At 47.4% G+C, this 248399-nt stretch overlaps 1 protein-coding gene across 3 annotated transcripts; it reads right to left on the reverse strand.

Moving 5' to 3' along the window:
• Positions 1-36200: 36200 nt before the first annotated feature.
• On the reverse strand, positions 36201-221374 carry GALNT14 (polypeptide N-acetylgalactosaminyltransferase 14). 3 transcript variants are annotated; one of them, XM_016136072.2, is made up of 16 exons: positions 221028-221374; positions 107916-108085; positions 83095-83193; positions 75618-75685; positions 73429-73494; positions 73148-73269; positions 67092-67179; positions 66272-66356; positions 64995-65098; positions 54520-54646; positions 52189-52281; positions 49021-49095; positions 47991-48074; positions 47364-47508; positions 37960-38079; positions 36201-36756 (listed from the first exon to the last, which is right to left on the reverse strand). In XM_016136072.2, exons 1-16 carry the CDS (start codon positions 221154-221156, stop codon positions 36598-36600), a joined length of 1734 nt encoding a protein of 577 aa, XP_015991558.1. In that variant the 5' UTR covers positions 221157-221374; the 3' UTR covers positions 36201-36597. The 3 variants fall into 3 exon arrangements, with proteins under 3 accessions (XP_015991558.1, XP_015991559.1, XP_036080640.1); XM_016136073.2 differs by lacking the exon at positions 49021-49095 and having other exon boundaries at positions 221028-221372; XM_036224747.1 differs by lacking the exons at positions 47364-47508; positions 47991-48074; positions 49021-49095 and having other exon boundaries at positions 36577-36756.
• Positions 221375-248399: the final 27025 nt, after the last annotated feature.

The following is a 248399-nucleotide window of genomic DNA, read 5'->3' on the forward strand; positions in this document are numbered from 1 at the left end:
CTATGAACAATTATAGGCCAAGCAAGCTAAATAGCCAAGAAAAAATGGACATGTTTCTAGAATAATATACACTGACTTGAAAAGAAATAGAAAATCTGAATAGACCTATAACAAGTAAACAGATTAATGCTGTAATCAAATTTCCATGAAGAACAGTCCAGGAAGAAGTGGATTCACTGGTGAAATCTACGAAAGTTTAAAAGAAGAATTAGCACTAATCCTTTCACAAACTCTTCTTAAAAAAAAAAAAAAATATATATATATATATATATGAAAGGAAATTGGAACCTTCCTACAATACTGGTGGGAAATGTAAAATGATACTGCCTCTTTATAAAACAACTAGTTTGGCAGTTTCTCAAAAGTTAAGTATAGAGTTACCATATGACAAAGCAATTGCACACCTAAGTATAGACCCAAGAGAACTGAAAATATGTTTGCACAAAAACTTGTTTATGAGTATTCATAGCAGCAGTGTTCACAACAGCCCACAGGTGGAAACAACACAAATGTCCATGAACAGAAGAATGAATAAACAAAATACACTATCAATACAATGGAATATTGAGCCATGAAAAGGAATGAAGTTTTGGTACATGTTATAACATGGGTAAACCTTGAAAACATTTTGCTAAGTAAATGAAGGAGACAGAAAAGGCCACCTACTGTATGATTCCATTTATATAAAGTGTCCAGAATAGGAAAGTCTGCAGAGTCAGAAAGCAGGGTTGTGATCGCTGGGACTGGGGGAAGAATAAAATGAGGAGTGACTGATAATGGGTACAGGATTTCTTGAGGGTGATGAACACGTTCTGGAATTAGATAGTGGTGATGGTCACAAAACCTTGTGAATATACTGAAAACCAATGAATTATACACCTAACAAGGCATGTTTTATGGTATGCAAATTATTTCTCAATAAAAAATTTAGTCTATACATTTTGGCAAAAAAGATATAACAAAGCTAATAGACATGCAATAGATCCATAAAAATGTTTGTAATTCGGACAGTAGATAAAGGGTTAATTCCTCCACTATGCAAAAAGACTAAATCACAATAAATAGAACAAATTATAACAAAATATGATTCATAAAAGGGCATATGCAAATGGCACAAAATATACTCAATTCGCTGATAGTCATGGAAGTCTAAATTAAAATAACAATAAGATATCTTTCTGTACCCATCAGACTGGCAAAAATTAAAAATAACTCTCGTATCTATTGCTGGCAGGGATGTCTGGAATAAAGAGTGTTCTCACACATTGCAGGTTGGGATAGTGATATAGTTACAGCTATTTTGGAAGCTAGCAAGCAATAATTATTAATATTCAAAGTACATATATACTTTGACCTAGCGATCGCACCACTCTTGTGAATCTATCCTATTTTAAAAAGAAAAGAATAGTTTCTAAGGACACAGACACAGATAGAAACATACATGTATATATTTTGTTTGCTGAATTGGTTATTGGTGTTTATAGTGGCCACAAACTGAATAGACTGCAGTACACCTACACTATAGAATATTATATAGCCACAAAAATGAATTGGAGAATAATCAGAAGACTTAGAGGGAATTCCACGGATGAGAAAGATACAGAAAGGTATCAATGCATGTCAATCCCTGTTTAATAAAATAATTACAACAAACAATGTACACATATATTGAATACGTACATCTATATACCAATAAAAACATAAATGAGAAAGATCATTTGGTGGTGGTAGTGGGAAGATACCTAAAAAGGAAGCAAAAATGGATAATGCGTACCCCAAGTGGGAGGCTTCTGCAATCATCCAGGAGAGACATGACAAAGACCTTGGCTAAATCACTGTCAGGGTCTAGGGGACTGAGCACCTCTCAAAAGTTCTGCTGGGACATCCTTTCTGGGGACTTCTTTCGGATGGTGGTTGAGAATTGGGACTCCAGAGTCCTTGCTTGCCTTTTCTCCCGCAGACTGATGACGAGCCTGCTGGTTTTATGCTCCACTTCCAACGCCCATGTCTCCATCTTGGAATCTCTTTTTCACACAAGGCCAGTGCTGAGTGGAGCCATCTGCATAGCTTCTCCCTACCCCCACCCCTTTTCCAGGCGCCGTTCTGCGTAGGCGCTCATATCCTTCCGGTGGTCCCGATAACTTTGGACCATTAAATCCTCCCCAAACAGACAGTGTCGATGAGACATCTAAAAATGATTCGATGGTCTTTTTCTATATTAATCCTTGGTCTATATGGATAATAAAGACAGACAGCTGTCCTGCCCTCTACATGTTTTCTGTCTTCATTTCTACTTTGGAGTCAACTTCACTCCTTCTTCCAAAAACTGTTTAGAGCTTCAAAGTTCTCCCGGAACTCCATGTACTCCTCCATTGCAACCCAATTCTCTCTTCTTCAGACCTAGGGATTCATGTATTGGGGGTGGGTTAGTAGATGAAAATCCCATGGGGATGCTTTTTGAAATACACATACCTGCCACTCTCTATCCTGCTCCTCTCACCCATCTGTCATAGGTTCTGGGAAAAATGAGCTCTTTTTATTATTTTTTTTTCAGTGATAGTATTAAGGTGGTAGCATATACTATCTACACTTTGCAGATTCGAAAACTAAGGACCAATGAGACTTAGTGATATTCCTAGGATTGTCTGACTCCAGAGCACGTGTTACTTCTATCACACTCCCAGCTTTATGGGAAAATTCATCACAGGCTCTAAGGAGGTGCCTTTGCTTCTCAGAGGAGGCCCTGGGAGTCTAATCCAATAGCTTGTTTTAATTTTCGCTTTTTGTTCAAACAATTGTTGAGTTTCTAATATGTGCCAGGCATTATGGTAGGAGTTAGGGTGAAGAAGTTAGAAGAGAGATTTGGAAATACAAAGATGCACAAAACAGGGCTTCTGCTTTTGATGAGCTCACAGTAAGTGGGGAGTAGAACAGTGAAAAGAGGCACTTGTAATCAATGTGATCGGTACCTCCCAGGCCAGTGATATTTGGGATTTGTCCTATCTGTGAAGGTTTCCAGTGATCCAGTGTCTAAGACTCAAAGTAAATGGGTCTATTTAGAAACTCACCTGTTTCTAATCTGGTCCCTCCCTCTGAACAGGTAAAGCTTCCCTCCTTGAAACACATCGTGTTTCACCGTGTTTAAGTTGGGGGCAACCCAAAGTAGAACAAAGACTACTATTTCCCCCTGACTTCTGAGGGCTCCACAGGAATCAGGCTGCCATAAAGTTTTGGAAGGAGGGCATTCTACTCTTCCCAGCCTCAGGCAGATAAAATAAATGATGAACAAACACATAACACATGGGTCTTTAAAGTATTTAAAGAAGTGAGTGCAATCTTAGAGAAAAGAACAGAGGTTCACCAGGTGAAGAAAAAGGAAGAGAAGAGAATTTTGAACAGATGCGGATATATGAGCAGAGGCAAAAGTTCAAAATGCTTTTTTGAGTCATAGATCATGGACTATGAAGCTTGACCGCCCAGCTCTGCCAACTCTTCCATTTCCTAGATGTGTGATCTTGGGCCTTTTATCCAGAAAGAGTAGGACATGTCTGATTCTGAAACAGAGAGAAATTTGGGGAGGGGATTGGGGGGCAGTAGTGATGCTCAAATTATAGTTTTGTCCAGGTCGTAAAGGCTCCTACATCAGTCTGGGCTTTAGTTAGGAGAAATTGGGAGTTAGAGTAGATTTTTAAGGTGAGTGTTGCAAGGTCAAAAAAAATTTTTTTGATCATTTCTTCCTAACTATCCAGCGGTTTTCCTGCCTGGCAGGGATTTCATGAAGCATTTGAAGAATGCTTGCGAGTGGAATCAGCCAGAGAGAAACAGCAAGAGAAACACACGTCTGGCATGGACTGAGTCACCTATCTCTTCAAAGCAGAGTGCAAACCAGGGAAGGAGGGCGGTGTCCCAGGGTGAGAGAGTGAGAGGGGACCTGCAGAGCCTAATGCTGGTGCAGCTTCTGTCTTTGGGGCACAAGAACTTCTAAACATCTGCTCTCCCTCTGCACTTTCAACTTATAAAAACTACCTCTTTGATCTAAAATAAAAAAAAAATGGATTCAGCCTCTAGGTTAAAGCCGTTGGCTAAGTATTTCAGAGAGGCTGAATGACTTAAGCTCGAGCAGAGAGCCAGGCATCAGGAGAAGCAGCTGTGGAAATAAAGGCAATCCACTTAGCCTGCATGAGTCTAATCTAGAAAATGGGCGATGACACCACTGCCCCACATTCCTTCCCACAAAGGAGACACAGGAGGTCATGCAAAGTAATGTAATATGTATCATCAGATACATATTGTCATAATAGTGATACTTAATAAAACCCTGAAAACCACAGTGCCATACAGCAGCAAACACTGAAGTAGCTCACGAGCCTGTGGAGTCCAGCCGATCTGGGGGTAGCTGCTCCTGGCTGTGCCTGCTTACATGACTGTGGTCAGCTGCAGGTCACCTGAATGGCTCTGCTGATATGGGATGGACTCATAGCCTGGGAGTTGGTTAGCTATTGCTGATCGAGAACGGTCTCTATAAACTGTAAGCTATGCTGATAAACATAAGGTAATGTTACTATCCAAAGGCAGTTTAATCAGTGTATGTTTGTTGGATTGAATTATATGGGCATTTGCCTGTCTCAGATCTGATTACTTTCACAAGTTTTTCCAATTGCCCCCTAGTTTTTCAGAGCTAGAATAAAACTCCATTTAAAAACTATCTGTAAATTTTTCTTGGACAGTCGAAGCTCTCTGCCTACTCTCTGTCTGATATTATAGGGTGTGTGTGTGTGTGTGAGAGAGAGAGTGTGTGTGTGTGTGTTGGGGAATGGGTGTTAGTGGTGATTTTCTGTTTCCATTTAGCTTAAGTCATCAGCGATAACTATAACTTGGCAGCTTCATCAGGGCTCTTTCTAAATGTGCTGACATTTCAATTAAATGTCAGTGGCATCATTCTGTTTACCAGCTGGGAGATTTGTAATGGGGAATATTGGTAGTGCCAGAGACTAGAGATTTCCACTTGGTGAAATGCCAGCCAATGTCTTTTGTCTCTACTATACCCCGAGGGTCCTCCATAGGTGTGTTTTGACAGATAAATTATCCCTTTTATATGTCCCTGGTGCTCTAGGTCAGGAATTTTCAAACTGTTCCCTGAATCCTAATGGGGGTACTTCAGGAGTTAAGTTATTTATTTACCTTTTGTTAAAACAAATGGAATAAAACTTCTTTTGCCCTCCCAATTTAATTAAAGAATAACTTGGGTTTGCAAGGAAGGCAATTAAAAATTATTATTTACAACTACGTATTTTTATATATTAGGTTATTCATTGGGAATAGCACAAAGAAAGTCATTAATTTAATCATGGACGGTGGAGCTAGTCCATCTGGGTTTGAAACCCAGCTCCGGCCACTCCCTAGCTGTGTGATCTTGGGCCACTTATCTAGATTTCTGGGCCTCCATTTCCATACCTGGGAGTGATAATATTATCTGTTTTGAAGCTCAAATGAGTTAAAATGTTTGAAGCACTCAGAGCACTGCTAAAGTATTACGTATTATGCATTATTAATGCAATGCAACCCAAATAAGGTGCAGATATAAATCAGATGCAGAAGATGATATGAAAAAGTTCAATTGTCATCCATGGTTCCTGAATTAATCTCGTTTGTTAATTAAAACCATCTCATTATTGTCACTGATTGACTTTGTAGAAAGTAAATATTATTAATTAGAACTTATAAAATAAATATATAAGTTCCAGATGAGATTTTATTTGGGGAAAAAATTTCTGCTGCTTAAAAATCTTGAAAGCCTCTGTACTTAGCCCTCTCACATGATTCTGAATTAGGAGCTTAAAAAGAAAATCAGATAAGGATCCAGCTCCCAACCTAAGTGGCCCTAGAGGACACTTCAGATTAAGTGTTTAAGCACAATGGTACCAAGCTGAAATCATTTCACAATGGTTTCCACTGACACATTGAGTTGAACCAAAGAATTTGTAAGAGCATTTGGTGACAGTAATCTTCTAAGGAAATAGTAATTGCCTTGTGCATTGACCAGGGTCTAGAAATATCCTCTGAATGGTTACTCAGGCATGAGAAGCCCCCGAGCTTTGTGTGGCTATTGCCATCATTGCTGTCAGGTCCCCATCTAATATTCTGGCTCTGCAGAATCCACAGCCACAGTAGTCCTCCAGGGGGAGTCACAGCAGGTCTCCGTATCTCCATTCCTGCCACCATGCGGACAGATTGCTGCCAACCACTTTGATTCAAGATTAGGAAGAGCCAGGTGGCCCAGCAAGTCTAAATAGAGCAGCGGTTGGCTTCCTCTCCTGCCAGAGTGCGAGGGTGAAGCTGCCCTCACTCTCCCTGTGCTTGGACCAAGCCCTGGGTGATGGTGCTTCTTCACCAAAGGTGTAGCAAGGAGACCCAGTGGTGGGGGTGCCACCGGCTACCAGCTGTGCTCAGCACAGCTCCGACGGTGGACAGAATCTGCCCCATTTTACAGACAAGGCACATTGACGTCTAGTGACTCAGCAGGGCCTTCAACTAATGGTTTCTGACTGCAAGTCCCTTGTGGTTTTTACTCTCCCGGCTACCCTCGGGGATTGCTTCAAGGAAGATCTGGCAAGTACTAAAATTTTAACTTATAAATTAAAGCAAAACTTAATTAACTCACATTATCGCTATTTTTGTTATTATTATTATGGGGCCCAATTCAGCCATTTCCGATTTTGCTCCATGCTGTATAGGCCCAGGAGGCCTCAAAGAGATGGAATCTAATTTCCTTTAGCTTTTTCCACTGAGGAGAGCCAAACGCTCTCACATCATGGGCTCCTGCTTCCATCGTAGGGGTTTTATATGAATCCACAGAAAAGAAGTGCTTTATTTTTAACATTTTTGTGTTTGGCCACGCACGTTGCTTTTACTTTTCACATTTCGCTGTAACGTGTATTGCTGTAATAAACATCTTTTGTTTAATGCCAAAATATCTTTATCCGTATACAGGTATGTAATTTGCTTTTACATGTCTTTTTTTATCACAGTTAGAAAAAACACTCAATACCGAAAGCGTAGAAGGAATGCAAACATCGGGCTTGCTCAGACACCTTTGTCGACCGAGTGGGGATGGAAAATGGTGCAGAGATGGTTGGCGCCAAATCGTGGAGGGGCTTGAATGTCAAGCGGAAGTATTTCGATTTCTTTTTTTTCTGGAAAAGAGAAAGAATATTGAGGAAGGGAGACTGATATGTGTGCGCCAAGCATGGGACTGTAAATCTGAGGTCAAAGGATAGAATTAAATGGAGCAAAAAGACATAAAGTCAGGCCCTGACAGCCGTAGTTATTATAGCTCTCTATATTTCCGCTTCCTCGTCCATGAAATGATTGGAAATCTGAGAGTAGAGAGAAAGAGTCCCAGCGTCAGAGTTGGGTAGACCTTGATGTAAATTCTAGCTCAGCTACTTATCCATCTGTAAAATGGGGAGAATTTTACATAATCCATAGGATTATGGAGATGACTATAATTATGGCATAGAAAACACAGTCCAATGGTTGCGCAAGCTTGGATAAGCAGTAACTGTTTCGTCCTCATCAATTTTATGGATTAGGGGTTCCCTAAACTGTCTTCCAGCTCAGATGGGCCATAGTTCTGTTATAAATGAGAAATCAATTTAGAAGAATGAGGGTCTAGAAATTAAGTCACTGTTTAATGGATTCATGGTTTAATCTATTTAAAAAAAAAAAATCCTCTCCTGGCAAGAACCCAAAGGAAAATAATAGTAAAGATCACACATTTTGCTGAGAAAAAATGATGTTGACTAGAGAGGTTTTCTTTAAAGTGTGTTTAATTCACATCACTTGAGGCCTTACAGGTCAGTTTCTCCCTGTTCCCAGGAGAGGAATGGAATGACACAAGGAACACACCTTGATATTCTTAGATGATAAGAAAGGATTAAAAATCAATAGTCTTTCTGCTTCACCTCTTTCAATTTTTTTTCTCATCTCCCTTCTGTAGAACGAAGCACAGCTACTGAAGAATGGTGCATTGGGGAGGACCTGGTTGGTGTGTTTTGCCGAGGGAAACAGGAAAGTTTTTTTTTTTAAGTTTCATTGCCAACTGCAAAATTGCACTGCATCAGTGTTTGTATAGGACGTGGTGCTGGGCCCTGGGGGAAGGGAAAATGGTAGAGCTCTGCTGTCCAATATAGTAGCCACCAGCCATCCGGATTAAAAACTCAACTCCTCAGTCACGCTAGCCATGTTCCTAGTGCTCCACAGCTACATGTGGCCAGTGGCTGCTGTGTTAGCATCAGTATAGAGCTTTTCCATCATTGCAGACAGTTCTGCACTGGCCTAGAGACCCATTTTTGATCCAGAATCTGGGTCTCCAAATATTAGCGAGCACAGAAGGATGGATATTAGAGATTGTCTCATCTTTCTCTACACCAGACAAAGAGGCAGAAGACCTAGTTCCAGTCCCAGCTCTGTCATGACATATGTGTTGTCTTGGTCTATCGAGTAAGAATTATAGGCTTTGGTTTTCTCATCTATAAAATGGCTTTGATCATTCATTCAGTCTGTCAGCTAATTATTATTACTCTTTTTAATCTACTAAGATTAGGCACTATGCTACAGACTGTGAACACAAATACACGTTCTGTTGAATTTTTAGCATCATCCCTCAGAGATGACTGAAGCACACCGCCGCCAGTGAGAAACACCCAGATAATACGCATTTAGTGCCTTTCACCGGGGTTGGCACACAGGAGAGGCTCAATGTATTAACTCTCTAACTGTGCTGTCAGAAGCCACGGGAGATAGAGAACTCCTTCTGGGTTCTCCCTTCACATTTTGCTAGTCTTCTACACATTTTGGTAACCTGAAATCGTTTAAAGAAGAGACAGAACAGGGATACAGAAGCTGTGTATCTGGGCAAAATCTGGACACCTCCCCACCCTCCACCCCTGCCCATCGAGGTTACGGAATTCAGGTACCAATGGAAAGAAGCAGCCACAGGGACTCCAACCTGCTCGGATGAACCTGGGGCATTTGCTCCTGAAGGAAAAGCTGGAAGTACTGCCTCCACATCTCATCTTGGCCTTATAGCCTCTTAGCCATACAGCACCTCCTATTTACAGGACATAGGTAAGGAGGTGGATAGGAGAACTGAAGTCCAGATAAAATAGAAGACTCCTCTACATTCACAGCTGCCAGTAGCCAGGAGTCTTGCAGTAGCCAGCATGGGCCATAAGGACACTTCAGGTACTGAGGCCTGCTTGGTCCTTTCTGCCCAGGTCAGTGCTGTCTGTGTCTCTATCATGTGTATACCCAGGCAAGGGCCCCTCAGTCCCACAGCCTGCTGCTTCTGAAGGAGTGTTCTGGACTAGAGGAGAGGAGACCCAAGGTTCTTTCTCAGCTCTACCATTAACTTAGCTGTGTGATCTTGGGCAAGGCAACCAACCTCTGAGGTGCATGCATCAGTAAAACGAGCATTTTGCGTGTGTTTTAATGAGAACCAAAAGTTGAAAGCTAAAAGGAACGGGTGTGCATAAATAAAAACCCTAGGCAAGGGTACTGGTATTTTGTGACGAGGACGGATGCTCTGGAGAGCAGTGGGTGCTTGCAATCATATCCCACGTAAGGAATCTGAAGCTTCAAGACCATAGGAAAAAAGCAAAGAGCTAGGACAAGGCTCTTAAACCCTTCTCTATCGCCAGTTGAAGCCTGATCTACTGCCCCAGCTTCCTTCCCTACTCATCTATAACCACAAAATCTCAGAGACAATTGGGTCTCACCCTTCACCTGGGATCAAATCCTCATGACAGCATCACTGTACCCAGATCATGTAGCTCATGCTTGGGCACTGCCAGTGACCAAGAGCTTACTAACCATCAAGCCTGTCTATTGTATCTTTAGTCAGTCCCATAAGATAGAATTGAAGGATGAAAGATTATTATTGTTAGTGATCACCTAGATGACCAAGTTAAGGAGGATACTAAGGCTGTCCAGGCTCAGGGGTAGAGTGATGATTAATTAGCTATGTCTGCCATTGCTATTGAAGGGGGCAGCTGTGGAATGAACGTAGCATATCTGCCCTGCCTCCCTCAGCCCAGTGTGAGAAGCTCTTCTTTCCATTAGTCAACTCTGCTTCTACCTATTGGTCTTTATTTTTTTCTTAGTGAAGATTGTTGAGGGCCTTGCCAAATATCAACCCCTCTTTCTTCCTTCCCAGCAGAGCCCAATATTGCTCAAGTTGCCACTGTTCTACCATGGAACCTCAGGAGAAGCTGATGTGTTGGGTCATGACTAGTCATAATCAACTAGAATAATTCCATCTTTCATACCAAAATGATTAATTTAGGTATGACCCAATTCCAGCTGGTGAAATGTGATCAGAGATGTTTGCCGAGGTCTTCCTGGAGCTTTCCTCATTCTTCTGAGAGTTATGGAAAGTTGGGTCTGATATTCCTACTTCATGTGAGCAAGAGAGCATGCAGCCCTTATGCCACTAAGCACACTAGAGTAACCAATTTAGGATAAGGCTGCCACAGAGTGGAGGAATGGAGAGACCCTGAGAGAGAGATTATATCATTGAGCTCCCGAATCAACCAGCTCGGAAAACCATCTACTATTAGACCTCCATTTATGCAAACTAGTAAATGCCCTAGTTATTTCAGCTTGTTAGAGCAGGGTGTTCCGTTGTCCGCACTAATTAATTCATCCTCCTTGGGTCATGTAGAAGTAACAAGTTGAATTCATCTTGAAATGTCTAAAGATGGCCACCCTCTGCTCCCGAGTGTTCTCCAGGTTTAACTTCTCCGGTGCCTTCAACTCATCCTCATGTAGAATCGTTAGGAGTATTTCAGTATTTCCAGGCTGTCTTTCTGAGTATATTTGAATTGTTTTAAATAACTCTATATAACACCTGAATGCAGTTTCTGTTTTCCGCATCTAGGCATCTGGTGGGGCCAGTAGAAAAATGGGCACCAACTGTGTACTCTGCCCCCCTGCCTCCTGACATAGCTCCAGGAATCCATATGCTGCTGTGGTCACACAGGGTTTCTCTTTCCTCAACTTGGCTGAGGCAGCCAAGTTCTTCCTGGCTTCTGGGTAAATAACTCATGTTCTCGTCACTGCGCGTCACAGATAGAGAGTTTTCAGTGGGGTTCAATGTAATTGCTACCATCTATCACTTTAATAGCCTAATGAAGGTGAGATGTAATTAGAAAGGGTGTCAGCGGAATATGGAGTTTGTTTTACAATTATCTATACAGCCGGGGGGGACCATCAGCACAGAACATTGCCTTTTAAAAGCCCAAGAAACATGTGGCATAACTGTTCATCACTGAACGACTTAAAGGGACCACGGTCAAATTCCACTGTGTTTTCTTTCAGCTCCTTGGATGCTGATGCAGGTTTGTTTGAGTTGGGCCAAAAGGCGGGCTCTGAAGAAAGTTGTATAAACATTGAGTTTTTGTAAACCAAATCCTCATGTCCTATTGAATTACGTTAACGTGGCAGAGCTTTTTCTCTTCTCTTGTCATGTCTGGAGTGCCTTTGCTGTCCCTTCTTTGATGAGCAGTTAATGATTTTTAAACCAAAAGTGTAATCATGGCGGACTCACTAATGAAAGGAATTCTGGTAGCGTAACATTCCTTTCCTTCAAGTGAAGAATTTCCCCCTGTGCATTTTTTTTTTATTGTAGTAAAATATACATAACATGAAACTTGCCATTTTAACCATTTTTAAGTGTACGGTTCAGTGGCATTAAGTAATTCACGTCGTTGCGTTATCATCACCACCATCCACCGCCAGAACTCTTTTCTTCTTGTAAAACTGAAACTCTGTACCCATTTAAAAATAACTCCCACCCCCCACCCCACCCGCTGCTCCTCAGTTCCTGGTAACCGCCATTCTACTTTCTGTCTCTATGAATAGGACTGCTCTCAGTACCCCATATAAGCGGAATCATACAGTATTTGTCCTTTTGTGACTGGTTTATTTCACTTACCATAATGTCTACAAGGTTCCTTCAGGTTGTAGAATGTGTATGAACTTCCTTCCTTTTTAAGGCTGAATAATATTTTTTATATGTATATACCAAATGTTGTTTATTCATTTATCTATTGATTGACATTTGGGTTGCTTCTGCCTTTTGGCTATTGTGAATAATACTATTAGGAACATGGGGTTACAAATACCTGTTTCAGTCCTTGCTTTCAATTCTTTTAGGCAATGTATATGTAACACGTCTAATTTGCCTAAAGTCCAGAACTAGGAATTGGTGGGGTCTGGACTTAAACCTAGGTCGTCTGATGCCTGGGCTATTTTGATGATAGCTCATTCTGAGCTCCTTGACTCAAACGCGTCCCAGATTCTCGTCTGATGGAAGACAAGCAACAGAGATCGAGAGCCACAAGATCCTTTCCTTTCATACCCGCGATTTTACCATCTAGGTAATTTACTGGATGGTCTGTACCATTTATCCATGAAGGTTTGCTGAAGCAGAAATGAAGACTCTCCCTGATATTGTCTTCCATGTTCTCCCCAACGTTCGTTCATCAAAGGTTTGTGAGAAGCAAAGCTCAGGCCAGTTTCTCCGGCTCAGCTGTGAAACGCCTGCCTTCTGTAACCTCCTTCTTCCTCCCTGCCCCCACCCCAGCACCCCTGCGGACTTTGTTGAATGTGGCTTATCCCATAGGAAGAAATCAGCAGGAGACAGACCACTGGATGGCAGACCTTTATTTAGAAGATACTGTCTGTGGGAAGAACATTGCCACCAGATAACGATCACTTGCTGCTAGATAAATGCCAGGGCTTGTCTCCTGATGGATGTTGTGCTAGAAAATAACAATTACTCACTGTAGCTTTGTTGGATTGGTGCAGAACTCACCCTTGCTAAGGGGCAAAGGTACCCTTTTAGAAACCGAGCCACTGGGGATCAAGAGCAGCCTCAGTTTTATACCCAGTACCCAGACCAGAAGGCAGGAGATGCTAAATGGGAAAGAAGGAGGGAAAGAAGAGGCTCCATCTCCAATCTACTGTGTGACTTCGGGGTATCTGTTTTGTTTTGTTTTGTTTTTCCAAGATGCCAGAGAACAAAGCAGTGACTTCTCCAATGGTGGTGGCAAGGACATGTATACCGGGAGCCTCAGCAGAGGAAGCGACACCCGAACTCAACCATTTAGGTTACAAATATTTAGTGAGCACCTACTATGTGTCAGGCATTATGTTAGGATCTGCAGTACCACAGAGGTGACAGTCAAGGTTTTTTCTTCATGGAGCTTACATCCTAGCCACAGAGATAATGAACAGGTAAATAAGATAATTATGGATTGCAAAACATGCTCTGGGAGGGGTAAAAAGGGTAGTGAAATTGTCCATATGTGGGGGAGGCCTATTTTAAATCTAGTGGGTGGGCACTAATCATCAAAGAAATGCAAATTAAAACTACAATGAGATATAACCTCACACCTGTCAGAATGGCGATTATCAATAAATCGACAAATAACAAGTGTTGGCAAGGATGTGGAGAAAAGGGAACCCTCGTGCACTGTTGGTGGGATTGCAAATTGGTGCAGCCACTATGGAAAAACAGTATGGAAGTTCCTCAAAAAATTAAAAATAGAACTATCTTATGACCCAGCAATTCCACTGCTGGGTATTTATCTGAAGAAATCCAAAAAATTCGTAAAGATATATGCATCTCCATGTTCACTGTAGTGCTATTTACAATAGACAAGGTATAGAAGCAACCTAAATGCCCATCAATAGATAATTGAATAAAGCAGAGATGGTAAATATATATAATGGAATATTACTCAGCCATAAAAAAGAATATCTTAATGTTTGTGACGACATGGATGGATCTAGAGGGTATTATGCTAAATAAAATAAGTCAGACTGAGAAAGACAAATACCATATGATCTCACATGTGGAATCTACAGAACAAAACAAATGACCAAACAGAAGAGAAACGAATTAATTAATAGACAAAGAGAACAAACTGGTGGTCGCCAGGTCAGAGGGGGTTTAGGGAACTGGGCGAAAAAGGTGAAGGGATTGAGAAGTACAAATTGGTCATTATAAAATAGTCACAAGGATGTAAAGTACAGCACAAGGAATATAGTCAATAGTATTGTAATAACTATGTATGGTGCCAAGTGGGTACTACATAATTAGGGTATTACTTTGTAAATTATATAAATCTCTAACCACTATGCTGTATACCTGACACTAACATAAAATAATACTAAATGCCAACTGTAATTGAAAAAAAAAAAGAAAACAGTGGTCAGAGAACTGTTCTCGGTGGGGGCATTTGAGCTGAGACTTAAAGGATGACAACAAGTCTCTTACAAGCAGAGCTGGTGGAGGCTCCAGATGGAGGAATCAGCAAGTACAAAGGTCCTGGGGCAGAAAAGAGATCATGTGTCTTGGGTACAGAAAGAGGCGGCTAGAGTCTGCTGGGTGCTAGGAGAGGCTGTATACACACAGTAAAGAGCTGTCTCGCTGCTTTTGGGAACAGGGGAGGTATTTAAGCAAGAGAAGAAAACTCAATTGGATTTTAGGGTTAGAAAGAGGTGCATGGCCTGGGGAGAACCTCAGTACTCCCCATCAAGCTTGGGGCAACTCTCACTATGATCCTACTGAACTCGTCTTTAAAAAATTGACCTTTGCTTCATCATGATTTTTTGCATTCGTTTTGTTTTTTTTTTATAATATTGTGTTAAAATGCGATTTACCTTGATTATCGACTTCTCGGCGCCCCCTCGCATTTTGAGCCTGAGATGAATGTCTCACCCTCCTCGCACAAGCACCAGCGCTACCCCCTAGGTTCTCATGATTTCCCTTCAGATGTGGCTCAAAGGGTAGGAACCTGGAAATGCCTCGGCTTTTGTTTTTCTACCAACAGTTTTAGAACCCTTCTCCCCAGCCTCTGCACCTTTCTCTGGCATGTTATCGTGTGAGCACAGACATGGTTCTTCCTCTAATCTCTTTTGAATGCAGAGGAGCTGGAGTGGAGGTGTAACCACAGCCATCCCCAGAAACTGGCAGCCCAGGAGGGCTTCAAAGCAGAGCGAGAATCCAGACTCTCAGACACCTGGCAGCAGAGCGCCCCCGTGTGGCCTCACAGATCTGGCTGAAATGCCCCTTGTCCTGCTCAGGGCACAGCAGTCTAAAAGGGAGATTTTGCTTTCTATCTAGAAGAGATAAGGGAACCGAGAGTCTAGAGAAGAATAGAGAACAATGAGAAATTTTAACAAAGGGCCTTTAGAAAGCTCTAACCCAGCAAGGTAGCTGCACACTAGTCAGGCCCAGTTTTGATGCTTTTATCTGGCTTCCTCTGGAGCCCTGGCATACTGCCTGACGCTGGGCCAGTTAAGACGCCTACATGAAATAAGAGCCTCATTTGAGGTAGCCAGGGACTTGTGGAAAGAGCCTCAGCTAGGTCAGGAGATTGGGATTCAGCTTTGTCTAACCTCCTCCACACCAGTTCACATGTGTGCCCCTCTGTGATGAAATACCCAGGGACCCCGCGATGCCCTATTAGACACTCTCCTCCGTGGCTGAAGTCTGTCTTTATCAGTTTTTTATTTTATTTTTATTTTTTTTAGGTGAGGCAACCCTTGGTTGACCTCACAAATTGCAAGGACCTTGTCAGTTTACAATCCCCTATTTTTTTTTTTTATTTTTTACATCTACAGCACCTGGTCTTCCTAGGTGGTCTCCTATCCAAGCACTAACCAGGCCTGATCCTTAGCTTCCGAGATCAGCCGGCATTGGGCTTGTTCAGGGTAGCAGGCCTGTAGATTTAATCAGTTTCTTAAATATTATTTCCAGCATGTGATATGTGCCTACCACATAGTACACCCTTCATAGATTTTGGTTGAATGAAATGTTGAATGATGTGTAAAAATAAAATAAATAAAATTAAAAAAAGGAAATGTGAAGTTCTATGCCAAAAAGGGAGGAGCTGGGTATGTCCTGGAGCCCCTTAAATTGACCTTAATTCATAAATTCTCGTCTTCTATTCTCTGCCTTCTCAACTGGATTTATTCTTACCAATAAACTCTTCCTCCTATCAGAGGTTAAATTGAAAAATTCTTCATTGTTCTTAAAAAAACTTTAAATAATGTTTCAAGTATATTTAATACACTGGAAGGAAGATTGGATTTAAGGATGAATGTGGATTTCATATATAACAGGCCTAGGCTTGGAAATTGCTTTTACTTATAAAAAATAAAAATGGTTTCTTAAGTATTATATAATTTTTGAGTGCAAAGGATATACATTCACACAGATTCTTCAAATGCTTGCTACAGTCAATGTTGACCTCTTTGTGGAAAACCCGGCCTCTACAATTCTGTGTAAAATCTTTCGCTTTCCTTATTTTATGCATCTTCTCTGCAATACGTGGCCCCATTAGTGGCTCTTCCCGGAATTCTCTCCTCTCCTGGCTCCCCCGATTCTCTCTAGTTCTCTTTCTTCCACTCGAAGGACTCCTGGTATTTTCTCTCTGTCTTTGCCGGCTCCATTCCCTCCTCCCGCCCCTCGAATGTTGACATTCCCTAGGATGCTCTCCCTGGATAAGCTCACTGTCCTTGTGCACTGGCCTGCCACTGCAATATCTATGACCTCCACATCTTTCTCCCCAGCTCTCACCTCATCCTGGGATCTAGGTTCCATTCCCAACCCCCTTGGATAACTCCACTGGGATTCTTACTGCACCTGAAATTAAATGTGTCTGAGAAAAAAAATTTTTTTGCTTACTTCTCCCCAACCTGGTATCCTCATCTCAGTGAATGATTTCCTCACCAATTTCAGCATGCTAGAACAATCTTTGAAGCTTCCTGCCCACTCATCTCTCACATACAGATAAACGGAAATGCTACGGGTTGCCCTTGGGAATGTCTCTCATCTGTGCCTTTCTCTCCATATCTAATTCAAACGTTCGCATTTTTTTTTTCTTCTGTAAAAATATTACAAACCCTCAAATGGAATTCTTCCCATCGGCCTCTTTCTTCTCCAATCTGTCCTCCACAATCTGGTCCTTGTCATTGCCGTTTTACTGCCAGGGATCTGGGGCCGGGATCATTGTATTTCCCTGCTCAGTGAGTGGACTTGGGCAGCCACAGGACATGCAGGTAGCTGGGACAACACCATCCCACCCCCTGCCTCCCCCAAGATTGCACTTCCCTTCCCCTGCCTGAGGAGGTGGGGGGAGGGAGGGGCCTTCAGTCCACAGTGGTCCAGGTACGGCAGGAGCTGACAGTAAAGCCTCCTGTGGTTTCTCTCTTTCCCTCTCAGCTCCCACTCAACTAGAATCAAAAAGCCAGCTCTTAGATCCAGCTTCAGAACTAAGACTTTTAAAACTACTTTTTTATTAATAAAAATTGTAAACATATATGGAAATAGAGAGAAAAGTATAATGAAACCCAATAAGCCATCGCCTAGCTTCAACCATCAACTTTTAACTCACGGCCAACTTTGTTTCTTTTCTACTCTGCACAATACTCCTCTCTCCCACCCCGGGTGATTTTTAAGCAAATGCAAAGCTAAGACATTGAGTTTTAACAGAGCGGAAGCTCCAGGAGTGCAAGCCCTTCAGTGAGTGACAGCCTTGGTGCCCATGTTCTTCTATTCTTAGCGCCTCCCTATGTGGCAGCTCCTGAGGACAGGGCTCTGTGAAGGACTCGGGGACCCGGCCATGGCTCACTGTCATCCCCTGCTCCACTGTCATCCATGGGTGATACCACCCCTTTTCCATAGTATCGGAGACAAGTAGTTGGGGCTACAGGCCTGGTATTCCTGCACTGTGGAGGGGTTCCCCATGCAAGACCTCCAACTGCTCTCTACTGGAAGGATCTGAGGCAGCTAGTGAAGCAGAACCCACCACCTCCCCGAGTGGAATGTCTCACCAACAGGGTGCTCATCAGATTTCCCAGCAAAGCTTAGGATCCATTCCTAAGCTGGATGGGGGGAAGAGAGACTGAGGGAGAAGGAACAGCAGCAAAGCAAAGGGAAGGAACCCAGATTCTGGAGAGCTAAAGTAGAAAATGTGGTATGCAGGTTCCTGGGGACCTCTGAGAGGAACCAAACAATGTAATTTGGGGCAGGAATGGGGCAACCAAGCCACAGCGGGGCACAGCAAGAGAATGCTGCATCCAGGCAACTGGAAGAGAAGGGTGTCAGGCCAGAAATTACAGTGGTTCATGTTTCCCAGGGCCTCGGCAGAGACTTTTTTGTAATCAAAAACATTTGCAGGGCTCTGGGCTCAAGATACAAATTTGCATATTGCTTTACATAAGTCAGCATATGGAGTTCGCTCACCCCTAACACCAAGAAAGGGAAATTAAATTCAATTAGATTAATTAGTGCAACTGATTGCAAATTGTTTTCAGGCCTAATATTAAGGGTGCTACACACAGGAAATAGAGACTAGATTTTTTTTTTACTTGGGACTGGTTGGAGGATGGGAGCCGAGCTTGCCAAAGATGTGTGAGGGAGAGAAATAGCGAGGGTGGGAGGAGGGGATGCCTGTGCTTCTGTGGGATTCCCGGATGGCTTAGCAGGGTTCTAAAGACTCTTCTGCTTGACTCGGGTTGGAAAAATTCATTCATTCATTTATGCATTCGATAAACACATATCATCTCCCATGTGCTGGTATGAGATGATTCAAAGGTAGACCCATATAGTCTAGTAAGGGGGGTTAAGACAAGTCTGAAAATAAATAACCATAATACAAGACGGAATAGAATACGCCTTCAAGAGAGGCACAGACAGGTCCTAAGTTGTTTAGCGGTAATGAAAGCATAGCAGGGTGGACAATCAAGACAGACTTCAAACCCGAGAGCAGGCAAACTGGCCTTCCAGGCCAGATAAGATGGAGGCTAGGGCCCAACGTGGCGGAACCGGAAGCAGTCACTGAAAGAGGTGGCAGGGGTCTCACCCCAGGAAGAAGCTGAGTTTAACCCTAGAGTTTAGGTGGGGAAGAAGTTGACAAGGCTGGAGAACTTCAGGGACGAAAAGCAGCCTAAGGGGAAGTGAGGAGGAAGACTAGCTAGGAGGAAACCTGGCCACCGGGCAGGGGTGCCAGGCAGGTGCACCCAACGGCTTCTCTCCACTCCCCCGGAGGGGGGGGGCAGGAACCTGGGGGCCACAGGCCTCTTGTTCCTTTTCACAAATTCCTCTCTTTTCCTGCTGCTACCATCTGACGGTGAAGAAGGAGATTGGAAGACTTCAACTCACCGCCCTGAAGCTTGGCTCTGCTCCTTCTGGGCCGAGACCTCCATGCGTGTTTCATGCTAGCAGCTGGGGGTTCCCCCGAGAGCCCCAGAGTTCCTCAATTGGGCCTTGGGCTTTCTGAACGTGCTGCCTTGAGCGTCCGAGGAGGAGACGTGGCTCTCCGTTCAGGCAGCGGCCCATTCCGCGTAATGATGAGTGCACTCCTGACATTGCTAACTGCTTCTAATAAACCCCACGCTGGGGGTGCAGCACGGGGAGGTAATAATCGCGCTTCCTGGACCACTCATAACACAGTCAGGATTATAGACACATGGATCAGAGATGGCAGCCGGTAACACAAGCTTTACCTCCAGCTGTTTGGTTCATTTTCTAAGCAACAACCACATTCCCTCCTCTTCCACTCCTCCCACTTGTTCCTTTGTGTTTGAGACCTATTGTCAGCCAAATGCATTTGTCTAAACCTTCAGGGTTATACAACTTGAGGGAGAGAGGGAGGCCAGAAGTACTCAGATCACAGGAAGCTGCCCTGTGTCCCATGGTCACTTGTTTTTGCTTCCTCGCTGCTGGTAACTTCCTACCTAGAAAGGGGGATCCCAGGTCCCTCTGTGCCCAGCTGGACATAGTTCATCACCCCTTCTGGCTCTTTCCTTGACCCTCTTCCAGGGGGTCACCTGCACCTGCTTGGGGAGCCTTGGCCCCACACGCTGAGGCTTAGTACCAGGCCTCTGGCTGATAACTGGCCCATTGCCTTGTGCCTGTGCTTAGTTACCACATCATTTATACCTCCATTCAAGTACTTGAGAACTGGTCTTAGTCCCTGCCTGGTGCCATGGTTTTTTAAGGACCTAACTTTTTTTTCTTTTCTTAATCGAGGTGAAATTCACATAAATTTCATCATTTTAAAAGGAGCAACTCGGTGTCGTCTAGTACATTCATATTGTTCCACAACAACTACTTCTTTCTCCTTCTAAAACATTTTCATCACTTCACAAGGAAAACCCACACCATTAAGTGGTGACTTTTCATTTTCTTCTTCCCCGCACTCCCTGACAGCCGCCAATTCGCTGTCTCTATGGGTTTACCTATTCTGGATATTCCATATAAATAGAACCGCACAATACGAGACCTTTTGTGTTGGCTTCTTTCACTTAGCATAATGCTTTTGAGGTTCATCCACATCGTCGCATGTACGGTACTTAGTTCTTTTTTATGTCGGAATAATATCCCATTGTATGTATATGCCACAATTTGTTTATCCGTTCTTCCATTGGCGAACATTTGTATTGTTTGTACTTTTGCCTATTGTGAATAGTGCTGCTATGAATATGCATGCGCATGTATTTGTTTGAGCAGTTTTCATTTCTTTTGGGTATATATCTAGGAATGGAATGGCATGATAAACTCTGTGCTTAACTTTTTGAGGAAACACCAGACTGTTTTCCACAATGGCTGAATCGTTTACATTCCCATAAGCAGTGTATTAGTGTTCCAATTTCTCTACATCCTTGTCCACGCTTGTTTTGTTTATTTTTATTTTTATTATAGCTATTTTACTGGGTATTAAGTGGTATCTCGTGGCTTTGATTTGCATTTTTCTACTGACTAATGATGCTGAGCATTTTTTCATGTGTTCGTTGGCCCTTTGTATGCCTTCTTTGGGAAAATGTCATTTAATTCCTTCATCTATCTTTTTATCGGGTTGTTTGTCCTTTTATTACTCAGTTGTAAGAGTTCTTTATATATTCTGGATACTAGACTTACTAGATATATGATTTGCAAATATTTTTTTTTCTCCCATTCTATAGGCAGTCTTTTCACTTTTTTGATAATGTCCTTTGATGCACAAGTTTTTAATTCTGATAAAGTCCAATTTATCTAATTTTTTTGTGTTGCCTGTGCTTTTGGTGTCATATCCAAGAAACCATTCCCAAATATAAGGTCATAAGATTTACTCCTATGTTTTCTTTTAACAGTTTTACAGTTTTAACTCTTATATTTAGATCATTGATTCATTTTCAGTTAATTTTGCCATATGTGTGAGGTAGGGATTCTTAACTTTTAACTCCTGCTCCCAAGCCCACCTCAGCTTGGGGTCCAACCTGGGTCCCGTAGCCAGCTGGCAGTTGTCCTTGAAGCCTACACTGCTGAAAGTTTCTTGCTCTGGATTATCAGTTGGGCTGGGACACCCCTCCACCTTATGCTGGCCTTCATGATGTAGGTTGCTTGTCTGGACTGCTACTTCTTGCCTTGGGTTGAACTCCATTAGACAGGACTTCTTCTCTCAGCCAGCTAGATCTATTTCTCTCTGTCACAGATATAACCCAGGCCCTCTCTCTTCCCTGAGACTGAGCTGCCTTGCTATGGCATCAGGCCACTCCAGCAGTATCTTATGACAAAATCAAGTTTCATCAATAAAGTGCAGTTGCCAAGGGCCCAGACTCTGGAACTGGAGACCAAATCTTTGCTCTGCCACTTATTACATGGGTGATGACGGCGACTTGTTTAACCTTTTCTTGCCTCAGTTTCTTCATCTGTAGAATGAGGGAAATTATGATACCCATCTCACAGGGTAAAGTAAGTTAATACATAAAAAGGGTTAAGAAGAGTGCCCAGCACGTGATAAATCCTGTATGAGTATCAGCTCTCCTTAAGATGTCTAAAAATACCACTGGTCCCCGGGAAGGGTATTACAGCCAACCAGGATAACATTTTAGCATGGACGAGCTCATCGATTTCTGAGGCCCAAGGCTGAGAGGGGATTACCTACCAGACCAAGGAGAAGGGTAAACCTACTCACACCGATGGCCAGGGTGAGCGACGAGATGCATGGAAGGAAGAAAAGGAGGCGGGTACAGGGCTCAAAGCCAATCTTACCGGTTGCAAAATTCTGTTGGTGTCTCCAGGTTAGATAAATCTACAGCCAATGCATGATACCTGTGATCTAATAAAAACAGCAGAAAGCAAGAACAATTTTGCGGAGCTGTCTAGGGGCTCTGGGAGAACCTCGTTATCCCTGATGTAATCACCACAGGCAGGTTTGTATCCTGGGGCCAGAATCACAAAGGGTCCCCCAGAATCCCCTGTAAAAGAGACTGAGAGGAGGATCCCCCCACTTCTCCTCCCCTCCCGTTACCACCCCCGTGGCTGTGTCCTTTTTAGAGGGGCAGATGTTTCATCCCGGGAGGGAGGTGAGCCACCCGAATTCATTGTCTGTCTGAAGAAGCTCTGTGCAGCACGACCAAAATAAAATGGAAAAAATAGAGCTGTTTCAGCAAAATCTGCTGAATCAGAATTAACAAGAAAATCTTGTAACTAATGATCAGAAATTAAAATATACTCAGGAGCTGCAGTATTTAACTGACTGGCAGGGCTGCAGGGTGATACTGCTGGAGAATGCGACTAGATCAGCCCACATTCTGCAGTGACAGCCAAGGGCAGGCGGATCCAGCCAGGTAGGAGGCTGGTCCCCAAACAACCTGGGGGACCACTCCCAGATAGGAGCTTCCTTCTCCCCTCTTGCCAGCCCTCCACTTCTCTCACTGAAGTTGCCTTACTTTTCTACAGTTCCTCTCAGCTGACAATCTGTGCCTTATTCGATTTTCAGGGCAGCCTTGTGGGACACGTGAAACAGCTTACTGTGACATCTCCCCATTTTACACCGATGGACATTGAGATGCAGAGAGCTTATGCCCGTCAGTGGTAGGGCATGACCTAGGATTCAGATTTTCGAATTATTGGAATTCCTGGACAAAGGCATCCTTGTGAACAAATAACCGCCACTGTGACTTAGGTTTTCATATGTCGTGTGCTTCAAGGGCTGTGTACTGCAGCGTGCTGGCAAATATTAAGACTCCGATGTGCAAAAATATTGTTGTTTTCTCTATTTTAAATGTTAAAAATAGCTTTCATTAGAACAAAAGTCAAATACTTTCTTGCTTGCCTAACTCTAAGAGCATGTCGCAAGTTTTACAAAGTAATTCAGATCTGGCCATTACTGTTTTTAGTCTCTGAGCAAATGCCTCAGGAAGCTACGGGGAATGAAAAAGAAGGGTATCAAAGAAATGAGCTGGCGGCCTTGCCATGCCACCTTGTCTTTCGGACAACTCTTGTAGCACCAAATTATCAATGTTACAATTAGCCACACTTCACTCACCAGAATAATGAATGCCCGTGAGGGAGAAGCCTGATGGTCTACATGCTGAGGTGGAGACACCGGGCAATTTGAGTTTTATTTACATGCCTCCCAGGAAGGTGGAGAAGAGGCTGCTTCTCCCAGAGGGGCGAGCTGATTCTTTCAATTATAGGGCAGCAGCAGGGGCCTACGATGCAGAGATGATACCCACCAGGAAACTCGGCCCCCCGAGTCTTCCTTTCAATGCTTAGTCATCTCAAGGTCTTGAAGGAAAAATTCTCCTCTTTGCCTCATTTCCCACATCTCTAAAATGGGGGCAATCATGTCTCCCTGGTAGGGTTGCTGAAAAGTCTCAAATAATATATGTAAATTACATGTGTACACATACATATGCAGCGTTTATCCTCGGGTAAGGATTCTGTGATATCATATGTGGTTATTAGCAGGACTAGGAAGAGCAGTAGTTCCTGTATTGTAATAGGAGGATGTATTTGGTAAGTATTTCCTAGATTTGACTTCACCCTCCTCTATAAATATACAAAAGCCCCCTTCCACGAAAAGTCCTGCCGAAATCCATTTCCGTGTGACAACTCCCTGGGATGCTCGTTGGAGGTATCCCTTCCTCCTTGGTGCCCTTTGTTTGCATCTCTTACTAGGGGAAATGTTGTAACACCCCACAGTACCTTTTCTATTTATAGGACGTGGGACACAGGCAGATCTGGATGTTCCAGGCAGAGTGGGGCAAGGCATCAGGACTGGGGTGGTGGTGGTGTAGGTGAAGGGTCAGGATATGAGTCTTGGCAGGGCAAGAGAGCCCAGAAGGCCAGCCAGGAGGCAGTGTGAGGACTGAGAAGAGCCCTATGGGCAGACCAAAGCTGAGTGGTGATGCAAAATTGAGTCTGGAGTTTAGGCCATGTCCAGCCAGGGCAATGGGTTGGCAGAGATTCAAACGGGCAGGAAGTTTGCACCAGGGGCATGTGTCCTAGGACATCAGAGCTCCAAAATTCAGGCATTAGCCATGAGAGGCAAGAGTGTACAGACCCCTGTCAACTAGTAGTACTTAGGGGATTTTCTCAGATACAGAGTCTCTTGTTTCAGCCACCAAGATTCTGATAAAGTCGACGCACTGTCAGAAGAGGCTATGGGCCTTCCCACTCTGTGACTGCATGTGCTCACCAGGTGATGAGCAATAAAGGCCCCGTAGTAGCAGGAATCTTGAAATTTAATTAAAGACATGAAAATTACCAAGAGGCAGGAGGTCTTCCATGCATGTGAACCAGATGCTCAGAAAGTGTAATCAGCTTACAAACGCTTTAGGAAGAGAAATTTTAAAAAAAGGGGCAAACACCACCTTGACGATCAAAAAACCAAGGTCAAATGACAAAGTTCCGTGTGGAAATGTCATCACCAGGACTCCAAGTTCTCCCTTCAAGATGTCCTGCATCAGATTTTCTCTCAAACACATCCACTGAGAATGAGAGCATAGTTAGTGAAGATCAGCAAGTATTCATAGCACACATACTGCCGCTTTAACCAATTTGTAGGTGTTTTCCACTACATTCTAAGATGAGCCTCAGGCTCTCAGCTAAGGCCCGCCCCTGAGAGGCTGAGGATGAGAGAGGAGAACATGAAGAACATGAAGGTCAAGAGGCATTGGTTTACCAAATGTGTTTATTTCTCCTGCTTCATGAAAACATGCTTGCGGAAAGGCGGTGGTCTCGGCTCTCTTCCCCTGCCTCATGTCTAGAAAGCCAAGTCTGGCATAAATCTCCTAGGTGGAAAACCAATAGATTATTTTCTAGAGAAATTAGAGGAACCAAGAGCAAACACTCACTGAAACTGACAACTGAATAAAAAGACCCCAATGAAAAGTCAACATCACCTTTGATCACCTTATGGCTCAGCTCGCCAGGTGGCACGTCCTGCCTCTACACACAGAATGTCCAGTTGTTTTAGTCGCTCATTCTTAAATATATTCTTACACCCATAGGTAATTAGGAATTTGAGGAAAGCCTTCCAAACTGAATGACAGACAACAAAGCAAACAAATCCAAAAAAAAAAAAAAACTAGAGAATTTCACAAGAGGGTATAAGTGAGAAAGAAACCATCTAATAATTAAAAAAAAAAAAATCCAGAAATGCAAAATACGAGTCTCCAAACTGATATTTGGAAATCTCAGATGACCAGGGAAAAAAAGAGATGGGCCAAGAGAGGAGGGGGAAAAAGACGGCAAACTAAATAGACTGATTAAGGAAGATGACAAACGAAAGAAAATGACTGCGTCGACGTCAGCGGAAGCCCTAAAGCAGCACCGGAGGCTAGAAGGCGAGGCGAGGCGACAGCTCTGGGTAGACGATTTGCCAGGCGGCTCTTGCATTCCCGAGTGCCTTGTGAGAGGGGCGCTGACTACCCTCTGTTCGTGACTAGCTTCCAGGCGTGTTTGTAGAGTGAACAAACAGCTTTGGAAGACAGAGGGTGTTTCCCTCCAGAGCCGAAGGCAGGTGCGCCCATGATTAAAGACTGGGCTTCCCCAAGCTCAGGATTCCTCTCTTGTAACACAACCCACTGTATGTGTGCAGGTGTCATTTGGCCCTTTTTATGTACCATATAAGAACTGGAGTTAGAGAAACAGGTGAAAAAAAAAATGCTGATATTCTGGTATCTCTCATTGCTGTGAGTAATAAGCTGTGCTTCGTCTCTGACCCAGAAGCCTTGAATCTTCTACCAGCCTCCATGAAACCACGGCAAGCCAGATTATATATTACAAGCATATTACTTTGATAAAGCTCACTCTCCACAGTTCCTTCAGAATTCTGAAGGAAAATGATTTTCACTGTAGAATTTCATACAAGACCAAAGTAGATAACAAATGTGAAGTAGAATAAAGACAGTTTTATTATTTAAAAAATTTGCCTTGACAAATTTGAGTTCAACAAATTTACCTGTCATGAATACACACATCTTTAGGAGTAGATTCTAGGATGTTGTCTAAAAAGAAAGAAGAAAAGAAAAGAAAAAAGACGAGGAAAGAAAAGAAAAGAAGAAGAAAGAAAAGAAAAGAAAAGAAAAAAGAAAAGGAAAGAAGATAAAGAATCTAAAAAAAAAGGAGAACCAAACTCAGAATTGGAGAAGAAAATTCCCAGGATGTCTGCTATGTAGCATGCATTGAAAGCAATCAATAACATTGGGATTAAGATGTGGGGACATTTAAATAGAAAGCCTCTTAAATGAGGACTCTTAAGAAAAAAAATGAGGATTTGAGATTATGAAAAATATTATTATAACATGTAAGCAAATTTGGAGAAAAGTGTGAAAGATTCACGGAAAACCAGGGAAATGAAAAACTAATGAAGCAATAATTCTTGGAAAAACAAAAAAAAATATTTAAGGTGGTATGGTTGTATGTAATTCACAATTTGGCTCATTGTGTAAGTGCCAATTGTTGATTTTGCCAAAAATTATTTTATAAATATGTTACAGGGATAAAAGAGAAATGTGGGTAGTGGCATGGAAAAACTAAGTCCTTATCTAGTATGGCATGAAGTCAATAGATAATGTCTAAAACTGATATTTCAAGAAATAGCAGTGTAATTTTAAATTATACAGGTAAATGCCAGGGGAAAGTTCTAGAACCGTGAAAATTCTAGATGTTATCTCTGAGGCGAGGGACTGCATGTGGGATAGGGGATTTCTATATGTGAACCTTACTTCAGTGTATTACTTCAATAAAAACAATGATCAAATATAAATTTGAAGTTTTTTTTAAAGGACAGAGATAGTTAGCACAGATTTTAGTGGGCCGCATCTTTTTTTCAACCAAACCAGACTAATCATTACCATCCCCCAAACGGCTTTTCTCATCATGAACAGAAAAGACAATTTTAAAAATGTGCTACATTTTTAACTTCTTGGTTATTCTGTGTGTACTCTCAGTTTCATGTTTTTCTTGATTAGGTTTTTTTTAAAAGTTAAACTTTCTTCAGAAAAAAAGGAAAGAGAACAGGGGCCTGGGGTCTGGAGCTGCAGGAAGTGGGTTCCTGCCCTGCCTGCCCTATCACTTACTGTGTGTCTTTGGACAAGTCACTGCACCACTCTGAAACTCAGTTTCCTGAGCCAGGAGGAGGAAAACACCGCCTTCCTCCCAGGGCGGTTACAGGCAGGACATGGGCATTTGATGTCACTGCAGGCTCAGTAGACCCTGGCTGCTTGCACAGAGTAGGCATCTACTAAGCATTGACTTGAATAAATTAAGAGCAATTTCTAAAGACATTTTAAAATAGAACAAAGTGGCTCCTATGATTTGGGTACGGTCCCACCAAGAAGCCGAAGTGGGACTAGAAATGCTCTTTCGATATTCTGTTCATGCTCTGTATTGCAGACTTTCCTTTCATCTGACCTTGGAAATACAGAATTCTAGGCAATGCAGTTGGGCTGTTGCAATGAGAAAGAATGGATTGAGATGAGGCAGAGGTAACTAAACCTGTTTTCTCAGGAATGACACTGCTTAATAATGAAGAATAAATATGTGTTGGACCACACTGGATTCCCAGCAGATGCAGGGCCTTCGTATTCAAGCCATGCTCCTACACTGGAGCTTCTGGTTCTGAATCTGAACTACATCCTATGGAACACACCTGCTGGTGCCCGCGTTGCCTTCCTATGGGTCCCCTCTCCAAGCACCGCCTCACAGCTCAGCTGTTGCCTATAAGCTGAGCTGGTCTGTTTGTCCCAAAGCCAACTATGGCAGAGGATGGCGGTCCTCTGGGCTCTTGCCCTGTGCCCTTCCATTCTCAGATGGGCCAGTCCTGCTCAGGAAGGCTGAATAACCCTGATGACAGCATGACGGTCCTCAAGGCAGTTCTGAATGCTCTGAAATTCCCGTTGACTCTATATTGTCAATTCCCTACAGCCGCAGAGCAGAAGCACCTCACTATCCATCAACAGAGGCTACACTTGAGTTTTTCATTAGCTTCATAATTCAACACAAAGAATTCTTGGTGGCTAGAATGAACTACAGCCTGTTTGTGCTGCCCAAGCTGCAAGAGCCTGTTCTGGACAGAAAAATATATGATCCTGGCCTGGCTGATTAGACACGAGAGCAAGTCAAGGTGCAGCTTAATCTGAAAAATGTGGTTGGTCCACTCCAGGTGCTTCAGTTCAACAAGCATCCTTTGAGGGCCAGCCCCTGCCCGATGCAGTGTGGGTCCCATCTCCTGAGAAGTTTACAAACAAATGCGGGTAGGAGGACAGATACATCAGGAGAGGAAGTGCCGGTCGTGAAGTGCTAAATTGACTTAATGCAGAAGGAACTATTTCCGCAGAAGGACAGAGAGACACAAAGTGTTCCGTGAAGACACAGGGTACCACTGGGACACAGAGGGGACATCTAGCCTCCCAGCACCCCTCCTTGCTGGGGAGTCCAGAAAATTTCCTAGGGGATGTCTCAGACTTCCTTTAGTCCCATGTCCTTCTCTAACCTCAAAAGAAATGCTTGAAAGCCCACAAAGATAATGCCGCCATTGTATTATAGCCAAGGCTGAGCCAAGTACTCACAGACAGTGTGGAGAAGCGAACTTGGGTTCCTGGGTCTGGCATCCTGCGCTCTCTTCCTCTGGTCCTATCAGCTTTAGAACTCAGTCATCCCATTCTCTGTGAAGCTTTTCTACCCCCTCCTCTGTGCCCTTTGTTCGCAGGTGGCCTCTATCACATGTAGCACATCCCCCCTCCTACTCCGCTCTAGTCTCCGCCTCTCCCGACTCTCTAGAAATAAAATCCGTCTCTGTCTTCCACTCTCTGTCCTCGAAGGCGAGGACTGGTGGTCAGCTCCTGGCATAGTGCTTATCATGGAACAGGTGCCTGGTAAATGTTTATTGCTTAGTAATTTACATGTATGTTTGCCATGTGCTTTGAGAGGCAGCATGGCCACTGAGAAGAGGCTTGCTGAGCAAACTTTAACCAGTCATTTAACTTCTCTGAGACTCATGCCCCTCATCTGTAAAATCACAAGGATAACACCTACCTCAGGAACGTTGTTCACTTTCAATCAAGTAGTGAAGGTAAAGCACATAAACATATATTTGGCACACAGCAAACGCTCATTAAATGCTGATTCCCGTCTCTGTTTCTTACCTAATAAATAGCTGATGAGTGTATGAATCTGAGCATCAGTGTGGCTAACCAGTGGTTAGAGATGCAGAGCTACTTAACTTTAAATGTCAGCCCATTAGGGAATTTTGCACCGGGTACTTCCCTGTATTTGTAGCATTTTCTTTCTGGCGAGAACACAAGATTTCATTACTCCATCCTCAGTGTGAGAAGCAGCATAGCCTAGTGGTTATGAACTCGGAACTCGGGAGTGAATTCCTTGAACTTGAATCTCACTTATTCTACCAGTCGTATGACTTTGGGCAAGTTACTTCCCCTTCTCGACCCTCAGGTACTCACTTGTGAGATGGAGATCATAGCAGTAGCTATTTTTATATAGCTACTATTTTCTTGAGGGTTAACTAAGTTGAAGTCTTTAAAGCTCTTAGAACAATGCTGAGCACAGGGTAAGCACTGTGTAAGTGGTTGCTAAGCTACTATTCTTCTTCTATTGTGTGTCTAAAATGTTTTATAATTAAATAATTAAGCCTGGTGATCAGATACTCAAATAGAACAATTAAATGTGGGGCCCCGAAGACCCTTGCTCAGCAAGCAGGGCAGATTCATCTGGCACGAAGGCCATTCTCCCGCCCCGCTCCACCTCCTCTCCCCCCTTTTCTCTTTTCCTCCCGCACCCTCCACCACAATCTCCCATAACACTGCGGATCTTCTACTCTGAGAGTGACATAATCCAGGGCTCGTAATCTTTCTTAGACGATTTCTGGAGTCTCTAACAGGACCCTCATCACAGAATCTCACCTCCACACCACCTATTCCCTACTCCTTGCTCCCTAACCCATCTTCCTCCTCGTGCACTCTGGTCACGACTACCCTCTTGCTCCAGCACCTTCAGTGGCTCACAGCTATTTACCCAGTTGAGATCAGAATCTTCCATCTGGCGTTCAGGGCCCCCTCCCTGGCCTTACCGAGCCCTGCTCTCTTCCATGTCTTCTACATCTCGGGCTGGGTGACCTCTGCCCTTTTCCTGAAAAAGGCCCATCCTTGCCTCCGTCTGTGCCTCTGCTCAGGCTGTTATCATCACCTAGGATCTGCCCCCATCTCCATCTTTTTGAAATCTCACTGATGCTTACGGGTCCATTGCCCATGGGGTCTTTTCTTCCTTTGAACCTCAGAGTTCTTTATTTGAACCTCTTTTCTCATACAACATGCTGTCTGAACTGCTTTGGGTCCTTAACATCCTACCTCCTTATGCAGGGCCAAGTGTCCTATCAAACTATCTATGGATCTACAATTCCTACCCCCAGTTTGCTGAGATACAGTAGACCCTACCTCCTGACCCCACTGGTAGGCAGGTGGAGGCCCAGGGCACTGGGTGCTGGACATGGAGTTATGACAGGGTCTAACACTGAGAATCATGCCCCAAACTGAAAATCACAGATGCACTACACGCAGGTGCCAGTCCGATGAGTCGTTAAGAGGTGCAGCTCAGGCACGAGAGCTGACGTCACAGGTTAGATCAGAAAAGTCAGGCAGACGGTGGAAAGCAGAGCTGGAGACATTTCCTGGGTGTTGGTCTATGGCGTGACCACACCTAGGAGTGAGGAGGGAGCTCCCGGGGTGTGAAGCCAGGATGGACTTCCTCTGCCAGGCCTCTGTTAGCGGCATGCTTGTCATCCGTCGCCTATGACTCCACTGACACCGTGCATGGCGTGGCTTCTCCACAGGGCTGTGCACGCACAGTGGCATACACAGGGGCTGGCACACAGGTGACAGACCCGATCAGTGTGCACAGGCAGGGAGTGAACACAAAGGCTGAGGCGGCAGCCAGTGGGCAAATGGCAGAGAACTAACTGCAGGCACCGATGGGCCAAGACCAGCCAGGGGACCTCCCTTGCCCTCACTGCTCCTCACTGCTCTCCTCTGCCTCCTGCCCCTCCTGGCTCATCACCAGTCTGGAACCAAACAGCAGTGCTGTGGCGGGCTGGGCTCGTCCACCACCCTGGGCTGCCCCACAGGGGAGCCTCAGGCCCCAGCCTGATCCCTGAGTGCCCAGTGAGGATGAAGGGTCAGCCCTCAACACCAGGCCCCGCCCTCTGTGCTGGAGACGGATGTTTCACACTCACAAAAAAACTACGATGACGACAAACATTTTCAGACAGAATATCTGCCTGGCTCTGTGCTGGGAACACCGTATGATCATTTTTATCAAATCTCACATTAAAATTATGAGATAGATGTGACTATTAGCTCCATTTAGGGAGGAAGAAATCGCGTCCAGAGACATTGAGTAATTTGTCCCTAGTCATACAGCTGGGAACTGGGGCAGCCAGGACCTCAACTTAAGTGCATGGGACTAGCAACTTTGCCGTAGGGGAGAATGCTGATCAAAGAATAAGGGGAGGTCAGCCTCAGTGGGAGGCTTTTTTCTGTACATCAGGGTAGGAGAAATTAATGGGGAGGGGTTGGAAGAGTGAGAAGGGAGGAGAACCACGGCACAGGTGAGGTGCTGGGCTGGGAGGGGCTCCTGGAGGGGAGAGAGCACATTCCGGATGGCCTGGGACTCTCCACTGACAGGAGAGGAAATTGGGCCTGGGTGGACTGAAGGAGGAGGTCAGTCTCCACACTGAGGGGACAGGCCTGGGCATCCTCGCGTTGAAGGACAGGCCTGCGGAATAGAGAAACAGGCCCAGCTGAGCTTACACCTAAGTGCCGCGAATGAGAACGGCTCTGGAAAAGAGCTTTGCCTCTGTCGACTCCTATTTAGTGTCTGGCTGCCAGCTGACCTTGTCACACCAAAGTCTCCTGTAGAAAGTGGATAGGGACAGGGACCTATTATCTTTCCTCCATCCCAGGGATGAGAGAAGCCCTTCTGGGAAGCTGCTTTGTCTTCCGAAGGGAAGAAAGATATGCAGTGCACGTCCACAGTCCAGCAGCCTGCCTTGACATCACCAATGACAGCCCTTCACCCCAGTGCTGTGGGCCCAGGGAGGGCTGTGTTCCTGGAGGCCGGGATTTCTCGGAAGGCCGGAATTTCCCGGAAGGCCATCCGGCGAGCCCTCCGCAGGGATGCTCACGGCGCCTGGCTGTGCTGGACAGTGAGTTATTGCAGCCTGTTATCTTCAGCAGCAGGTGGAGGCATCCTGGGCTCCTTCCTGCAGAGTGAAGCCAGGTAATATTTACTGGCTTAAATGAATAAGCTAACCAGCCCTGTCACAGTACAGAGGATGCGTCTCTCACCCAAGGGTTTTTTTTTTTCCTCCTTTCTTTCTTCATTATGTTTGTAATTTTGTTTTATTATTTCCCATTGGAAAGCTGTGAAATGAAAATGATGCAATCTACTGCTGTGAAATAATGTCGTGCTCGAGTCCTTTTCCAATAAGCCCCGGGGTTTGCACTGTGACGGCTTCATTAAATTAGTCGGCTCCATGGCAAATGGAAAAGCGCTTGGAGCTTTGAATTCTGTTAATCTGGGTTGGGCTGCCTGAGACCCTCAGACCACCAGGGAGTCGGGGAGGCTCTGCGTGCTGGGGAGAAGAGGTCCCCACCCATCACATGCAACGTCATAGACGCCACCACGTGTATTCCGCTGCTAGACTTCTCAAGTAACCCTCAAACCTTCACCATGCTCCTCTGCATGCCAGACTCTGTCCCAGGTATTATCATGGGCCAAGGAAACAAAGGTCAGGGCACTGACTCTCCAGGGGCAGCATGACAGCAGCTCACTGTATGGTTAGGGGAAGGGAGGAGCATTAACTCTACTGCAGGTAAAGTATGGTGGACCAACAGGTAAAAAGGTGGGCGTCCGCTTGAAGGGCCAGCCAGGACTCAGGCTGCCAGGTGCCAGTGGATACGCCTGAAATGCTTGCAGGTGAGATGTGCGTGCTTCGTCTCCCTGCCCATCACCATCCTCCACAGTTTATGAGAACGGATCCTCTCTTGCCAGGCTCTGCTGCAGTATTAAAGATTTCCATTACTGATCGTTCTTTCCAGTTAGTACTTTCAGTATTAAACTCTGTCATCGTGAAGTAAAATATGCATGATCTCTAAATCTATGTGTATTATAACGAGATTTCATTGTTATAAATTTGTCTTCTAAGTCCCCCATTTCTGCCTTTGCTGTCTTTTTAAAACTCTAATGTCTGATAGCTGTAGCCAGGGGGTAATTAGGAAGCAGTACTAAAGAACCGCAGGCTTATTCTCTCACTTATTCACAGAAATGTATTGAGTGTCTATAACAAGATATGGTCCCAAAGCCAGTGGGAAAGATAGTGGTGACAGCTAATTACAGCACTAAGGAATTTTGGTCTGAGATGACATGGAAGCTCCCTTCCCACACACACATATAAATATTGGATAAAATATAATAAAACAACTGGAAATCACAGTTGCATTTGAAAGGAAGAAAAAATTCCAGATTCCAAAAAACAAGTGAGCATTCAAAATCAGATCGGAGCGTGAGAGCTAAAGGGGAATTGAAGCCAGATGTGTGTAATTGGGGCTGAGGTTTTAACACCCAAGCAGAGGCAGATGTGAAGACTGTAGCCTCAAAGGCGGCTGGGCCCCAAAACGAGACCTAACATATAGGTGGGAGCTTAGGAGGTCTAGACAAATCCTACCCACCAGCTGGTGAGTGGTGATGTCATGAAAGCAAGACGATCGTTTGGGTAGAGAAAAGATCATCGGTGAAAGACGAAAATCCAAGCTCGTGCCAAAGCTCAGACATGGGGTCCAAATTCTCATCACTTTCACAGTGTAGAAACCACAAATGGAGAAATCAATGCAAAAATTTGTTGGAAATCAGTGGAACCCAAGAGAGGCAAACTGGAACCTTCCCTGAGGCATGCCTCCATAACCAGGGTGCCCAGAGGAAATAACTCCTGCTGAAGATGAGCTCACACAGAGAAACTACACGGCACATAATGAAACAAACTGACAAGAGAGTCTCAGGTTCAATATGGCACCTGGCTCAGAATTACTAGTAAAATGTAACTGAAGTCACTTCCTCTTGGACAAAGAATAGTTTTTCCAATCATTCATTTAGGAAAACATTCACTGAGAGCTCGAGGTGCCCACCCCAGTGCTAGGAATAAAGTAAGGCAAGAGACAGCTCTCTGCAGCCAGGGACTCAAGAACTGGCACATACTTAGAGAAAAACAAGGAAACAGACAACAATACTGGCTTCTTACATTATTTCAGCTCAGTGTCTGTGAATGGGTGCTGGTGAACCTGTTCTCTCCTCTCTGCAAGGCTGGTTTACACTCTGTGCACATATCACTTGAGGAGCCATGAGACTATCTTCTCCTACAGAGGTCATTGTCCCATGGCCTCCCCTACTTTTCACAGTGGAGAGTAAAACCCTCCATGAAATAGCCAAATCATAACCAACAAAGGCAAGAGGAGGATTGTGTGATGAAATACAATCAGCAGAGGAGCTCTTCACTCTCCTGTATCCTGAGCTCTTCACTCTCCACACCTGCAGCAGGCCACAGCCACGCACTTTATGATGAGCTTGAACCACCGCTCATCGCTGAAGGCTTCCTGATGAAGGGGAGATGGACACCTGTCTAAGGTGCCATCGTTATTGTGGTAGACAGATTCTAAATGGCCCCGAATGATCCCTACCTCCCGGCATCAGCCCTCTTGTGTAATTCTCTCCCCTTGCGTGGGGCTGGGCCTACTGACTTGCTTCTATCGAATAGGATGTGGGAAGAGCGTTGGAAGGTAACTTGTGAGATTAGGGTATACGAGACTGTGACCTCCGCTTTGCTGGCACTTGTGCCTTCTTGGTCTTCTCACTTTGGCGAAGCAGGCTGCTTGCGGTGTTGGAGAGGCCTGTGTGGCAAGGAACTGAGCGAAGGTTCTGGCCGACAGCCCAAGAGGAACAAAATCCTGCCAACAACCACTGAATGAACTTGGAATAGATCTCCCCTGCTGAATCTTAAAATGACTGAAGCCCCAGCCAACTCCTGGATCATAGCCTTTTAAGTTACCCTGAAGCAGAGGACCCAGCGAAGCTGTGCCTAGAATCTTGACCCATAGAAACCACGAGATAATAAATGTTGCTTTAAGCTGCTAAGTTTGGGGGTAATTTGTTACTCAGCAATAGATACCTAAGACTGTGACTAATCAGCACTTGGCAAACTTACCTTGGCAGAGAACGTACAGGCATGTTTTGGGAACTTTTAAACAATACAGATCAGATCTCCTATTAAACTCTAGTGAATAAGAAAGGACAACCACCAGACCAGAGCACACTGTGGGCTGATTAGAGTAAGAAATTCTTTACACTAATGGCTACAGACTACAAAGCCATAAAGGCCCACAGAGCCATCCAGGGCAGTGATTCTAACCAGGGGGGACATCGGAATCAGCTGGGGAGCCTGGAACCCCCTGGATCCCACTGAGGTGGGATCTCCACAGGTAGAACCTAGAGACAATTTCACTAGATGAGACAGACTGTGTATTCCTGGGTAAGAACCACTGATGAGCTCCCATTCCCCAACTTGACATAATAGGAACTAAAGGTCTTTTTAAGGTCACACGGCCTGTCGGTGGCAGCCCAGGATAAGAGCCCAGGTCTCCCATCTCCCTGTCCTCTTCTTTGTCCACTTTGCCATGAAACCACAGAGCCCCCAGGTTCCCCCTCCGTGGAGAACTAGGCCTAGCCCTGAGCTAATGTAAGCAGAAACAAAGTAAGAGACACACAGAAAAAACTTCTAGAGTTCCTTTATTAATTTCAAAAACAACCTCCATTCTTTACCTTTCAGTTTAGTCCTGGCCTGGTGACAGAAAGGCTTTCCTCTCCAGCCTCTTGTATAAGAAAGGAAACAACACTAACACTTCCCATTAGACCTCCGTCTCCAGACACCAATCAGGGGCAGACTGGGCCAGGACTGGAACTTCCCGGAACTGAGAACATGTGGGATCTGTCCGAGTCCCAGCTGGTTTGCAGTCCCTTCCTCCGTTCTCCCCGAGACAGCCACTCCTGCCCTGGGGGGCTCTGCCTCCACCTCCTGGGTCAAGGTGTCTGCAGTAGCGGGGGCACTGCTTGCAGCCTGATCTCCAGTCTGCTTCTCATCCGGGGACGTGTCCCGCCATGGCGCCCGCTGGTTCTGGCGTGGATCCTTAAGAGCTCACCATGTCCCAGTGCTGGCTCATGAGTGAGGACTCACACGGGTTGACAACAATTTCCCTGCTGTTTTCTGTGCCATCACCAAACATGTCTGTGTCTAGGCAGAGATGAGATGCCATGTGCTCAATGCGGGAGCCAGTCTTGGTCCATCGCTGAGAAGATGGAGAGGAGAGAGGATGAACCACGATTCCCCAGCTAAGGCTCGGGTTTCACCGATACTGCTGGGACATCTGGCGGAATCAGAAATGCTTAACCACTGGGCTAGGGTCACCGCGAGGCTTGACTTCACGGTCTCATGGAGGAATAAAACTGCAACTAATTGCTTTGCCTGGCATTGTTGTTGGTCTTTTTTTTTCTCTTCCCCCAAATCAGTTTTAAAAATGTAAAAGCAAAATCAATATGTTTGCTAGAAAAACTCATTAAAAGAGAATAACCTTCCAAGCAATAGGCCAGAAAATGTGAGGCGAGTTAGTCACAGGAGCGACCAAAGAAATGGTCCTTACTGGGTATCTGCATGGTCACAAAGACGTGGGAGTGAGCTGGGTGACGGCGAGGCAGGAGGGGTGGGGAGGGGTGGGCCCCTGGGTGGCACGCAAACCTCTGCTCTTCCACAGTGCTTCAGCACGTGGGGGGCTCAGGTAGAAAGAGGGGTCCTGTGCTGCTGCTTCTCAGACGTCACCACACACGACAAGGTAAGGGGATGGACACATGGTGGGGAACCACCTCTGAGCAGGTACCACGGACCATCTCAGTACTAGCTCCAAACTGCCACCCCACGTGGTGGGCATCGTCGACTCCACTTCATAGAGGAGGAAACTAAAGCTCAGAGAGACCCAATCACTTGCCACGGGTCACACGGCCAGTGAGACGTACAATGGGCATGTGAACCTCAGTCTCCCAATGCCAGTACCCACCCCGCTGGGAAGCTAGTGGAGCCAACACCTTGTTGCTAGAGGAACTGGGTACGTGGTGCACCCAGAGTGCTACGAACTTGGTGGACATCCTCCCAGAGCCCCAAGGTCCCCAAAGGCAAAGGTTTGAGACTTGCTCATTCTTGTGACCCTGAAGGCTTTGTCCCCGTCCTCTCCCGCTCTGGGATCTCAGACGGGCATCAGAGCAAGAAAGGATGATACATACGCTGGAGTCCTTTGAGGTCAACAGCCTTTCGTGTGGCAAGCTGGCACCGTGGATGTGCCAGTACTCTGTCCCTCCCCTAGCCATAAGGACCTTTCTTATCAACGCTTCCTCTTCTAACTGTGGAAAGTTCTTCTTTCCTGCATCTAAGCCTTAGACCTACACAGACAGTCACATTATTGAAGGTGGCCACACCCCTGGTGGGCTCACCGCACACTTACCTGTTTGTCATCTCCATTCTTGCATAGGACAAGGGCCACCGGGGCACCAGGGAAAGAGGTGATGACTGACAGGCACAGCTCCTCCTGGAGGATCTGCTGGGTGTATGTGAAGGCCCAGATCTGGAGGGGAAGGAGCCAAGGAAGGTCACATTAGGGTCCTTGGAAGCCACCACTGGTGGGATACTACTGTGTTCGCATGTGGTAATATTGCACGGCTTGGTAAAAAGCACCGGGGGAGGGGACAGCTAGCAGGAATCCACTGTCAACAAGGTTACCTTGGAAAATGCTACTGAAGAGCCAATGGAGGAAATACATGAGCCAAGTGCCAGGGAGCAGAGACCATGTAACTGCTGAAGAAGCCCACACACCTCCCTGTTCTTCCATCAGGGGTGAAAGTGCTGGCACAATCACGTCAAGGCGTAAACCTCCAGGAAGTTTTGCCCAGGCTGAAAAATAGCGGTATCTGCCCTTTGCCTTCATCGTGGGGCAGAGAATGAATGATTCCTGAATTGGATGACTTGAAGAAGAGGACCGCATTCAGGGCTGGATCCCTTCACCTCTGCCCACCAGGTGGCCCTCAGCCTCTAGACCAGGTCCCTCATGGGCGACTTCTCCTTGGCCCAAGAATGAATAAAGGTTCCCTTAGCTGGCCGGCCCCTGCTCCAGGACATGTCCTATAAGGTGACACGGTGTTCACCTGCTCCTTGCTTTGCACTTTCTCTGGCTCATGCTGGCCACTTCCTGGCCCTGGTCCTCTCCTGCCCTCCACTATCTACTGACATAGTCGATGTCTTTCTGTGACTTGACTTGTTCCTCTTCCTTGCCCACAGGTTTGGGTCCTTCTGCTGTCCCCACCAGACCACCAGGAAGCTGACTGCTGCTTTTCCTGATAGCAGGAAAGGGACCTTCTGGGACCTTCCCTTGTCCCTCACACCTGGATGGGGCCACCAACCCAGTGGGAGTCTCTGTTCCCTAGGGTTGAGTCCCGCCTGTGGATTCTTTTGGTCCCTTTTCAAATGCTGGTGTTAGAAGACGACCTAGACCAGAAAGTACTCCCTGGGTAGTAGATGGAAATATAGATGCAAAAAGACTGGCTGCGATTCGAGAACCCTCGAATGGGCACGTGAGGGTTCTTCATACATCTGTTCCTACACCTACACATGTATTTGAATTGTTTTTATAGTAAGAAGCTATTCGGTGTTCTCTCTGGGACATATTGAGAAGTTCTCCTCTGGCCTTGTGACTGCCACTCTTCTACATATACCATTTGCCTTCCGCCAGAATAAGCTGAAAGATGTGGGTAGGCAGAGGCAAAACCAGGATGGCACTGCCGATAACGGCGAACACGTAAGGGGCGCTTATTGTGTGCCAGGTACTGTTACGGGAGCTTTGCACAGGTTCGTTGAATTTTCATGAGAATCCTCTTAGGTAGGCGTCATTGTCATTCCCATTTTACAGATGCCAAGAATAAGGCTCAGAGGCGTTCTCTCTCCATCAGCTCTGCTGTCGCTGCTGCTGCCAGTCATGGTTGGTTCTGGAGCCCTTTCACTCAAGTTCAATCACAGCAGATGTCTGTCTGTCCCCGAGATCCTTCTTCCGGGTTGTGAATATCAAAACTATGAATCAGCTCCACTTTGACAGGAGACAGCTGGCAAAAGGTTTCCTCCTTGGCCAGTTCCCAGGGGCAGCCCCATGAGGAGGGAAACAAAGGTCGCACGCACCTCATGCTGGGAGTTGGTGGGGGGAGCAGACCAGAGAGCGGGCCCCTCCCCTAACGTCGGTGGGCACTGGCGCAGGCGCGGGAGTGGAGGCCCACACTCGACGGACTCCGTACCAGGCCAGGCTCTGTCCCCCGTCGTGAACTCCCAGCCTGAATATCTCTGCTTGGTCACTCCTCTCTAAACTGTTCCCCGTGGGCCTAGGTGTGTGGTAGGGACAGTGCACCTCAGGAGAACAGACCCAGGGGTGAAATCCACATAGGTTCTGAAGTCAGGTTCAGGCCATTCGTGGGGGGGGGGATTCTGGGGTCCTAGACATCTAGAGTGTGATCTAGAAGGTGGGAGCAGGTCCTGGGTGTTAGCCCCGAGAATTCCTTGCTCTGTTGGCAAGGGAGAGAAGAGCTGGGGTCAAGGGCAGGGCTGTCTGGGAGCCATTTGCCCAGGCCCAACTACATCTGCCCTCAACTTAAGAATCTGCCACTGTCTAGAAACGAAGCTAAACATACAGTCACCGATGCGGAAAGACGAAGAGGGTTATCCTTCTGTCCCAGCTCCCCCGCCACACAGCGTGCAGTGAACCATGCCTCAGCATCCTCACAACAAACCCTGCAATTATCCCATGATCACCACAATAAACCGGACTCGTATGTTTTATGTTAAAAGCATGAAGTGCTTCAACATAAAAACTTAAAATACACCATAATTTCTGAACGCCCACTTTGGCATTTCTTCCTTTCTAATACCCTAGGGGCTTCAAACACTGGAAGTGCTGGGGATGATGGCATGGGGGACAGGTGGGGAGGGGCGGTTCCTATGACATCTGAGACATCCCATTCACGAATGCCTTCCGGGAAGGCATGCATAGGGTGCACCCCAGGGGCTGGGGCTGAGGTCTGAGGAAACCACCTCGAGGCCTCCCAAGGGAGAACGGGCACGTGCACAGATGGGGCTCAAAGCTCTTCCGCTACGTGCAATTTCCATTAGTTGGCGCTTTCCTGGCATTGACATGGTTCAGCCTTACAATTTCTCAGACAAACACGGCTCCCGGGTCACATCTGCAGGAGGGGAGAGAGGAGGAGGATGCAGAACGCAGGAGGGGGGTGCGGGGAGCAACGAGGGTTTTCCGATTCCCACTCTGTCGCCTGTCAGACTTCCCAGAATGGCCGGTGATGAATGGGTTTATTAAATGAATCCCGGAGACGGAAATGGAAAGGGAAGGCAACAGTGGCTGCTCAGGCTGGCCTTGCCTCCATCGGAGAGCACTGGAGCGTCTGCTGATGGCTCCATTTGGGGGCTGGAAGGAAACCAGAGGCCGTCCTGGAGTGGGTGGGCGGCCTCGGTCCCACTGGGACAGGCTGGTAAGAGACTGAGGAGCGGGGGAGTCCTCCCCTGGAAAAGGGTAACTGAAAGTGTGGGGGGAATGGTCCAGGCTGGACAGCCTTGAGGCAGTCTGTGCTGAGGACGTTTCTGGAGACAGCTACTGTGGTGGGAGAAGGGAGAAGGGACTGCCTAGCATTGGGGACAGCAACCTTCTCTCTAGTAAATGCAGGTTCTGGCCGTGGCTGTGAAAGCTGGGATGAAGGGAGCCACGGAGCCCAGCCTGGGGCTTCCTGTCTTGCATTGCATGGAGAAGCAGAGCCGGAAAGACTTCCTTAAGAGGACACACCTGAAGGAGCTGAGTTCTGAGAGAGGCAAGCATGAAGATAAGTCAGGGATCCAGGCACAAAGGCTAATCTTAGAATGGTCCAGGGACAGCTCCAGGAGGCAAGAAGCAACCAGCATAAGGCAGCGGTTCTCAGTTAGGGGTGGGGGGATTTCGCCCTATCCACCTACCCAGAGGACATCTGGCAGAGTCTGGTGACACATTTTGATTACTATGACTAGGTCTGGCAGGACGGTCACTGGCCCCTAGTGGGTGGGCCAGGGATGCTGTTAAACATCCTACGATGCACAGGACAGTCCCGACGACAAAGAATTACCTGGCCCAAATCATCAATAGTGCAGAGGCCGAGAAACCCTCTCCTAGTCTTAAGGGCCTGGCCTGTGGAGGCAGCAGGCCTGTGGCTGAACCCCGCTCTGGCATCACTCATGTATGACCTGGGCGGCGCTACTCAACTTCCCCGAGCCTTGCCTGCGCCATCTGTGAAATGGGGGTACGTGGCTCATGAGCTGATGCACGCGGAGCGTGTGGCCCAGGCGCAGTGTCTCTGTGAATAGTATTTTTATGACACGTGGGAAGAAGCGGTGGCTGGGCAAGGCGAGAGAAACAGTCACACACGGAGAGAGAAGTTAGGACGCTGTGTTTTCGTTAACACAGAAGCCCACAGCATTTACTGATGGCGGTGCGTTTCCTGCTCAAAAAGTCTTCTGTGTGGGGGAATAGTTAACGGAGAAGAAATGCTGACCGCGAGGCAGCATCGCTGGTTATGCTGTGCTTAGAGAGCCGAACTACCTCACTTACAAGGGGCCCTCCAGTGGGCTCTTCAGTTCTAGCTGCATCACATTCAGCGTCTATTTAATCTTCATAGCAACCCTGGGAGGGAGGGAGGTTTTATGGAAGGGGGGACTGAGGTCAAGGGTTACTCTGGGCAAAGTGAGGAACAGACAGACTCTGGGCTTGACAGTGACCATGAGACCCCCGTGGTGAGATGGGATCTGAGCTGAGAGCATCCAGGGCCACCACCTGGCCTCGAACTGCTAAGCCCACACCACGCACCACACTCGTCCACCAGACACACCCTTGAAGTGCTGCAGACAAGGTGTCTGGAACGAACAACTGGGTGCAAGTAGAAGTTTAGTTCATCTGAGCTCTCGAGGCCTCTGGATCCTTGAAGGATCCACCCGGTGAGTTACTTAACTCTGCCCCTCAGTTCTCTCATGTGGAAAACGAAGATACTGTCAGTCCCCACAGCAGAAGGTCACTGTGAGGAATAGATGGGTTGACACGTGTGTGTCCAGGACAGTGCCTATCACAGGGCAAGTGCGAGTTCTTGTCTGCACATTGACTGTGATGATGGCGGAAGCTGAAAGGAAGAGAAATGGCCCTAGAGGTCTTCCTGTAGAAAACTGCCTTTGCTTTGCCTCCCAGGACAGGCAGCTGTGGTAGGGCCATTCCCAAGGGTATGTTAAGAAAGCTCAAGGGGGAAGGGTGGTATCAGGCAGGGAAGGTGACATGCTGGCAACCTGTCCCAGTGCAGGCTCACCAAGAGGTGCCGATGTGAGTCCAGGTTTAGAGGAAGAACATTTATATTCCTCTTACCCTCCCAGGGTATCCGGCCACTTGCAAACATACTTCATAAGCCAGTATAGCCTAGTCGGCTGAGGATACACTCAGGAGTTTTTAATTTGTGTGGTTTCCCTTTCTCTATAAACTGGGATAGCAACCAGGTTGGTGTACCTGTCTTCCTTCTACTTTCACAAACATTATGGGAATCCAATAACATTAAGAGGAAAATTTAACCTAGAGGCTTCTTGGGCCTCACATGTTTACAAACTGACGATGTATTTCTCTTGCCTTTCACCCAAGGTATCAGTTTGCCGACATCTTTAATACACACTCAGATTAAACATTTTGCTTCCAAGGATGACAAGTAAGCCAAGAAAGTAAGGTACGGCAGGGTGAAGGATAAACGGAGCTGAGCGTGAAGCCAGTATCAGAACCAGAGGAAAGACATGGTCTGAGAGTCTCCTTTCAATAATGAGGACACCTCTGTGCCTGGTGACATACGACGTGGACAGCGAGTCGCTAGCTCTTGGCTTCCACCTTCTGGTGCTCTCGCCCCAGATATCTAGGACCTGGGAATCCCTAACCCAAGTGACCTGAGCCTGATTTCAGGACCTTTGTGGACCTCATCTCTGGGTCTGTCCTCCTGAGGTAGACTGTGTCCCTACCACACACCTAGGCCCAGGGCGGACGGCATAGAGGGAAGTGACCAAGCACGGATGTGTGGGCTGGAAATCCATGATGGGGGGCAGCCATGGTGGGAAAAAAGGGGGGCTGTCCAGGCTGGAAGCCAGCACTGCTTGTGTCCCCTGGTCCAAGTGGGGGCCTCCACTCCTACGCCTGCCCCACTGGCCATCAATGTTAGGGGAGGGGCCTACGCTCTGGTCTGCTCCCCCCAAGTCCCAGCTTGGGATCTGACCTCTGTTTCCCTCCTCATGGGGTTGCCACTGGGAACTGGCCAAGAAGAATCTCTTCCCTGCTATCTCCTATCAGAGTAGAGCTGATCTACGGTTTTGATATTTACAGCCTAGAAGAGCATCCCAGGGACAGACATCTCCTGTGACTGAACTTGAATAAAAGGGCTCCAGAACCAGCCATGACTTCGGCAGCAGCAGCAACAGCGGAGCTGATGGCGTGGCGGCCACATTTCCCGAATCCTGCCTTCACCTCTTACTAGCACATCATCTCTCCAGGACTTGGTTTCATCACCTGTAAAATGAGGATAATAGTAATACGGTGGTCCCCCTTAACCACAGAAGATATGTTCCACGACCCCCACTGGACGCCTTAAACTGCGGATAGTGCCGGACCCTACGTATCCTACGTTTTTTCCTATCCATACACACTTTTTTACTAAAAGGAAGCACATTATAGCTTCTCTCTGGCATATCTAAATCGCCAGCATCACTACTCTTGTGCGTTGGGGCCGTCGTTAAGTAAAATAAGGGTGACTTGACCACAAGCACTGAGATAGCGAGACAGTCAATCTGATCACCAGCATGGCTACTCCGTGGCTGATGAGCAGGGAGCATATGCCGTGTGGTGACGCTGGACTAAGGGACGATTCACGCCCGAGGTGGGGCACGATGGCCCGAGGTTTCACCACACTGCTCGGAACGGTATGCAGTTTGAAACATACACATTGCTTACTTCTCGAATTTTTCCATTTAATATTTTCAGACCACGGGTAACCGAAGCCACAGAAAATGAAACGACAATACGGGGCACCACTGTGCCTGCTTCACGGGGTGCTCGAGTCGCTTCCTTGATACGGCCTCTCAGAGCCGGAAGAGGCGGGAGCAGAAGAGAGGGCTGAACGAGTCACATGCAGGGGTCTGAAGGACGGAGGGGCAGACGTGACTCTCTCTGGACGCGCCGAGAGGCAGGACAAGCAGAGCGGTGGAGGAGGAAAGTGGCAAAGTAGGGTGAAGAGGGGTGGGAAGCAGGAAGATGCGCCTGTGAGTTCACGTAAAAAGGAGGAGCAGCTACGGAAAGAGAAAGGTAATGTGCGTCAATCCTACCAAGGTGTATACTACACACACACACACACACACGCACGGAGCATTATGCCGGCTGAAACAGTCAGGGGGTTCTTATCACTCTAAAATGGGCTTAACACCTTCGGAACACGTGGACACGCACCCCAGTCCCGCCGTCGGCCTGGCCCCTCCGGGGGAGAGGGCCGTGTGTCACCCAGCATCACCCCGCCTTGCCGCTCAGCACACAGCCTGCTACCCGGTGCGTCACGGACACTCAGTGTCATCGGTTGGAGTGCACTGAACATCCTTCTATGTCAGCGTGTTCTTCCCTTATCCTTAACTCACACTGCTGCCGCACAAACCCAACTGTTTGCTCCCAAGCAGGGCGGAGTGACAGCTGGGCACTATCTTCTTGAAAAGCTCTTTTCTCACTCGAAGATCTTACTATGATTATCCTTAGTTTCCCACAGATGACTCCGTTCCCCCCACCTTTCTCAGGCCCCTGGAAGATCGGCTGCGATCGGTACCATTACCCTCAGGTCAAATAAAGGCTTGGCAAGCTCTCCCTGGGGCCAGGCTATTGGGGGGCTCCTCCCTGAGACCCAGAGATCTCATTGCTCCCTTCCTCCCACTTCCTTATGCAGCCAACAATGTTAAGTACCAGAAAAGGCCCTACTACTCTGCTGGACACGGACCAAGAAAATTCCTGTCCCAGAAAAAGGGGGACGGCAACATTCCGGCTGCTGGGATCCCCTCGAGCAGTGCCCACACGCTGATTCAGAAGGGATGTGTGTCACCTACTCGCATTTTGCTAAATGCCACTTGAACGGATTATGTCATTCCCAGCCAGCCTGCCATACCAAAAGCAAAACGGATACCTGCTTCCTTTTCCTATCTGCCTCAAGCAGCCGCCTCCTGTATGCTGCTGGAGCAGAGAGATGGTTCTTGGGAAAGTCACAGCAAGCTGGAGGCTGGTGCTGAGAAACTTCGAGCCCCAGGCTGAGAATGTGGATTTTTGTGGTAGGCAATGGGGAGCCACTGAAGGCTGTATCGGGATGGGGGAAAACGGTTTGATGACTGCAAGCCAGATAGGGGTGAGGGGCAGGCATTGAAGGCTGTGGCCACAGTCTAACACAGTGCTTCCCCACTGGGTTATACGTGCGCCCCAGGGGCCTTTGGTAAAGCCTGGGGACAGTTTGATGGTCCTGACTAGGAGTGTTACTGGCATTAGGTGGGCAGAGGCTGGGGATGCTGGTGGATAGCCTACAGAGCACAGGGCACCCTGACTACAAAGAATTATCCAGCCCAAAAGGTCAACGATGCTGACTGAGGAATGCTGACCGGGCATGAAGAAGTGACTGAAGGGCCCAAGGACAGCTATCCTGAAGGAAGGAGTGATGGGACTTGCAGAAACGGGGGTGCAGGAAAAAAAAAAGGAGCCACAGCAGATGTGCCCAATAATCAGGATGCAGTTTCGTTTCAAGTCCTCGGGGAAGATGACCCTGCTCTCCGAGCATATGTTGAACGCTTTCTCTCTCGGTGCTTCTATAGTACCCTAGACAAAACTCTAGCCAGGACGGTTTATACCTGAATGGCTGCTTACCTGCTTATTTCTGCATAGATCCCTTGAAGGACCATGGAGGCCTGTGACCTACCCTTTCATCTCCGCATCTTCCTTAGTAGAAAACGTAGATGGTTGTTGAGTGAATGAATGAATTCAGAGATGAGTAGATGAAGAATTTGTGACTTGATGAAAGAGAGGAGGCTGCTGAAGCTGGAGGCATGGATAAAATCTCCAAGAAACCACTGATAGGGAAAAGAACAATGACCTGGGAACCTTAATGAATCCTCAGCCTGAGGCTATGAGAGTTGGGCAGAGAAGCCAGCAAAGAAAACAGAGACAGCAAGAACAGAAACGCGGGATCGCGCAGTACACCCGGAGCCCGGAGGGCACTTAGGAGATGACTCTCCTTTAATGGATCTAGCAGGCCAAATGTTATAGACATTGAGGCGGGCTGTGAATGTGTCAGTGACCTTTCAAAGAGCAGTTCTATCCTCAGAGGGGAGAACACGGACCCACAGAACACAGGGGGGCTATGTTGATGAATCAAGGTGCAAGAAAAACTCTCTCGTGGCACGTCTCCTCCAGACCTGGGGGAAGCTGGAGATAGTGGGGGTGGATCCACAGGCCTGCTGAGTGCGGGACGGGGATGAGCGAGGGGGCCCTGCCCAGAGGAGGGCATGGCAGATGATAGTTACCAAGTGTGATCCGAGGCCTTGCCCTCCATCTGGTGATGGAGGGCAGACAGATGGAGGGATGGCAGGTAGATACCAACTCTGAGGTCACTATCTGGAAATGTGAGTTAAATCCGTGGGGAGATTCACAAAGCAGGAATTTCATCCTGGAGCACTGTCACCCAGCGGCATGCTTTTCTGTTTGCCGGATCTGTACACACGTTTGCAAATCCCCAGCCAGTTACTTACCTGGGACTTTATATCCTCGCCTCTGTTCTTTGCACAGGGGCTTAACTTGAGGTTGTAGACCTCTTGGTTCTTCTGCTTTTCAGACTCCAGGCACTTCTGCCTCTGTCGGATATTGCCCTTCTGGATGGAGGAATCCTGGGGGACTCTAGAGGAAAGCCAGAGAGATGAGAATTCCTACCTCTTCGGATTATAACGCTAGCCACCGGAGAGGTGGGGCAGTGCTTTGAGAATAGCAGGGATGTTTTGCCCTGGGCTGTATTACAATGACTTGCTCTGCTCCAGAGCGGAACACCCCTAGGAACAAGGCAGCAAGGAAAGACCCAGGAGCCTCAGGGTAGATGGAGCCTGGAATGGAGCCCCCACCAGCACATACATGTCCTCGGGTCATACCTGGGGGCTCAGGCCCTAGCAGTTGACAAATTCTGCTACTAGCTAACCTAATCCCTCAATTATTGATATAACTCCTCTTCTGGTTACAGGGACAAAGAGGAGCCGATTCTTCTCAAACCTCTGTATATTTAAAAACCCTCATTCGGTTGGCTGGAGGCTGTCCCTTCTTCAGACCAACTACGCCATCCGAGGGCCTCTCATGGCAGCCAGCAAAAGCTCAAACGGTAGGGCAGATACCTGAGTTCTGGATAGACATTCTCCAGGTACCACTTGAAGCTTTGACAATGCAGACTCCTCCTCAGGTCCAGTCTGCTCTCAATGCTGAAGGCAGACACAACGACACAAACACAGCTGTGTGTCAGAGACAGGCGCCAGGCGGGGAAGCACAAAGCACAACCTCCGCCCACGCTCTGCACCCGCAGCTCTCCGGAGTGTGCTGGAGAACTCAACCGAGGCGGACTTCTAGAACTCCAGACTCAGCTACAGAAACGCTTGGCCATATCTCACAATGGTGCGGTAATGACACCGAAAACTTGCATTTTTTTTTTTACATGAAAATGGATTTGCGGGTTGTTTTGACTTTTCATTAAACACAAGGCTACAGGGTGTTACTAACTCACTGTCGGGACTCTGAGTCTACTTGCTCACAAACTCCTCTCTGGATTCTGCAGTCAAAATACAAGCCCCGACCACCGCGGCCTCAGAGGATTCTCTTCTTTGGCAGGTCATGTGTTTGTTCATCAAATATTTATCAAGCACTTACTATTGTCAGGGCATTGTGACCAATGTGGGATAGAATGAGGAGCTTTCCAGCGACAGAGAGAAGTAATGAAATAAGCAAGCACAACCTTGTGTGGACATGGGTGGGCACCCGGGGGGCTGCGGGAGCGCCTCAGAGGGGTGCCCTTGCTTGTTGGATCAGTGGTGCTCAAGGTGGTGAAGTTGAAGGAACAGTTGATGGTATCAGGACACACTGGAAAGTGGGTGAGGCAGGGGCCCCCGGTAGAGGCAGCAGAATAGCAGAGATGGTGCATGTGGAGAAGTGAGTTCTGGCAGGAGCTGCGCTGTGGGAGGCCGACATGTGTGCGTGTGTGAATGCTGTGTGTGTGGGGGGGGCGCAGGGAGCGGAAAGGAATGGGATGAGAGAGGAAGATACAGACCACGCGGGGTCTTGTGAGGAGAGAATATGGAGAAGTTTGGACTTTCAGGGCAATGGTGTAATCGATGGCTTCTAAGCGGAGCCTGACATGGTGACGTTTGCACTTACTGATGGGCGAATGGATCTGCCAGAGACAGGGAGGGCAGTGAGGAGGCAGCTGTGGAAACCAGGGTGCTGATCATGCTTGCAGGGTAGAAACCAGGGGAGAAAAGTGGGGGAGGAAATGGAGAGAAGGAGTAAGTTCAAGTCCCTCCACTTCTCTCCGTCTGCGCCACTAGCGCCCACTCAAGTTCCACTTACACCTCGTCCTTCCTGGGCGTTCACGCAGAACTGGCCCCGCTCTGTCCAGAGGCACCGCCTTCTACCCACCTAAGGCTGCATCGGGCAGTCTCATGGCACCTGGGCTTCCGATGTAGCACTAGCCGCACTTCCTCACCAGACTCTAACCTCCAGGCGGACAGGAATGACGTCGGTTATTTTGAAAATGCTGAATGTTCAGTGTTTAGCAAGGACCTGGGTCACCAGGATGTGATGTGACTGCTTGGACATGCGGCAAGAGGAAGGGGAGGAGTCCAGGTTAACTCTGACTCGGGCAACAGGATGCAAGGAAGAGCGCTCCCTGAGATGGAGAATATGGGACGAGGAGCAAGGTCAGGTGCAACGTGGATGAGTTCAGTTGCTTGGAACTCGTTGAGCTGGAGGAGCCTGGGAGGGATCCAGGTGGAGATGTCCAGCTGATACTTGGAAATAAGGGACTGGAGTCAGAGTGGCCCAGGGTAGAGAAAGAGATGTGAATATCAGCAGCATGGAAGTGGTGGTTGATGCCAGGGAGAATGTGCAGTAAGAAGAAAGCCTACGGCAGACCCTTGGGAAAGACCAACATATAAGGATGGAAAGAGGAAACAGGCTGCAACCGGGACCCAGAAGGGTGGAGCCTGAGCCAGAGAACAAAAGCCAAGGCAGCGGTTATGGAAACCCGGAGATCAGAGGTGCACCAAAAAGGGGGCGGGGTGGGAGAAAACTCATGCTAATGGGGTCAGAAAGAGGATGGTGTGGGGTCCAAGGGAGTCACGGCGGGAGCGATCACAGCGGATGGAGGGCAAGGCCTCCGATCACAGACAGGGGGCCTCAGAGAGTGATGCAGGCAGCTTTTCACGAAGCTTGGCTCTAAAAGGAGCAGAAGACAGGGAGTAAGTAGCGAGCAGACCTGGAGTGAGGGGGAGTTTCTTTGCAGTTTTCTTTCTTCCTCTCCCTTTTTAATTTTTAAGACATAAGACACTGAGTAAGTGCAAATGCTGATGGGAACCATGCAGTAGAGAGATGAGTGATCCCGGAGAGAATGGAGACACATGGAGGGCAAAGTTCCCTAGAACTGTGGTTCCCACACCATCTGCACATTAGAATCACCTTTGCGGGGAATGTCTTTTAAAAATTCTACAGCTGGGGCCGCACCCCGGACTAAATCGACTCTCTGCGAGTGGAGGCATTGGTAGGTGATTGTGATATGCAGGCCATGCTGAGAACCATCACCCTAGAGCCTTGCTCTTCAAGTCGAGGTGCTTGGACCAAGGGCACGGCATCACCCGTGAGTTTATTAGAAATGCAGACCCTACTGAACAAGCATGTACATTTTAACAAGATCCCCAGGAGGTCTGCGCGCACATTAAAGTTTGAGAAGCCCTGAGCCAGGAGGCAGGAGGAGATGAATTCAGGCAATGAGAACCTGATAAATGTTGATTTATGAGTGAATGCAGAAATGAAAGGTGCACCTGGAATACAGGTGGGGGGCTGGCAGGAGACACACCTTGCCCTTAGGGATGAGAGAGACAGAGAGGGATGGTGCAGATACAGTGAAGTTTATAGGTCGGTTTGTGTTGGGAAATTGATTCATCTATAAAACAGAAGGTGTCATCTGCTGTGAGTGAACGGAGGGGGTGGACTCAGTGGTTGAGGAGAGTGGAAAATGTTTCAGTGGAGATGGAGGGAAAACTCTGGCCAGGAAAGATGGCAGGACCAGTAGGCACACAGAAGACCTCCCTGAGAGCAATGGCTACAGAGTGTTAGCAGCACCAGTTGATATTTCCTAAGACTATTTGGCAGCCTGTGCACAGGAGAGGAAAAGGTATAGAATCAGGTTTACTGGGGGTTGAGAAAACTTCGCCTGAGGGAGTTGACAGATGCACAGCAGAGCAAAAGACCTGAGGACAACGTCTTTTAAGCTCTCTAAGCAAGAGAACAGAATCTAAGCCAGAGAGGAAAGGAATTGAAAGCAGGAGTGGATGAGCGAGGCCAGCGAGGCCAGTTCCCTGAGGACTGAGACAAACACCTTGGGAGGCTCCGAGAGAGAGAACTGGAGGGACGGCGTGGGTTAATGACTTCAGAGACGCATCTCATTTTGGCGGGGTCTGATTTGATCCTCCCAAGCAGTTATGGGTTTGGCTTATGCAGTGTAGACTGCAAAAAACCCATCTGCTCCACAGCCTTAGTCTGACTGAGTGACATTTGTATGGCCAAAAGCCATTGGCCGCTCTCCCCAACCCAAGACAGACAGTATCAACGAAGTTGCCATTTCTCCCTGCTCAAATTAGCTCTGGGTTAGGGAAGGCAAGTCGTATAGTCTGAGATTCAGACTTGTGGTGTGGTTTGGGCCTCATCCCCCTCTCACAGTGTGTGATCCAGGGCAAATACCTTCACCTGGGGACGTCTCAGTCCTCTCATCTATAAAACAGGAGCAACCACGCCCACATCGCCGTAGAGTCTGGGGAGGACTAATGAGATACCTTCTGTAATGGCATTTGGCACTTAATTCCTTTCCCTGTCCTCTTCGACTCCTGTGAGGCTGGAGCATTGCTGTAGGGGACATTTATATGCATACCGTACCTCCAAGGAAGAAGGAGAATTTAGTCTCGGGTGGTTGAGAACTGGGAGGAAGGCACTCTGACCTGGAGGCACTAAGGCTGTTCAGTCTTACATCCCACCTTTCTGTAAAAAGCTGGAACTAGCAGTCCAGCGTACAAGGACAGCCCCGTCTTTTGAGCTGGTGGTCCGGACTGCCAAGTAGTCATTGCACAGGAGCTGCACCGAGCCCTGCATGCCCAGGACTGGGCAGGAGCAAGAGGGACATGAAAGAACAGCCACAGCCTGGGGCCCAGAGGGGCTTAGCAGGCCGGAAGACCAGCTGTGCGGACAGGACAAGCCTGTCGGGACTGTTTTCCTTGGGCCTACGGGCTGGCGCTCTTCTTGACTCTGCACAAATCAACAAGCAAAAACGCTTACTTTCCGAAGGGCCTCTCCAGGGCAAACGGCCGGGCAGCATAATAGTACTGCTTGTATTCATCCATCCACACTTCAGCTATCCGCTTGGTGTTCCTGGGGGGATGAGAAGGGGTATCAGGGAGAGGCTGAGAGGACCCCTGGTGTACAGTTAAAATACCCGCCCGTAAGCAAGTTGGCAGCATGGCCCAGGTCGGAGCCACCGTGGTCCTGTGACACTATTCCCTCCATGGTGCTGAGTCCAGCCAGGTCCCACTCCACCTCCAAAGGGTCCTTTTCCCCGAAACACAGGATTTTAATAGTAATGACGAACTCTTCCCCAAAAGGTATGCACTAGATAAATTACCCAGAAATTGAACTTCTATGACTCTCAAAAAAAAAGTCACAGGGAGAAGAGAACACCAGGAGAGCCTGGAGCCTCCATTAGCACTGGCAACCAAGAGGCCTGTGTTGGCCATCTTGCCGCGGGCCGTGCACGGGCTTCTACTCCAGGCAGTGTCCCTGTGCACAGGAACGTGCTGAGGTGCCAGCCCTCCAAGGGAAAAGCCAACCACAGACAGTCTCCCCGCAGTCAGAGCAACCAGCTTGGTGTAGGTGTAAAGAATTCAGCAGTTAAGGCATCTATGTGAGATTCTTAAGGTTTTTAAATCAATCAGCTATTTGTTCTGAGACTGACCCCAAAGGTCATGGGGAAAAAAAAGAAAGAAAGACAAAGAGAGAAAAATACTGAGACTGTCATCACTCAGCAGTCAGGGAGGCAAATACCAGGAAGAGCCCAGAGTAGAGAAAAAACATATCAGAAAGCAACCAGATGCCGGGAGCAGTGTGGGAGCAGCACCTGCTGAGGCCCTCGGACGTGAACTTGGGGTCTCAGCAAAGAGAGTGTGCTCCTCCAGATTCCTGGCTCCATCTGGAGCAGAGGCATTTGCTAGAGTGGCATGGCAAGCCCTTCCTGCTGGACCTGCAGTGAGTCATGCGCACGCAGCCAAGTTCCTGGGGCACCGAAAGCAGTTATTGCCTTGCTGGGCCTTCCACAGGCCGAACCACCAGCAAACTGGACGCTGCTCAGGAGCCAGCTGTGCCGCATCTCTCTAACCACTGAATGACCTACTGGTGGCATGCAGGATGGCCAGGCTCAATGACAATGTTCCGGAGCCCAAGGCTCTGTCCCCTCATTCCCACGCTGGCCCCGTTCCATATCACAGCCACGCCGTTCTCCTCCACCAGAGCTCACCAGCTTACCTTTCCCATTAAGGGCCGGACAGCTGAGCCAGCCCTGCCTTTGTTTCCCCGTGGCTGCTGCTTCTGCCCGCTGGGCATCTCACTGCCCCACCCCTGCCCACCAGTTTCCAGGAAAGGCGTTAACTTCCCCACGGCCCAAACCCACACCTCCTCCCAGATGGCCGGGTCAGGATGAGACCCATACCTGCTCATATGTGTGGAAAACCAAGGACAGAGAACGTGGAGGAGGAAAGTGATACCCAAGGAAGAAAAACACCCAGCGAGGTGCTTAGCAACTCCCTCCCGCAAATGGGCCAAACAATAGGAAAAATAAAGAAAAAGGGGGAATAAATGGGTGAGTGAAGCTTTCAAGTGAGAAAAGACAAGAGGATTAGAGCAAAAGAGAGAGGATGCCAGAGGGAGGAAAAAAGAGAGAAAAAAGAATATACATGAGTTATTTTTAAGGGAGAGGAGAAAGGTTGAAAGAGGAGGAATCACGCAAAGGAGCAAAGGAGATGGTGTGCGAAGGGAGGCGGCAGGAAGAGGCGCGTGGGCACCACTGGGTCACTGAGTCCCCAGCATCTTGTCCTTCCCCATAGAGGACGCGAGAGCACCGTACGGGACAGGAGCTCAGGTGGCAGGGCCTGCCCCAGCCCGGACCCTCTCCGTGCACCGGTGAGGCCCTGGAGCAGGCACATACCTCGTGTCCACGTCCGCTGTGCCCAAACCGTCTCAAGGACCTTTGCCCTGGTGGCCCAGCCCCAAGGTGGGAACAGCGGATCCTCTAGAACTCAGGGGCAAAAAACAGCTTCCTTTCCGCTGACCTCAAACAACCCGAAATACTCAGAGCCCTGAGTTCTGTAGTGCCCAGTGACTTAAAGGCCCCAAGGCCAACATGTGGGGCCTTGTCAAGCCTGGGGGGCCCCTGTCTAATGCTGGACGGGCACGCCTGGCCTCCCTGCTTAGGCAGAGGCCCTGAGGGCATGACACGTGGCTCCCGGTCACCCAGAACACTCCGACAACCCACCAGAGCACCGGGGCCAGCCGCAGGCCAGCGCCAGGAAAGCCCTCGGCCGCCGCCCTCCCCACGGAGTCCCTGGGACGCGCGCTTACTTTATATACGTGTTGGCATTTCCATCGGGGAAAACATACGGGTGCTTCTTCCGGAAGACGTGTCCCACTCGACTGCAGGGGACGATTTCCAGGCTGCCCCCACACATCCACACTCGGAAGGAGATCTCTGCAAGACAGCCACGACCCCCCGTCACCGCTCTGCCTCCCGGGCAGGCGGGGACACAGGATGGCAGCTCTGCGGTACCAGGTGCCAGGGAACACCCAAGTCCGAGAAAGGGCTGAGGACGGGCTGCGCCTGGCCTCGGGTGCAGGGTTAAAAGCAGAGCGCGCAGCCAGACTGTGCGCCTAACAGGCCAGGAAACCTGTTTCTCCATCCGCAGACGGGGATGACAGCTCACACCTGGAAGGGTGATGCGATTTCACACGGGGACCGCGGCCTGCATGGGGGAGGGACACATATCTAAATCAGCCCTGGCACACCTTGGGGCCAGCCGCGATGCCTTAGGCCGGAAAAGAGAAGCCCTGGGGTCTCAAGGGCACCGCTTTTGGACATGTGGAAGTTTTCAGTGTGGAAGGTGTTACATTCGCGTGTAGGACCCCAGAGGATTAGAACCAGGACCGAGGAGAATTTCCATTAGAAAATATGGGAGAATTTGCTGACAGTCAAGGTCCAGGTAGAAATGGCTGTCATGGAGCTAGCGAGTTTCAAACTCGGACAGGCTAGCAGATCACGTGGCCAGGATGCAACAGGAGAGGACCAGTTCCAGGAGGAACCTGACAAGTGTCCAGGAGACCACCTCCCAACACCCAGACTGCAATTCTACCTCTCTGCAAGGGCACCTGAATTGTAGCCCTCCTGGAAGGAGGAGGATTAAGAGCAGCCATAGAATGTTCCGGAAGACTCGAAGCTGTTGCTGGGGCTGCTCCCCTGGGTGGGGGTTTTGCACACATACTCATGTCTTCCTGGTTGGCGCTGCTGCTGCTGCAGGTGCCCCAGGGAGGTGGGTGGGGTGGAGTTACCAGGCCTGGGACTGGGCTGGCGTGTGCATTTCCCCTTGCGGCTGCTAACTAGCAGGCTTGGAGCAGTGGTTCTGCCCCAGAAGGCAGGGATGGCACACCAAGGTGGTGCCATTGTTCAGCTCTGCCAATGCATAGTGAGGATAAAAGCAGCATGACTGTTAGGCAGCGTTAGTATTGCTTTAAACTTCTCCAGCCAGTGTACCCGCTTATTGACTGTACCCAGAGCAGGCTGTCCCCCCTGTCCCCTCCTGGGTATGTGACAGGTGGGAAAAGTCAGCTTCCCATCTGGGAATTCCTGCCCAGCCCATGCTTCTGCAGTCGAGCTCAAGTATGAGGACAGGCTGGCTCAGGAAAAATCCACGCCTGTGAGCGACTCCCCTTGGGAGGGGCCGTGTGGCAGCAAGCTGGGTGACCAGGAGCAGGAATGAGGATGCGGGCATTCTGCTGCTTTCCCACCACACACACACACACACACGCACACGCCTGCACGCCCTCCAGCATTCTGGGCCCTGTCTCCCTCTGCACCTTCACCATGGACTCTCTCTTATCTGCTGCCCTTCCCACTTCCTGCTCTCTGTCTCCCTTCATTCCAACTACCCAAGCAGGTGCCTGGACCTCGTTTTCGTCCTGATGGAAATCTGCTGTCTCACTCACCAGTCCTCAGCCACACTTCACCTGTCTGTCCCCAACTGTCTCCTGCCATGTGTCCCTGAGTTGCAGGCACGGCTCCCTTGACACCAAGCCCACTGTTGCCACCTTCTCTACACCTGCCCCTCTACCTGTCCAGGTGCTCTCCCGGGTGGGCTACGGTTCATTCTCAGGCAGCTTGGATTTCCTTCTGATTGGGGACAATGTGTACACTAGGGTGAAGAAAGGACTGCTCGAGGTTGCCACTGAGTAATGGCAAGAGCACGGGGTGGGAGAGAAACAGAAAGAGCAGCTCCGAGCCCACAGCGGCCCACTCGCTGCGTCTGCGGGGAAACCTGCTTGACCGGCTGGGGCTGGGTCTCCTCATATGACACACGAGGATCGTAGAAATACTCCGCAGGATTGCTGTCGACATCAAATAAAATAGAATTTTGAGAAGAATGGTGTGATGGAAAGGTCAGGGGCAGTTATGAAGCGCTATTCCTCGGAAGAAGCCCATCTCTTTAAAACATGGACTGCGATGGCTTCACCCACCTGTACCCACGTCCAACTTCCCTCTTCTTCCACAGGAGGCACTTAAAATTTGGGGACTTAACATTCGAGATTTTGACTCTCCTTCAAGGTCCACGGTTCACAGAAGTCTGGGGTTTAGTCGGGTCACCAGTGTTGGAATCGTGTGCCCCAGGCTGGTGTTTGCAGGAGGCAGGCAGCCATGAGTGAGCTTAGCCAACTGCCAACCTCCTCTCCACCTTTTAGTGAGTGCGCTAAGGGGCTGACGGGTCAGTCCAGGGAATTACGTTAGTACGTGTGTGCATTTAGTCTCCTGATGTCTTCCTTAACTGGGTCTAAGATCTGCTGTGCTCCAAGCGCCTCCTCCCCGAGATCTCAAAACAGGATCTGCTCTTGTTCCTAAAAAGGAAAACGCTCTAATCCCTCAAAACTAGAGATGGAGGCTTTGCTTACTAGATATAACCTACAAATTTTGTGCCAGCTTTCTTCCAAAAATATGCATACGTTTCGGCTGTGGTCTCTTCCTTTCCATGTATTCAAATGAGACATATGCCTCTCTTCATTTGCAAAGCGAATCCCATCCCCATCCCCTCCCCCCTACACACACTGATGCCCCTGCAACCTGCTTCTTTCCTGTGCTTCCCCTGTCCAGCATTTTGCTTCTCTCTGAATCTGCTGAATACCCTCCCCTCTGCCACAGTCATGCACAGGGCCCCACCTTGGGAAGTACTGTCACCTGACCCTGGCCCTTCTCCTCATTCCTTCTGGTCTCCTGACATTCTTCCTTCCAAGGCTCTGTCTCTGAGAGTCCTGCTGACACCGCTTCCTCCTCTGATCCCAACGTTCACTTGATGCTGACGACTCGCCTCCACCCCGCCAGCCCCAGCTCCATCCCGGGCCCCAGCACCAAGTTTCCGAGGCTGCCTGACACCACCGTGAGGTTCACTGGCCACCATCACATGCAGTGCGTCTTCTAGGCCGTCAGCGTCCTCCCACAGCCTGCCTCCCTTCCTCCACCTCTGAAACCACTCTTCCTCCTTCTCATTTCGTGTCTGGTGCTTTAGCCTAACACTTCAGTCTCTCAATCCTGCACACATGAGCCACGATGAGAAAACGACCCCTCCTTTACTTCTGCATTGGGCTTTGTTCCGTCCTCCCTCAGGCGGCAGCTTGTCAGTCACCCCAACAACCCCACCCATCATTGTGCACGCTTTTATTTTATTTTATGATGCAGTGGTTCTGATAGGGCAACTGACAGAAGGTATCCGGGAACTGAATGAAGCACGTCTCCCCAGGTCCGGAACTCACGACCTTGCTTGATTCCACCTTCCGTCAGTACTGAACGCCCACCATCCGCTGTAGAAACAAAGCCACTGACTTCACCATGCTCGCAAACTAACAAGAGAGACAGATCTGTAACCAGTGGTCACATGTACACCTCGTCCACTCATTTCTCCATTCCTGACAAATGTCTGTCTGCGTTCTCCTTCGGGTCAACCGATGCTACCCATGGGAGTCTACAGTCTTAGATGCATAATAGCGTCTCTCCTCTGGAGTCCAGATTGCTGTCACTGAGGTGATCTGACACACGTGACCCCACGTGTATTGCTGTGCTGCTGCCCGAGTCGGGGCAGTCTGGGTGATGCCGCCTGGAGGGTTCAGATTAGCGTAATGATTTACAGGTACTATCGTGTGGAATATTTGAAACCTAGGACATGGAGTCATCCTACCCTTACCAACACCACTGACTTCAAGAAAATGATGTGTGTGTATCCTCTCAGGACTGCAAGCCAGGCCCAGGGATTCTCAGATATCTGCTGAAGCCTTTGGGACAGACTTGTAATCCTACAGCCGCAGGCAGTGGGGGCTCCGACATCTGACTTGCTGCAGACAAGGTGTGAGGCATGAGGCAGTGGGCTTCCCAGGCACAGCCTAGGGCCTCGCTCTCCAGGTCTACAGGTCCTGCAAAGTCGTCATTTTCTTACTTAAAGGAGGAAAAACCAAAAAGACAACGTAGGAAAAAAAAAAAGACACTGTCGGGAGTTTCTAGAGGGTTCTCACAGAGTCAGCATCCGAACAATCTCCCTGGTGATGAATATCACACAGACCCAAATCCACTTTGAATTCCAGGCAGGGAGATGAGTAATTTTCCTATCCTTATTAGGAGCACTGTTATCTTCTTAATTTCTTTAAACTTCAGATTAACATCTGCAAGCAAATTCTCCTTCCCACCCTCCATTCTCACCTCTTTCTTTCTATCTCCTCATCAATCCATCAGTTGTTTTACCAGCACTCAGAACCCCCCACGCTTTGCCAGAATCAAGGTCTACCTGACAAGCCCACGACAGTCGTGGGCAGGAATTAGGGGCAGGGGACAACTTTCTTCCTAGGAACTAAACCACAGCTATTCATAAGCTCAGCCACACTGGCCCAGGTTCTAATTTTATTTTATAGCCTAGTTTCTAAGAAAAGGCAAAAGGAACATTAGACACAGGCTCCACTGAATACAGTGGTCCTTCTTTTAAACGAAGCCATACACATTGTATACAGACATCTATTGTATATACAATAGCATCATCCGGTCTACCTTTGGCCAAGTTGAAACCTATTGAGAACAAAGGGGGTGGACCGGACAGTGGTGGGCAGAAAGAGACACTCGCCCAGCTATTTTTACTCATAAGTCCACACATATGAATGTGGTGACAGAGACCTTCCCTTTCAGGAATCTCTATGTTCTCGGGGCCTCCTGGGCCAGGAAGCTTCATTATTATTTTTTAATGAGTACATGGACTCCAGTAGAGATCATCTTATTGGTCTGTAAAAACAGCTTTGAATCTGTGAGCAAAACTGTGCTTCAGACCATCTGAGACAATCGCGGCCGCATTCAGGCCCCCGACTTCCAAACAAATAGTAACTGCAGTCACATCACGGCCACCAAGGGCCATATAACGGTGAATGTCATATGGCACCCTTTCTCTTTCCATATTCCCAGTGGAAGAGGATGACCTAAATGGATCTCTTCTGGACATGGGGCATCAGCAAGCAGCCCAGACAAGAAACAGAGCAGTGGCTGCTTTATCTTTGTTCTCCATCTTAGGGGAGAAGATGACTTGTCATCAGACTTGGATGCTCTTCTCAGACGAGGCCATTTCTCTCATCTTGAGCCCTCAAGCATGGAAAGGGTGAGGGTGAAAGATAAAGCTGGAAAGATAAACGATTCCAGCAGGTCTGGCACGATGCTCCTCTAACAATCGTGGCTCGCGTGGAGCCTGACGGGGAAGCAGAGGCAGTGCACATTATCTAATTAGTCTTCACAGCAGCGCTGCGATATGGCAGGGTAATCATTTCTATTGCTGCCATAATACATTACCACCCTAACCTAGTGCGTGGGTTTGGTTGGGCCCCTTCGAAAGGCCTCCCAAGGCGCAATGCAAGGTGTCAGCAGGATCCTGTTCCTTTTTGGGGGCTGTAAAGAGGAACCCACTTATGAGCTCATGGAGGTTGTTTGCAGAACTGAGTTCCTCACGGTTGTGGGGCTGAGGGTCCCTTTTCTTTGCTGGCTGTAGGACAGGAGCCTCCCTCGGCTACTTCCACGCTGCCTGCTCCATCTTCAAGCCAGCAGCAGCTGGCCAGCCCCTCTCGCCCTGCTGGTTTCTCTGGCTCCTCCTTCTGTTCGTCTCTTCCATCTCCAGCTGGAGAGAGTTCTCTGCTTCCCATGACTAGACTTCCCCCTACCCCCAGATAATCCAGGGTCAACACAATCAGTGGTCTTAATCACATCTGCAGTCCCTTTTACCACGTAAGGTAACATCCTGACAGGTACTAGCTGATACGATGTTCTTGACCAAACTTTAGTCAGGCTCCTGTAAGTCCTCTTCTCAATGAGGCTTTGACCTTGGCCCCTGTCCTCGTCGGGACTACATTAGCCAGTTGTAGCAAGAATTCTGCTGAGCCAAGTTAGAGAGAATCCCCCACCCCTGATATCTGATTACCCAGGTAAGAATCCTTACATCAGTTTAGTAAGAATCCTCCCCGCTCCCCACCCACCCTTGATGTTCCCCTCTTAGTAATTTCCATCCACTGACCCCCGACCCTGTCCATTGGCTCTAAAGCCCCTCTTGCTCTTGCTGTATTTAGAGTTGAGCCCTGTCTCCTGCCTCTATTGCTATAGTCTTGACACTCTTTGTGATAGTCCTGAATAGTCTTCCTTACCATATTAATAGGTCTCAGAATCACTTTTTCTTTTAACACGGGATCAGGGGTGGATATCTCTGGGGGAAGGCCATTCTCCCTACCACAGGAGTCAGTCTCCACTTTAAAGACTTGCAAACAGGCTCAGTGATACGAAGTAATCATTACAAGGACACACAGCGCTAATGACAACAGGATTCAAACTCAGGCCTGAGAATTCCACAGCCCACGTTCCTACACACGTGCGCCTGTGACCGGCCTGACACAGCCTGATGTCCCCGCCTGCACTCTGGTGGTAGTGGTGGCTCCTCTCTGGGCCTCACCTCTCCTCTTTCCTCAGCACTGTCTTTCACATTTGCGATGCTTTAGAAACCCCCCCATTCTAAATCCAGAAATCCCACGCTCACCCTTTATATATATGCTAAGGCCTCCTTTTTTTTTTTTTTTTAAAAAAAAGCACCCCCTACCCTTCCTCCCCCAACTATACACACACACACACACACACACACACACACACACACACACACACTTCTCCCTGGGCAAGAGCTTCCTTTTATCTCTAAACCAAAAGCTAAAAGTGAGATGCAGCTGGAAATGAGTAGATGTATCAGATATATTAGGTGTCCTGTGTTATGCAAATTGAAGTTTAAGCATGCAATTTTAATGCAAAACAACTTAAAAAAAAAAAAGGCTAAAAGCCACATTTCCCTAAAGCCTGTTCCTATGCTGAACTGCAGATGTAATTACCAAAACTATTCAGCTCATGTTAGAAACACTTTGCGGGAACGGGGCGGGGGTGGGGGGCCAGGGCGGGGTACCGGGATCAGGTTGGGTGAGTGTGTGGGGTGGGGGGGTAGACTTTCACATGGCAGCTGTGGCTGCTTCCAGCAGATGAAAGCGAGACGGTGTGGGCAGGAGCAGCATGTCACTGAGGACCAGCTTGGTCACCCTGGCCAGAGCCTTTTCCAATAATCTCATGGATTTTTGTGCCGTGAAACACAATCGATACAAAACAGCCAAACCACCTGGAACGTACAGAAATCCCACTTTTTAGAGAGACATCTTTAGCTGCTGTCGTTATTCGTTTCCATGAGCTCCATTTAGTGCACTGAGATCTGTTTTAAATGGAGCCTCATAGGTTGGAGACATGCTGCCCTTCCCATCAGGACTCCCCTTCCCCGTCTGTCTCTTGCTTTTAAACACAGAGAGCAATTTCCGCCATTCCTGGTCTTGAGGACAAGAAGTTGGATGAACTTGCATTGCTCCAAGTTTAGTAGGAGGCAGGATGGCAGGCACGGATGAATAAATACAAGCACATGAGAGGGCTCTGTGTCAGGGTAAAGAGGGGAGCCGGGTGCTGAGGGGCATAGAGTGAGGGAGGGGTGCTAAACAGAGTGGGCAGGGAAGGTGTCCAAGTCCCAGGAGAGGCAGCCCCAAAGCTGTGTTCCTCAGTTTGGTGGAGAACTGGGACTAGGTCGTTGGAGTCTGGATACATCTGGGCAGTGCCTCTGGACTGAAGGCTGGAGAGGTGGACAAGGCCAAGAAGGGACCCAGCTGAGGAGCATGGGCCTTGTCCTCAGGATAAGAAGCGGCCACTGGAGGCTGCCGGGCCTGGGAGGGAGGGAGAGATGTGCATTCCAGAGAGAGCACTTCTGCAGGAGTGCGAGAGGACGGCTCTGCAGGAGTAGAACAGAGGTGGAGGACCATTCTGGAGGGCATTGAGGATGAAGAGAGGGGAAAAGATGTAAGCAGTGCTGAGGGGAGTAGATCTTCAGGACTTGGTGAGTTGGGGTGTGGGGAGGCCCCTCTTGCCACACCCTGGAGCAGAAACTCCTTCACTGTGACGCACTGCTTTCCCCCTACGCCTCACAGCATCGTTCCCTCCTTTGCAGCCGAAGCATCGCTCTGCAACCCCCCCAAACCCCTGATCATCACCCCACCCTGCATGGACTCTTCCAAATTCTGACTTTCACGAGCTCAGGTGCCGAACTGTCCTCACCCACAGAACTGGTGCTAGCCACATGGTACGTCTACCATCGCAAAAGCACTGCATTTTCTGGCAATATAAAATGCTAAGGGGGAAAAAAAAATCCAGAAATGGCTTTCAAAGTGCTAGAAGCTGGCTATAACATTATAGAATATCGGGATGGGAGAAAACCAAGTGCTTCCTGTTACAGCTGTCTGTGGGGCTTTTTTTGCGGTTTAAAAATTTTGCAATGGATTATAAAACATCTCTCCCACACCTCTGCGGAAGCCCCTCCCTACTTCCCTATTCAACTCAGCACTTGTTAGCTGACGAGGTGAGGCGGCCACTTGATTTGAGCAGATGTGCGTCAACATTGCTGTAAAGAGAAGGTACTGGTAGGTTGGACCAGAATGTGCCATCATTAAAAATAATGTGCTGCCTAAGTCCAAATGTGGCTGCCTGTGGAAGAAGGAATGTACTCACTTCATAAGGTTCAAAAGGGCACAACAAACTCTGACAGACAAAAGCTGGAGAGAAATGGGCTTCGACTTAGAAGAATTTACTAATACTGCAACACAAAAGTCCTCAGGAGAACATGCCAAGTTGTGAGCCAGTGAACACATCACTGTAAGTAGCATCTGGGCAGACACTGGATGACTGCTGTCTATTGAAAGTGTTACAGAAGGGATTCACTTAGTGGCCAGAAAGATAGGCTAGAGCAGCTCATCCCTAAGGATCATGAGAGGGGCTGTGATCATCATGGCATCCGACTGGCTCTGCGCGGAAAGAGAGAAATCTGGTCCCCATTGAGAACGCCAAGAGCATACCTTACTGCAAATCCTCCCGGGCTGGTGCGGGCAGAGCCGACCTCAAAACCACAGCCAAGGCCCCTTCGTGGTTCAGGACGGGGACCAGGAAGGGACTTAGTTTGGTTTGTGGGTGTTGGGGTTTTTTGCTTTGTTTGAATGCTTCTAATCCAGCCCCCCGTATGGCAGCAGACAGACTTTTCTGATGGATTTCTCTACACTGCCCAGTTTGGGAGAACAGATGCTGCGGGTCAGGCCAGCAGCCATAAATTTCCAGGAAATAACTCTTAGTGACTGAGGAAGAAAGCCATAAAACACTCTGGAGGCAGGAGCAGGAGAAAACAATGGCAGAGAACGAGGCACGGGATTACTGCTAAATGCCAGGCTGAGCCCCATGGATCATTCTCCTGGCCTGAGCCCCTGCTCTGGGAGCCTGTGCCGCACACGCTTCCTTGCGCCGAGAGGGGAAGGGGCTCCAGTACTGGGGGGCTCTTTCTCTTCCTTAACTGTGGCTTATTCAACAAAGAGTTACTGAGCACTGGAGACAGCTGTGAACAAAACGGACCCATGTGCGCAGCTAGTATTCTAGTCATCTGTTAGGCCTCACCTGCTGAAAGGGGCAGCTAACATTTCCTATGCTCGTAAAGTGTTAGGATTTTTACAGACTTACCTCGATGGAATTTCACGACAACCCCAACAAGCATCCCCGAGTAATGCTTTGAATATACGAGGAAACTGGAGGGTCACACGGTGTCCTCAGCCAAATGAAAGGGGTCTCTGGCTGCTCTTTCTGCAAACTGCAGCCCTACATCAGTGTGGCCTCACCTGGCCCTCCTGTTTGTACAGTTTTGCAACTTGTAACCCATTTCCTCCACCTCTACCCTTTTCTCTGCACTAAAAGATAAAGCCACGATATCGCCAGGGCTTCCACAGCAGCCACCCCAGACCCTCCTCGTTAACCCAGTGCTGAGTGCTAATATGCACGGAGCAGCCAAGAGATGTGATCTAGATGTTACCAGTGTCGCCGTCAATCCTGTTCCTCATTCTCTTTATCCCCAGTCTCATTGCAACTCCAAATTCCCAAGTTCAGTGCTCCTCGCTCACGCCCACCTCCAGCCCTCCGACTTGGTGTTCCTCCTCGGTCTTCCTGGCTTTTTTTCTCAGCGTCCCTTTGAGGGGTTTTCCTGGTCCTGAGCATCCACTTGGTCCCAAGGAGCAATTCCCTGGTTGCCTCTACCCTCCCAGTACCCAGAGCCTGGTCTTCCCCCAAAGGAATAACTTAGTCTCCATTCCAATACCTTCTTCCCAGGCACACGTGGTCTAAGGACATGACATTCCTACTGCGGCCCCAGCTTGCAGAGACAGTAACTCACCGAAGTTCTCTCCACCCCAGATGTCCATGTCCATGTCATATTTTCCCAGGAAATCAAACCAGGATTTGTCCATCACGAAGAGCCCTCCAGCTATGATTGGAGTCCTATGCATTTGAAAGGAGAAGAGGGAAGACGGGTTATGGGAAGGGTACCACTGCCTCATTCTTCTGCCCTAGTGGTCTGGAACTCAAGGTCATTTCCCTACCATTTCTGCATCTCTTCAGCAAGGCCAATACATTTTACAACTTACCTACAATACAAATGTGCTTTCCAATCACAGGGTCTTCCCCTTTGATTGGAAATCTCCTGGCCTTGCAGACAGACTAATTCACTCAACAGCACACCTCCTGTAGCAGGGGCCAGAGTGGCTCAGAACCCCAGCTGCTCTGAGGGCCTGGGGAGTCTGCACTGGCCACCCCCACAGGCCTGCCCAGCCTGGCTCTCTTAAAAGCTCACTATTGGAGCAGGGGCAGAGGGCCACGGATCAGGCAGAGAAGAAGGGCTGAGGGGGCACCTGTTAACAGCACATCTGTTTCATGAGACTGGGCTCTCTGTTTTTTCTCTTTTCACCCCACTGTTATAGGTTATATCTCCCGAAAATGTTGGGGTCCTGACCCTCAGCACCTCAGAATGCGACCTTATTTGGAGAGGGGTCTTTATAGAAGTAATTGAGTTAAAATGACATCATTAGGGTGGTCGTAATGGGGGCTAGAAGAGAGAATGTCGATCAGGACAAAGCCATCTACAGCGGTGCAAAAGCAGCCCAGAGCTGACGTCACTGTCACGTTCTCTCTCAGAATAGAGCGGATGTGTTTGTTAATAAGCAGCGCAGCCATGCCTTGATATCGGCCTCCAATGACTTACTGCGATGGCCTGAGACTCAACCCCTGGGCTAAACTCTGACATCCAAGACCTGGGGGCTCTGCTCCTCAGGGACCATCTTTTCTCGTCAGAGGCTCAAACGGGACCATCTGGGCCTCTCCAAGGTTTAGCAGGAAGCACGAGTACATCAAGGCATGTGTGTGGGTGACGACAGTGGGCAAGTCCTCAGCGCAGGTCTCCACCAGGGCCCCATCCCCTTAGTAGAAGTGTCCATGAGGACAATAACCTCTTAAAATGAGAGCCAAAGTGGCACTAGCCTGGCAAAGGGCTCTCTTGGCCTCTGCCCGTTAACATCTCCCCGTCGAGCATCTATGTGGCATGCTGCCCTACACCACGTGACAGCGGGAAGGACCAAGTGGGAGTGAATCTGCCCACCTGCCCTTGCTCTGACTTACCTAATGGGCTCCGTGGGGTCCAGGCGCCGAGCCTTCTGATCTGAGGAGAGCTGCTCCCATTGGAAGTGGAGGCTCCAGTCAAACCCTAAAACACAGCGCCCGCTCAGTCGACGTGGTCCCTCGCATGTGCCTGTCCCTCTTCTAGGAGTTCGTGAACAGACCAGTTTCCTGGGGAAGCTGGTCCCAAGCGGGGCAAGTCTTGCCCAGGCGGGTCCGCAGCGGGGCTGCCTTGCCTGTTTTCCCTTTCCCAGCTTCCTTTTCTGTTTCTACCTCCTACTGCATTTCTGAGCCTTCTCTGCTGGGTATAGTTAGGACTAAAGGGGGGAGGAGCAAAATTCATGTCAGATATGACAGAGCCCAGGGGAGACAAGATGGACAGCTACAGACTTGGCCTGTGGCTAGGCGCCTTGGGAAGGTGTAAGCAGGTTTGTGAGGGGGCTGAGTCACCGAAAATTGGTCTTGGGGTGGCACAGAGAGCATGGTGGGCCTTGGGGACAGGGTGGTGCCCCATGATGAGGTGCCAGAACAATTCAGGCCCCCGAGGCCGGGGGCACCTTGCTTCCCTCACAGTGTCTGGCCCTGGTGTGAGCCATGTGCCGGAGCCAGAGCTCTGGGTGCTGGGAACAAGCTGCCCAGTCTCCTGGCCCTTCCGCTCACAGTCCCAGTGGTAAGGGCCATAAGGTAGCTACCGATGTTACCAGATACGAGGCTGGACGTTCTAGACAGATCACTAGGAGACTTTTCCTCACTGTCCCCCTCGACGGCAATGATTAGGAGAAAAAGAAAGTCCTGATGGGGAGAAGGTGTTGGCCCCACTCACCACCTCTGAGCTCCGTGGCAGACTCGATGTAGCTGAAGGTGTCCAGGTTAATGATATCGATCACAGGGCACACCACCCGCGTGTAGTCCTGTCGAACGACATACCCCATGCTCACTGTGCGGTGGTGTCATGGAGTCAGGCCAGGCCTCAGGGAGCTTGCTAGGGCCTCCCCTTGGCAGTGCCAGTGACTGGTTTTGGGACCTTGACCAAGCAATTTCCTCCCTGTGCCTCAGTTTTCTCATCTATAATATAGGGCACTGGACGCTGTGACATTTCTAGTTCCCATGTCTAAAACGCTAACGGCCTGTCCCTGACTCCCACGTGCCTCCCCAGCCACAGTGGCCATCTAAGCATGGCAGAGACACAGCGAGGCTGGCTGCAGAACGCTGCCCACTAAGAAAGGGGACGTCAGGAAGGAGGAGGGAGCTCTGGGAGTCCCTTCACCAAAGGCAGCCTGCAGCCTCAAGAAGCAAAGCCGCACAGCCACAGTGGGAACCTCCTGGAATTGCCATATACTTTCATTCTATGCTTATGTTTATAGGCAAATCGAAGAAGACATTTTCAGAGATTCCTAGCTTCTGGTATCACCTGGGACATTCACAGATCTGCACCTCTGGCCCTGACTTCCCTCCTCGCGTCCACATTCGGACCCGGCATGCCAGTGGCCGGCTCCATGTGGATCTCACACAGCCCTCAGCAGCGGCTTCATCACCTTCTCCCCAGACGTGCTCCTTCCCTTTGGCTCCCTATTAACTGAATCATCTTGTACCCTCCCTCCTCCCCAGCACTAAATTAAGACGCTTCATCTCTGCTCATCGGTGGGATCAATCCTGCTCATTCCAGCTCTAAAACCCACTCTTCGGAATGAACTCTGCCTTTCCTTCATCCTCTCACACCTGGCCCATCTGACCCTTCCCCTTTTATTCTACAGGTGGCTGACAAAGTTGTTTTCCCCAGGTGCAAATCTCACTCTGCAGCTCAACAGCTAAAGACCTGAATGGCCTGGAAAATAAGGTCATATTCCTTAGCCTGGCATCCGAGCCCAGCGAAAACAAGCCTGGAACTAGCTTTCCAGCCTCATTGCTTGTTACTTCCCCCAGGCCACCCTGTCCAGGGGCATCGAAGCCATCCAGGGGTCATTTTCAAAATCTGCCAGACAGCGTATATATTTTCTAAATGTTTGCACATTCTGAGTGAACACCCACCCCTGTACCAGGTGTGCAGAAAGGGGAATCAGCCCCGTGGGCAGTGCGAACTAGCTGTGCACACTGAGAGTTGATAGCTAAATGGAATCCAGCAGCCAGGGAGAACCGGACAAGACCATTCTCCCATCTTCTGCACCCAGCACCCCTGGCCGGCCCTGGCAGCAACTTCTGTTTCTCTTGCAGCCATTTGATTTCCTGGTTCGATCTCTCCTCCAGATGAGACTGTCTTCTTATTTTAAGCTCGGATTCAGTGAGTGCCTGCTTTTACGTTCGCAGATTTAATCTGGCCCCTCAGCCTCCATGTGTGACTCAGCCTGACAGTGACAAGGTACCTCTGAAGCCAACTGGCCCATGTGGAAACAAATGCTCATTTTGAATGCATTACTTCCACCTTTGGGATACGCACAGATGCCGCCTTCGCAGTCAACACAGCACCTGCCCAGCTGCCACAGTTCTCCGGGCTCCTTCCCGGCCACTGTCATCATGCATCTGTGTGTGTGTACATACTACACACACACACACACACACACACACACACACACACACACACACACAGAGCCACCCACACTGGTACCTACACAGACACACTCCTCAAAAACATTCTTGCGACTTGATTTCTGAACTGTTCCCAGAAGTTCAGAGACACTGACCTTCTGCAGGTCGGAGAAAGTCCTCGTTTTGCCTCTGCTGGCTACGGTTCTGAGCCTCTGCAGCTTCACCGCATAGACCCTTGTGCAGCAAAGGATTAACTGCACACAAAGCTATCTGACCCCTGCCCAGCCCCTCTGAGGTAATGTCTGAGCCCCTGAAATGTCATGGATGTAAGGACACCTCTGTTTACCTGAGAGCTTTGGGCTATACCCGATCATCCACGCTAACAATGTGATTTTGGGTGAGGGCCTTGGCGGTGTAGTACCAGCTCAACTTGACCTCCAGAGGGGTGGATCATCATGGGAGTGGTCAGCCATGTGCATGTGACCAACCCCCAATAAATACTCTAGACACCAAGGCTCAGGCGGGTTTCTCTGTTTTGCAGTATTCTATGCACAATGCCACACATCCTTGTTAGAAGAAGTAAGTGCTATCCATGTAACGCCATGGGAAGAGGACAGCTGGCAGCTCGTGCGTGCCCGGAACTCTCTGTGTACCGTTTTCTGTTGTTGAATTTAATCTGTATCTTTTCATTATAACAAACAGTAACCATGAGTATAATAACAGCTTTGTTAAGTTTTGAGTCTTCCTAGTGAATTACTAAACCTGAGGGTGGTCTTGGGGACCCCTAAACTTCAATCTTGTTTTTTTTAAAAAAATATATTTTCAATACTTGGAAACCAAAATGCAATGTAAAATCCTGGTTGCCTGCCTCATCCACATTTCCCCATGACACCACCCATGGGTTCTCTGCCTCCAGGGCTGTGACAAGCTCTGGTATACTTTTCCTATAAATTCAAAGGATTTCTGTCCTATTATTCCTGTCACAACTTGGTGACGGTGTCTCCTTGGAGTCAAGGAGACCAGATAGGTAGTAAGAGATGTCTGAGGCTAAGTGCTATGTGGAGCCATAACCTTGAAAAGGGGCTGGCAGGAGACTTTATAAATGACCCATCAGAGCCAGAACACAAATCTCTCTGAGCGACCCTGGGAGGGGGGTCAGTATCTGCTCCACTGTTGGATCCCTCAGCCCCAGCCCAGAGCCTGGTGGGCAGCAGGTGTTCAATCAGTGCTGGCTAAAAGAGGCCATCTATTTACTCCCACTGAGGACATCGTGTCAATGGCTGGCAGCAAAGCAGGTGGATCAATTACAGCTGAGCAAGATGGCCTCTCCCCCTGTAGGCTTAAGGGATGAAGGACTCTCCATAAAGATATCCAGACCCTTCAGAGGTCCCCACCTGCATGCCCCAGGAGGCTGGGCCCACGGGTAGGTCAGGCAAGCAGCTGGTGGAATCCCTGGCAGATCTGGACTACACCCCTTCTCCCTCGCCTCACACCCTACAAATCCAAGCCCAAGGCCCCCGCGGCCCGCCCCCTACGCTGGGGGCCAATGGCCAGCAATCACCCCTGTAGTCATAACTTTCACTTCTCCCCCCGTTCATACTCTTAAAACCGCATTGTCAATGGACAGTCAAAAAACTCCCAGGGACACTCGCTCACGTCACTGACCAGCATTACTGAGCACTACTGTGGTTTAGGAGTTGTGGCAGGTACAAAAGATGAGTAAGACCTCGCGGCCCACCTTGCAGGTCAGGGAAGATGGTGGAAAGGTGAGGAGGGTTTTAGGATGGGGTCTCTAAGCTAAGGAGGATGGGGGCAGGAGGGGGTCCTCAGAGAGGTGACGCTGTAACAAGAGGCCAGAGTTCCTGTTCCGGTTCTGCCACCTAGAATACGCGTGACCTTAAGCAGATCAGCGCACACCGAGGATCACCCCTCTGCCTCTTCATCTGTGAAGTGAGGACAAGTTAGTACTGGCAAAGCTATCCTGCCTTCCTAACAGGGCTTTTGGAAGGAACGAGAGAGGAAAGCATGGGAAAGGCCTCGGAAACATATGGAAGCCATTATTTATATCGATTTACCAAATGCTACAGGGATTGAAATTTCTTAAAATCTTTTTTTTCTAGTAAGGAAATATGTAGATAAAGAGGGGGGAAAAAAGCAGCCTATGTTAAACAAACAAACAAATGAACTCGGGACTCGTTTCAAGCACCATGTAATTGAGGGGGGAAAAGGGACATCGAGATTTTCCATGTGGAAAATATCAGTCGAGGACAGCTTCTGACAGCTCGACACCAGCCCCTTTCTTATCTTTTTCTATTTTTGAAAATCCCAAACCCCAATTACAGCTTAAATTTTCCACTTACGCTTACAAGATCAAATCACGTTTTACTCCAAGACAAGACAAAGACATACAAAGACATGTGGAAACACAGGTTGACACTCGCCCACACTCCTTATCCTGAAAGGGATTTCTCAGTGGAAACCATGCAGCTGTCGAGAGTCAGGGTTTGGTGAAAAGCTGTAGGGGCAGAGTGGGACTTGGTCTGACCAACCCTCTGCTATGAAAGCTTTAGGCCTGACAGTGGTGGGGACCAGAAACTTGGCCGGGGAGGCTGAGCTAGATGGCAGGAATGAACGACTCCCAGAGGAGGGCCACTGGGCTGGGCAGCAGGCAGCGCTCACAGACAGGAAGGAGGAAATGAGGGCTTCCCCCGGCTTGCAGGTAAGGCTGGCCACCAATGCAGAAAACAGGAGCATCCTGAGATGGACTCAGCGCCCTGGGAATGGAAAGAAAGGGCCCGGCAAGTTCATTAACTTTGTCTGAGGAAAGCAAAGCTCCCTTAACGCATGCTGCAGGGACATCGCAGCCTGGGGGTTCCTATAGGTCAAACACCGAATTATCACACCATCCGGCAATTCCACTCCTTGGTACATACCCCAAAGAATCGGAAGCAGAGAGTCAAACAACTTACACGGGAAATTTGCCGCAGCACTATTCGCAATAGTAAAAAAGTGGTTTGAAACAACCCAAATGTCCATCAGCAGATGAACAGATTAACGAAATGTGGTGTATGCTGTGATGCCGTGATATAGTAAATACATATTTGGCCTTTGTCCCTGGTTCATGGAACAGAGCTACTAAACCCTTCTAAGTCCCTGAGTGAATGGGGGAGGAGGGGTGAGAAGAGCATCTCTTGTTATTCATAAGCCTCTTTTACTTGAGTTTATGCTAATGAGGGGCTCTAGGAGGATGAGGGCTTCTTGTCAGAGGAGCCAACTCTCATCATTAGACGGCTGGAACTTCCCACCCCCCAACCCCTGTCCCCCTTACCTCCTCTGCGAGTCCTCCTCCCCCCACCTCAGGGAGGATTGAGACACTGGAAAAAGGGTTCGAGCATCAAAGGCCAATGATTCAATCAACCATGCCTACATAACAGATCACCCCTGCGGTCACAGCTCCATAAAAACCCTAAACATAAGGCCCTGAGTGCTTCGGGTTGAGGAACCAAGCAGGGTGTGTGCCTAAGACAGGATCTCTCTCCCTCGCAACTTCACCCAAAATAGGTGCTCAGTAAGCGTCTGTTAATTTAGGGACAGGAAGTGAGCCTGCTTTACTCCCGTTGCATCTTATCACGTCCCCACTGCATCTGGTTTCTAATGATCATTTCTGAACACTGAATAGGCAGGGTGACCACAAGGAAGTGATTGGTGTTCCCAGGGGCTGCAGTCTATTCTGGGAGACAGAGAACTAAATCCAGAAAAGGAAACTACAGGGCCAGTGAGCAATTCTTGCCAGGAGTGATCCCAGCTGGAGTGACCCCAGCTGGCCGGGCAGCCAGGAAAGACTTGTCGGAGGAGAGGAGACGTGGGCAAAGCCCTGAAGAGCAAGGGGGCTTGTGGAGGGAAGGGGCAGGGCATCCAGGGACAGAAGGGGCTCGGTCAGAGGTGGAGCAGTGGGAAGGTGGAGCATGGCTGGGGAGAAGGAGCGGCTCAGCTTTTCTAGAGCCTGAGATGGGGGAGGTGGCACACTGTGGCTGCTGACTGAGCCCGAGGGCGGGAGGATTTGGAAGGGCCTCCGGGGCCAGGCAAAACACCTCGACTTAATGGTCTGTTCATAACTATCATTTCTCAATCCAGACCTCTTTTTCTAGATTATGTCAAAAACAGGGGAGAAGGAATTTTTCTAAACAGCATTTAGTGTATGAGCCCTCCCAACTCTAAAACAGGGACAGCAATCTGTCCCGTCCACCTCCCAGATGGACCGGGGACATATGTGAAGCACTGAGCTTGGGAGAGTCTGGAGGCAGTGGGGGCACGGAATCCCTCCGCTCGCTCGTTGGTCGGTCTGGCCGCGCTCACCTCTTTGACCCTGTGCAGCAGCGGCTGGAGCCAGTCCCGGTTCACCTCACAGTGGCTATCCAGGAAAGTCAGAGTGGTGCCCCGGGCAACATCTGCGCCCCGCATCCGGGACCGGACCAGGCCTGCATCGGGGACAAACGGCCAAGTGGGCGTTCCTGTCGCTCCCTCTTCCAGCAAGCCCATGGAGAAGGCACGCAGCTTTCCCTACACACCCCCGACACGCACACGCGCAACACCAATAGCCCCTCCCCCCCAGGTCCCGCCCAGCTGCACAGACCCACCTTGCCGCTGGTTGTTTCGTAAGCATTTCACCTTGGGCAACTTGATGAGCTCTTTGCAGTCATCAGCTGCAAAAATAAACGGTTTTGTGAAGTGAGCTCCTGGGGACCTGAAAAGTAGGTAAGGCAGCCCGGCCAGCTGTCCCCACTCCCAAATGCAGAGTCCCATCTTGACTCCAGGGTGCTTGTGACCTTTGGGAAGAGCACACTGATCGGGGCTGTCAATATACGACGTGGCTCAGTCTGTGCGAAGTGGCTCAAGGGGGCCTCTTTGAGCAGGTCAGCCACACAGTGGCACCTGCATACTTGCTAAAAACACTTCCAGATGGGAATTCTTGGCCTTGTCACCTGGGGACAGTTCTCTTTTTCTACAGATCATTCAAAGCATGAGATAAGAGTCTTGTTCACTCCAATGGGATATGGAAAAAACTGCAGGGAGGCCAGAGAATGGATGAAATGAATTTGGGAGTTTCCTTTCAGACCATGGCCTCCTAATACAGGAGACCTTATTTGTTAAGGGGTCCGCCCAGAGCGCCTTCCACCACATGGAGCTGGTCCAACTCTACCCAAGGGAAATGTACCAGGAAGGGCAAGGGGCCCCTCTACGGCATTTGTCCAGCGTCATTCCCTAGCTTGCCTGCTTCCGCAGCCCCCTTTGGCTCACCATCCCTTGGCTCTGAACCCATATTGTGACCCCACTGTTCCAGGTTGTGCTTCATCAGTTTATCAACCTTAATTTCTCTGCTTGGCTCTGGACTCTACAGAGGCTTTCTCCGGGCCAGGTGCTGTTCTAAGCCCTTTGAATGTGTTAACATACATAAACTGTATCTATTATTATTATTATTAATTATCATCATCATTATTATCATCTCCATTTTATAGTCAAGGAAACCAAAGCACATCCAGGTCAGTGACTTGCCCAACATACTTAGCTAGTAAGAGTAAGTGGCAGGTCTAGGATTTGAAGCCGGGCAGTCTGGCTTTAGAGCCCATGCTCTAACCACCAGGCTGTTCTGCTTCTAAGTGAATCTGGCAGCATTCCCTTCTCTAGCCTCAGTGCCCGGCAACCTCCCAGCAGGACCAGTGCCTCCCCATCTCCATCCCCTTCCTCACTAGAGAAGAGAGATCGGATCACTTAGTTTTGGCACTCGGCCCCATCTTACTACTCTGGCCCTGGTGCACGACTCATTCATGCATTACTTCCAAGGTTCCGAGGCTGTGTCACGGGTGTGGGTTTCCAGCCTTCCTGTGGCAGACCCCAGCAAGGCAGTGGCTCCTACACCCAGCCTCCAGCCCTGGTGGGGACAGATTCCACTCCCCTGGGACGTGGGGCTGTCCCCAGTGGCCCTTGCCTGCTTCCCCTGGTTCGTCACTGGGAAGAGGTGGTTCTGCCTGGGTGTGGCTGACTTCCTGGAACTGCATCCAGACTGCTGGGACAATGGCTCTCAAAAAGAGTTGTCAGCACTGTTAATACTTAAACTCTAACGATGCTCCTACAATTATTGTACCTGTCAAGCTGAACACACAGAAGTCTGAAAACACCTACATGCTTTTCTTGGGGAAAGTGGATTTGGAGTATGAATTTGGGTGGGACCTATGCTCTTTGTTGGGATGAAGACCACCAGGGTCCAGGGTTGGAAGGTAGCTGCTCACTGTGTCATGGGCAAGTGATGGGATGTCCTACCAGGGATCCCCAAGAGGGCCCTACCCAGTCCTCCCATGGGAATAAAAGGAAGATGGTATGTTAGCTTCAGCTCAGATTAACAGGTTATCACGCATCCTAGTCGGGAATCTCTTGTGATGGAGCTGGTTCTAGGCTCCAGGTCCCAGGGTCAATCCTTTGTAGGTTCCGTTTCCTTCCCATGTCCAGGAATGTAGGTTAGGGGGCAGCAACATACATGGGTACACCCATACACACACACCCATACACACACACACACACACACCCCAACACAGTCAAGAATCTGCTAAATTTACCTGCTTAGGTCCTCGAAGACTCATAGCAAAGAACCCAATAAGTTGTTTTAAGAAGGTAAGGTTTATCTCCTTCTTTAGTCCCACACAGACACTCCAGTTCCTACTACAAACCTAGGCTTTCCTCCATCCCCAGACCCATGGGCTTCCCTCTGCCTGTTACCCAGGGGCCAGAACAGACATTTGCGTCTCCAGAGCAAAGGAGCGATGTTCCTTACGGTCATTGCTGAAGTCATCCACTAAGATGATTTCCTGGATCAGATTCATAGGGGTGCGGTTTAATATGCTGTGAGATGGAAAGAGAAAAGATCATTATGACTTCTAGCTGTGAATATATGTATTAAACCAAGTTTTAAATAGATACCATTGCCTTTGAGGAATGAAAACTCGGAGCAGCTGCAGGGCTTGTGCAGTCACACTGCTCACCTGTGGGTTGCTGGGATAGAACTCTATTTTCTCTTAGTGAATGCCACTGCCACCCGCCTAGCACCCAGACAGAAATACAATGACCCTCCCTCTCCCCGAAACCCCACACCAAATCAATGCCCCAAACTGAGTAGTTTGACTCGAAAATGTCACTTGAGTCACTTTCACCTCTTATACGTGCTCCACCTCTTTTGCTGGGTTTCTTACAGTATCCACGACCAGCCCAGGCTGACCTCCTGTGGCCCCCAGAGTGAGCTCTCTGAGACACAGTTCTGATCTGATTGTGTGATTTTCCTCGCTGATGCAAACAAATAAGCTGACAAAACCCCCCTCATCGGCTTCCCACTATCTATACCCCAAAACCTCCATATGCTCTTCAAGGCCTCTCCATGGTCTGGAGCCAGCCCCCCCATTTCCAGCCTCCTCCAGCCCAGTGCCATTATCCAGAGACTTCCTGTTCATTTCTAACTGAGAGCTTGTTCCCTGGTGCTGACATGGCTTGAAATGCTCATCCTCTGCCACAAGGACCAGTTCAAATGTCACTTCCTCTCTAACAGCTTTCCAATCCACTTAGTGAGAATTAATTGCTTCCTCCTCTGGGATCCCTCAGCAGTGTGTATCTGAGGCTTCCTGTGGCTTTCACTGCTGCCTTATTCTGAGGGTTGGCTTTTGCTGGTCCCTCTAGATGATTACGTCCCTAGCTGCAGGTCATATCCTTGCCGAGTACCTCTGTATAGCCAGAGTCCAGCACAGCACCCTGGCCCATAACCATATCCTCCAGGGATCTTTAGTGCACTCCTACTACGTGCTTGGCACTGATGAGGAACAAAGCGTATGTGAGCTCTGCCTTCCAGAAGTTTGTGGTCTAGCAGCTACTTACCACAAGCTGTGCAATCTTGGGCAAGTTACTTAACTGCTCTCTGCAGTAAAGTGTCCCTATCTGTAAAACAGGGATAACAACAGTAGTACCTTCTTCACAGGGCTGTTGGGAGAATTAAAGGAGAAAATGTATCTAAAGCACTCAGCATGGTATCTGGCGTTAAATGATGAAACGTGGTAGCAATTATTACTATTTTAGTGCATCATTAATGAATTTTGAATTGCCTTCATCTACCCTCCTGCGCTGTGGATCTGTACCCCCAGTGCAAGGCTGGGTTTCAGTTTACTCTGGGTGTTGGGCCTACTGAGATGGCCAGATCCTGCTTCTTCCAATCCCCCGCCCTCCCCAAACCACATGGGTCCTCAGAAACATCCCGGGCCATACTGCCCACCATAGGGCGCCCATGGCCCTGCGTGTGTTGGGGACGGGGTTCATGTGGGTGGTGGCGGAGGCTGTCTGTGTGACCCACCTCTCAGGGGGACCATTCTGAGTGTTTCTGGTGAGCCACCTTTCTAAGCAGGCTGTGAAGACTCTCCAAGAGCAGAACCTTGCCTGGAGCTACCTTTATTTATGAAGCCTCAATTCTCACCATGCTCACGCGTGTAAGGGGGAGAAGAAACCCCAAGGCCAAGGCCTGAGCCCACTGTTGGGACCAGGAGGGGCAGGAGGTGGTAGGAGGAGACCCTCACCTGATGGTCCCAGAGAAAACAAACTCCGAGCCAACAACCCACCCTCTAATCAGAGAGGGAGGGGGAGAGGGAGGCAGAAAGAGAGGAAAAAACCTGCTTGAAGAATACCCTCTAATGAGGTTTGATTAAGGCTGCAGCTTCTGCATGTGATTCCCCAAAATCCCTGCTGGCTCTTTGAAATTCAAGAGTTCTCTTCTGCGAACATCAAAAGGTAAATCGTGTGTGGCTCTGTGCTGGTTGAACTGAGAGATGATTAGTGAATAAAAAATGTCCAGGGTTTAAAAAAGAAAAAAAAAAAAAGGAAGAAGAAGAAATCGTCAGCAGTAAGTGCTAATTAGACCATTCCCCGGTAACACCTGGCTTGTTTTCGCTCCTCTAATCAGAGCAATTGGAGTGATGGTGGAGGCTCCGTGAAAGTGGCTCCCTGCTGGGAGGGCCTGAGCTGGGCAGTTCCTCTGGGTTCCTGGGGTGTCGAAGAAGGAGAAAGGTCAAGGCCAGCCCAGGGGGCCTGTCCCCCAGGGCCCTCCCTTCTGCATACCCCACTTCTATTCCCGCCATCCCTACCGTGGTTCCTCGGGGCTCCCTCCTTCGCCCTCGTGAGCTCTTCTGCAAGGACCTCACCAGTCCCTCGACAGCAAAGCCAACCCTCCCTTTCCCCAGGGCCCAGCTGAGCATATGCTCTTCCCTGCTTAACACCCACCCCCACCCGTGGCTGTTCGGAGCCCTTTCCTTACACAGCTTCGGCATGAGAGTGGGTGCTCGCCCCACTGGCATATCCAGGCCACACTCAGCCTGGGAATTATTCTAGAACTGACTCTCCTATACACAGCTCACCTCTCTGCCAGAGAGGACAGCCGTGCGGGTAGCATCTACACTGTTTGCTTTCTGCCTGCTGCCCTAACTGTGGGACCCACACGGAGCACCCTGACAGGCAGCAGGCATGGCAAAGTGGGCAGTGTGGGAGGCCAGGCGGCCTCCACCACCTACGAGCTAGCTGTGCAGCCCTGAAGAAGACACTGGGTTACTTTCCTTTCCATCTGTAATTACGTTTTCCTTGTAAAGGCAGGCGATATTAATACTTGACCTACTTCACAGACCTTTGTGCGTATGAAATGAGGAAATGTATTTGAAATTGCTTTGTGAACTCCGTGGTGCTATATGCAGGCAACGTTTATCCAACGCTCCCTAAGTACCAGCTGAATGAAGACCCAAAGCTGGTTGACGAGTTGACTCATTCTGGAGCCAGACCGACTTGCGTGGAGGCTCTGTATCGGCCCATCCTCCATTCACCAGCTGCAGAGCTTCGGTGAGCACCGAGCCCCCAGCACCACAGCTTCCTCAGCTGCACGAGAGCCTCTTAGCACTGTACCTGGCCCACAGCAGCTGCTCTTGGAATCTGGGTATTGATAATAATGACATTGGTTCTCAAAGAGTGATCCCGGAACCAGCGGCGGCAGCGTCACCTGGGAACTTGTTAGAAATGCATTTTGAGGCTCCACTCAAGACTTACTGAATTAGTATTTCTGGGGATGGGGGCCAAGAAACCATTTTTAACAAGCTCCCCAGGGCATTCTGGTGCCTGCCCAAGTCTGAGACTGACCGCCTTAGGACACTGCTGCCTACCCAGCTGGAGGCGCCTCATGAAACCTGCGGCCACCTGCCCAGGCTCACTCCGTGCCAGGCACTGTTTTAAGGCCTTTACCTACCTGAACTCATTCACCCTTTTCCACAATCATGCAAAGGAGTTACTACCATGAACTTTTGTTTTGCAAAAAAGGAAACTGAGGCAGAGATGGGAAGGAGTTTGCCCAGGGTCACAATGGCTAGTCACGGCAGAGCAGGCAAATCTGGCCCCAGGGCCCAATTTCTTGACCACATTAACCTGAGAAATTGCTCCTCTAAATCTAGGACTTTACAAAGAAGTCTCCAGTAAGAAGACTCAGGACATAAAGTATCAACCGCGCGAGCAGGCTCCAGAACCCCCATGGAGGTGTCAGGCTGAAGGGTGCTCCAGGGGAGGGGGATGGCCCTGGGTCTCATACATACACAGGGCCACTGCAACACCAAAGATAAACTAGTCTTGGGGGCTTTTCTCCTTTAGTGAGAAAAGTCTCTAAATTTATCTAGGTTGTGATTTTCTCTTCCTCCCCCCATCACCCACCCTAGCATGCCTCTGCCTGGCTCCAAGTGCCCCCACGTGCACCTTAACAGCTCCCTGTCCCCCAGCTAACTCAGGATCTCAGGGGCCAAAGGGCCTGGGCATGTATGGACAGAGGCGAAGGCCTGGTCAAGTGCTGGGTTGAAGGGAGAAGGGAGATAGTCTCCTCCAGTTCCTTGAGCATCCTCCCCTTTTGAGAGCCTGGCAGCAAAGCCATCAGAATTCTGGAACGTTAAAGATGAAAGATACCCTGGAGAAGATCCCATTCCATTATTTTCCTGCATCACACTTGGGTCTGACTGGGGCCTGGCTTATGTGGGACGTTCCTAAAAGGCAGGAAACAGGTCGATGGGGTCTTCCAGCAAAGCGCCCAGCAGAAGCTGGTGTGCAGGCTGGTACTCCCTGGGTGCCTTTTGAAAAATATGGTGTTGATGGGCCCCACTCCCCTCCTGGAGTGCAGGGCACCAGGGCCTTGGGGGAAGTTCTCCATCAGGCTGGTGGACAGAGGTGCTGAGGCCACACCCCGAGCTGCCCCCACTTCCACCCAGGAAGTCAGAAACCTGAGTCCTGGCTCTTGCGCTTCCGAGCCCATGGCTCTGGGCCTCCATCACCATGTGTACCCCAACCTCACAGGCTCCAGATGAGGCTCCGACTGAAGTGAAGTGTTCTGTAGACTTAAAGCTCAGCATAATATTATGCTAATATTATTATTATAAAGTATCATTATTACTATTATAAAGAGATTGAGGAGCAGCTGGAAGAGAAGGAAAAATATATCTTAGGCTGAAAGGGATGAGTCTGAGGGCAACAGCTGAAGTGCCTTCGAGAATATTAACATGATGTTAGGGAAGCTTGGGGGGACTGCGGGATCCATATTAAATTACAGTGACCCCCAAGTGTCCCAGGGTAATGTCACAGACATTCCTGATAGAAAGGTTTATTGTAGGAAATGTGATAGAACTTGAAACATCTAATATACTTTTATTATTGTCTTCATAGATGTGGTTGGTGACCTGTGCAAGGTCATAAGGCTAGGGAGTGGCAGGGTAGGGACTTGACCCCAGGTCTTCAGACTCCAAGCCTGGGGCCCTTTAGCCTCTTTTCTTTTGAGAGCTCACTAGCTGGGCAGATATAGAGATGGCCAACACTGATCAAGAGCTTACTCTGCCGGCACAGTTCTCAGTGCTTCACCTGAATTAACGCAAAGCAACTCTATGTAGTCGGTACGATTACTTTCTTTTCCTTGATAAAGAAACTCAGCCTTAGGGAGCTTTGGAAGGAGATGGAGAAGATACGGTCCTTGCCCCACAGAAGTTCATTAAGGATGACATCTGGGAAAAATGCATTAAGTGCTAGAGTGGAGATGTGCTGAGAAGGAGCCCAGAAGAAGGTCCTGATGGTGTGTGTGCGTGCGTGCGTGTGTGCATGTGCGTGTGCATGTGTGTGTGTGTGTGTGTGTTCTGAGGCAGAGGAAGACGCATGGCATCATAAGACTGGAGGAGGAGGAGAGGCCAGCCTAGCAGGCGAGGAGCTATAGCATCCCCATGGACTCATCTGGCCGCCATGCCCAGACACGGCCTTGTGCAGCGGTGGACTTAGGGATCCGTACTCTGCCGCCTGTGTGCCTGCTCTGCCTGCAAGGCCCCGAAACTCTGGGTCCTTTCACCAGAACAGACCCAGATAACCCAGACCACCGCTTATCACTGTTCCTCCCACACACACCCACGCCGGTTTATAAATCAGAAAAGTTCTTTGTTAGTCTACCGTGAGACTCGCAGTGACATCCGACAGTGACTCTGCACATTTTCTTGTCAAAAGCTGAAGCCTTGTTGGGAAATCAAATTTGAATCAGGCAGCTTGAGGGGTGAATGTAGAAGCCAGGGGCAGACAGGGTAAGAGGCTGGCAGAAGGACCCAGCCAGCCAGCCACCAAGGACATCTGTGAAGCAGACAGAGCTGTCCCTGTGGACAGGGGGGAACACTGGGCTGAAGACCACGTGTTCAAGCAGGTTCCTCCCTGCATTTCTAAGGGACCCACTGACCTTGCACAGTGGACACTCATCACGAGTGACGGGGGTTGCCAAAGACTTGGTGCCTGCCAACAGGGGGAGCCTATGGCTGACTCCTTCCTGTTGCCTGGAGCTTCCCCACCTGCTCACAACCCAGCGGTGCAGCAAGGAGAAAGGGAAGGTGACGGAAACGACAAGGAGTTTCCCTGTGCTTGGCCCACATCTGATCTCATCCCCTTCTCTGTGGGGTCAGAAGACCACCAGATGGGCTCCCTAGCAGATGTGACAGGCTCCGACAGGCCATGTGCTGGAGAGTGGAGGTACCATGAAAATTTTCCCCCAGGGCCGGCCCCTTGCTCTGCTGGAGACATGGCCGGGTGTACCTCTGGCCCCAACACCTCCCCTAGGGGTTCTGAATGCCCCACTACCTTGTCCGATTGGGGCTGCTAAAAAGAACTGGGGTCAGATGCAAGGGTTGGAGCGACAGCAGGCCCTGAGTTAGTATCTCCGAGTCTCCATTTCCTCAGCTGGGCAGTGAGCACAGCACTGGACTCCCATGTCCCCGGCTGAGAGCGTGAGCTGCAGTGTCTGCACATGAGGGGACACAGTGACCAGTGGCTGCTGTTACTGCCATCTAAGACGCCAATGAGTATGGAAGGGGGGATCAGATGGTTTGGGGGAAAGAAGGCCTGGGGAGAGGGGCTCCAGAGCAGAGGAAGGGGCGTGGCATAGGGAAGGTGAGCCAAAACAACCTAGGCAAGGAATTCCTGGCCAACTCTCCAGGGCCATCAGGAAGTTCTGCTGGGGGCTGTCACTAGAATTTTTGCATATTAAAAATCCACATAGGCCACAGGCCATACAAGTAAGGACACATCTATCAGAGCAATGTCACGGCCCAGACTAGGAGCTGAGAGGTGGATGGAGAGGCCTGAGAGGGGGCAGGGCTGGAACACGAGGTGGTGGCTGAGAAAGCAAACATTAATCGGGCTGCTCTGATGTGTGCCGTGGGCCCTGGAGTGCGCCATGGGCTCTGATGTGCGCCATGGCCCCGGAGTGCGCCATGGGCCCCAATGTGCACCATGGTCCCCGGAGTGCGTGGGAGGCTGTGGAGAGGCAGGTGCTGGGATGGGCAGCACTTGGCTGACCGGAGCTCTAACCCCAGCCTGATGCTGGGTGTGGGGTATGCACACAGTCTCTCGGAACCCTGGCTCCCTTGTCAGCTGTAAAATTGGAACTCATGTTCTAGAGGAACTCTACACAGTGGTCAAAGGCAAGGGCTATGGGACCAGGTCCTCTAGGACTCCCAGAGACCTTCTGCAAGTCACCCACCGCCTCAGACCTCTGTCTTTCCCCCTTTAAAATGGGAGAAGAGCCACCCTCACAGGAGTGTGAGGGTGGCTGGGTGGATGCACGTGGAGTGAGTCCAACGGCGCCTGGCAGGTAGTTAGGAATGCCTGATGTTCTTACACGAGGCTGAACCCCCAGCAAGCAGACATGCCCTCACCAAGTGCTGGCTCCAGGAAGGCTGGCTCACCTGCGGATGGTCCTGAGCAGGGTGGAGCGGGCCTCGTTGTGGAAGGTGATGATGATGCTGGTGGGAGGGAGGTCCTTGCAGTACACGAGCAGGGCGCATCTGAGGAAGCAAAGGCAGGAGACAAGTAAGACTTTTAAGGGCAAAGGAGACCTCGGGAGCTGGAACCAAGGGCATTGCAGTGGTCACCAACATGGACAGATGCCTGGTGTCCAGTGGGGCCAACCCTGCCGCACAGCACTGGGCAACAACACCCCAGGGCCTCACCTGGCAGAGAATGCCTGAAGCTGAATTTCCCATCATCTCAGGGGAATGTGGGCTTGGAGCCAAATGAAGTTGAGATATAGAACATAAATGGGGGATTTCTGCACAGTGGTTCCTAGCAGCCACATGAACTCACCCCCAAGTCTCGGGCTCTGCTCCCCAGTCTGGGCCTGTCCATTTGGGAGAGGCCGAAGCATGTTCTGGGCCAGAGCTCCAGCCCACCACACCATGCTGACCCCTGACCTCCTGTGCCCTCACACCGAAATCTGACATGTTTAAAGAGGCAGAGCCCCCCAAACCCTGGCATAAATGATAACACCCTGTCTCAGAAAAGCATTCCTTTCCACGTGTCCAGGATCATTTTGTAAGACAATTATACCTGGGGTAATTTTTGTTTAATACCTTGCTGCAAGTGATAGTGCGGCCTGCAGCCTGAGATGACTATGATAATGAAAATAAACCTGCCGAGGGCCAGTCCTACCAGGGGCTGTCCCTGAGTAAATGCTTCCTCCTGCTCCATGCTCTTATGGGGGCTGTCCAATTATGGGGAGGGGTATTAAACAGGGAACTGAACAACACTTTTGGGGAGTCGAACATTTCCTGTTTTCATTTTCCAATTCCTTCCTAGGCCTGGGGCTTTTAATGTGGGGTCCAGAGACCCCAGGATGGACTTCAAGGAGACTGCGAGCCTTCTGAAATTGTTTGCAAAACCAGGTATGCAAATGTGCATTTGTGTGTGTCGGGGGGTGGGGGAGGTGATCCATAGTTTTCACTAGATTCTCAAAGAAGTCTGTGGCCTAAAACACTTCAGAATCTCAGTCTTAGGCCAAGTGGCCAGACATCCCTTTGGCCTCCTTGAGAATTCTGAATTTTTTCTACAAGAACACATGCTGAATGGGAGAACTTAATTTCGAAAAAGGTAGGCTGTTCTGCTCAGGACCTGAGCATAGGGTGGGCTTGAGTCATCCACAAGGAGCCAAGAATTACGAGAGGAAGGCCCCAGGGAAAGAGACAGTAGAAAAGGTAAGTCATGACTTTCAGGCCTTCCTGTCCTCCCTCCCTCACCCCACGGACGACTTCTCACCACATCCTGTCCACTCTACCTCCTAATACAGCTCCCCTGAATCCTCCCTCCTCTCTCATCCCCATGGCTTTGGCTCGGAGAGCCTTTATTCCTTTCGGGGTAGCTGCAGTCACCTCTTGACCCATCTTTCTGCCTCCAGGCTCTGCCCTGGAAGTCATGTCCTGTCCACCACGCAGCTCTGCCCAGACCTCGCCCTGGCTCTAAGCCCTCCAGGGGCTCCTGATGTACAAAGTACAAACTCCCTGTTACAGCCTTCGAGACCTTTCGCAGTTGCTGCTTCATACGTGGCCACGACTCTCTGACACTGCTCACGCTATTACTTCTGCACGCAGCGATGTCCTTCCTCCTTTCTCCATTGACGAGCTGGAGGAGGAGGAGGAGAGATCAAAGAATGTGGCATCGATGTCAGAGGAAGGAACCCGGGCTGTAATATCGACTTGAATCCCCGATGTGCTGAGAACCGGCTCTGCGCCTTTGGGACGATCATTTACCTTCTCTGATCCTCGATGTTGTCACTTGTAAAGCGTAGACGAATACCTTCCTTCCAGGCTTGTGAAGACCACAGACACTGCGGGAAAAACACCCGGTGTTCCGTCGATGCTGAGTAAACGGTAGCTGGAATTATCAGCACGACTGTGCAGTGGCTGAACCAGCACTCGGTGCTTCGGGATTAAAACTACAAACGCGGCTCAGAAAAGGAATGGGCTTTGGAGATGACCCCGTCCAATTTCCTAAACCAGGCAGATCTTGGTAGCATAACAGGCATCAGCTGGAGGCTGGGTGGTTGCGCTCCTGTGCCTGCAGGACGGAAGATGGGGGGCTCTTCCTCAAGGCTGGGCAAGTACCCCACAAGTGCTTTCAGCACGCACAGGCCTAGGGAGGGCAGATAGCAGGGCAGTGCCTCACACCTCAAAGGCACAGGCATCCTGGCTCATGGGACTTCTCGGTATCTTCCTTCTGCCCCTGCTCAGGGCTCATAGTACCTGGAGTCACTTTTTGTCTCGTCTGACCCTCTAAGAACCTTCACTCCACAGATGAGGATGATTGAGGCTCAGAATCTTGCTCAAGGCCACACACCTGCAGAGTGACGGAGATGAGCTGAAGCCAAGTCCCGTGACTTCTCACTTGGTATTTGTCCCAAGTGTCTGCTGTGAACTCACTCTGGTTAAGGCACAGAAGCCCAGAGGGCTGGTGCTGTGTGAGACCCACCTGCCTGAGCCCTGCATATAAGCTGCTTGCCTGTCCTCCAAGGCCTGGAGGAGACCCATCGCCCCACTGAGAGACAAGCACTGGGCAGTGGCCGAGAAAAATCCTTAAAACTGGACGCAGTGAGAAGAGTCAGCTTTCTGTGAGAGCAATCTAAAAGATTAATCAAACAGTGCGATCTATTAGGGACACGAGGAGAATGAAAAGGGCCGCCAAGACTGAGATCTGGCGCCGGCAGACGGACCAGAAAGCATGTTTATAATTTATTAAAGACTCGGGGGTTTTACTGGGGAGAAGAGCTGGCGAGCAAGAAAGATGGGCGTGGGGGTGGAACCAGGAGGAAGGGCGGGGGCCCCTGCTGTGTGGGGAGACAGATGCCAGCCCAGGGCTGCCGACCCGATTGCCACGGCAGCTCCTGAATAATGCACGCTCCTCTGAGCTGATTCTCCACGTGTGGTTTCTTCTTCTTCCTCTTCTTTTTTTTTTCCTTTAAAGAAAGGTTCAGCTAAAACTCTTGGTTTCCCTAAGTTCAGGTGGGTCTTAAAAGTGCTTCCAGGACCATCGACTCTTGAATGTTTGGTGCCACTTACTGGAGGCACTGAGGATGCTTCCAGACCGGTGTTCCGAGATGCTCGCCCCTGGTGTGGGGTGGGGGCTTCTCTCTCTTTCGTGTTTTTCCACCTCCCCACCAGCCAATCACTGCTCCCCTGCCCTCCCCTGCCCTGCACCTGCACCTGAACACGTGCCAACGCGGGCATGTCAGAAACTCGCTAAGCGAGGATGGCTGTCAGTTATCACAGAAACGTAATGCTGTGCCCATGCCTTTCCTTTTACTGCACAAGCTCATTAAACTGGCGGCAGCCCGTAAACGGTGTGTTATGAAGACGATCATCCCTGTTTTATCAATGGGCAACAGGGGCTCCCGGTGGCCTGTGGCACGTCTGCTGAGGTGAGGACCCAGGTCCTCTGATTTCTGGACAGATAGCCCTCCTCCTACAGCTTTTATGGCAGAAAAGACGTGGTCATAAAGTATAAACATTCAGCATTTTATTCCTGAGCATAAAAACAGAAGGGAGTGATGGAGAGGCAGTCTCGGTAACTCTGAAGCGGAGAGGAGAACATAATCATTACTACTAAAATGTCCATCCATGTCAGGAGACGCTGGTCTGGCTCCTCCAGAACTGACAATGGCTCTGGGTCTGAGAACATAAATTCTTAAAGGGGGGTCCCCAAGGGGAGACTGAGGGCAGTTAAAGAAAAGGGAAAGTCACACAAAGATCATGCAGCATGCGTAATGGAAATCCAACGGGCCTGGGGTGGGACACGCTGGGTCAAACCTTCATCACTGGGAGCCTGACAGCGACTTCACGTCTTTAGGCCTGAGCACCTTGGTTTACACAGATGAAGATATCGGCCTCAGGGGATGTTTTTAAACTACTCCTTAGAGATCCCCACTACTAGGCACCACACTGAGCACCTGGCAGATTTAATGCTCGTAATAGCCCCATAGGAGCTATTGTTTAATGGATTCACTCATTAAGAGACTGAGGCTCAGGGAGGTTGTCACTCACAGCAGCTAGTGACCCCAGGCCTATTGGATGTCTTGTCACCATGCCACATCTCCACGCCTGCACTGTTCCAAGCATCCAGCTGTTACTCAGGTCCACACTGTGCCCTGTACCCCATGTGGACCCATCTACTCACACTTGAATCACCACCCCAACAGCAGTTTCTACTGAGCTCTAGAATCCAGCAGTTTCAGGGACCTGCCCAGAATGGAGGGACAGGCTGCCACCCCTGGGTGGGCACAGGAAGATGGGAAGACTGCTGGCCGAGCAGCCACAGGGCCGGGCGAGAAGGGGTCCCCATCTTCTCCCAAGACAGAGCCAGAAAAGGTGAGAGGAGGTGAGCTTTCCACGAGGCCCTGGGAAGAGTGGTTAGTGAACATCTGTTCCTGAACGGACAGCTGTGGCTCATCCCTCCGACGCCTGCAGTTCTAGCACACACTACAGAGGTCAGGCTCAGGCAGAGGAAACAGATGGTCGTCTTTTCCCTGCGTTCCATTTCCCAAACTCTAGGGCCGCAAAGGCCAAGGGAAACACAGACATGACTCGTACAGTGGGGGTGGGACTAGTTTTCTGGGAGATCACTGTCTGTCTCCAAGGCAGTGACAATCTGTGAATTCCCAGATGCAGGGCGGTGGGGTACATCCTCCCCCCCTCCCCAACTTCTGCCTGTCTCCCCATGTCACTGCCCTGTTCCCGAAGATGCCTCACGGAGACCACTGCCCTCGCCCCTCTTTTTTTCCTGCCACCAAAACACCAAAGCCGATGTGTGCGAGGGGTAAAGGATGAGAGGGGAAAAGCTCTTGGCTCAGAGACCTTTCCAGAAAGTCAGTTCCCTGAGGACAGGAACAGAGAGAGAATTTGCTGCCAGCTTTCGGAATCATAGATTTAATTTTTAGAGCTAAGACCACCTAATGTATTCCCAGCTCAGTTCTGTGTAAGGAAGCCTGCTCTCAGCTATGAGGAAAAAGAAGATGACCCAAAACTGTAAAATGCTACATCTGTGACTGGCCTCTAGGTTCAAACTCAACTCTTTAGAAGAGAAAAACATAAGCAGTCGAAAATGTATGACAACTGTAAAATCAGAAATTCCTTTTAATCTCATTTCATGGGCAACACTGGTACACTTTAGAAAGGCATGAAATTTTTATTTCATGTCAATTTCCCTGGGTTTTCACATGCAGATTAATTTGTTCATCCACATAAACCTATATTGCTCCTACTTCTTGCCTCAATAGCTACCCTCACTTAGTATTAGAGAAATCGTGCATCTCATAAAAGACACCTAAAATAATGGAGAGATCTGCTATCCCATGAGAGTGCTGTGTTTTGAATTGCTGAACATGTCAAATGCCAGGGTATTGGGAAAGGGATAAGTGGGCCAGGGCGGGGAAGTGAATTGCTTAGGAATTTGGCTGGGCACTGTGGTGGCAGCTGATGGCCCCCAAGCCCTACCTCCTGCGTACTCTGCTCCCCATGAGTGTGAGCTGAAACTGGTGACTTGCTTCTAGGAAACAGATACAGCTAAAATGATGGGATGTCACCTTTGTGGTTAGGTTACAAAAAAACGTGACTTCTGTCTTTTTGGCTTGCATGCTTCGGAAAGGCAAACTGCCATGTTGGGGAGCTCCACGCAGCAAGGACCTGAGGTGGCCTCCAGTCAATGGCCTGTGATGAAATTAATCCTGCCAACGACCACGTGAGGGAGCTTGGAAAAGGGTCCACCCCCCTGTCATGCCCTGAGACGTCTGTGGCCCTGGTTAATACCTTGCTTGCTGACCGTGAGAAACCCTGAAGTAAAAAGCCCACGGAGGCCATGCCTGAATTCCTGACCCACAGAAACTGTGAAATGATAAATGTTGTTTTAAGCCACAAAGCGTTGGGGTAATTTGTTATGCAGCAATTGACAATGAATATTGGCACCCTCAGCTATCAAAAAAACAAAACAAAACAAAACAAAAAAACAAAACAAAAAAACCAAGTTGACCAGGGTTTCTCTCTCCCCTGGGCTTAAAGGTAAATTCTCTCAGGTGCACAGGGAAGTGCTATGCAATTGCGTCAGGATTTTGCTCACCCAGGGCTCTCGGAGCCCCCAGAGAACCCTTTATTCATGCTCCGGTGGCCTCCAGGCCACAATATGATGCTAGTATGGGACCCTTTGCGGCCCCCACATACAGAAGAAAGTTCTTCAGTAGTACCTTCGGGGGTTATTCCAAACTTTATAGATTCAACTCCCTTAGGGGTTCCTAATATGGACCATGACACATAGAAATTGGAGTGACTCTGTTCTTACTTATCTCATCATGTACATAACCAGTACGCTTCCACAGGTATAGGGAAATTAATTCATTTCAGACAATGGATGCTGTAGGGCTTTGAGGCTTAATTCTCTTGCAGAAGTCCAGTTAAGAAAGGGTGACCTACAACAGTACTGGAATAACTGTGTATGGCTTTCAGGTGGGTACGAGACTTACCAGGGTGACCACTTCATAAGGTATATAAATGTCTAATCACTATGGTGTACACCTGAAACTCAGATAATATCGTATGCCAACTGTAATTGGAAAATAATTTTTAAAAATGTTAAAAAAACCCAAAAAACAAAAAAGCCCATCCTAAAAAGTTAGAAAGAAAGAAAGAAAGAAAGAAAGAAAGAAAGAAAGAAAGAAAGAAAGAAAGAAAGAAAGACCTAGATGGTATCACAGATATTCCTCCAGTCCATGAATATAAGACCATTTGGCAGGGACTTGGTCTCAGGGTGGACCTATTTAGGCCAACAAATGTATTCCTTGTATCAACTGCTACCACATTCTTGGTTGAATCTGTCTGTCAGGCCAGCTCAGGGTCTGGAGTTCACTGCTTGTTCCCAGAGGAACCTCCTGGATTTTTTAGCCACCTAGTTCCAGTAGCATCTGATTCCTAAAATCTATATCTTGACAACTCTTGGGCACTTCTCCATCAAATTAATTGCAGGCTGTAGACCAGAATGGTGATCCCAGAAGTCAGCCCTGCAAGCCCATTTTCCTGGTAACATAAGAATGTTCAAAGGGGTCTCTTCTGACAAACTGGAAGCCTAATTGAGGAAGAGGGGCACATACAGGGGGCCATGCTGTCAAGACTCCCCTAAAGGCTTAGACTCAGCCTCTGTTTCATTTTGCAGCCCCAGCGGCTGGAAAACCTTTTTCGCTTTGGCTCCAGACGAACTCCTGGGTTGCTGAAACCCTGGACTGGAAGGGACCAGAGAGGTCATCTGGTTAGGCAGTCCCTACACTGTGAGCTGCTGACGGTATCCCCAGGAGAAGTCTATGCATCCTCTGTGAATAAAGTACACAATAGTCAAATAAGCTTGCAAAAGGAAAACACGAGAAAACTATCAGATTACCTTTTCGATGATCCAACAATGGACATTAACTTGTTAAAGGTTCTGAGACTTCTGCTAGCCTACTATTTACCAAGCTTTGTCCTAAAATCCTGCCCCAACCTGCACACAATCGTTGGCACATAACGGGAACACAAATATTTATCAGATATATATCAAGTGAAGCCTAGTATTTAATATCCTTCTAAACAGAACTGTGTGGGACACAGGTTTAGAAAATGTTGGTTCCGGCTCCCTCCTTTTTCATAGATGAGGAAACCGAGGTCCAGAACAGTGAATTCACGTGCCTAAGATCGCCCTGCTGGTTTGTGGCTGAGCTAAGACCTCCTAGTTCTTGGCTACAGAACATGCCATGTCCTTAAAGTACCCAGGCTTGGGGGCCCCTGTGAGATGGTACCGAGGAGCCCGGGCCGTGGACCACAAAGGGTTACTGGCCACCTCTCCCTTTTACCACCCTCTTCCCTCAAAATACTCCCACCAAGGTCTCTATTACTTCTCTATGATGCTAACTCCAATGGAGATTTTTCAGTCTTTATCCTATTTGTCACCTCCGTGGTACTTGGCATTGAGGGTCACACATTTTATTAAATGCTCAGTCCTTTCCCCTTTGCTTTGGTGAAATCGCCCTAGCATAGCTATCCTCTTCTTAGGCTGTTTTTTGTTTTTTTGTTTTTTTCTTAGTTTTCCTTTTCTTTCCCGCATCTGAAGTTCTGGTGTTCCCCCCAACCCCCCACCACTTCTGCCAAATTTTCTCCTAAGCCATCCTCTTGTTGATCTTCCTCCTCTTTGGATTATTTAACTTGCTTCTGAGGCTTCGATTTCCCATCTGTTTGGTGATGACCGCGATCCTGAGGAACACCTTCACTGCCCTCTGCCCCCTACACCTCGGCCAAGCCTGCCGGCCTTTCCACACTCTCCAGCTCATCAGGTACTATGTGCCCAAACCCAAGAGATAGTCTCGAAACCTGCCTCTCTCTCTCCCCGGCACCCTATCTAATTAAACCTAGTCCTGTCAATCGTTCTCTGTTATCTCCCGACTGGCTGTTCCTCTACGCTCCCAACATGTTTCGCTGGGTTTCCGCAGCAACTTTCTCACTGGCGTCATCGCCTTCTGCTCTGTCCTGCGTGCTGCAGCTAGAATGAGCTTCGCAAACTGCGGATCTTTAACGTTTCAACGCTGCCCAAATGGCTCACACAATAAAGTCGAAACCTCTAATCATGGCTTACCATCCTAGGGGCCCAGTCTGCTTCTGACCCCTCCCTTCGCATCCTCCAAGCCGCAGCCATGGCTGCCTGAGCTGCTCTTTCTTCCGCTGGGCCCGTGCAGACACTGCCTCTGTCCCGTGCGTCTGAAATGCACTCTCCTCTCTTCCGAGGCCGGGCTGTCTCCTCTTCTAATCCTGGCTGGGAATTGATTTTCCCTGGGGAGCATTTCTTGATCTCCCAAGGCATTTCCGAGGTGCTTCCCTGGGACCCTGCATTCACCTCATCACTGAAAGGTATTGCCAAGCCTGTGAATTTACTTTCCTTTCTCTTCTGCTGTTCGCGGCAATGGAGGCGAGGTTACGTGGTTGTAGCCTCAGTATCTAGCATGGTGACAAAACAGTAGACATACAATAAATGTCTGAACATGGGTGGGGGAGGAAGCAGGTGAGGTTTCCATGGGGGCGAAGGAAGAGGGACAAATGTCCCTTGCCCAGTTATGGGTGACACCAGCTCAAGGGAAGTGCAGAGCTGTGAGCCAGGAGAGGTGCCTTGTCAGTCAAGCAAAGAGAGGCCAAACGGGTCACAAAACCGGTTAGAATACGGAGCCATGGTGGCAAGAACAGGGTGCCTGGGGTTAGGCTGTCCTGGGAGGCATCTGGGACCGTCTCCGGGTGCCTTCAGAGAGCTCCGACGCATCCCCTGCTGCACTGGGAACATTCAGCTGTATCTCAAAGGCCGGGGTGTTCCCCTCTGTCACTAAAGTGCCGGTGGTGATGGAGGAAGCGTCCTCGAGTGAAACGGGAGACAGAGAATCCTATCTGGTAGATACCACAGACTATGGCTCGACACTCCTCCCGGCCCCACACTGCCCGTTCTGGTGGCCGTGAGCCACATGTGGTTCCTGAGCACTTGAGATATATCCAGTGGGGATGGAGACAGGCAGTAAGTGTGGGATACACACAAGATCTCAAAGTCCGCACACCCCCTAACCATGTAAAACGTCTCAGTAATTTTTTATACTGCCTGCATATCAAAATAACAATATTTGGGTATATCAGGTTAAATAAAATACTAAAATTAATTTCACTTGCTTCTTTTACTTTTCAAAATGTGACTACTAGAAAATTTTAAATTTCATATGAGGGCCATGTCCATTTCTACTGAACCTTAGCTTGGATATAATCCAATTTAAAATTTCAACATTAGTGCCAGACAATGGTTTCTAGATTGGGTTTTTTCATATAAATAAAATCAAATTTAAAAAATTATGGAGACCGTGGCTTGCAACATTTGATTTGTCAGGAAAGAATATATTTTAAAAATCTCAGCATCTAGCATCATCATTATTTTATAAAAGAAAGGGTGTTTAAACACCAGAAAGGGTCACGATCTCAGAATAACGAAAGGCCTTTTAAACTATAAAATTTAGCTTTAAGAAAATTTCCCTCATGGTCTTCCGCTCTTCTCCAATTTCCTGGATCAGATCAACACTAATGCACCTGCTGGGGCCTGAAAGTACAGGCGAAGGGTTTGTTCCGCTAAACTGCAACGAGCCTGCATCTGAGGGCCCTGCGCAGACAGCAGGGGGACAGAGCCCAGAAGACAGGCCAGCCCCACTCTTTGCTCCGGAGCCATCAGCCCCAACGCTACTCTTGGTGCTGCTCACGCCAGCCAGTCGCCATGTTTGTTCCAGTCTCTGGCCCCACATCTCCTCAGGGATTGCTGCCGCCCATGCTCTCACCTGCAATCCGGGATCTCTCCCGACCTGGAGGATGCAGGCACCATTGGCTGCATGGAGACCTCCGGGAAAGGACCAGTGCTCCCTCTGCACCGACACCCCTATGTTTTTCCACACAACTAATTTTGTTCTTTTACGATGACCATGCCCTTCAAGGTGAGGGGGATGCTGAGGTCTGCTGGGAACTGTGGGAGGTGGCAGTGCCTTCTCTCTAGGAGAATCGGCTGCCCTCCGGAGGCTGCAAAGAACCTTCCTTGGGGACAATACCAGGACCCATGTTAGGTGGTACGAAGCACCATCCAGATGGCTGCCGTGTACGTGTGTGTGCGTGCGTGCACAGGGGAGAGTATTCTCAAAAGGCAAGTGCAGAGTCTAGCCAGGACCCAAGTGTGAGGGTGGGCCAAGGCTTATTTTTGCAATGTTTCCTGAAAAAAGATTCCTCAGTGTCTGGAACTAGGGCTCTTTCAAGTCTTATCTTAGCCCTACTTGATTCACACGCCACAGTAGTGGTAATAGATAACATTTATGGAACCCTTGCCCTGTCTCAGACATTCTTCGAGAGCTTTAAATCTCACAGTAATTCTCTGAGGTAGGTGCTGCCATTCCTCCTCTCTCACCCAGGAAAAGACTGTGAGGTCACAGCCAGTGAGCAGCAGGGTCTCGACGGAACACCACACGGGCTGGCTCCCCGCTCCGAGCTCTCACACACGCCACGAGAGTGACCTTTGATGGTCTTCCGACTCACTGGCTCTCAAACCTCTATTTGATATTGACTTTTCTCTCTCTCTCTGGTCTTGAAGGTCACAGGTTGGAAGGTTCTGGAAAGATGGAAGAATCACAAATCTGGGATGTCCCTCACCTACTAAAGAAGAATGTCTCCCCTTGATATTCCCTGAGCTATTTCCTGATATTTTTCAGTCCTTCCAGCTAAAGGATTAGAGAAGAGTCACTCCCTTCTTTTACTTAGTGGGGGAAAATCTCCACAAATTGAAGCAGCTAAGACTTGTGGCCTCGTGACTTCAGAAATGTCACCGGGCCCAGCACACTGAGCTCAGGAATGGTTTGGTGGAGGGCCAAGTGTCTCCAGGGCACTCATGATGGTGTGGCCCCCAGAAGGTCTGACGTGGGGAGGTAAAACGCACAGGCTTCCCACACCTTCCCGCGGCCCCCGACTTAATCCACCCCCAAGTCAGTCCTGAGCCACGTTCAGCCTCCGTCCCTTCCTGTTACCCTCACTTCCGTCAGGCGCACACCATTGGCCTGCCAGACTGCAACGGCCCTGACTGTTCCTTCCACCCACAGAGCCACCCCCATCTCATGTCTCCCCGCTTTCCACATTAATCTTCCTAACACACTGCTTCACACATGAAACCCTCTTTGCCTTCGGTAGTCACCTGAAGCTAAACCGTGACCGTATGCAAAGGCCTCCACCAGCACGTTCGCTTCCAGCCCTGCCTCACGGTCCCCCTTGCCTGAGATTCTGGCCCTGCGAACCCAGTCCACTCACCTCCCGTGGTCCTGCCCCGAGCCACAACCTCCTTGCACCTCCCTGCCCAGCCACTTTCTTTTCTGGGGCTGTCCAAGTGTAACTGTTGTGCAGTGTTTGGCCCAACATCGCACTCATCACGGGCTACCCAGTGTTACACCCCTCTGCACAGCTGTGCCATCGTCTCTGTGGGCAGAGGCCACATTTCTCCTTATTTATGTTCCTCTGGGCAAGTTATTCAACCTACTGGAGTCAATTTCCTCATCCCTAAAACCAGGATCATAGCGAAGCTGTTGTGAGGCTTAACTGAGAGAGCATATATAAGGTGTCTACCACATGTCAGGGGAATAGTTTGATCAATAAATGTTGGCTGATTATGGTCCTGGATTTATGTGCTAACACAGAGAATTCTTTGTTGAATGAAGGCAGTTTTAAATTTCCCATGATTTGTTTTTCAGCCTCTGTTCTGAGCATCCATTCCCACGCCTACACTCCCAAACCCTGATGCTCTCAGAAGATAGTTTGAGAATAAACCCAGTGAGGTGCTCTCTGAGTCCACATTCACTCAGCTCGCACTGCTGAAGAGTCTGAGTGCCGGGCCCCGTGTGAGGCTCTGGGGGGAGACACAAGGAAGTGAGCATCCCTGCCCTAAACCACTCGAGGTCTCAGAGGCGAGAGGAAAGCACACTGTTGCTTGCAACTTGAGGTACTAGGTGCTGCTGAGAGGTGAGCAGGGAAGCGAGAAGCAGGTATCAAACTCGGCCTGAGCAAGCAAGAAGTTCGCTAGAGAGGGGACCCCCAGCAACTAGATTCCTGAAGGATGAAAGAGTGCTCTACCCAGAGAGAGCAATGAAGATGCGGAGGCATGAACCCTTGAGCACAGTCAGGCAGCTGCAAGCCCCAGGCCTGGCTGGAGTGGACGTGCCTCCAGGGGAGGGGCGCGCTGATGCATTGAAGGGTTTCAGACGTCTGTATTTGGAAAACTGTCATGGAGGAGGTATGGAGGACGGACTGGTGCAGGGCCAGAGCCAAGTATGAGGGCAGCAGGGGGCTGCTGCAGTTACCCAGGCAAGAAGGAGCAGCAGCTGAGCATGGCGGCAAGGGTGGGGACCGAGAGCTATCTAGGAGACAGACTCAGCAACATGAGGGTGAGAGACGAGTAGGACTCCAAGGATCTGGGCTTGGGGCACAGGGTGAACAGCGGGGCCTGCCCTGAGACGAGGCAAGTGAGAGCGGCGTGGGTGCTTGCTGTCTTGAGATGGGGTCCCCGCGGCTCGGTGAGGCTTGGGAAAGGATGACTGATGTGACCGTATGACGAGTCAAGGAGAGACAAGGAGGAGCTGAGGAGCAGAACGAGGTAACGATGCCTGCTCTGGCTGTCTTCGGGGTCACGGTGAGGGTCGGGTAAGGGCAGGTGACAGCTGTCTGGATATGACAAGCTTCAGTCAAACACACGGGCTTCCTCTTGTGGCATCAGGGACACCAAGGACGGCCTAGAGGGGCGACTGCTGACCCTGCCCCTCCTTAGCCCGGCTGGCGCCCCGGCTGGCGCCCCGGCTGGCGCCCCGGCTGGCCACGTGGCCCCAGGGGCCCCAGCAGAGCCCGTCTTCTGTCGCTTCACACGTTCTTCTTCGCTGAGCTTTCCAGCCGCCCTCGGGCCCTGCCGATCACATCGCTCCATCCCACCGTCTGTCACCCAGCCAGCCTCCTTTCCCCAGCTTCTCCCACCCACAGCTGTCATCTCCTCTCTGCTCTTTTCATCTCTTGTCAAACACGTTTCGTGCTTCCTGGCCCCCGGCCCTCAAATCACTCCCTCTGCTGGCCTTGGCTTCTACACCCAGAATCTTTAAAAGCAGCACTTCACCAGACCCGGCATCGCAATCGCCTCGTTGCTTATTTCGCCTTCTGGTTTTTAAAGTTTGACATGCAGGCGAGTTAAGCGTTCGGTGCCAGAAACCAAGACCGAGGCAGGAGGCTCTGCCCTCACACCTTCCAACCCTGCCCCCACCTTGTTCTTGGAGCACACCCCAACCCAGAGGCGGGGGACAGGGCACTAAACCAGGACCCCTCCAAACTCCTTCACGTCACGCCTTTCTCCTTCAGAGCTGTCACTCTCTCTTCCCTGCCTCTCAGACCTGCTTTTACCCACAGGTGCAGAGCAATAAAAAGATCGAGGCCTGCTGCTAATGCTGACCCTAATACTAATACCAATTTGACTACTCATCACCACAGCTAACAAGGTTATTGGGTGCTCGCTAGGGGTGAACCACCATGCTCGACATTCGACAGGGACTGTGTATTTGCGCACCCTCGCAGCAACCCTGGGTACCATTAATATTCCCATTTAGCAAATGAGGAAACTGAGGTTCAGGGAGTTTGAGTAATGCACCCAAAGACCAGCTGGTAACTGGCAGAGATGCCTTAGCTCATGGGGCTAGGTCTCCGGTTAACCAGTTACCTTGCCTGGGCTTCAGTATCCTCCCCTGTGAAATGGCAAGGACTCTTTCACCCCAAGGGCTACTGAGAACATCACGTGAAAGAGATGTGAGAGCTCTTTGTAAAGTATCAGGGAAATACAAGGTATGATTATCCTGACTCTGAGGCCTGACTGCAGCTTCAGCCTCTTCCTCAGGACCCAGGTATGCTGAGCCGCCCTGGAGCTTCCCACGCCAGCTGCGCCAGCCCTGTTTCTCTCTGGCTTTAGACGCCCAGGTGACGCATCACACCGAGCCAACGGCTCTTTAAAGCACTGGGGAAAAAATGGTAACTGAACATGACAGTGTTCTGGGTTTCTAAAGGGGGAAAAGTCCGTACATTCCAATTCCTTATTCTAGGCTGAAAAACGTGGGCAGGTCACCAGTTTGCAGTCGAGCTGCCATCCACGTGACGTGCCAACTCCAGGAGCCAACGGCTTTGCTGTTCTGTGTTTAATAGATCCTGGGGCCTTCAGATAAGCGCAAAGACGGTGTCACACCAGCTTACATTCGTATCTTAAGCTAGGAGGGGGGTCCGGTGACCTCCACCGAGCGCGGAAGGCGCGAGGGGGTGGGGAAGGCTGCATAAGGAAGTGGACAAGGCAACAATGGAAAAGGACAGCTCTGCCGGGTCTGCAGGTCCTCCGTCTTGCTGGGAAGGGAAATGTGTGAGGGAAAAGATTAATCCAGGCCTTCGGGGAGGGGAACTGCTGCTGAGCGCCAGAGTCCTGCATCTGGAAATAGCCTCCAATCCGAGTCAGCTCCCGAGTCAGTTCTCACACGTCCTTACCAGCCAAGTATTTTGAACCAGCAGACAGAGCTGGAAGTGACCTTAATAACCATCTCTGAGCTACTGCTCTCTTCTCACAGTTAGGAAAATGGATACCGGATTGCGGAAGGGTTGGGCTAGATCCTAGAGAGGCTCCAGGTCCTCTCATGCTCAATCGTGTACCCCCCCCCAACCCCACCCCATTTTTTCACTGCTGAGATGTGGGAAAAAACACCAAAAATCATCAGAAGAAAAGCAGATAACTGAGGACAGACTAAGAGCAATGCTAGTCTATGGCATTTGAAGTCTGCACAGTATTCATGGTGGGGAGTAGGGGCAGGGGCACAGGGTGGCTTCTGGCCAACAGTTTTCTCATCCTTGATCAAGATGCTTGATGCAGACACATGGCTGTGTTCTCTTTGGAAAAATCTACAATCTGGACATACATATTTTTCTGTATGTATGCAACACCTTGATACAAAGTTTACTTAACAAAAGGTGAAGAGAGCTTCTGGTCTTGGGGCACATTTTGGTCATGCAGGACTATTCCAAAAGCCACAGAACCAGAAGGATTCCATACAGCCCATGAAATAGGCAAGGGCCACAGCCAAACCCCACAATGCCTTCTCCTCCTCTGAGAACTCCAACTATCCTTGAGCTCCCCACAGCAGTGAAGAGAACACCCCACAATGCGGAGTGCAAATCCGGGGTCTCCTCCTCAGCCTCCTGCCTTCTTAAAAGTGAACACCCGTGCCCCTTGCCCCACCCCCTCAACAATTCTCTTTTAAAAAAGAATAATTTTGAGGAGAGGAAATGATGCCATCTTCCTCTCAGGGTTGCCGGCCCTGTGTGCATGGGTCAGGGCTTTTTTTCAAGGCTGGTTTAAGGAAGCACTCTTCCCTGGGGAGTACCCACAGATGAGAAGGTCCTGGTGGCCTGTGGAGGGCACTAAGCAGTCTCCAGTCACCCCGCTGGAGGATTTGCTCACTTGGGGAAAACAAGCTCCATGAGAACAAGCTTTCTGAGTGCTTGTTGGCTGATATATTGCTAATAGCCTATACTCGCTAACTTTCAGGATGAAAGTTTCTGGGCACTGAACATATTTCTCCTCACTTTCCATATCTTTCCATCACCTCCTTCCTTGGGCAATATGTAATAAAGGAGGCAAACCCAGGGAGGAGGAGGGGACACCTGCTTCCCAAACCGAGGCCATTCAGTTCCTTTCCAAGGCACACAGGTTCTCCGCGGGTTACCTGCACACTGGAATTTGGCCTTGGTGACAGAACACCAGAAGAAACATTTGACTCCACTGGCTAACTGACGTACGTTATTTCAATGCCTCCAAGGAGGGCTGAAATAAATATCAAACTGCCTTAATTGGGAAACCCAGAATTTTCATGCATCATCTCTTCTCCTTGCCCCACAAGCACAAGTCAAACATAAACACACACACACTCTCCCTCCCTCTCTCTCTCTCTCTCTCTCCCCCTCTCACTCAGTGAACTTGGATATAATAGGAGCTTTATGTTTGTGACAGAATAAAATATATACATATATAGACGTAGAATCTGAAAACCTGATTCTGAGTTTCAGCCAAGCACTGACTAGCTGTGTGATCTTGCACAACTGACTAGCTGTGTAACCTTGAACAAATCCCTTAACCCCTCTGAGCCTGGATCTCCTTTCCTAGGTATATGGTTAATCTGCTAGTCTCATTCTTCTGCTCAAGTCACCACAGCCAGTACTTGTATTCAGTCCTGAAACTCAGCACTCACTTTGCAGGTGGAGAACAGACCCCTTTCCTAGGTCGCCACCAGCTCCCTCTCCCTCAGTATCAGTTCTTGTTTCCCATCCCTCCCACCCCACCTCGGAACAAATCCCCCAGTGTAAGACCCAACACCCCACCTTGAGAATGCCAGTGCCTTAAAGCCAGACCCCACATCATGCTCTACCCCTATTGGTTGGCGCCCCGCTCAAGCTAAGTTGGTTTTGTACTGCTGCCCACTCTTCTCTTGGGGAGGGGGGTGGCATCACTGCTGCCTGGCACGGTTCTGCTCAGTCCTGCCTTGGTTTCTCTCTGAACCTGACGGGAGCTCCCAGAATGGGGTGCTGGCCAGGGCTGCGTTGCTCAGGGCATCTCACAGGGTCGCTGTCATGAGGAGGCAATGGCATATGGAAGTGAAAGCATTACGGTGCTTACCAAATTAACTCTAAGCTCCTTATCCTGAATTCAAGGCGTTGCCTGACCCTGTTTCCCTTCCAGAATTATTCTCCCCATATTTGTCTCCTCCATCACCCCACACTCCAAAGAAACGGGGCCGACTCCTACAAAACACTGTGGCTTTCCACCTCCCGTCTTTGGTATGCTGTTCCCTTAACTGGGGATGCCTACCACTGGCTAAAATCTGTCTCGCCCAGTGTCCACCCAGATGCCATCTTTTTCAAAAAGCCTCTGCCTTCCATCCATGTGTAGATTCCTTCTCCATAGGCCGGCCTGATGCTGTTTTGTCTTCCTTACAGGAAAGCTCTAACTCTTGTGGTTTGTTCCATGGCCAAGGCAGAAATGGCTGCACTCGAACCAGGGAAAGGGCAGGAGATGGGTGCTTGGTAATCAAGGGCAGGAAGTCCAGGCATTAAGTCCAGAATCAGGACATGGCCTAAGGGCAATCCACATCTAAGCATCAGGCATCAGTCCCACGCGCATTTCTCCCACTGGACCATGAGCTTCTGGGGAGTGGAGACCAATTCCTAGCATAGACCTTGGCAGGTGGTTAGTGCTTCGAAAGTGTGATGAGTGGAATGAATGAGCACATGAATGGGAAAATGAATGAAGGAGACGCACAATGCAGTGTCAAAGTTAGTGAGAATTAACTAGGAAACAAGGTATGAGGAACATCAGCGAAGGCAGTTAGTCCAGATGAATTCTCATCAGCAGGTTTTCTTGACTGGTCCTCTTTCAAAAATTGAGGAGCTGCTTCTTTGGGAAATGTGCCTGAAACTCACAGAGCAGGCAGTGGTAGGAGGGGCGGCATGCAAAGACACCGCATGGGGGGTTGGGGGGAGCCAGACCGGAAGCGGAAGCGGAAGCGGAAGGAACCCTGGCCCAGAGGCACCTGCTATCTCGGCCTCCATGGTCTTTCTTCCCCTCCCCCGGTGAGGACTCATTCTGAGGCTCCATAGGTGGCACTCAAACAGCTGCCCAGGGCAGCAGACACAGTTCTCCTGTAAAACCACTTCCAGAATGTTCAGAAATTCTCTGCTGCTCCCTTCCAAAGCTCCCTGAGAGTCTGAGATGCCCTGGAGTGAAGCGCGCTCGGAGCCACTGCCAACATGCTCACAAACTCCTGTATTGAAAAATGGTGCACAGGAGGGACCAGGATGCAGCAGATGGGGAACTTGTTTGCAAAAGCTAAGTGCCTGTGATGGGTTTCCCCTCCCCTCCCCACTGCCTTGATGTGGAATCACCAACTCTGTGCTGAGCCGGTGGAATAGCCTTGACTCAGAGGGAATATGAACATTTTTTATGCTTAGCTGTTCCAGCCGTAAAGATTTTTATCCTATTACTACTAAGTGACGAGTACAAGGAGAGAAATGATGATGATCTTTGGCAGCCATTCCAACAGAGTAAATATAAGGAGGGAGAAATGTGAGCCGAGGCTGGGCCACTGCCCCTTCATTTCCCAGGATGAAAAGGAGCAAAGGAAAAACGTCTTCCTGATGAGATGTATCGGAGTGTGGAATTTTCCCTCCAGGCAAGCAATGGCATCCCACTGTCTGAACCATTAAGCAAGGCCCTGGACAAAGGCCAGGAGAATGTGCTGAGGGGAGCAATCAAACCCAGCTGGGCTGGGAAGAGGTGACCTCATGGGGCTTCCCAGCTCTAACTACCTTTCAGCCCTCTGCTCATGGGCCCAGTTCTCCCTGCCACCTGCTCCCTTGCAAGCAAAGCACCCCCATAATAAGTATTGCTAGGCAACCGCTAAAATATACATTTGCTTTATCAAAATAGTTCCCCTCTTCTCGAGGGGTATGCCCTCGTTTAAGGGCTTCTTGACTGCCAGATGTTTTACCGTGCTACGTGGATGACGGCAAATCCAGCTGTTGTCACTAGGATGTGGGGACAGCGGTGGGTGGGGATGGGACAACCAAAAAACCAGGACTATTTGCTGGGCCAGTTAATGCTTTATATATAGCAGAAGCCCCCCGAGAAATCTCAGACTCACCCCAGCTAGATGCTGTCTCCTCCTTACATTGAGAGTTATTTATGGCACACCACCCCCTCCTTGATATAGGTGGCCATGACTTATTCAACTTTGTGACCCCTCAAAACTCAGGCAGTGAGTGCCCTGGATACTAAAACATTTATCCCTGTTAAAAGACGTGTGGGCCATCGGGGGAAGATTTAGGGTTAAGATGCCCCGACACAAGCGCAATCATTTATTCACACCGAGGTGGGGTGGGAGAGCTAAGTGTGTACATGTGTATATTTCTGGGAGAAGACCACCATGGAAGAATGAATTGATCTATAGTTGTGTGGCGACTTACAGAATGATAAAGCTTCGAGTCCAACTATAGGTGAGAAGACAAAGCCGCAAGAGAAGCAGGGACATGTGGAAGGCCACTGCTGATTACCTCATCCCCACTCCACTTTACAGGCTTAAATCAGGGACAAGACCGAGTTGCAGCGAAGATGTGTCTGAGGGCCAGTGCCAGAACGTTCCAATCTCAAGATTGTGAATATGTAAAATGTTATGTAAGGAGTAGTTGGGGGACAGGTTGTTAACCATAAAGGGCGAGTGAGCAGGGGATCTATCGGAAACTGTGGATGCTCACTTTCCAAACTACCTTGATGTGGGCATCTCTCACTGCCCACCTCATGAACCCCATGAAACCTGACAAAGTGGAATTCGAAGCCTGCCCTGGGCTTATCTTCCACTCCTCTCCTCAGTTACACCATCCTCCAGGTAAACCTAGCTGTCTCCCAAACATGGGGCAAAGGACCAAGAGAGGCGTGGTGACTTTGTCCTATTCCATACAGAGAAATTAAGCCCTTGGCTTCTCCTACCACATGACGCCGTGCCATGATGTGCTCATCAGGGATTCCACACTGTCAATGCATTAGGCTTTTCAATCAGCACAGAGGCCTATTGGGTGAAAACTTCCACAGCCTTCCTCCTTTCTCCCTGCCCTCACCCCACTTGCTGCATCTTTGGATTCCCAGGCAATTCACCCCATCGCCCGCCCTTTCGGCGGTGATTGTTCTAATGCTCAGCTAATAGTTCTCTGTTTCAGGCTCTGTCCAAACGTGTCCTATAAATCAGAATCCAATTACTTTGGTAAGAAGATTGGAAGCAAATTTAATAAGCTCAGACCCCTCCTACAGGCTGTTTCTTCACTATTCTCTTTTTAGTAATGAGCACTCTTTAAGGGAAAAAGCATTTTTCCTTTAACCGAGTCTGCTCTCCACATCCCTCATCTGAGGCCCCTGAGGCTAGAAGGAAAACAGAAAGGGGGCTTCTTCCAGCTCCTCTTTTTCTTTGCACATGAAGCAGATGGGAGAAAGTAGGCAATTGTCTTTCCAGTCTTACTCTCCCTTTTATTTGTTCAAAAACATTTACTGAATTCCTGTCACACACCAGGCACAGTAGCAGATGCTGCCAGATCGCTCCCCCTAGAGGACAACTGGTGTCATAACTAGTAGAACCTTAGCTGCAAGGCATGATGGGAATATAAAGGTGGATCAGGGGGAGGGAAGCCTGTATCAACGGGGTCCAGTGAGTGTCAATGGCCCTGGGGTCCAGGAGTGGCCCTACAGTAGGAGCTTCTTGGTAAAGGTGATATTAACTGCTAGGAGGATGTCAGCATATGAACTTTGTAGTTGAAGAAACTGGGAGAAGAAGAAGGAGAAGGAAGGAAGCAGAGAAAGCCAAAGGTTTGCACAGGGCCTGAGACAGATCCTGTCACCTAGACTGAGGGAGAGTGCTATAGAACGTAGGCCAGTGGGTGGCCTTATTCCAGGGCCTGGGCTTTCCACTCAAACCCTGATCCTTTAGGCTGGACCAACGCACCCATGATCTACAAAAACAAGCACAAGTGCAAGCTGATGCTCTGTGGTTTTCAATTTTGAATGAATCAGAATAACCTGAAGTGCTTGTCAAGACATGGGTTGCTGGACTCCACCCTAGAGTTTCTGATTCAGTAGTTCTAGGCAAAGCTTAAGAATCTGCATTTCTAACAAGTTCCCAAGTGATGCTTGTGGCTTCTGGCCTGCTGGTTTGGGAAACCATCTTTGAGAACCGTTGTTCCAAGCCTTGGCTATTCCAAGTGTGTTGCATAAACCAGTGGCATTGGAATTACCTGGGAGCTTGTTAGAAATGCAGAACCCTACCCCAGACCTGCTGAATCAGAGGTTAGCTGCTGAATCAGGTGATGTGTTTGTTAATTTAAGTTTGAGAAACACTTACCTGGGACAGTCATCTTAAGCCTGGTTGCTCATTATAATCACTGAGGAGCTTAGAAAAGAGAGACTTCAGCTGGTCAGAATATGGGTATCAGCATTTTAAAAAAGCTCCCCAAGTGGTTCTCCTATGAGGCCTGGATTGAGAACTGATGAGGTTCATGCTCATGCCTATACTCCATGACCATATGTTTGAGTTTGACTCTACCACTCCCATTTCTCTAGCATTGAACTTAACTTTGAAAACCTCCTCTGTTCCTCTGCCCCACTACCGCTCCTGACAAACTCAGTGATCTAACTGATGCCCCTTCCTAATATCTGAGGTTTGGTGGCATCTCTTGCCTGAGCATCTACATTTTTCTCAGGGGATCCCTCCTCTTCCGTTCTAGCCCCTACAGCGTCAGCCTGTCCACTCCGTTACCCTGTAATAGTAACAACAACAGAAATGTTTCGACTACTCACTATGGAGTAGGTAAGTACATACACTTTATTTGATCCTTAAAAAAACTGCATTAGGTAGGTATTATTGTTATTTTTATCCTTTTTTTTTTTTTTTTCAAGAGGAAACTGCAGTCCAGAGAAACTGGGTAATGGTGAGTTCACTTGGCTAAGTCAGCAGCGCAGCCAGGACTGGGAACGGGGTGATGTGGTTCCAGAGTCTGTACTGCCTTCTGCTTGGTTCAGTCTTTCAGGGAAGATATGGCCTCATCCTGTTGCTGGATGAGACTGCAAGCATACAACTCATTCTTGAGAACTCGGGTAACAAGCAGGGCCGGCTTTACAGCAGTGGTTCTTATTGCAAGCTTGTCCCCAGGGGACATTTGGCAATGCTGGAGACATTTTTGGTTGTCGCGACTTGGAGGTGCTATTGGCATTTAGAGGGTAGAGGCCAGAGATGCTGCTAAACATCCTGTAATGCACAGGACAGTTCCACAACAAAATATTATCCAGCTCACAATGTCCATTTCTGTCGAGAATCCTTGGTCTACAGGATGTAGGTCACCCACAGCCATAGCTGGTCAGAGCTGTGGCAAGCATCGTCCAAGAATGGGCCCTAGGTCTCTGTGAGACAGGCAGGCAAGCCCCACACATTGCAACAGGATGAAGGAGGGATATAGCAGAAAGGCTGGAATCACAGGAACATTAAGAGACTTATCTGGTAACTTCGACCTCATGGACACAGATTCCCTGGGAGGCAAGGGTTGAAAATGGGAGATCCTGTAGATAGAAGGCCATTTGAGGGGAGAACACTAGGCTTTGCCGGCAGTCTCTGGAACTCTCATCACAAGAGTGATGTGGGCACAGGGTCAGCCCTACATGAAACTTGGCCTGGAGATAGCCGATCCAACTGGTGTCCTCTCACAGTGCTAGCCTGGAGCTTTACACACAGTAGGTGCTCAATATCCTTGCAATGGTTGCCTGGCCCCATACGCTTGTCTTCATTCCCAATCTCCTGTCTTCTCTCCTTTCTGCTCTTTCAAATTAAGATCCGTAAATCTGAAATAGTCTAAGTAACACAATCCCAGCTCCCACAGAGCAAGGTAAGTGCCTTGAGGCAGACATATGGCTGATAACACTTTTCCTTGTAGTTTCCTAAAGGTTGCCTGGATTTCATCTAAATCCTCTCTTCCCTTCTTAGTGTAATCACAGCAGATCATACTTACTGTACAGAAGGAACCCACTGGGTTAGCTGCAGAGCCTGAGACTAGACCAGGTAAACTTGGACCTTTGGGGACAGGCTCAGTTCTTCATCCACAACCATCACAGATGTCCAGCCCTTATAAAATTCTTTCATTTTTGCCTCTCGGATCAAAGAATAGGGGACACGTGGAAATTCGTCCTGCTCAGGATATCCCTGTGTACCTGCCTGCTTTGTGAATTCCCAAAGCCTCCCTGCTGCAGGTGGGAGCATTCAGAGATGCCTCTCTGACAGCTCTCACTCAGATGCACCAGCTCCTTTCCTGGCCTGGAGGCGTCTCTTTGTCTCCCTGGAGGGCCTCCACCCCTGGACTCAGGACAGGGAAGGCACCTTCAGACTGAGACCCAGGGGTCTTCTCAGTCTCCATCTCCTCCCTCTTCCCTGTTCTCCTATGTGTAATCTCAGGGAAATAAAAATAACCTAATATTTAAATAAAATTCTATCTGATACCAAGGACCGGGGGCAGTGCTGGGGAATTTTAATAGAAATAATACAAGATTCTGACTTTAAGAAGCTTTCAGGCCAGCAGCAGCATGTGTTCTGGGGTTAGCCTGTCCCCTAAGTTTCTGGTTGTAGGGGACTTCCAGGCCCTGCTGCTAAGGAAGTGTCTCATGGGTGCCTCAAGAGGAGACTTAAGTTCAGACTGTTATAGTTAGATAAGACCGTAGATGTCATCCTATCCATCCTCCTGGCTTTAGCCATGGGGGAAATTATTGCTCCAGGTCCATTTTGGAATAATGGTGATTGACAAGGGCTGGTTGAGCCCCTCCACAGCATATGTGCTGTGTAAGTCAAGGTGTCAAGTTGCACAGCCTAGCTGGGGAAACTGAGCATGCCGGCCTTCGCATACTGTCAACATAAGCACCACGAGATTGATAGTCATGCAAATCCTGATTGCCCTGCTTGTAAATCCCAGTGCCCACATCCACGATTTGGTGCCCACGAATCCGAACAAACATAGAAATCTAAAAAGCTAACGCCAATCCTACAGCTTCTCAATTTAACATTGCCTTAAGCCCCTCTACCCCAAGCATGCCAGTCTGCTATTTTGGGTTGGGGCAAAGTCCATTTTATGCAGCAGGCAGGAAACACATCCTTCCAGGCCTCTGGCACAGCTGGGCTTCCAAGCTTGGAGGCTAGGAGGCCAGGAGGGGAGGAGTTGGGGTTGAGACTGGAAGGACTGGGAAGGGGGTGAAGTGCCTTCACAAAGACTCTTTTTGCTGGGTAATTAAGTTTTGCACATTTGCACAGGCCTGATCTCTGCAACCCAACTGAAGGTGTGGCTGACCAAGGGGACGGCAGGATGTAGGCTGTGTGATGAGCTGCTCTGAACTAGACAGAAGACCCAATGGCAAGTGAGGAGGGCCCTCTGGCTTCTCTTCTCATATGGGTTGCCTGCCCCTGTTCTTGGCCCTGGGCACTGCACAAGTCAGGCCTGCTGTTGATCCGTCACGACTGCGGGGAGGGGTAGAGAGTAACAGAGCAAGGAGGAAGTACCTCAAATGGCGAGTGTCCGGGATGGCCCGATTGCTGGAGATCCGCTCGCTTTCCCGCTGGTTGAAAGCATACAGCTTATAGGGGTCGTCACCCACACGCCACTTTTTGGCATTCAGATACCGCCGCTCATCAAACTGGTCCCACAGGTCATCCCAGTCAGCATCCAAAATCTGTGTGACACGAACAGGAAGTCTGTGAGAATGGCTCTCGGCCCTCTGCCAGCCACTCTGTCCGTCTGTCGGTGTCTAACCGCAGACACTAGGCTCGTTCTGGCAAGGTGTAGCTAAAAGACCCAGCCAGAGGCAGGACGTTAATAAAACCGTCAGCAACAAAAATAACAAACAGAGCAACGACAGTAAAGACACCGCTAACTATCCTGTGTTGTGCTGAGAGTGTTGCGTGACCCTGTGTATCTCTCACGGTAGCTCTGTGAGATGCATACCGCTCCTATTCCCATTGTGCAGACAAGGAAACAGCCAGCGTAGGTTACGTAACCTGGTCCGGATTCCACCATTAGGAAGTGGATTCTAGTATCCCAACCCCAGAGGCCACCTATCCAGGGTAATTTGAGAACGTGTGGCTGAAACTACTAGCAGAGTAACTGGCACATAGTGGGCACGCAGTGACTATTATTCCCTCCTCTGCCATAGGAAGACAGCAACAGGAAGTGGGTGATCTACCTGTAGCAGTGTGCTACCCCCCGGACAGATACTCTATGTGCTCCTTCCTTCCTCCAACCCAGGAACCTGTGATTATTTTTAAGAAACATCAATGAGGGAGCAAGTAATAACTCTTGCCGTACGTGATGACAGCACTTTAGAAGGTATAAGGCGGCTGCCTTATTTATGATCTCATTTCATACTCCCCAAACCCCTCTGCACCGAGTTGAAATCGAGGTTTCGCCAAAGTGACTGGCTGGTCTGGGTCACCCAGGCGGACAGTGGCAGAGCTCGAAGCATTCACGCAGCGGGGGAGGTGAGAGGATTTACGCGAGGAGGGGAGGCTGCCTCATCCGCCCTGCCCACAACAGCTCCGCAGCCCACCGAGCCTGTCTGCACAGCCAGCAGGAGGTGCGGGCTTCAGGGCCTCAGCAGCTGGATGCCTCCCTTAAGGACCACTGCCCAGTGGATGCTAGCACTGTCACCCCAAGGGGAGAGTCAGTCTGTATCTAACCAAGCTCAGGCCTTTCAGGTTCGTCGAAGCCAAAAGAACGCTGTGTCTCTGGGAAGAACCAACTGACCAGGCTTGGACCTGGAATGTGACTAATGATGCTGGTCAACCTGGAATGTGAGGGCTGGGGCCCTGGGGCTGGCACTGTTGGCAAGGACGAGATGCTCGTTTACGTTACTGACCCTGGTCGCTGTGAAAGTATCTGAAGCTGCTCAGATACCGCCCATCCCGTCGCTGGCCAGGATGCCCTTTCGTACACGGGGAACCTAACAGGAAGGCCCAGGGCAGCCCTGCAGACGGCAGTGCAGACGCTCAGCCCACAGATGGCAGGTAAGTGGGCCGCTTGCCAGTGTGCACATTTACCTCAGGCACCACTTGATCTTATCTAGTAATTGATCTCTTTCTCTCTCTGTTATCTCCTTTCGAAACAGCATTCTCCTGCTAATAGCACAAAATGAAGCTTTAGAAACCAGTGATTTTTATCCAATAATTGATTTCATTAATGTGATACTGCTGCGGCACAGGGGGAACTTGGGTGGGGGTGTGAAACCCCCAGCCTGCGTTGTGCGATGTCACAGCCTGACAGCTGTCACCTGTGTTTGGAACATCACCACGGGGTGACCCAGACGTCCCATTTTCTAGGGAGGGACCATGGGGCCCTAATCTATCTCCGTATGGCTCGTTCTCAGTTTAATCTGTTGCAGTTCTCTAAATAAGCTGTGCGCCCCAACAGTGCTCTATGCTACAGAGGGGGAGTGCCGAGATGGGGGGCTCCTGCCCTCATGGGGTGGCAGTGTTGTAGAGACATGCATGAAGACATCTCTAACCCCTCTAACGGAGGCGTGAAGGAAGTGGGAAGGGGCTCCTGGAAGAAGTGCCCGGGGATCTGAGCTTGAAGGATGGTCGGAGACTTGACTTTGTTTAAGTGGAGGTGGGGAGAAGACATACATGTGCGGCGAAAATCCAGGTAAAAGGCAGGAATGCCTGGAGGAGGAGAATCGGTTCAGGGAATGGCTAGCTCAGGGATGGAGAAGCCAGAGCACGGATTTCAAAGAGAGCATGAGTGAACGAAAACTCTGGCACACAGCCGGGTCTGTATGAAGCAGGTCAGCGGGGAAACGTCTCTGGTCACATGTAGGAAGAGAGCTTCCACAAGGAGGCCAACTGGGAGGTGACTCAGTAATCTAACCTGGTAGGGATGGCAGCCTGAACTGGGGCCCTGCTGGGGCCCAGATGGATAGTTCCAGCATCAGTAGGAGAAGTGGGCAGAAGGGGAGGTACCCACAAAGAGAGAGCTTGTAGCTGTCCTCTTGGCTTCATTCCCTACTCTATTCCCACCAGACTGGGCCCAGGGCCAAGAGGTCACACAGCCGGGTGATCTGCTCAGCCGGGCAATCGCCATCGTAAGGGCAGTTAAGCATCTTTTGCAGAATTCTCCTCCTTGGAGGTGGCGCCAGGAGATACAGAGCCTAACCCCAGAGCAGCAGCTAGGCTGCTGAGAGAAATCCCCTCAACAGTCAAGTCCAGACCGTTCTTCTAGGGGGCTGCTCCCTCGGAGGGTCATATGTGTGGAACTGGTCCATATTTTTCTGCTCTGAGATCCACTGGCAGAGAACATCCTGCCCTGGGAGCTTGGCTTTTCTATCATGTTATCTGGGTACATTAAATAATGGCGAAGTGGCGTTTAAAATAATTATACTACCATTTGAATAGCAATTGTCATTTTACAAAGCAGCTTGCATAACTGTCACAGAATCCGCCGCACAACCCCATTTGCACAGGAAGGGTTTGGCTTAGAGAGGTGTGGTAGCTTCCCCATACCAAGCTCGACAGCTAGTAAGTGAAGGCACTGCTGACTGAATCCTCCCCAGAGCCCCCAAGGCCACAGTCTGCTCTGTCCACTTATGGACATGAACAGGGGCATCTCATCTGTTGAGGGTGAGTGAGCAGAGGAGTGAACTGCGCTCATGCCTGGGCGGCCCCCAATTAAGCCCCCGAATACATTCGGACCAGAATATATTTTATCTAGAGTGAGTGTGTTTCAAATGGTAAGCATAATGCCACAAACGGAAAACAAAGACAATCTTTTAAATAGAAAATATCTGATTAAGCCATCCAAACCACTGGCCAAGACCAGGGCTTCAATAACCCGGCACCCAGAATGAAAGCTCAAAAGCACATCTGTGAAGTGGCTTAATCTCCTTCCTCATGGCTTCCTTCTGTGAGAACTCTCGAATTCCCTCTCCGCCACCCTTTCCCAGCCTGTTTCCCCTCACTCTGGTTTCAAGCTGCTATCTGGCTCGGGAACCACGGGGACGGGTCTTCCCTTCTGTTCGGTTTTGAAGCTGCCTCTATTTTCCACTAATGTTTTTGTCTCTTTTCCTTCTTTCCCCAGCTTGGTATTACTAGCTCTCTCTTAATTGTCCTAATTATCTTCTTTTTCACCTTTAAAATGAGAAAATTTCTCCCTCTTGATAAGGCTTCTATACTACTGTGAACTGTGTGGATCCTGAATGAAAGTTATCAGGCTCACCCTATCATAAAACAGCCAACACCTTGGGGGGCAGGGAAACCTAGCATGTGTCAAGAATATTCACATTTAATCTCCACAATAACAGATGTCGATATTACCATTTCTGTTCTAGAACTGGGGAAACCGAGGCACAGAGAGACGGAGTAACTGTCCCAAGGTCACAGAGGTAGCACGAGCCGGTACCAGGAGGGAGCCTGGCTCCAGCTCCCATGCTCTCGACCTTTCGAGGACACGGCCTTATCACAGCCTCATGGCCGTTTTCTCAGGGTAGCTTCAAAGACTACGTGTTTCCCATCGTTTTCCTCAGCCAAGTTCTTTGTTTGCTCAGGGATCTTCCTCCCTGAAAGGATGTCTGTCCCCTCCTTCACCATCACCCCACCTGCTCTTCTCTCTCCAAGAAGTCATTCTCCTCCCGGCAGAGGGCTTCCTCCTGACAGCAGGAGCAAGAAAAAAAAAAAAAGGAACCCAGCAGGCCTATTTCTGCAGGAAGGTGGGAATAGCTAAGCTAACACACGGGACAAGGTTACCACTGAAAAAATGATAAAATTTATTATTTAAAGATGATATAATTCATCTTCCATTGAATGTCTTCTGAAACTCCAGCATAACGTTCCCTTGCTGACGACATCCCTCCTGGGTCTGGCCAGGGTCACAGAGGCCCCAAGGAGCCCACTCCAAGTTTCAAAGGACTGTAACTTCTAGAAGTTTCTTTCTAAGATCGAACTAGGATCTGCATCCTGGCTGTCTCTCCCTTTTAGACCTGGTTTTATCTCCAAGGCTATTTGATACCAGTCTAGTCTTTCTCAGACTTTTCAGATATTTGGTGGCCACTATGCTCTTTCGCCCTCTGGTACCATCAGATGAGACTTATAACTCAGAAAACAATGACATGGAGGACTGCAAAACAAATGCCAAAGGGTCAAGGAGAACACGACCAATTTAAGTTAGACGGGGTTCATCAAGGGGTTCAAACACCCTGGAAACCCTCCGCACATGCACCGTGAAGGGAGACCTTGCTCACGATGGAGCCTGACTTGTCTACCCAGGTTTCCTACACAGAAACTGATGTGAAAACACGGTGCCCCTGATAACGCCTGCCACATACTGGACACACAGATTCACCACCATGGCTCCCCTTGTCAGAAGCTCAGACAGAAGCAGTGCGTGAGGGCGCCTCAGATTATTTCAAATTCTCACAAATCTAAGGTACAAGAGAAAATCACATTCCCAATTTGCAAATGAGGAAACTGAGGCATGTGAAGACAAATGATTTGCCCAAGTTCATACAACTAAGAAGGGTCTGACTCAAAGTCTACAGACCCAGTTTCTAAGCCACCTGGGTGAAACTTTAAGCACCAGGATTCCTACAAAGCTCACCAAATGGTGAAATCATGATAAAAAAAAAAAATGACCAGACACACGAGGAAAATAGTCACTATAAAGGAGAATCAGCAGAAACTAGAAATAAGAGATTTAGTTCCTCAAAGGACTACAGATAAAGGAATTACAGGTGCAAAATAAAGCATGACTGTAGCCAAAATGGTTAAAATATGAAACAGAAAATTAGCAAAGATCAAAAGTTCTCTGAAAAAGAACTAAGCATAGCTTTTAGAAATAAAAAAGTCTAATAGTGATTGAATGTCAATACCAAACCGCGTGTATAGGAATGTGTAAAATCTGCAGAGCATTTCACTGGACTATCTCATTTGGAGGAGCCCTAGGAAGGAGGCAGGCCAGCACATTGCTCCCATTTTGCGGATGAGAAAACTGAGGCCACAGGAAGCCAAGGAGCTTGCTGGAGACCACATAGAGAGTCGGTCAGCCACTAAGATTCGAACCTAGGACTGCTGCCTTCAAAGCTTGTGTTCCTACCACATTGCCACATGGTTCACTCATCCACAGGGACACTTTATTTTTTTATCCTGCTGGGCACTCACAAGAATGCAGAAGTGTCTGCTCATCCCTGTCCTGTTCTATTGTGCACCCAGCTGGGAAGTGACCTTGTTTTCCTTAGGGCCAGTCAAAAGAGCGAAGAGAACAGTATCACCTCTCTTACCACTCTGTAAGACCTCCCTAGAGCGAGCGGTCTGGGAAGGGAATGACCACTGGTAACAGACGCCCCCAGCATGCTAGACGAGCTTAGATGAAGAATGAGGGGCAAGCCAGCCCTTCACTCACCTGGGCTCACGACAAAGGAAAGAGCTGGAAAAGCCTTTTTCCTCACCTGGGGACAGCACATCAATTACGGATTATTAGATAAGATCTTCATTTTAATATTTCCACCATGTATTATCACCTCTTCCTCTCACTGGAACTCTGTCTTGGGAGTTATTTAACTGATGTGCAGAAATCTAAATTTAATTTATTATGATCTAACTCACTTTAGAAGCCAAATTATCCTGCACTGGAGAAGGAGCAAGTCAATATCCCACGTGGCTTTCTATTTATCTTCTGCGGGGTTTCCTCTCCTTCTCTTTAGTATTCATTTTATCTCGGGTGCTGCTAATAAATTTAAATTTTCTTCAGAATTAGGCAATTGCTCCTTCAATGCTGCAGTTTAATGGTTAGTATTAATTATATGAAAGTCACTCCTTAAAGAGTTTGATAGATGGAATGGACATATAATAGAGGGAGAAAGGGCTATTTCTCAGACCCAACGAGATAGCATATAATCCGCAGGGCTGAGTTTACTCTTCTGTTCCACCTCCTTCTCTTTTCCCCAATCTCTTTCTCACTACCCCGGTCCCCTTCCCCCCTCAAAAGCCAGGTGCCTAGAACATGGGTCTGCTGGGTGCAGCTCACTGTGATTTCTCTGGGCCCTGGAGGGTCTGACCGCCTGGACACCATATCTAGAGCTCTCTAGGATGCCGGCTTCTTTCTCCATCAGGTTTCAGTCTCGTTTAGTCTCTGACAAGAGCCACCACTGCCTTGTTCTCTCCGCTCCCCCGCTGCCCCAATATACACGCTCACCACCTATATCCCAATTGTACCCCCCACACAAACACGGCTTTGGGGGATGCTTCGAGCTCTCTGGAAGGAGAAAAGTTCTGATAATTCTAATTGCCTGAAAACTCCAACTGTGAAATATAATGTGATTAACAGAATGGACAGAAGCCCAGCTTTTGTTTCTGGACTAGAAATAAAGAAACTCACACCATTTGGACCCTATATGGAGATTAAGTTGCTCACTAATTAGCACGAGAGGGAGGTGCCAGGGAAGGAGAAGTCAGCATGCCTGGGGAAAACGGCTGGTTCTCCGACATGTGCCAGGATGTGTGAGCGCTAATGCTGATGTGTCTGTTCTCTTCCTACACAACGCCCTATAAATTCCACCACCAAAGGCTAAACCCAGTGCTCCTTTATGGAGACGGGCATCTCAACTCGCTTACTGCTAACTTGAGGAACACTTCCCAGTTGCTGGTGGGCGTGAGGACTGAGAGAGAGCTGGCCCCACCCACACCATTTATTTCTGCACCCTTCTTCTTCTCTGTGTCCAAACATTGGAGCTAATCATTGGACCATGAGAAGCCTCTGTGCCTTCCAGCTCTGGAACTCAGACATCTAGGATGGGGGCGGATGGGGGGTGGGCAGGCACACACACAGGGGGGCTCAGGGAAAAGAGGATTTTGCGCACTGCACAGTGACACAGGAGGACAACATGCACTGTGAGATGGAACTAGTGCCTGGAAAAGACCTACGAGAGGGCCCGGACTTAGGAAGTGGGCTCAGGAAGGGAGGCCTCCAACTAAGCAGACCTAGATATTGACACGTGCTGTTTCTGGTGTGGACAGCTGAACTGTCTTGGGTGCAGGGCCACCTCATCAGACTGAGGGCAGGTCTGCAAGGGTGACGCTGTGGCATCTCCCAGGGCAGGGTCTTGAGAGGAGAGGCCAACTCCTCACGAGGCAGCCCGACAACATGGCCGGAGCAGCCTCTAGAGGGACATAGGATCTTGTAGTCAGAGGCTCACCCCACTGGAAGCCGCTTCAGAAAGAGAAAAAAGACACAAAAAACAAGATTTGTTTTTCTAAGTGACAGAAGAGGTCTCCCTCCAAAAGTCAGCCTCCTTTCTCCTCCTTCATCTGTACAGAGCCAGGAAATATCTTTAGGCATCATCAGAAAGCTCTTTAGCCTCAAGGGATAGCTGTGGAAGCAAGCAATTTTCAAGGCCCCTACTGAACCAAGATATCTGGCAGAGGTCACAAATGAACACGCCTTCGAGGTCACTTGAGAATGGAAATGTAAGCGAGTAAGGTACTACACAGTAATTGCCTAGTTACATTGCTTTGGGTGAAACAAAATAAGCCTATGGGCCAAATTTGACCCACAGGCCACTAAATTGTGACTCCAGGGACAGTAACGGAATAAAAGGAGAGGGGAAAAGAAAGACAAAGGAGGGGAAATTAAAGGAAAAAGAAAAGTGTTCATAATGTGTGTTATGCTTTTGTGACTTCTTTTCTCTTTCAGAGGGTCCCTTGCATATTTCAACCCAATCTCACGTGGAAGACATGCCGCAGCAGGACTGTTTTTGTAAGAAAAGGTGGAGATGGGCAGAGAAGGGGAAGCACAACACTAGGATGATCCTGTAATTCTTCTCAACCGTCCTGCCAATGCCACAACAGGGATCGGAAAAGCTGGTCCAAGCCCGACTTGCTTCGTACGTCCTTTCGGCCTCTGTGGCCAGGTTCTTCCTCCATCCCGAGGACAATACTAATCTTTACCCCACAGGATTTTACAGAATTAGATCTCAGAAATGAGTTAAGACAGGAAAAACTGCCTGGCAAAAGATAATGCATGTGTAACATATTATTATCGTCAGCATTGCTGTGGTTACCATTATTTCTTTTGGGGACTGAATGCTAATGGAGAGAAAACGCAATTTACAGTCAGCCAGTTTATGTTTAGCTTATTCCTTCCTGGTGGCAGAAATGGGGTCTCTGACAGCATTGCCTTACTGTCCGGCTTCTAGAGGTAATTGTTAATGCCAATGTTTCCTGGGACGCGGCAGGGCTCTTTGATCCCAAAGCTCCTTCTCTAACGTGGGTTTGAACACAGTGCCATGCAAATAATAAGACAAGAAAACGAAGAAGTGTAATACATAAGGTTGCCACCAGTTTCGAAGGCTAGAAATTGAGCTTTGCATGCATGGCCTCTGTGCTAACCCTCTTTTTATGCATGTGGAGGCGGGGCCTGAACCTGTGCTGGGTGATTACGGAAAGAGACTTGGGGATCTCAGTAGAGGGGTAGGAGCCTGAACTTACTTGAGACCCCAAGCCTTCCGACCCGGCCAAGGAGCCTGGATGTCAGGATCCCTGCTCGACTGCTGGCTCCACTCCTCCACTAGACATCAGCCCACAGGGTCTTCTCCATGCCTCCTGAAGCCTGGCAGCTAAGGCCCGGGATGGCCAGTCCTGCAGCCAGACTCACAGGGATGTGTTTAGCGAGGTCTGCAGCTTTCCCAAATCTCCCTCTAGGTTCTTCTCAGGCAAAGATGACTGTGAAGAAACCAAGATGGAGGTGGCTGTGGGAAACCAAGGGAAAGGGCTGGCCTGAAAACGTGATCGAGTCTCACTCTGGTCACAATCATGCACAACCACAGCCACAACTAATGGTTTTGTAGTGTTTACTGCGTGCCAGGCTCTGTCCTCAAAAACTCACCCAGTGAATACTGTGAACAAACCTAAAGCAGGTGCTATTCTGAGCCCTATTTTACTGAAGGAAAAATAACTGGGGTTTGTGGTGCTAAAGGGTTGCAGCCAAGGTCATACTACTATTGAGTGGAAGTGTTAGGATCAAACCCAGGCAGGTGGACTCCATCACGTCCCTAATGAGGGCCTGCAATGGCAGAGGGTCACTGGTGGAATGAGGTTTGCAAACCCAGCACCTGCCCAGAGAAGGAAGGAGGGAGGAGGGAGGAGGCACTCGCCAGGAGCTCAGCCGCACACTTTCTAATTTTATCCTAGAAACACCTTCCCTAATCCCCCCAATGAGAGGTGCTAAACTGGAATCTCGCTACAAAGAGAGTTGCAGTCAAGTGTCCCCTGAGCCCTGTCATTCATTCCCAAAGGTGACATTAGTAATAAGACTGAAGCTCTCTCCTACACCTCCGAGGTGCAGGCGAAATCTCCCCAGACACTGCGTGCAGCCAGGGCCCAGAGCTTAGCGCGTTTTTTATCCATTCTGTAAATAAGGTGACATCCAGATACCCTCTAGCTCCCTCAAAACTAGGTCAGCTGCTGAACGTGTAGGTGCGGGGTGGGAGCAAATGACTTTGAAATGACTTTATCTCACAGGACTCCATGGGGGCCACTGGCTGGCTTTTAATGAAAGGGCTCTTTTTATGTCAAAAGCAGACCCAGAGTACCTGGACATCATGCCTGCTGACTCTGGGAGGGGGTGGGGTGCCCCGCTCAGCCAAGGGCAAATTAAGTGCTGCAGGTGACGTAGCAAGAGATAATGGAAGTGGGTGGAAAAGCTGAGAGAAATCCATATGAGCCTGTCCTAAATACTGACCACCTTTACAGCACGGCAGGAACCTACCAGGGGTTTATAATGCACTTGCTGCGTAAACAAGACCTATGGAGGTGCTCCTCACCTTAGGAGCCACCAATAATTGCTCCCAAATGACTGACGGGCTCCTCATCCACCATTCTTGTCCATCCACTAAGTGCCTTTGACGTGATCCCCTCTGCAGGTTAATCCTGAATTATACAGGGTGCCAGAGTGATATTTCAAACATCTCCTACACTCAAATTCAACTTCTTTTAATCCACAGTGGCCTTCTCTTCGCTTCTTCAGAATCGGGCGTATTCTCACTTTCATCACAGCCTGGACCACATGGGAATCCAGATTTGCAATTCAGATACATTGGAAAAAGATTAATCACTTCACCAGAGCTGTTTTTGGTTTATGTTTTACTTCTGAGGAGCACTCGCTACAAGATTCCTTTAAGCACTCCATTCCCTTCGTGCATTAAAATTAGATTCCGGTGACAAAGAAAATTCAGTATCTGAACTTCTCCAGAGCACTATCCTGGTAAATGAGGTGAAAACTATCAAAAGCCCTGTCGCCCATGCCTCTCCGCCCACCTACATTCTCACCCTGGGCTCAGCGGTGGAGACCCCACAGCCCCAGGGCAGGGCACGATCCCCCTGCAACGTGTCGTGCCGTGGGAATGACCACTGTGTCTCAGGTTCGACCTCATCCCAAAAGATGGGAGTCGAAGCCAATGGCATGAATCTGCTCCTCAGAGTTTTCAGTGCCGTCCTATTTCTTCAGCTTCCCGAGGACAGGATTCTCTCTGAGGGCCCTTCCGTCATCAGGACCTGAGACCTGCCTGGGTGTGGCATCTTCTCGTCTCCTTCACTAAGTGGCTCAGGGCTGGGCTGGACGTCTTCGGCCTCATCAACAAACCAGCACATTGAACATTAAGGCTTTCCAGGCAGCAAAGATGACTATACCTTCCAGTCTGTGTCTGAAAGCGAGACCAGGGAACGAGGCAGCTGAGAGGGGGTGGCAGAAGGGCTCGATGTGTAGAGAAAGTAGGTCATTAGCGGTAAAGACTACAATTTTCAAGCAGTTGTTAATGCTTTGTTTATATGGATTTCTCCAAATGTGACATTTTAATGGCATCATAATTGTGTGATTATAGTGTGGGCGACACCGCTTGGGGAAGAAAGGCGACAGGGACTCCGACGGCCTGCTGGGGAAGGCGGCTCCCTGCACGGGCAGCCAAGGGGACTGTCTCGGTCCTGCTCAGGCCAGGATGCCTGACAAGCGTGAGAAGTGGCTCCCCAGAGGGCCCTCTGCTAGACGGGAGCCATCGGTGTCCAGGAAACTTGCACGCACTCCTAGTCCTCGGACAAAATCAAGGCCTGGGGCTAAAAAGGAGAGGATGAAGGTAGTTACACTCCACCTTGGAGGCCCACCAATAACAGCTGCACTCGTCATGAACAACTGCATTCACTTTATGTCTGCATGCATTCATTCATTTATTTATTATTCCTTAAATTCTTACTATAATCTGAGGGAAAAGGCCATTCTCAGAAATAAGAGAACAAATTTAAAGGAGAGACTAGCGAGGAGAAGGACCCAAAATTGATGGGTACCTACTGGGTGCCCGGCACTCAGCTACGATGTGGCACATTCGTCTTCCTTGACCTCTCGGTAACATTCACCCCACTGGGGAAGTCCCTTAGGTGCTCTCGTGCCTTGGCTTCCAGAAGCCCTCTTCCTTGGGCTTTATCACACACTTTGGCCTCTTCTCCATCTCTCTGCTGGCTTCTCCTCCTCCCTGGCTTCTAAATGTTGGAATTGCTCCTGGATTTAACTCTGTTCCTTCCTCCCTTCTCATGACATGCTCACCACAGGTGACTTCCTGTGTCTTCAAAACCTACAGGTGGATAAATTCCCAATATATCTTTCTAGCTCGAATCTCTCTTCTGTGCTCCATATCTATATTAATCACATGCCTGCCTGACATGCCCACTGGAGTGTCTCACAAGCTTCTCGCCCCAGGTTGCTTCCAGATGGAACTCGTGATATTCCCGTCACAAGGGCACCTCCCCCAGCCTTTTCCACGTGAGGAAATGGCACCACCATCCATGCAGCTGCTCAAACAGGAGTTGGAGAGTCATCCTTGACACTCCTTTCTTTCTCACCTGTATCTTCATCAGAACCACACACATATCTGACTCACTACCCCATCCTGTTGACTACCTGCAACACTTGTCTCCACCCGCCCACCCACCCTTCCTTATCTCTACAAACATGCCTGACCACCTCTGATACCTTTCTGGAACACTGACCACAGCGGGCCCCAACTCCATCCTTATACTCTTGGCCCAAACCATCCATTTTTCAGAGTCTCCTTCTTAAAATGACACCTGATCCTCTCTGTCCCATTCTGGCTCAGAGCCCTCCAGTGGCTCCCCACTGGACTCAGAATACCATCATCCCTCCAGGCCCTGCGGACTCCCCAGCCTCACCCCGCTCTCCTTTCCCCTTTGTTCATTATGTTCCAGCCACACTGACCTCTCTTCAGCTCGTAAAACAAGACAAACTCTTTCCCACCTGTTATGAGCTAAGTTGTGGCCTCCAAAAGAGTCATCTGTTGAAGTCTCCAATACCTTCAGATGTAACTATATTTAAAGATAGGGCTTTCAAAGGAGTGATTCGGGTTAAATGAGGTCAAATGGGTGGGCCCTAATCCATGTGACTGAATTTGGGGATGGGACCCTCAAGGAGGTGATTAAGTTAAAGTGGGGCCGACAGAGTGAACCCCAACCCCACAGGACTGGTGTCCTTATAAAAAGAGGTGGAGACATCAGGGGTGCCCTCGTACAGAGAAAAGGCCGTCTGAGGACACAGAGAAAGCGGCCATGCGGAAGCCAAGAAGAGGGGCCTCAGGAAAAACCAACACCACCAGCACTTTGACCTTGGACTTCAGGCCTCCGGAACTTTGAAGAAATAAGTGTCTGTTTTTGAAAACGCCCAGTCCGTGGTGTTTTGTTACGCCGGCCCAGCACACTGATATTCCATCTCTATGTGTGCCGTGCTCCCTTCCTGGAATACTCGTCATATGATCGACTCCTACTTACCCACCCAACCTCAGATCAGACGGAGTGTTATACCCTTAAAGAGGCCTTCCATACATCTTTAGGCTTTATTAGGTCCCTCCTTACACTCTCCTAGGACCTCGTACATCTCCTTCATAGAACTCGGAAGTCCCAGTCTAATTATATATTTCATTTCTTCCTCTCTGACTAGGCTACAACCTTCTCGAGGGCAGGAATTGTGTCTGTTTCACTCACTTACTGGTACCATTGACACGGTTCCTGGCCACATGGTCGTCTCAAATATTTGTTGAATAAATGACTCGGTGGACATTAATTTTCTCATTTAATCCTCTTTAAAAGCCCCAGGATTTGGATATGACATAGAGGAGGAGAAAGGCAGCCATCCAGGACACAGCAGGACTAGGAATGGAACCAGGACCATCTGCCTATGAAAAACTTGCAAGGGCCCTGTCTACCCAGAGATGAGAAAGCCAGCAAGGTCTGAGCCTGTCAGAGAAGACTTCAGGAGAAGGCAAGATATGACATGGGCCTGTGGGGATGGACCAGACTGAGACAGGAGTCCAAAACAAGAGGGAGGGAGGGATGGGGGAGAGTAGATACTCAAAAGAGGTGAGTTTGTGACCTCTCTCCTCCAGTTACTGTCCCTATGACCTTGGGCAAGCGATTCACCTCCCCTTCTCAACTGAGAGTGCCACAGCTGCCTATCTTGTCAAATCATGATACTGTTTTATGAACTAATGGACTAATATGAATGATGCATTGAGCACTGTGCCATGCACACACTAAGCACTCAATAAATAGTAGCTATAAGTTTATATATTAGAAAAGTGAAGACAATGCTGTGTGTCCACAATCTCACTAGTGATGCAGTGACGAGTTTTGGAAGCAGCCAGGAGATCTGGTTTTTAGATCTGCCTGTCACTGCCTTGTATACTTGGGTAAATCACTTCTGCGCGCTAGGTCTCTGGTTAGTTTCCCCACCTGTCAAATGGAGGAGTTCGATAGAGCAGGCATTCTTAACTATTTTGAGATGACATGGCCTCCTTTTTCATGTGATGGAAGCCAGAGCCCTTTTCCCCAGAGAAATGTCCTTGCAGAAACAGATGCAAATTTCCACTTACTGTATCAAGGACCTAGGGCCACTCTGGAGCCCCAGGAGGCATCGGGCTGTCAAGTTCAGTATTGAAGAGTGGGTACCTCCCTGAAAAGGTTAGTTCGCATGGGCAGACCTGTCTGGCAGGAAGGAAATCAATGATGTCTTTCCTCCCCACCCAGCTACTCTTTAAGGGGCCAAACCAGTTCCCTGGCTCTGCCAGCCTCTGCCCATCCCATGCTAAGCACAGTAATGAGGCTTGCTGTGCAGAGGGAGCCCATAATCAGTTCCTGCTCTGTGCTATGCTAAAAAAAAGACAACCACCTTAAGATTTATTAACCAGACATACAGTCCCTGGCCCTAGCTGCAACCTAGGTGGCCCTTGGAAACGTCTCCAGAGGTCCAGGAGGGAACAGCACTGGGAGGAAAGGCTGAATGTTCTTCCGCTGCTGCCCAGAAGCTGAGCGTGTTTGGAAGGGGGCAGGGATAAATAAGGGTGGGGTGTCAGACTGTTTCAGGAAACTCTCTGCTCCTTGATGCTTCAGCATTAAGTACAAAAGATATTTCTTTGGCCCTTTTTCAGAGCTGGCCAACAGATATGCTCCGGGGATTTAAGTGTTTAGATCTGTATTTAATTTTTCACACTGCTGCTAGAGTGGCTTTTCTAAAGTACAGTTGGATCCCATCAACAGAATAGAGGCCAAGTTCTTTACTGTGGCCTACAAGTCCTTCACTGGACTTCTAGCCTCATCTAGCTCAATCCTGGTCCCCAAACATTGGTATCCTTACATTGAACTGCCACCACCGGTACTGGAAGTGAAAGGAGAAAATCTGGTCCCTGCAATCCAAAACTGCCCCTTGCTTTTCTGCCATGGCACTTACAACAATTACCTGTTTGTCTGGGCCTCTTCTCTAAACCGCATATGCCTTAGAGGTAAGTAAGAGCATAGGTTTTCTCTTTGACTCCCACCTGTGAGAGGCTGGGTGTCCAAAGGAAGATCATTCACAGCCTCGGGTCAGCTCTCTTTTTCCATCCTCATCACAGCCGACCCTCTCAGGCTGCAGAGAAGTAGACACAACACGACTCTCAGCCCTCGAGCTGTGCCTTGTGGAGGAAAGGAGTCAAGAGGTGGCTCACTCTAGATCAGGGTCAATAGGTCAGGTGAGAGGAAAACAAACTGCACGGTAATGATGCAAACCTGTCACGGGGACGGGGGTGGAACCAGTCAAGAAATGGAGCAGAGCAGAAACTAATTAAAAATACCACCGCACGCACATCTAAAGCTAAAACCTCAGTGTAGAAGAAAATGTAAACTAAGGAACAGAAGGAAGTTACTCAAACGAGCTTCGTGTTACAGAACAACTTAAGAACATGAATTTAACAAAACAGGAGCCAAAAGATGAGATAAAGCAAAGAAATGAATAACAGGATTATAAAATCGAGAACCACAAAACACTTTTGCAGAAGCAGTAAATAAATGTCGATACTCCAAGATGCAGAGAGGACACAAGAGAAAACCTAATTAATGACACCCACTACAGTGTTCCAGGCCTGGTCTGCCACCCATAGCAGTGGGTCCTCACTCGGCCACTGTGACTGCAGAGGAAAAAGGCTTAAGTTATTAAGGCGGCTGGAGGAGAGAGAAAATATGTAGAAACAGCAAAGGTGACCCCGCATCCGAAGACTGGTGAACCTGAGGCAGAGACATAGGTGGGACACACAAAAAGGCGCTCATCTCAGAAAAGAAAGAAAGAAAGCTGAAATGAATAAAGAACTAAATCTGCACAACAAAAGGGCATGCTGCTGTTCCACGAAAAACTGATACAGAACAATTGACCTGAAGACATTTCCTGGTTTAGGTTTTGAATTTGGAAAATCAAGATAGAAATCTGGCTAACATCCAAGCAGAACTAACAATCCACTCACAAAGGAGGAAACATTGGCTGACCTCAAACTTCCCCACAGCAATATTCACTGTCAGGTGACAATTAGGAAATACCCAGAGGCTCACTCTGAATGCCACCCAGAGCATCTTAATCTGTTGAGCTGTTGTTCACGTGTGAAAAGCGAGAGACACATTCTCATCACGGGAGAACTCAGGGATTATAGCACCTGTGAGCCCATTCTGAAGAATCTACTGGAAAATATCTAGCCAATGAAGAGATGGTTCAAAATGAAAAGCCTGGAAATGGGGTATAAGAACCAGAAGATCACCGAATCTATTTAATTATGGGATCAAAACTAAACAGCTATGGAAATGGTAAGAAAACTTACTATTTGTGAGATTCGGTGTAAGTTACTTAACCTATTTGAGCCTCAGTTCCCTCACCTGTAAAATAGAGAGAATCATGTGTATTTCACAGGATTTAAGGATTAAATGAAAACGTCACATGTAAAAAGCTGTGACTTGCACATAAGTGTTTGCTAAGAGGTGACAGGAACCAAAGATGAGGGTGAAAATGAGAATGAAAGTGAGCACCCCAACCCCCGGCCCCCCCAAAAAGGCAAGAGGAGCTACCACTGTTCCGGCTCTGGGTAGGAGGTGGAAGTCTGGGCACAGCGTTCCTGTCCCAGTGCCCCAAGTCCGAGCAGGGTCCCCAGTTTCCAACCAGGCAGAGAGCAGCTCCCTTTCCTCTGGACTGGGATATAGAAGCTGAACACTGAATAGGAGGCGAGGCCTCCCCCGTCATGTGAGAAGCAGGGTGACAGGTGGTACAGCTCCAACTTGCTTGCCAGTGGGTACCTTCTCCCGACAGCCTCGGAGGACCGCTGTAGGACCAGCGTGGAGGGACTGAGCATGACGGGGAACGAAGCACACAGAGGTCAGGAAGCTGGGTACTGTCCCCGGCTCTGGCACCCACTCCTTCCTCTTAACCTCTCTGTGTCTATTTACTCCACAGTGAAATACGAGAGTGGGAGTTCTCTGCATCTACCACAGACAGCAGAGTTCTGAGCTGGCTGCATCCCCGACGTGAAGCCTTTATGGACACAATTAATTCCGCTAGCAAACCAAAGGAAAGAGGAGGAAAGGTAAAGGAAACAGGAGATTGAAGTGTAAATTAGCAGAGAAGGGGATGAGAAAAGGCAGCAGGGAAGAAGCCCTAAAAGCTCTTCAGTCTATGACAGGACCAACCACGTGCCTGTCAGCTTGCTCTCGGCCAGCAAAAGCTTAGAGATTGCTGCCTCCGACCCATGCCAGGCACCCCAAATCCCACTCCTGATAGGAGAACTGCAGACAGAAGTCAGCTCTGCCTTATAAAAAGTGTCCACAAAAAAGCATAGAAACCACATCCACTCATTATATCAGCGGGCTAAACTTTGAGAAGAAACAGGATATTTGCTGAGTCTCGAAGTACATTCCTCCAAGATTTTTATTATTTCCAAAAGGGAAAACATGATAACTTTACAATGGCGAAACCTGGAAGGCACCACCTTAGCCAAGTGATCATGGTTCACACCACAGTAATAAGATGTATTGATACCACATAGCCTCTGAAACGATGCGCTAAAGGATTCAACATCTCTTCTACAGCATTCTTGCGAAAAGTGCATAACCTCTGTCTGATCAGGAGAAAACATCAAACGCAATTGAGAAACATCCTACAAAATAACTGACTGTTCTCTTCACAGTGTCATGAAAGACATGGAAAGACAGAGAAACTGTCACAGACTGGAAGAGACTAAGGGGGCAGCTGAAGTGGACCCCAGAAAATACAAAGGCAAAGTTTTAGCCTGTGGTTTAAGTTAACAGTGGGTCCGTAGTTTAGGGTTATGTAGCAAGATTACATATGCCAACTGAGGCAGAGAACTCTACATGTGAGCATGCTGCTGGACCCTGGAAGAGGCAGTATGTTCACACACACACACACACACACACACACACACACACACGCACGCGCTCCTAACCCTGAGTTATCATCAACTAAAAGAAGAGTCTTAAAAAAAAAAACTCAATGATAGAACATCAGCAATGATGTAGCCAGAACTACTACTCAAAATGAAATGAAATAATGTCAGCCATTGGGCACAAATGGATCACACTGGACCCTTCCATAATGGGAAGGGCAGTGCTTCGTCCTGCCCAGGTGGACGCATTCCAGGCATGTGCTCACATTTCCTCACCATAGAGCCTTAGCTACTACCACAGAAAATCTGACCCATCAGCTGGGGGCTCCTCATAGCACCAGCTTATACCAACGGACCCGTCGAAGCGGGTAGAGCAGTGGGTACAAGACTACAGATCCACTGGTCCAAAAGCACACTGATCTGCCCAGAAGCCACCAGCCTCCTAGAGCATTGCGGAGCCACCGGCATGGAGATGATGGTCTGAGAGGACAGGACATCATCATCGTTACGACGTGCCAGGTGCATTGTACGCATTATTCACTGACTCCTCCTAGCAACCCTGCAATGTGAATAAACAATGACCATTGCATGGATGAGCCCACGACTCAAAGCTACCTGTAGCGACTTCTGATTTAAACCCCGGTCTATCTGGCCCCATCGTCATTCTGCTAAGGCCATTTCTGTTTCACATATCAATTCTGTCTCTACAATTTCACAGGGACTCTAATCTCTCTCCATCCCCATGGCCCTCAGCAGGGATGACCTAACCCAGTACCTTGCAAGCTGGAAGTCATCCTCCCTCAACCAGTAAGACCTGCCAGCAGTGACACCGAACCCCCAGCATCCACCTCCCATCTCCCTGTCCCCTGCCCACCACAAGCATTTCTGACGGGCCCTAGCATTATGAATTCTCCTAACTCTATTACAACCCTAAAGACATTTAAATTTACTAGAAGTAATACACATAATACACTACACATTTTGATAAATATTTCAATCTCTTGCTGAGAAAACACAAGATTTTACTGTTTACCTACAGGGGACCCAGGTTCTTGGACAGGCTGATGAAGCAAAGGGCTTATAGACTGGAATCTTCTGCTACAGGTATTGATTCATAGGTGAGTGAGAAGGAAGCAAAACCAATAACCCTTTCTCGGTGCCTGGAGGGGCCTGCTCCACAGGGAGAGGACCCTGTTTAGCCTCTGCCCCTGTGACCTCGTTGCCCATAGATACCACCCAGGGACGACCCAGAAAGCCGGCTCCCTCTCAGCCAACGCTGCTGCACCGGGCACAAATGGTTGAGAAAGAGGGCACTTGATGGAATTAAAAGGCAACCAATTTAAAAGAGATTAAGCGGGGATAAGGGAATTTAATGATCAGCTTTTGCCACTGTGAACTAAGTGAACCCACTGGCATGGAGACTAATGGTTTAATATGTTGTTAAACAAGGGTGAGACATCTCTGTGAGTAATAAGGGCATCTGTAGTCACAGCGACAAGGGTAAAATTACACTCCTGCAGGCCCTCGGCCTTGGGGGCCGCACTCTACTCATTTCCTGACCAAGTAAGGTCAGGGCCAACCAGTCAGCAGCTTCCCAGCCCCAGGAGATGCAATTTTCCTAAGAAGAAAGGGAGCCTGGAGATGTGTGAAGGAAGAAAGGCTTGGAGAGCAAACCACAAGACGGAGAGACCAGAAGCTCCGGGATTTAACTCAGGCAGGGCAGCAAGGCCTCTAGGCCAGCCCCTGTCAGTAGGGACGCCACCTGTCTTAGGCATGAGGGAGTGTCAGCTTTGAAGGACCTGAGAGGAAAAACTATCACATTTTGTTCATTCTTGCTAAAGAAATTAGAGGGGTAGACTTTTTTTTTTTTTTTAAATAGCATATTTGAGCCAAAACACATCTGCAAAACGAGGGCTTCTGGGGATAGCCAGAGTAACTAGTAAGGAAATTTGTGCAGGTTCTTTGGGACGTGAGAGCATGCTGTCTAGGATGGTGGCAATAAAATGCACAGTTTTACTCAGCCCTCCTGACCTTATAGCCTTTCCCTGCAGCCTGTAGGCTCAATGGCTGCCAGATGCAAGCCCAGGCCCCGCGGGGCAGACGGCTCTCAGGGAATGGTCATTAAACGAGTGAACGGCAGTGTGATGGGGGCTGGTGCACACGAGTTAGCATCTGCAGAACTACGGCTCATGCTGTATTGGGCATCATCTCATGTAATTTTCAGAACTCCATGAGGTAGGACAAACTAAGACCTGTCCCCAAGGTCACAGGCTGGAAGAAGGCAGTGAGGCTTCCACTACTCACTGTGCCAAGGAGGGAGGGGTGAAAGCCGAAGGGCCAAAACCCTCTCAGAATGGGCAGAAGCTGTCATCTCTCCCTTAGCCTTACAGCTATAATTCTATGTCAACACCAATGTTGTCTTAATTTGGAATTGGACTTGATTTGAGAGTTTGTTGACATCAGAGCTTATTTTGAGTGGGTTTTGCTTTAATTTTCATTGGTAAGAACCCCTTCTTCTGGAACTACAGAGCTTAGTGTCTGATACCTAACTCGCCATCACGCTGTCTGTCATTCATGAGGGTCCCAGGGTCACCCATTAATTCACTCATTTAATGACCACTCACTGAGAATCCATCTGTGCCATACCACATGGCCACACAGCCCAGTCCTGCATCAGGAGTCTGCATTTGACAATTAAAGGTCATGAAGGTTATGACAGGGCTGGCCCAGGGGCTACAAGGGTTTCTCACAGAGGTTAAGTATCTACTGTTCCCATTACAAAGGCTGGCACCCAAATTCAGCCTGGAGCTGAGACCCTTGTGAGAATGGCAACTGGGAGCAGAGGAAAGAGTACTGGAATCTAATTCCATCTCCGCACTTAGTCCCTGCGTGACCCCAGAAGACCAAGTTTGGAGCTTTCATTTGCCTCTCTCTAAAATGGCGATCATGATACTTGGCCCGCGTAGGTCACAGGGTCATTGCTGGAATGAAGTAAAAAGATGCACATAAAAGTGCCTTGACAACCTAAGAGCCCTCTACAAATTTACGAGATTATTATTGTACCTGAATTTAAGTACAGAATTGTACTAGAGTAGGGACAAGGGATCTCCCCTGTGAACAGTATCTCTGCTGAACAGACAAGTGCTAAATGATCAAGGATTTGGGAACATATATGTTAGATAGATAGGTTTTACTGCAGAGCAGCGTTGGATAATTATCCAGGACGTGAAACTAGACTCCATATATATTAATTGTGTTCATTAAAAGGGGATTGACCCTAAAGTGAACCTAAAGTGAAAGCTGGTTTTCCTAAAACTGTTCTATCAAGTCATGGCTACAGTTGTTAGTACTGTCAGGTAGGTCAGTGACACCACAGAGAACAGAGAGGCTTAGAAACAAACAGGGGACCTCAAGCAGCCCCTGACCTCTCCCTTCAAAAATGGTCAAAGCGCCCTCTCTGGAGGTAGGCCTGGAGTTCAAGGTGGCCTAGGGCTCATATAAAGATGGTCTTCAGGCACAGGGCTCCCGGCACCTTGGGGAAGCTACTTAATTCTCTACTGCTGGGTCTTGGACTGGCCCTCCCAAGCCAGCCCATCTCTCTGGCCCCCTCAGGGTGGGCAAGTGTGCTGCTGGTGAGAACAACCTACCTCTGTCTTGTCCTAACCTGCCTCCTGGCTCCCAAACATCACATGGCTTATAGTGATCATTTGGGACAAGGCAGCTCCCACCTGCTGATCCAGACTTCATCTGGCTCATCCTCACTTTGGGTGAGCCAGGTTCAGTCACTCTGAAGAGCGTGGTGTGCAGGGGAAACAAGCTTGCCAGCAGCTTGCACATTTCTGAAAAGCCAATTACATGCTTATTACCCCTCTCCAGGAATTAAGCCTGTGTCCCACGTGGCCAGTCCCCATCTCCAGCACACACTCGCTTATCTCAGCCATGCGGTCCCTTCTGCCAGCCACTGCTGTCAGAAATGTATAGCTGGGCTCTTAATCACCTGCCGATGGGCCTGGAGGGAAGGCAGGAACATAAATACCCATCCTGGAGCCAAGGGACATTCCCGTAAGAGCTGGAAAAGCCAGCGGGCACTGCACAAATGGGCCAGTTTTGCAGGTGAGAAAGGGACATTACATCGGCCATGCGAAGCTGTGGTCACAAAAGGGGATCCAGGCAAGAGGTGGTTTTGAAGGATGTCTGCAGTCCTGTCTCTCACCCCGTGGGCCAAATCCAGTGAGTCACCTGTTCTGACAAATGATGTTATGGAAACACAGCCACACCCACTCCTTTACACCCTGTGCCTCCTTTCTCACTGTGACAGCAGACCTGAGACCATGGAGTGGCAAAGCCTAAAACGTTTTCTACCTGGCCTGTTAGAGAAGAAGTTTGCTGACCCCGGTGTGGAAGAAAGAGTCTTGGAGCTGAAGCCTAGACATCAGGAGACTTGAGAGTAAATCTGCGCTCCGTCTTGTCCCAGCTGCGTAACACCGGACAAGTTTCACTTCTCCAGAGATTAGTTTCCCTCATCTATCAGATGGGGATGTAATAGCAACTTTATAGGGTTGGTGTCATAATTAGTGAAAATGAGATAAGCCGTGTGTGCAGTAAAGGCCTCGAAGGCAGATGCATTGATAAAGTAGATAGAAGACAGACTCTTTCTTCCTCTGTGGCTCTGAAATATATCTTTGCATCCCACTCTTAATGGACTAGAATATTTCAGAGACCCTGCGTGTGTTTTGCAAATATGTGGATGGATTGAAGGGTGGCTCAGATAAGCGAGAGAAGAAGAGAAAGCTGTTCTTTGACACCTACTTGATAATTTAATCAAAGCCTGCCTTTAAAAAAAAAAAAATATATATATATATACATGCTGCTATACCCAAAATATGGCCACGTAGTCTCTCTGTGGGGGATGGTGGGATGCTGGACCCATCATAATACCTGGCTTGGGGTCAGCCTCTCCTTGGCTGAGTACTATGGATCTTGACCCCATACTCAGCCCTGCAGTCCCCTTCTCCTTACAGTTCTGGAATAAGGCCACTTTTTATTAACACCCTACCTTTCTCAAAGTGAGATTACCATCCCCCACAAGGCCTCATGTAACCAGGTCACCCTTCTACAAAACAGTATCTTCACACTTAGCAAATGTGTATGTAGGAGATAAGAAGGTGTTGCAGGGGTCCCAAGACCATGTGGTACAATGCCTGCTCAAGGTGCTATGGCTTCCTTAGGGAAGAAGGGGGTGAGGAGGGCCAGGTGAGGATCTTCAGGGATCTTTGGGATCTAAGCACAGAAAAAAATTATGGTGCCTCTTACCATAAATACTTCTAAATAAAAACAATATGCCACATTAAAGCACAATATTTACAAGTATACTGAAATGAACAGAGGTTCTCTGTAGCTTTTCTAATACCAAAATTCTGAGTAAGCTCCTGGAAGCTCAAGTCTTCTCCCGCTCCTCACCCACGGGTGGCTCTACTATGCTGTTGCCCTTACATGCACTCAGGCCGCTTAGTGAAGAAGTCAGTATTTATTGTAAGTGCTCTGGAGAGCCCAAGCAAAGGACAAACAATGGTCAAGGGGGAACACTTGCAGGAAGGGTCTTGTGGGAATGCTACTTGGTGGCAGGGTACATGTGAGATGAGCTTTGAAGAACAGATACAATTTCAGCAGACTGAGATACCGAAGAAAGAGTCCTATGATATCTAAGGGGCGGGCCAAACAATACCTGGAGGAAAAGAAAAACAAGGCACATTTGAAGGAATGGTAAAAAATTAAATTTTGCCTGGAGTAAAGTACTACAGTAGTGAGAAAACACTCAGGCTTATTGATCAGTTGGACATGGGTGGAGAAAGAAGAGACCAGAGGTGTGGTCAGTCCATAGGGCTATAACTGGGCTGGGGATGAGGTTGAAAGTATCTGTATCATGAAAGCGAAGTGGAGATGAGATGGTGTAGTCATCAAGGTTCTCCAGAGAAAAGGAACCACCAGGAGAGAGCCGAGCATCACTGGTTTTAAGGAACTTGCTCTAGTGAAAGTTAATGCTGCCATCCTGAGAAAAATTTCTCTTCTTCAGGAAACCTTACTCTTTGCTCTGAAGACTTTTAACTGATGGGATGAGGCCCACCCACATTATGAAGAGTAATCTGCTTGGCTCAAAGTCTACTGATTTAAATGTCTATCACATGTTTAAAGTACCACCCCAGCAACATCTAGGCCTAGGTGTTGACCAAGCTACTGGCCCCATAGCCCCGCCCAGCTGACACATAGCATGAACCATCACGGTGAGCTTGTCCTCAGATGTGCCAAGTGTGCAGAACTGGCCAGGGACTCAGGAGAATGTCTGGCATTTTCAGGAGGCCATTTCTCTCCAGGAAGGGGCTGGGTCATTGGCTTTTCTGCAGAAGGTTTGCAAAGGTCAGAGTGTCCATCTTGATTTTCCCTTCTCCTCTTATTACTTTGCCAAGTCCCTGAGGCCTTGTAGAAGCTTTTTTCTTCCCACTATTATGGCTGTTGTTATCCTTCTTAATCTTGGCACGAGGATGCCCTGGCTGGCTTCCAAGAAAGAGAATTACTTTCTGTCTTCCTTACACACTCCTGTTGCTTTTAATTGGATGCAGAGTATCTTGTCTTCTTTCCCCAGACAGACGCTGGAATGTGGCCTGGGATAGTTTAAGCGTCTGCTCTGCCCTGGCTCAGAGATGAACGAGGCCTGGAATGGGGCGGCACTGGGTCATCCTGGCAGCTCCATGGAGTCATGTGCCTCTAAAAATATTCCTGAGGCTCTTGCACATATCACTTATCAGAAGGGGGGCGGCCCCAAGAATCGTAATGGTTCCAGGCCTGCCTCGGCCACTAACGTGCCACATGACCAGCCTTTCTCAATTTCTGGCCTTGAGATTCCCTGCAGACCTGCTAATCTCCAAGGAATCTTCCAGCTCTAACATTTCTACCATGCCATCATGGTGGGTCATTTCTGTCATGCTCATATACAAAGAAAAGGGTCTGGCCTGAGTCAAGGTAGGTAGACATGTGCTCAAGGATTTAAGGGGCAAGGCTGGGAATCACACACAGGACCTTTACCTCCAGGTCCACAGCCCTTTCCTCTCCAGTCTTCCTCACGTTGCCCACTTATTTGAGTGCAACCCAAGGTAAGAAATACATTTCATAATACGACCAGCACACCCACAACGCGCATACACCTACAAACACAACAGGGACGAACCTTTTATGAATGGAACGTTCTTCTTTAGCTTGTAATGCTTTCTCATTCTGACCCATGCTTTTAAAAACTACGATTCACCGATGTAGCATAACGTGTATTTTAAATACACTCTGGTCCACCTGACGCTGCCCGGGCAGGGTGAAGAACTGGGATGTCCACATGCTCTCAGTGGGGCTTAAAGACAGGCTCTGCTCTCTGCATCGCTTACTCTGAGAAGTCATAGGGCCCAGTTCAAGACTGAACCTTCAGCCTCCACAGTCCTGGCACAGTGCACACAGGTCCCAGACCATGCGGGTCATGTGAGAGTAGCCAACCTTGGCAACTTTAGGAAGAAACCTGGCACCTGGACACCAGTGGGCTATGGTTCTATGTCCCATAGTGTTCCTTTTAAGACTTGTATGTAGTATTAGTTGCTCGTTATCTGTGCTTTTGTTTTCACCAATATTTCATGTGCCCAGTCTATCTAGTTAAACAGCAATCTAAATGAAATTCGCATCCACTACCATGAACCCGTATAAGACTGTACACCTCTATAAACAACAGTTTTGGCCTCTGGAAGGCTTCAGGCAGGCAATGACTACTGCCTGGGAGATATGATGTGCTAAAGGGTCCCTGGTGTGCGCGTGTGTGTGTGTGCGTGCGTGCGCGCATGTGCATGTGTGTGCTGGGTGCAGGAGGCTGAAACAGTAGCATCTTCCTCAGGTACACAAGGTTTGCTGAGTCCACTGGTTATGAGCATGTGTAGCAAGGCACATAATGCATATGAATACGCCTGTAAACACGAACCCCTTCTTCAGTGTTTCACGTTTCTGTTAATGATTCTTGTCATTCTCGTTGCTACCAGCATAAACTCTCTCTGATCTTCCTCCTGCCCCCCAGTGCCAGAAGTCTGACTCCCACATCCATGAGACTGCCCAGGGAGACAGGTGTGAGGGTGTCTGGCTTCTCTGGGGCACGGGGTGGGGGGCAAAGTATTAACTATGTCCTTTATTGGCCAGCACTTACTTTGCCAAGGGCTCCAGCATACCACAGCCACCTTCCTCCAAGATGGTTGTCCTCTTTCCCCAGGACAGAACAGGCTGAAGCTGCCACCCACCCCAGGGTGCCCTCCTCCTCCCTACTTCAACTTGGAGCCAGATCAGAACTCTCAGCCCATCCAAGGCCAGCTCTGGGCTGAACACCACAGAGCCCCTAATTCACTGCTGGATGATGACGCCCACATTCAGGGATTCAGGGATACTGCCTGCAGTCAGGCCCAGTTAACAGTCCACCTCCACCCGGGTTATAGCCACCTCTGTCTGTCCTTCTCCCCAGCCTCCCACACATAAGAATCTGTGTCAGAAATACTGCTCCTGCATTATAAATATGCAAAGCTTAGGAGGCAGCAGGTGACGGGGATAAAACACCAGGAATTATTTACGAGTCTCCCACTAGCACGCTGGGGCTTTATTTGCTTAATGAATGGCTGGGGCCAACCATCAGCGCAGGGATTTATTTGTCACCAGGAGCAGAAGACACTAGAATGTGGAGATGTAAAAATGACAAATTGTCCAAGTCAGCCAAGGTGGTATTTCACCGGTTCCATATCTAGCAGGGAAGGGAAGATGAGGAGAAGAGAAAGACAGCTCATGTGCTAAGTAGCAGTCGTCACCGAGAGGAGCTTACAGTGAGGGACTGGTCATATTAAAAAACCAAAAGGAAAACCAAAAATGCTGCTTTCCAGAATGAAGCCTGAGGGCCAGGAATGAGGGCATCTATTGGGAGTTCTCCAATACTTTTACTACCCTCAGGTCTCCAGGTGCTCTCTAGGCTCCCCTTTACCCAGCTGCCCCACCCCTAAAAACTCCTAATGTGTGTAGAGGGAAAAGTATTGGCTCAGAAAAATGAAGGCATGGGGTTGAGTTTCTATTCAGCAACTCACTAGCAGTGTGACCTTGAGCATGTCACTTCAGCTCTCTCGATTCGTTTTGTCACTTGTAAAATAAAAGGTCAGACAAGCTCTGTGACTCATACAAAGAACCAAACTCAGGAATAGCTAACTTGCCTATTCACAGACATTCTACCACTTCCGCCTCCACATTCACTGTCACCGATGTCCCTGTACCACCTCTGCCACCACCATCACCCCCACTGCCTCCACACCAACATGTCCAAACTTCCGGTCTTCACCATCAGCATCTAATGAAATAGCCCTGCACAGAGCCGATCTCACACAGCAGTGCAGTTACTGCATCTCCTCCCCGTAAAGCCATCTGGGCCAAGACTGATCTCCGTCTCCCTGAATCTTTTCCCCTTTCACCCAATTGGTAACAGAACCCCTTCCTGAGTTTCAGGTAGGCACAACCACCTAGCTAGTGACCATATTTCCCAGGCTGCCTGTCGCCAGATGAAACTGCATAATGAATGGAAGGTAAGTGGAAGTTAGATGTACAATACACAGGTCACAACCTTTAAAAAGGAAACTGACTGTCCCCCACTCCTCTCTTGCCCCTTCCCCCTAAAGTGGGGCATAGATGTTATGCTGATGGCCAGTCTCAGCCGTGTGGATAAGGACAACACTCTAAAGGCATGAGGAACAACAAGACGGAGCTGGGGTCTCCACGCGACCTTGTGTTGCATAACACTACCCTCCCTGGACCGCCTTTGAACTGTTTCGGGAGAAAAGAAGCTTCTACCTTGGTCGAACCACTATAATTTTTGGTATCTTTGTTATAGCATCACAGCCTGTATCCTAACTCATACACCTCCCACTATCCTTCTAGGAAGAGTGAGCCCTTCTCTGCACCATGCAGCCACAGAACATCATCTCCATAGTAGCACTCTACGACAGCATATCATACAAACTTGTTTGGTTATTACATGTGTGTTTCTAGACCAGGGGTCTTCAGCCTCGGGGCCATGGACCAGTACTGGTCCGTGGCTTGTTAGGGACCAGACCACACAGCAGGAGGTGAACAGTGGGCCAGTGAGCGAAACTGCATCATATTTGCAGCCACTCCCTAGTGCTAGCATCATGGCCTTAGCTCCACCTCAGGATCATCAGGCATTAGATTCTCACAGGAGCACTGGTCTCTGGTGTCCAAAAGGTTAGGGATCACTGTTGTAGACAGTGAGCAGCTGGAGAGCAGGTCCTTGAATAACAGCATTTGGTTATAAAGTTGACGAGATGCCACAGGAACTTATTTGTCTTATTTTTATCAACTAACCTGTGGTAAAATTGGTTTCCTTATATGCCATTTCACTTAAAGTTGCAAAACCTATTGACGAAGTTAAGTGAGGACTTACTATAGGAGATGCTCATAAAGTTATAGTTACATAAATGAATAAGCTCCCTATCAGACTCTCCCATGACATCCTCAAGAGTCCTCATTACTGCAGAACTATGTCAGGAATCAATTTAGTATAGAATAGACTGACATTTTGTGTTTTTAGAACAGCACAAGAGGAAGAGGTTGTGGAGCCTCCAGTACTTAACCAACAGTCCGGGAACGAAGCCAGCAAGATTTACAGAGACTGCGGCCATTCCCAATGACCAGTGTAAGAAATACTCTCTGACATGGCAGCATCTGCCCACTTACCTCCTAGAAATCACACATATCTAGGGCTGGGCCCCAGGGTTGGACAGAAGAGGAAAAAAACAAAATGTTTGCATCAGAAAACACTCCAAGTATTTTTAGCAGAGGAAAGTAGAGGAACTGAACAGCTTACAAAATTATCGAAAAGGCTGAGGGAACAAAAGTTATGGAAGTCAGTGCTGGTGTTCTGGAAATCAGAAAACCAAGGAACTGTATGAGATGGCTACCAATAGTCTCAGCTGCCTACAGCACAGTGCAGGTGACACTTCTGTCACCATTTACAGGACACCCAGAAGCGCTGGCAAGACCTCATGGCTACCATCTGCCGAAGTCCATGAGCCTTCCCACTGAGCTGCTGGATAAACAATGGCTTCTGCTCCTTGGTGGCATGTTTATATCAAGGGAGTCGAAAAATAGTTTGCAGACTTCTAGCCCCTGAATTACAGGAGTCAAGACGGACAGATGGTGCCGACCATTAACGGTCAGTGTCTGTCACAGCCTGGATGTAGATACAGTTTAAGGTACAGATCCATCAACACCTCTTTCTTGAGATGCCTACTGCTGTATTTTGGATTCACTGGGGCTGAAGGATCTTTGTATTTTCAAGCCAAAAAGCCACTAATATTCAAGCATCATGAAAAAGCATGTTCTCTCTCTCTCTCTCTCTCTCTCTCTCTCTCTCTCTCACACACACACACACACACACACACACATACATGTACACACATGCTCATGCATGCTCCAAATCAGCTAGCTCCAATTGTATAATGCTAATGTAACAATGGAGCTCCCTGTAATGGAGATCACTGTGTGTTCAGAGAATTTAATGTCATAACCTTTAAGCGATGACAAGTCCTTTCTCAAAACTTTACATATCAGGTCCCGTCTAGACACCATGAGGTCTGGATGGTTACAGGAGTTCCATCAGGTGACCCTAGGGTACAAGCAGCCCCAGGGTTATGGAGCAAGTCTCATTGCTCCCTGACTAACCTGACCTCAAGTGGGTGACTAGAAATGTTTACAAAAGAAAGTACATGACTTGGGCACATTTTTTCACTCTCTAGTTTTGGGCCATCATTTTCAGCAATCACTATTAGATGCGATACTAATGTCACAAGCGGTGATGAGGAAATTATAAGCAGACTCACTAAAGTGATTGAATCATACTTTTGATCCAGTCCACCTCTGCACTGCCCTGAAAACTCTTCGATTAGCCTCTCGTCTACCAACACCACCTGCACCTCCTCCTGCGCTTCCTGCTCGTCTCTTCCTCCTCTGCCCCCAACTCATCAAGTTAAGGAAACTGAGTCCCAGTTACAGCTTGTTGCTGGTACACACTGACAACATCAAGATTCACCTAAACAAGATCATATGGAGAAAAAGGAAGCCTTTAAATGCCTTCCCTAAGTCTTGAAAATAGCTGCCCTTAGAATCCCATAAAGTGTGGCTTTGGGTGCAGGATCTTGGCTATAGATTTTCAATTGTAAGAAGAGGAGGCTTCCCCTGCCCACTCCCATACCCCTGTGTGTGGGTCACACATGGGTCTCACACTATCAGGGTAACAGGTTTCTCTCCATTAAGTGTCTTCCTGTTTGAAGCTTCTGTGTCTGGCACTGCTGAGCTATGTGCCCTGCTCCGTCTGCCTGATCCTCTAGGGACCCCTTGAAGCTGCCACACTAATCTGCTGGAGACCTTCCTTCACTTGAAAGGAGGTATCTTTGTCCTTCATGATGGCCACACTGGACCCATGGTGGGATTCTGGGAGAAATACCCAGGTGCCAAACTCATGAGTACAAAGGAGCCCTTGAGGCCCACAGCGATGAGGCAGGCTCCCTGAGCCAGGTGACCAATCAGGCTCAAGCCCAAAGCCCTAACCTGTGAGAAAGTGATTTTTCTCTGAAAGTCCTCTGTGCCCATGCTCCCTGGAAAACTGGTAGGGATGGCTGGTTAAAGGCTCCCCTACTCAAGACACTGACATCTCAGAACTTTCATCTTAACCTAAGCCCAGGGTTTAGAATGAGAAAGTTGGGGTGTGGGGTGTGGAGGTGGCAGGGAGATCACAGTGCAGGGCTCCAGAAAGTCCCGAACAGCAACCAAAGAAAGGGCAACTTTCATTTCTGGGCTGCAAGACACAGATGAAGTCACCAGTTCAGGGCAGCTGAGCCCAACTTCTGAAGCTTCCACTTTTCCGGTGCCTTCCAAGGTCAAACATATTAAGAAGCACCCCAGGGGTCCTTGCAAGCAAATATACAGCTTGATTCTGTAATCTTCCTGCCAGTGTAGCTGTTGAGAACATGCCCTGTACCACTTGCATCCTCGATCCTTTCTTTCTCTTTCCCGCCCAGGAAGCCCCTCTGCAGCACCGCTCGGCAGCACTGCTGAGCCACTAAGGTCACATCGACCTCCCACAGATCTGCTGTGAAGAGCAAAAGATAAGTTCTACACTCAGAAGCCAGAAAGCCCTGCCTCGGGCTGCATTTTGCCTAACGCTAGAAACAGTTGGGCTCTGTGGGAGAAGAAGCCAGGAAAGGCAGCAGCCATGCCCTAAGGGAACCACTGCATCAGTCAGCTCCCAAAGCAGCCCTGAGTTGGGAGGGACCTGGAGTCACGGCCCACCCCAAGGTTAGTGCCATACTGTGATCAGTGAACTCCCTTGGGCTGGGGAACAGACTTGGTGTAATCTGGCTGGTGCCACCCGGGTAAGGGGACAGATGGCAGTAATAGAATAAGGTCTCCAAAATGAACTCTGCCAGCCCAGGTGGGCTGCTTCGCCAGGTGCTCAAGCTGAGTCACTGAAAAGCAAATGAGCTCTTGAGGTTTTGGGGTATCTCTGACTTGCTGAGCATTTCCCTCCTGCTTGGCTCTTACTTGCAAAACCCATTGGTCCAGAGGCACGGACCAGATGGGGTCCTGGTGGCCTTTCTTATGACCCTGACACTTCTAACAGCAAAAGTACAATAGAGTTTCTATTTCAAGATAAAGAACCATGCAATCTCAACGCAAGACTCTGAAATTGTCCCAGTTTTCTCTTCAAAAGCCAATCGTTTTAATAAGAACAGGGTTCCCTACCTGTTGCCTTATCTTTCTTGCTGGTGAATCTCCAGCTAAATCCTGATAAAGCTGCTTTGTTTCCTTCATTCTCTGAGGACACGCCTGTGTGTGGTTCACGGACATGCCCTCATGCCCTGTCCCGCTGTGTTCTCCCTCTCATCTAAGGGGGAATGGCTGCAACTCTGGGAAACCCTGTTCTGAGTTGCTGGCTCCTTCCCAGCCTGGCCTTCCTCTGTCCCTAACCATTTTGATTTCTCCACCGGCTGAGGCCCTACCCACCCACCCTACTCCTTGCTCCACTCCTCTCCCTGAGACAGGCAGGTGATGCCCAAATGTTACTTCTGGCACTAATTTCCCTCCAGAATTCTCTTCTGTGTTTCCAGCTGTCCGGTCAACATCTCTACTTGGATGCTCTCACCGTTGAAAATGCACGTAAGAAACCAAACTCATGACGACAACAGCAAACAAACCTTCATACTCGTCAATAGTTCGACCATTCACAAATGGCTTTTACACCTATTTTACGCCTATTATCCCATTTAAATCATATCAAAAATCCTGAAACGTAGGCCAGGCAAACACTGCTATTTTCATTTCATAGATGAGGGAACTGGGAGCTCAGAAGAACTAAGATCAAATAGCTAGTAAATTATGCATCCAAGACTAACGCCAGTTTTTTATGCTTTCTTATTTCTCAGATCAGAGATCCAAACAGTCATTAAATCCTACAAAGTCTTCTTTCCTTCCTGATTCCTTTAATACTGAACCTGTCCTTCCTCTGCACGACTCGACTTCTGTCCCTAGCTGGCTGGATTATTGCAGTGGCCCTACGGCTTCACCTTATCGATTTCATTCTTTAGCCTTTATAATGCACTGAACACTGCCTCCAAATAATGCACACTAACACCGAATAATCCGTTAGAACACATTTCATTTTGTTACTCTTCCAGGAGAAAATATCAAGGACTCCTCTAAGCCCACACTTCAAAACAGACTCTAGCACTGGGACCCTCCGTGAAATGGTCCACTGTCCTTTGCAGCCTTGTCTGGTGAGCTCCCTGAGCGGCTGGTGGCTATTCCAGTCACTGACTTTTGATCTTTTCTAAAGTCTTTTGATGGTTTTTCTATTCTCTGTTTGATTTATTTCTGCTCTAGTCCCTTTTAATTTCCTACCTTCTGTTTGATCTGCTTTTTCTAATTTCTTAAGGTAAAAGTTAAGGTTATTGATTTGAGATCTTTCTTCTTTTAAAAAATAAGCATGTACAGCCATAAATTTACCTCTCAGCAATGATTTATCAGCATCCCATACATTCTGGTTGAGTTTCTGCTTTCATTTCTTCTTTAACCCACTGGTTATTTAGGAGTATATTGCTTTATTTCTAACCATTTGTTAATTTTTTTTTTTAAAATTCCTTCTGTAATTGATTTACTACTTCACTCCACTGTGGTTGGAGAAACTACTTTGTGTGATTTCAATCCTTTGAAATTTATCGAGGTTGTTTTATAGCCTAATCCATGACCCATCCTGGAGAATGTCCCATGTGCACTTGAGAAGAATATATGTTCTGCTATTGTTGAACAGAATTTTCTACTGATGTCTGTTAAGTCAAAATTGATCATATTATAATAACCATAGTTATTATCCTATACTTTATAACCCTGTGACTATTTCGTAATTGCCATTTGTACTTCCTAATTCCTTTGCCTTTTTCACCCAGTCTCCTCAACCGTCTCCCATTTGGCAACCATCGGTTTGTTCTCTCTATCTGTGAGTCTATTTCCTTGTTGGTCATCTACCGGGTTTTTCTATCCATTACTGTAAGTGGGGTATTGAAGCCTCCAACTATCATTGTTGAATGCCTATTTTTTCCCCTTCAATTCTGTTATTTGTTTTATGTACTTTGGAACTCTGCTGTTAGGTGATCGTATGTTTATATTCGTTATGTCTTCCTGAAAAATTGACCTTTTTATCACTATAAAATGTTCTTCTTGGTCTCTACTAAATATTTGTTTTAAAGTCTAGTATGTCTGATATTCATAAGGCTTCTTTTGTTTGCATGTTATATCTTTAATCATACTTTTACTTCCAACCTATTTGTGTCTTTGAATCTAAAATATGTCTCTTATAGACAGTATAGAGTTGGATTATAGTCTTTTTCAATCTATTTTGCCAAACTCTGCCTTCTGATTGGAGTATTTAGTCTATTTACATATAATGTGTAATTAGTGATAAGGTAGAATTTACGTCTGCCATTTTGTTATGTTTTCTACGTCTTATCTCTTTGTTTCTGTATTTTTCCATTACCACCTTATTTTATGTTAAATGAATGTTTTCCGGGGTATCGTTTTTATATTCCCTACTGTTTCTTTCTTTTTCCTTTTTTTTTTTTTTTGAGTTATTTTCTTAGTGGGTTCCCTGGAGATTATAATTAACATCTTAATTTACAACAATCTAGTTCAAATTAGTTCTAATTTATTTTCAGTAGTACATAAAAACTTTTCTCCAATATAGCTCTATTCTTTCCCCCCATTTCACGCTATTATTGCCATACAAATTACATCTTTATGCATTATAAACCTATCGACACAGTTTTATAATCATTGCGCTGTAGAGTTGTTTTTTAAATCATATAGGAAATGAAAAGAGTAACAAATAAAAATACATTTACACTGTAGTAACTTTTACTACTGCTTTTTATTTCTTTGTGTGTATTTGAGTTAGGTCTAGTGTTCTTCCATTTCAACCTGGAAGACTCTCCTTAGTATTTCTTGTAGGCAATTCTTCCCACAACGAATTCTCTGTTTTTGTTTATCTGAGAATGTCTTAATTTCTCCTTTGCTTTTTTTTCAACTACTAATATTATATTAGTTTCAGGTATACAGCATAGTGCTTAGACATTTATATAACTTACAAAGTGATCCTCACAATAAGTCTAGCACCCACCAGGCATCATACATAGTTATTATGATATTATTGTCTATATTTCCTATGCTGTATTTTACATCCCTGTGACTATTTTGCAACTGCCATTTGTATTTCCTAATCCCTTCACCTTTTTCACCCAGTTCCCCCAACCCCTCTCCCATTTAGCAGCCATCAGTTTGTTCTCTGTATCTATGAGTCTGTTTCTGTTGTTTTGTTTTTTAGATTTCACTGAAGAATAGTTTTTACTGAATATAAAATGCTTGGCTGGCAGTCTTTCTCTTTGAGGGTTTTGAATATTTCACATCACTGACTTTCAGCCTCCAAGGTTTCTGGTGAGAAGTCAGCTGTTAGTATTATTGAGAAGCTCTTGTTTGTGATGAGTCTCTTCTTTCTTGCTGCTTTAAAGATTGTCTCTTTGTCTTTGAGTTTCCAGAGTTTAATTATGATGAGTCTAAAAGAGAATTTGAGTTCATTCTACTAGAGATTCACTGAGCTCTATACATGCATAGATTAATGTTTTTCATAAATTTGGGAAGTTTTTGGACATTATTTTTTAAATATTCTTTCTGCCGCTTTCTCTTCTCTCCTTCTGGGATTCCTATTATGCATACGTTGGTATACTTTACGCCATCCCATAAGTACTGGATGTTTTGTCCATTCTCCTTTATTCTTTTTGCATCCTGTTCCTCAGCCTAGATAATCTGGATTGGCCTGTTTTGAAGTTTGCTAATTCTTTCTTCTGCCAACCCAGATATGTTACTAAGCCTTTCTAGTGAATGTTTATTTCAGTATTACACTTTTTAACTGTAGAATGTCTATTTGGTATATATATTTCTACCTCAATATCGATATTCTCAATGTTCTCATACTTTCCTTTAATTCTCGTATGTCCCCTTATTCACTGATGAATCCTCAGGCTTATTTCCTTAGTCCTGCCACATAGGAGGTGGAGAAGGGTTCACCTTGGAGGAACTCTTTTCTCATTTAGCTCTACATTATTCCTGAAACATAGAAGGGCAACTTAAAAGATTATGTTTCAGATAGGACATAGAGAAAGAAAATAAGCATATTAATTCAACAATGATTTATTTGCCTATTAAATACTAAGCACCATGTTCGGCATTGGTGACTCAATGATGAATACAGTGTCCCAGCCCCCTGTGCTGAAAGAGGTTTCAATAGGAGAAAGAAACGGCCAAGGCCATCAACAGGCAAAGGCAACATCGGAAGCAGGACCTTCTTGCCCAGACTGGCCATACTTTTATGTCACTTAGGTTATGACCTTTAATAGAGGTTTATTTCAGTCTCTGTTCAGGCTACAATGCAGTGGTAATGTTGATACTATCTGGTCATATTTAAGAGTCTAAGCAGGAGATAAAGGTAGCAAAGAAGGGACCAACATCTGTGTCAGTGCTCCGAGGTGCAGGTCCCCAGGCCTACTTATCCCCACAAGTGGTTATCAAGCAGCACAAGCTTCAAGAAGCAGAGATCCAATCAATACCTTAAAAGACTTGACTTGATATCCCCTTTATAAAGATGCTTCACATGAAAAATTTATTTTAGAACCAAGTAATAGAAAACTTTTTGCTTCTCTTGAAAAACCAATTGTTTCCCCTTTTCTGATAATAGAGTCAGGAAACCATGTCTCCCTTTTCACTCTGACAACCAGAAAACTTAAAAGTCAAATGTGAAGCTTAACTATAGCAATTACAGTTATTACAACTTCGGTTGTTTTCCCTGGTCCAAATTATTTCTGTTTCTCTACTGTCATGAATTTATGACATGTGTACTTAGCATAAATCACTATGAAGATGTTTGACAGGAAAATCATTCATATATATATATATATGTATTTTTTTTTTTTTGAACACTGAAAGAGGCTAAGAGGAACAAGAGTTAATTTCCATCTCTCATCTGGAGGAAGTTTTCTGGATGTCCCCTGAAGCTGAGATGGGGCCTGATTTCTCGAGGACCCGTAAGTGGTGGAGGCTGGGGCTCTTCTCTTGCAGATCTCCCCTCAATCTAGAAGAGGATCTTAGAAAGGACCTCTAGTCTAGGCCCTCAAGCTCTTACATGGAAGCAGAAGAGTCACTGCCTACAGACCACATGAGCGAGGATGTGACTGATACAGAATCCCTACAAAAGGGCCCTTCCCCAGCCTTTCGAAACTGGTGAGAAGCCTGAGGCTTTTATACAATCCTCAAGGAGTGGTTAGGAGTGGAAGGCTCTCAAAAGACAGATTAGATTTCCCAGCAATTCAGCAGGTGGAAGGTTGGCGCTGGTTAAATTTTAGAGAGACAAAGAAATGCGACATTTCTTGCACCCTACTGTGGTTGCTTGAAATTCATACCTGCCACATGAGATATAAATAAATGAATGAGTAACTAAACAAAGCAGAGGCCAGAGTGCCTGGGATGAATTCCCAATTTGCTGTGTTTCTACCATTAGGGTCATGTGACCTTAAAACACAAGGGTTAATGGAGAACTCAGAGCTTAGCTCAATAAACACCCTCTGTGGGGACTGTATGGTAAGAGATGGAGGTAAAAAAAAAAAAAGCCAAGGACAGTTCCAGCTTTCACAAAACTCACAATTCAATGTATGTAGCACATATCAACAATTAAATATTAATAAGAAAAAGAACAGCCATATAGTCATGCAGCATATTTTTATTATGCACTCAATACACATCAGGCACAAGAGAAAAGTGAGGATGAAGACAGCACCCAGCAGGCAAGATGCGTACAGGCTGGTGAGGAAGATGTGAGAGGCAGAGTAAACACACTGGACGAGGGAGATGTGCTATAAAAATGATTTGCATAAAGTGCTATGGAAGGAGAGCTCATTTCTGCTGGAAGAAAAGGAAGGCTTCAAAGGTGAAGGGGCACTCAAGCTGGTCTTCAAAAGTGGAGAGGATGTGAGCAGAACAAGGTGGCCTGAGGGGCGCCCAGGCACAGGGGTGATGAGGTGCAGGCTCGCACCCATGGCTCATGCTCAGGGCTACGGGAGTGTAGTAAATATTTCATCACGGATGCCCTTCACGGTGCGCGGGGATGAATGGATAAATGGTGGCGAAAATGTCAGAAAAGGGTGCACAGGTCCGTCACAGGCAGGGTTTTGGATACCATGCTCAGGTGTTTAGGTTGTAAGCTACGGACAAGGCAATGGGAAGATTACGGATCTTTGAGCAGAGAAGGGTCATGATAAGAAAACTGCGTTTTGGCAGTTTCCTCAAATAGTTGAATGCGGGATGATGCATTAGAGAACATGAATACGGTAGTTACAAGGAGAAGTGTTCAGAAGTCCGTAACGGGGGCACTGGCACTATACCAGGGGCAGAGGGTCATGGAAGGAAGGCGGGAGTTGCAAGAAAATTCACAGATGTGAAGAAGTGACAAGCTGGGGAGAGGAGACAGGAGACTAAAGAGGACAGATATCAAGAGATGGCTCTGAGGTTTCAAGTCTGGGTGAAGCAGGAAGTACAGGGGGACGAGGGTTTAGGAGGGAACTGATGAGCTCAGGTGAGAACAAACTGAGCCTGCGGTCCCAGCGGGCCCTCCGACGAGATGTTCCGCAGGTACCTCATGTACAGAGACCTATTATATAACTGTGCACTCAGTTTTACACGTTTATAACCTGTTCTTTCAAAACTGATAAATTAGTGGAGCTCCGTAGTCATCTAACAAAAGGATTCGTCACCTTACAAAAGCATTAATAATAAGATACTTTAAATAGTTAGCTCCCCTGGTGAATATAAAATAGGCCTTAATATATTTTTTTTTTTGAAAGGGGACTTACACCTCTCTTTTCAAAAACTCATCCATTGTGTTAAGTAAAGCATATCTATGTATGAATGTGGAATGAACTGGGAGACTTCAGCCAGGTAAAATTAATCAAGGTAGATGTCATGAAGGCAGTGATCAATCTTGAAGGGAATACTAAAAGGGTGGCATTTGAATTGGTGAAGAGAAAAAGACTAAGGGCTCACGAAGCAGGGAACCACAGTCTCGCTGGGATGGAGAGCCTCCCATATTCTCCCCACGCCTCTTCCTTCCCAGGGATAGAACCTGTGGTTGGATGGCAGGAAATCCAGTTCCACCCACAGCCTTCTCCATCTCTATTGATGGCTACTCCATCCATCCACCCCACGTGAAAAACCTGGGGTGCTCTTCACTCCCTTCCTCCTTTGCATACCTCATATCCAATCCATCAAGAAATTCTGGTGGCTCTCTTTGAAACATGTCCAACATCTGCCTTTTCTCGTCACCTGTCATCTCAATCCAAGCCACCATCATCTTTGATTCTGATTATTTCAACGGCTTCCTCCTAATAGGTCTCACTGTTTCTGCCCTCACCCTCCCAAAGTCTATTTTCAATACTACAGCTAGAATAGTCCTTTTTAAAGGACAAGACAGATCAGGTCATTCCTCTCCTCAGAACCCTCCAATAGCTCTCCGTTTCCTCCTAGATCTAAGCCCAAGTCCGCTTTATGGCTTACAAGGCTCTGCTTGACATGGTTCTGGTTACCTGCCTCACCTCGACTCCTCCTTCCCCCCATCCTCGCCCAGCCCACTCCACTCCATCTGCCAGCCCTTTGCTGTTCTTCAGGCACTCCAGGCACGCTCTCACCTTGCAGCCTTTGCTGTAGCTCTTTCTCAGCCTGGAACACACTTCCTCAGACATCTGCAACACTAAATCACTCCCTTCCTTCAAGCCTTTGCTAAAACCTCACTTTCTCACTCCTTCTCCTTGAAATGCTATAACCTCTTCCCTCCTCGATATTTCCAACCCCACTCTGTGCTCTCCTGTTTCTTTTTTCCTTGGGATGTACTATATACTTCCCCTATTGATTATGCTTATTATGTATTGGCTATCTTCCCCTGCTAAAATAAAAACTCCATTAGTGTTCTTTATCTGTTTTGTTTTGTACCTAGCCCATTAAAACTGTTTGATAAATAACATAGGAATGAGTCGATGAATGAATGATTGCATGAATGATTTAAAAAAACAACGTAGACAGACAAGAGGAGGAAAAAAACTGCAACTCCAGCCAAAAATGCTATACTTGGAGACAGTAGAAAAAGGACCAAGCACCTGTGGGAGCCACAATCTGGCTGTGGGGCACCAGACAAGGTATGAAAATTTTCTGGGATCCTCTGCCTTTACCAGGAAAAGAGGGACCAAGGAAATTTTTTGTAGTGCTTTTGCAAAATTACTTAATTCATTCAACAAATACGTATTGAGGGCTTAACACATGGTAAGTCCCATGAATATAAAGATTAATAAGATATCACATCACACTGGCTCATCCCGACAGTCCAGAGAAATCAACCTGTAAACAAAGAATTATAATACGATGTGATATCAGACGTCTGTGCAAGGTGCCATGGAATCATAGATACCACAGTAATGCATCGGTGGTGGTTGTGTGGGCAAGGGTATGGGATGGCAGAGAATGGACCTACCAGGCCACACAGTGCCTCCCTGCATCTTGGAAAGAAGCAGCAGAAGGACCCACCCTCTGGGAAAGCTGTCAAGTTTCCTGACTGCCAACTTCATGTTCTGACCTCTATAACAACTGAGCACAGAACTAGCAACTTATTACAAGACCATTTAATTGTTCAAAGATCTTTTTTTTCATGTAATTGTTTCTTCATGTTTCCATTAGTAAGCCTTTTAAAGCCACACATTGTTGTCCTGACACTTCAGAGCTCTCAGAAATATTTGGAAGGGCTCAGCAGTAAAATAATGCAGTGCTCATTTTATCCTGTGAGATAGCATTGTGCTTGCAAACTCAACACGCTGCCCTCCAAAAATAAACACATTGCATAGAGCTTGCTTTCCCTGAAAACCAAAGGTTCACATTCAAATTAAATAATGTCTTCCTTTGCATTCCTGATTATTATCACTTACTGACAATACCGTCTTCATCGGGACATTGATTTATTAAGTGTCCTTTGGTGCCTAGGATGTAAATCAGAGCAAGATAAATAGATGCATGTTATCTGCCTGTAGAAACGTGTACTTCGACACTCCATGTTAACAGTGCACGAACCAGAAAGGGTTCTTCTAGAAGTACACGCGCTATACTCTAACACACATGCATCTGGCTAGTCAGAAGTATGGGGCATCAGATCCATCCCAGGCACTGGAAATTTAAACCAATATGCTCACAGGAAATCACATCCAGACATCCTTCAGAAAGGGCTTCCAGATAGGAGGTGGGGAGGCAGATGCCAGGAGCCTTCTGCATTTTGGGCAGAGAAGAACGACTGGGTTGCTCATGTAGAGAGTTAGGTACAAGCCGCAGGCAAGAGTGGAACTGCTGAAATATCTGAGCAGCACCCACGACCAGGCGCATTTGAGAAGATGAGGAAACTGGCGCGAACCTTGAACTTTGAAGCTTTGGCCACGAGGGGACCATTTTACATCTCAGAACCTAGGGGCCAGCTGAGGTCTAACAACCACCGAGGTGCCCAGCTGAGCTCAGACATGCCAGGGAGGAAATACTGGTTTCCAAACCCCACACACCGGAGTTACCCAGGTACATTCACGGACCATTAACCAAGATGAAAAGTCTCTTCTATTTATTTTCTTGAAAAAAAAAATTGAAGCATGAATCCAGGAGGAACTTAGTGATCCTTCCATTTTGATAAAAGGCTTATAACCAGCCATTTCTTCCTGACCCTTGTAGTTATCAGGAAACTCAAAGTAAAATGCAAAACTTTCCAACATGAACCACATGAGACCTTTGTGGTCATCTTTGTCTCCTCTTAAGTTCTGACTCCCCTTTATCCCCATCTCTTACTCTGTAATATAATCATGTTTATATTGCTACATAAGTCCCTTCAATCCTCTGTGCAACAAAGCAAAGAATAATAAGACAGCAACAATAATATTAAGCTCTTAGTGAGCAAGTTAAGTTATGAGCAGTCATTGGGCTACCCTTTTTATGGATTATCTCATTTAATCCCCACAGGATTCTAATGAGGTAGGTGCTACTATTATCCACACTTTACACAAACAAGAAAAAATGAGAGTAGAGGAAGTTGAAATAACATGCCTAAGTACCAGAGACCAGGTATGAACCTAAGTAGGCGGACTCTGAAGCCCATACTCATAGATCCCCTATACCTATAAACATCCAGGCACAAAATACTTTGTAGGGCACCGTTTGGAAAGTTGCTGCATCAGAGTTGATGATGTGGTATGGAAACCGATGACAGGTACCTGGCTTTTGAACAACACTTTACAGTAGAGATTAATTGCTGGTCTACAAGCCAAATTTGGCCCTTAACTATGAATTCTTCAGAGCCTACGGTGTTTATTTTTTTCTAAGCAGATCTAATTTTGTCCTCCAGTCCTCCACAGCTCCCACCATTCCTCACTGCCCAGCTCCCATGTATGTCACACATTTCAAGTTCCCAGACCTTGTTTAGAATTTTCAAGATTTCTCTCGTCTCTCAGCTCATTTGGTCTTTGAAATGTCTCTATAAGGAAGGCAAGACGGAAATCAAAATACCTTTGTGCAAGTAAAGAGCAAAAAGCCTCGCTGGAATACTAGGAAGTGGTGTGGCCGGAGATAAACTCCATCCAGGTCTTCTGCTTCCTGCTGCAGGGCTAAATCTCACAGCACAGATCACCCACCCAGCGTAACCCTGAAGAACATGGGGTGCGCGCTGCCAGCAATCAGCACTTCCGATGATGAGCCTTTCTCCAGGACGCAACAGCAGGGCCTGACTGGTGGCAGGAGGCTGCGCTGCTGGCCTCGGGACACTGAGAGGTGCCGAGGAGGCCTATCTCACAGCCTTGCCTCCCCCACCATCTCCAATCAGGCCCAGCGAGGCAAGGCGGGAAGGCAAGTGGGAACTTCGGATGTGAAGTCAGCGTGTGGGAAGTTTTATAGGCTTTTTGTGGAATAGCGTCATTCCCTGGGGAAGGAGGTTATCCTGCAGGGGAAATCCTGAGTCATCCTACCCTATCTCGCCCTCCTATGCTTCTCCTTACTTTCCCATTGTACTATAAGACAGGGTCTCTATCCCAGATTCCCATTTGCGGCCACTCGCTGCGCTCTGAGTGGCTTCGGAATTGGCTCTTCCCAAGGACCCTGCACTCTGAGATCTGACGGGCGCTAGAAGTACAATTAAAAACAAGGGTCAGGGAAGCCCAAGGTGTTCCCCAGTCTCCCTTCCATATCCAAATCCACGAGAGCTTGGACTAGTGACCTTGAGGGATCTTTCCTAGAGGAAGACGATGGACTTGAACAAGGGTTTCCAAATCTGGCTGCACGGCGGGGTCCCTCAAGAGAGGTTTGTCCAAATGTAGATTCCAGGACCACACACCAGACTGAATCATACCTCGCGGGCAGGCCCTGGGATCTGCGTGCTAACCATCTCTGCAGATGAGTCTCGTGCCCTAAGGGGACAAAGCTGTGATGGAGCCTCCTTACCAGTCGTGACCAGAGAGGGTCTCGGACAGCGGAGATGTGCTGCAGGAGGAGCCAAGGCTTGTCCATCTGCCTTCATCTCCAGGTGCGTTTTCTTTGCCAGCGTCCAACCTACTCTGAGGAGTGTTGGCTCACAGCCAAGCACCAGCCCCTTGGGGCTCCAGTTTAGAGTCCACGATAGGTGGATTAAGAATATTTTCATCCAAAGCTGCTGAGCATGTGGGATGCCTCCAAACACCTGAGAGCCAGCTCCCAGCTCTCTGGGGAAAATGATGCAGATGCAGGGGCCATAAAACAGTCTTTCCTGGGCCCGAGGGGCATGCTCGGACCTCATCGCACCCAAAAAGGGCTCTTGGGTGTGTGTGCTGCCGGTCTGAGGGGGGAGGGTGGGGGACAGGAAACCCATACTGGTCTGTTTCTCTTAGTTTCTATTAGGGACTACAGGTATAGGATCCTGTTGACTCTGTGGCCTTTGGCTGGGGGAGGCAGGAATGCCAAGGCTCCTTGGAAACCTCCAAAGTCCAATCAAAGGCTCCTGAAGGCTCCAAGCCAGAGCTGAGCTGGCTCGACTGCTTGGCTCCCAGGTTACTGAGGGACAGCCAGGCCGGGGCGGCATCTGGGCCACGGTGCCAGGGAACCTCACTGGCAGCTCAGTCTCCAGCCTCAGGCCCTGGAGCATCCCAGAACTTTGGTGCGTGTGTGTGGCAGGGGCTGAGAAGGGAGGATGAGCGAGGACACAGCAGAGAGGGATGAGACAGTGTGGGGGGAGGGGGGAGATACACAGGCCGAGAGTGGGGAGAGGAGGCCGGAGGGCCAAGCGGGGCGGAGCACGGCAGGCGGCACTCTTCTCAGAGTGGCGTGCGAGGAGGGGACCAACCTGCAAACCCACGGTCTATAAAATCCATTTCCCCTTCATTTGAGATTCTGCTCAGGCCCCCTTCACCGATTCCCTTCTGACTTCGCATTAAACTTTACTACAATGCACAGCTTGTAAATGGCATCAAAACAATTTACTACATCCTTTATCTGCCTTGGTTTAAATAATAAACATTTTTATTTCACTCTTCTGTGAAATGAAACTCTTGGGGGACAAAGTACGAAAAAGTAGAAGTGGAAACAAGAGGCAAGGGAGGGGGGCAGGAGCAGGAAATAAACGCAGCCCGCGGCGCCGTGGGAGACCCCAGACTCAAACGGCGGCAGCAGCCATTCTGTTCGCTCTGACTCGGGGCCGCATGTCAAGCATGTGCCACACTTCTCATTCCGGACAGGAAAGCCAGGTGAGGGGCCGTGGTGATGGGCACAGACATGACAGGCTCAGGTTGGGGCCCATGGCCCCACATGAACACCCCCGAAAGGCAAAGACTGGAGGAGGAACAGACCAAGTAGAGAACTATCTGGGAATGAAGTAAGCAGTAGGGGCACATTATGGGGACAGAGTGGAGCAAGAACCCCGCAAGGTCCCTAGCAAGCCTGAGGCTGCAAAGAGCCTGACCCCCAATCCTGGCGGTTGGGTGCTCCAGCAGCCTGGGCCCCGCCCCAAGAAGCGGCAGAAGCCGGTCCCTCCTGGGATGTTCTGGTTGCCCACAGCGCTCAAACGCCTTCAGTGCAAGTCATTCAGGCTCCCGGGCCTCTTGCTGAACCTGACGCGTCAGCACCCAGCCAGCTCGTTACCTTCTTTAACTAATGTCTATTTCCTGCAGAGTAGACAACTTGATTCCATTAGATGTTGTAAAATATTTACCAAGCGGCCAGGGTGGCTTCCTTCCTCCCGGCATGCAAGAGGAAGACAGCTCTGAGTTAGGCTTCCAAACAAAGACCAGCGGACATTGCCATGGGCTTCTGGTCAGTGACCTCTCGGCCAGAGACATGAGACTAGTGAGTGGGGCGGGGAGAACCAGAAAGGGGTGTGGCGAGAGGGAGCAAACGGCAGACAGACCAAGCCACAGAAGTGGAGGAGACTGAATGCAATGCGGCCCCCTGGACGGGATCCCAAAGCGGAAAAGCTAGCGAAAGCTGAAGAGTCTGGAGTCGAGGTAACAGTAATGTGGTACCCATGTTAGTTTCTCAAGTGTGACAAATGTTCCTTATCATGTAAGATGATAACGTTAGAGGGAACTGGGTCAGGGGTCGGCAGGAATTCTCTGTACTGTTCACAACTTTTCTGTGAATCTTAAATTATTCTAAACTAAAAAGGTCGCTTTTTAAAAAGTGAATGTACAGTCCTTTTGGAGGTGAGGGGTGTGGGATTTGGGGGCAGCCCAAAACCAACAGGATCCTGCCCTGTGTGGGACCTCACCCCAGACAGAGCCTGTAAGTCATAGGCAGGTTATAACAGAGGAGAAGGGCAAAGGGGAAAAGGAGAGAGAACGCCTTCCCACAGAGATGGAAGTAAAGGAATCAGGCGGGAAGACGCTTCAGAGAATTCATCTTCCCTGCCAGTCCATCGCTGGGCAGAGGCAGTGAAACGAACTCAGCAGAAAGCCTCGTGCCATACAGCATCCTTTGGGCTCACATCCGGCAGCCCATTACTGGAACCTTTAGAAGCTGCCTCAGGTGGGGTGTGTGAGACACTCCACCCAGCTGGGCATGTTTAGAATTCTCATCACAGGCCAAGGAGGAGGTGTGTCACTTACCTGATCGAAGAGGGGAAACCTGGCAGTGACCTCGGCACTGCTGAATGGGGTTTTATGCTTTTCTGATCTCTCCGGTCTTGTGCCAGCCTTGCTAGCCTCTACCGGAAGCCTCACCCTAACCTCCCCAGGTCAGGGGTGTGGATTGGGTGACTATGACCACTGAGGTGCATACCCTCTTGCTCTCCCGAGCTCCTGGCCTGCTCCCACCCAGTGCCAAATTTCTGCTCTGAACGTAGGTGGTCACCCCCTTCCTCGGCTCCCTTCTCATTTAGTCAACGGTAGAGTTTCTCAGCTGTCAATATGGGACAGAGTGAAGGTACGACAGTTAATTTTATATGTCAACTGGTCTAGGCTACATTGTCCAGCTGGTCAAACACCCGTCTGGATGTTGCTGTGAAGGCGTTTGTTTTAGATGTGATTAACATTTACAATCAGTAGACTCTGTCTGAGTTAAGCAGATGACTGACTCTCTGTAATGTGGGTGGGCCTCATCCAATCAGTTGAAGGTCTTAAGAGAACAAAGACTGGTCTCACCCCAGCAAGAAAGAATCTGGCATGGTAATAGAAGGAGGAGTCAAGAAGGATACCCTGACCTTGCAAACATCCTGTAGAAAAGCCAGTGGCCCAGCCTCTTCCTCCTGGGAGTGCTTAACATTCCTGCTGGGTCTCCAACCGGCTCTATACACTTAGCTGTGGGCGGGCTAACTGCAACGATTAACGTTATGCGTCAGCGGGACGAGGCTATGCGGCCCAGTCATTTAGCCAACACCAGTCTAGATGTTGCCATGAAGGTATTTTTATACGTGATTAACATTTACATCAGTAGGCTTGAAATAAAGATTAACATTTAACTCAACAGACTTCAAGTCAAGCCAATTACCCTCCATAACGTGGGTGGGCTTCATCCGACCAGTTGAAGGTCTTAAGAGCAAAGAGGGAACTAACAAGACTGCAACAGAAACACTGCCTGAGTGCCCATCCTGCCTGCCTTGTCGATTCCAGACTCGAGACTGCCACGTAAGTTCCTTCCTGAATTTCCGGCCCTGCAGACTTTGGACTCACCAGGCCCCACGATCACATGAGCCAATGCCTTAAAATTAATCTAGATAGATAAATAGGTAGATGATTGATAGATAGATAGATAGATAGATAGATAGATAGATAGATAGATAGATAAGAGACAGATGGACACATATACTGCCTCTGCTTTCCTGGCGATTTCTGACTCATACAGGGAAAGCAGAGGGTCAGAGGCGCCTGCTCCATTCACTGTTTTGCTGACATTCCTCTGTGGGTTTAGAGACTGTGACACCCCATCATCGGTGCGTCCACAGCTTCACCGTTCAGTCGCTGAAATAAAGAGTTCATACTGATTATCCTAAGAGCATGTCTTTCCCTGTACTCAAAAGTGACAGTAAGTGACAAACATTTCAGAAAAATAGCTCAGTGGACATTTCCCCTACTGCTTCTCATTTTCAACTCAAAAATTACAACACATCCCTCGGCTTCCAACTCTCCCTTCCCCTGGTCGCATGTGCCCTGGGCTGGCAGAATTTCCTCGGTGAGAGAACAAATGTGCCACTTGCCAGGGAGGTGCGCTCATTGAGGCGCCGATTTATCCAACAGCACATAACGGAACCGCCTGCCTCGCCTGTCCTTCTGCTCGAAATTCTCTCAGCATCAAGGCAAGGATTAGCATCCATGAAGCCGCACAGGGCCTGTGGGCTCCAACCTGAACAGGAGTCCACAGACCTGGGCTGCATCCTCAGCGCCCACACAATACCGAGGCCCCCATCTCCCTGTGCTCCTGTGATCCTCAGGTCCCTGCTCCGTGAAGCAGAGAACCTTCACCCAATCAAAATGCTGATCTGTACAGTTGGGTGGATAATATCCTAGAGGTCACATTCGAGGTGTCACTTGAGGACATCCTCAAGGTCAAACGACACAGTGAGAAGTTGGAGATTTTCACTCTGGACATTTTTTCCGCCTGCTCTCCATGGAAGCCTGGCCTCCTGGGAGACCCTGGGGCACCTTGCCTCCCCTCAGCCAAGATACCTCTTCCCTCTGCATCAGCCCCGGCCACTTGGGCACCTTCCCTCAGCTCAGCTGCAGACCCAGAGCGACATGTGCTCAGGGAGGTGGAAAAGAAACAGCAGCTCCATCAGCCTTGACTTCAGTGGCTAGAACAGGCAGACAACGCTTCAGAGATCGGTGGACTCTTTGGGAGCTTCTGACTTTTGCCTTCAAATTAAGATTGCCAGACTTAGCCAATAAAAATACGGAATGCCCAACTAAATTTGAATTTCAGATCAATTACAAATATATCATATGTAATATTTGGGATACACATATAATAAAAAAAAATTATTCTTTGTTTCTCTAAAATTCAAATATAACTGAGCGTCCTGTATCTCATCTGGCATCCCCACTTCGGACCGAGGAGAACTACAACAGCCACCAGCCTCTGGGCCGCTCATTCCCGTTCCTCACACCTGAGCCCACCCACTCAGCTCAAGCCCAACCCTCGCTGAGGCAGGAGGCTTTTAATCAGCTCCAGACACGCACTAAGGCCAAAGCCAAGCCACAGTGCTCCGAGCCAGCCCTCACGGGGCCCCAGGCACTGCCTTGCTTGCATTCCACTCCTTGTACCGCATGGCTGTGCTGTGTTCTGCCTGGCACCACTTCGAGGCCTGGGGACCGTCCTGGTGACATCAGGCCCTGTGCCCATCCTTGGGTCCAGTGCCTAAACTTCAGCATAATGGGTGGAGGGCCCTGACTACCAGGGCAGTTGGCCATTTAGTTGTCTTGGGTACCAAGACTGAAGACAACAACAGCCCCAACCCTGCACTGGCTGAGGTGTAAACTCACCCATTAGCACCAGCAGCTGGGTGAGCTTTCCACCCAGGTGAGTGAGACTCTTCTCAGCCTATCTTTCCCTACATGCCCTGCTATGCCCTCTTGTCCTGCCCTCCAACTCTGATAGCCATGGATCAGATCCCAGCCGGGTGTGGTTCCCGAGCAGGCCCACCCTTCAAACTGAGACCTACAAAAAGGCGTCCAGGGGCCACTGCACACCAGAATCTCATTGCTTCCCCCTGAGGCACCTGCTCCACTTTGTAGCCTCAATCCAAAAACCATCATGCTTCCAATTAGATGGGCTTCTTGGCTCTCCTGCCATCCATGCCTTCTTAACAAGAGAAATAACAGGGCATTCACATTTTACTAAGGACTAAACCTTTTCTTCTCATGCGGTCTTCAATGTTTGAGGGACCAGGAGGTCAGATCAAGCCTGGGAAGACCCTTCTTACCAGTTCTTGCTCACCTTTGAGCCCCCGTCGTTGTCTGGTAAAACCCCCACCACAGTGCAGTCCTGCAAAGCCTGAGGAGAGTGAGAGTTAACATCGTTCCTTCCTTCATTCATCCATCCGCCGGCTGAATTTACTGCAGGCCTCCCCTGAGCCAGGCTCTGCTTTAGCAAATCAGTGTCTCTGCCTCCAAGGAGATCACACATTACTTAGGGAGAAAGAAGGTAACTAGCCACTTTAAGACAAATCCTTTGACACCCTGGGGTGAGCTGTCTACTTAATGACTGCTCTGATTTTTTTTAAAAAAAAATTGTTTCGGCTAAGAACGAAGTCACATTTACATGCATGCGGATTTACTCTGACCATTCTGTCATTGTGCCCAAAGGTAATCTTGGCATGGCTGGCTCCCTCTTGTCATTCTGGGCTCACCTTCAATGTCCCCTCCCCTTAGAGGCTTTCCCCAACTGCCTGATCTAAACTGGCCCTGTCACTCCCCCTCCCATCATCCTGTTTTATTGTTGTTATGGCTTTCACCACTCCCTGGCCTCTCCTAATTTGTTCATCCATCCTCTGCCTAGAGCAGATTCTTGTCCGTCTCATTTGATGCTACACCCCCAGCACCCAGCACAGTGCCCACTCCACCAATGTTCACTGCACAAATGAACGAACGAATGAATGAACACGAAGAACAACGCACTGGTTCCCAACCCCAGGGGCTCTAGACTGTAATAACAAGGCACTGTGAGCTATTCTAATATATTCCAAAGCCTAACAGACTTCATCTGTTTGCTTACCCTTGATAAAGCCCCACAGGAGAAATAAAATGTCACATTTCTTTGCCTTTGACTAGAATGATATCAACTCAGTATTACTGCCTCCCATGCTAATCAGAAACTCTAATTAGTAAATATATTTGGTTATTAAAAGTAGGAAAACAAAAGCATCATAACATCAGAGACATTTATTTAGCGGATAACATCTTTCAAGACTGGCGATCACGGAGCAAAATAAAAAGCACTAGAGTGTTCTCACGGTGGAGGAGAGCCTGGGATATTGTCTATTTTTTGGGTAACAACACTGAGGCTTGAGGCCATATAGGGCCACAAGCAGGAAACTGGGCCAGAGTGTTACCCACTAAACTATCTGAGCAAAGGAAAAGAGACTCAGCCGTGAAAATATTGCTCATGAAAGAAATCATGCTCTGGAAAAAGGAGCAATTTAAATGAAAGTAGAAATTATTATTCGCAGCACAGATACTGTGTATCTTCAGGCTCACTGCTATCAAATAGGTCATCCACAAAACACTGGCAATCTGTGGAAGGGCTAATGAAAATTTGGAAAGTGTACACCCATTAGCAAGGTGCCAGCACACTGCTTTTCATTATCTTCATATTTTAAAAGCATAAATGACATGGGCACTTACCCCTTGGAAGCTGACCTTTAAATAGCACTTTAAATGCTGGGACTAAAGGTGCTGGATAAACCACAGACTTGTCATTTTACTTGATCAACTGCCCGGCAAAGCTTCAGAGTGAAATAGGACAGCCCAGGTCAACCGAGACTCCAGCTGCTGGAGGCCAAAGGGGCTATTATGGCATTATCTGCTCTCTGAGCCCTGGCCTGCCCCCGCCACCCGAGTGTCTGCGCCACCCATCGGCAGCATGTTGGGTCCTGAGGAGGGGCCTCCTGTTGTGATGAGGCCTTTGAACGAGTTCACGGTGAAGGGAACAGGTTCCCCACTGGCCAGGCCATGGCTAACAGAGGCCACCTGAAGGACTGTCCGGTGGATCTGTTACCCCTCCTAACTTCTGGAGCAACAGGAGACAAGCAAGACCTGCTAGGACAGTGACTGGCTGCTTTATTTCTCTTATGACAAGTGGCCCAGCCCGAGAGGAGAGCCTCGCCTGACAAGGAGTCCTCTAGTTATGCTAGGTAGAAACAAGGAGAGACCCGTATGTACAGTGTGACAAGCCAGGGTTCTCCTCGCTTGTATGCTTTTATCCAAACTGAGCATCGCTTTGTTTAGAAATTAGAAGTATTCTTGAAATGTCCATTAAAATTTTGAACTTCGGGTCAAATTAAAAGCTCCAGGACCCAGGCAATCTAAAGCAGTGGTTCTGGGTCTCAGATATCAGTGTGTCCCCAGATTACCCAAGAAGTTCAAGAAACACAGATTCCCAAGCTCTGCTCCCAAAATTCTGATTCAGTAGGTGTGGGGTGGGGTCTTGGGATTCTGTGTTTCAATAAGCATCCCGAGTGATTCTGAGGTAGGCAGGGGATGAATGGCTTACACTTTGAGGAAACTGAGTTCAAGGTGATGACTTTCTGGTTGATCTCTGTCTACTTGGTAGGTTCAGGCTTCTCTGTCCCCCTCTCCTTTCCAGGACACCACTCTCAGAATTGAGGTCTTGAGAAAGGATCGGTGTTTAGATCACCGAATCCAGTGGCAGAAAGAGCCAGACCCAACCCAGGGACACTCCAGGAGCTTAGTCCAGGGGCCTTGACCTTGGGGCCTAAAGAGCCACTGTCCAGACCCTTTGACCCAAAGCTTGGAGGCATCACTCACCACAACCCAGTACCTGTGGTTGCAACAACATACGTACATATGTAGGGTCAAGATTATCCAGCCTAGGGGTTCTGAACCTTGTGTGTGTGTGTGTGCGTGCGTACTGTGGGGAAGTGTTTCTCAGAATAATGCTTGTAAATGCCTAAAACAAAACACATAGTATTACAAAGAAAAATTATACTCATACATGGCTTTTTAAAAATTTGATATAGTAATATACATGTGTATTACTACATTCAACGATAAGATCTAGTAGTGGTCTAATAACTGCTATAATTTCAAGGTAGTAACAAGATTAAAAAGAAAAATTCAAAATACCTATAGCAGCTACATATATAAACATGAAGAAGCTAGGGCCAAGCTAGAAACCTGGCTTAGCCTCTGAGGCACTGGGCCTGGCTCAGGTACCTATGGAGACCCAAGGGCCCTCTTCACAGTCACCAGGAACAACAATACCAGGTGCTTCACTTTCTTGCCATTGAGCCTTAGGTCATCACATGACACATCACTGCACAAGGGAGTCAACGTGTAGCAGTAGTTCAGCTCAGTGAAATGGTAGTGAACTCCGATTTTGACGTCAGAGCCTCGGGTTTGCACCCTGGCTACTTTCCATTTGTCCTCCAAATACACCATGTCTGACCTTTTCCATCCCACTCTGTACTCTGGGAGCTGACCACAGAGTCATCCTCTGCAAGGACTCCAAGCTGACTCCCTGCTCCAGTAATACCAGCCCTCCCTTCCCGACCCGTCTTACCTTAGCAAGTAATGGCTTCCTGCTGCTTCTGGTCCCTGCAGGGCTCTCTGTCCCCTGCTGGCTCCCTTACCCCTACCCACAGATCTTTAAAAAAGCCACTTCATTAAGGTCCCCTCAGCTACACTCTCTGCCAGCTGGTTCTTGTCAGAGATGCACCGATATAACCATTCCCTAGCTATGTGACCTTGAGCGAGGTGACCCACCAACCCTCCTAATCCATGGAAAGGGAACCACGACACCTCTGTCATCACAGGGGGCTGTGAGGACTCAGCAAGACAGTGTGTGCAGAGGGTGTAGCAGGGTGCCTGTCCCTTGGAAGCTCTCGGTATGTCATCTTTCATTTTAGAGCCAGTGATGGGCTCCTAGGACAAGCTGCTCTGTAGCTTGTTCCTGGTAAACAGCCCCAGTATGTTCCTTGTCCAGAATGGCCAGAATCACTCTAGGCGAGGTCTTTTGATGGCCCAAAGGCTTGGAAGCCTCTCGTCCTATAGAAGCACTTGGCAGCTGGAGGCCACACCCCCAAGGAGAAAGGAAGTCGGCTGGCCAAGGGGACAATATCCTCTAGATTTTCTTTTCACTTCTCTCTTCTTTTCCACTTTGATGGCAGATCCCCACACCTGACAGGTGCATAGAGCTTTCAGAGATGGCATTCCATTTGACCTCCACAACATTATGAAGTGGGCCTTATTACACTACTTAGTTTTTGTCTGAGACAAAGTTCAGAGATTTTAAGAGACTTATCCAGACTCATACACCTACTAAGTACCAGAACTAGGTCTAGTTCCCAAATTTCCTAAAAAAGTCTCAAATTCTTTCCCAACAGAAAGACCTAAGAGAACAGATATAAATGACTCAACCAAACCCCCATCCTTCGTTAGTCTTTGAGCTGGAAAGACAAGCCCTTCTGCTGAGAAACAGAAATGGTATCAAAGAGATATAGTCACCTGTCTACTAGTCATGGAATGTTCCTGGTTTAATTGTGTAATCTAGTGAAAACGATTTCATAAAAACGTAGAGCGATAAAAGAAACACCTTACGTTTGAGTAAAGGAGTTGAAAATCTTAACCTCTTTACTTCCCAAAGGACATTTTTTTAACCTTTGTTTCAAAAGGGAAAAGCCAGCTTGGTGGCTCTGCCCTCCACCTTGCCCATGCAGCATTAGTGAAAAACCAGTATTCGTCTTCTTAGAACTGAAAACAGAAACCATAGCTTACTTCTATTCTGAACAGAAACAGTCCAACACTTTACGGACCTATCCTAAAATGTGACCTGTCCTGAACAAATACTATCAGGAATTCAATTTAATGTACGATGCCTTGGTAATGCCAAATTACATTTCCCCTATCTGTCAACAGGAGTTCCCGACTCTCCTGTAATCCTGTGGACACCATCCCTTCTCCCTCTGCAACCTTGAAATGCTTCATGGTCATTAATTCCTACACGACACCTCAGAGGAAGAGAGAAGTGTTATGAGCTGCACTTCACAGACGCAGGCACGGGAGACAGAAAGGTTGAGTGAATTCCCCAAGAGTGACAAGGAAAACAGTGTTCCAGCCAGGACCGGAAGAAAGAAGGTCCCACGTCAGGGGCTTCTCCTGCTGGTCTGGGAATAATCTGTTATGACCGCACACCTTTTCCAGATTGCCTTTCTCCACCCACTATCCACACAGGACCCCCAGACACACACGCCAATGATCTACACAGGACCCCCTGACCTCCCAGAGCCTCCTACTGAACCTAAAGAGGACCCGTGTTAAACAGGTCCTGCTCCTGCCAGAGAGAAAGCCCTCGGAGCAGGAAAGGAGCTGATTATACACTCTTGGGCTTAATAGGGGAAAGCAAATCCATTCTGAATAAATTGAATCTACCTTCCCAGAGCATGAGAAACCTGTTCATAAAACATTTGCTAACCATTAACTATAGTCCTGCTATTAAATGCTGTTAATAGCAGCTCCTCGGCACTGTGCCTCCCCAGTCTAGCTGCACCTTTAACGGGCCAGCGGCTGTCAACGTGACACCCGGGGCCCAGCCAGAACAGCGGGGTGATATGTTTAAGTTAAACAGCTATCTCGATTAGTTTCGGTGCTTTGGGCCCAGCAGGTCACCTCTCTCTAAGGGAAGCCGGTGCGGCCCAGAAGACAGCCAATTCTGCAGGACCACCTGGCTCGGCTGTGTCCTGCATCTTGACTGCACCCCACCCAGCCAGGGCTTTTGCAGTAAGGCCTCAGGCCATAGTGGGGTGATGGGCTTCTATTGCCACGGGAAATGTCTCTGAGAAACAGAGGCGTCTTCTGCGGGAATCGTAGACTTCCTTCCCAGCAGGTTTTAAGAGCAGGCAGGCCTTCCTCTGACTCTCCCGCCTGCCTCTCTGCTCATCTTCCTCTCCCCTTCCTTCTTAAGTGATGGTGCTTCTCTTACCACTTGAAAGTGGTCCCTCATCGCTCTCTCACCCAGGCAGGCAACCATCACCTAGAGGCCAAGGGTCTCAGACTCCACCAGGCCTCTCTCCTGAGGTCTAGACTCCCTACCGGGTGTCCCAGCCGAATGCTCGTGGTCCCCTCAAACTCAACGCAACGCACCGAAGGCCTTACTTCCACCCGCCACACCCACAGTTCTCTTTCTTCACCCCACTGCAATCTCAAAGGCGAGTTCCTTTCTCCATCCACCTTCTCAAACCGCGCATGTGGCCTCTGCCTTAACCTTTCTTTCTCGGCCCTCACGTCCATTGATGCCCTTATGAATTCTACTTCCAAATATCTCCTGCATCCATCTCCTTCTTGTCTCTCATTTTAAACGAAATCGTCTCGTCGCAGTCTGGGCTTCCATCATTACTCCCGAGAAGAACTGGCCCTTCCCCCCACCTGCTTCTCACTCCAATACTCATCCTCAGGGTAATTTTACTAAAACTGCCTAAGGACTGTAACTATCGCCTCCTGGAAACCAACTCTTCATTCCGTAGCTTAGATGGCCTTTCCCACTTGCGAGCCAAACTCTCTGGCCAGTCTCACCTGGGGCAACGTTCCCCATCAAACCTGATACCCTAACTACCCCCAGACTATCATGCAGCCTTAAGGGAATAGGCATCCTAATGCCTGCGAATATTTGCTCACACCTTTCCCCCTGGCTAGAATGTTCTTTCCTTTATTCCTTATCCTGATGCCCTGGCCTTTTCAGAACACGGCCTTGCAACTTACTCTATACCTGCCTCTTTTCAGAGTACTCTCACTCATCTGATCACCCTGTCACGTGCCCCCAGGTGCCTCCCGTCACCACACACACCGAACAGCCCTCAAAGACAGGATCATAGGTTACGCTTACTCATACCCCCAGCATCTAATTCAGTGCTGGAACCAAATGGTTTCAATGAAATCTTGAAAATGAATTGAATTCCTGACTGATAGTCAGATTAATTTTGCGTGGATGGAAAAGATTTGAAAAGACAGTTCTTCAGGAGGGGCTTCCAAAACGAGGATTTCTTTCTCATTTCATCCCTATGGAGCAGAGTCCTCTTGAACCGATGACAAGAGGGAAAATGGCCAGGCTCCTGGCCATCTCCACCAGGACTCAGAATGGATGTCACATCTAGACTGGTGGGGAGTGGCTTTCTCCCCAGAAAACCTGCTGCACACACTTGATTTTAGTGGGACTAGAGATAGAAACTCAACTGTGTACTCATCCGCCTTCATGGTCCCACCGTGTTTGAGGACACAATTGTAAGGTAGTACCTCTGCCACAACAGCTTTCATGGGCTCCCCAGAGAGTCTACACACAGGCACAAAACAGGGAGTGGAATAATGTAAGATAGCAAATTTCTAGAATATTAGCTCTGGAGACAACCTCCAATGCCAACTCCTCCAGCTTTCCCGACTGCCCTCAGAGCCCCAGATCCTCTGGTGGTGCGCAGAGGAGACGAAGGTGGTTAGAGTCTGTCCCAAGCCCTGGTCCCCCAAACCCAGAGCTCCACTTTCATCCAGTTCATAAATGGAACCTGGCTCAGCTTTCAAACAAACTAAAAGAATTCCACTGGGGAGAAACGTTAACATTTATATTAATTCCCTAGGTCATTCAACTAGCTTATAGAATAGCCAACACCATAGGTCTACAAGTCAAAACGTATGACACAGAAGATACTGATTTCTGTTGGATTGGCAGACTTTAGGCCATCCTATTGGGTCTTGCCAGACACCCTACACCTTGAGATCTGAAGCCAGGAGGACAATCACATCTCCTTCCCTACCCACAAGTGGGTTCTCTCTGTCTCTAGAGAGCAGCCCTCTCCCGTGAAGGCTTCTGGTTCGGGAAGACAACATTCCTGTCTACAGGAAAGAGACGAGTTCCTTGTGCCTGAGCGTCTGGGGCCTCCGGGGGCCCTGCCCAGCGCCAGGCTGCAGTAGTCAGCTCTCCAGTTCCTCCCCACTACCCAGCGTGGCTTCTCGGAAATGCCTCCACTCTAATTGAATGCGATGGGGGAAAGCAAGCAGAAGTGGGGAAGAAGAACTACATAGCTGGGTCCCCTCCCAAGAATAACTTTTCCTTTGTATCGATCTCCAGAATAAACAGGGACGAGGGGAAGAGAGCAGTGAGAAAACGGTAGCACGGTTAAAGAGATTCATCTCTTCCTTCGTTGCCGGCAGATTAAGTGCTCACACTTTCCGGCTGGCTGCACTTCTTCTCGGGGAGATGAAAAGTGGGGGGTGGAGGAGTTGCTGGAGGCCAAGCCCGCACTGGCCTCTCCTTTCCAGGTCAGCCCTGAAGACCTCCCAGCTCTAGACCCCCGTAATTTGCAGTCTGTGCATCCATCTTGGTCCTTCTTCCACTCGTATATTTCGTTAACTGTTACTTGGATGCACTGAATCCCCAGGACCCTGAGGGCAGAGACGTCCTCTGATGTTTTCCTCTCTGTCTTCGACCCTTCCCCTTCCTGGCCTCCCCCACCCCCGCACCCCGGGAAGGCAAGATGATCATGGGAAAGAATCACTGTGAATCAGTTCATATCCCTCTATTTCATAGCTGTGTGATTTTGGCAAGTCATGGACTTCCTCCGAGCTCTGTTTTCTCCATTAGAAAACAGGAGAGAATCCTTTTCAGGAGAGTGGTTAAGAATTAAGGCAAAGTAGATGCTCTCAGTGAACCACACGGCTAGGTGCCTAGGTGCCTGGCAAATCCCAGGGGACGAGACAAGGGAGCCATCAGCATAGTGTTGTGTGGGGTAAGCCAGATGAGTACGGGGCCAGGGGGAAGGCCCTGGGACACGTGGATGCTGCTGCACCCCTTCCAGCCTCGTCAACTGGGTAGTGGCCTCTCCCACGGTTTCAGATTGACAGGTCCTGCTCACTACATGGGACTTAAAAACCGAAGTGCGAATTGAAGCATTATGAAAGAAATCACCTTCCAATTGCACTGGGGAGCTTCCTGCTTTGAGGAAAACTAAAATGAACCCTCTCACAAATCCTCCCTAGGTGCTCAGCACATCCTGCGTGTCTTACCAATCTCCCCTGGGCGCCCAGAAACAGCAGAACAGCAGGGCAGGAGGCAGGAGCAGACGTGGGTTGGAGTTCCAGTAATGGCATGTTTATGCCTTATAACTTATCTAAATAGCCCCACAAACCGCTCCAAAACTCAACTCATGAGAAGGCAGCAGAGCACAATGACCAGAACATAAGCCTTCAATTCGGAATTCAAAACCCTGCCCTATCCTCTCCCTAGCTGTGTGACCTAGAGCAGGTGTCTTAAATTCTCTGAGCCTTACTTTCTTTACTTTGCACGCAGGTTTGATGTGTGGTTCGAGAAAGGAGATAACAGCCACAAGGTGCTGAGCCCAGAGCAGGATACTACCCAGCAGGTGCCCCCTTCCCAAGAGCCTGTTCCCCCTTTTTCATTAATTTAGAGATTCCATTCTGCGCGTGCCCAGTGCCCACTGTGAGATCGAAGCTTTTCATTGGCTCCTCAGCTGAGCTGTTTTTAGGCCACCCCAGGGGCCAGAGCACCACCATTAAGGGGAGTTGCAGAAAGAATTCATAAAACCCTCCCCTGCCGTAAAGCAACCAGGAGCCTGTCAGAAGCTGGAGGAACAAGGCTGTGGCGTCGACAGCAGCGGTTATTCACCCACCTTTAAAGGGTCTCAGTTTGCTTGTGAAAGAGAAACAAGGGCTTTATTTATGTCTCTGGGACTGAGCAAGCAGGGAGGGGCCATGCAGGGAAGGCTTTAATTAGAACTCTCTCCCGCAGAAACGCTGACATGGGTTGGACAGGAACTACATCTTGGCCAAAACATCATCATCCCAGCGATCCCAGTGGAAAATAAGATCGGCTGCAAATATTTGTTTCTGTGGAGAGCACAGTGCAGCCTGCAGGGCTTGGCTGCAGGTGGGCAGGGAGCCACCCTGTTGCTGCCACGGATACCTGCTCGCGGCCACCTGGCCCAGCCGAGCTGTTGGTGCCACACAGTGCCAGCACCTCCCTCCCACCCCCGCCCCATCCCAGGCTGGACCACTCTCCATAGCAGAAAAGAGAAATCAAGTCATAGCAGGGTGCTGCCACGCCTGTGGAAAACCCGCGCCCCAGGCCCAGTCAGGCAGAGAAGGAGGGAGGCTGAGAGGGGCACTGGCTGCACACCCGCCTCGGCCATGTCTCTGCTGAGGGTACTTGGACACCAGCTCTAACCTGCTCGGAGCAGGGGACGCCCCGCCCCCCAGCTCAGCCAAGCTTCTCCTCTTTCTGCTCACAGCAGTCCCAACACCATCCTCTCTGACACTACCTCCCTCCGGCCCCGGGCCAGCAGATGCGCCCTGTCCACCTCACCGGGTCACCAGGCCACCAGGCCTCCCTGGCCTTAGTCCCTCATTTGTCACATGGGAGATGACAGGGGAGGTGAACGCAGAGATCCCCTCCAGACCTAATGCTCCATGCCAAGGAGAGGCAGAGCAATGGGATGCTCATGCCTCGTGGCCACACAGCGAGTCCGGAGGCAGGAGCCCACATGCCCACCGGGGGCAACTAGAAGGGGCAGAGGCCCACCCTGAAATCCCCAGAGACCTCCTGCAATCACTGGAGCCCGACTTTCTTCTCCGCATCTTAAGCATCTTACAGACAACAGAGCTTCTCCTTGAGAGTCCTCCTCCCAGGGCGGGTTTTGTGAAGGGCAGACGGCACAGTTGCTCAGGAAAGCGAAGTGTCCGCAGGTGACTGCATCTGTCACAAAACTGGGCAGGGTCCCCGGCTCTGCCTCTCCTTCGAGACTGTGGTTGCTTTCTATGCCTCAGTGTACCCAGCTCCTCAGAGGAGCCTTTCCCTGTGGCAGATGCGAGGATTCAGGGGTCTGGGCTGCTCATGCAATGAAAATGACCCTTCGAACGAGGCACTGCTCTGCTTCCCATACCATCAGCTCACCGAACTTCCACTGACATCTTATGAAGTGGGGATGCCTCGCCCCATTTTTCAGACAAGGACTGGGGCTCAGAGGTGCCCAGAGACCTGCTCCTGTCATCATCCTGTGGCCGAGCCGGATCCAGGCGGTCTGGACGTGCGCAGCACAGCAGTCGTCCCCATCTGCAGGGAACACGCCCAGGCCCCAGTGACCGTGGCGCAGGGAGCACAGGCGGTGTGATCGAATGTGCTAGACGAGGGGATGATGCGCGTTCTGGGCGGGACGGCGGCCGGACCGCGCAAGATTTCACCACGCTCCTCAGGATGGCGCATGAGTTAGACCTCAACGACTGTTTATTTCTGGAATTCCCCCCTTAATTTTTTCAGACCTCAGCTGACCGCAGGCAACCGAAACCTGGGAAGTGAAGCCATGAATAAAGGTGCCCTGCTGGATTATTGTTCCCAGGAGCCACGGCCTGGGGGAGACACAGACAGAAAGGCCGGGGCCGCAGCCCCTTGACCCTGAGTCTGCTCTTCCCTCCTGTGGGTGTGGACTCTCCCGGGCTGTACCAGCAGCGAGGCTCAGAAGCCTCCATTTCCCATTAGAAAGGGACTCCAAGTCATTCCCCCAACTGGAACCTCTATTCAGGACCTTCAGGCCTGAGAAAGATCCCGGTACCTGATGGTAAACTCACTTTAAATAACAAACCTCACTTTAAATAGTTAACAAAAGGTGCAGAGCTACCACTGTTCCCCTCCCAATCTTGGAGGATTTGAACTAGAGGCAAGCAGGGGCACCTTCTGGCACACAGCAGCACCACCAGCCCCCGGGCCCAGGACAGCAGTGGGGCCCCTGGCTGTTTAAGATGACACCGGATTATTCATCATAAACTGGAAACAACCCAAATGTCCATTAGCTGATGAATGGGTAAACCAAACAAGGTACATCCCAGCGAGAGAATATTATTAACCACAAAAGGAATGAAGCACTGACGGATGCTCAGAATACGGAAGGACCTAGAAAACATTGTTATAAAAGAAGCCAGACACGAAAGGCCACATATTATATGATTCCATGTATGTGAAATGTCCGGACTAGGCAAATCTATAGAGACAGAAAGTAGATTAGTGGTTGCCGGGGGCTGCGTGAGGGGCATGAGGAGTGGATGCTAATGGGTACGGGGTTTCTTCTGGGAGGATGAAGATGCTCTACAATTAGGTTTCGGTGACAGGTATACACTCTGTGAACACACGAAAACCACTGCGTTGTACACTTTATATGAGTGGATTTTATGGTATGTAAATGACATCTCAAGAAAGCTATTTTGAAAAAAAAAATAAGAAGACACTGGGATCACCCCCCTTTAGCTTCCTTTCTGGAAAAGGCCAGAGTGAATGTGAATATCTCAGAGTCCATGAGGAAGGCGAGAAGGTCTGTGTTTATTCAGGTGTATTTGTCTATAGACAGGTTAGGCAGGCTGCTTCAGCCCTGAAATCACCCTGCTTACCGTTTCCGGCATCCTAGTTATGTTCTAAGCAAGACTGTATGTGTATACCCTCACTTATTCTTCACAACAGCTCTACATAGTAACCGCTTTCATTATCCCCACTTGACAAAGGGAAAATGGACTCACGGAGGAGTTAAATGTGATACTTGTCTGAGGACAGGCAGACCCTGAGCACTGCCACTGGGAGGGGAACCCAGGCAGTCTGTCTCCAGAACCTTTCTTCTTCCCCTTGACCCTGGGAGAGTTCGTCGAGGCAATCCAGGGCCAGTGCCAACCTGCGGGAGGACTCACGCTTTCTGCAGGATGACCCCTGGCAATAAAATCTGAACTTGCAATAGGAAGATGTCTTTTTCTTCCCGAGTGGTCTCGGGCAACAACGAGATGGATTTCCTTTTAAATGACTGTCCACTGTTGTGTGTGACAGCTCTTTGGTTTTATCTAATCCTCTTCAGTTCCCGTTACTGCTGTCATTTGTCTCTCCATCCCGATGGGGTGATGGACTGCTTTGCTCAGTGAGAAGCAGGCGCTGTGGCAGGGAGGAGAGGAATCCATCACTGCTGGCCCAAACCACGGTGAAGGAAGGGAGACGGCTTAATCAACCAACCAACCAGCAGCAAAGCCACCATCTTTCCTCCACCCACCTACGCTTCCCTCTGAGTTTTGAAAAGCATCCTCCAAAAACATCTGGGAGGAAAAAGATGAACTGCAAGCCACCATCTGAGTAAAGTCCCAGAAAGGCCCAACTACCACACGGCAGTACAAACAGTGTAACCCTAAGTTCTTCTCCTGGTGAACCAGGGCCTGCACCTCATAGCCACTCATTCACCAAGCAGCTGTCGCTAATTCAGTTTGGACCCAGCATGGTCCAGTGTCCTGAAAGAAGCCCCTGAACAAACCTAAGAGATCGGTCTGATTATAATAAAGGAGACCACTTAGGCCCCAACACTCCTCTGAAGACAGAAGGAACCTGGAAATGACAATACCACGCGGCCCTTGCCCCGGCTGCCCTGTGCTCAGAAACACACTTACGTAAACCTGGTGGGCCTGACTCAAAGGCCATCTTCTGTCACCTGCTCATTTTACACTGAACTTTAACAAACTCGCAGTTAGGCTCCAAAAGCCCTGTGATTCATCCATTTTTCTATCAGTCCGAAAAATGCTCAGCACCGATTTATCGGTGTACTCAAGGAGAGGCAGCTGCCAGGCACGAGCCGCTGCAGCCAAAATAAGCAATGCTGCAAGCCATACTTCTAATTTTAATTTGAAATCCTACGTCCTAAAGTCTGACTTTTTTTTTTTTCAGGTATATCCAAATTCCAGTATGTTGCGATTGCCCAAATCACTGAGTTGGTGAAGCAATCCAAGATCCTTTGTCAATTGCCAAAAAACAAATGCAAATTTGAAGTTTGGCTAATTTGATGTTTTAGAGACGGAGAAAGGCTGGCCCTACTTGGGGCTGGGCACTGTGCTTGTGGGATTAATAAGAGCCGTCTTTATTAGCAGGGAGATACCAGGGTCTCCTTGGACTTGGAGAAAGGCGGAACCAAGGTCAACTAAGGATACTCATCATGAGACTGAGTTCTCCCTGAACTTGACCTTCTACAGCTATTTCTTGAACAAAGTCCAGAGGACACCAGGGCACAATAGAGAGCCACTGGCTCTGAGGACAGCCACTTGGATCTGAAATCAAGGGTGGACAGAGAAGCTTCATTCAAAAACTGGCATGAAGTGACACTGTCTCCTTCACTGCGGCCATCCCCCTGCTCCCCCAGGTAGGAAGGGGTCCATGCCAGACCCAAAGCAGCAGCGTCGCCTCAGTGGTTGAGACCCCGAAGGCTCTACTTGTCCCTCGCTGCCCTCTCCTGTCTTACAGGATTACCTGGCTCATGTGAAGGTCCCAGGAACGTTCCCCGCAACGTCCAAGCTGCATCCAGCTCACCTTCTCCTTACTTTACCTGGCTTGTCTGGGCCCATCTTCCTCTCACCCCTGCCCTCCTCTGAATTTTGGAATCTCCGTCTTCCTTCAGAACTCTCAGTGAGTTTCTGGGCTCTGAGGCAGGACTGGCTAAATAATTGATGGGGCCCAGTACCAAATGAAAATGCGGGCTTTGTCCAAAAATCACAAATAATCTTCAGATGGCAACAACAGACGTGAGAGCAAGCACAATGCCCTGAGCAACTGCAGTAGCCGCCTGCCCAGGAAGCCAGCCATGCTCTGGGGACTGCCCTGACCCGACACGGAGGTCTGGCATGGAGGTGCTGATCAGCACCCGGGGGACAGCGAGGACTGCAGTGAGGGACCACCACAGGTGGGAGAAAGAAAAGGGAGTCAAGGAGGAGGCAGAAAGGGAGACGTGACAGAGACACGGGGAAGACCACGGTGAACTCGGGCAGAGAGGGACATTTCAGGATGCAAAGACCGAAGGCCGGTCTTCAACCTGTGCTGTGCAGAGCGGCTGGGAGAGAGAGAGGAGCAGGGGTGGGGCTCCCTGGCCCTCCCCTGGCTTCCAGTCTCCTTCCTCTACCATGTTTATTTCACGCACACACACACACACACACACGCGCAAGCACATACATGTCAAATACACTTTTTCCCTTCTTGCTCCCATTCTTTTTTGTTTCTCTGTTCCATTATTGCTTTACTCTCTCTCACTCTCACCGTCCTCTGGCCCCCTGGCCTGGCCTCCCTTTGTCCCCTCTCTGCCCTGCTGCTTTCCTTCTCTCGTGTCCTTTCTGGTTCACGACCGCTGGCTTTGGTTTGCTCGGGGAATTTGCTTTCCTTTGCTTCTCCCTTATTGGACTCATAGACTCGGACTTCTGAGCCTGAAAGAGACCTCAAGAACATAGGTCCCACTGCAAAATGACGTGCACATCCCTCCAAGAGGATCCCGCACCTCAATGTACGGGGATGAAGAGACTTCCCTCTCAGCCCTCTAGATGGGGCTAGAGGGTGAGGGAGGCTATGCACACCGGGACACCATGCAGAGATGTGACTGCTACACCAGGTGACGAGGGCCACCAGACTAGCCCAGTGGACCTGCCGTGACCACATGTGGCCTCTGCCCTCTATCTGGCATGCTAATTGTCTACGTGTCTTATTTGAGCTCTAAATTATCGACACATAATGTTAAACTGGCTTTCGCACTTAAACAGCTGAGTAGTAGGAACACGGAAGAAAAAGTGAGTAAGCAAAACAGTCAAGTTCAGGGGAAATACCAGGAACCACAGGGGCCAGGCAATCTTTGCTAGGAAAGTCCCTCCCGCAGTTGTCTGAGTGATGGCAGCAAGAGGTCACCAAAGAAGAGGCATCTAGGGGCTTCCGATCGGGAGGCAAAGAACCCCAGCTCCAACGCTAACCAGCTGTAGGATCTTGGACAAGCTAGTTAACCACTCTGTGCTCCAGATTCCTCATCTGCCAAACAGGATTATTAACAGGAGTCACTGCATGGGGTTTTCGTGAGGTTTAGATGACACAGATAGCTTTGCCCTGTGCCTGGCATGTACCTCGAAACGTGGTGGTTAAAAAGATAAAGATGGGACTTAAATCAATGTATCTGTCACACGCCAGTTGCGTGCAGGTGTTGATCCAGGTACCAGGGATATAATGGTCAAGAAAACCGACAGACTTTGTCCTCTTGGAGCTTGCATTCCAGTGGAGGAGACAGCCAAATCAGACAAATTCCTCTGATGTGAAGAAAAGTAAAGCAAATTCGGGGAACAGAGAGCAAGGGAGAAATGACATCTTGCGTGGAACCCCCTCTTTCCTTTGCCCTTTGGGAGCTCTGCCTTGCCCCAGGCTGGCTACTTATCCACCTGCATATTATTTAAGCCCTGAATTCTCTGCGCATAATAATAATCAACTGTGGTTTACATGGCAGTTGCCTGTGAGTTGGGGACTTGGAGAAGGCAAATATGGGTGAGGAATAACACTAAGCTGCAGGCTAGGTAGATAAGGAAGGGCTAGAGTCACCGCAGGAAAGGACACAGGTCTAACAGTGATTTTCAGCAAACAGTACACTGAGCAGAGAACACAGCCTGCAGAGTCAGCCCTGGCTCCAACTCTCAGCCACGTGACCTTAGAGAAGTCACTTGACCTCCCAAGTCTTAGCTTCCTCATCTGTAAAATGGAGCTACGATAGACAGTTGCTGTGAGCATTAATGATAGCACATATATAACAGGGGTTTCACTGTCCCTACACATCTTTCACTTGTAAATGTGTCTCTGAACCTTTGAGCCTCCACCCTCCACCCACCTAGAAGCTGCTCCAAAAAGGCTTGTTGATTGATATGCAAACTTCAGAAACAATCTCCCTCTGGTCCTAGAGACTGGGTTTGAAACGTGTTTCTTGACTGATGCAGAAGGTGTGTCACAGCTGGCTCGGGCAGCGTTTCTGAGGAACAGAGATGAACTTCAGGGAGAGGCAGGGCTGGACAGAGCCCAGCCCTGAGACTGACGGCATGTTTACAAGAGCTATTAGCGGCCGCTGCTCCTCATGTGCTTGCAGGATGATTTACCCCGCCAGAGCTGGCAGGCTGCTCTTTTGCCTTTCACTGTTGAATTGATTATTGAATCACAAATAACCCATCTGAATAACATAATTTAACTTCAAGGCAGGCAGGAAGTTCAAAGCCCATGATAGAAAGACCCCTCGCCAAGAACACTAGACTATGCGATTCTGGCAGGTTCCCCACACGCTTTCATGAGATGGGGAGAGAAATCTTTCTAAAGCACCCTACGAACAGCTCCAATAGTCATGAGTTCCACAAGACCGAGGACTGCATCTGGCATTCGCTGGGGAACTCTCCGTGCCTAGAACAGTGCCCATTCTGTTCTAGGGCACTTATTACTTATTGAATAAATAAATACTTATTGAATGAATAAACTGGCCTATCCATCTACCTTGCTAGAAGCTGTCTTAACTTGAGCATACCCAGGTCACCAAGGGACCTGAAAACCACAGCGTATAAACACTTGGAAAAACTGGAGAAAGGAATTGAGTAGGGGCAGGCGGGGACATGGTGCTGCCTACATCTGTTTAGAGCGCTGTCTTGCTCAAGGCTCCCATTTACTGAGCACCCACTCCAGTCAGGCACGGTGCAATGCAATCCTTCTAACAAGGCTTCAAAATCCTCCTAACAAGGCTTCTGTATGAGCAAATGAAGATTCAATGAAGTTCAATGACGGGCCCAGGAGCACGTACCTCCTAGGTGTTATGCGAGGATGCACACCATGGTCTGCCCACAGCTCCACACTTTAGAACAACTCAGCGCCTATGAATACCCTACCCTCACTTCTCCTCTTGGCCCACCGTCCTCTGATGATCCTCTTTCTGTGGGAGGCCCATGGAGCAGCAAACAGCGGGTGGGCATGGGTTCTGTAGAGATGACCATGTAGGATGAGGTCACTGTACCTCTGCGGTGAACACTGCTGAAGCGCTGATGCAAATGCAAAAGACATACTAGCCGGGGAGCAGTGCACACACAGATACCCCGATTTATCCATACACATGTATATAGTGGCCTCAAGGAACTCATCATCTATTTGGGAAAATAGGAAATGATAAATAATGCAATAACATTGTCTTACTGATTTAGACAGAGAGAATCATATGTCAGGTAACGATGTGATTTGCCATCGAAACTGGAACACTCTTAGGAAGGAAAGGACACACTGCTCACAACTGCGCTGGGACAACCGACGCAGATGGGACTGACCAAGGTGACCCGGGACATGAGGTCGCATAAGGGCGTCTGATGGTTATAAGCCCCAGCCAAACTTATGAAGGCTCAGCTGCCAGGTGTCCTGTACAAGTGCTGACTTCTGCACAGTGCTACCCGACCCCTGTGACATCCGCACCAATGATTACTATTGTTATTTATATCACTGTAACAATCTTTATAATAATTGCGGTTTCTATTGATGCCAGATACTGCGCTAAGCCATTAAAAACATCACCTCGTTTCATTCTCATGATGATAAGAGGAAGGCATTATTGGACCCATTTCTCAGATAAGTAAAACAGTATAAAGACTTTAGGTTAAATGACATGCTTGATGGCCACCAAAGTGAGTACTCAAACCTAGGACTGAATTTAATTACAAACTGTCGGTTCTCCCATTGTTTATTTTTATCTGTGTTCTTCAAGGAGGCCATACAACCTAATATATACCCCTATCTTTTACCATTTACGGCTCATCTCCTGTCATGTCAGGCAGTTTCTTTCTCTCCATTCTAACATGTGTCTCCCTCTTTAACGTTTGTCCTTTTTTCCCCTTCGGTTATGTCAGAAAATACGTTTTCCTTCTCTCTAAACATTTCTTTCCCCATCTCCACTCTTGTTACAAACCTCCAGAGACACTAGCTAATCCTGTTTGATAAGTCTAAGAGTTCCTTTACGAAGGTAAATGAAAGCCTAAGTTGTAAAGTAAAATTTAAAATAATAAACAGTTATATCATTCCATAACGACATTAAAAGGGCCCAGCAGTCCCCTTTCACGATCCCCAGAAATCTTTATTTACCTCCTTATCTGTCTTTCATTAAACCGACTTGTCTCTGCGTACCAGCAAAATACACACATTCCTCACTCTATTTCATCGCCTTGGGTTTCCATCCCATAATCAGCAGGGTAGCTGCTCCATTGCTCCTTTCCCATTGCGTATGCGTCGTCTTTCAGTTCAGTCTAGGTGCAAAGGCGAGGGCGGACTGGCTGAGGAACCCGGCTGAGATTTATCATGCTGTGCCCACAGGGAAAAGTGTACCAGGCCACAGAGGGCGACATGGGGCCCGACCCTCAGCACGGGGGACCAGGGCGGGCCATGAGGCTGGGGCAACTTGGAAAGAAACAGCTCGAGTCGGGAGTTGAGGACATTGCTCTGCCATGTCAGGGGTGACAATACAGGAGAAAAAGTGAAGGGGCAAGGGTTAGTCCTGAGAAAAGACTGACTTCGGGGGAGACCGAGCTCATTCTCAAGTGAGGAGGCTGGGAAAAAAGGCCAGGACCAATTATGGTCATTAGTCAGTAGGCACACTTGCCAACAAGTATCAGGCAGAAGCTACAGCAGGAAAAGTTCAAGCTCATTAGAAGGAGACAACAGGAACGGTAATGATCCCACTCAACAACTTACAGAGTTTCGGCAAGGCTTTGAAAACGATAACATTAGACAGAACTTAAGTCCCTTCAGTCTGCGCCCTACTCCTGTCTTAATCAGCCCTTCCCTTATTAAAGGAACACACATTGATAAGAAAAACCTTATTATTTTACAGGTTACCAGGAAACTGCGTCCAGTTAAAGCCAACCAAGCGACTTCAGAACAGAGGGTCTAGGTCTGAATTTTTCATCAAAGCAAACCTGGGCGGATCTGGTCCACTTTAGGTTTCTCTTCCCACTCCTTGGACCCCATTCAGATCAGTCCCACTGACCCTGCACGGGGCCTGGATGGCATGCGCTTTCTCAGGCCTAGGCTTGCAGGAATGCCAGAACCAGGAAGGTTGCAGGCCCTGGCTCCCGGGGGGCCATGCTGCCCACTCAGGACAGACTGCTCACTCATGGCAAAGGTTCAGAAGCTAGACAGCATGGTGAGACCACCAAGAAAAGCAACAGGGACTAATACAGGCAAGTGAGATCAAGACATGGCCTGGGAGAACTGGGGTGCAGACAGCAGGGCCAAGTTGGTTCGCAGACCAGAGGGGCACAGAGCTACAAACCCAGGCACCTTCGGTCTGCTGGAGCAGGAAGCTGCATAGGCAGGTCCCCTGCTGCACAAGCCCATCTCAGGGCCTACGAGAGACAGAGAGCAGAGGAGCTACATTGGGGTGCTAGGGGTGGGTTCTGAGTGAGATGGGTAGACCCAGACCACAGCTGCAGACCATTGTCAATTTGAGAAAAACATAAAAAAATAAGAAATAGAAATGCATACCATGACATTTGAAGGCTCAGGTAACCACACCTTTGAGAAATCTGTTTATCTGAACCAAGAGCCATAGCCCGGGCTCCATGTAAAGATGGAAGACAACGGAAAGAAAGAGCTGCTCTACAATTACAAAGCCATATGTCTCAGGGTAACTGGCTTCTGGGTGAGGCTCCCATTGACCATAAAAGTGGCTGTGTTCACGCGAGCTTTGCACAGGCTTCCTTCCTCATGCAGGGTCTAGAGCTTCCATTCTGGGCACCCACCGTGAGGTTTATGTCACTCAGCCCCGATCACAGCTACTCCCTCTGCTGGTCATCTAGACACTGGGCCCTCCAGGTGCTCCCAGGGAACACCAGGTTGGGCCCTCAAGGCACTGCTCCTGCCTCCACTAGTGGTAGATTTGGCCAGTCCCCTGTGACCTGGTTGGTTTGGCAGGCATGAGCTCTGCAAGCATAGGATCCCTTCCTGAACAAACGCAGTGCGGCACATTGATGAAAACAGTGCCCTGGGCAAAATCAGAGCCAACCAGAGCCAAACACGATGTATTATCCTGACTGATAGGGAGAATAGGATTGCCAGATAAAAAACAAAACAAAACAAAACAGAGCGCCCAGGTAGGTCTTTAGGACATTTAGGCAGTATTTAAGACATAAAAAAATAAACTTATATACTAAAAAAGTATTTGTTGTTTATCTGGAATTCAAATTTAACTGAGCATCCTCTATTTTTATGTGTTAAATCTGGCATTCCTGTTAGAAAACCATGCAGTGCCCATTTCATACCTAGACTGTAAGTGCAGCTATGAACGTCTTTCAAAGAAGAGCTGTAAATGAAAAAAGTTAGATGTCTGTATATGGAGAACAGTTTTTTAAAAAATCATTACTTTCCAGATGAGGAAGAAATTCCAAAATGTAAAGCATGACTTATTATAGAAAACATTTGTTCTGGGAGACTCAGACGATGTGTTTCTCATCTCAGACTTGTGACCTGTGCAATCACTTAATTTTTACATTAAAGAGTGTGAGGATGGAACGAGGTAATCACTGTTTTCTTTCTAACCTTAAAATATGGTGATTCTATTCAATTAGAACTACATGAACAGAGTGGAAGCAAATGTATTTGTTCCAAGTCCTAGAAAAACAAGAGGACGCCTAAATGATGCAGGTGCTTTTTTGTTTTAAACATATCTATCACCTTGCATAGTTGTTATTATTTTATTATTATTATTATTATTATTATTATTATTATTATTATTTTGGTGAGAATAATTTAGATCTCTCAGTAACTTTCAAGTATACAATACAGTATTATAACTGCAGTCACCATACTGTATAGTTCAGATCTCCAGAATTTATTCATCCTTTGCAACTGAAACTTTGTACCATTTGGCCAATATCACTTCATTTTCCCCTCCTCTCAGCTCCTAGCAACCAGCATTCTATTCTCTACCTCTACAAGTCTATTTTAGATTCCACACGGAAGTGAGACCATGCAATATTTCTCTTGCCATGTCTGGCTTATCTCACTCAACATACGGTCCTGCCATTGTCACAAATGGCAAGATTTCCTTCTTTTTATGGCTGAATAATATTCCATACGCGTATATATATATATATTATATTTATCCCTTCATCTATTGACAGATACTTAACTTCACAGCAGGCAGAGAATATAATGTATGTGGTTATGTTCTAAGAGATGATGTCATGGGTTGAAGCCAGAAACAGACTCAGAAAAGATAAAGGTAAACCCATAAGTCCATGTAAGTTACTTGGGCCTCTAATGCTTTATGGAGTCCATCCCAAACATTCTAAGGCTGACAGAAGGGAAAAGAAGTAGCCTTTCCATAAGACAGCCCAAGCTAAGACTGTGTCTGATTCCAAATGTGTGGCTTGAACTGTTTTGTTGTTGGGAAAATACTTTCCTAAAATAAAATCCATTGATCCCCATGAAGACAATTTGTTTCAGATATAGTAAAGCACAATTAATCACCGAGGATGCTAATGAGCCTTCAGGAAGTTCGCACCACTGGACGGCAGAAGCCACCATGTGGATTCTCGGCAAGGATTAAAAGGAATATCAAGTTTGTGTGACCACAGCTTTTTCTTCTCCACACATGTGAGAGTGTTTCCCAAAAAAGACTAATTCAGCCTAAATTTAAAAATCAGTTGGGAACTACAAAAGTAGAAGGGCCTACCTTTCTTTTCTAACATGTAAATAAGCAGGAAAAAAGCATAAAAACTCTGTAAACTCCAAAACATAAATGTTTTGGGTTAGATCTGCCCAAATAGTCTATTTCATCTCAGCAAAAATGAATTTAGACATTTATAGCAAAAAAACAGTTAAATATTCAAAAGTGCACATGCTCATTTTGTTAAGGAAAATTATACACATTTGTTTGATTAGCTTTGGTAAATAAAATAACCAAGTCATCACTCAAGACTCAGACATGGTTGCAAAATTGATTCAACGAAATGTCAAAATAAATCACGGCTTAAAAATGCACGGTATGTAACTCCTAAAAATGAAAACCACATCTATCTCTGTCAGAGTTGTGAAGTCTGTGCATTAAAATTATATAAAAAATAAATGCATTTTTGAAGGGGAAATATTGATTTAATCGACTCTTCCTGACTAGTGATTCAAATCATGATTTGAATCAATTTGATTTTAATCGATCCCTCCCTATCCAAAAGTCACCTATACGTGCCTTCTGAGTGCATGATGTTGCTTTCAGTGGTCTGTTTGTCTCCTTACAGGATGCTCAGACTGATATGAAAAGAACTGTGTTTGTTCCCCACGCCACTCTGACAGAGCAAGGAGGGGAGGCTTCTGCAAACTCAGACCAGTTGCACAGAAGCCTAGTAAGACCAACCAAGCACCAACTATAATTACTAAGCGACTGAGCAGGCATGGGTCAAGGCAGTCAGACGTGATCCAGAGTAAAAGCCAAGCCTCAGTGACAGAAGTTCAGGCGCGACACTCCAGGCTCTTGTAGAATCCTGGAATGGAGGTCAGGAACAAGGCTGACCTCAGTCACAGAACACTGCAGTCCTCAGTGGGTTCCAGCCACAGGCTGAGACACCAGGACAAGGCAGAGCCATGGAGGAAAACAGTCTCTAGAACCAGAGGCTTAGAGAAGTCCACGCAGCATCAGAAGGTGGACCCAATGCTGAAAACATGAATTGGGGGTTCAGGGAAATAGAATTATGCAGAGGTTGACCTCATGAATTAACCAGAACTTCTGCCTCAGCTTTCCAAAGAGGATGATCAGCTTCCTACAGATTTAAAGTGTGTGGCATATGTCGACTTGGCGCATGGCAAGTGCTCAAGATTGGTTATTATGGATGGTGATGAGGAAGAGGAAGAAGAAATGTTCCCTGCCAGCAGAACCAACTGTCCAGTCTGCCCAGGCCTGATGGGCTTCCCTGGAGGCAGAACATTCAGTACTAAAGCTAGAAAGAGCCAGGCAAACCGCAATGGTTGGTCCTTCTCTCCCTGCATTGTGTCCAGACGGACTGCAGAGCCTGGGGGGGGGGGGGGGCAGATCCTGCAGGTGGGCTTAAGAGCCTTTACCTGTGAGGATCAGAGGCCAGTAGAGGCAGGGAGCCAGGGGCCACAGCTTCTCGGGCAGAAAGCTCAATTTTCTTTTCTTATTTGAGGATCATGGTCTAGCTTCTCTCTTCAAGGCACCTGATGAAGGGGACAGAATGAATCCAGGATTGTTAATGAACTGCCCAGTCTAATAATTTCTTCCTGCCGGTTCCAGTTAAAGAAAACACAACAGGAGGTAGGAGGGGATGGTAAGGAAGCCAGGTGTGGCCACGCCTGGGATCACCGAGTTTCAGCTGGCCTTCCTGCCCTTCACCGAGGTTTACCCTCTACCCAGTGCCTCACTCAGGAGCCTGGCAGGTGGTGAGCACTAGGCCCACGTGGACAGCATCTGAATAAGCCGGGTGGTGGGGCTGGGATTCCGATCTCCTTGGATGTGTCTCTGTAGACAGACCGAGGCCCTTGGCTGGGAGCCGTGATTCAGTAGGCAGACCCTGCTTCCCGTGCCAGGCAGCCCAGGTCCAAGGCCCCTGCCCATAACCCTGTCACCAGATGCCATGTGTGCCCCAAGGTAAGGGCAGTTACATGACCTTGGGTTCCTCTGTCCTTTCCTGCTGCTGAAGAATCTTAAAACTGGGAGCCAGGGAGACTTTTGGGGAGAGGCTGCTGGTGGGGGAGTGACTTAGGGATGGGCTGAGGAACACAATTTCTAGAGGCTGAGGATACAGAACGCAGCAGAGGAAAAAGCGCACTGGGTTCGCAGTCGGAGCCCGCATGCTTAGCACCCTCCAAATTCAGCCTCGGCTGACGCATGCTGGCCAGGCCCTGGGAGCAGCCACTGCGCGAGGCACTTTCCCAGTTTGTCCTCATCTAATCCTCAACACAAGCCTCCAAAACAAGCATTATTACGCCTATCCCCTCCTTTTTCTTTGATGAGGAAACAATCTCAGGGAGGTGGAATCTAAGGCTCAGAGAAGTGAGCTAACTATGCAAGACAATAAAGCTGCTTTGCAGGTGGTGCCGTGTGTTGGCTAAAGCTGAAACAGCTGATTCTGGAACCCTGAACATGTGGCTCAGGATAGGGGTTGGGAATATGCACCAAACTGATAATGGCTGATGCGAGAAATCAGGAACCGTAAGGCCAGATGCGGTTCTGGGTGAACTATCAGTGTGGCATCTGAAGCCCTCAGCTGGTGTGTCCAGCTCCTCGTGTATTAAGGCTTCAATGCCCAGCCCTGATACGCTGCTTGCCTGGGTCATGGGGTGGGGGGTTCCTGGAAACACTACTGAGTTAAGGCAATTAAGGAGAAGCGTGGGTTTAGACACCCCACAAATCAGGATTGGAATAATAGCTCTGCTCTGCAGTAACAAAGCGGCCATAAAAGCAAGTCACTTCACCTCCCTGAACCTTGGTCTCTTCATCTGACCCTGGCTCAGCCGTAGCTAGTGTGAGTATCAGAGGTAGCATGTGTGACATGTGACACAGCTGCGTGATAGAGATGTGTGACAGGCTAGCATTGCACGGGGTACAGTGCAGCCCTCCACACACGCAAACATTCGCTAACCTCCCTGGGTGTCAGGCCCACAGGCCAAACAGGATTACACTTCCCCATGAATGGGACTGAACCACACCAGGCCGCCTCGTCTAACTAGGAGCCTGACTCGAAGTCGTCACTTCTCGCTCTTCGTCTTCCAGGCATACATCAAGGTGAGCCAGGATCGGAACAATGCGAAGCTTCCAGAAAGAAGGAGACAGTGCTCAAGGATGACCTACCTTCAGGGCCTCAGAAAGTGGCTCCCAGGAACAGCCACAGATGAGCTCAACTCCAAGCCGGGATACGAGGATGGAGCCTTAATCACAGGAAGGCGGCGGGGAGGGTGCAGGAGACCCCGGCGGTGAGGCCGAGAAGTCAGCTTCTGCAGCTCCCTGCCCCAGGCACCGGTGTGTTCACCAGGGAAATCCAGGTCCCACACTGACTTCTGCCACCTCTGCCACTCTTTCCTCTGTCCCCTGTCATCACCCCCCTGCCCCAGGGGGCTCATTGTAAGTCTCTCCATTTCCTTTCTGGGCATTGCTATGACCCCCTCAGCTCTCTCGCACTTTCTTGATGCTTCTCTAATTGAAATGCTCAGTTCCTGCCCACATGTGACACTTGCTCTGCCACTGTCACTCCCCACCCTGGACATCAGACCTGTTCCACCAAGTCCTTAGAAACCCCACAAATCAGCCAGGCTCACGGACACGGGACTGCCCCCACTAAAGCAGGTACTGTCAGAGTGTCTGCTTCACAGCTGCTCTCTTAATCGCCAGCAACATAGCTCCCCAGTCCCCTGACCTTCCTTTTCCAGCCCCCTCCAGGCCTTGCTACGCCTGAAGACTCTGACTTTGAACAGGTACCTTCATTCCTCTGGAGCTGTGTTTACACCGTAACGACAGAAGTCATACAAATTATGTTAGCAGGTGAGATAAAAAGGCCCTGTGAATTTAGTACTACCTTCAAATGAATTTGCATTTTATTCATTACAACACCATCATTTGAAAAATAATAGTGTGTGTGTGTGTGTGTGTGTGTGCATGTGCGCGTGCGTGTGTGTGAGATTGATTCAGTTCTCCAACAGAGAAGCAATGACAGGTGCACTGCGGACTCTTGGGCCCAAGGAAATAATTCCACAGCCCCCCCAGGTCCGCAGCCTGTAGGCTGGCAAACAGTGGACTTAGACAATGTCCAAGGGACTTGCAAGGTCATTAACTCAACAAATATATAATGAGTGCCTGCTAGGAAGTGCACATTCTAGTTAAGGAGACAGAAAACATCCAAGAGAACTAATGAAAGAATGACCAATGATGGTAACTGGTAGAAAACATAGGACTGACACAAAAAATGAGACAGCATGGGGAACGTGGCCTCCCTCAGAGGGAATGGTTAAGCGAGGCTCCTCCGGGTTAGTAACATTTGACCACATGACCTAGATGATGACAAGGCACCAACCAGGGGCAGACGAGAAGATGAAGGGCAAAAAGTATTCCAAGCAGAAGAAAGCTTATCCAAAGGATCTGAGGCAGATGCCGGTGTGGTTGTGGTCTGTTTAGGACCTTTATGGCTGAGAGCGGAAACATGAACAGGACAAATCACAGAGCAAAAAAAAAAAAAAATTCCATTTGGTTGTATTATGTTTGGAGGTTATCGTGACACCCAAATGGTAATGTTGAGACATCTGAATAGCGGAGGAAAAGAAAACTCATACCTCTGTGCTAGCAATATACATTCACCGTAGAGAAGCTATTTCAAACTCTGTGAGCAGCGACAGAGTCTAGAGAATGAAGAGGAGAGGACCTCGGGGCCAAGTCCTTGGAAAGCCCACCACTGAGCTGAGGGAGGTGAAGAGGAGCAGTCAGAGATGGAGAGGGAACACCAGGCCCCAGGGAAGTCGCAAACCCAAAAGGGAAAGGAATCCCAGAAAGAGGGAGAGGCATCCTGGTAGATGGAGAATGTAAGATGAGGATGGAAACACATCCATTGCCGTTGACAGTATGGATGACGTTGTTGACCTTGACAAGACGGGCCTAGGTGGAGTGGTCATAGCAGAAGCCACTGGCGTGAGGTGAAGAGAGAGTAGGAGGTAAGGAACTGGAGACATCATCTGTAGTGGCCCCTTCTAGAAGTCTGGCTATCAAGAGAAACAGAACAAAAGGCACTGAAGATGGAAGAATATGGTATATTAGTATTCGGCAAGTACTGACTCCCTTCCCCTGAATCTCCATGAGAGGAGTGTATTTCCCACCCCGCTGATACTGGGCTTGGACGTCTGACAAGCACAAAGGGATGTGCAGATATGCCCTGAACAAGGGCTTGGAATGACATGTCGGATTCAGCTTGCTCTCTTCGGCTCTTGCCTTTCTCCCTGAGAAGAACATACCTTGGGTAGCCTCTGGATGACGTGTGGCACTAGACTAGAACACAGCCTGCAAGTTAGAGATCAGCGTAGATCTGTGGAACTTCAGCCAACCCTCAGGCCAAGCAACAGAAAAACTAATGCTTGTCGTATGCCCCTGAAATGCTATGGTTATTTGTAATGCGGCATTTTTTGTGGATATGGCTGACTGGCACAAGGTGCAATGTGTAGTCAGGGCTACTTTTAAGATAAGTGATACCAGAGTGTGTTTGTATTCTAGGAAAACGATCTACTAACATGAAAGAGAATTTCGATGCCGGAAGAGGTGAGACAGCTATGAGAAGAGCAAAGGGGGCTGGGACAAATGGAGGGCCTGGCCTTAAATAAAAGGAGGGGTGTACTCTCCATTTTAATGAGAGGGAGAAAGGTGGGAGCAGATGCCAGAAGGTTTAAAAGTGTGGTAGAGAAAAGATGAGCTCGGACTGGATACACTTGAACTTCTCAAGGAACGATGAGGCAAGATCATCAGGAGGGTGTTGTTGGCGATGGTGAGGGGGGCCTCGTTGCCTGCTGCTTGGCCTTCCTTAAATGTCTTTCCAATTTTCTCCACTGAATTAAATTCTGGTAAATCTCACTTTCTCCTTGAAAGCCTTTGCTAACAAGCCCAACCTACCATGACCCCTGTCTCTTCTTACAGCATCTACAATCTCCACCCCAGTCCAATACTTGATTAGCCTTCTCATTGCTAGATGTAGGACTTAGGCATCCCTTCCCTTTGTTGAACTTGAGCTTGATGAGACATGGGGTCCATGGCATCTGCTTTTTTTGAATCCCCCACAATGCCAATGACATAATGATGGTCATGCTGGGGAAGCTTAATAATTACTTGCTACCTGGTTCAAGAAGAAAAAGTTTTTGTCTGTCACTGTTTCCTCTTCTGGAATAGCCAACTTGGACCAAAACAAATCAGGCTAGACAAGCTGTAAAGAGTTAGCCACCAGAACTACTGTTTTTGGAGAAAGACACATTTTCCAGTTTGGGGTTATTTTTTTTTCTTACTTCTGATGCCAACTTCCCTGAAGCCTGATCTGTTTTCTTGAGTGCTTCAAAAATTCTTTCATCAATCCTGCTTTGGACATACTGACATCTTCCCTGAAAAAGCAGAAGGGTTATTTTCCAGATGTTCTTTAATACCATTGCTTAGAGGGCTCTCTGTTTTATTTTTAATGAAACAAAAAGTGCCAGATATGACAGGTGATGCTAGGGAGCCTGCATTTCATGCAAGGGGTCCCAGAAATAACGAGCAGCCAGCATGGTCTCTCCATCTCAACTATGTGGATCTTGTTTATACTTGAAAGGAAGTGAAGAAAGCTCTCTAGGGCCTTCACAGCCCGAACCAGGGTAGCTGAGCGAATCTTGAAGTCTCACTTCAAGGAACCTGACAGTTTCAGAAGGTCCTGCGCCATCATCTTCAACACCAAGTTAAAGGTAGAAAAAAACAGGACTGGTCCAGAAAACACTTGCTTGGCAACAGGACTGTCACAGGCAAACCCAAAGGGCTCCAGCTCACCCTCCCAAGACCCCATCACTTCCACATACGAGAATCATCAAGCCAACCCACCCTTCCACCTCTGTTAAAGCAAAGTGACCCTGAAGAAGCCCTCTAGTCCATGGCCAGGCTGGATGACGGTCCCCTCTTCGGAGCTCCTGGTGGGACCCTACTCTCACGTTCCAGCCAAGTGCTGACAATGATATTAGGTATTTCCCCTACGAGACTCAGCTCTCTGGGACTCAGGCTGTATCTTATCCACGTGTATTTCCTTCTCTAGCAGTGGCACAAATGGGTGCCCAAAAAATGCTTGCTATCCTTGAACAGCGTGGGTAGGCAGAGAACTGGACTTGCCTGTGATAAGCCTCAGCTCTGTCTGAACTGTGGAGCCTGAGGCAGTCACTTCGTCTTTAAGGGGCTTTCTCCTCATTTGTGAGGGTAACATTAAACTATCTACCTCACAGGTCCTTGGGACCTAAAAATCCTATCAGCGAGAATTAAATAATGCATGCTTTTATAAACTCGTGTTTTACAAAGTTAAGTCATTAGTATAATTGTTACCAAAGTTATAAAGGCTGTATTCCTCCTCTCAAAGTATTTTCACTTTATAAACAGACCCTCTGAACTCCCTTCCCCTCTTCTGTGGAGGACAATGTTTTCTTCCTTCAGCAGTATTAGTGTTCCAGGCATGGGAGAAAGGAACTGTTTTAATTGAAGGAGGTGCTCAGAGCTCCTAATGACAGAATCTAGACCAGAGGCCAGCAAACTATGGCCTACTGGCCAAACAGGACACACCACTTGTTTCTGTGTGATAGATGAGCTAAAAACAGGTCTTACATTTTAAGTGGCGGAAAAAGTCAAAAGAAGAATATTTTCTGACACATAAAAATTATACAAAATTCAAATTAGTGTCTATAAAGCTTTATTGAACTCGCTTACAGCCATGCTTACTTATTTACATAGTCTGTGGCTGCTCTCGTGCTCCACCAGCAGAGCTGATTAGCCGTGACAGAGACCATGTGGCCCGTTAAGCCAAATCACTCACTAATCGTTTCTTTAATGAAAAAGTTTGTCAACCCCAGATATAGACCATCTCTCTACTTGCCACAAGGCTACTTCTGCAAAAAAAAAAAAAAAAAAAACAAGATCTGGAGTAGGTAAGGATTTGGTTCTGAGACTTTCATTTTTAGAGAGATATAGGCAAAAGGGGATCACATTCCGGAGGGCAACCAAGAATGTGCTGGGACTCAGACACATGGGAAGGATGGTTAGAGAGCTAATTCAGGGGGTGCCTTTGATTATCTAAAGAGCTGTCATGAAAAAAGAAGGCAAGGATAATTCCCTGTCGCTGCAGGAAATAGACTAGGACTGAAGGCCTATTTCAGTCCAACATAAAGAAGTATCCTGGCTGTCTGAGCTGTCTCAAGTCAGAGTTCCCTGTCACTATATACATTCAAAGGAGTAAATGTACAATGTCATGAATATAAAGCGTAGTGATCAATGGCCAACATCCGCTCATCTTTTAGAAGATTACTCATCTTGCAAAGAGCTCCTTAACTCCAGCACAAGCATGCACAAGGTAGGATGCTCCTGAATGCCATGTTTGTCCAATGCGATTCGACCACGGTTTATTACACCAGGAACGGTTCCTGTCTGGGGCTGAGTCCATGGGGGTCCCTAGAACTTGAAAGCAGGTCAGGTTAGGGATGAAAGAGAGGACGCGGGCACTCCGTGTGGCTGGTGGAGTAACCTTTCTGTATGCCACATGGAACGAGGGACAGAGAAGGTTGGTCTGCTAGGAAAGAATAAAGCAGAGGCACAGAGAGGAGGAGAGGGACGAGATGGAGAGATGCTCCGAACTCTCCGTGAGACCCCACTTCTGGATCACTAGAAGAGTCTCATTTTTCAGAAGTTAGCTTGAGATGGAGTCTCTGACTCGCTGCTCGAAAACTTTAAATGAGGTAGTTTTGAGGAAGGGAGACTCCAACCTTACGGCTTGGCCAGTCTCTTCCAGTACTGGGGATCTAAGATCCTATTAGCCGACCTAGAGAAGCAGCCACGCCACCTCCAGAAGCAGCGTCTGGGAAGACCGTGAATGCACGTCCCGAGTGGGGGCCACAGACAGGCTAGATCGGCTCCCACACACTGTGCTTGCGTCTCTCCTCTTTAGGAAGAAGATAATGTAAAACCATCTCGCCATGCTGCTGTGGAGAATAATGAATAGCACTGTTAACAAATGACAAGTGCTAAATGTCTTATTATTATCTATCATGTATACATCACTTTATATCTGTAGCATCTAGCCAGGTGTTGAATGCAAATGGAGTGGCCTCCTATAAAGAAAAACATCCGTGAGGACAAAGCAGTAAAACTACCAGGTTCTTCCATGTCGTAGACTGAACCCCCTTGAGGACTTGAGAAGCCCTTCTCAAGCATGTTTATTGGCTAGAAAACCCACTGAATCAAGGTCATTCATATTCATTTGTGTGCAGTAAGATCTGCAAGCTTTGTCCTGGTCGCATTTGGAGGCCAGTGCTATTAGTATGATCAGAGAGCCATAGAAGCTGGACATGGACAATGTGTGACCAGGTGCCCTCCACCACTCTCTTTGCTCTGGCTATATTCCATATGCCAGGCTTCACTATTGCCCAGGTTTCCCTCAAGGTCTTCTCTGTTCTCTCCATTTTGCACATGGAGAATGGAAGTTCACGTTTAAGTAATTTTCCCAAAGAACATGAGACCGGTCTTAAGTTTAGAAGGCACAGGCTGTGTCTAGTCCAGTAGCAATGCCCCTACAGAGACTCACTGTCAGAGGTGTGGTGGGTGTAGGGCGAGGAATGGAGAGGAGGAAACGGGGCTCTGGCCCCGTTGCTGCCCCAGTGGTACTGGGTCCCAGGCAGGTCATGTCTCCTCTCTGGCATTAGTGGCTGGTCTGTCCAATGTGCAGATTTGGCCAGGAGCTAGGGCACAGCCACAGGATAGGACTCTCAAGAGCAACATGAGAAAAAGGCCAGTAGCTGAATCAAAAGAACCACCAAGTCTCGAGTGGTATCAGTGAGCGTATTTTAACTCAGTCACTGAGACTGCAAATGATGCGCTGCATGAAACGGGTTATCAACAGCAGAATCGAGTCGCGGAAAGAACAATGGGAGTGGCCTCCGAAGACAACTCAGCGCTCTGGGTGTCCCACTTCGAATTCCCGTCCTCTGCCAGGTTGTGACCCATTGAAAGTATCCTGCTGAAACCATAGCCCTCTTTTCTCGCTCTAAGACTATCAGCATAGTCCTGGTTATGAATCAAGGAGAAGTCGTGAGCCTGCAGGTGGGCCTGAGGGAGTCTCAACTCCTCTGTGCGGTGCCGGGTGGTCTGCTTGGGCGAGACAGGAAAAGAAATCACTGTTACGGGAGCTTCTCCTGGGTCAAATTCAGGGCAAGAGAAAACACCAACAGTGAAGACATTTTCTAGGAAACGAGGAAGAAAGAGGGAGCTAAAGAAGGTTATCTGAAAGTTTTTGAGGTGCGGAGTTATTTCTGTGGCCCCCACCGTCCATTGTCACATCAATGTCTTCTGGGGGCAATCCCTCTCCCCACCCTTAGACCATGTGTTTGATCCATCTTCCACCCTCCGCTTCGAAGCGGGGAATTGACTCCTTCAACAAGTACTTCCTGAGCACCTCATACGGAGTCTAGGCAGGGAGATCGAAGAGCAGATGAGGCCTCACTGTCATGGAGCTACCAAATAAACAAATGGGCAGAAAACGGCCAAGAGGATGCTTTTAGAGAGTGTTACGGGCTATGAAACAATAAAACAGGGTCTTTGTGTGTGTGTGTGTGTGTGTGTGTGTGTGTGTGTGTGTGTGTGTGCGCGCGCGTGAGAGAGAGAGAGAGAGAGAGAGAGAGAGAGAGAGAGAAAGAGAGAGAGAGAGACCAAGGGTGTTATCTGGACTTTTCAGGTATTTTACTAATTCTTTTGTTTTAAGCCCATTTGGGTCAGGTTTGCTGTCGTTCACAATCAAGCATCCTAAAATACAAGCAGTATTCTCTGATTATACTACAATTAAGGTAGAAATGCACACTGAATCAGGAAACCAAAGACCGTTCCGCAGGTGGCCTTCACCACCCCCACCACCCCGCCACACACACACACACTTATTACGGAGCCTCCCTAATACTGTCCCGTCCATAGTGTCACACTGTACTGACCCAGCCAACACCTTTGTGGTCATGGGAAATTGGCAATGGGAAAGAATCCAGGACTGGCAGGTTCCAGCTCGGCAGCTCAGGTTCCATCTAGTTCCAGCTTAGCACCAACAAGCCGGGTACCTCCTCACTAGGCTGGCATGTTTCCTCAGCAGTGAAACGGGGGAGTTCCATGAGTCAACCTCTATAATCCAGTCGACTTCCGCTATTTTACGTCCTGTGCTCTACGTGGTCAGAGCTGCTCAGACTTACATTATAATTGGTAACTAACTGAGTAATCTCAAGTTGGTATCAATCACCATTCTACATCTCTATTAAAAAGCTGCAGACCAAGCATCTAACACTTGATCCAGATCCATGCCAAACTGTCAGGGGAGATGCAAACCGCACACTCAGCAAAGGCACTGTGCTCTGCAAACAAACACTCCAGTGCCTAATAAAAGTCAATGATTCAAGAAGATGCTGATTTTACCTGAAAAACTCACAGTGGACATTGAGAGGCTCTGCCTCTATCCTTCACGGCTTATTAAGGGGAGAAAGGCTTTGAGCAAATTACATTTGGTTGGAGTAGAAGCATTTGTACCCTTTTTTGTAGGTAGGGGATAAAGGGGTGTGCATCATTTTATGACATAGATAAGTGAATATGTCATAATCCTGTAGTATAATATTCCTTTTACAAAATAAATGGATTTATACAGTTAAAAAAAAAAACTTACAATGGAAGTGTCCCTTCTACCCTGTCCATCTCTACTTCACATCATGACCCCTAAAGGTGAATCACTGCTAGTCTGTTGTGCATCCTTCCAGAATTTCTTATGCACATAGATGAAAATATAAATACACATTCTAATTCTGCCTCTACTCCATTCCACCACCCTTATACAAAATTAGCATCAAATGTACACCATTCTACATCTTGTTTTTTTTTTAATTTTGCAATCCGACGGAATATAGTAGTATTTATATATAGTTTTAATTTGATTTTTATGAGGTAAGGTTGAGCACATTTCTTAACACATTTAGGACCATCCTTATTTCTTTTTCTGTAAATTGACTGGTTATATCTTTTGCTTATTACTTTTTAGTGGATTGAAATTATTTTATTGATTCTTTGGAGTTCTTCATCCACTAAAGTGACTAGTCCTTCATCATTTGTCTTTTCAGTTTATTTATATTATTTTAGCTACTCAGGTGATTTTGTTGCTGTTTTTTTAATCTGGTCAAATATATCAGATTTTTCCTTTATGGCTTCTGGATTTAACTCTCCAGAAAACCCTCCTCTGTGGTTTCTTCTGGCACTGGTATAGTTTTGTTCTTACATTTAAATCTTATTTTCATTTTGAACTTTATCCTGCTATATATACTGTGTGAAGTATGGATCCAATTTTATTTTCCCCCACAGGGCTACAAATTACCCCAACAGCATATACGTAAACTCTTCCTCCAGTGATCTGAGATGCCACCTTTATCAAATACTAAATGATCACATGCATTGGGTTTATTTCTGGACTATGCATTCTATTCCTTTTAACTCTTTGTGTATGATCCTGTAACACTAAGTTTCAATAAATGAGGCACTACAATCAGTTCAAATATCTAGTAGGGCCAGTCTCCCACTTTCTGTTTGTTTATTTGTTTCAGAATTTCCCTGACTATCCTTATTTATTTTTAATGTGAACTTTAAACACCTAATTTTTAAAAAGGACCTACTGGTACTTTTGTTTAAATTATATTAAACTTATGAATTAAAGAGAATGACATCTATTGTTTTTCTATCTATAACCACGATGTATCTCTCCATTTACTCAAGGCTCCTTTTGGATCCTTCGGTAATGTTTTTAAATCTCCTTAAGAGATCCTATATATCTTTTTCCTATGTTTATTATTAGTTGTTTCATATTTTTTGTTGTTATAGTAACTGAGGACTTTTCTTCCTATATATATATTTGTTTGATGTCAGTATATGTGAAAGGTATTGGTTTCTGTTTACTAATTTTTGTACATTGCTACTTTATGGGATTATTTTATTGTTTGAAATATTTTTTTCAGTGATTTCTCTTATGTTCCCCGGCCACACAACCACAGCATCTACACATAGTGACCATTACCTCGCCACTTCTCTTTTAATTGCTTTCTCTTGTCTAATTGCATTGTACGAGAGTAAATAATAGTACCAATAGTCTAGATCCTTATTCCTCATTTTAGTGAGAATTCCTTTAGTCTTTCTCCACTAAGCATGATTTTGACTTTCAGTCTGAGATAAATGTAGTATTTAGTATGTTAACTACCTAGCTGTTCCTGTAATTTTTTTAAAAAAATAAAACATGATTATTGAACTTTCTCAAAGGTCTTTTTAGCTTCTATGAAGGTAAGCACATCATTTTTTCTGCTGATGTTCATTAGTGTAGAACCACACCTGCATTCCAAGAATAAAAGCCCCTTGATTGTGCTGAATTAGTCTTAAAATGTATTGCTGAAATCGTTTTACTAATTTTAAGGATTTTTGAATTGATATTCATAACTGATTAGTCTTTGATTTTCTATATGTGCCTTCTTTATATCGGATTTTGCTATTTCTCTTCTTTGTCTATGATCTAGAACATATTGGCATTGTCTGTTCCTCGGAAGTTTGATAGAATTTTCCCTGTAAAACCATCTGGTCTGGTGCTTTCTTCTTTGGGGCAGGATATACCTGTTTGAAAAGTTTTATGCTTTAAATTTCCACCTTGGAAATTTTGGATTCTTTTCTGGAAGCAGCTGAGTAAACTTTATTTTCTTAGAAAATAATCTAGTTCATTCAAGCTTTCAAATGTATTTGCATAGAATTGAGTGAAGAAGTCTCTTGTGATTCCTTTAATTTCCTGTTTATATCATTATTCCCACATATAATTTCTCATTTTATGTATCTATACTTGCTCCCAGATTCTCTTGATTAAGTTAACTAGTAGCTTATCTATTTCATTGTTTTTCCCCAAAACCAGCTCTGAAATTTATTTCGACTGCTTTGTTTTCTAACTCATTAATTTTTACTTTATCTAGTTCTTCCTTCTGATTTCCCTCTGCTATAATGTTTTATTGTTATAACTCCTTGACTCACATGACTAATTCATGTGTTATCATGAATTTTGTGTAAATATTTAAGGCCATCATTTTCCCTCTGAGTACTGCTTTAGCTATAGCACATCTGTCTGATATTGTTTTCATTAACATTATTTTCCAGAAAACCGACAATTTCAGTTTTTATATTCCTCTTTGAGCCATGGGTTGAGTGTTTTTTTTTCTGTTGTTTTGTTTTGATTTTACTTTCAATGAAATAGTCTTCTGGTTTTCTGATTCAGTATTAATTTCTAGCTTAATTGTACTATAATCAAAAATACTGCTTGCATTTTTTTCTACCTTTTGCAATTTATTGAGGTTATCTTTTGTCTCCTAATAGATGGTCAATATTTGTGAATGTTTCATGGGCCCTTAAAAGATGCATTCTCTTCATTTAGTTTACAGGGTTTGGTATTTATTGATCAGATCTGCTTTATTACTTATGTTAATTGGGTCTTCAGTATTGATTTTTATTCTTTGTCCAGTTATCTGGAGACTTAAACATGTAAATTAAAGTGATCTGTTATTAGTGTGCTTTGGTCTATCTCTCCTTGCATCCCCTGAAATTTGTTTTTTTCAAATTGCCACTATGTTTGTTTGTTTGTTTTTCATTGTGAAATATATACTTTAGCATTATGAAGTTTGGAGAGTTTTGTAAGCATTTTCCGGCCGTTCCTTTACTTATCCTTCCTGTACTTTCAGCCGTTCTGTAATGCTTTCCTTTTAGGGGAATTTCTGTAGAGAACTAAGAACTGGGTTGTGATTTGTGATCCGATCTGAAAATCTTTTTAAAAGGTGAGTTAAATTCATTTATATTTAGCAACATGACAAATGGCTTTGTTCCTAGTTCTCATTTTATATCATGTTTTCCGGTTTTTAGGGATTGTTTAGTCTTTCTGTGATTGTTTCTCCTGTGTGGTTCTTCTGGGAAGGTCCATGTGATTATTCTAGTGGTTCTGCTCATAGCTACAATGTTATATAATAATCGTAACCTATGTCATTAGACATCATTATTAATCCTATACTTCAAAGGTAAAATTGGTACATTTTCTCTTCTCTCCCTTTACTTCCCTTTCTGCAAAAGCACAGCAAAGGCTGTTTGAGGTGGTGAGAGAAAGAGACACACGTCCCTGGATGCCCGTTATAAAAATGCACAGAAATGTTAACACAGTGGCAGCTGCGCGCAGGGAGATGACAAACACAGTACGTAGCCCCTGGGCGCCACTTGCTCTGGCTACGCTGAATCTCCCTTCCACCACCTGATTTTAGTCAATACTGTTATCTTCCTTAACATTTACCATTTACTTTTAAATATGATTATGTTTCTATTACTTCATTTGTCAGCTCAAAATTACTTCTTTGACTTTCTGCTATTATAGAATGAGGCATTCAGAGAACGTCCTCTTTTTTCCTCCTTCCCCTTCCAATATTTCTTGGTTGTGTCTTTTGTACCTCATCAGGTCACAGAACATTTACATTCTCCTCTGCTGCTCTAATCCTCATATTTGTTTTAACTGTACTTTTTGTTTAGTTTGACAGTTGAAAGTGTTCGGTGTTCACCTCCATCTTCTCTTTGTTGGCTGAAGTTCATCCTCTACTAGTTTGCTCAGGAAGGGCTCCTGGGAACAATATTCCCTGAGTTATCTCATGCTCAAAACTGCCTTTATACTTAAAAGATGACTAGGATGGATATAAATCTTTGGTTCACACTTTCTTTCTGTGCATATCTTGTAGATGTTTCACTGTCTTCTGGGCACCGAATGTTGCTACAAACAAAACTAGGACTGATCTGAATTTTCCTCCTCATAAGTGACTTGATTTCTTTGCCTGAGTTTCCAGTGAATTCTTTCTATTTATTTATTGTTCTTTCTCATGATCCTTTTATTAATGTTGAAGTTAATTTCTTACTACGAAAAAGTTGCAAAAGTAGTACAAATTCTCATACTCGTTTCACGTAAGTTCCCTCATGATATTTTACTGAGATTTTAGGGAGATAATTTTCTTTTCACACGATGTCTATCACCTCTAAATACTCCAGTGAATGCCTCTTCTCCTATATAACCACCCGTAGGAGAAGACAAGGCCCCTTCTCCTATGTAACTACCATAAATCCTCCTAGTTAAAAAATCAATGCTGACATAGCACAGACCTGGTATGTCTCTTTCCCTTTCCTGGTCCAGGATCCTATCCACCAAAACATGTTGCATTTACTTGTCATGTCTCATCAGCCTCCCTCAAACTGAAATGATTCCTTAGTCTTTCTCTCTACTTCCCAAGTTTCCCAAAGTCTCCAAGTTAGACCTTTCATTCTGCAGGGCCTGGTCCATCTGCTGCTTCCTCACGACGGGACGCAAGCCATGCATTCTTGGCAGGTCTACAACGGAAACAATGTTACGTTCTCAGCGCATCACATCCAGGGCCCCCAAGGCCAACCCATCCCACTACTAGTGATGTTAACTCTGATCATCTGGCCAAGCCCATGTTTGCCAGGCTTCACCACTGACAATTCACCATGTTTCTATTGTACTTGATTACAATTTTGTGGGAAACTATCCCAATATGGGACCAATATACTGATCCTTACAAAATTTCCACCCACAAGACTTCCACTGACAACTCCTATCAACTACTATTATGAAGGTTGCCAAGTGGTGAATATCTAATTCCATCATTCCCTCTACATTTATTAGTTGGCATGCTACTGTAAGAAAGGGTTTTCCCTTCTCACTTATACATTTATATATTTATTGATTGATTCATTCATTCATAACGGTATGAGTTCACGGATTCCTACTTTATTCAATAGGTTGTAATCTGATACTCGGTATTTACTTTGATGCTCATATTGTCCTCATTTGTGCAGGTGAACTCCTTCAAGCTGGGTCTGTGTCCTTTTGAATGTTCTAATACTTTTCTGAGTTTCTGGAAAATAAACTGGTTCAGGTTCATTTTACACTTTCCCAGCCCCATCCCTTAAATTAGCCATTTCTCTGAGAAGCCCCGGTAACTTGTAGTAGAGGATAGAAACCAGGGTCTGAATAGTCAGCATACACTCATTGCAGTTCCACTGCTTCCAGACCATGCCGGTGGGATGAGTTAGGAAATACACGTGTATAAATTTAAATAGAAACATAAACACAAGTATAAATGTAAATACATAAATACATATATATATATATATAAATATATATAATGATAGTTCTAATTCCACTCTAATACACAGGGTTCTTTCTAGCCTACCCTCCCTCCATACTCATAAATCTCTTCTCAAATAGTGAAAAACATGGGTCCTATTGTCCTTTATCTATTTATTCAGTTGCTCAATAAACTAACTTATTTGCCCCGGTAACTAATCTCCCAGTCATTCTAGGCACCTTTGGTGCCTGCCATCTGCATGCCCACCCTCTACCCCGCCGGCAATTTTTACTGTCTCTGCCCCACACTGTATTTTCCAGTGTCTGTTTTCCCTTGAGATCCTTCCACCTTTACCTTCATTTTTGAGACAGACTTTGTGTTTTTTCTCCACTATCCCCCTCAAATTCCGACAGCTCACGTTTCGCCACCTGCTGCCATTAAGGCGTCCCTTACGGAATTGTTTTTTCTGCATTATAGTTTTTCTTCGTAGAAATGTGATTGTTTCATTGAGTTCTGCAAATTCACAGTGAAATACTTGATGACAACTTCCGCTTGCTTCCCAAGAACATCTTCCGGGAAATGTTCTTCATTTGGGGGTAATTTGGGGGGATATTTTTGACTTTTTGCACCATAACATCTTTGCTTTTATTCTACCAATACTTGCAACTTCTTTTTTATTACTTATCATTGTATGAGGTGGACTTTCTTGAACCAGCTCTTGGCAGGAAGTTCCTACAGGACAGGAGGTGGGAGCAGGATAGACTAACGTTATTTTAAAACAGCTCTCGCTGTGGGAAGGGGTAAGGACTGTTGGCAGGTGCGAGGAGACTTCTCGGCATTGAAAATGCTCTAGACCTTGACCTGGGTGGTGGTAACACAAGTGTATACACATGTAAGTTTGTCAAGCTAAAAAACACTTGTGTACTTTACCGTATGCATACCTCCAGAAAAATGTTAAGAAAAAAGGGAGGAGGGAAAGAAAAAGGGAGGACTTTTTTTCTGCCGCCACTGACATTACTTCCTGCAAACTGGACTCTTTGAAGGATCCTTCATATGAGCCCACCCCCTCCGCTACTCTGAGGCAAAACAGGCCCAGGAGGCACCTTCCTTCAATTCTGCTCATATCAGTCCCTGCCCAATGTCTGCAAATAAGGGATCTAGCCGGGGGCTCTTCAGGATGTCCCTGCACCTCTGGGACACACTTTTTACTGGAACTCTCGGCCAGCTGCTGCCCCATGGCTCTCTGGCCACTCTTCCAAACCTCTTCACATGCCCCTGGTGGCCTCTCCCAAACAGGCAATTGGGCAGCCCTTGCTGCCCTTGTGGAGTTCAAACTCCACATAATAATATGTTTTCTAATTCCACTGAAAATGACATTAAAAATTTTTTTTAATCATTCTCGTTATTGATTTTGTATAAGATGCAAGAGCATAAAGCAGAAGAGGCTGGCTTGTACAAACAACTGTATCATGCTGGAAGTCCTGCTTGCCTGTGAGCCTGCTGGGTCACTACAATCTCAAACCAGTCACCCTTTAAACCTCAGTCTCTCCCCTAGTGGAATGGGCAGAAAGAACTGCTGTCCTTCTCCTAGCTCCTTCTGAAGATGATCAAAGCAGAGTACGACGGCAAAGGGGTAGACATAATGCAGGTCTCACTGTTATTAGGAAGAGTTTCCTAAATGACAAGAAACATGGTGCTTTCCATGGTGCTGATCGTTTGACCTCTCATCCTATTTCTCCCTTAGCACTTGCTCTTCTATAGACCACAGACCAGGGGACACCTGGTTAGGACAGAATCATACCTCATGCCTCAGACTCTTACCCTCTCTCCAACAACACCCACACTCACACCGAAAGGCAGAGCAGATTCTTCAAAATACCAATTTGCTGGCTTCCCTGTCTCATTTCTCTTGCTGGCTGCAAAGTAGCAGTAGGAATGTGCCACTACTTGGCACCGACCACCTGGCTGTGAGCAAACACAGGCTCCCTCAGCCAGGCAGTGTGATTTGGGGAACATTAAATGCAGACTCCTGCCATTGACCTCGTGCGAAGCCCCAAGTTTCAGGCTGCCGATGGGTGACATCAAATCATCGAGGCCCTAGGACTCTGTCATCTCTGCATCAGTCACAAACACAGCCCTTACTAATAGAAGTGGCAGATGGGAACATAAATCCTTCAAAAGCAATTCGTTTTCCAAGGACTAAGGAACATATGAATGAAGTGTGAACAGTAGATTTTTCCAAGTTTAGAAGGCTGGACACGTCACCCACTCATCTATACAAACAGGCTCCAGAAGACCCAACCTAGCTTTCCATCTAGCTAAAAACACTTCTGGCTAACTTACAGGCAAACACAAAGGTATATTCTCTCTGCTGCTACCTCTTCAGGGAAAGCCCAGATTACAAGAGCAAAGCTCAAGAAAGACAGTAGAGGTAGGTGCGGTGGCCATTTAGTTTCTCCAAAACAATGAAGATAAAACAAATCATTGGATAAAATATTTTTTTTGAAATCATATGCCCTCTTTCAGGAGGTTCTATGGAATGGAAAGAGCTTCCTTGGAGCAGAAACACAATAATCATTTTGCATGCCCTGTGATGGTTTTCATGGCAGAGGGTCCACGGGCCCCAGCATCCCTGTCGGCAGCTCCCAGCTCCCTACCAGGCTCTGCATTTTAGAAGCAAACACAGCCTGCTTGGAAAAGACAAAATGCAAAGAGCTTGGACTAGGCGCCAAGAGATCAGGTTCCAGATAAGTTCCACCATTAGCCAGCTGGGTACTCTTGAGAAGGTGACTTCCTTCCCCTAGCCTCAGCATCCTCGGATGTAGAGTGTGTGAGTAGATCTAAGAAATTCAAAGGTTTCCTGCCTCAACAAGTGAAGATTCTGGTTTAGCCCCCTGAGTCTGGCTGTTATCTCATTCCCGGATCCTATGCCTCTAACATCGTAAGGGAAGGCCTCATGCTTTGTGAATCAGCTGCCACTTCACCCAGGCCTGGAACACAGCTATTACTGTGGCAAAATGCAGTCATTACTTCAAAACCAATGGCAATGGCAAATGGCCGAGAAAATAAAATTCATCAAACTCTTACTGCAAAACCAAGCCAGCAGATGAAAGAGCGGAGGAAGTGAGAGCCTAAGTAACATTTCTCTAAACTGCCCACCTTTTGCCTCTCCATGAGAAACAGATAACAGAAGGAAGCCACCCATTGAGTTGGAAAATGCATCGTCCCTTCTTCTCAGATGAATTCAGGCTGCTAATAGCGCTGATACGTTCGGAAAACCAAAGACAAGGGATCTCAGGCTTAAAAGGAACCTGTCAGAACGTGAAATGATGCCCTTTTTCCTCCCTTGAAAGTGTAAACTGGTTTGGCTCGAATGTCTAATTAGGAGACAGCGACAGTGAAATACACATAAACACACATGCCCAGGGACACTCACGCACAGGAACTGGCCCCTCCATCCTACGGCAACACAGACAGATTGTAATGGACGCAGTGCAGTACAATCATTAAACATCTCTCCAGCTTATTTGCGTGCAGTGTGTCTCAATAATGTGTTATGAGGTGTGTTTGTAATTGGCTACTGCCGATAGTGGTCCTTGAAAGGGAAATGGAGTGTGTCTAAATGCAGACGAAGCCACTTAGCGCGCCAGGACAAGATGAGATGCTCCTCACAAGGTCCAAATGGGATACTCAGGGCTTCTTCCACCCACAGCTTGGGAGAGAGGAAAAGGAATAATCTGTCTCAATTTTCTCAGCTCCAGAAACAATATTTATAAAATAGAAGGCGATTTCAGAGCTCATTTATTTTCCTGGTTCACAATCCCCGCTCTCTGCTGACATCATTTTCCAAGCAATTTTATTTCCAACAATTGCAGGAACAGCCTCAATTCTACTTGAAATCATTAAAAAACAAATCCATTCTTTCCTTGTCTTTGAGTACCATCTTCCCAAAGCAGATAGTTTAATTTCTGCACTGCCTTTCTTTGAAACAATATTTCAGATCTCAGAATAGCCCAACTAGATCCTTCTTTCCCTATTTCTTACCTCCTAAATTCCTCCTGGCCTCCACTTCTGGGCACTCCATTCACTGACTCATCATGTCAAAGGTTGTCCTACCTGCAGTGATTCCAAGGGACACATCTTCCAAACACTAAGCAACTTGGAAATTGAACAGGCCAAAGATTTGAAAAGTCACGAAAAGGAATAACCCTGTTTCTTACCCAGAATGCAATCATTAGCAAGCAAAATCAAAGCATGGTGCTGGCTTCTATGAAATCTGCAGACGTATTTTGGCACAGGGGACAATGAGTGCCATCTCTCTTGGAGCACACGGGCCAGGCGTTGGCCATCCCTTGCTATATCCTTCCCCTGACCTTCCACTGGAGCGATCAGAGGAGAAAAAGACATGCTTTGATTTTAGGGGAGCCTGGCAATCACCACATTTTTTTCCTAAGTGCTCAGAACACAATCTGTTCATGTCAAACTGATTGATCTTCTCTGAATGGCAAAAATGGACTCTGCAAGACTTATATCAATTCTCTCATAGGCACGAGATTCGTGTGAAAAAAATTCTTAAAGTCGAATTTTCAAAGCTATGACTCAATGCTGAGTCAGGTGAGTTAAGTGAAAAGGTGAACACTTGGACTCAAACTCCAAATCCCTGAATGACTTGGGGGTCCAGTACTTTAGCCTTCCCTCACGGACACGGTCCACTTGTGAGAGAGAGTTAGACAGCATCCTTTACCACCCTGGTCTTCCTGAAGAGCGAGTGGATTTAAAACAGCAGGCTCTCCCGCACTGAAGCACAGCAAGGCAGGGAAGCATCCAGTTGTGGAAGCTGCAGACGGAACAGAGCCTCCACTGAGCTGCCCGGGTTCTGCCTTCACCAGCCTCCCAGACACCAGGATGGGGCCTCCCAGAATAGCTACCCTGCAGGACAGGACTTCACGAGTCTCCAGGGCATAGGGCCAGGGCTCACGCTTTTATTCTCGTAATCTTGAGTTCAGCGCTGGACACAGTGGATACTCACTAAACATTTGTAGAATTTAATTTGTCCACAGAATCGACAGCAAGAAAGTCCCTATCTGCTTTTTCCCCAGGCTGGCTGGGCTAGGACAGCTGTTTTGTAAGCTCCCTATGTGGCTTTTATCCAGGATTTCCAACTACAACCAACCAAACCAAAAAGAAACTATAACAAACTAACACAAACTACACAAGGCTCACCCCTGAACCAGCCCCTCTGGGAATCCTGGCTTCTTCACTGTGAGAGCTTTTTGCCTTTTAAAACAAAGTGCAGTGGGGTGAGTTAATAGATACTTGCTTACAGCTTTTTTTCAGACAAAGGTCCTTCTCTGATTTTAGTTACTTTTCCTATGCAAGATGAGTTTCCATGTGATCCTTTCCTCCTTTTACTACATCGATGTCCCTTCTTTCTCATACCACATTTACCTTCCGATATTTTAAACAGGCCACCAGAAGTACCATTACCGACAGAAAAGTGCCATAGACAGCTGTTGCCTCCAACGATGCGGCTGGCACCTTCCCTCCCCGAAGCTTTCTGTATTCGCTGCTGCTTTTTCTTCTTTGTATCCTTCCTCATTCCACAGAGAACCTGAGCTCCCATTTCAGTTGCCGATTCCGTATAAGACTGTCCTTCGGAGAAGGCCAAGAGTCACACTCCTGCCCATTCGGCAGAGTGTCCTCCCCGAGAGGAATAAGCTGGCCCCAGGGAGCAGGAGAGCAAACATACTGCTGTTACCTCCTTAGTCTGAGCACAGTTCGAGCAAATCCTGGACAAAAACCTATGCTTTTCAACGATCACATCTGAGTCAGGGCTCCTGATCAGCTCACAAAGACGTTCCACAGGCATTTATTGTCTGCAAATGGAGCCAAGCTCCTTGCAGGAGGCATGGAAAAGGACATAGCCCAGCATATGTCCCTAAGTTCTAAAGGCAAGGAGAAAATTTCACAAGCCCACAAACACAGAGTGCAAGTAACTTACAGAGGAAAGTAGTGAGCCTTCAAGTACACCTGCCATCTGCAAAACCGGTGTTTGGAAGACAGTAGGAAACCATCCAGAGACTGCCGGATATCCAAGCCAGATGTTATCTACCTGCCTGATTTGTAGAATATTTGTAGATATGCAAGGGTTCATAGGAAATATAACCCTTGCATCTGAAACTAATATAATACTGTATGTCGACTATAACTGAAAATTTTAAAAATAAATTACAAAATAAAGAAAGAAAATATAACTCACGTATCCCATCTGAGGAAAATACTCAGATCAAAAAACAAATGAATTCAAACAGAAGCCTCAAGATGGGCGAGATGAAGAGAAAACAGTGGTGAATGATGAACTTTACAATTTACACGGCTGACTCTAAACAGTACTAAAGTGCTAGAAACATGTAACGTAATAAGAATAATTAAAAAGAAGAGGCATTCAGCAAAGGAAACTTTGAAATTTAGTTCTAGAAGCGTTCGATCATCTTAGTAAAACCTAGAAATTGGGGGTGGCAGGGAATGGAGTAAGTCTTGTGAGGGTCTGCCTGCTTTCAGTGGAAGGAAGAATGAGGAAGTAAAATTACCCCTCAAAGGCTCAATTCCTTAGGCTGATAGTGAATGGATGAGTAAAACACCTCGGTGAGAAAAAAAATCATTGACATCTTGTTTTTATAGAATATCTATTTGAATGTCCTGAAAAGGAAAATAAGTTTTGCTATTTTAGTAAGATGTCCAAATTTCAAAAAGAAAGAGGGGGTGAAATAACAATTGGCCAAACTAGTAAAAATAATAAAAAGGAGAAAGATAAAAGCAAATAAAAAAAAGTGAATATTCACTATATCAATTATTTCACTAGTTATGATATGCTGAATATATAAAACACGAACATTATCAGATTGGATTAAAAAATGAAAATAGGTATTCAAGATAGTCAAGGGTTCCCACTGGAAAGGTCAATGGAAACAAATAATTTCAGAGCTGAGTTTTAAGTGGCCATAAAGAACAGATATGCCAAAGTTATTTAAACTATCCCCATATGTTTAAAAATAAATCTCTCTAATTCATTCTAAAACCCAATTCTCCCTAACTATGGTAGCAGTATAGCCTCTTAAGTCTAATCTCTGATAGAATAAAAAATAAACCTATAAATCAATTTAATTCATAGATATAAATATTAAAATTCCAAATAAATGACAACAAACAAAATACAGCAGGAAAATAAATTATAACTGAATACAGTTTATTCCAGGAATGCAAGTTTGGTTCAAAATAAGAAAATCAAAATAATTTACTGTATCAATAAAAAGAAAAAATATACAATTCAATCAAAATATGATAAAAATCCAAAAATCACTTCTAATGAAAACTTGAAGTAAAACAGAAAAAGGAAACTACCAAAATATGATAAATAATATTTCATAAAAATTAACAGTCAATAGTGAAACACTGCAGCCATTTGTATCAAAATCAAGAAAGAGTCCTGTATTGCCATGGCATTTCATTTTGAATGTTTTGATGACTATGAGAAAACAACATAATAAAATAATCAAGACAAATATTCAAAAATGATAAATACAACTCATTTTGTTAATGATATGATTTAGTACCTAGTAAATCCAATGGACTAATTAAGAAGTAACCACTGGATTTAATGAGAAAATTCTAGTAAAAAGTATATTTACATAGTAAGAGATAAATGTGTCAACAGAATAGAATGGAGCTTCCAGAATTAAATCCCAGTGTTTACAGGAAATAAATATATGAAAAAGGTGATATTTCAGTTAGTGGAGGAAAAGATGGTTTATTTAATTAACGATATTGACACAAAAACTATTTCTTTAGAAGAAAATGGATTTAAATCCCTACCTCAAACTAGACATAAAAATAAAATCCAGATGGACTTAAGATTAGAAAGTTTTTTTAAAAGTCATATAGATGAGGAAATTTAGGATGTTCCGTATACAATCTAGGAGTTAGGAAGATCTTTTTAATAAGACAGAACATCCATTAGCTATACAAAAACAAGCAAAAAATTATAAACCAATATATAGCATAAAGTCAACAGTGTAGCAATCAATTAGAAAAAAATCTGCAATACATATGACCAATAAAGAGCCATCTATACCATATGAAAATCTCTTATAATTGACAACAAAAAGATAAATAGCCAAGTGAGAAAAAATGGGCAGAGACTATGAATAGACACTTCACAGAAGAGCAGATCCTTTAAGGGCAATAAACATACTCAATCTCTCTGGTAGTTAAAGGGAACATAAAATTACAATAGGATTCCATTGTACACTCTTTAGACTGGCAAAATGAAAATACAACATTTATGGTAAAGGGGATACTGGGGAAAGAGCACTCACACTTTGCTTATGGAAATGTGGATTACTACATTGTTTTAAAAGCAAACTTTATATTAGACTCCCTTTGATTGAGCATTCAATCAAAATCTATCCCATAGAAGTGAAAGCATCAACATGTATGAATACGTGTATATAAATATTTACTGCAGTGCTGTGTGTAGTGACAAAGGATAAGAAACTAGGTAGATACAGATTAAAAGGAAAAGGTTGAATAAATAAGTCACTCCCATACTGTAGAATATTATGCAGTCATTAAAAATAATGGGCTAGCTAACCTAAGGATTTCTAGGATCATGATTAAATGAAGAGTAAGATGCAAAGTATATATGATCAACCTCCATCCCTCCTTTTTAAGAATGACTAAAACAGATCAGTCAATATTTATATGTGTTTAGGTACCGATTACAGGGTGCACATAGAAAGATGTGAAGTTTACATATCCAAGTCATAATGTTGATTATCTAAAAGTGGGGGAGGGGTGAGTGGAGGGAGTTAGGGAGAAGATAACCCCAACCCTAAATCAATCAATCAATAAGCAACAATGAGAAATACAACATAAACAATACTCATTTATGTAAACCACTCATTTTAATGTTCTAAGATTTTTTTCCAACATATGTCTTGTTTTAAACAAAATAGGATCCTACTATGGACACAACTGTGAATCCCACTTTTTTTTCAAGTTAACTTTAAAGGTGTATACGTCCACATCCACTGTGTCAGGTAGGGTCTTTTATAGTCTGGAGAGAGGTACAGTGAATCAGCCACATATCTCATTAACACTAATAGGCCATCAGCCTTTGGGCCACCTGGTATAGATGAGAAGGGAATGTGCCAGGCCCTGATCTTGATCCAGCTTCCTGATAACACCAGCTGGAATGTCTTCACTTCTCCATTCCTCCAAGTAATGTGCCTGGACTCCGGCACACACCTCAGAGGACATGACTAGGTGACTTTTGGCCACGCCCTGCCAAGGCCTCACTCAAGGGAAGGTAGACAGGCAAGATGACTTCTCCACAGGGCATTTCTCTAAGAGCAGCTACATGAATTAAAGATGAAAATGGGTGGTCAAAAAAAGCCAGCATTAACCTTGGTGAGAAACAGAGAACACACGCAGCGATTTATTTAGGCCAGAGGGGTAAGAAAAAGGGAATGCCAAGTTCAAATTTCACTAAATTGCCCCTTTAAGAGCAATAAGCATACTCTGAGCACTTAAAACCCTTAAACTCAAAACACTTACTGAACCAAGTCCCCAGTGAGTAGACTATAATATTCTCACCTAGGGAGATCTGTTTACTTTCAGACACGCTCTCAGAACAAAAAAAAAGCAAATGGCTTTATTCTCAAACTCTTCCACAATCTGGCCAGCCCCTGGTTTCCACTGACTTCTTGTCACTCTCGCCGAGTCCCACCACCTCCCTTTCCCTAAACTCCTACAGAATTTACCTCTTATTCCGCAGGAAGATATCCTAGATTTGCTACTGTCCCAGATTGTGTTGTCATGTCCCCTCCACTGCATCATAACACGCTACAGGCGTGGTGGGATAGTGTATTGGGATCTCCATCTGTATTTGTTATCCCTGCATTCTACCCACTGGATGAGAGTTCATCCAGGCCCTGCCCCAACCCCTAACCTCAGCACATAACCAGAGCCAGTGCTCTCTTGTTTCCAGGGAGGTAGCATGCAAAGGCCTGTGGTACGAAGAATATATAGCCCAGAGGGTGATGGAAAAAGACAGTTCCCCCAGCTGGAAAGACAATGGAGGCAGCCAGTCCTGCGACTGGTGGGCTCTCCGGTGGGTAGCAGGGTCCCAGAGGGACGAGTCTGTGGTACCCCTAGGGAGGTAGGACCCAGAGCACAGTGTCTCCCAGCATCACACGGAGCCTACCAGCTGGGAGCAGCAGAATGGTGAGGGCTTAGTCAATGATGTTACAGCTGTGACCACAATGCCTGGAAGATTCGAGGCTCTTCCCATGTTCCCAGGCAGTGAGGAAGCCTCCTGCATCCTCGTGAAGCTGTAAGCAGAAGAGGAATCCCCCGCCCCCCAGCCCAGGGGAATGGAATCTTAGAATGGAACAGAATTCAATAAACAGGGAAATGTGGCACCAATTGTAGATCTCGGTTTGTGAAGTATGATTCACATTAGCTTTTTATAAGCGCGAATTATCCCGTCATCTAATGTAGCACTCCTCAAACTCTAATTGCACAGGAGCCACCTGGGGGTAGTGAATTGTTAAAATGCAGATTTTGGATCAGTCGGTGTGGAGAGGGCTGAGTTTCAGCATTTCTAACAAACTTACAGGTGATGCCAACACCCCTCACCCATGAACTTTGAAAAGCGAAGGTCTAGGGCAGGAGTTAGCGATCTTTGTCTATAAAGGGGCAGTTAAAGCCTTGGCTTTGTAAGCTAGCCAGTCTCAGTCGCAACTGTTTAGCTCTGCTATTGTAATGCGGAAGAAGCCACAGACAATGCATAAAGGAATGAGCATGACTGTGTTCCCATAAACCTTTATTTTATGGACACTGAAATTTGAATTTCATATAATTTTAATGTGTCACAAAATATTTTTCTTTCCAGTTTTTTCCAACCATTCAAAAATATAAAAATCCATTCCTAGCTCACAGGCCACACACAAACAGCAGGAGGAGGTGGGGGCGGGGGCGGGTCTGGGTTTGGCCCCATGGGTAGATTCTGGCTTAGTGTGCCCCAAACAGTAAAGAACCCACAATAGGCCTCCTGGCCTAATTAAATTAAAGTCTGTTGCTCAGTCAGCCTATTTTCTATTCTGAAGTTGGTTTTCTTTTCCTGTTATCCTTCCACTAGTGCTATGCTTTTCAAACAGCACACACTTTGGGGACAAGTGGATTCTAGCAAATGTACTTCTTCAAAAATCACTGAAATGACTTTAAAAGACTGCCTTAAATCCTTCTTCTTCTAATAAGAGGCCCTGTGGAATAACAGGTTCCTGTTTTAGTGAAACAGCTTTCAGGATGAGATTAAACTTCAACCACAGTTTTCTGAGCTAACAGAAGAGGGGGAAAAAGTCAACCTTGCAGAACAACTCCTAGGAATTCAAAACCAACTGTCTCAAACTTTTTATACCACGAACCTAGGTAAAGATGCCCTCCGTCCCCTCGGCCTCACATTCCACTTTGACTCAAAGAAGACTTCTATCCATCTGCAGCCCCTCTTGTGATTAAACAGCCCACCCAGCAACACAGTTTTGTCTTTCTAAGAACAAACCATCTTAAAGTCTAAGAGAAAGACAGTTCTAGAGACAGAAGTGGCCAGGGGCCAGCAGAGAGCCACTGCTCCACACTCCCCCAGAACTCCCCCAGAACTCCCCCACACCCTGGGCAAGGAGTGCAGAATTCACCCAGCTCAGGGACTTCCTGCACTGGGCTTCCCACACCGCAATGCCCATATCAGTTTGCTGGATGAACTAATAAGCTTGACACAGTGGCCAGGTATCAGGGAATTTGCCCTCTCTATCTTCACGTGCTAGGTAGACACATAAAGGAAAAAACTCTTTCAAGGAGTTCACCATCTTTCTCACTTGCCAATGACCCCCAATGGCACCCCAGCACAGGCTGCAACATTGAGCATGCCTGTCTTACCTTCGCCACTAATTAGCTTAACAGGTAAATTATTGGACGTTTATGAACCTCAAGTTCCTCATTGGTAAAATAGGGATCATCAATACGTCATCCAGAGATAATATTCATCAGACATTTTTGACAACCTGGATGGCTCAGGCACCTTTTAACCAGAAAGGTGCCAGCCTTAAACACCCAGTATGACTATACTGGCAAGCACTAGGGCTAACATGTGGCACTCAACACATATCGGCTCCCTCAACCCCCTTTGAGACTAGAAAGAAACAAGAAAATGACTTGATTACAGCTCAGTAAACAAATATGCTTAGTATGACTGAGGAAAATGGGAAGTCTTGGTACAGAAAAAGAAGAAAGAAAATTGCACATGATGAAAAGGAATATGCATTAAAAAGTAGAAAATACCATAAATGCAGCTTATTTATGGTTAATAGCAGGTATTTGTTTTTAGTGCTAATAATCTAATTAGCAGTCAATCCAATGCTTCCTTTATCATCAGCTGATCCATAATTACTGCTCCATGCTGAGTATTTCCCAGGCACATGATAGCTTTCAACTCCTCAGCACAAACAACCAAATAATTGGTGCTATTATGCTAGATGCAAGACTATTCCTCTTGGAAGGATGATGTGGGGAGTGTTTACCATCCACTATGGCCTCTGTATTTTCTGCATCTGTTGATCAATTCCTCACTGTTCCCTCTTTAATCAGTCTTGAGGTATGCCTAAAGCATCTTAACATTCCCCAGAATATGATACCATGGAGACTTCCTTTTTTAAAGTGTAACCCTGGGACCAGAAACACTCCCAGTCGCCTGTAGGAGGGAAGTATTCATAAGGGATGTCAAATGCTGAAAGCCCAATATATTTCTCTTTGAAAATGCAGTAAAGTTTTCTCCTTGACTATTGTTTTAAAATGACTTGTCCTGGAAGGGATAGCCTCTGATATAAAACTATTTCATTCAACAGCTTCTCATCTAAACAAGTGTGTGCAATTCTGAGAAGCAGAACACAGGCAGGCTTTAAAGGCTGGTTGCTCAAGGAAAAATATATTCAAGTCATCACTTTCAAGAGACCAGATTCAATGTGACCGTGAGGGGAGAAAAGGAAGTGTGGGATGAGCATGGTGAAGTGGAAAGAGGGTGGCTCTGGAGCCAGATATATCTGGTTTGGAACCCAGCTCCCCCACATGTAAGTGGCATGACCTTGGGAGAGTCTCTTAACTTCCCTGAGCCTTGATGTTCCTCATCTGAAAAATGAAGTGAAAAATGCCTACTGCCCAGAGTTGTTATGAAGACTAGATGACTGACATACACAGGGAGCACCTGGCACTTAACTAGGGGCTCAGGTTGTTAGTTCTCTGCTCTTTCCCCTACCCTCAGATGCCAAAAAAATAATGATAATAATAGAGGCTGGTTTCCCACAAGCCAGTAACTTATGCCATATAAATCCATTCTTTGCAATTAAGTCTCCACCTTTTACCTATAAACATAGAGTTCAGTCCAGATTCACTGTGGGGCAGCAATACCGGCTGAAGTCCTACTCAAGGTTCCCACTGTTCTGAAGGCCTTCCCACTGACCCCATCTTCCTATGACCCAGCAACTACCAGTTAACACTCAGCACCATATTTGTACTTTGGTTGGCTGGTGCCGATACCACCCCAGTTGTTAAGTTGTCTCCCTGTCTATAAAAGGGAATAAGATTTGGGAAATTGGAAAGACTTATTGGGACCTTTCTCCAAAGACTCTCTTACTCAGGAAACAGAAACCAGTGGCTATTAAAAGATTGAAAACTGCTACATTAACTCCAAATGAGATGCTAAAACCTGGAGTCAGAAGCCACACTCAGTTCAGATTTTCTCCTCTTAGAGTTTTCATTAAAGTGGAATACACAAACAGGAAATGGCACCCCTTCAATGAATTTTCAGAGTGAGCACACCCAAGTAACCGGCACCAGATTAAAAAACTGAACGGTCCCAGTTCCCCCCAAATGCCCCTTGCCCCCTTCTGTCACTGAACTCCCCCGCAACCAGGGATCACCAGGAACCTGACTTCTAACACCATAGCTTACTTTCGCCTGTTGTCATATGTCACACAAATGGAATCCCACAGCCCGCGGGCTAAACCTGGCCTACCACCTGTTTTAGAACACCGTGCAAACTAAGAATGGATTTTACATTTATAAATATTTGAAAATAACACCAAAAGAAGAATGAGACTTCATGAGACATGAAAAATATATGAAATTCAAATTTCAATGTACATAAATAAAGCTTCATTGGAACACATCCACTCTTGTTCATTTACACGTTATCTTTTGCTCTACAACAGCAGAGCTGACTGCTTACAACAGAGACTGTATAACCTACAAACCCAAAAATACTCACTGTCTGGCCCTTTACTGAAAAAGTTTGCCGACTCCAATGTGAGTACATGATAGTCACTGAAATACGTGTGCATTTCAGTTGGATTTACAGCTAAGAATGAGTTGCAAAATCATAGGTATATACATATGTTCAGCTTTAGTAGACCCTGCCAAGAAGTTTTCCAAAAAATATGCTCAGTTTTAAGAGAAAAGCTAAAACCTGGAGCAGAAACCAAAATCTTATTTAACAATGAACAGGGAGGACTATAAGGAGTTGATCTGATCCAGAATTGAGAATATGATTTGAGGAAAAACATCAAAGTCATCTAGATTTATATTTCTTTCGTTCTTACTCCACGCACTGTCTTTGGGGGGGGGGGTTGGAGTGGGGAGGAGGTGTTATAAAAAATTTATTCTTAAGTAATTAAAACAAATAAACCCTGCTTCCACAAATCTTGAAATTTTTTTTATTTGGATAAATCCTAATTGGTTTAACAATCACAATCCTCTCAATACTAACAGACTGGTGCCCATCATTACACCCCGTCCTTGTATGAGAAACAGTTTCAAACACAATGCATAACTAGGATGAGCACCCATAACATGGCGATCACAACATGACTAGATTCTCTCATCACACATACTCTTTAAAGCCCCCTTCACTGTTGCCATGCTCCGTAGAAGTCGACAAGTCATGTTTCTGCTGGGGATCTTGCAGTAGAGACTGACTCATTCTGGCCACCAACAAAACCACCACCATAAGCCCTCTGGTAGTTCACCTGAATTGCAGACAAAATATCCAGGAAGACATTGGCAGCCTCCTGATTTTATGCTTTCATAAGTCTAAACATACAACACAGGAGCAGCAACTACATCACTCGCCTCCAGCCTCCAAAGCAGCCCCAGAGCCGCTGAGCCCTGAACTGGGAACTGGGCAGAACAAGCAGTCCATCAACACAGACCGGGCTCAACTGAGCAGTCGTCAACGGGCCTTCAAGGCTAAACAGCAGGACCCAGGCAGAGCGCCCTCTGCCGCTGAGATGAAAGGATCTCAGGCGATGCTTCGTTTCTTTTACAGGCACTTCCTGGGAGACATTTCTCCCCACACACACCCGCCTTGCATTTCAAATAGGCTGTATTAAGTTCTCTCAAATGACATTTTTCCTCTTAGAGGGGAGCTGCTCCTGATTCTTTAAGGATCACATTCATCACGAAAGGGATTCCAATCAACAGTTTCTGTGTTAATTGCACAATCCTGTTGACTTCTAAGTTGAGCAGCATCGTGAATGACAGCCAGTCTCATTTCCTGCTATCAAACTCCAGCCGGAAGGCGGAATGTGGCTGGTCAGCTCAGGTTCACCAAATAAGGACAGGGCCAGTGCACACCACAGGACCGAGGGGGTGGGAGACCCTCTCTCCACTTTTCCTGCAACCCCGAGTCTGCCACTCTAAACCAGCATCATCCTACAGCAGAAGACAGTGTTCTGTGGAACAGTTCTCTAATGCCCGCAGGTGGGTTAAGCTTGGCCTATCCTGGAAGAACACCTAAAGGCCACCTAACCCCCCAGTTCCCCCACCCCGAGACAGACTCTATATTTCCTTTAATCCACTTCTCAGTTCCCTTCTCAGAAAAGCAGTGTTGTTTAATCAGAGGTAGGGAGTCATTTCTCAGCAAAAGCACTAGATTTCTGTCCATAGGAAAATATACATATAATGCATACATAGATAAAATAGGTTTCATTTCCCCTGGGAAAGGAAGCTAAACAGAAATTGAGCATGGCCATAATACAAACAACTCGTGCTTTATAGTCAAAAGAATAAGTTCAAGGTCACTTACTTGTTAGGTGAGCTTGCCAGTCTCCTCCCCTTTTCACCTCACCTTCGTCACACTTCAGAAAATGAGAATAATAATAACACCCACCTCGCAGGGTTGCAGGAAGGATCAAAGAAGGCATTTATGAAGAAAAACACTTTGTAAACTGTAAAATATCATACTAAGTGGTAGAGGAAAGAAGCTACCTCTTATCTTCCTGTTCCTGATTCCCTTTTAATCAGTCAAGTCTTTCAGGCCTGTTCCTCTCCTGATGAAGACCACAGCCCACCATAAAGACCGTAGTCAATTCAGCACCCAGCTGGCAGCCATCAGCTGGTCATCTATTAACAGCCAATTATCGGGGTGGCTTAATTAATCCATGGGCCACGTGGTCTGATCTCCCTATGATCCTAGAAAACAATGAGCCCGAAATACAGGCGCCAGCTAATTTTTCAATGGCCATCAAGGAATTTGGCGTCCATTATGCTTACATGTTGCAGCTGCGAGTGATGGGCACATAAATATTGATTAGACCAGTCTCTGTGGCTGGGGGCGGAGTGGGGGCTGGATGGAGAGAATGAATGATTAGAGTGTTCTCAGAGGAACAAGAGAAGCTACATAAATCTTTAGCCTGGACCGTAGGGGGAAAAAAAATCTCTTAATTTCTAAATCTTAGTGAGGACAAAGAAAAGGGGCTGTTGCCCCTTTGAAGAAAGCTGGCCAAGATGGGGCAGTCATACCAGTTCTGTTTCCCACTCTCTCCTGGTCTGGAATGAGATGTAAATTGGGTTTAAACAACGGGATCATTAGAAAGGAGGCAGCTGGGTGATGTTCTCTTCCTCTTGGCATTCAAATCCAAAGGCAGGAACATGCGAGTGTGTCGCTCTCCCCTGCGTTTCCTTGAAAGATCTCTGTAGTGCTTACAGTTAAGAAGACAAGTGACATGAGGAGAATTTAATTATTTTTTTGAGTGCCTAATCTTGTCTCCCGGAAATGTTATGCAGAAGAGACTTTGTACTTGAAAATCAGCATCGTCCAGGAGGCAGTGGGTCAAATGGCTCCTTAATTCCTACAAAAAGGGCTCCTGATCTAAGGGCAGCTGAGGAGAAAGGTTCACGGTGGCCCAGAGAGGCTGCCTTCCTCCTTCAGAAAGAACTGCCTCTGAATGCCGAGCAACAGCAAGACACACTGCTCCTGACCTTGGCTGGAACCTGCTGGGTCGTACTGGACGCCTGTCCCTCCAGACTTCTTCCTGGAGCTCCTGACCAACTGCCCTGGGGCTCTCTGCTCTAGACCCCAGTAGCTTGTCAAGAGATGTGAAAAAGGGAAGGAGGAAGAATGTGAGGAAGAGAGCGATGGGGAAAAAAGCAGGAGGAAAGAGGATTCCTTTGGTGGCACATAAATTTCTCACACCATAGAGATCTCTTCCTCTCTCTCCCTATCGGCTCCTACTGTTCATTAGGTCCTGTGATGGCAGCAATTGCTGCCAAATGCAAAGACTGCTGCCCCGGAAGGTCGTATCAGGCCATTTATTCTGAAATACCAAAATACCAGAGCCAGCAAATTTCAAGAGCTTCTGCAGAATTCCCCAGGGTACCAGTGTGTGTGCGTGTGTGTGTGTGTGTGTGTGCGCGCGTGCGTGTGTGTGTGTTCTTAAGTAACCCAAAGGGGTTCTTTCTTAATCAGCTCAACATCTGAGGACTCGGAGACTGATTTATTCTTTGGTTAATCTAGCGTTTCTGGTAAAATAATTAAAAGATAAGTAATAGACACAGAGTATCTGTGGTATAATTATTTATAGCCATGAGGTCTCACTTCACAGTTATTCACAAGCAACCCGAAACGACTCAGACTGCTGGCAAAGCGAGCAGGAGACAAGCAGAGCTGTATCACGCTGCTTCCGCTTTACAGCTCAGAAGACTGAGCCTGGCAAAAGGATCTGCATGGTCCCTGGCACTGCCAATGCCAGAAAGAGATGCCTGGGCCACCGCGTGTGTAAGACAACCCAGAAGGAGAAAGCACACTTGATGGGAGCCATGAGGAGACGGCTAAGCTCCTCACCTCTTGACTAGTGAAGAGTGTGAGTCCCTGAGGTTCACGCGAGGAGGAAGGCTGCCCACCCAGCTCAGGATTACAGCATGCAAGAGGGACGAGTCAGCTGCCAGCTGTAGAGGGCACGGGACACAGCCAGACTCACTTCCCCAAGCAGATGGTGGGTCTACACTGCTGGTCTCTGAGGTGGGATGTGCAAAAGCCGTGGCAGGGTTCACAGAGTCCCCTTAAGGGAGGAGCTGGGAATTTATCCTTGCTTTCTAATTGAGATTCTTTCACCCCACAAAGGAAAAAAAAATGCATGGGGGACTTTGAGATGCTCTGGGAGAGTGACAAAGCTGTAAACATCAGAAACTAAACAAGGGCACAGCAACGCATTTCTTCAAAATGTGTTCCTGGTAATGGATAAGACTGGGAAATTTGAGATGGGAGGTGTGGGAAAGGATGCAGGCAGCATAGTACGTGACAGGATAATATGTGAACCAGGCCGTGTGGAAACCCTGGGCCTTCAGCATAAGCCAATGCAGCCTCGTTCTGTCCCTGTTCGGTTTATAAGTGACCTCTGATGAGTGGAAATTAACACTTTTAAATGACACAAACACATGAGAAACCTTGAAAAAGCGGAGTCCCTAGACAGGCTGGGGAGGCTTGTGACAGGAACATTAATTTCTCTTTCCTTCCTGGCTTTGCTCCTTTGTCGTCTCCGATTTGAGCAGGTATCATTCTGTGCCTCCAGGAACATTTGAAACAAGGATTCCTGGTCTTTGTTTCCAAAAGCACCAGACTACTTAGGGGAAAAAGGTTTTAGGGAGGGAGAGAGAGCTTCCCACACTGACTCAAAAAGATTCCCTTAAAACAAATCCAACAGTCCCTGGGACAGGGCCCCACCATGGGAATCTGGGGAGAGTGCTGGCTGGGGAAGCGACCTAGGACATGGGTACAACCCAGGGCTGCCAAAAATAACCCAGGGCAAAGAAATTCCCACCAGCTTGGAAGGTGGTGGGGACGGGGGTAGTAAGCTCAGGGTTGTTTAAAAAACAAAAAACAGAACAGCTTGTTGATCTCTAGAAAGCAAAGGCACGCTATTTCTTGAATATCTGAAGTTCCAATCTGGCGCTCTCATATTTCCCCGGCCTCTCATGGCCCCTGCTACTGGGCCATCAGGAAACACCATCCCCCCACCTGCTAGAGGGGAAAACAGCACAGCACCCAGCTCACACACCAGTTCACACCGCAGCCAACGAAAGGATAAACATTCCTCTGATAATGGGCTACTTTCGGTCATGCCAGAGTAAAAATTCCCTGGACAGAGTCCAATATGCATGCGCTGAGCATCAGTAGATTAATAGGGTCTCTCTCTAAAATTCATGATTTTTTTAATGGGAGAAATTATCTACTGAATGAGAAATAAAATAACAGTGTCATATACTTAACGCATTTGTGGTATGCATATTACAAAAAGACGAGCTCTTTTCTAATGGTGTTTGCTATATTTCTAGGACAGCACAGATACATTTACATGGGCCCAAGGCACTATGTTCAACGTCTTTACATTTCCAATACTCTCCTCAAAAAGTACCCCCAGACCTCAAATTCTTAGGCGTTTACTAAACCCTAAGCCCCTGGACTGAATTTAGTTTCTAGGAAATAGGAGACAGATTGCTAGGGGGTTGTTTGTTTGTTTGTTTGTTTGTTTCATTTGTCGTATAGTTCTCTGAATGGCCAACAAGTAAATGAAAACATATTTCAGGTACTCTTCAGTGGTACCGTATTTATGGCTAAAATACAGTTTGAATTAAGACACCAAATGTGTTACAAGATTTTCAATTAGGAATTAGAGCTTTACTGAATTTGGGGGAGGGGGCCAGGTAAAGGACTAGAATCAACATTAAAAAGTTAAACTTAAAGAAATCTTTACTTGTGCTATTAATAGAACCAGCCCTTCCTGAAACTAATAATAATAAAAATAAAAATAAAAAAATAACTTTCACCAGGAGTGCAGCGTGCCTTCTCCACATCACCTGGATTGTGACTAGACATAGGTTTTATTTTATTATCAGGCTCACTTTGGAGATCCCATCACAAGGCGAATGAAGATGTTTCCTAACACTGTGAGGAAAGGAGAACAGAGCCTGAGAGCCCAGAACTGGAACCTGCAGTGGACCCCGGTGAAGGCAATTTGCTGCATGGAGTTTAAAAGTTGGGAGGTCCGCTGCCCAGAGTTCCTCCCCACAGCCCTCTCCACTCTCCAATCCCTCCATTATTCTGAACTTCTCTAAATATTTTTAAGGGAAGGGAGCCCACTTGCTTTGGAAAATAAGCGGACCCCCCATCCCACACACACCACAGCAGGAAGAAGGGTAGGCAGGATGAAAACTTCCCCGAGGCTTCAACATGTCCTATGCAAGATGTCTCTGTGTGACTGTGCACCGGCATTTCCTAGGAAAGCCTGGGATAACCAACTCATTCAAAAACCGAGTTATTTTCCTCTACAATAGACAAATGTCCCAGGAAATGTCCAAATTCCTAGTGCTGAGGAAACAATCTCTTCCTTGGCAAATACTTTCCAAACCAAAGATGCTATAACCGCCTACAACCATTGGGTACAACCTCCCATGGGACTCTCCCCACGGGGGTGCACTGTGTCCAGTCAGAGGAGCCTCCTCTGCCCCAGATGGCCTCTTCCAAGCGCGAAGCAGTAGTTTCTTGAGATAGTTCCCCCACAAATCACACCAACTCCCCCTGGAGCTCTCCAAAGGCGAGTGTCTAGAGTTGGGCCACAGAAGCACTGGAAAGTGGGTTGGGGAACCCACGCTGCAAACATCCCTAACCTCACCCCATCGCCCACAAGCGCAGACCCAGGGCATCCACACAACACAGCAAGTCGGGAGGAGTATGTGGGTGAGCAGTTCCCAGAATGATCCCACTCCATTTTTGTCCCTAACACCGCCATTTAATAACAGCCTTGTTCTCGTGGGCCAATTGTATAACTTCATTACTCAATCTTTTCTGCATGAAAGTATTATCTGCCTTATGTGGTGGTTGTAGAGATTAAATGAGCTAATAGATGTGAAATGGAGTTTGTGCATTTGAAAAATACTATACAAGTGCTAGCTAGCTATTGTCATGTCACATGAATGCACACCCTCACACAAGCTTGGTCCACCAGGAACTCAAGAATGAAATCATGCAGGCATATTGGCATGGGGCCAACAACAACAACAAAATCAACACTAATATTCTGTTTCTGGCTCCCAAATGCCATCCATCATTATGCTGCTTCAGACTCACATGGACACTTGTGAAGATACTGATTCTAGGACCTTCTTCCAAACCCACAGATTCACCATCTCTGCAATTAACCCCAAAACGTGTACAGTACACAAGCTCTCCAGGCGATTCTAACACGCAAGCAGGTTTAGGAACCAACTGTACTCCTTTGGAGAGGACATGCAAATGTCCTATACTACAGACTAGTCACGGAAATAAAATTGTTCTGGTGCTAAGATGGGATTGGATCCGTCTTTGCCTCTCCACCTCTTCTCAGATACATATACGCTAAGATTCAGAGGGCTGCTATCCACCAAACACATCTATGAATACACACGATACATATACGTAGACTCCGAGAATCATACACACAGGTGAAAAACAGGAAGGAGAAATATACTAACAAAAAAGAACACCTAATAATAAATGATGTCAAGATTTTTAAAGTCTATGGAATCTGGGGTTTTAAAGGATACAGAAAAGAGGGGGGATTCGATGTTAAGACACAGAGCAAGTGGTTGAAACCAGAAGACCCCTCTCTTCCGTAGTGCTATATCTGAACTTCTGATGTTAGACCACTCCTGAAACCCCGCACCAATAGTCATTGGTTTGTAATTCTGCCTCGACCAGGGCCTTGTGAGAGGCCCCACACACAAAGGGCAGGGGCACAGTGTACTCATCACCGCAGCCCCCACACCCAGCACAGAGGCCGGCAGACAGCTGCATTCGTTACATATATGCGTTTCAGCGCACACCAGGACAAGAGACAAGTAAGGAAGAGGGACGAAGTGCACAAAGAAGGAAACATCTCTTGTCCCAGATCCCTGGTGAAAACTAAGAATAAGTAAGCTTCGGGTAATGAGGTTCAATGCAAAACAGAGAGTTCATGTCCCCGCGGGCATCATTAACTACATCACAAGAAGCAGAACCACTCGAGGCAAAAGGGGAAAAGCTCTCCACCTCTACGGCAGATCTGAGGTGAGTGACAAAATTAATCCTGCGCTCTAAAGGCTGTTTGAAGTCACCAGTCTGACCTCGTCACCTCCCTGCTTAGCACCCCCCAAAAGCCCCCTAGCACCCACAAGGTCCTGCCCAACATGACCCTTATATACCTCCTTAGCTTCAACCCTGATGTCTGTCACCTGCTTTATGCTCCAATTATGTCAAACTCACACAACGTGCTGTGTCATTCCTCTCAGCCTGTTTGGTGCAGTTAACCTCTACCTGGAATGCCCTTTCTACCTCCCGGCAAACCTACTCAACACAGTTAAGTCCTCCTCCTCCAGGAAGTCCCCAGGCTCCCATAACATCTAGTGTATTGAGACACTCTTGGCCCTCAGCACACTGTATGGTCCTGATCCATTGACGAGCAAATCCTCCACCTCAGAGAGTAAGTTCTGCATCTGTACCCATAGCACCTAACACAGTACCTGGGACAGAGCCAATCACCAAAAAAAAAAAAAAAATGCTTATGGAACTTAACCAAGCATCAGCAAGATTCCAAAACTTAAGTGTCAGAAGTTAAAGGAGAACCTGAGAGGCACCTGGATACAGTGGAAATATTCCGCATATCCAAGGTCTGAGTTCAAATCAGTAGTGACATAAGGCAAGGTACTTAAAGACTGAACCTGTTTCATAACCTATGAAATAAAGATAATACCACCCAACTCATACAACTACCTATGAAGAAGCACCCACTAGGTTGCCTGGCACACAGTGAGTCCTCTGCACTATGCTTACTGGGGAGACTCCTCTCTCCCTCTCCTCCTTGTTTTCAGTCTCCTGCTTTGGACCTTAAGCTCGCTCCCCCAAGGGCTTTCTCCCAGCCGCTGGAGGACTGCTCTGGACCCAGTTCATAAGTGTTGCCTGGCTGGTCAGAGAACTCCGAGGCCTCCTTCTGTATCCCACGGCCAAGTCTATGGAAAAGAAGGAGACTGAGGCAAGGAGACTCTGAATCAGAGGTAAGAGCCTGTTGGGAGAACCTTCTGGCTCCATTCAGATGAACCAACTGGGCAGGAGTTGGAAAATCACTTGGATTCTCATTTCCCCAACTCCCCACCAATAACAAGGCGTGTGTTTTTACAGACTCTTTAAGTGGTGTTCAGGGCACATTCAATTTCCAATGCAGCTGAAGGGCTCAGGGACAATTATAAATCAGGGGTAACGACAGGGCGGATGGGCGCCACCAGCAGCCGCCCAAGGAGGCTGCAGGGCGCTCGCCGGAGACGCACACGCGCGTGGCGCACCCCCGGCCTCCGGCCTCCCACGGTCGGGCCTGGAAGCTAAGGGAAGGAAGGAGGTCAGCGCAGCCGCCAGACTTCTCGCGGGCGCCGGCACCGACCAGCCCTGCCAACCGACCCAACCACCGCGACTCTCTCGAAGAGTCCACAGACCGCCACCCTCTGGCTGGCTGGTCCACAGCGCCCCCTCAGCTCCGGGACCCCGGCGCGCTGCCCAAGTTGAGAGCCTCGCTCTGCCCGCGAGCGCGCGCCCACCACCCACACCCATTCCCACTTAAACTGCAAGTCCGGAGAGGCCCCAAAGCTTTTTTAAATCTAGAAATATCACACTCTAGCCGCATCCAGCGCCCAGTTACCTGCTCGCAGCACTCAGACTCCCGCCCTGGCTTCCCTGAAGCCTGCAAACACCGCGCGCGAGCTGCACGCCCTCCGGCAACCCTCTGCCCCGCGCTCGGCGCGCCGCCAAACCCGGTACCTTGGGGGTCTGCACTTCAGGTCCCGTCGACACCTCCAACTTCTTCTTGGTCACCCAGAAGAACAGCAGCACGGTGATCCAGAGCACCCCAAAGATCGGCAGCACCAGGCGGCGAGACAAGCGCGGCATGGTCCCCTTTGCCTTCTCTTCTCCGCGGAACTACGCACCTGGGGCACCCCCTGGCGGTCAGGGTCGGCGGGGCAGGAGTCCCGGAGAGCGTCTTGCTCCGGGGTGCACTAGCCCGTGATCGCGGTGCAGGGGCGGCGGGATCCTGCAAGGCGCCCCGCCCACTTCGGAGAGGAGCGAGCAGGGATGGGGGCGCGGGGCGCCCCCAGGCGCGGCAGGGAAAAGCCGAGGGGGCAGCCAGAGAAGCGCAGTGGCAGCGGAGATGCTTCCCGCGCCGCCACCGCCTCTCCAGTAGCTGCCGCGAGGGAAACTGACTCGAGCTGTGGGAAGGGAGGAATCCGAGGCTGTGCCCGGCACCCCGGGAGGAACAGAAGGGAGAAAGGGGAGGAGGGAGCGAAGGGGGAGGGTGTGCACGACAGACAGACCGACTCGGAGAGAGCTCGGGCGGGAGCGAGAGAGCTCTGAGAGGGGGCGCTACCGTCGCCCGCCGACCGAGGCGCACCGTACTGTTCTGCGGCCGCCCGCGCCAAACCCTGGGCGCAGCTCCGGGACCATTCTGGGAAGGGGTGAGGAGGGGCGGGAACGGTGCATCCGCGAAGCATCCACCGCTAGCTCCATGTTGGACCCGAGGCGCAGCCCGCGCCTAGCGGGCCTGTGCCTGGGAGGACTTTCCCGCTTACCGCAGGGGTGCACGTGGCGCTCATACCCCAGTACCGCCCTCAATGCACCCCCGCCCCGCCCCCCACACAGACACCCGCGCGAAGCCGGCACTGGGAACGTAGAACGCTGGAGGTGCTCCTGGCAGTTCAGGGCCAAGGCCGAGTTCAGCCAACTCCCCAGGGTTTTTCTCTGCCTGCATGCAGGTGCCTGGCAACTTTTTCTGCTTAATGGAACTCTGAGCCGGTCTAAATTTAACTGTAAAAAAATCCTTTTAAAAATTAAGGCGCAGTTATCTCCCTTAAGGATTTCTCTCCCTGTAAGCGTTAGAGCTCTGTGCAGCAAAGGAAGGGGGTTCAAAGTTGAGCCAACCATGTGGGGTTCTTGGAAAGTGACCCTGGGCAGGAGGATAGATACTAGGTGCAGAAGGTTGTCTTTCAAAAGCCCCTATTCCCAAATGCCTTTGGGAAGTGCAGACCCTTCCCTTTAATCTTGCAGATCAAAATTACTTGGGTCCAGAGGCAGAACAGATTCTGAGTTGGATTCCCACGTAGGCCTCAGCTAGGCTGGTACAGTGGTGCTATCACTGGCTAGGGGGTCTTGACCTGGCTCAGCCACACTAGCTGGATGAATCTTGGGCAACGCATTTACCTTTCCCAGCCTTAGATTCCTCATCTGTAAAATGGGGAAGATAATACCTCCTGTGACAAATGAGTGGAAAGTTGTGAAAGCTGCATGCAAGGTGCTGGTGTTATCTGATCGTTTGATAGCTCAAAGACGAGAAGAAAAACCTTGCTCTGCCTGGGAACAGTGGCTGCCAGAACTATGCTATTTTAATATCTGCAGCCTTAGTTGAAGGGATGCTTATCTCATCTAGTTGCTTGGGGAGGTGAGAATGATGTACCTACTACTGTAGCCACCATCCTCCCATCCCCTTCCTGCAGAGCTCAGCATAGCAGAAGCCTCCATACACTCAGGAGGTGGGGCTCTGGAATTCATTCCCCAGTAAGACAGAGCCCCCAAGAAGTGATGTCAGAAACGGAGGAATCTGCTGAAAGCCACTGCATTTGATACCTTGTCTTACAGCCATAGGGTAGTCCTGCCTCACACCCCCAAAGAGTTCTTGGCTAGGCTGTAGGCAAGAAATTTTTGGTTGGAAATGGGTGTAAATCTAACAGCTCTGAAAAGCTGAGCGTTCTTGCCAGCCTATCACAAGATTCAGCTGAACTCTCAGACCACCATACAAAACCCTAGGGGTGATTCAGGATTCACCTTCATTAGAACTCTATGCACTGAAAGGTTGAGGTAGGCTCCCTAACCATCACTCTGACAGGGCAAATGTTCAGGTAGATCACCATCATGGGAGCAGTGGGTGAAAGGAAACAAGAGAACCCATCCCTAAAGCATCTTGAGCTGCCTGGATCTCTTCCAGGAGCCTCAGCCTGGACCTGCAGACTTGGGCCTGCAAAGCGTTCTGCAGCAGGCTCTGCAGGGGACCCCCAGGCAAGCTGCTGAGACTGTCGGCTCCAGGCAGGAGCTGCAGCACCATAGTCCATTGCTCAGCGCTTTGTGATACTGCTTCTGAGTAACAGATGGCAGGCTGTTACACAACACCACCGCCAAGCTTTCGAGATGGAGCAGCACCACATTGCCTGCCGCCAAGGGGCTAGGTGCTTCATTCTAATTGGCATCTGGGGAAACAAAGGCCCTGGGTTTCCCATAACAGCTTTATGCAGGGCCTGCAATGCCTAAGAGAGCAAGGATTGCCTTCCAAGGTGCTTGCCTCTCAAATCACTGTTTTGTCCTCCAGTAAAGTGGAAAAGATTCCCTGGGCCCCTGGAAGCTGTCAGGGGAATCCATTTTTGCCAAGTGTCCAGCCAAAAGGCATACTAGTTGGAGTTGTCAAACTGGTAACTGTTGTTAAGATTGAAATCGATTACGGATGAGACTTCAAAGCCAGGTGAGTCTCCACACAAGGCCCAGCCCTGTAGGTCTCTCGCAGGACTCAGCCTATCCAGGGGTCCCTCACACTCTGGCAGATATTTAAAACTTTAATAACCGGCTTAAGTAATGCAGAGCACAGTTGATCCCAGTGGGGGACTAGCTATGACTGGCAATTAATCCAACTACTTTTTTCTCATCACAGCCTATATGGGAAGGAGAGACTCCCAACAAAAGATTTAACATGGCAGGAAGTAAGAAAAAAATAAGTATGCTCTGAATTAGGTATATCCTGGTGCCCTAAAATGGATTTACCTTCCTGGTCTTGATATTCTTGAGCAAGTTTCTTATTTCTCTGGGTCTCAGTTTCCCTATCTGTCATGTCATGCCCTCTGGAAAACCCTTCTAGCTCACTCATCCAGGCTTCTAACCTTCTTTGTCCCTGTATTAGGATTCCTTTTGCCACTCCTGCGGCTGGCAAATCCTGTGTGAGCTGTTCTCTCCTTGCAGCCGAAGACATTAGAGAGCGAATTGGGTATTGGAGCAGATGTGAGTCATTCATGTTAGTATAAAAACTATGGAATAAAACCCATTATGGCCTCGGAAAGCTGTGTAAAGCAGCATATGGAGCAAATGTAAGCTGGAAATGAGAGGAAGCTGTGAAGCCCAATGCAAATGCTCTCCAGTGGCTTTTGCTGGGGGTTTTCACACTTGCATCTCGTTTCCTGTCGCTGTCCTCCCGTCAGTCTTGCTCAGCTCAACTCGCTGCAGAGGCTGCAGCCTTTTGTTCCTTTCAGATCCGATGCCCCACATTCTACTCTCTGCCCACTGTGTGGTGACTTCAGTGAAAGTATGCGTGTGCATGCGTGTCTGCCGTCTGCATGCTTATTAGACCTGTCACCACCAGCAAGACGCCCTCTGTGCCAACCTAATGAGATTTCCCCCACGGAGGCCCCGACAGCTTTCTGTTGAGGATTTCACCCTTCTGGGCCATAGGGAAAGGTAACCAGTAGCAGGGTAGACTATAGCACAGTGACGAGATGAGACATACCCAGGCCAGCCCAGCACCGCCAGGGGGCTCTGGCAGCAAAAGGAGCAGTATCAAGAATTTAGACATGTCTGTCTTTATTCCACAGTCATATAGACGCAAGTCTTTGGCGAACCCCTGCAGTCTGCTCTGTTCAAGTTCTCCAACTGTAAATAATGCATCAGCCCCCTTTTCCTCTGTGTTCCTCAACCTTTTCCTGGCCACTGTAGATTGTGTCAAAACCGCACGTTCCGAGTTTCCTGCAAGGCCTTCTTCTGAGCGATGATAGAATAGTTTAGGCTGCGTGGTAAATGAGAATGAGCTATTACCAACCTTCTAACCTCCTCTCTCTGCCACATTGGTGCGTCTTTGTTAAAAGAATAAAGCCAGCCAGCTTTTCCTCTTATCTTTGATGAGTAGCTGAGTGGCTTTATCTAATAATGTCAGAGTCACCTTTTTGGATCTTTCTCTACCTATTAGACAACCCTTTTCACTATCCAACTTCTCTCTACCCTTCCTCCCCTTTTTTCTTAGGTAACACTGTATAATTTCCTTCCTGGAAAGGGACTGATATCTTCGCATTTCAAAAGCCCACGTCTTTCTTTCATTATTCAAAATGCCCCGAACTTTCTTTGTTCTTCTCCCAAATGCCAAGTGTAAAACTTACTACTGCTGCAATGATATGTCTTTGCTGGTTGTGGAAAGTGGTTTTATCTTCAATGGTAGTGTCCTGCGGTAACCTGAGTCATGCACCTCATCACCACATAGAAAATGCAAATTTCTAGTAACATTAAGGGGTGACCCAATTAGCTTAAAGAAAAGTGGAGGAAAATTTTTTAACCTGAATTGCCTAAAAGGGTATCTGAAAGAGGAGAGCCCAAGCATAAGAAGAAATGGAGAAATTCAAAGACAGTTGTCATTTACTTTCCAGGTCCCAAATTTCAGACAGCCAGGTGGGACACCACCTGCATCATCTCTGAGCACCTGAGGCAGTTCTTCTTGTTAGGCTTAAGCTGGATCCCAGGACAACCTCCTGTGGCCAATGGCAAATTTTATAATTAAGTCATTAGTAGGTGTTGCACATTGAGCAGGGTGACCACACACCCCAATTTGCTTGGGGAAGTTTTGGTTTATGCCTATTTCCCTGGCATATTTATTAACAATACCCCATTTTTAAAGAAATTCTTATTTTAGACAATAAATTATATGGCCATTCTAATGGCCAGGAGAAATTCCAATGATGTTGCTAAAAGGAGGACTGACTTTTTTAGTGACTAAAAATATGAATCTTTGCTGTTAAAGTTCTTTGAGTGTGTGCTGAGTTTGGGATAGCCTGCATGTTCATGTAGGGTGCTATTCTGAGTACATAATATTCAAGACATTTATTTAAAGAAGAAACCATGTGGACAAATCGAACTAGCTTTAAATGGGAAATAATTGTGCTGCTCACATCGGTCAATGGCTATCTGATCTCATCCACCCAACCGAAGGCATTTTACCCACCTGGCAACTCACATATCCCAGGAAGCAGCCAGGTTTCTGGCACAGATGTCTCTTCAAAGGGCAGGGGGTTCCTAACATCGGACCCTAATTATTCCTCCAACCATCTCTGTCGCTCACCCACACTCCTATGCAGGCCATGGACGTCACATGAATGAGTGAAATGAGATGAGATCAGAAAACCAACAGCATAAGCACAATGATAACAATGGAACTGACGTTCAACCTTTGTGAGGAAGACATAGCAGGGTGTACTGGGGTCCATGTAGGACTCACAAAGAAGCAGCTGCAACTGATCATTGCCAGTGTAGACAAAGTGGGGCCAGAGTGTTCCAACTTCTCGACAGAAGTAAAAGTCCAGGTTACCACGTGAAATTTCCTGGATTTTAACTGTTGTTAACTAATTCAATTCCCACCCCCACCTCCACCCCCCAAAATCAGGTGGGCTAAACTAAACATGTCTGTAATCTGGATCCAGCCTGACACTTGCCAGTTTACAATCCATACTCAACCACAAGTGTTTTAATAAGCACTGAGATTTCCTATGTACCATCATCCTACTAACTCGGAGCAGACATACCCAGCTAAGATTAAGGGGAAATTGTGGATCAGAAGGAGCCTTGAAGGTCATCTAGTTTAATGCTCCTTATTTTGTAATTGAGGAAAGCAGAGCCCAGAGAAACAACACGATCTGAGAAACTACATGACCTACCTGGAGCAAGACAAGAAGTTCATTAGTAACTTGAGTTATAAGTCACCTACCCAGACCCCTCAGTTCTCCAAGTGGCATCCTTTACTAGTCTTAACAGACCGAGTGAAACAGGGAGCTGAGACGTTTTGGGGGGCTTTTAAGCCCAGAAGCTTCCTGGTAATCAGCAAAGCAATCAACAAATACAGTGTGAGCACAGATTCTAGGCAATTCACTGTGAAGAATAAAAAATAAAAAATAAAAGTCCTGTTGACTTAACAGTAAGGAGAAACCAGATCCTGTAACACTCAAACCTGCATCCTAATCACCAGCTCTTCAAGAAAGTGTGAGCTGGTGTTTAGGATGCAGGCTTGAGTGTTACAAGATCTAGTTCCTCCTCACTGTTGAGTTTCCATGGAGTAATGACCTGAGTCCCAGGTGGAGATGTTTTGGTCTACCTGAGAAACAGCTACATTGCAACAGGAAAGTCATTTTTGTAGCCATACTCTGCACCTGTCTTCAGTTGCCCTCTCTAAATGCTGTACAAATACTAATTAAATATAATTATTTGAAAGGTGCTTTTAGCATTTTGCTCAACTGGGCTGCCTCAGAAGGTAGTATTGATATCATGGCCCATTGGCAGAATGCTGTTTTTTGTTTGTTTTTTTTAAACAAAAGCTCCTTCCCTTTTGCAGTTTTCTCCACACGGACAATTTATTTCACCCATCTTCTGGCTATTTCACCTTTTTTCTGTCATCATTTTCATGAGACAAGTGAAAATAATATTTCTCTTGTGCCCCAAAGAGCCAAATCCCTTTTCGTGTCTTGAGCGAAAGGAGGCAGGTTTGAGCGGTAATGGAAAGAAACCTGATGAACAGTACAAGCACAAATCCTCAGGGAGAAATAATGCATCTCTTTGGAAAAAATAGCTTATACTTATGAGGTAGGAGATTTTCAATTTATAAAGCTTTTCTATTTCCTTTGATTGCCAGGATAACTGCATTCCAGAAAGGTTAGGCTTCTCATAGGTAAGACAGACCTTCCTGACTCTGGGATCTGGAATGTAGATCCAAAGCTATGAGTGATAAGCCTGCTCTTCACCTGCTCTCACCACCCTGGGCTGCTGCCCCAGGGGTTTTGAAGTACTGTAGAGTAAAGGGTTAAAATCCATTACCCTGAGAGATGGCAAAGTTCCTCTCAGTGATTTCTTCCCCCGTCACTGCTCTCAGGCCTGAATTCCAAATTGATTTCCTTAATAACTATTAAAGATCTTTTTAATTAAACCAGGCATCCTCTCCCTTGGCAAACTTTTCTTGATGACATCTCTGGTTAATTAAAGGTTTAAGCTACAAAGATGTATATTACATAAGAACAAGGGAAGCTGCTTACGGTGTGCCAGTGGAGGGCCCTGCTGGTTCCTGCTGCAGTAGAAAGCTCCAGAAAGTGTTAATAATAAAGATGGTTGTGTGAGGGGGAGGGGTTAACTTTTCTGTTTCCTGAGTTTCAATTTCTCCTTTCAGGCTGGCTGGGTAAGTGTTCATCAAGTGCTTTTCATTAAAAGCATCATTCATTTTGATCATAATTCACTGATGCTGACAAAACATTTTTACCTTTTCATCCAAAATTCCTGAGGAAGTTAATACATTTCTTAAACAGAGACCAAGAAATAAAGGCCTCTTTTCACCCATCGATGAAAAGCAGCCACCTCTACAATAGAAAGTTGCAGGTTCTCATAAGAAGGGGGAAAACATTGTGTATGTATTTGCAATAGTAAATTACTCCGATCCATATACCTTCTTTCTCCTGGTTCATTTTTCTAGTTTTTCTACAGGCCCCCTATTTTAAAGTGATAGAGCAAGGTAAAGTGTTCAAGACGTCATTGAAGAACAGGACTTTTCTTCTTGCAAAGTTAGCTAGCTCTTAAGTTTGGAATCGAACCCATGACCTTGACTTTGTGGTCATGATGGTCAAAAACAATGAGTCTCAAACCTGGATGTACATGAGAATTACCTCTGATTGCTGTTAGTTAAATCAGAGGCCTGTGTCTAACGCCAAACCTGCTGGATAATGTTTCTAGGCATTCAATTTGGGGAACCCCTGGTCCAATCAAGTTGAGTCAGTGTCACTTCTAGGCCTGCCTGGGAATGAGAAAGGTAGCCTACTGTTTCAATATTTTAGCCTTATAGATGACTCAGACAGGCAAAACAATATTGCTGAGGAAAAGAGGCTCCAATTCTTACAAGACATCAAAGAGGGGGATTAAAAAGATTTTTCTACTTACACATCGTCATTGGTCAGTGGCTCACAGCTCCAGATCAGTGGTTCTCAAACCATTAGAGAGAATCAGAATCACCTGGAGAACTTGCTTTCATAATCATTTTATTGTAAAAATTTTCAAACATACAAAAAGATAGAATGATAGTCTACTCCATGGCCACACAGGTAATATACCTACCACCTAGATTCAAAACTTAACGTATGTGTGTGCATGTGTGCCTGTGCACACACATGCATGCATCTGTAATTGCCGAACCATTAAAAAATAAATTATAGACATCATGATACATAACACCTAAATAATAACCCCAAGTAACACAGAAATACTTTAGCACACATACCCCAAAATTAATGATCTCCTAAACGTAACTACAATACCATTATCACCCCTAACTGAATTAAAAATAATTTCTTAAGATCACATAATATTCGGCCCATAATCAAGTTTCTAGAGAACTTAAAAACACAAACAAAAACAAAAAAAAAAGCAAAGCTTTCTGGCAAGATTCCCAAAAATGTTTGTTCAGTTGGATAATGATTATGCTTTGAGAAATGCTACTGTAGATGACTGACTAATTAAGAATGCTTGTCTTTCCAATAACTGAAACACAGCTCACTTTTTGTACTTGAAAATTGCTTGGTGATTTGCATGGCACTTAGTCATATTTCATCTGATACGCTTAGCAATGCTATTCTAAGGGGAAAGGAGTGATGAGGCAACCAGAGCCAAAAACTGTTGTGACCTGCCCAGGTCCTCTAGGTAGATCAAAGAGACGGCTTGGATTCCAACTCTCCTGTAATGAATGGAACACTGAGCTAGGAGTCCGCAAAGGAAAATGCTGGTTCTCACTCAGCTTCTAGCTCTGCCTATGTGACTTGGGGCATTGGAATAAACTTCTCTGGTCTTTGGTGTCTTCTCCTGTGAAGTGAAGGACTAAACTGATAGTCTCTCAGATCTTTTCCGTTTCAATCTTTCTTTGATCCAATGCTTTTCTGAATCATTCTCCAAAACCATTTATTAATCTCCATTTGGTTCAGCAGCAAATTCATACAAGGGTTTATTTAGTCATAGGGAAACCCCCACTAATAGAATGTTGAGAAAGAAATGAAATTGACAAACATTTACCCACACGAGCTGTGGACAAATGTGCCCAGAATCTTTAAGCTCCAGGAGGGTGTGAGCCAATGCCGAGAAGCTTCTTCAGTAAGTCAGATGGGACAGGAGCTCCAGGAGGAAGCTCAGCTTAATACCCCATTCTATTTTACAAGTGACCCCAGGTCCCCCATTTGTCCCTTTCTGACAAGGGCTCCATGCTTCCTTGAACTCCTGCCAGGTTCACCCACATTTCCTGAATTGGTCCATGGCAGAAACGTGGTCTAACAGGTGAGGACCAGAGCTACTTACAATTCTTCATTTGGGGGAGACTTTAATTTTATATGTATTGTGTGAATTTTTTAAAACCTAAACATATCCATGCATTTGCTTGTGTAATTAAAAATAAATAATTAAAATCTTCGACAGCTTGATGGGTTTTTCTTTTCGGACTCTCAAAGACAAAGCAATCTCCAGGGTGCAGCAAATGGCTCTGAGGTTTTCACTGGTGTGGGATGTGTGTGTGTGTGTGTGTGTGTGTGTGTGTGTGTGTGTGTGTGAGACAGACAGACAGAGAGAGAGAGAGAGAGAGAGAGAGAGAGTGAGTTAGAGGCAGGGAGGCGGCATGGGCTTCCATTTACAGAACCTGAATGAAAGTAGCCTTGTAATGCTAATACAACAGTGATAATGTTTAAGCACTTATAGACAGCCCACATGCACATTAAAGGGCAATATGAAAATGAAGACTAGGTAACCGTGGTGGAACCTGGACCAGTGGTGGAAGGTGGGAGAGAAAGATGCAGGCGGAGTAAAGAACCACTTCCTCTCATTCTCCCTGTCTCTGTCTCCTTGGCCTCTCGTGATCACTTTCAGATTATCCTTTCTTCTTTATCCTCTTTGCTGCCAGACCTGTCCAGTTGGGAGCTGTGCACTCATAATGTCATTCATGACATCTCCTACCAGAGGCTCTGAGCATGCTTATTCTCCAAAAGCTCTTTTTCCTCATTAGGGAGTTAATTGTCACCAGCAGCCTATCCTTGTCCTTTAGAGAGGAACTTGCCTGTGATCAGGTTTACCCAGCTGAGATCATACAGCCCAGCAATCTCACAGAAGGGAGTTAAAAATCTAGAGCTTTCTGTCCTGAAGAATGAGCCCTCTTTATGGAGAGTCAGACCAGGAAGTGACCTTCAAGATTATCTGATTCTTGAATCAGAAGCCCTGATTCTCTCTAGCCTACCCTCAGAGGCTCTCTGGGTTGTCTGGTTATAGTGGCATACGCCGCCCCCTCCTGGAATCAGCTGAGGTGGTCAACATCCCTCCCCCAAAAATGGAACTTTGGTAAGGACAAGTTTAAAAACCTGAATAAAAGGCATTCGGAACAATGAAGGCAAAACGGGGTGGGTCAGTCTACGCATGGTGTGAAGTGAGCATAGCTGGTATGGAGTCAGTCTGGCTTAGTGGCTAATCTCCTGTGTGCTAGGTTAGAGGCCTGTGCTCCAATCCCAGCTCTTCCAACAGCCGTAGACTTTTTTCAAGCTATTGAATCCTTGTGTCTTTTGCCTTGGTCAAACAAACCTTGGGTTCTGTTCTAGGATTTGCTGCTTCTTACTTGTGTAACTTGGGCATGTTGTGTATTCTTTCTGAGCTCCAGTGGCATCATCTGGAAAAAAATGACATTAAGGATATGTTCTTGCAGAGAACTTGTCGTCAGGATTTAGAGACAACGGCTACTAGTTATCCATCATTGCTGCTCATGTTCGTGTGATGATGGTTGAGATATGGTTCTTGAAGGCAGGGACAATATCTTTGGCACCCACTAGTGATGTAATGTGTGTATTGAAAATACTCAACACTATGTTCAATGAATGTTTAAATTTGAGCATCTCCTTCCACTTGATTGGCCGCCCTAAGAGAGAATGTGAGGTGTTGGCCTCTGGAAATGGAGCACCAGCTCCACCCCTCACCGGATGTGTTGTGCTGGCAACTCTGGTGGACGTGTGACATTGGTTTGGCTGCCTAAGTCTGAACCACTTCTATCTTTAGGGAATTTCCCCCTTGGTAAGAGACTGAAACAGCCTCTCCCCAAACGAGTTGGAAACACTAGTGATTTCCTTTCCTAGCCTCCCTTGCAGCTAGAGCCCAGCTTTAAGCTCCTTCAATCAAACCCTTGTGCCAGATTTTACATAGGAACTGATGAGACAAGAGGGAAGGGACAGAGAGCAATGAGAGTAGTGACAGTTGAAAGGTTGAGTTCCTGGTACAAAAGAGGCAGGATACTGGCAGCAATGGCAGAAGCAGCCTGGCTGAGAGGCTGCACAGAAATGGCAGGGGTGCCCACACTGGCATCTCGTCTTCTATAAGAGTGACAATGGTTTGCTCGCCAGACCTGCTCTGCAGTGTGAGGTTAGGCATAACTCTGGAAGTTTTGCCCTGGTTTGCACTGAGCTTTCCTTTCCAATTCCTTTCATTTTCTATTTTGGCTTTATCAGCCAAAGTCATCCTCTATAACTTGCAACCCAGAATTTGACTGATCCAACAAAGTAGACTTAATGAGACATGTGTCTGCAATTCAGTTTCCTCATCTTTAGAATGAGGTTAATCCCTCGGGGATAGAAGAAGAATATGTATGTCAGGTGTCTGGCATCAGAGTACTCAATAAGTATTATTTTTCCTTGAACACATGCCTAGCAGCAGCCATAGCCTCAAGCAACTGTGTTACTTACATTCCTTTTTGATGTTCAAGTACTTGTGTGCCTCAGGGAGCCATGTAATTCAAAGAGATTCCAGCTTATTGGTTGGTTCTTTAGAGTGAAATCAGAAGGCCAGGAGTAAACCAAACCCCAGGTTTACACGGAGGATCATTGAGAGTGATCTGTGTGAAAGGAATCCAGTGCAGGGATTTCCAAGAGATCACAATTCACACCTCCGAGGTTCCCTGAATCCTCCAGAGGAAATAAAATAATCTTGGCTTGAATAAATACTTGTTTAATGCTTTCAAGAATATAATTCCTTCTATTTTCAAAATTTGCTGACGCTGGAATAAGAAGCAATTGCAGAGTTATCATCTCTTGACATCTATTTTGCTCACAGACTGGTCAGTTTTTGCCCCTTTGTTAAGGCCCCTGCACTTTAAGGATATTGCCATTAGGTGGTGATAAAGAGCCACGTACTCTGACTAGAAAGTCCAGGTAACATCACTGCTTTAGATCCACCTTGTGGATTTGTAGATGACTTCGATATCTGTTAACTGCAAGAAAAGGAAAACCACTCGAACTGTCTTAAGCAAAAAGGGATAATTAATTAGATGTATAGCAGGTATTGCACAAAATCCAAGGACAGTAAGGACAGCCGAGTCTCAAAAAATAATCCCTCCCTAGGACCACAGAAGCCTTGTCCTTGATCCTCTTAGCCGCTCACCTCCTTCTTTCCCCCTACAAGGATTGCACCCTTGTTTCGCCTTTCCTGTACATCTTAACTAAAATAGCAGCCTCTCAGTCTCTACGGCCTTGGTGGCTTTCTTTTCTTTCATAGCGCTTCTTACTGCCTGAGCATATAGTTAATTTTCTTTTTCCCCATTGCCTCACTAGAATGTAGACTCTGTGAGGAAAGGGCCTTTGTTTTACTCACTATGGTGTCTCCTGTGCCCAGAGAGGGTATGGTGCATAAAGGGGCTCAATGAATGGTTTTGGATGAGTAAAGAATGAGTGAGAGCGTGAATTCTCCTTCTCTGACCCCAGTCTTGTTCTCTGTTTCTTGGTGATTCTAAGTGCCCATGGAAGAAAATGGCTGTCTAGAACCAGGTTTTTGTGATCCACTCATTCAAGCTCCTAATTGTTGACCAATTTAGTTTCTAAGCGAAATTCTTGAAGACAGAAAGAATTTGATTGGTCCAGTCCATCCTACCAATGAGTTCCTGAGGAGCCCACCCTACAGCCAGAGACCTTCCATTGTAGAATGGAGTCCAAAGTGCAAAACGCAGCCAGGACTGCGGAAAGAAAGGATTTGCATCCATAAGTCAAAATCATTATGTGCACAGTCTTTGTTTTGTTTAATTTTGTGTGTGTAGCTGTAAAATCAATTATAATTACTTTTTGTTCAAGTTCCCCAATAATCCATGGGAGTTACTGTTTTTTCATTATTACATATGCACACACAAACCAAAAAAAAAAAATTGCATAAAACATACGTATATGAGTCTATCTTCATGAATTCCCAACTGTTTCATAAAAGCCTTTCTCCGTGGAACTGATCAGTGGCAACCCTTCACTTGGAAGCTGAACCCTAAACTCAGCGTTTGAGCTTCTCCCTTGATTGGTTCCCCATGCTGTGGTTTACTTCCCTCCTGAGAAGACCTTCGGCTATGTTTCTGCTGGTCATCCACTTGGGTATGGGTTGAACTATTTTCATCTTTCACTCTCCCACCACATACTCATTCTCTCAGTGTTCCCCCTGCCCAACCCCCCCTCCCCCCAGTTAGCTTTAAAATGGTATAAAACTTCTACTATGCTGTGAAACTCCATGTCTCTCTTTCACCCATCCTTTCCAGGGAAGAAAATCATCCCAACCATTTTTCTCTTCTCTTTAGTTAGAGTTGAGAACAATCACTGCAGTATTAATTAATGATCAGACTTGGTCCGGTGGCCCTGGCAGTGCTCACCAAAGCATCAGAACCCTTCCAACAGAACACCACATCCAGCAGTCAATTACCTGTTTCCTTTACATATATAAGCCAAGTGCACAGAGCACCTGGTGCAGAGATATACACCCAGGGGATACTCAGGAAACACTTGCTGACTACCTGACAGTGCCTAGGCAATGAGGAGGTGCTTAGCCTGCAGCCTTGAACATCTGAAGATATTTAGAGCTGGTGGCAGAGACATCGTCCAAGGGGAGTAGCAGCACTGCGATTTTACGAGAACATCGGCATGGTGCTAACACCTTAGAAATAATTTAGACAAACAGGGAAGGGACTAAATGTCTTTTGTTAGGCCAGGCTACCGCTGAAGGAAAAGAGAGAAAAGCTAGAGCAATTTTTTCCCTGGCTGTCATTTCCGTTACCATCTCTCTAGGCAACACAGAAAATTCTCCACTTTGGACCTCAGTCTCAGGGGTTCTACCATAGCAGACCATAGCCCAACTCATGCTAGGTCAGATGTCCAACCAGGAAAATCTTCCTCATTCAAGTGAGAGTAACAGAGAATGCTAACTCTTTACACAAATACAAGAACTAGCTTTCGGCTTAGTTCCAGACAAGTATGATGTTTCCGGCTTGTTTCTCCTAGGGCTATAGGTTCATGGCTCCAGTCTTTAGAAAAGTTGAGTCCTCCCAGGTACATCTCAAATTCAAGTTGAAACTATTTGCTTCATTATATACTCGATCATTGATAACTTCTCATATTTCTTTCGAATATAAAGAACAAAGAGAGACCCACTTAAGCTAGCCCACTTAAAGGAGAGTTATAGAAAATATACAGAACTTACAGTCACCTGACCCAGTTGAGCCTCTTGGGAAGAAGAGCTAAGTTATTGAAAGGCACAGGGACCAAGCAGCTATCCTGACTCTCTTTGGCACAAATAGTCTTGCATCTCTGCCTTTCTCCAATTTAAGATACCATCTCCTCTCTGCACACCTGCTTCCTCACTCTTGGTTTCTGCTCCTGTAATTTCAGCTTTGGCTTGCATTGGAGCTGACACTGACCCCATCTCTACATACACTTTGGACTCAGATTCTAACAATTAACTCCTTTAGTCCCTTACTATTTCACTCCCAAATTTCAAGGGAGGGATCTGATTGGCTCAGCTCTGCTCAGAAAACTTCTCTAGACCAAACAATTGTGGCCAAGATGGAAAGAAGGGATGGATTTGAGGGCTACTTGGGGGGAAATAATCAAGAATATGCAATCTGCTGAAAGGGCTAATGCACACACACAAGAAATCATAGAGTTCACCTATCTGACAGAGAAACTAGTTGAAGAGGAGGGTAGTGTTAATTCTAACTGGGGAAGGTGTTATAGAGAACATGGCTATGAACTGGGACTTTCGAAAGATGGTTAGATTTGAATATGCCGGGATGGGGGAGAATGGGTTCCCGGACAACAGCGAGGAATATGTTTCAAGGTTCAGGTGATGGATTTTTGTACTGGTGTACTTTATATTCAGTCTTCTCATTGCCCAGTGAGGTGTAAAACTTGAAAAAAAAATCAGGTAATATTGAAAGTGCACAAAGGTATTCATTTAACATCAGCTAGTGTGTACTGGGTGTCTCCTTGGTGACAAGCATTGTGATTATACACAAACTGACACCACTCAAATGCTGCCCGTAAGATGCTATTGCCAAGCTCGCCATCTTTATGGCTCAGGAGCGGTCCCTAGTAGTAGAGTCAGGAGACCACCTGCATCAGTGTCACCTGGGCAGCTTGCCCAGTGGGCAGATCCCCAGGTTTCTTCCAAAGACAACCAAATCTGGCTCTCTGGACCAAGACCCAAGAATCTTCTTTTAAAACAAATTCAGCAGGTGATGTGTGTGCAACCCCAGTGTGAAAAAGGAGTGAGGGGCAGAGGAGAGAACAGTATTTTCTAAGTGACTGTAAAATGCAATGTGTCAAGCATTTTACACATTAATTCATTTAATTCTCTTAAGGATGCTGCCATGTTTATATTTGTATCTCCACTTTATAGATAAGGGAACTGAGATGCAGAGGGATTAAGGGATTTACCTAATGATAAAACTCAGACGCTATAAAGTGGAGTTTCCAAAGGTGACGTCGACACTTTCACAAAAGAAAAAATTTTTAAGTTCAGTCTAACAGTAAAAAAATGGAAGCAGATCACCACCTTTAAGCTCACCAGCAGAATGACATTGGTCCATATGATGAAAGTGTCCCATGAAGATCTACTGTGATTTCCTCAACAGAAACAAGCAGGTGTAGTTCCTATGGGCATCCATCTCTAAGACAGGGGGAGCAGTCAGCAAGAGAAGAAATAGAGGGACGAGAGGGGGTCAGGGAACAGGAAAATTGATTGCACATTGGTCATCTGAGACAGGTGGGACTGACCATCACTGAAGGACTACCTGGGGAATTTACATGCTATCACTTGGGCAAGTCTTGATTTGCAGATAAAAACTGCCTCTCTAGCACTAAGACTCAGTGGAAATTCAATGGGCCAGAAGGCAGACCCTGTAGACACATTTCTAACAGAGAGAAACAGCCAGCCAAAATATCAACACCCCGTCTTCTGCTTCCACTGCCATCTAAATATAACCTCCCAAGTCAGGCACTTCTTTCTGGATTGCAGGCCATACCCAGCAAAGCAGATCCAAAACTAGAGAACAGAATCTGCAATTAAGCCACCAGGAATTAACGAGGAGAGAATTGCCAGGTAAAATAAGCAAACTCTGAGGCCACAGCAGATGATAGCAGGGGTTTAATTCTGTCATAAAAAAGAAGATTGGCGAGCATGCCCCTAATGGAGTAGATCATTTCAGTGGAGGTGAACTATTTCATAGGATATTTTCAGAGGGAGATGCATGCAGAGGAAATGGTTCCAAATATATATTTTTTAATATCTTTGCTGTAACAAGCTAGGTAGGAGCATGCGGATAACTGATGCATATGCATAAGAGTATAATTAAGAACTATAAGACCTGGAAAATTTTCAAGCTCTAGGGCAATTACAAACCATGAAAAAAATACCCTTCCTTGGGGCTCAGGAATATTATTCAAGCATCTCTCCTCATTATGATAGCTGGAACTTACATAGCACTGCAAAGAAATGGAATAAACCAGAGGTAAACTGTCATGAACTAATAAGGATTCCTGACTCATGTTTTTCCAAGAGTCTCCCAACACATTATCTTATTTGGACTCTACATGTATTAGTTTTCCTATTGCTGCTATAACAAATTACTACAAAATTAGAGGCTTAAGATAGCACCATTTTTTTTTTTTTCTCTTAGAGTTCTGGAAGTCAGAAGTCCAAAATGAGCCTTACAGGGCTAAAGGAAGGTATCAGCAAGGGGCGGTTCCTTCTAGTGGCTGCAGGGAAGAATCTGTTTCTTGTCTCTTCCAACTTGCTGTCCTGGGCCAGTGGCCCCTTCCTCTGTCCTTCAGGCTAGCTACTTAACTTCTTCAAGTCTCTATCTGCTTGTCCCTCTGATCTCCTACCACCCTCTTATATGATCCCCATGATTACATCTGACCCACTGCATGATCCAGGTACTCTCCTCATCACATGATCCTTAATTTAATCACATCTGCACAATCTCTTGCCATTTAAGGTAACACATTCACAGGTTCCAGAGATTAGAACATTAAAATCTTTGAGGAACATTGCTCAGCCAACCACACTAGAGAAATTCTATCAAGTAGATACATAAATCCCATTTTGCTGATGAAGAAACTGAGATTCAGAGGAATTTTGAATTGACTTTCTTCGCTTGACTTTGTTGGGTAATTTTATTCAAATACTGGTGTCTCACCAGTATTTATTGCATGTCTTATGTGTGGCAGACACTATTATATACACAATAAAAGAAAGTCTACCTTGAGGATCTTACATGATAGTGGGAAAAAATAGTTATTTAAAGATTCACAAAGATATAAATATATTTGTGTTATAAAGGCAAGGAATAGGGTAGGAAGAAAGAAAAATAACAGGAAGCACCACTTAGATTTGGGAGCAGTGAGGTCAAGGGAAACCTCTCTGAGAAAGTGGTGTTTATGTCGAGACCTGAAGATGCATGGGAGTTGATAGTCAAAGGAGAGGGAAAAGCATTTGGTCCTGAGGGGACTGAGAGGGAAATACCCTGGAGAGGGGAGCAATCTGCACCTTCAAGAAGACCAGTGTGTCTGGAGCATGGTGAATAGAGGTCCCCTCTGCCTGAAAAACCTTCCTGATCTTGAGTTATAGACCCTTCTTGGACTTGCATAGCCCCCATACACTTACCCCTCTTTATAACACCACACTGATTTCAATTCCCTGAATATTTGAGTCTCTTTAACTAAACTGTGAACCATGGAGCACCAGACAGGGTTCATCCGCCTCTGAATACCCAGCCTAGCACAGTTCTTGGCATGGAGCAGGTGCTCAATCAACACCTGTAGAATAAGTGTACACATGAGTGAAGTGCAGATCAGTTCTTCTATAAAGCTCCCGGTGCTCTGTGATCAGGCCCCAAAGTTACCGATATTACAACTTCTGTGCAGAGAAAGTATTACTCCTTTATTTTTCCATAGCTGTTCTGATCCTCCTGGCAAGCCTGCCCTTCCCTTCTCTATCCTTCCCTCCTTCTACTAGCTACTGAGGGGAATAATACTATATTTAGTTCACCCAGTTCAAATTTTAGCTTTATCTATGAGTAGCCTCTTTGTACAACTTACATTCTTTGGGAGATTCAGTCTTTTGGATTTCTGACCCTTTCCCACCAAGATGACAGCCAGGCAAATAAAAAGGGCTCTTCAGAATAGATTTCAACAGCTCTTCTATGCCCCTACCCAATAAACGCTTTGAATCTTCCACTTTGAAACGGAATCTTTTTGAAGACAGGGATTGTATTCTATCAGGTACTGAAAGTATGGAACGAATTTCCTATGATATCAATATTAGGATGAATCATAACTAAGGGTGACTGACCACATGTCAAGAGAGTCAGCATTCTGTGACTAACTAGTAAAAAAGATCAAATAGCAGGTGACACAATTTTTCATGAACTCATTTTCCCTTACCAGTGAAACATAGAAAATAAAAATATAAATAATATTCTTACTGGGTTCAATTTACAAAATCAAGGTGAAAAAGGCTTTTGGAGGAGGGAAGATGGAAGATCCAGAAAAGAAAGCATGACCACAGTGTTCGCTCTCACATCTCTAATCTGATTTGTCCTCCCAACACTGTTCTTAGCCACAGATCATGATCTCAGAGAATCGTGCCCTGTCTGCTTTCCCTGGAAATCTAGAATTTTGATTATCTTCCAATCCTGCCTCCTTTTCACAGCTCGTCTTTTCTGAATTAGTAATTTAAGACAATCTACTTTAACTTCACCCTTCCTCGGCTTTCCTATCTGAAGATACCCTTACCTACCTCGGTATTGTCAGCAGATAACTAAGTTAAGTGAACCTAACCTGTCAGAGGGCAGAGGCAATGGCTCAGTATAAGTCAGTTACTTCCAGGCCACACCCAGACAGGCCATGTTATATTAGATCCTTTCTCCAGCCTCTGCTCTGGACCTGGAATGCCTTCCCACCTGAGGCCTCTCCAGGAATCCTCCCCATCTCCCCAAGCCCAGGCCAAGTTCCTCTTCAGGGAGCCAGCTCAGAATTCTTCAGGCCACACCAATCGCTTCCTTGCTGAATACTTACTGCACCGATCTGAAGCAGAACCATACATTTTGGGGCTTAATTCTCTTTCATTTGTTTCATGTGACTGACTTGTTTCTTCAACCAGCTATAAAACCTTAGAGGATTGTGTCCTATACATCTGAGAGCAGAGAAGCCAAGAGGGCATCTAATCCCCACACACTGGCTGAAGGTATTTGGGTCCTCCTCTGTCCTGCAAACTCAGGCCCCAGCCCTTCTAGAGCAGCTGGAGACCTGTCTCAGATAGAGAAGGTGGTAAGAGAGCCGATTTTCCCATAAGTAAATAGCTATTGTAATTATGAAACATTATTCTTAACAGGCCAGCAGACAGGATATGATTTACATAACAATCACAGTTATTCATGGAAATATTTGTGATTTATCTACCAAAGCAGATGAAGACCCTAAAATTAAAATGTACATGCCAGTACTGATAAGCCAAACCTTGCCCTCTCCTCAACAAGTTACCCAGGTTGCCAACAGGTTGGATTCAGCATCTTCAGACCCACTTTAGGTTGGAAAGCTCTGGAGAAAGTGGGGGTCTGAGAGCGTGGCATTGGGCAGGGATGCAGAAATGTACAACCCTCCTGGCGTTTTCCGTTGTGCTGAGAGGTCAGGATGCCAGTGCCCACCTGACAGCCATGAGTCTAGTACGTCCCAAAAGCCCACGGCAGGAGCCCACTTAGGAGAGGGATGGAACAAATGAAATGTAACAGAGAGAAGTTGGGAGGTTCTGAAACACTGGTCTGTGCATACATCAGAACCATTTTAGTGATTGTGTGTGTGTGTGCAATGCAAGCTTTTGCAAAAACCTGGGTTCTCATTATCTTGGTCTGGAATTTCAGATTTAAATGGTGAACTGAGGTGACTCCCTGCAAGTCCAGGGAAGCAGCCACTCTAAAGTGCAACCAACATAAAATCATCTGTAAATCTGAAGAAAGTGTCATGCCGTGAGCATGCCACGTGTTAAAATGAAGAAGATGACCTAGGGGCCTTCCCAAGTGATTCTGACTTAAGGTCTCACTGGTATCCAGACATGTAAATTACCGAAATCCTTAGTCAGCTTTTTTAAAAAAATTATTTATTTATTTTAATTAGTTTCAAGTTTACCGTACATCGGTTAGACATCTATATAGTTCACACAATATCCCCCCTGATTGCACCCTCACTCCCCTGACCCTCCGCCTAGCCAGCGTGTTAATGCCGACTGCATTCCCTATGCTGTGCTCCCCATGCCCGTGACCATCTGTCACCTACTAATTTGTACTTATTTAACCCTTCACCCCATTCTCCCAGCCCCCTAAACCTCCCTCCTCTCTGTCCGACACCAAATCGTTCACTATATTTGTGAGTGTTTTTAATTAATTTGTTCTTTTTATTCCTTAGATTCTGCATATAAGTGAAATCATATAGTGATTATCTTTCTCTGTCTGACTTAATACCTTCTAGGTCCATCAAAGCAATATCTTTTCCCATTCCCTTCCTTTTCATATGTAGGGATCCTATTTTCTTATCTTTTCAGCCACTCTATCTTTTGGTTGGAACACTTAATTCTTTTCCATTTAAGGTATTTATTGATAGCAATGTAGTTGTTACCATTCTTTATTCCTGTTTTTGATACATGTTTTTTCCTCTTAAAGAAGTCCCTCCAACATTTCCTGTAATAACTGGCTTGGTGGTAATAAATTCCTTTGCTTATTTTTGTCTAGGAAGCTCTTTATCAGTCCTTCAACTCTAAATGATAGCTTTGCTGGATAAATTATTCTTGGTTGTAGATCCTGGGTCTTCATCATATTGAATATTTTGTGCCAAGCCCTTCTGTCCTGCATAGTTTTTTTTGAGAAATCAGCTGCCAATCTTATGGGTGTTCCTTTATATGTAATTGTTTTTTTCTTGCTGCTTTTAATACTTTCTTTATATTTAACTTTTGTCATTTTAATTATGATGTGTCTTGGTGTGGGCCTCTTTGGAGCCCTAATTTTTGGAATTCTCTGAGCTTCCTAGGGTTTTATGTCCATTTCCTTCACCAGGTAAAGGAAGGTTTCTATCATTATTTCTTCAAACAGCTGTTCATCATCTTGATTTTCTTCAATTACACTGATATTTGGACACTTAATAGTGTCTCACGTGCTCCTTAAATTATTTTTATAGTCTTGGAATCTTCTTTTTGCTCTTCTGAGTGAGTGTCCTTGGCTGTCCTGTCCTCTAGATAAGGCATTTGATGCTCTTCTTTATTCACTTTGTTTATTCCATTTAATATACTTTTCATCTCAGATAATGTGTTCTTCATTTCAGAGTGGTTCCCTTTTATAATTTACATTTCTATTTTTATGTTTTTTATCCCTTTGTTGAAGTTCTTACTGAATTTGTCTACACCTCCTAAATGTTCATTGAGCATCTTTATAACCAGTGTTTTGAACTCTGCATCTGTTAGATCACTTGACTCCATTATATCTGGATCTCTGTTCTGTTTGCTCATATGGTTTCTGCTTCTTTGTCTTCTCATTTTGGCTGCCTTTCCATGTCTGTTTCTGTGTACTAAGCAAAGCTCCTAAGTCTTCCGGTCTTATTAGTGTGGATTTGTGTAGTAGATGTCCAGTGACATAGTCCTGAGAGGGGCTCAGCTGCAGGCCAAATTTAGCCCAAGCCTCTGCCCCTCCGGGTGCCACCTGTTAAGATTCAGCCAGCAATCCACAGGTGCTGTGCTTATAGCTGCCTCAAAAGGCCACACTAGAAACTGTGGCCAGCTGCCTTCAGCGTGAGTTTAGGAGATGCTCAGCAAGGGGCACCTGACTCGCTGAGGATATACCTGGATGTGGCTTGGGTGGGGCCGCGAGTTGGGGGAAGCGGGGTTTCAGAGACTCCTCTGGGCAGAGCGACCTCTGTTATCCAGTTTAATGGCATCACAGCTATGGCTGCGCTGTGTCCATGCCCTGGGAGCGGGGAGGGCTGAGGGCTCAACAGGGTACAATGGATACCGCAGGCACTTCTGTACAGAGCGAGTCTCACCTCAGCCCTTACTCAGACAATGTCTCCCTGTAAGTTCCTGGTGCCCCCCATGCCCAGCCAAATGGCACTGGTGCTCAGAGCAAGTCTGTCACCTCAAAAATCTGCTTGCGGGCACGGCCCCTTTCAGAGGCATCTGCCGCTGCCACAGCCTCCGTCTCACTCAGCTGCCCAGGACCGGGACCGGCAGCCCTGCGTCCTCGCCGCATCCTACCTTCTGCTATTGCATGGTGCTTTCCTGGGTTTCTCCCTCACTGTATGGCTTGTTCATCTAGATACCAGGAGATGATTTGTCCTTGCTGCTGCTCCTTATTCCCATCACAACTTTGATTTGGCCGCCAGAAGGATGAGCAGAGCCTCTGTCGTCCATGCCATTTTTCCCCCCTAGAGTCAACTCTTCTAGACCAAGTAAACAATTAAGATCCTCAGTTTTGAAGCAAACTGGCTCCTTTTAGGATGTTTTCCTTAGGTATGGGCTTTAAAGTGAGAACTCCTTCAAACAATGAAGAAACCCAGCTACAGGGAACAAATAAATCACCCCCAATGAAACTTCATAAATGTGGTTCCAGGGGCAAGGAATTCACAGTCGAAGATAAAGACCTGGCGTTTATCTTCAAAGCCTTCGTTTCTTCTAAAAATTCACTTTTAAATGCCTAATAGCAGTAAATTGTTTGCTTGCTTAAAAAAAATTCTTTGTAAGGGGAGGAAAAGATTTCAGTTTCAAAATCCCTTAAACTCAAAGGTTGGCTCTGCTTAAGGCCCCTGCACACTTTCTATTGTTTTTGGCTTAAAAGATATTTATATAAGCTCCCATGAGCTCCTAGCAACATTAAAGGCAGCAGCTATTAGTTAAATAAACCAACACATACGGTGCTCTAATGGCCGGGAAAATCACAGAAAGTCTCTTTGATCAGGCCTAATGGGAACCCACACTCCTGATGGGAATTAAATGACTAAAGGGAAATCTTCCCAGCAGCAAATTGGGCTGTGGGAGTGACTGGGAGACCCCCCGACTGGTGAATGAAGGACCCTCCCTGCATGCTCAGAGAAGCAGCCACTCAAAAATGCAATCGACATAAAACGATCCGTAAAACTTGGACAGCGTGGCCTGCCTTAGACGCCCCATGTGTTCCAATGAAGAAGGTGATGGATGTCATACAAGTACGAGCAGATGGATGCAAAGTAACGGACAGCTGATCACGGCTCGGTCAGGAGGCAGAGCTCACCCCCACTGGGAGGGCCATCCAGGGGGACAAAGGGAGTGCGCACTGGCAGCACAGGCTCAGGACTGTCTCACTCCCTGGGCTTTAGGTCCGCTTAGCAGTCTAACGATTTGTTTGCTTTTCTAGGTGCCCAGACATGGACTTCTTGGAGGGCAGACCTAAGCATCTGGTCACACTAACGAGGCATCCTTCACTGACAACTGATGGATTGAATTCCTAGGATACATGACAAGTACACGAGCATGACTGGTGGGGACCTGGTTTCCCAGAGATTGGTCAGTTCTGGGTGCCCTGGCCTGGGAATTTCTGACCAGCTGAGGCTCCTCAGTGAAGGTCCCTTCAGAGTACAGCCCCTTGGAGGCCTGGCTAGAGACTAGCTTGCTTCTCCAGCCTCCCACTGTCTCTTAATCAGGGGACTTCCCACATGCTTCATTTGTCTAAAAAAAGCATCTGATTACTTCTAATCTATGATGTGTAAAGTTGCAAAGGCATCAGGAGAGGTGCTGAGCATATCCAAAAAATGACTAGAAATCCTGGGAACTGACTCCACAGAGACTGTCCTTGGCCGGGGAGACTAAGGGTACAGATGGGGGTAGCGGGGGTTGGACAACTGTGGAATGTGAGGGCTGTAAGCACCTGAGAATCCTGTTCTCAGGCTGGGTTTCTTCCTTGTCTTACAGGTTGCAAGACTTACCTAATTTGGGAATAAGTGCCCATGCTCAGCTCAGCTCTGCCCTCTACCTCCTGGGGCTGAGCAGCGCACACAGCCCGTTGCTCAGTGCTCTGCGTGGGAGCTGGTCCACCTGCAGAGTGCTGGTGGGGAGGGGGTCCCGAGGGGCGCCCTCCGCCCACCACGCATGTAGACACAGCACCCACATCTCAGCATCCAAGCTAATGGTCTGATGCACACAGTCCTCCTGTCCCAGCCCCACCTCCCCTGCTCTGGCCCCAGGGGTCCTGGGAGAAATTACCTTGCTATAGTGGCAGCCTCCACATCCACTAGCAGAGTTATTCCGGCCCCCAAACAGAAGAGCTCACAGACCAAAAAGCAAGCGACTCGGATCGCATGGTTGATTAAATCAATTTAAACCACAGGGAGAGCTGGGAGAGAGACGGGGTGGCTCGGAATGTTGTGGGAGGGGGCGGAAGCACCGCACAACTGAATCTTGGGTGTGCCGTGCTGGCGTGCCCTGCCCCTGGGTCACGTCAGCCCTTCCTGCTGATGGTGCGGTCACGAGCACCAGAGCAGGGGCTGGAGCAAGGAGCCCACAGACAGAAGGTGCTGTGGCCCAACCACACAGAGGGAGGCGCACGAGGTCAGGGATGGCCGGCCACAGCTGTAACTTACCAGTGAGTCAGCTGAAAACCATGGCTGTTGATCTGCATTTCTGGGGACTAGGATGGGCATCCCCGAAGGGCTGCTGATTGAAGACCGAGCGCCTCACGGGGCTCATGTGTGTCTGATGTATCCTGACTACTTGGGGCTTCATGCGCCTCATGTATATTTAGTGTGAATCATGAATATTCAGTGTGTACTGAGCTTTTGCATCCCGTCCTCTCTACATTAACACACATGGTTCAGTTTCTCTGTCTCACACGTCTTTTACGCCATTTGCTTCCATGCTTAGTTTTATCTATCCTCATTTATTTCTCTTTTTTTCTGAGCAAAATCGTATATTCCCAAATAATACAGTAAATGCACATGACCTCAGATCTGTTACTAAAACAGTGACCTCCAACTGCGAACTTGACTTTACAATTTGCAAAGCTCTTTTACATTCACAATCTTATTTAATCGGTCCCACCACCCTAGGAGGCAGGAGTTACCATCCCGATTCAGAAGATGAGTACACTAACACTCGGAGGGGTTAAATGACTTTCCTAAGGCCACACAATCACACGCCCAGTTGGTGGCAGAGGATAAACCCAAGACCTCTGGCTTCTGGTCAAGTGTGCCTCCCATTTCACCAGTCCACCCCTAGGTCATGTTCACTGCCTTTGAGACCAACTCTCACAGCTGAACTTGCAGAATTTAGACCTTGCCTCACAGCCTGGCACAGCCTGATCTACAGAAGCCATCACTGCGGAGGGCTGAGTGTCCGGGCACACAGGCGCGATTCACAGAGAAAGGACGTGCAGTGATGAGCAGGCCGGAACAACAATCTCATGGGACCATTTCTAGGCAATGCCTGCAAACCTAACTGCATGTCCGCCACCTACTGGAGCCCACAGGAGTCCTCCCTGCAGCTTGTCCTGCCCTCTCACGCAGAGGCAGCAGCAGTCTGAGGGGTGAAGTGTCTGCACCCCAAGAACACCACGGTCCTGTCAGCATTAACCCCTCATGTGCCAACAGCACTCTAACAATCTCTTGTTTCTTCCTCCTTGAGGAAACCAGAGACCAGGGAAAGAATGTTCTGTGTGAGTCAGCCGTCCGAACTGCACCCAGGGAACCCCCAACCACACAAAATGGGAGTGAGGGTCAGCACACAGGCCGGCCTGGACCAGGCCCACTTCTCCTCTCTGAGTGTATGCAATTCCTGCCCAGGTGCCAAAGTGGAAGGGATGGTCCAGGGGCCCACAGGCTGGTCCTCTGCTCTGCCCGGCACGTGCTCCTGCATGTGGGGCTGAGCGACCTCAGCAGGGCTGCTCCTGAAGTTACTGCAGATGAATGAATGGGTCCGCTAGCTGGGTGAGTGGAATGTCAAGCATAGGACAGCTGCGTCCAGGGGGAGACTTGACGTGAGGCCAATGGGAGTCAAAGCAAAGACAGCGATCACTTTGATCATTTTATTTAGTCGAAAAGAAAATGAATCTGGGAAATGAACCCTTTGTACCAAAGCCCTTGAATAGCTGTTTTCCAAGCTTGGGTTTCAGGTGGCAGAGCCTTGTGGCCTCTGGTTTGTCCTGGTTTAGAAAACACTCAGCTTCCACCCTGATGGAGTCTCAGGCCGTTGCAGAGTGGAAGTGGGCTCTCCCGTGGGTCAGCATGGTCCTCAAGGCAACAGCAAGCCAGAGCAGAGGCCTGGCTCTGTGCTAAGCAGCTTGCATATGTGATCACACGTGATCTACACCATGTCCTCTGGACCACAGACGCAAACATCGGCCGTTCACCCAAGGTGACCTGCACCTGTAAGTGCAGGTATCCACTTGGACTCCAGCAGGCACCTTTTTTAAAGGCCAACCTGTGCCCTTGGCAAATTTATTATCTCTAGCCAGAGGCAGATTTAGAAGTTCTCCAGTCCAGTCTCTTCCAAATGTACACAGTTGAATGGAGAAGTTGGGGACCTCAACTAAGACTCCATAAAGAGCTTTCCAGGAGAACTGAAAACACCCAGACTCCCTGACAAGGCGAGGCATGCTCCTTCCCCACCCGAACTGCCTGCGTTGGGCTGCAGAACTGCTGGCCTCATTTTTTCTGCAAACAGAAGTAGCTGTGCAAACTGAGGCTAAGGACAGAGAGGAGGGCTTGATGACTAGCC

This window comes from Rousettus aegyptiacus, unplaced genomic scaffold (assembly GCF_014176215.1).
Source record: "Rousettus aegyptiacus isolate mRouAeg1 unplaced genomic scaffold, mRouAeg1.p scaffold_m13_p_7, whole genome shotgun sequence".
Lineage (NCBI taxonomy): Eukaryota > Metazoa > Chordata > Mammalia > Chiroptera > Pteropodidae > Rousettus > Rousettus aegyptiacus.

Coding starts and splice junctions, on each gene's coding strand:
- GALNT14 (XM_016136072.2), bottom strand. CDS start 221,156: ATGCCGCGCTTGTCTCGCCGCCTGGTGCTGCCGATCTTTGGGGTGCTC. Junction 83,194..107,915: donor CCGGACACTCGCCATTTGAG/GTACTTCCTCCT, acceptor TTGCTTCCTCAG/ATGCGCCCTGCTCGTGTACT. Junction 66,357..67,091: donor TGCCACGGAGCTCAGAGGTG/GTGAGTGGGGCC, acceptor GCTGTGTTTTAG/GGTTTGACTGGAGCCTCCAC.